Genomic DNA, 212837 nt, shown 5'->3' on the forward strand with positions numbered 1-212837 from the left:
CATTTATATGCCATCAAAATAAGTAGGTTAATGGGGAATTCAGGAAATTTTGATTAAAACATTATTATTCAAGGACTTTTTTTTCTACCTTTGATTTATGCAGAATTTTGTTTATTATTGGCCACTTTGCTTGGAAAAAATACTTTTTTATATAAGTATGTTCATAAGAAAAACACTAATTTTTTTTAGTTAGCATTTTTCTCCTCACATTGATACATTGTGAGGCTTCTCTGACTTGCTTTATATGTATAAGGATTGATATCTTCTTATAGCAATAATTTTTTTTACTGTAAATTTGGTTACTACTTCAGATAATGTGCTACCTTAGTGTAGCATAACTTTTTTCCCAAACTACTTCCAAGGATTAAGTCTTACTAAATACAATTTTCAGAAAAATCTTTTAATAATTATCCTGGGGCATCTGTGATTAAAAAGACCCCCATATGTTATTATTAAATTCACTTGTATGCAGAAGCAACTTGAAATTGAGATGACAGTTTTGCTATTACATGAATTTGGCCAGAACATACTATAATAACTATATTCTCTGCTGCCCTGTCACTAAAAATTTTTTCAAGATTTTCTACACCAAAGAATTTCTAATCACATACACATTTAAGAAAGTACTACATTAGAACAAATACCTAATGCATGTTTTTTACAATCATAAAAACACAGATGAATTTAGTTTTCCATTATCCTGCCAGTGACTGGAATCTGGCTTTTTCCCTGAGACTTGATATCACAAAGACATATCCTCTTCCTATTTCCAGGACTTCTGTGGCTTTTATTAGACCACCGCATCAACACAGAGAGAAGACAGCCATTTGATACATATAATTCAAGACTTTTTTGAGGTAATATCAGAAAGTTTCCTTGATTTCTGCATTAAAAGAAAATTGGATCTTAAAGTTAACTCTACAGAAATGCACCCTTTGGAGTATCACAAATAAAACAGGTTTTCTGCCTGGGGACAGTTGTCTATTGCTCTAGCAGGTTGCACTTACTATACTATGGAAAATGAAACACTACTACATTTATCTGTCTGAAAAATTGCCCCAAGAAGGATGTTTACTATCTCCACTATTATTTCATGTTGAATTGGGAGTGTTGGACATTGTATTCAGATAAGACAAAACAAATAGGGGCACAAGAATGGGGAAAAATAAAGGAATAAAACTATGTCTATTTGCTACTGATGAGATAATATTCTTGGGAAACCTGAGATAGTAGGTAATAAAATGAACATATACATAAATTTGGTAAGGATACAATTTTATTATATGAAAATCAATAATCTCATATATACAAACAGTAACCAGTTAGAAGACATAATGGAAGAAAAACCCCATTTACAACAACAAAAATATAAAATAGGAATAAACTTAAAAAGAAATGTGAAAAATCTATAAGGGAAACTTTAAATACACCTGAAAAGGGACAAAAGCAGATTTTAATTAAAAGAAATTCTTGTGTGTGTGTGTTTGTGTGTGTGTGTTTTGAGATGATGTCTCACTCTGTCACCCAGGATGGAGGGCAGTGGCAAGATCATGGCTCACTGCAGCCTCAAACTCCTGGGCTCAAACAGTTCTCTTGCCTGAGCCGCCGTTGGGACGACAGGCATGTGTGACCACAGGCACGTGCAACCCCGCCTGGCTAATTTTTTGAATTTTTTTTGAGAGACAGTGTCTCACTTTGTTGCCCAGGCTGGTCTTGAACTCCTGTACTCAGGCAATCCTCCTACTTTCTCCTAAAGTCCTGGAGATTACAGGCACGAGCCAGTGTTCCCAGCTGAAATTCTTTATTCTTACATAGAATGACTCAACATAAAAAAGTTAATTCTCCCCAAGTGAATATATAAATTAAATATGATCTAACAAAAATCCAACAAGTTTTATTTCTAGAGCTATATAAGTTGATTCTAAGGTTCATATTGTAAAATGAACAAAAAAGTAGCTAGGAAAATTTATTCTGAATAACATTTTACCAATTACCAAAGTTAAACAAACTTCTGTACTTAAAATAGAGGGTACAGGTGCATACAGAGACACATTAGTAAAAAAAAAAAGTATTATAGCAATTTCAGAAAGAGAAACAAGCACATATAAAAATGTAATATATGATAAAGATGGTGTCTCAAATCACTAAGCAAACACAGGCTTTTTTTGTTTTTATTTTACTTTAAGTTCCAGGATACATGTGCAGAACGTGCAGGTTTGTTACATAGGTATACATGTGCCATAGTGGTTTGCTGCACCTATCAACCCATCATCTAGGTTTTAAGCCCTGCATGCATTAGGTATTTGTTCTAATGCTCTCCCTCCCCTTGCCCCCGACCCCCCAACAGGCCCTGGCGTGTGATGTTCTCCTCCCTGTGTCCATGTGTTCTCATTGTTCAAAAACACAGGCTTTTTAATAAATTATGTTAGAACAACTGAAAAATCACCCTTTACATCATACACCAGAGCAAACTCTAAATGGGGCAGACATCTAATGTCAAATATGAAACTATATGCTATGGTTTGAATATGTCACTTCCAAAACTCAGGTGTTGCCAATGTGATAGTATTAAGTGAGGCCTTTAAGAGAATATTAGACCATGAGGGCATTTCTTTTAACAATGGGATTAAGGCTTTATAAAAGAGGCTTCGCACAGCATTTGGCTTACTTGCCCTTTCATTTCTTCCACCATGTGAGGATACAGCACATCTCCCCTTTGGAGGATGCACCAACACAGTGCCATCATGGAAGGAGAGATAGGGCCCCTTATCAGACACCAAGCCTGCTGGGACCTTGATCTTGGACTCTCAGCCTCCAGAACTGTAAGAAATAAACTTTTTGTTCTTTATAAATTACCCAGTCTCAGGTATTTTGTTCTAGCAGCACACACTGACTAAGATACCACACAAGGACTGGAAGAGAACTGGTGAAGGTTTTTAGTAAGCTATGGATAAGTTATGACTCAAGTTCCAGATACAATAAAAGACTGATACACTCAAGTACATTAAAAAAAACCAACAACTTCTGAATGACTTAAAACACCATAAACAAAGTCAAATGACAAATGGTAGATGGGGACAAAATATTGGCTATGTTTATCTGTCTGAAAAATTTCCCTAAAAAGGATATGCACCATCTCCACTATCATTCCATGTTGCATTTATCATAGATAAACACAGGACTTGTAGCTCTAATATACAAAATTTTCTTAAATAGATTTTTCAAAATCTATTTAAGAAATGAGCAAAGGACACAACCAGTTCACAGAAAAAAGGCCCTCAAATATATAACAAGTTTTATAACTTCTTTCATAATAAGATAAATACAAATGGAAACTTCAATGAGATACCATTTCTTGCCTATTAGAATTAAAAAATTCAAAAGCTTGATAACATATTTTGTATACAGGGCTATGAAAAACAGGTTCCCAAATATGGTGGATGAGAACGCAAAATGCTACAGTCTCTATGCAGGGAAGTTGGCTTTATCTAACAAAATTACACATGTGTTTATCCTTGGCACAGCAGCAATTCCCACTTGTGGGAATTAACCTGAAGATACACTTGCTCGAATGTGAGGGAAAAAACCAACAACATATGCACAAGGTTATTCACTGAAACATTATTTGTAACAGCAAAGTATTGGCGACAACCCAAATGTTCAATCACAGGAAACTGGTAGAATAAATTACGATGAATTCACACATGGAATACTAGTCACAGTAAAAATAAAAAAGATTAAGAAAGACCTCAATTGATATGAAGTGATTTCCAGGATACACAATAATTTGGAAAAAAATCACCTAAGTATATGTAGTATACTACCTTTTGTGTAAGAAAGGGAAATGAGATGATATTTATGCATTAGATAGGTAGAAAGATATATAAGTAACAGATAGGCACATGCACGCATGTGTGTGTGTGTGTGTGTGTGTGTGTGTGTGTGTGTGTGTGTGTGTGTATTATAAAATAGCAATACAGGAAGGATAAACCAAAAATGAATATGTTTTTACCATAGAAAGAAAGTGGGTGGGAACAGGGTGGAAGTGATAGCATTGGCAGTGAGACTCCTTGGTATGTACTTTTTATATCGTTTTTACTTTTGAATGCTGTAAATGCTTTGCACATTCAGAAACAAAATTAAATTAAAAATAATGCAAAAAGATAATCCTGTAATTGGATATAAATGCAAACGAATAAGCCCATTTGTATAGAAAATTAATAACAATCACACAAAAAAATAAGTTTATTTAAGCATAATTTGAATGTCGTACCCTGACTGTATATCATTAATGTATTTTTCTAAGTATGAGAAAAACTGCAAAGAAATCTGGAATTTTATTGCGAGGTTCCCCCCCACCACCCCCGAGACAGAGTCTTGCTCTGTCATCCAGGCTGTAGTATTGTGGTGCCATCTCGGCTCACTGCAACCTCCGCCTCCTGAGTTCGAGCAATTCTCCTGCCTCTGCCTCCAGAGTAGCTGGGATTACAGACGCCTGCCACCACGTCCAGCTAATTTTTGTAGTAGAAACAGGGTTTCTACTTTTTAGTAGAAACAGGGTTTCACCATGTTAGCCAGGCTGGTCTTGAACTCCTGACCTCATAATCTGCCCACCTTGGCCTCCCAGAGTGCTGGGATTACAGGTATGAGCCATTGCTTTCGGCCAAGTTTTGTTGTTGATAAGGCTATTGATGTAATCATACTGGACCTATTTTGTATGTACTGTAGAAAAGACAAATTAGGAAATATATTTATGTTGTTGGGAACCAATGTTTTCACTGCAAGACATAGGAGTTACTAATGTGAAATGGAAGAAGGTATTGGATTTGAATTGTAGCTGTCAGTGTGAACTTCAGACGTATATGTATTTCTAAATATGTTCCCCACTAAAAAAGAAAAAATATCAGAGTTCTTTCAGAAATGGCTGGTTCCAGGAAGGGATCAGGAAAGTACAAGGTAAGGCTTGGACATCTTTTGCCAGAAGCATGGGGACATAAAAAGACTCTAGAGCTGTCTGAATGGAATCCCACTTGCCATGTTTGGGATAATTTGAACATCAAAAAGAATAATATAGGTAATGGATTACAACCTAGTAAATAAAAGAACCCACAAGTCCAAAAATGATACTCACTAAAAAGGCAGATGGATATGAAAAGTACTTCTTCACAAAAGAATGCCAGTTAATGAATATAGAAATAATAGAATTAGAAATACCCCTTTTCCAAACACTCACCATAATCATTTATTCAGGCAAAAATTCTCAATGGACGGTAAAACCATTGAGTGAGAAATTGTTGGGGCATAAGATATTCACATGGTCCCCTCAAAGTATTATCCCACAGATGACATTAATTTCAAAGTGTAAAAGATTCCTTTACAATGTTGAGATCTTGGAAACACCAACCATAAATGAGTGATCAGTGTTAGCATTATCAATAATGGGACAAACTGACATCCTATACCTCTGAATGAGAAGCAGTGGGAAGTATACTTATGTAGTATTGCCAAAAATGGTGAACATGAATGTAATCGTGATAAAACAGTCCAGTTGAAATTTGGGGGCACTAAATAAGACAACTGGCCTTAATTGGTTAAAAAGAAAAGTCAATGTCAAGAAAGGCAAACAAATACCTAGAGGGATATCTTTTAAGAGACGAAGGAAACGTGAACATTACTGCAAGGAGTGACTCTTGATTAGATCCTGGAAAAATAAAACAGGAATAAGAGACATTAGAATAACAGAAGACATTTGAATATAGATTTTAATTTGATGGCATTAGGGCATCAATGTGAACTGCCTTGTGTGTAATAATCTCATGGTATTGTGGTTAGAGAGATGTTGTGGTTAGGAAGAAAAACGTATTTGTTTTTAGGTGACACATACTAAAGTACCCAGTGCAGAAGTATTATGATGTCTGCAACTTATATTCAAATGGTTCTGTAGGAAAAAGCAAAACAAAACGTAGAAAGTAAAAGGGAAATGACAAACAGGCAAAATGCTAACAACGGGTGAATCTAGGTGGAGAATATATAGATATAAACTGTACTATGCTTTAGACATTTTTTTTTGTTGGTTTGACTTCTTAAAAATAAAAAGTTGAGGAAAAACAAACCATACTGCAAAAAATTTTTTTTCTTGAGGTGGTTTCTACTCTATTGAGCATCTTAAGACAATTGTACATCATTCACATTCAAGTAGTTTATAGCAATTTTCCTTTGCAGATTGCAATCAGATTGATCAAATAACAGGAGTAGAAATGTTTATAACCACAGCAATAGCCTCTTCAAGTTTAAACATGTGATTCTAACTAAGGAGGGAAAACGGTGTGGTAGAATTTCCCTAAAATCACAGAGGCTTTGTGTCATGCTTCCTAAATAAAAGGATTAATATTGTCAAGAAGACTGTGGAAAAGATAATTTTTAAAAAGAGATGACTCTTACTTTGGAAAAATATTTTGAGCGGATCAAGCTCTTTTCAGTGTGCCTTAAAACAAAATACCTGTATTTCGACTCTTTTCTTGTAAGGCAGCCATTGATTTAAGTATCCTTGTCTCGCTGACTCACATTATTTCTCATCCATCAGGTGAATTAAAGATGACCAGGTTAGTAGTTTGCACTTCAGAAAATCATGAGCTGCTCCATGGCAATTTATGGTCTCTGGATAGCTTGTGTTGCTAGCCTTCTCTCTTTCTTTCTTTCTTTCTTTCTTTCTTTCTTTCTTTCTTTCTTTCTTTCTTTCTTTCTTTCTTTCTTCTTTCTTTCTTTTCTTTCTTTCTTTTTTTTTTGATGGAGTCTTGCTCCGTCGCCCAGGCTGGAGTACAGTGGTGTGACCTCGGCTCACTGAAACCTCTGCTTTTGGGTTCAAGTGATTCTCCTGCCTCAGCCTCCGAGTAGCTGGGACTGCAGGCATGCGCCACCACGCCTGGCTAATTTTTGTATTTTTAATAGAGACGGGGCTTCACCATGTTGGCCAGGCTGGTCTCAAACTCCTGACTTCAAGTGATCTGCCTGCCTGAGCCTCCCAAAGTGTTGAGATTACAGGTGTGAGCCACCACGCCCAGCCACCTAGCCTTATTTCTTTAGAGGTTTTCCTTAAATGTGCTCATTACTTCTCCAAATGGCAAACATGTGACTTGGAGTATCAAAACCTATCTAAGTCTATGCAATTTGTGACCAGAGACAAATTTATGTGTGGGGAAAAGAAATGAGTCATCCTTTTGTAATTAGTGACCACCAGCCTGGCCACTAAAACTACCAGGACACAGACCTACACTTCAAAACTTTTTCCTATGTTGATCTTCTGAGAATCAATTTTTATTACCTTCCTTATGAGAAATTAAACAAAATGCAAAGCATCATTATCTTAGAGCAATTATTTTTACTCTGTTAAAGCTAAGAGCTTCCATTGTCGTGAATAACATACAGTCCCAAAGCATGGTGGGTGATGAGAAGAAAGTCTTCAATTCTCCCATTTAATTTTGTCCAGTATTTTGCCTACCTCCAAATTAGAATGTCTGTCCAGGCTAGCAGAGCTGTATGGTCACCAAGGGGACTCAGATTTTTGGGAGTCTGACATTTATTTATTTATTCGTTTGTTTTCATAACCAACTTCAAGAAAAATAATTCAAAACTTATAAAAAGAAAGTCAGGTACAAATATAAATGTTTATTTAGAATGAGAAAGAAATCACATCTAAGTATAACTTTTAAAAGCTAACAAATACCACAAATAGAAGAATCCTGAAAAATTATATATATTTATATATAATGTTTATATTATAATGTGTATATATAGTACATATGTATATCTACATACATATATATGTATATTTGTATATATACACATATATAATATGTAATACACATTATATGTGTGTGTGTGTGTATATATATATATATATATATATATATATATATATATATAATTACTTAACTCCCTAATACATCTTTTCATTTTTTGGCTGTAATCTATCAATCAACTTTTCATGAGACATCAATTTTTGTAATATTTGTAATAAAGACAGTAGTGAGGTAATTTAGTCTTTCCTCAAGCATGTCTGATTGAACTTTATAGAATGCAATTACTTAGAAACTTTCTGCCTTTATAACTTGTTTTGGGTAATGTCCTAAAATTTTAAGCATTGTTGCCAAATTTGGAAAAATCTCTAATGTTTCTTTCATATACAAATTATGAGATTTTAGACCATTATTGAGTACATTTTTTGGTGGGAGAGAACTTTTGTTTTGATTGAGAATCAGTAAAAGCCTAACTCTCACAATTTTAGATATCTGATTATTGGAAGATGAAATTATGTTTCCAGATATTTCAAGCCTCATTCCTCATTTATCTTTCACTGCTCACATGTTCTGAAAGTAGGAATTGTAGGCACCTTTGTGTAATATGCAAGATGAACAGTCATAGGAGATGGTAGAAGTTTTTCTGGAAGCAAACTATGTGGTGGCAACCAATCTAACTATACATGGAGTTGGCTGTGAACCATGTAAGTATATTATGCTGGACCCAGCACTTCTCCATGGCTGCTCTGGGACCTTCTGCCAAGAGGAGGAGTATGATGCAGGAGAAGTCGTGGTAGAAGATGACAATAGCATTACCCAATTGCAATAAGAATATCTTACTTTAGCAAATTTTACAAAAGCGTATGAACATGTGAACACTTTACTAGGAATTAATCTTCTTCATTAGTTTCAGAGTAAACCCATTTCTGGCCATGATTACAATAGGAGAGCTGTCCTTGTCCAAGTCTTTAGTATTTGCGGAGGAGCCAAAAAATACAGGGACCATGCTTTGTGGCCCTCTCCATTCATCCATGCCATGAACATCTGTGTAGGAGTAAGAGGAAGCAATATATTTTACTCTTCTGTTGGTGCATCTTCATTTGAGTTTGCCCACATGGATACGTAGGAATGAATGAAATTAGCAAGCTTTTTTGGGGTGCAGTGGTAGTCGGTATATAGCCTAATGGAATATTGTGAAATTTTTAATTATATGATCACTGGGATGCCTCATAACTGTACAGAAAAATATTTCAAATAACATTTTCAAATGTAATAAGTTTAATATTCAACCAAATACTGAATATTAGGTGAAAGGGATGAATTATGACCTGAAAGGAAAATGGGAAGTATATATAAATATCCACAAAGGCAAAAAGATATTAGCGTAACATTACAAAATCCAACCAGAATATTTGAAAAAAAAAATAAGGGTAAATACCACTCTGCATTTTCCCTTCTCCTAGGGAAGAAGTTATTTATGTAGAGTAGAAGATATGATAGGATATTTCCTTTTTGAAGGTGGTGGCAGGTGGCTGCCTGTTGGAGTGTGAAAAACAAGTAGAATCATTTGGATGCAATTCTGAAAATATTAATCAAATGACAAAATACAAGCAGGGAATAATTTTCCCTACCTCTTGGGATTTTTTTGTGGAGAAACTTAGGAAGCTATTGGAATAATGGAAGGTGATAAACTATGTCTCTAAGAAATAATAACTACCAACATAAAATGAGATGAATTATTTGATAATATAGACTGTGAAAAGATGTCTTTCAAAACATATTCAATATAGATTTCTTCTTTAGCAGTTAGTTACTGTGATTTAAAATTTTTACACATCTTCAGAAGCTCACTGTATGCAATATTGCAATATATATTTGTATTATTGCCCAAAGAAACTGACAAGGACTAATTTTTTAGTTGACATTAGTTGAGTCTAGTAACCTTTTTGATTTTCTGTGCAGAGCGGCGTGTCTGTGTGTCTGTGTAAATGTGTGTCTGAGCTTTCATACCAATAGATTGAGAATCTAAAAGCTTATGTTTTATTTCTACCTGTCACCAACTAGTTCTTTAATTTTAGAAAAATTCCTTAAATTAAGCCTTAGTTTTATCATTTGTATAGTGAAGACTGGGGCATACAATATCTAAGATTTCTTTACATTCGAACATTCTATGATTCTATGTATGTTTGTTGAATACTAGTATTCCTTTATTCAGGAAATGGATTAAACAAAACCTAGGCTATTGAAAATGAAAATATGATTAAGATTACTGATTCCATAACTAAAGTAACTAGGTAATGAGTATTAATGGCCCTAAGATTACTTGAGGCTTCCACCTAATGCTGTCATCTTTCCATCAGCCGTAATTTTCTGCCTTTTTTCTCTCCTCAGTCTCAGCAGATGATCTTATCTCCTGCTACATCTAGAAAATGGAAGCCATCAGACTCCATCTTTTCGCCACTGAGGCTACAAAAGATATCTACACCTGCAACCCTTTCCCTTTTTTTCTTCTTCCCTTTTATTATGATGTATAAAGTGTCCCTTATCCAATAAAGAGCTAATCATTCTGCTTGGGGTTGTAGCCCCTTCCCTCTTACTTCAAGGACTTCAAGGCTCCCTCCTCCTGGAAATAGCCTCCTCCCTCAGCTTCCCTGAAGCCACACCCTGCTGAATTTTTACCTACCAAATTATCCCTGCTCTCTCTTCTTACTTCGTTTCCAGGATTCCCTCTCTGTCTCAGATCTATCAGTGTTGGAGGCCATCTGTGCTTGGTCCAAGGTTCTCTTCTGCCTTTTCTCAGTCCTCACTTCTAGGTGCTCTCATACATTCTCAGCTTTATATCCTTTCTATTTGCTGACAAATGTCAAATATATATGTTCAGCGTGACTGCATATGCAAATAACTGCATATATGCAAATGACTACATGACTATTACTTGTATGTTTCTCAAATATTCAAATTTAGGCTATATAATGCCAAATTCTCAATCCTGTCTTTAACTACTTTCAACTTGGAAATAAAACATTCAATTCTCTCTCTGTCTATGGCCTCCATGCTCATGATAGCTCAGGTGAGCAACTATGGTCTTGATTCCTCTTGTTCCTACCATCAACACTCAAGCCTAGAGTACCGTTGTTTCTCCCTCCAAATTGTGTCATGAACCTGGCTGTTTCTCTTCATTTCAAATGTAAGCTTCTTAGTCCACACCACTATGTTTTCTCACATGGGCTTTTGTAATAGTTTCATGGCCTCCTCCCTGCTTCCACTTTTGTTTATTTATATCTCCTGCCCTCCCAGCATTGAGAGTATACAATAAAGATGCTATTATTAGAAAAGTGATATAAAGACAATAATTATTCAGGGAATACAGAAAAGTAAGAATAACAATGTCAAAATTCTCCCGAAACCCTGCCACTTGGAAATGTTAGCTAAATATTGTTGTAAAAAACTGTTTATACATTTCTTAGATAGGTGGATAGATGGCAGACATAGTTTTATAAGAAGAGATACTATTTAATATTATTATATTTTACTAATAGCCACTCCTTTGAAATGTGTGTGTATGTATGTGTGTGTGTATACATGCATATATAGTTATAACATATTCAATTTTGTCAAAATAGGGAAAATTTTATAAAGAATAAATAGCATTAAAGGGCTTGCTATAAAAAGCAACAATCGGTTACCACATCCCATCCCTTCCTGAGTATGTCATCTTAAACCCTTGATAACTTTTATTTTACATTTTTAAAATTCTAAGTTGATTAGTCATGAGGGTTTGGATTATCTACTTTAAACATTATCTACCAACTTCCTGCCATGGTAAATGAGGTTTTAGCTCACTTATACTTCACTTGACTCCCCTCTCTTCCTCTTCCCACAGCAAGTTTTACTACTTTTAATTCCTCTTTTGGTTACTTTCATACCTGCAAGACTATACGTTTTCCCCTGATTTCTTGTTCTGTTAGTTAGACACAACCTATCTTGACCCCATACCTTGTAAGTGAAGAAGGCCCTCAATCCCTCCCCGCTTTCTCTTCCTTACCTTTGCAAGATTTGTTTTCACTTTTGTATTGGTAAGCCTGAAAAAAATTACCTTTTATCATATAACCACAGTTAGATTGTCTATGTTTTCACTTTGTTTAGACGTTAGAAGTTGAAAAATCAGCAGGCATTGCTTATATTATCACAACTATGTGAATGTGGTTCATTGCTGAGCCAAGCAGTGATTACATAACATATAGTTTTTGTGTACAGTGCTCCTTTCCCTCAAATTTCTACTTGCCTTTTTTTTTTCTTTAGCCAATCCTTAGGTTTATGATAGCTGTTTTAAGGATACTATCAAGTTTATGAAATACCACTCTGCCCCAGCATACACCTTTTTTTAAATGTACACTTATTTTCGGACCCTACTTTAGGACTGATTTTGCTGCACTGCAGTCAGCTTGGATCTTCCCTTTCTTCTTGTCCCAGGTTAGACTTGCTGTTTCCTACATCCCATGCCTTTCCCATTTTAAATTACTTTTTTCAATGTTTCTTTCTGACCCATAAGTAACCTCATAATAAAGGATGCAGGGGAGATACATTTTATGAGTCTTTAGAGATTGGAAAACACTTTTATTCTATCATCATACTTGATGAATGATTTGGCTGGGTAAAGATGTTTAAGTTCAAAGTCAGTTTTCACCAGACTTTTGAAGTTGATGCTCCTTGCATGACTTCAGTGTTGCTGTCTTTTCTCTCTGAAGCTTTCAGAATATTCTCTTTAACCTTGATATTTGCAAATCTCTCAATATTATGTTTAGGATTTTTAAAAAGTTTTCACTTACTGTGCTGGACAGTTCCTGGAGCCTCAAGAAAGCTAATGTGTGCTATCATCTTTGCACAGCCATGTGCCACGTAACAATCAGTCAACAGTGGACTGCATATATGACAGTGGTGCTTTAAGATTATAATGAAGCTGAAAATTCCTATGGCCTAGTGAGTTCATGGCCATCATAATGTGGTGCGACGCATTACTCACATGTTTGTGATGATGCAGTTATAAACAGATCCCAACACCGAAAGATTTTCATCAATAGAGAAGATGCTCATGATGCATTATCTACTTACAAGCAAATCTATGCTGAAAAAGGAAACAAACCAAACAAACAACTATAGACATATTTCTGAAAAGAGTGACACCTGCTCAAGAAGAACCTCAGGTAAGTTTTCAGGAGATGTTCCAGAAGAAGACACTGTTATCACAGGAAATAACACCTCCATGTGTTTTTGTTTTGGTTTGAGACAAGGTCTTGCTCTGTCACCCAGGTGTGCAGAGGCAGGATGAGGTCTCGCCGCAGCCTTGACTTTCCAGGCTCAAGCGATCCTCCCACTTTAGCCCCCTAAGTAGCTGGGACTACAGGTGGACGCCACTATGCCCAGCTAACTCTTTTGTGGTTTTTTTTTTTTTAATTTTTAGCAGAGGCGAGGTCTCACTATGTTGCCCGGGCTGGTCTCCAGCCCCTGATACCAAGTGATCCTTCCCCCTCAGCTTCCCAAAGTGCTGAGATTACAGGCATGAGCCACTGCACCTGATATAGCTCCATGCATTTTGTTGCCCCTGAAGATCTTCCAGTGGGACAAAATGTGAAGATAGAAGACGGTGAAACTGATGATCCTGACCCTGTGTAGGCCTGGGCTAATGGGTATGTGTATGCCTTCGCTTTTAACAAAAGCACTTAAAAAATTTAAAAAGCTTATAGCATGAAGATATAAAGAAAGAAATGTTTTTGTGCTACTGTACTATATTATACTAACTATACTATTTATTCTATTTTGTACTAATATTTTTGTACAATACATTTGTGTTTTAAGCTAGATGTTATTTCAAAAGACTCAACAGGCTGGGCTCGGTGGCTCACGCCTGTAATCCCAACACTTTGGGAGGCCAAGGCGGGCGGATCACAAGGTCAGAGAGACCATCCTGGCTAACACGGTGAAACCCCGTCTCTACTAAAAAAAAAAAAATTAGCCGGGCCTGGTGGCGGGAGCCTGTAGTCCCAGCTACTCAGGGGACTGAGGCAGGAGAATGGCGTGAACCTGGGAGGCGGAGCTTGCAGTGAGCCGAGATGGCGCCACTGCACTCCAGCCTGCGCGACAGAGCAAGACTCCGACTCAAAAAAAAAAAAAAAAAAAAAAGAGTCAACAACTTAAAAGTTTACAAAGTAAAAAATATTATTAGTTTATAAAGTAAAAAAGTTACAGTAAACTAAGATTAATTTATTACTGAAGAAAAAAAGTTTTAAATAAATTTACTGGAGCCTAATTCTACGGTGTTTATGAAGTCTATGGTAGTGTGCAGTAATATCCTAGGCCTTCACATTGACTCACCACTCACTCATTGGCTCACCTGGAGCAACCCTCAGTCCTGCAAGCTCCATTCATACTAAGTGTCCTATACAAGAGTACCATTAAAAAACAAACAAACAGACAAACAAAAAAAACCTTTTATACTGTATTTTTACTATCCCCTAAGTTTAGATAGGTTTAGATATGCAAATATTTACCATTATGTTACAATTGCCTACAGTATTTGGTTCATTAGCATGCTGTACAGGTTTGTAGCTTAGGAGCTAGGCTATATGATATGGCCTAGGTGTGTATTAGGTTATACCATCAGGTTTGTGTAAGTACACTATTCCCACAGTAAAGAGATCAATCTAAGGATGCATTTCTCAGAATGTATCCCTGTCATTAAGCAATGCATGACTATATTCTCTCACATTTAAGAATATCTATTTGTGGTATTTATACTTGAGTGGAATCTTAGTGGAATACAATATTTTTGGATCACATTTCTTTTCCTTTACAACTTGGTAGACATTGCTTTATCATCCTGTAACCCAGAATGTTACTCCAGAGGAGATTGAGTCCAGTCTGCTTTGCTGCCAAATATAAGAGGCTTATTATTTGTCTCTGGATGGCTAAATAATTTTTTCTTATTCTTAAATTCAGTAACAACAGAATATGACTTAGGAAAAATAGGGTTGAATATGTTTGTCTTGGAATATGATATGCACTTTTGAGTTGCAGAGTGTCTTATTCTTGCATTACAGGATTATTTTTCTGTTTTCTATTGGAATACTTTTTCTGAGTCATTTACCGGTTTTTCAATTCAGAGATACCTATTATCTTTATATAATGGCATATTTGTCACTTCTCTTTAGCTATTATCTTCTCTCTATTTCTACTAATCTGTTCATCTTTTTCCGTTGATTTTACTGTGCTTATCTCAAGCCTTTTCTTTGTAGAGCAATTTATTTTTCAGCCATGTCCATTAAATTTCTTTCTGCATGTAATTTGTTTATAATTTCTGTAATGGTGTTATTTTAGTTTCAATTTGTTTCCTTATATTTTCAATTTCCATTTTTACATCATTCTGTATTGTTATCATCTTACATTTGAGCTTGTATTTTATTCATTTCATGTACTTAATAAGATTTTCTATAGCATGAATATTTCTCTGTGTTCTTTGTTGCTATAGAGTTTCTTTCATTCTTATTTTTTGTTCTGCTTACCTAGTTCTCATGTCATCCTTTTTTCATCTTGTTCATATTTTCAGTGAGCTCTGCATCTGAACTCTGTTTTTTGTTCTGGTATAGATTGAGTGAATTCCCCTTAGGTCCCTTCCCATATTAACTGAATGTGAGGGTATTTCTCTACAAGATGTAGCTTGAGAGCTTGTAATTGATTTATACTCACTTCTAAGTAGCCTGAGGGTTTAGGTGTGTATGTCTTGGAAGATAGGCAGGAGTAGGGAGAGAGCTAAGCTAGGGCTAGGTACAACCAAGTATTTCAAATATTCTGTATTCTTCTAGCTTTTTCTATTTGACCTGTTTTTTCTTCTTTTTCTTTTTTATTTTTGACCTTTTTTCTTATTGAAGTGTTTAACGTATCCTACTATAGTTCTGGATTTGTCCGTTTTTGTAATCCTATCAGTTTTCTCTGCCTAGTGCGATGTTATGTTTAAGTGCATACAAGGTAAAGATTATTTTATTGGCTTGGGGATTGTTCTGTATTATTTTATAATGCACCTGAGATGGTTTGGCTATGTCCTCATCCAAATCTCACCTTGGATTGTAGTTCCCATAATCCCCACCTGTTGTGGGAGGGACCTGGTGGGAGGTAATTGAATCATGGGGCGGTTTCCCCCATGCTGCTGTTCTCATGATAGTGAGTGAGTTCTCAAGAGATCTGATGGTTTTATAAGGGGTTTTCCCTCTTTGCTGGGCGCTTCCTTCTGCTGCCGCCATGTGAAGAAGGATGTTTTTGCTTCCCCTCCCACCATAATTGTAAGTTTCCTGAGCCTTCCCCAGCTATGCAAAACTATGAGTCAATTAAACTTCTTTTCTTTATAAATTACCCAATCTTGGGTATGTCTTTATTAGTAGCATGAGAATGGACTAACACATCATCTTACTATAAATAATAAAATAGGTTTAATAAAAGAGGTTTAATAAAAACCTCTTAGTTTTTCAAAACTTTATGTTCAAAATTTCCTTTTGGTTTGGTGTTAGGTGTGCCTTTTATTAACCAGGATACAGCAGGATTTATGTTATTATTATCCCATCTCTGCCTTTTAATAGGTGAATTTTATCCACATTGACTCTGATACATTACACTTTTGGGCTTATTTGTACCATTTCCTTTTGTGCTATCTACTTACCTTTCACTTTCTTTGCTTTTTTGCTGTGTTCTGTTGGATTGACAGAGGATTCTGCATTTTTCTTTTTTTTCCTTTTTTTCAACTCCTCTACTTTCTCCTTCTCTTCCTCCAAATCATTCTATTCTTCCTCCTTCTTTTGATTCCTCTGGAGGTTTGAAAAATATCAAGATTATTTCTATTTCTATATTGGTAACCCTAAGATTATGCCTTATTTTTCTATTTCATGGATAGCAAATACATACAGATGAGCATACTTATATGCAGAAATGTTGATTTTAATAAATTTTTGCAAAGTAAATACATCTGTGTGACTATAACCCAGATTAAGACATAGAACATTGCCAATACCCTGAATCGCCCTCAGTATCTCCCTTCTCTTCTTAAGGTTAACCATATCTGTCTTCTTTACCATAGATTAGCTTTGCCTGTTTTGAACTTTTTATAAATGGGATATGACATGAACTCTGCATCTGGCCGCTATTGCTCATTCTTATGTTATTAGACTCATCTATGTTATTGATTATATTGATGATTAATTTACTTTTATTATTATGAAGTATCCCATTGAACGAATGCACCACAATTTATTTATCCATTCTACTCTTGCTGGACATTTGGATTGTTTCTAGTGTTTGGGGATTACAAATAATGCTGTTTTAAACATTCTCTAATTTCATTTCATTCTTTGTACCTGCCTTTCATTGACATTTCATTTACAACTCTGTTGGGTATATACCTAGGAGTGAAATACTGGCATTACTGGGTTGTAGGCTATGCTTATGTTTAGCTTTAGTAGTTACTGCCAAATAGTTTTCTGAAGAGGTTGTACCAATTTATATTCCCATGTGTAGTGCATAAAAGCTCCAATTGCTGCATATCCTCAATATATGGTAATACCTGTTTCTCTAGATTTTACCTATTCTGATGAGTGTGTAGCTGCATGCACATAATTTTTAATTCATTCATTACTAATGATTTTGAGCACTTTATATGGCTATCACCCATTTATGTATTATATTTCATGTATTACCTGTTCAATATCCAAGTTTATTCCAATTTTTTAATGGATTGTCTATCTTTTATATGGCTTCACAGAAACATTTAATATGTTTTGGATAATAATCTTTTGTCAGGTAAAAATATTGAAAGTATCTTTTCCAGTTGGTGGTCTTCTCTTCCACTATTTGTGTTAGTCTATTCTCATGCTCCTGTGAAGAAATACATGAGAGTGGGCAATTTACAAAGAAAAGAGGTTTAATTGATTCACAGTTCTGCATGGCTGGGGAGGACTCAGGAAACTTACAATCATGGCAGAAGGCATCTCTTCACAGGGTGACAGGAGAGAGAATGAGTGCAAGCAGGGGAAATGCCAGACACTTATAAAACCATCAGATCTCACGAGAACTCTCACTATCACAAGAACAGCATGGAGGAAACCACCCCCATGATCCAATGACTCCCTACCGGGTCTCTCCCATGATACATGGAGATTATGGGATCTACAATTAAAGATGAGATTTGGGTGGGGACACAGCCAAACCATATGACTATTTTACTGGGGTTTTTGATGAACAGAGGTTCTTAATTTTAATTATGTCCCTTTAATCACTATTTTTCTTTAAAAAAATTTGCCCATCTTAAGGTCATAAAGATATTCTCTCTTATCTTCTTGATGTTTAATTGTTACTTTTCAGGTAGGCATATACCTCCAACCCTGAATTGATTTTTGTGTGTCATGTGAGGTAGGATGTCAAAATGTGTTTTTTCCTCATATAGATAACCAGTTGACCCAAAATCATTATTAAAAATACCATTCTTTTTTCATTTGCATTATGCTTTATCATGAAACAAATTGTCACAAATGTTTCTATTCTTTTCCATATTTCTATTTGTCTATTTTTATGCTAATGCAAAACTGTCTTAAATATCATCACTTTACAATACATCTTGATAACCCTTAGAGGGATTTTGTCCTTCTTCAAAATTGTCTTCTCTGGTCTTGGTCCTTTACATTTCCATATATAGATATATTCAATTGTTAATTTCCAATAAAAATATTTTTAAGCTTTTAACATACAAAGCTGCGAATTACATATTAATTATAACTATAATTTTAAAAATATCTGAAATTATCTAGTATTTTTATCCTACTCAGAAACCCAAGAACCTAAACAGGAATATATTATAGATTGAGAATCTATTTTCCAGCACCTTGTTTGTGTTGCTAAGTTATTTGGATATAATATTCTAAATTTCCAGTTTCCCCTCATTATATTGAATTTATTTCTCTATTGTTTCATGGCATCTATGGTTGCTAATGAGAATCCCACTTGATTTATTGTTTAATTACCATTTCTTGTTGGTAACCTGTTTTTCTCCTTGTAGCTGGTAAAAACATCTCCTAATTCTTGATGTATTCCAGTTTTACTTTGGTAAGTCTGGGTATGAACATATTTTTGTAGATCCTTCTTGGTTTTTATAGTTCATTTTCAATTTGAGGACATATTTTTCTTCAATTTTGGAAAACTCACAGCTCTTTTCTCTCCAAATATTACTTTCTTGTGACTCTCTCTACTTTTTCCTTCCTTAAAGAAAAATAGGCAGTCCTATTTGTCTTCAGACTATCCTATATAGTTTTAGGTGACCATACAACTATTGCCTAATAAATTATATTTATATAATTATGTTTATATAACCAGAGCCCCACCTAGCCTCTGTTTTCAAACCTGGCTCCAGTCTGCTAATTTCCATGGAGCACCTTCACTTCTCCTTCCCTGATTCTCAGGGAAGATGCATTTGGGAGTTAAAAGAAGTGCCACTAATAATTATATCAGGACAACAGATGTAAATTGGAACTCTCCCAGGCATACTACCCTGTGTGATCTCTCTGCTTAGCATTCTTCCATATTTTATTCTCTATGCTGTCTTCTGGGTAAATCCCTCAGTAATATTTTTCAGTTTATTATTTTTCTTTTGTTGCCTCTGTTCCAAAGTTTACCCTATCTTTGAATTTTTTATTGCAATGAATAGATTTTTAACTCCCAAGAAGTCTAATCATTCTGCTTTTTAATTTATTTGGCTTGTTTCATATCTGTCTGCTTTTCACATTTTATGTTTTTTTAAAAAAAGTGCATAGTTTTTTTCCATTTTTCCCCTTAAGCATTCAAAGCATATTTATTCTTAAGTTTTGGCTAGATCAGTTTAATAAAATTTCACCTGGAATGAAATTATGTTCCAATTGTTGATTTTTGGCAGGATTACTTTCACAGCATTAGAATTCTCCCACTTTGAAATTCTGTTTTGCAGCATCATGTTGAATGAAATTGCTCCCCTTCTTTCTCTTTCTTCAAATTTCTCTATCTAGCAGTTTTGCATTTCCTTCTCCCAAATTCCTGAATCCTACCTCCAAACCTAGTGGTGTATGACATTGCAGAACACCTGCCCTTGGTCTCAGCAGGCAGATGACATCAGGCCCCAGGCCAGGTGCATTTAGCACCCTTCCTCAAGTGCAATGTGTGTTAGTTCTCTTGTTTCTGAAGTTCTCTGCAAAGCCATGGCCCCAGGGAATGGTTGGCTGCAGATTTTTAACCTCCTTTTACCAGAAGGAGCCTCATCTAGCCTCTGTTTTCAAATCTGGGTCCAGTAGGCTAATTTCCATGGAACACCTTCAATTCTCCTTCCCTGGTTCTCAGCTGTCACTGCCTACTTCAGGACAAGAGCCCAGCATGGCTGTGGCCTCAGCTATGCTCAGTTCTGCATTTCTTTTCTACTTCTGGTGCACAGGAATGCTTAATAGGCTTTGAACTCAGACATGTGTTTTGGGTGTTTTATATTTTTATATGCTTTTTGCTGTGTTGTGTTAATACATTAAAGCATGAACTAACTGCTCTAATTTGACCAGAGTGCATAAAATGAACAAGTAAATTGTATTTATCATAAACTAAAACAGGTGATTGTAAAATATCCCAATTTACTAAATTTGGAAGCCTTTTAGAGACAGATTTTCCTTGTACATGTCTCTAAATTACTTTCATAAATGTGCAATAGTGGTAGTACCAATGGAAAGAACAGAACCTTTTGTCCATAGGATCATTTAAAATTTGTTTGTGTGCTACTTGGGAGGCTGAGGCAGGAGAATTGCTTGAACCCGGGAGGCGGAGGTTGCGGTGAGCTGAGAACACGCCACTGCACTCCAGCCTGGGTGACAGAGACAGACTCCATCTCAAAAAAAAAAGAATAAAAAATAAATAAATTTTTTTGTGTGTGAATCTGCAATTATTTTTATTTTCTAAATTACATTATTTGGAAATCTAGGAGCTGAAACACTTTTTGGTGCTATAGGACATTATGACTTGGCTACTTTGAAATTAGACATATTTTACCCAGCTAAAAGAGACACAATATTAAATTTTCCAAGTAAAAATAACTACATAATCTGAAAGGAAAATAATTGAAGAGAGAGAGAAAGGAAGAAAACAAAAGGAAGGAAGGAAGGAAAGAAGAAAGACAGGAAGGAAGGAAGGGAAAGAAAGAAAAAGAAAAGAAGGAAGGAAAAACGAAGGAAAGACAGGCATATTCATTCCAGTGCTTTGAATAGTGTATGGCCCTTAGAAAATATTTGTGGAGAAAAATGAATGGATAAATACCTGAGCCTCACTCCATTTCTGGTTAGCACCCTTGTTGTAGAGGGAATGGGGCAGGGAGCATACTATGGATGTATCCGGGGTGAGGAAAGCATCGGGACTCACAGATAGGGTAATGGATCAGGCACGTGTGAAAGTGAAGGATAGAGTTAGCATAATTGTCAGGGTGTTTGTTATTTTATAACCCGATTGTAAAAACAGGGAGTTTTAAATTTGGACATTTTATGTGGTTCTAAATTTTCTGAGCTCAGCTATGAGTAAATGTCACCCTTCCCATTTGGAACCTATTACTGAGCTATACTGACCACTCAGAGATGGGAAGAGACAGGCCAGTAGTGTGAGGTTGTACATGAACATCCTGCACACTGTGGAGCTGACATATATGGAGTAAAGAATGCACGAGTCACCCTCCTTGTGCAGTCTTGGATTGTGGAGACTGAAGAGAAGGTTCATTCAAGGCTGTCTTGGAATAGGTGGTTCAGTGTTCCCAGAATACATAGCTTTAGCAATCCTTATTCCATCCACATTTCTAGAGAAACAGAATTTTTAGAGAAAGGGAATAAGGTTGGGCATTAAGGGATCAGCCAAGCAGAATGACTGGTTGCAAACAATACTGTGCAAAGGAGCTAGGCCAAGAGCAAACCCATCAGCATTAAAGACTTTGTATGAGAAAGACGGGGAGGTGAGTTCCATCACAGCTCCTATTGGCTTTATTGCTTTCATTTTAACATTAAAATGGGTCACATTTGCTTCTTTAATTTCTAACTACTGAAAAAAATTTGCCAGGGAAATAGATTATTCTTCTTTATGTTTCTCAATAGGAAAAAAGCAAATTTACATTTGTTTAACCCCCCTTGCATGAAATTTTCTCGACATTGTCTCATTTTATCCTCATATTAATATTTTGAGATACATTTTATCTTCTTTTAAATATAAAGAAACTATAGAGCTGAGGTAAACAATTTGGCCAGGCTGTCAGCTTTAAGTGAGAGAGCTGGGACTGAAATTCAGGGAGGCCGTATAGCATAAGGGGTAAGAGGTTAGACTGTTGACCCCAGCTCCCAGTTTATTCAGTTAATTCTGTGTGACTTTTGTCAAGTTGCTTAACCTACTTCAGTTAAGCAGTGCCTCAGTTAACTCAGTTTGAAATTAGGAATAATAATCATACCTTCTCTAAAGATTATTATAAGTAAAACAGTTACCATGTTGTTTGACGCATGGACATTTTCTTTTCATTTGTTATTAATGGGAATATAAATTTGTGTCCCCTCTTTAGAATGGAATTTGGTAATTGTTACAAAACCTAAAATGTGCATCTCCTTTGACTTAGCAATTCCAATTTAGAAATTTTTCCTCAGGGGGATTAAGATGATGAATACGAAGCAAGACTAGCTTGCAGCTCCCACTCAGATGGACGGAGCAGTATGGAGACTCACATCGTGAACTTTTCCTCCAAGAACTACCACAGAAACATACCAGGAAAGCCAAGAGAATCCACAGACCCTTTGAAGAACTGGATCACCCCTGCAGGCTCCCTGAGATGCCAAAAAACTGTGAGTCTGCTTGCTTTCTCAATGGGGAGGCCCATGGTCTAGGGCAAGTTCTTGGCCCTGGTCACCAGCTGCCTGGAAATAGACTCGATGCTGTTGTTGGGGAGCACAGTGGGAGTGAGACCAGCCGTTAGGACTGTGGGTTGCTTGGGAGTGGGGTGAGGCTTTTGAGTACTGGCTTTTCCCCACTTCCCTGGTGATCTGTATGACTCAGCAGAGGCAGCCATAATACCCCTGGGAGTATAACTCCGCGGGACAGGGAATCACACCCATCCCCCACCACAGCCACAGCAAGCCCCATCCAAGGAGAGGCTGAGCTCAGACACGCATATCCCTGCCCCCACCTGGTGATTTTTCTCTACTTGCCCTGGTAGCCAAAGACAAAGGCTATAATTTCTTGGGAGCCCTATGCCTCTGCCCACTGCCTGAGAAACCTGAATACCTAACCAGGTGTCTATAGGGCAAGTTTTCATCCTCTTTATAGGACTTCAGCTGATGCACTCTTGAAAGCTCCACCTCCTGGCTGGAGGCCAACAAACACAGAACCAGTGCACTAAACAAAAACACAACCAAGAACTCTCACAGGGTCCACTTCACTCCCCTGCTACCTCCACCAGAGCAGGTGCTGGTATCCATGGCTACAAGACCTGAAGACAGATCACATCACAGGACTCTGTGCAGGCACTCACCACTACCAGCCCAGAACCCTTAGCTCTGCTGGGTGGCTAGACCCAGAAGAGCAAAAACAATCACTACAGTTCAATTCTCAGGAAGCCCCTTTCCTAGAGGAAGGGAGAGAACACCACATCAAGAAAGGACCCAAGAAAGATAGACCATATGATAGACTACAAAAAAGTCTCAGTAAATTTAAGAAAATCAAAATTATATCAAGTACTTTCTCAGACCACAGTGGAATAAAACTGTAAATCAACTCCAGAAGAACCCCTCACAACCAAGCAGATACATGGAAATTAAATAACCTGCTCCTGAATGATTGCTGGGTTAACAATGAAATCAAGATGGAAATTTAAAAATTCTTTGAACTGAACAATAATAGTGACATAACCTATGAAAACCTCTGAGATAACAGCAAAAGCAGTGCTAAGAGGAAAGTTCATAGCATTAAATGCCTATATCAAAACGTCTGAAAGAGCACAAATAGACAATCTAAGGTCACACCTCACAAAATAGAGAAACAAGAACAATCCAAACCCAAACCCAGCAGAAGAAAAGAAATAAAGAAGACCAGAGGAGAACTAAATGAAATTGAAACAAAAAATAATATAATAGATCAATGAAACAAAAGCTGTTTCTTTGAAAGGATAAGTAAAATTGGTAGACCATTAGCAAGATTTACCAAGAAAAGGAGAGAGAAGATCCAAATAAGCTCAATTAGAAATGAAAGAGGAGATACTACAACTGATACCACAGAAATACAAAAAATTATTAAAGGATACTGTGAACACCTTTATGTGCATAAACTAAGAACCTAGAGGAGATGGATACATTTCTAGAACTATACGACCCTCCTAGATTAAACCTGGAAGATATCAAATCTCTGAAGAGACCAATAACAAGCTGTGAGATTGAAACGGTAATTAAAAAATTGTCACAAAAAGTCCAAAACTAGACAGATTCACAGCTGAATTCTATCAGATACTCAGAGAAGAATTGGTACCAATCCTATTGACCCTATCCCGAAAGATAGAGAAAGAGGGAATTGTCCCTAAATCGTTCTGTGAAGCCAGTATTCCCCCTAATACCAAAACAAGGAAAGGACATAACAAAAACAGAAAACTACAGACCAATATCCCTAATTAACATAGGTGAAAAAATCCTCAACAAAATTCTAGCTAACCAAATCCAACAGCATATCAAAAAGATAATCCACCATGATCATGGGTTTCATACCAGGGATGCAGGGATGATTTAACATACATAAGCAATAAATGTGATACACCACATGAGCAGAATTAAAAACAAAAATCACATGATCATCTCAATAGATGCAGAAAAGGCATTTGATGAAATCCAGCATTCCTTTATGATAAAGCCCTCAGCAAAATCAGCATAGAAGAGACATACCTTAACGTAATAAAAGGCAGCTATGACAAGTCCACAGCCATCATTATACTGATCAGGGAAAAGTTAAAAGTATTCCCCCTGAGAACTGGAACAAGACAAGGATGCCCACTTTCACCACTTCTATTTGCCATAGTATGGGAAGTCCTAGCCAGAGCAATCAGACAAGAGAAAGAAATGAAAGGTGTCCAAATCAGTAAAGAGAAAGTCAAACTATTGCTGTTTGCTGATGATAGGGTCATATATCTAGAAAACCCTAAAGACTCATCCAAAAAGCTCCTACAGCTGGTTAATTAATTCAGCAAAGTTTCAGGATACAAAATTAATATACACAAATCAGTAGCTGTACACCAATCCTATACACCAACAGCAACCAAACTGAGAATCAAATCAAGATTTCACAATAGCTTAAAAAAAAACAAAAAACAAACAAAAAACACTTAAGAATATACTTAACCAAGGACGTGAAGACCTCTACAAGAAAAACTACAATACACTGCTGAAAGAAATCATGGATGACACAAACAGATGGAAACACATCCCATGCTCATGGATGGGTAGAATCAATATTGTGAAAATGACCATACTACCAAAAGCAATCTACAAATTCAATGCAATTCCCATCAAATTACCATCATTCTTCACAGAACTAGAAAAAAAACCCTAAAATTATATGGAGCCAAAAAAGTGCCCTCATAGCCAAAGCAAGACTAAGCCAAAAAAAAAAAAAAAAATCTGGAGGCACCACATTATCCAACTTCAGACTATACTATCAGTATCAGGTCATGGTAAACAAAGCAGCATGGTATTGATATAAAAATAGGTACATAAACCAATGAAACAGAATAGAGAACCCAGAAGTAAAGCCAGATACTTAAACAGCAAACTGATTTTTGGCAAAGTAAACAGAAATATACAGTGGGAAGGGACACCCTATTCAACAAATGGTCCTGGGATAATTGGCAGGCTGCATGTAGAAGAACAAAACTGGATCCTCATCTGTCACCCTATACAAAAATCAATTCAAGATGGATCAAAGACTTAAATCTAAGACCTGAAACCATAAAGATTCTAGAAGATAACATTGAAAAAATCCTTTCAGACATTGGCTTAGAGAAAGACTTCATGACCAAGAACCAAAAGCAAATGTAACAAAAACAAACATAAATAGATGGGCCTTCATTAAACTAAAAAGCTTCTGCACAGCAAAAGCAATAATCAGCAGAGTAAACAGACAACCCACAGAGTAGGAGAAACTTTTTGCAATCTATACATCTGACAAAGGACTAATATCCAGAATCTACAATGAACTCAAACAAATCAGCAAGAAAAAAACAAACAACCCCATCAAAAAGTGGGCTAAGGACATGAATAGACAATTCTCAAAAAGAAGATATACAAATGACCAACAAGTATGTTAAAAATCGCTCAGCATTACTAATTACCTGGGAAATGCAAATCAAAACCACAGTGAGATACCACCTTACTCTTACGAGAATGGCTATAATCAAAAAATCAAAAAAAAAATAGTTGTTGGCTGGGATGTGGTGAAAAGGGAACACTTTTACACTGTTGGTGGGAATGTAAACTAGTACAACCACTATGGAAAACAGTATGGATATTCCTTAAAGAACTAAAAGCAGAAGTACCATTTGATCCAGCACTCCCATTCCTGGGTATCTACTCAGAGGAAAAGAAGTCATTGTACAAAAAAGATACTTGCACACACATGTTTATAGCAGCACAATTTGCAACTGCAAAAATATGGAACCAGTCCAAATACCCATCAATCAAGTGGATAAAGAAAATGTGATATATATATATATATACCATGGAATACTACTCACCCATTAAAAGGAACAAAATAATGGTATTCACAGCAACCTGGATGGAATTGGAAACTATTATTCTAAGGGAAGTAACTCAAGAATGGAAAACCAAACATTGTATGTTCTCCCTGATATGTGGCAGCTAAGCTATGATGATGCAAAGGCGTAAGAATGATACATTGGACTTTGGGGACTCCGGGCAAAGGATGGGGTATGGTGAGGGATAAAAGACTACATATCGGGTACAGTGTGCACTGCTTGGGTGATGGGTGCACCAAAATCTCAGAAACCTCCAATAAAGAACTTATTTATGTAACCAAACACCACCTGTCCCCCCAAAACCTATTGAAATTAAAAAATAATACTAAAAAAAGGAATTTTTCCTCCAGATATGCTCACACATGGGCACAAAAATACTTATATAGAATGTTCATTTTAGCACTGTTAATAACAGCAAAGAGTGGGAACACAAACAGAAGCATCAACTGGAAGATCTTAATCAAACTAAGATCTATAAAATGCAGTGTATAACCTCCAAGAATATTTTGCTAAATGAGAGGAAAGGTGACATGGGATATATATGTACTATTCCCGCTCTTAGGGTTTACATTGTGTTGGGGGGGCAGTGGCAGGGTGCATGGGTGTAATACAAGTATCATTGCTTGTGGGTACATTAAGCATATCTTGAATTATACACAAGGAACTGTTTACCACTGGCAGCTTTTGGAGACGGAGGTTAGAGATTTTGAGACTGAAGTCAGAAGGAGAATTATTTTTCATTGTATATTTGTTTTCACTTAATTTTTTATGCAAACAGAATTTTCCACCCAAAAGAAACTAATTTTTAAACATAGTACAATATTGGATTATTAAATTAAAGAGACTCGTTTAGCTGCTCATATGAGAAGGATTGAGATATCCCTCAATCTTGCATGGTAGGCAGGACCCTTTTAGTGTAGTCTAGGGGCTTGTGAGAATGGAGCTGCCCAGGACATGGTGGCTCACAGTCACTTCGGAGATCCAGAGGACCCTCTGAGTATGGAAGGAAGACTTGGACTCACTATACTTGTTGTTAACACAATTCGAATTTAAAACAACACCTGAAACCCATGTCTGTATTTCTTTCATATTTTATGGCTGTCTTCTCTAAACCCCACTATTTATTCAGTACCATCTCTAGCTTGCATTTGAGCAAAATGTTGCTTAGACTTGTTAATTTTAAAACCAGCTCCTTGGTTTCTAAAATTCATGACATTTTCTTAATTCTCGTACAGAATACCTGCACTCCAGGTAATTTGCCTAGAGTGCATAGTTTTACAGACACTGTTTAAATGGTGCATGTTGAAAGCCTGGCACAGAGGTTAGTTGGGAAAGATTATCTTGTGTCATGGGTCTATTCAATACTCCAGATACTCCTAAAGTCATCTCAAAGAGGCCTTTCCTGATACCGAATCTACACAAGGAAACCACCCTCCAGCCCCTTTAACTCTTGATAGCAGTGTTAATATTCTTCATAGCTCTTATCATAATTTGCGGTAATTTTATTTCTATCTTTTTTACTTTATGTTCTGACTCCTTTACCAGAATGTAAGCTCCATGAGGGCAGGGATCATGGATATTTTGTTCACAAACATGTCCCAGTACCCAGCATAAGTGCTTATTAAATATTGAAATGGGAGGAGTGTTCCTTTATCCCCCCTCGCAGGGTGTGTGACAGGGGTGTGGCTCGCTTCTTTGGTGCTCCGCTGCTCAAACCACTAGGGGAAGCATGCAGACGGGCAGGTCACGGGGAGCGTTTCTGGGCTTCGACCCCATGGCAGCATCTAGGGTGAGTGTTTCCATCTCGCGAAGCCCCAGTGGGCGTGTGTTACAGTGCGCTCTTTCCGTTTTGCCGTCTACAGTTGGCTTGTGTTGATCAGCGCCACTAGACCCTCTGCCTTATCGAAAGGACACAGGGCCTTCTGTATCTCCGGTTCTTGCTCTAGTGTACCAGAAAAATCGAATCACATGTGGGCTTGGAGGATGGGTGCAAAGTTTTATTGAGTGGTGGAGGTTGCTCTCAGCGAGGTGGATGGGGAGCCAGAAGGAGGATGGGTTGGGAAGTTGGTCTCCCCCTGGAGTCGGGCCACCCAGCAGCCGGGCCACCCAGCAGCGGGACTCTCCTCTAACCACCCCAGCTGAATTCCGCCTTGTCCCGCCACCGATGGCCTGCCGATGTCTGCTGGTGTCTGCTGGTGTTTGCTTTTCTGCTCCTCTTGACGACCAGCCATTTGTGTCTGTGCCCGCTATGGTCTCTCGGGTTTTTATGGGCACAGGATTGGGGGTGTGGCAGGCCAAAAGGCAACTTTATGGGCACGGAAACAGAAATGCTTGTCCTCACTTAGGTCCATGGGCACAGGCCCGAGGGAGCCCTCACCAGGGACCCCGCCTTTCTCTGCTTAGCACTTCCCTACCCGCCTCCTGTATCAATATGAATCAATGTCTTTGGATCAAGTCAGACTACACATTTAGAGAATGACTTTTTTGTCATTGCTTTTGTAGATACGTTTTTTCAATTGTTAGCCGTTAGTTTTTATCTTAGGTTGCTTTCAAAATTAGCTATGCAAGTTTAATTTCTCTATTTGCTGTGAAACAAATATTGAGGTTATTATTGGTTAAATCTTACTCCTATTGTCACCCAGGAGCTGTTTCTCACCAGGAAAATTTATTCTGACAAATATTTTGTGGGTACCCTAATTTCAGGTAATGATATTTAATGAATGTTTTATGATTTATAAAGTTTCCCTCTTCATCAGGGCTAGGAGGAAGCTCTAGGGTATCTGCTCACACACAGCCGCTCTGCTGATGTTTATGGTTGCCATACGCTGCCCCTTCCTCTTTTGGTTCTGTTTTATTAATCTTATAATAAACATCTTCTCTTTCAATAATTCACCTCAAATATTTTTTGATAAGATATGATACAAATACATTAAATTATGAAAATAAATTATATTTTTTCTATTTTTGTTAATTTTCCATTTCATTGGGTCTCTACCGCTAAGGTTTGAGTCCATGACATTTTTGGGTTTTGGCTCATTATGATCACCATCTGGTCTCTCTCTGCCCTTAATCTTTTCCCTATTTTCTCCTGTTTCCTCCCACCAAAATGCTGTCACCAAACACATCTTTCTTTCCCACTGAACTACTGTCACTGCCACCTCCTGTATCATGCACTGTCCCAGAAGATATTGCGCTAAACCATAAGCAGTTTCTTCTTCAGCTTGTGCTTCCTTTGCTGTTTCTTCTTTGTCCTGCTTATAGCACCTTCCTGGCTCCATCTTCTCTTTCTTACTTTACAATACCGCTAATGCTCCTGTAACACAAACTACCACCAATATAAAATCTCATGTCATCTGTTTGCCCTTTAATAATCCTTGAAATGAATTCACTTATAAAAATCCTTTTAAACCTCAGCAATTATATTCATCTATCACTACCCAGAGCTCCTGAATATTTAAATTATATTATAATTAAGGTGCATTATTTTATTAATTGTATTAGTGAATAGTTCTATAGAACTGTAAGTAAATCATTAGACATAGTCCCTTAACCCCTTCTTCCTCAACCAAAAATATGATTAAATAATTTTATATATATGTGTACTTTCTCTAAATTCCTTTCAGAATGACATAACGTAATAAATTTAACAGGAGACGAAATCAGGATGGCAGAGGCAGTTAGAAAACTGGAAAAACAGCATCAATTTGGTAACTGATTACCTACTTTGTTGCTGAATAGAGGATGAAAAGTAAAGAATCTAGTCTGAGAAGAACTAAGTTTGAATCTTTGGCATTATGTTCCCTCAAATGTGCAGGTATCAAAATGAATTATAATTGGGAATAGCTTCCAAATTTATTACTCAGTACGGAACATAGCAGGTATCAAATTGAATTGAAGAATAAAACTGAAAGAGATATCATAGGAAAATAAAGTGGCATATTGTAAAATTAAAAGACCCTGTTTTTCATATAAATTATTTAGCTGAAGCTGTATGACAGAGTGTGAAAGAAAATTGAAAAGTCTCTTTACCTTAGAAATGTTTGTATTCACTGACATGTTTCAACCTGGTAATAAATCAGCTTGGGAACCTTTTACATAAAGAGGTGTCACTATAAATTAGCTTTTACATTTTTGTCTTAAGTAGTATCATCATAAAATATTCAATCAAGACACTAGAACTGTCAAAGTAGGTGGGTAATTTGAGACCTGGTGTTAAAAAAAATCTAATTCTTTCATGTTAGGATTTTTTTTCTTGTATATAAATTTTGATCTGTGAAAATACCAGAACTGTCATGGTAACAATAGATAATTTGCTCATAAATTATAATTATCAGAAATGTTAGCAATCATGAATGCTAAGTACTTTGATCAGAAACTAACAAGAACAGACTAAATTGAAAGAAAACAGCACACCAAAATGTTTGGCCCTATTTTGTTCTGCCACAAAAGGAAAATATTCTTATGCAGCCGTTTTTTTTGTTTGTTTGTTTTTTGTTTTTCAGTTTTTCTTAGGTTATCTATCTTTCCATCTATTTCTTAATTGTAAAACAAATTTTAACAATTACAATGATGATAATATGTTAGACTTCACATATAAGATTGAATGGGATCTTTTCCATACCCATATTAGGCAAGGAGACCAGGAAACACATAAAGAAACTAAAGCCTACACAGGTCACTGGGTGTCATGGCTTCTCACACTTCAGCAGACAGCAAGAGCTCATCTTCTTGGCTATTTCCCAAGAATACCATCTTGCTTACTTCTCCTTGCAGAAGGAGCATGTTCTCATTTTCACTGGCTCTTTGACTCACAGGCTGCACGAGTTAACTGTTGCATGCCTCAGGATGTTTCTGCCCTGGTGACTGGTTTAGCTATGCATTTCTGACTTTGACCTCTGACTTCACTTTTTGCTGTCTGCCTCCATCCAACCATTAAGGTCCTGAGAGCTACTTCCTGCCACCTCCCCCAACCCCTTAAGTCCATTTGAGCAAGGCTAGTTCTGTCTAGCCTCCCGCCAAGAGAGGGAGAGCCCAGCCCAGGAGCAATAAAGCCCAGATGATAATTCAAATGAAAGCACTTTTGGAAAATGTCATTCCAATGTTTTTGAAAATGGCAACCATTAGAAATTCTTGACTATTATCAGTTATTACTAGGCTGGTGACCTTGATCAAAAAAACACAATTATTATGAAGGCAGATCTGTGAATTTCTCTTACTTTTTAAAACTGAAGTAATAAATTCCCCAGGTATAGACTTCAAACAGCATCTGTTGACTTAATTAGAGGGGAAATGCTTCAAGGATGAATTCTTTTCCTACTCTGTTAACTTTTCAACAGATGATACATCTGAAACAATAGGCTGGGAGCAGGTGTGTGATGGCCTGAGTCTTAGCTTGCATTTGGCAAAACTCTGACTACTGAGTGAAGCCATTAGCAATGTTGTCAGTGAGACTGATGATGTTATGCATTTTGAAATTGTCCTTGACAAATTATATAAAATGTACAATTCTTCTCCAAAGACATATCATGAATTGTAGCAAAATGTAACACATATTACACCATTTCTCAGGGGTGAGGATTTTATTAGCTCAATGAGGCACACTCAGATTGAGTTGAAAAAGGTCTCTGAAATAATTCTACTATAATGTGTCATTGTAAGCAGTTCAGAGTCGACTGAGAAGAGATGCTTGAATGAGCTGAGAGGGGGCTATTTAAACAACATCATGAACCTCTCCTGTCATTAGATTCCTCCTTCCATATTAGATGGGGACCTGGTATGATGGAGGGGGTGGGTCTTGCAAAGACAGACTGCAAAGATGTGAGAAGACCATGGATAATAAACCTGAATCCAGTGTGCCAGTCAAATGTGTTGCCCTGAGCTTCTTCTTAAACTAAATGCATTTGCCCTGTGCATAGGAAGAAACATCTGCATAGATGGATTGGGGCAAGTTCATCACCTCCAATAATTGATAATTTAAAATATTATCTTATATTAGAACAGAGGTATTATGAGATACAATTTAAAAGTCATAAGATTTTTAAAAAGAAGAATAAGAATGTAAAGAAATCTGTTTGCATTGGTTAGCCACCCTCCAGTTATGGGTACACGTCTAGCTGCCTCTGACTTAAACATATTCATATGGACATGCTTATTTTGGATCAGAAAGTGGGTATCTAAGGATGGAGTCAGAATGGACAGGCAGAAGTACCACTTTAGGAAGCTTGAAGCATCTCCAGAGACCAAGGCTGAAATCCACACAAGGCTGAATAGATATGCTAGATCCCTTCATCATTCCCTCCCTGCTTCTCTTCTTTTCGTAGAACTAAAGCACAGAATCATTGAGTTTCAAGATTCAGAGAGTTTTTTTTTTAGAACCATCAAGTCTAATCTTATTATATGAAAATTGCACAAGAGTCTTAAGAAGTGGTTTTCAAGCGTCTTTTGGCATACTTTCAATGACAGGAAACACACCATTTCGTAAGACAGCTCTTTCTACCTTTCAAGAATGTGAATTGTTTAGGAAATGTGAGCTTGGTATGAGGACTCGTTTCTGAAGTCAAATTGTAAGAAGGAAAATTGGCCTTAGAAATCCACTTATCCTAACTTCTTATTCAGTGCTCTTTTCATGAATCTGTAGTAGATATTCTTGCTTCTAAAGTGGTCTAAAGAAAACTGGGTTGGCAAAACTCTGGAAGGGAAGTCCCAACCCAAGCCAGGGGAAAAATAGCAAATGACATCACAGGAAGTTATGAAATCTAATTCAGTGGAGAAATATGCAGAGCTATTGACCATCTCCTAAGACTGGGACAGGAAATTCTTACTCCACTTTTGGGTTGCAGAGCTTGTTTACTGAAGAATATTTCCTCCTTTGTTATTCCCTTTGGACCAGCTTGCAGATTACTCAAAGATACTCCATTGCCTCGGCCTGGGGGAAATAAAAATCTATTGTCCTATTAAATAAAATTAAAGGATGCACAAAAAAAATCATAATGATTCTAGAATTACTCTCAATTCTAGAGAGTCAACTGCATGCCACTTTCAAAATCATCCTAGGGCATTATCTCAAAGTGATAAAAACATTTCACTTTTAATTAAGCAATTGATTCTTCTCCCTTTGCAAGTGCAGAACTTATGTAAAGATTTTATTGGTACTCTACACATTCTTTTCACAGTATCTACCACTTTAGTGTATCATCACTACTCCCATTTAATGCCCTATTAACTGAAATCTTGAAAAGGATATAGGGCATATGAAAGCCAACCTTATTTAGGGATCTATAGCTTGACATTCAGTTCCTGCTCATCAGCCCCTAAAGTGAAGTTTTATAGTGGATGTGCTCCATTTCAACAGAGTGCATGAAATTCTCGGTCAAAACTCTTATTACAGAGACCTAGAAGGAAAATAATCCTACTCATGCAACAGCAGAGGAAAGAAACCCTAGTGATCTACACCTTCTTTTTAAAACCTGGCTGGACAATCAAGGATAAAGAGAAATGTGAGAACTGTCAGCAGCATTCAAAAGAATAAGCAAGGTCAAAATACAGAAAAACTGATCTGAGAAACTAGAAATAATAATCTGAGCCACAAACTGTTCAAAGTTTACATATAATAAGTTCAATCATTAGAACACCCTTATGAGGTAGGTACTATGTTACTTTATTTTACAGATGAAGGAACTAAGGCACAGCCTCTCCTGCCCCCAGGCTTAACCTCATGGTGCAGGAAACCATCTGTAGGGTCTGTAGTTTCCCCATCTCCTCCCAGCCAAACCCCCGGTCATCTTGGCTTGAGTGGTTCCAGAGGCTCCACCAGGAAACATAGCTGCCCTCCTGACTGTCTTGGCACAGAATGTTGGTTGTTTTCATCCTTCAGGTAGAATTTAACCTTTTCAGCTTCAAACTGGAACCAGAGAGCTATTCAAGCTAAGAAAACAAAGTTCATATGTACAGCAGTAAAAATTAAAAATCAAGTTGTTAACATAGAGTCATCTCTACAACAACAACAACAAAACTTCAGAATTTGGCAGTGTGCTGAAAGAATTGGAAAATAAATTGATTATCAGCACGAAAATAGAGCAAAAACCCAATAACAGTTGTTCAAAATATATAACATTGTAAAGTGACTTTAGCATCAGTTGTAAAGTGTGACACCTACACCTGATTTTGTTGCAAAGCTCAGAGAAATGAACGTAAGCAATTAAAAATACAGTAAACATTTTTAAGAAAGAACAGAGGTTGATTACATGAAAACCTTAATAAAGACAAGAAAATAGCCAAAAATTAGTTGAATACTGTATCAAGGAAAATTGACATATGGGCTTTGGGTCACTAGAAACATGGAGAACTTTCAGAGGAATGTTAAGCAAAGTTCCTGTAGACAGAATACAACAAAGTAGTCTTCCAGGAGAAATGGTAGATTTTGCAAAATTCCTTCAGTAAACAGGAGGATGTCAAGGGTGCTGGATGATTGTGATCACCAGAACTTTGTAAAAATGAGAAACAAACATAAAAAGAAGACAAGATATATAGGGAAAGTTTTGCAACACCATCCTGGAAGAGCACAGGATAAAGTGCAACAGTATGAAAGATACATTAAAAATTTCTGACTCTAGGAGAAAGGGAAAAAATCTATTCAAAATTGGAAAACTAAAAAACAGCAAACAGGGAGAATACTTTCAAGTTGAAGGGAAAGATGAAGGATAAGCCAGTCCTTCCTCATAGTAAACAAGAATGTAATCACAAGCAAAAAGAGGAGCAAAAAAACCAAATTGGTGACTGAAGCTTAGAAAAAACAGAAAAATATTTAAGTGTCAATTAAATATGCTTATATTTTAAGGAAGCTAAAAGAGGAAGAAGAGAAAGAGACAAAGTGGCAAAAAACCCATCAATGTCAATGTAAACTAAAATTACTACCTGAAAGTAATACCCAGCAGAAGTAAAAACAGGAAGAATTTTTGAGGCTTGAAAAGGAAATAAAGGAAAAGGTAAAAAAAAAAAAAAAAAAAAAAAAAAAGGAAATCTGTGGCTGATGAAATCTCCAGGTTTCAAGAAAGAGACTGATATAAACTTGAATTGAAAATTATAGATGAACAGGCAAAGGAAGGTGAAAAGACAGAATAACAAAAAGACTATCACAATTAAAGATTGAAAATCATCAATATGAGATCCCTGCAGGCTTTCTAAGTTTACCAAAGGTTGGAAAGAATTAGACCGAAAATATTAGACCAACAAGTTCTGGGTCATTTCTACATGACCCACACAGGGAGGGCTATTGCTATCTGGAGACGAGTAAAGAGAAAGATATGAGATAATGAAATTGGTATTTACGTGATGAGAATGTTAACATATTCAATTATTCTGGCAGATATAGTGACTAATTGTGTCCTTTAAATATCACTAAACTAGTCAGATTGATTATTAATTGTGCTGTAATGTGAATTGACAGTTCCATGCTGGCATTGTCATCAGTATTTCCTGTTTACGCTGAAGAGGTATTTAATGCATGTGTTGGTTTATTACCAACATAAAAGTTACTTAAATAAGTTTATGTACATACACTAGTTCATTTAAATGCTCAGAACATTTTGAAAGTATTTTGTTTTTGTCATGGCACAGAAAAACAAATTGGGACAATCATAGAGTGACAATTTTTAAACCAAAAATTTTACAACTTTCAGAAAGTAGAGGTAAGCTAGCTTGAGAAATAAAAATGTAAAGGTTTTTTTTTTTAGTTACAAATCAGTATCTTTTCTAAGTTTAACAAATTGGTAGTTTTAAATTTTTGTGTAATAGGTATTTTATATCTGTTTGAAACACACAACCAAAAAAAAACAAAAGAAAAACAAAAAGAAAAGAAACTGTAGGGGAGAAAAATACCTTTTCCTTCTACCCATCTTAGGTTTATTGGTTGGGCCTCTGTAACAAAAGACAGAGTAACAAGAGAAGAGCACATCTATTTATTTCATATAAGTTTTATGTAACACAGGAGCCCTCATTAGGAAATGAAGACCTGAAGAAAGCGTTCAAATGTGAAATGGGAGTGGTTTTTACAGCAGGTTTGAAGAAGTGTGGACAGTTGTGCAGAAATACTATAAGGCAGAGTATGAGGTAAGTGTAGTAAACTGGTGGAAACTTGGCAAGGCCTGTTTGTTCAGATGCCACTGTGTTCATCTTTGAAGACAGGATGTTCCTTCCTCCCAGGTATAGGGAGGGTACCTCTCACATCAGAGTTTTAGGACCTGCTTCAGAAGGTCAGAAAATTCCTTCCAGGTTAGACAGACCTTTCTGCTGCTCCTGCCATTTTCTTAATCATTATGCCAAGATGTCATCTTTTGGAGTACTGTGTCCTGAACTCCATCAAAACTAAGGCACAGACAAGTTGCCCAAGGTTGTAAATCCACAGCAGAGCTGAGAATCAAATCCAGGTTGTCTGGCTTTAGCGTCCATCCTCTTAATCACTAGGCAGGCTGCCTCCTAATAGAAGAAAACGTTTAAAATCTAACTAATGTTCTCATGGATATTTGAGAAAGTATCATGACCTTAAATCAAGAATAGGATACTCAAGAAAGGAATAAATAGAGATCAAGAAAGAGCTCTTGGAGCTTAAAAATGGGAATGAGCAAAATAAAACAATTAAAGTGCCAGAAGACAATTTCCCAGATCTGCCAAAATAGTAGTTGCATGGGATTCAGTTTATGAACCACCCCAGATCCGCAGTGACTGAATCTAGCAGTGACAGCTGCTGTTCCCATGGTGATGAAGTCAGGTCACTGCTTCTGCCGCTGCTGCTGAAAGGGGCCTGCTGTGGCAGCTGCCTTTGGTCCCTCGTGTCACCTAAGGACATGACCTGACAATATCTTGCCTCCTGCCCCTGCAGGATCTCTTGCTTTCTACCCTGGGGACTCATTGTTGCTGAGGACTCTCTTGACACCAATAACTATGCAACCTGTAAGTGTACAGGAATTATTCCATGGTGCAATCTTTGCCCAGAAGGAGATGGGACTGGGCAAATCACACTTTCTTCTTTTTAGAAGGACTGTGTGGAGAAGCATATCTTTAAACTTCCTTTCTGAAGCTGCCTTGTCCACTCAGCAGTCGTCAGCTTTTCACAAAGCTGTGGCCTCAGTATTTTTCTCCCTCTTTCAGTGCCTCACTCTGATTTTCTCTCATTCCTGCTTCTTGGTTATTAAACTCCCTAATAATAAATTTTTACCTCAGATGCTGCTTGCTAGGACACCTAGCCTAAGACAACAGTCTTCAGATGAGAAGGGTCCACCAGGTATCTGGAAAATGAATGAAAAGACCATTCCCTAGACAAAGCAGCATGAAGTTTCAAAGCACCAATAAAGAAAAGATGATAAGAGCTTCAATATTGAAAAATAATATATTAATGGCAAAGGAACCAGAATCAGTCTGGGATCAGCAACCGTGAAGGCTAGAAGACAGGGGAGCAGGACCTTCAAAGTTTGTAATCAGCAAAACTCACAGCAAAGGGTGAAAGCAAAACAAAACAAAACAAATACAGACATGCTGAACATCAGATCATTTGTCCCACACATATCCTTTTTTAAGAAATTACCTGAGTGTACTCCAGGAAAAGAAGGGTATATCCAAGAAAAAGAAAGACAGATTCAGGAGATAGGGATTTCAACCTGAAAGGGAACTTCCTGGATAACAGACATGCAGAAGACTAAAGACAAAGACTGTCAGATTGGCCAAGAGAATAGAGGGCTGTGGAGAAAAGGAACTTCATGGAATACTATGACATACAGTCTGAAAATATGAAGATTATCAGGGCAAATCATGCAAGAACTAGAGAAAGGTAATTAGAGGTTTCAGGCAAAAGTATATAAGAAAGTCATTATTTAAAAATGATGAAATGATAATGGTGCATAACTTTAAATAATTGGGGCGTATAAAAGAAGGTAATCCATTTGATCTTGATGCTTGGAATTGTTCAACAGTTGCCAAGGGGTCATAAAATTAGATAAGGAAGTGTAGTTCCAGCCCATTATTTGGCTCAACAATAAACAGTGCTTACAATGTAATAGCAATATAAATACTGCTTATATTTAATAGCAATAGTGATGCTGTTTGTTGGTTTCTGTCTTTTAGCATGAATTTCTACATTAAGCAAAAGAGCTTTGGTTATAGAAGAAGGGTAAAAGTAACTGCAAAGCCCAAGTTACAGTGTCAGGTTCGAATCAGCCTAGTTGTGCTGACTCTGATTGGGTTGGGGGTTGGGGAGCTCTTCACAATGACTCAATGGCCAGTTAAATGCTTTTGGATTATGGCAAGACTCTCACACACCAACAACCATGCAAATATGTTCAACACACACAGGCAGTCATAAGAGAGACAGGAATGAACCATGATGAGTAGCTGACTGATGAACCAGGCAGGTCCAGATTTCCCTGGACATGCAACCAACAGGGCTGGGGGTGGGGCTGGGGGTGGGGCTGGGGGTGGGGTGGTTGTCTCTTTTCTGGCAGAGCTTCTCGAGGCCACTGCAGATGGGAAGAAGCCCTCAGAGTTCTTGTAGGCAGAGCTTCCGCAGATGTCTCAGCCGTAGTCAGTTTCTTTGCTGTTTTTATGACCCTCTGCCGGAGTGTGGTGGTCATTACCTCAGCCACCTCTTGGCTTCACTTTCTTGTAGGGTCTCTAGGTGCCTGGCCACAGCAGGTGCTATCTTATCACCTCAGTCCACCATACCCATGCTTATCACTTTGAGGGGCCAGCAGTTTCACAAGTGAGCTGAGTTACTTGTCATAAGTGACTCCATTTTGGACATTTAGGATCACAAAATATTATGTATCCCAAGTGTAGCTGATATAAGATAGGAGGTGGAAAGGCAAGGAAGACAAGACTGTTCACTGTTTGCTTTCTGCCAGTCAAGACACAGGATGAGGAGTTAAATACTTTTGAAAGTTGATGGGGAAAAATCCGGAGATTTAATTTTTATTATTTAAAGTTACAAGGATAACTGACATAAAAATGATATAAATTATAAATACTAGAAGGGGAAGAGGGAAAGAAGAGGATGAGTTTTGTTTTGTGAGCTACACTCCCACCTTTCAAAGTCAGTGGACATTGTCTAAATGTGAAACATCTTGAAATGGAAGCATAAGCATACTACCTAGAGTTCTGGAGATAACAGAATTAAGGACAGCAATGGCCAAAAGAGGGCACTTCCGGTGTGTGGGGCTATGTATGAGTAAGGAAGAGGGCACAAAATTTTTCTCATAAACTTTCTGAATATTTTGATTTTTTACTTGACCATGTTTCATTTTTATAGACATAAATACTAAATTATTTAAAAAGCTATCAGCATATATTGATAGATGGCAAATTAAGCCACAAGGATGGACTGAAGTCCTTTGAGATAGAGTACAGTGAAGAGTAAAGAGGGATACCTAGGATAGTCTCCCAAGGCATTTCAAAACTGAAGGAAAGATGAGGCAGTAAAATCACGGAAAAGGCACAAAAAGGAAGGTTAGAGTAAAATGGGAAAGTGTGACAAGGAAACCAGAAGAGGATGTCCTCAGCTATCTCCCAAGGCTGCAGGAGGGAGGGAGAGATTGAAGACCAGAGGAGGTGAGCAGGCTGGCTCCAGACACCATCAGAGGTGTTCCCCGCAGAGGACACAGCCGCATCTGCAGCAGGCAGAAGGAGCGGCAGTTCTGTAGTTACAGTTAGGTGTGCGGCCACCAGGAATTTAGAAGTTCCTGCCCGAAAGCTCTTCGTTTGTATTAAAGAAGAAGCCTGTGTCTGCAGAAAGAGAACAAATAAGTGGACTAGGACTTTGTTTGTTGTGTAATAGTTTTGCAGCACTCAGCAGGGCAGAGAGGCAAGGCAGGCAGAGAGCTGGATTCATCCAAGATTGGGTTTTGGCCAGGTGGGTGCAAAAGGTGAATAGGTATTTCTAGGAGCACAAGAAGGGGAAGGCAGAGGTGGGCCAATTAGCAAAAGGCTAATTTGTCAAGGCCTACTTCTGTATATAGTGAAAATAATTTCCATTATGTAATAAACAAACTTTTTAAAAAAATGCAAAGCAGCCAAGAGGATTGCGTGGTAGAGTTCAAACAACAAGAACCACACAGATAATGTTTATATTCGAGATTTATGAACCTAAGGCAGGCTAGAGGAGAATCCCGAATGCCCCCTGCTAAAGCTGAGGCAATTGAGAGTTCCAGGATGTAGGGATGATTTCCTACCCAAACTCAGTCACAGTAGACAGTAGAGAAGCATCCTAGAGAAATCAGGCCAGACATGAAACACTTGGTGAAAACACCTCATGTTTAGATGCCACTGAGGACTGAGAAACATGTGATTACAAACTGCTATGACATGATTCCATGGTGATGGGAAGGGTGCATGAGCATGTGGATTATTCTGGAAAAGAGCTTGAGATCCCTAGAGTCAGCCAACTGGACAATGTGCCTCCCTAGCCTCAGCTCTGCTCGGTGGCTCAGGTTTCTCCTAGAGGCACAGTGGAAACTTGATGCTGACGCTGGCTCAGGAAGAGAGCCCAGCCAGGTGATGGCCAAATATGGTCCAAAGTCACTACCATTTTGCAATTACTCCAAGAGCTGCTTCTGACTCAGGTCCCTTAAGAAGGTCTGGCAGTCAGTAAGTAGTCTGTGGCATGAAAAGAAAGAGCTACCCATACTGGGTATATTGGGGAATACAGGGCACTTCTGAAGGAGATTGTGATGTGTAGTGGCCATACACCACCCTACTGCCAAACACCCCATAAAATAAGACTTGACTGAAATCTATTTACTGTTAGAGACTAGGTCTGTCCTCTTCTCTTTGTTTGCTGTTGTTGCCTGCAAGCTCAGGAACAGCATTTAATGATACGCTGACACATGCTTTTTGTGCTAGAAGCTGAGAGAGGAAAAGTGGGGACTCTGAGTGACTTGGGTTGACAGAATCCCAGTGGACAGCATGTGACAGCTTCAACTTTGCTTCTCAGCTACTAGGATAATTGCTTCGTTATGTACTCCGTCCTTGCTCTTTTGCAATCCCAACAACAAACGGTTCCTTTGTGGTTTTTTTTTGTTGTTGTTGATTTGAACATTTGTTTAGGATTTGTACGTGCCACGCACTGTGCTAGATACCAGAGAGGAAAATTTTAATAAAGACAAGGGCCTTAGTCACGAAGGCTTAGGGTCTACTCACTTTTTTTCTAAACTGGTGAAGCACTTTATGTGCATCTCCCTTGAGATTTTTATCTCCCTTCACGCTAAGCTATAGTTATTTATTTACATATCATCTTTTGTCTTAGGCTTTTGGCCAGAATTTGCAAAATGGCTGTGGTGAATGCATTTGATATGTAGATGTATTTTTTTCTTCTCCCTCAAAACTTAAAAAAACTAGAATTAGTTACTGCTTATAAAATTTAGAAGTCTTTAATAAAAATGATTCTGGCTTCTCTTAAAATATTAAAACTGGGTGCAGATTCCCGCATTTGGAGCTAAGTAGAGGCTGGCCCTTTCAAACTGAGCATGAACTTTCTGGTATACTCCAGTTCCCAACTAATGGCTTTGCCCATCTATGATGCCCTTTTTTTTTTTTTGAGACAGAGTCTCGCTCTGTTGCCCAGGCTGGAGGGCAGTGGTGCAATCTCGGCTCACTGCAAGCTCCGCCTCCTGGGTTCACGCCATTCTCCTGCCTCAGCCTCCCCAGCAGCTGGGACTACAGGCACATGCCGCCACGCCCGGCTAATTTTTGTATTTTTTAGTAGAGACGGGGTTTCTCTGTGTTAGCCAGGATGGTATCGATCTCCTGACCTCATGATCCGCCCGCCTTGGCCTCCCAAAGTGCTGGGATTACAGGCGTGAGCCACTGCGCCCGGCCGCCTCTGGAAATATTGAGACTGGTTAATTGAATATGATTGTAGATTAAGTGTGAATTAATAAGGAATTAGACTACTCCAAGTGGTGACTGGGAATACATGAGAAGGGAGGGATACACAGAGAGAGAGTATAAAGCAAGAATTTTCAAGATTTAGTGACAAATCTCAGGCATGGATCAACCGGAATAGTAGTTATGATCCTAAGTGGTCAGGGGAGTGATGGTGTTGATAGCAGGCATGATTGGCAGTGAGTCAGATGTCCTTTACCAGATGGTGCATACATCCCCAGCTACCTTGAGAGTTAACTGATAATGGCTCATAGTTGCCCCCTTCATGGCATCCTCTAGGGAGATAGCCATCCACAATCAATAATTAAGGAACATGCATATAAGAGGCAATCCTTCTTGTGTCAAGGTGGGATCAATTCAGTGGTACTATTTATGCTCCAGAGCTGCCCATGGGATCAGGCTGAAGCTGGACTCCAGCTGGGACTACAGCCTAATTTAGCTCCTTCCCCTGCCCTATCCTGCTTACCCTTCCACCTTTCACCTGAGAGCCCTCTCTCAATAAATCATGCACGCCAGAAATGCAGACTTAGTGTGCATTGGGAAATAGCTAATGTTAGGAAGAGGAGATCTGGGAACTTCTCCCTGTAGGATTCCTTTTCTAATCATGATTTTATCTCTAGCTTGACAGCACAGGGCCTGGCATACACAAAATGTGCAGCAAATTTTATTTCATTTGTCAAACAAATTTGATTTGGAGTCCATTGAGTTTGAGGAAACAGGACATCTAGTATGAGACATGGAACATGGGCACAGGAAAGTGGTTGTGGCTGGAAATTTAGATCTTTTAAAGAGAAGGAAGCAATTGAAGAGAGAGATAGTAATTAGTGTCAAGTGCAAATAAAATCTTGATTCTTTTCAATGTAAAAGCAGCCAACATTTGTCTTTACCTCAGTTAAGTATGTAACTCCAATTACTCTATATCAATGAGTTACGATCCTTTAGTAATGTTTAGGCAAAATTCCAATGAATGAGTTTTGCTCACTGCTAGTAAGTAGGTCTAGTGGAAAAGAAGATTAACATTAGATTGGGAAAGTATTTATGGATTTTGTTTGTCTTCTATATTTCTATTGCCAAAAGATTGAGTGAGCCACTTGAGAATCTCTTAAAACAAAGAAATGTGCAGAATATATAAAATAATCAAGTATTTATTGTACTTAAAAGATTTATGTCTGTCTCTTTTCACTGAATTAATTATATTTTCTGAAAAAATAGAAATTGAAAAAAAAAAGTCACAAGCATTCAGGTGTCCCAAAGATAACATTTTTTATGTTTTCAAATACAAGGCTTCCACTATCCCCAGAAAAGTGGTTTTGAATGTTTTAAACCTTAGTTGTCTAATTTCATCCCATAAACTGTAATTATAGCTCTTTATAACATGCTAAATAATTCCTCCTAGTACTGGATGTTTATACCTTTCAAATATTTATAGGCTGTCATTATTCCTTACTCATCTCTTCACAAAGTTGCACATATTTTATTCCTATAATGTTTTTTCATAAATCAATTTCCTCAATACTAAACTGCTTTTCTTATTTCTCCATTCAATTTGTCTCCATCTTTTGATATAGTGCTAATCAAAGCAAATGAGATATTTCAGGCACAATTTATCCTAAGGTTGTTTGAGAGCATTAAAACTTTCTCATCGGGGTTAAAATTCCTCATTTATATGTAGCTCAGAATAGTGCTGACTTTATTGGTATTTTTGTCACTTAACTTTGAAAATTCATAACTAATTTCCCATGTAATGGTATTCAAAAATATCTATGCCATTACTGTTTCTTCACTGATCAAGGATTATGTAGGAATTAAATGAGTTCAGAATATATTTCTGTAATTTGTTTCTTATATGCAATATTGAATCACATTTCCAGCTTCGTTATATCTATAAACAAAATTCTTATTTCCCCGTGTCCATCCAAATCAGTAATATCTGGAAACTTAAAAAATATTATTTTTACTCTAGATTGCTCAAAGAGATATTAAATTCTTGCAACTTCATTTTTAGTGTTTCAACATAATTATTTTTTCCCACAACTTTTCAGTTGGCTAGATGATGTTATTATTATGACAATTTGTTAGGGCAATTCCTTTTGCTTATTATGCCTTGAGCATCCCACTGAAATCATTCACATACATATATATTCATATATATAAAATACCCTAAGTATAACAGATATTGTATAAAAATAATATAAAATGCTCAGTGTTTTCTTCTTCAACCTTATTCCTCAACAACTGCATCCTGTATTTATATATTGCAAGTTTTAAAATATCTTCACATCTCTTCTTAATTTAAAAGTCTACTAGGGGTCCCTAATGCCCTCAAGAATAGTAACAGGTCTGGGCTCTGACGGTCCCACTGAATCTGATTCCACTATATCTTTCTGGTCTCTACTGTTTTCACTCCACCCCATGAGCTCTCTACCCAACTACATGCACCAACTGGGAAGCCTTTTGAAGAATCCCACAGAATTAATTGTTCCCTCCTCCCAGTTCTTGTTGCCTTAATTTGCACCTCTATGATAGCTTGTTTCCCTGAAAGATTTACTGCTCTTTGTACATATTGCTTGTCCCACACACATCATTATGTGAGCTTATTTTTCCTCTGCCCAGTGCCTCCCAAGAGTAATATTTAATAAATAACTGTTGAATAGTGGCAACTCCAGATTTTACTTAGAATTTGGGGTGACAGTCCAGCTGGAAACTGGGAGACTTGTCCTGAAGCTCCAACTTCATGGGCAGAGCAAACACACTGCCTTTACTCAGGGTGCTTATTTGAGGGTAGTTTTGGGTGGACTGAGAGAGGTCATCAGTGGAACTGCCCTTTGGTGTTGGAAACAATCAAGTGAGGAATGAAGTAGAAGACAGTCAGGTTTAAAATAGTGAAATGATGTGCAAAAGTCACCCCATGAAAGACGGAAATTAGAATCTCAGGCTCTTATTTTCTTCATGGTATTGTTCCCATTATTTTTTATTTCATTTTGCTCTAGGTCTTTCTCTTGCTCTTGACTCCTATTGACATCAGACAGAGGAGAGGACATTTTTCTACTCTCGTGCAATCTGAGAGACAGTGTCACCTTTTCCTATCTTGGCCCCATAATCAATCAATGTCCAGTCAGAAAAAAACAGAAGCCACTCTAGGTATTTCGAACAGAAGGGATTTCATACAAGGAACTGGTTTCAAAAGTGTTGGAAGGCCTGAAGGAGCAAAAGGCCAAAGGTGTGCAACACAGAGCCAGTGACTACAGAAAGTCGCTACCAGCCCTGGCTTGGCTGGAGGAACCCAGGGGCAGGGAAGACCCGGCGGCGGGGGTGGGGGTTGGGGGCGGCTCCCAGCAGACATGGCTGGAGGCCTGAAACCAGGTTGCTACCAATCCGATTGTCACTGTGCTGCAGCTGCCAAAAGCCACAGAGGGCTCAGCCTGCCGGCTTTACTGCTGTTTTTCTGCTGCTGGAACTGTGGACAGTCCTGGAACCACAGAAGGCTACTATTGCTGTCAGAAGCAGTTAGAATTACAAATAAATAAACAAAATAAATATTTTATTTTCCTTCATCTTTCCAATCTCCTGCCAGTGCTTCTTTTTAGAATAACCTATCCAAAAATCATTTGGCTGAGAAATTTGGGAAATTTAATTTTCCGTAATGAAAGGGAAGAAAGGAAACTGAAAGAAAAACTGGCAAATAAGCATCACACACATTTATCCCACAAAATATTTGGCATAATTCCAGTCCTCTATTTTCTTCTCCGACAACAAAATAATCATAGCAAGTTAAGTTTTCATATCAGTATAACTTAACATTTATAACTTGGTAAAAATAGTTTTAACATATTCAAACTTTCCAGGTGTTTCTTTAGATGGGCATTATCTGCAATGCATTCTATAGAATATATCCTAATGAAATGGTTCAAGGCCAAATGAGTTTGGGAAACTCTGTACTTTATACCTATCTCTTGGAATTTCACACTTCATATTAGCATAGTAAAGGCTCTGAGAAATCCATTAGTCTCAAATCATGTTTGACATTGTTTGACTTTGTAATCTATATACCTTAGTGAACAAAACGGTCATAGTCCCTGATACCTGGAATTTCTGGGGGAGAGGCAGAGAATAAAGTAAGCAGAGAAATGTGTGTATGTGTGTTATGTGTATAATTTACATATGTGTTATGGATGAAACAAATAGGTTGCAGTGATGGAAAATACAGTATCATAAAGGGGAATGAACTCATCAGACAGCATGGTGAGGACAGACTCTTGGAGAAAGTGACAGGCTGAGATCTTAAGAATCAGATGAAATCAGTCACACAGAGTATTCTAACATTGTTACTCAGTAGAAACTGTTCCTGGACCCTAATGAGATCTGTACAGAAACTGAGAGGAAGCATTTGTAACATTTATAGCAATTTGATAAGACTAACTCTATGTCTGTTAAATCTAAAAATAAAACATTCTTTAAAATTTTTTTCTAATAGTTGGTTTTTTTACGTATAATTCTCTGATAGACTGGGGGAAAAAAGATTTGATCCTTCCCCACAGAGAGTTTGAGAAACTCTGTTCTAGCAGAAGTAAAATGTGTTTGCAAAAGCCCTAAAGAAGGAAAGAGACTGCTGAGTTTAGGAACTGACTGTAGGCTCATGACTGGGAGCACAGTTGTGTGCAGAGCTTTGAGGACAAAAACATAAAGGGACTGGATTTTATTCTGTACAATGGAGAGTCACTGAAGAATTTTCAAAAATTTAAACTGACACTTGATATAGATGTTAAAAACAATCATTCTAACTGCTTTATGAAGAAAGAGTTGAAATAAAGTGTGTAAAACAATGGATCAGTTCAGAAGCCTTTCAGAAGTTTGGTGGGAGATGATGCTGGCTTAGACTATGACAGTGATGGGTTAACTGGAGGAGAACTGGAAGAGAGCTGGCACATACCTCCCTTGTGGGTTGGGGGCAAATGAGGAGAGGGAAATGGCAAGGGGATCAGGAAGATGCCCAAGTTTCCCAGAGGAGAAGTTAAGGCTGGATATATACCTTCAAGGATGATCAGCATTTAGTTTTCATAGCCATGGGGACTAGATAATATTGAAGATACAGTAAAAGGGAAAATGTTGAGAGCCCAGCACTGAACCCTGAAGAGTATCTTTGGGCCTTCTACGGCCCTAAGGAGGAGTCTAGCTTGAAGATAACTGATTACCTCAAGGACATGTAATAATTCCTACATGTTCAGATTTGTGTCTAGATATCTCTAACATTAAATCCCATTCAGTACATTTACTGAGTGTCTATACAATTTAAGAGACCATGGAAGGTGTTGTAAAAGATAAAATCCAAACAAGCAAACTTTAAGAGTTTGATATCTGGAAATATGTACAAAAATCTAAGATATGTACAAAAGTGCAAGTCAAATCTGACAGATACTATAAGAGAATTATAAAGCAAATTGGGAATCTACAGAAGTCAAAATGGAAGATTTAATGGATAAGGTTAGCATTGAGCTGGTCTTGAAAGAGGTGCATGAATTTTAATAAAAAAGAGATCACATGCATATATACATATGTGAGTGTGTGTGTATAAATAAATATGTATATTTGCCCCATGCAGCACGTACGTACATTTATGTCTATATCTACATTAGTCTGTGTATATATATTTATGAGTTCAGAGTTCCAATCCAATTCTAGTTCAGCAACACAGTGTTGTTCTTTCTCTAATGTACAACTGGCTCTCACAGTTTAAAATAAAATTGCTTTTTTTTTTCAATGTTAGTATACACAAGTAGTTTCAGAATTGCTAACTCATACCCCTGTGAGAAACACATTTATTAAATAGCACATAGCAACTAGGTACAATAGTTTTTTTCTTTCATTTTAGTAGAATCCAATCAAAATACTGACTTCTAAAAGTTACTTAGGTTAGTTCTGTTCTCCATCTGTGTCAGTGTGGTAATGTCACTCATACGTTAGACTAGTAACATTTGATAGTTTGTATTCCATTTTGGGATACCCCCACATCTTCGTATATTTTTATTTAGTTTACATAGAGTAAAATCCACTCATTGAGTTGTATAATTCCTCAGATTTTGACAAATGCTTAGGGCCATGTATCCACTTGCACAGTCATGATACGAATCAATTCTCTCACCCCAAAAGTTCCCCAGTGCTGCTCCTTTGTAGACAACCACTACCCGCACCTGCAATCTTTGGCAACCACTCATCCATATTCTGTCGCAATTTTGGTCTTTTCCAGGAAGGTACATACATGGAATAATATGGGTCTGTCTACTTTCACTTGGCAAAATATATTTGAGATTAATCGATATGCTTGCAAGCATCAATAGTTCATTCCTTTTTACTGCAGAGTAGCATTCCATTGTGTGGCTGTATCATGGTTTGTTTATCTGTTCACTGGTTGAAATATATCTGGGCCACACAGTTTGGGGTGATTATGAATAAAGTATGCTAAACACTCATGTACAGGTTTTTGTGTGAACATCAGTTTTCACTTCTCTTGGGTGAATACGTAGGAAGCTTTGAATTTTTTTCCCTCTTTGTTTTTTCAGTTTGGGTGATTGCTATAAACTGATGCTCAAGTTCACTGATTCTTTGTTACATCTTCTGATGTGCCCATTGAAGGCATTCTTCACTTCTGTTGCTGTGATTTTCACTTTTTGCATTTCAGTTTGATTGATCCTTATAGTTTCCATTTCTCCTGAAATCACCCATCTGATCTGGCATGTTGTTCTCCTTTTCCACTAGAGCTATATCATATTACTCATAGTTATTTTCAATTTCCTGTCAGATAGTTCTAACATCTCTGTCATATCTGGGGTCTGGTTCTGTTGACTGCTTTATTTTTGACAGTGTGTTGTTGTTTTCTTTATCACTTTTTTGTATGACTTGTAATTTTTTGTTGAAAGCCAGACACCTTGTTAAGGACAGCAGAGATGAGGAAAATAGATTTTATGCCTGAAAATGCATACACCTGTCTGTCCTTCTGCTAGGATTCTAGAGTGTGAGTCTGAGTTAGGAGTTGGGCTGAGTTTAATTCTCTTCCTCCACTGTAGTGGTTACCCTTAGGGCACCACAAGCATCAAATTCCTTTGGTGACCCTTTGTGGTTCAGTTGGGGGCTGGTTTGCCTGTAGTTTTTTTCAATTCTGCTCCACCTTCAGCTTTAGATCTTCCCTTTGCACTGTACCTCAGAAATGATCTGTGCCCACACTCTTGGGCCTCTTCCAGCAACATCCCACTGTGACTTGCTACTCCACTTGCGAGCCTGGTGATGGGGAGGAGGAGCTCTCTGTCCTATTAAGCCCTATCTTAGCCAGCACTGTGTATGGGGATGTGGTCTTCTCAGTACTCCTCTCTCTCCCTCAGCTGTAGTTTAGGGCCCTGTAGACGTTCTAGTGTGGCACCCAGGATGGGGTGACCAAATCCTCCCAGCTTGTCAGGGACTTTTCCAGTTTTAGCTCTGAAAGTCCCATGTCAGTCCTGGACAAACAAACTAGGAGTAGAGAGTGCTTTCTGTTCCTCAACTGCAATGGGTTTTCCCCAGGGTCCTGAGGGTGGCAACGCTGGCTACCCTCCTCCTCTTAGGTGAAGGCTTTTGTTCCACAGTAGAGATGAAGGAGAAGGTCCTGGTGGGGGTTTCTTGCTCCTTTCAGCAGAGGCTGCTATTCTGCTTTCTCAGTGTGCTCCTGGTAGGGCTCCTGGAGAAGAGCTTGCAAGAGAGTGCAAACTCTCCTGTACCCGAAGCCCTCAGGGGCTCCACATTCTCCTAGCAGCCCACATGCAGCCTCTACCAATTCATTAACTATTCTGGCTGGGTTCTTTCTACCAGTGTCTTGCTGTGTCTGCCCCAGATACCACTACATACCATTTCATACTAGGAAAATGGCAAAAAATAACCTGAAACAACAGCAACAAAACCAACTGACGATATCAAGTGCTAACAATGATGAAGAGCAAGTGCAACTGTCATATATTGCTAGTGGAAATCCAAAATGGTACAGACATTCTGGAGCAGTTTGGCAGGTTTTTTTATTTTATTTTTGATATTTATTTATTTAGTTAGTTTAAAGACAGGGTCTCACTGTAGTGCCCAGGCTGGAGTGCAGTGATGCAATCATAGCTCACTGCAGCCTCAAATCCTGAGATCCTCCTGCCTCAGCTTCCTGAGTAGCTGGGATTACAGGAGTGACCTGCTGTGCCTGGCAGATTCTTATAAAGTTAAACAAACACTTGCCATATTACCCAGCAATCCCATTTAGCCTAGAGAAATAAAAATATATGTTCACAGATGAAAACCTACATACAAATGATTACAGCATCTTCACCTACAGTCACCAAAATTTGGAAACTATCCCAATGTCAATAGGTGAATAAATAAGCAAGATGTAGTCCATACAGGAGAATACTGCTCAGGAATAAAAAGGAACTAATTATCGATATGCAAATAACATGAATGGATCTTGAAGGCAGTATACTGACTGAAAGAAGAAAGTCATAAAATGTTACATACTGGAAGACTCTGTGTAAATGACACTTTGGAAAAGGTAAAGCTATGGGGGAACAGATCAGTAGCTTACAGGGGTTAGGAGTGGGAGAAGTGATGACTAAAAAGAACTAGTATTAGGGTAATTTTGGTGATGCTGGAACTGTTCTGTGTCCTGATTGTGTCAGTGGTTCCATGAAGCTATACATGTGTTAAAACACATAGAATCAAGATGGCCGAATGGGAACAGCTCCGGTCTACGGCTACCAGCATGAGCGACACAGAAGACGGGTGATTTCTGCATTTCCAACTGAGGTACTGGGTTCATCTCACTGGGGAGTGCCAGACAGTAGGTGCAGGACAGTGGGTGCAGCGCACTGTGCATGAGCCAAAGCAGGGCAAGGCATCGCCTCACCCAGGAAGCACAAGGGGTCAGGGAATTCCCTTTCCTGGTCAAAGAAAGCGTGACAGATGGCACCTGGAAAATCAGGTCACTCCCACCCTAATACTGCGCTTTTCCAACGGGCTTAAAAAACGGCACACCAGGAGATTATATCCTGCACCTGGCTTGGAGGGTCCTATGCCCATGGAGTCTTGCTCAATGCTAGCACAGCAGTCTGAGATCAAGCCGCAAGGCAGCAGTGAGGCTGGGGGAGGGGTGCTTGCCATTGTCGAGTTAGTTGTTTGATTAGGTAAACAAAGCAACCTGGAAGCTCGAACTGGGTGGAGCCCACCACAGCTCAAGGAGGCCTGCCTGCCTCTGTAGGCTCCACCTCTGAGGGCAGGGCACAGACAAACAAAAAAACAGCAGTAACCTCTGCAGACTTAAATGTCCCTCTCTGACAGCTTTGAAGAGAGTAGTGGTTCTCCCAGCACGCAGCTTGAGATCTGAGAACAGGCAGGCTGCCTCCTCAAGTGGGTCCCTAGCCCCCAAGTGGCCTAACTGGGAGGCACTCCCGAGTAGGGGCGGACTGACACCTCACACGGCCAGGTACTCCTCTGAGACAAAACTTCCAGAGGAACGATCAGGCAGCAGCATCTGCGGTTCACCAATATCTGCTGTTATGCAGACACCGCTGCTGATACCCAGGCAAACAGGGTCTGGAGTGGACCTCTAGCAAACTCCAACAGACCTGCAGCTGAGGGTCCTGTCTATTAGAAGGAAAACTAACAAACAGAAAGGATATCCACACCAAAAACCCATCTGTACGCCACCATTATCAAAGACCAAAGGTAGATAAAACCACAAAGATGGGAAAAAAACAGAGCAGAAAAACTGGAAACTCTAAAAATCAGAGCACCTCTCCTCCTCCAAAGGAATGCAGCTCCTCACCAGCAACGGAACAAAGCTGGACGGAGAATGACTTTGACGAGTTGAGAGAAGAAGGCTTCAGACGATCAAACTACTACGAGTTACAGCAGGAAATTCGAACCAATGGCAAAGAAGTTAAAAGCTTTGAAAAAAATTAGATGAATGGATAACTAGAATAACCAATGCAGAGAAGTCCTTAAAGGACCTGATGGAGCTGAAAACCAAGGCACAAGAGCTACGTGTCGAATGCAGAAGCCTCAGTAGCCGATGTGCTCAACTGGAAGAAAGGGTATCAGTGATGGAAGATGAAATTAATGAAATGAAGCGAGAAGAGAAGTTTAGAGAAAAAAGAATAAAAAGAAATGAACAAAGCCTCCAAGAAATATGGGACTATGTGAAAAGACCAAATCTACGTCTGATTGGTGTACCTGAAAGTGACGGGGAGAATGGAACCAAGTTGGAAAACACTCTGCAGGATATTATCCAGGAGAACTTCCCCAGTCTAGTAAGGCAGGCCAACATTCAAATTCAGGAAATACAAAGAACGCCACAAAGATACTCCTCAAGAAGAGGAACTCCAAGACACATAATTGTCAGATTCACCAAAGTTGAAATGAAGGAAAAAATGTTAAGGGCAGCCAGAGAGAAATGTCGTGTTACCCACAAAGGGAAGCCCATCAGACTAACAGCTGATTTCTCGGCAGAAACTCTACAAGCCAGAAGAGAGTGGGGACCAATATTCAACATTCTTAAAGAAAAGAATTTTCAACCCAGAATCTCATATTCCGCCAAACTAAGCTTCATAAGTGAAGGAGAAATAAAATGCTTTACAGACAAGCAAATGCTGAGAGATTTTGTCACCACCAGGCCTGCCCTAAAAGAGCTCCTGAAGGAAGCACTAAACATGGAAAGGAACAACCGGTACCAGCCACTGCAAAAACATGCCAAATTGCAGAGACCATCAAGGCTAGGAAGAAACTGCATCAACTAACGAGCAAAATAACCAGCTAACATCATAATGACAGGATCAACTTCACACATAAAGATATTAATTTTAAATGTAAATGGGCTAAATGCTCCAATTAAAATACACAGACTGGCAAATTGGATAAAGAGTCAAGACCCATCAGTGTGCTGTATTCAGGAAACCCATCTCACGTGCAGAGACACACATAGGCTCAAAATAAAGGGATGGAGGAAGATCTACCAAGCAAATGGAAAACAAAAAAAGGCAGGGGTTGCAATCCTAGTCTCTGATAAAACAGACTTTAAACCAACAAAGATCAAAAGAGACAAAGAAGGCCATTACATAATGGTAAAGGGATCAATTCAACAAGAAGAGCTAACTATCCTAAATATATATGCACCCAATACAGGAGCACCCAGATTCATAAAGCAAGTCCTGAGTGACCTACAAAGAGACTTAGACTCCCACACAATAATAATGGGAGACTTTAACATCCCACTGTCAACATTAGACAGATTCATGAGACAGAAAGTTAACAAGGATACCCAGGAATTGAACTCAGCTCTGTACCAAGCAGACCTAATAGACATCTACAGAACTCTCTGCCCCAAATCAACAGAATATACATTCTTTTCACCACCACATCACACCTACTCCAAAATTGACCACATAGTTGGAAGTAAAGCACTCCTCAGCAAATGTAAAAGATCAGAAATTATAACAAACTGTCTCTCAGACTGCAGTGAAATCAAACTAGAACTCAGGATTAAGAAACTCACTCAAAACTGCTCAACTACATGGAAACTGAACAACCTGCTCCTGAATGACTACTGGGTAAATAATGAAATGAAGGCAGAAATAAAGAAGTTCTTTGAAACCAACGAGAACAAAGACACAACATACCAGAATCTCTGGGACACATTCAAAGTAGTGTGTAGAGGGAAATTTATAGCACTAAATGCCCACAAGAGAAAGCAGGAAAGATCTGAAATTGACACCCTAACATCACAATTAAAAGAACTAGAAAAGCAAGAGCAAACACATTCAAAAGCAAGCAGAAGGCAAGAAATAACTAAGATCAGAGCAGAACTGCAGGAAATAGAGACACAAAAAACCCTTCAAAAAATTAATGAATCCAGGAGCTGGTTTTTTGAAAAGATCAACAAAATTGATAGACCGCTAGCCAGACTAACAAAGAAGAAAAGAGAGAAGAATCAAATAGACAAATACAAAAAGATAAAGGGGATATCACCACCGATCCCATGGAAATGCAAACTACCATCAGAGAATACTATAAACACCTCTACACAAATAAAGTAGAAAATCTAGAAGAAATGGATAAATTCCTCAACACATACATCCTCCCAAGACTAAACCAGGAAGATGCTGAATCTCTGAATAGACCAATAACAGGTTCTGAAATTGAGGCAATAATCAACAGCTTACCAGCCAAAAAAAGTCCAGGACCAGATGGATTCACAGCTGAATTCTACCAGAGGTACAAAGAGGAGCTGGTACCATTCTTTCTGAAACTATTCCAATCAATAGAAAAAGAGGGAATCCTCCCTAACTCATTTTATGAGGCCAGCATCATCCTGATACCAAAGCCGGGCAGAGACACAACCAAAAAAGAGAATTTTAGGCCAATGTCCTTGATGAACATCGATGCAAAAATCCTCAATAAAATACTAGCAAACTGAATCCAGCAGCACATCAAAAAGCTTATCCACCATGATCAAGTGGGCTTCATCCCTGGGATGCAAGGCTGGTTCAACATATGCAAATCAATAAATGTAATCCAACATATAAACAGAACCAAAGAGAAAAACCACATGATTATCTCAATAGATGCAGAAAAGGCCTTTGACAAAATTCAACAACCCTTCATGCTAAAAACTCTCAATAAATTAGGTATTGATGGGACATATCTCAAAATAATAAGAGCTATCTATGACAAAGCCACAGCCAATATCATACTGAATGGGCAAAAACTGGAAGCATTCCCTTTGAAAACGGGCACAAGACAGGGGTGCCCTCTCTCACCAATCCTATTCAACATAGTGTTGGAAATTCTGGCCAGGGCAATCAGGCAGGAGAAGGAAATAAAGGGTATTCAATTAGGAAAAGAGGAAGTCAAATTGTCCCTGTTTGCAGATGACATGATTGGATATTTAGAAAACCCCATCATCTCAGCCCAAAATCTCCTCAAGCTGATAAGCAACTTCAGCAAAGTCTCAGGATACAAAATCAATATACAAAAATCACAAGCATTCTTATATACCAATAACAGACAAACAGAGAGCCAAATCATGAGTGAACTCCCATTCACAATTGCTTCAAAGAGAATACCTAGGAATCCAACTTACAAGGGACATGAAGCACCTCTTCAAGGAGAACTACAAACCACTGCTCAATGAAATAAAAGAGGATACAAACAAATGGAAGAACATTCCATGTTCATGGGTAGGAAGAATCAATATCATGAAAATGGCCATACCGCCCAAGGTAATTTACAGATTCAATGCCATCCCCATCAAGCTACCAATGACTTTCTTCACAGAATTGGAAAAAACTACTTTAAAGTTCATATGGAACCAAAAAAGAGCCTGCATCGGCAAGTCAATCCTAAGCCCAAAGAACAAAGCTGGAGGCATCACGCTACCTGACTTCAAATTATACTACAAGGCTACAGTAACCAAAACAGCATGGTACTGGTACCAAAACAGAGATATAGACCAATGGAACAGAACAGAGCCCTCAGAAATAATGCCGCATATCTACAACTATCTGATCTTTAACAAACCTGAGAAAAACAAGCAATGGGGAAAGGATTCCCTATTTAATAAATGGTGCTGGGAAAACGGGCTAGCCATATGCAGAAAGCTGAAACTGGTTCCCTTCCTTACACCTTATACAAAAATTAATTCAAGATGGATTAAAGACTTAAATGTTAGACCTAAAACCATAAAAGCCCTAGAAGAAAACCTAGGCAATACCATTCAGGACATAGGCATGGGCAAGGACTTCATGTCTAAAACACCAAAAGCAATGGCAACAAAAGCCAAAATTGACAAATGGGATCTAGTTAAACTAAAGAGCTTCTGCACAGCAAAAGAAACTACCATCAGAGTGAACAGGAAACCTACAAAATGGGAGAAAATTTTCGCAACCTACTCATCTGACAAAGGGATAATATCCAGAATCTACAATGAACTCCAACAAATTTACAAGAAAAAAACAAACAACCCCATCAAAAAGTGGGCAAAGGATATGAACAGACACTTCTCAAAAGAAGACATTTATGCAGCCAAAAAATGCATGAAAAAATGCTCATCATCACTGGCCATCAGAGAAATGCAAATCAAAACCACAATGAGATACCATCTCACATCAATTAGAATGGCAATCATTAAAAAGTCAGGAAACAACAGGTGCTGGAGAGGATGTGGAGAAATAGGAACACTTTTACACTGTTGGTGGGACTGTAAACTAGTTCAACCATTGTGGAAGTCAGTGTGGCAACTCCTCAGGGATCTAGAACTAGAAATACCATTTGACCCAGCCATCCCATTACTGGGTATATACCCAAAGGATTATAAATCATGCTGCTATAAAGACACATGCACACGTATGTTTATAGCGGCACTATTCAGAATAGCAAAGACTTGGAACCAACCTAAATGTCCAACAACGATAGACTGGATTAAGAAAATGTGGCACATATACACCATGGAATACTATGCAGCCATAAAAAATGATGAGTTCATGTCCTTTGTAGGGACATGGATGAAACTGGAAACCATCATTCTCAGCAAACTATCGCAAGGACAAAAAACCAAACACTGAATGTTCTCACTCATAGGTGGGAATTGAACAATGAGAACACATGGACACAGGAAGGGGAACATCACACACTGGGGACTGTTGTGGGGTGGGGGGAGGGGGGAGGGATAGCATTAGGAGAGATACCTAATGCTAAATGACGAGTTAATGGGTGCAGCACACCAGCATGGCACATGTATACACATGTAACAACGTGCACGTTGTGCACAGGTACCCTAAAACTTAAAGTATAATAATAATAAAATTTAAAAAAAACACATAGAATTGTATACCAATACATTACTTTTATGGTATTTTAATTAAAAAAATTTTTGAACAGGGTTTAAAATGACAAAAACTTGACTTGAGTGGCAAAAAACATTCCTATTATTATTTAGTTTGCTTAGAATGTTTTGCTATTAAAAACAACCGTTAAACTAATATTAATGAATGTATTTAATAAAAATTACAGCAGTTAAGAGTGTTATAGTTCCCTTTTTAACAGAGGTTTTCTTTGAAAATATATTGATATTAAGATAAGGGATGCAAAGCTCAATATAATTCAATAAACATTTTTTGAGTATCTACAGGAATGTAACAAATGATATTTGTAATATTTATGAGTTAAAGATAATTATGAGACAGAAGTAACCATTAGATAGTACTAGGTAATAAAAGAGATACTAGTTACCATAGTGGTTATAATAGCTATTAATTAATAGAGCAAGTATAAGTATAATGTCCATCAAATAGTTTAAAATTTTCTGTTAATCATTCAATGAAGACATAGATTGTAAAGAGAATCTGTACCTACCTGAGGATATGCCATTATGTAGAAATTCCAGGAGACAGGGCTAGCAGAGGAATTTCTATGGACCTGCTTATCCAAGTTTTCCTAACACAGAGACATCTACAGAGTTGAAAATAACAAGACATCAACTTACAAGACACGTTTGAGCCCCAAACTCTTAAAATATTGGGACTTTCCATAAGAATTCAACATGTACTTTGTATCTCTAATATAACTTACTCTCTGTAAACACCCAATATATATTTATTAAATTAATAGACTGCAACAAGAATAAATCTAAGTAAACAATACAAATCCAATTTGTAAAGGAAAGCGAGGGCCAAATATGCAGAGAGACAGAATGTCAATATGGTGGCTGACATTCTAAATGCAAAAGAAACTTCCACAACATTCCTAGATTGCACATAGAAGAGAAATGGAAATGATACTTCTTCAGGATAGTTCACTGAAACTATAACCAATCCTGCCTGCTCTTATCTGAACTTCTGACAAATACAAGACAATAACGAGTATACTATCAACCTATGGCAGCTATGAGTTGAATATATAGTGGGGTGTGTGTGTTTACGTGCATGTGTGTGTATTGTGTGTGTGCAGTTGAATTTTTTATTAGTTACACATTAAAAATCAAATGTTTGACTCAGAGATGTACAGAGCTTGAAAGAACCTCACTTCATTATTGTGTGTGATAATCCACTGCCAGACAGACTGCAAGTTTATCACTTTCCTTAAACCCATCAGAAAACAGGTTGCAGGAAAACCCACTAGCCCAAAATCTAAGGAATGAGAAGTGTCTGCAGGGAGAGATAAGACATCTTGCTGACCTGGGGCAGACACAGACACTGGTAGAAAGAATCTAGCCAGAATAGTTAACACATTGGTAGAGGCTGCATGTGGGCTGGTAGGAGAATGTAGAGCCCCTGGGAGTTTCAGGTACAGGAGAGTTTGCACCCTCTTGCAAGCTCTTCTCCAGGAGCCCCACCAGGAACACACTGAGAAAGCAGAATAGCAGCCTCTGCCGAAAGGAGCAAGAATCCCCCACCAGGACCTTCTCCTTTATCTCTTCCGAAGAACAAAAGCTTTCACCTAAGAGGAGGGTAGTCAGCACTGCCACCCTTAGGACTCTGGGGAAAACCCATTGCAGCTGAGGAACAGAAAACACTCTCTACTCCTAGTTTGTTTATCCAGGACTGACATGAGACTTTCAGAGCTAAAACTGGAAGAGTCCCTGACAAGCTGGGAGGAGTTGGTCACCCCATCCTGGGTGAGGCACTAGAATATCTACAGGGCCCTAACTACAGCTGAGGGAGAGAGAGTACTGAGAAGACCACACCCCTTGTTAAGATGGGAGCTTGGCTTTGCTGGTCTGTCTTTATCTCTCATTCAAGTTTATGAAGGCCTGTTCTCAGTAGGCTGATCTTCTCATGGACATCTCGTGTTAGGCAAAGAGTTCTTAGATGTGAAAACAACACATCATCCATACAATTTTTGAAAAGTCATAAATTTATTTTTTATCAAAATTTAAAACTTTTGCTCTGCAAATGATACTATTGAGAGAATGAAAAGACATGCTATAGGTTGGGAGAAAATATTAGCAAATCATGTGTCCCTCCAAAAGAAGACTTGTATATAGAACACACAAAGAACTCTCAACATTGAACAATAAGGAAACAATGCAATTTTCAAAATGAACAAAAGATCTGAAGCAACATTTTTACCAGGGGAAATATACAGATGGACAAATAGATAACTATATGAAAAGATATTCCACTATTATTAGCCATTTATGGAAATGCAAATTCTAATTAGAATACTCCCATTGTTTGTTCATTCATCTAATTTATTAGAAAGAATTTAAGAAGAACCTAATATATATCACTTCTTATAAAAGGTTCTGAGAAAGAAAAAATATCAATGCCATTACAATTTGGTAATTTTTTATTAGAGGTAATAGTTGAGGTAACAATGGGGTGTCTTTAAGAACTGGGAAATATGGTTTTCCTCTGAGAACTAAATTTTGATTCAGCATTAAATGGATTCAGGTTAAAAAGAGAGCCTCCAGCAGTGCCCCCTCCTGCTGGCATTCTGCTTGACTGGAGCCCATGACGTATGGGTTGTTATACATTTAGAATATCCTCCCTGAATCATCCACTCAAGTAGTTTAATCATTTATGTATCCTCAGAAAAGGCAGCATCTAAGAGGCACAGTGTGCCCAATAGAACATTTTCTAGGGTAGAGGGTACACTGCTATGCCCCCCATCATACACAAAAGGAGGCTGCAGACTTTGGGACCTTAAGATCTTTTAACAGTTAAATCCCATAGCATCTCCTGTTCTGATTTCAGGCTCACCAAGCTGGGTGGGCAGACACTGGCATGCACTAGGCTTACTAGTTACAGTTGCCATTGTGAATTAAGATTGGCATTCTGGTTTTACAGGCTAGTCTCTTGAGAGCTCAGCCCCAGAGCAGGTTAGTGTGAGTGAGCATCCTCAAGTCCGAAGGCAGCCTCTCTACCCTGCTCAATTCCCCGTGGGGAATGCCACCCAGTTAGAGGTGGGAGGAGCCAGCCAGTCTCTCCAATTAACCCACTCTGCTTATACATGCTTATCCTTGGGAATGTCTACTATCATCAGTAGTTATTGAACGTTAGTTTTCTACATTAATGCATCATGTCATTGTCTTTAAGCAGCGATGAAGCTTGTAACAGTTGTTTCTATCTTGTCTAAAGCTCATTTTAACATCAAGAAGCAATCCCTTACCTGCAGGGCTGGGACTAGAGTGAAGTGAGTAAGATGGTTAGGGTGCAAAATTTAAGGAGGCATTCACTCTCAGGGTCCTGCCAGTGCCCTGAGCCTATTTTAGGTCAGCGTTGTTGTGTCACCTGTATCTCCAGCTCCAGTGAGGAAGGGAAGAAAGTCACTGGTGATGAATCAGCTGAGCTTATGGAAGATAAGCAGGAGAACCAAGTTCTTGACCTTTCTCTTTTCTCCTTTTTGTCACTAACATTCTTGAAAAAATAATATGTTCTATACCAGCAGCCTCTTCCTCCTCTTCCTATTCAAATTTTTTATCTATTTTCACCATTTTACAGAAATTGCTCTCACTAAGGTCACAATATGCAAAATTTGAAGGCCTCATTTTAGCTTTTTTCTAAATGGTATCTCCTCAGCTTTTGACATTGACCTTGGGAAAAGGTTTGCATCTCATTCACCATATTTTTATCAGCATCTATCACAGATCACAGCGATTGGCTCCTAGAAAGCACTAAGTACATTTTTATTGAAAAAATAAATAACTTATTTTATTGACAAAGGAAAGAAAATCATTCCTCTTTTGTTGTGTTCTTACAGCATTTTGTTCATGGGATCTTGTACTGTCATTCATATTTACTCATCTGTGTTCCCAAGGATTGAGAGCAACAACTGTATGTTGTAGTTCTTTGTATCCCAGCCTAAAAAAGGGTCTGACATATAACAGGTGTTCGATAAAAGTTTGTGGAATAAATACAATTGGTGACTAACGACACAATTATGATGTTCTAGTTACTCCAATGATTTGTGATAAATCATTTCAAAATACAGTGGCTGATATGCTTGGGCTGTGTCTCCACCCAAATCTCATCTTGAATTGTAGCTCCCACAATTCCCACGTGTTGTGCGAGGGATCTGGTGGGAGATAATTGAATTAGGGAGTGGTTTCCCCATACTGTTCTCATGGTAGTGAATAAGTCTCATGAGATCTGATGGTTTTATAAGGGGTTTGACCTTTCACTTAGCTCTCATTCTCTCTTGTCTGCTGCCATGTAAGATGTGCCTTTTGCCTTCCACCATGATTGTGAAGTCTCACCAGCCACGTGGAACTGTGAGTCCACTGAACCTGTTTTTCTTTATAAATTACCCAGTCTCAGGTATGTCTTTATCAGCAGCATGAAAATGGACTAATATAGTGGGTTAAAACAATAATCATTTATTTTCTCTCACTTTTTCTGTTGGTCAGGAATCTAGGAAGAGCTAGGCTGGATAGCTCACACTGCTTAAGTGATGGAAGGGAGGGGCCATTGATGTGGTTGCAGGCAGATGTCAGTTAGAACTGCAGGAATCTGAAGGCTTGACTGGGGCTGGAGGGAGGATCCTCTTCTGAAGTGGCTTACTCTCACTGTCAGCAAGTTAGTGCTGTCTGTTGGCAGGGGAGCTCTGTCCCTCTCCTTGTGAGCCTCTCCACAGGCCTGCTTGAGTGTCCTCATGACATGGCAACTGGCTTCCCCTAGAGTAAGCAATCCCAAGGTGGAAGCTGTGATGCCTTTTATGACCTAGCCTTAGAAGTTACATGCTGTTACATCTGCCACATTTTACTGGTCACATAGGACCCACATTCAATATGGGAGGGGACTGAATATCAGGAAGTGAAGATCATTAGGGCTGACTTGGAAACTGGGTACAACAGATGATTGGCCACGAAAGAAAAGTTTTGAATTAAGGCAAATCTATTCTCCAGGCACACTTCTAAAGGTAATTGTAAGCTATGAAGCCTAGAAGAAACAATTGTTGCTTGATAGGATGTCCCCTATCTTTGAAGAGATGGGCATCTGGATTAATTGTATTTCTCCCTGACACCTATAGCCATACCTCAGTTCTCTCCTGATGAAGTTGCTGACAGTCTATAAGGAATTAGTCTTTACCCATCCCCAAAACAGCACACCCATCTCATAGAAGGCCAGACCAGAGTCTGGGGTTGGTTTAGGCTTAAGCAGCCTGGACTTTTCTTTGGGCAGGAACATGATTTGGTTCCTCTGGTGCACTGAGACTGCAATTAGGTTTTAGGATAAAGTGCCAAATGCATCTACCGGTATCCCCTGTGGCATGTCCCAAGGCCCAGTGACAGCAGGACTTCTGGTTCTGATGTATCCTCAGAATCATCTGCACTCAGAGGAGCCTGGAGGAAACCCATCCCTGCCAACTGCCCTTGGGGTCCTTTTATAAGATAAAGAGAAGGCAGAAACTCCAAGGAAGGCTGGAGGAAACCCATTAAGAATCACATATTCCTTGGCTACAGATTTAATGACAAGTGCCCTTCTGAGCCAGGGGAGAGTCCAGTGTGTTTACTCATCCCTTTTTTATTCCATTACTTGTAATGCTTCAGAACAGATAAATTTCAAGGATCAAGAATAAATACTAAATAAAATAGGAATACATACTCAATATAATAATTGGGAAAAAAAGATTGTGGAATACATATCTATTTTTATTCAGGGAAAATAAGCAATAATTTTGGAGGGTAGGGGCAAAATTTCTTCTTTCTTTTCTTTTTTGAAGTCAAATATGTCTATATCTCATAGTATTTATACTATTTTTTAAATCAAAATATGGTCTAAATGCTGCTGAATTATCCAAATAAGAACTCTAAACATTATATTTGAATGCGTCATTATTTTTAAAATTTAAATATGGCCCTATTTTTAGTCTACAGGCTGAATTTATGCAAATGATGATTAACTGAATTCTTATATTAATTTCAACTTAGCTCCATGATATGTTATTAGGCACGAATTCAACACTCATACATTCTATGGACCTTTTACCTTTGCTTTATTAACAACTTTAGTGCAATTGGTAAAAAAAAAGTCTTTAAGCTGTGAAAATACTCAGTATCAGTTATGAGTTTAGAGTTGGCCTTTGAATTGTAAACTATTTCTTAGGAATAAATTAGTTCTGTAAAAATGTTAAACATTCTCTTTCAGCAAACCATAATGCATGAATTCTAGAATGTACAAGTTTTTACATTTAAATATCTCTGAAATAAGATGCATCTGAGAATAAATGATTCTTAGGTTCCATGAAATGCAATACGTTATTGCTTTGGTGTATTAGCAATGCTCCAGTGGCCTGGAAAAGGCTGCAAAGGCACCTGACACATGCAGCCAGGTCCGTCATCTACTTCCTATCTGTTACTTTACCAAGAAATAATAAAACCAACAAAAAGAACTACCAGAAATAATGAAAACAGGGTTGCTTTTGATGAAAGAGGCTAAAGATTGGTTTTTGAAAAATGAACCAATATCCAAAAACCTTAAATCAAATGCCCTGGCCTGCTTTGTTCCTTACACACCTCACACACCTGTTCTCTGGCCACTCTGGCCGTAGGGGCTAATCTTGTTCTTGCCTGGGGCCTTTGTCCATGCCAATATCTTTGCCAGGAATGCTCTTCTCTCTGCTCTTTGTCAGGCTAATTTCTCTCCTGTCTTTCATTTCTTCCCTTATATGTCACCTCCCCAGAGAAATTCTCTGACTCCCAGAGTAAAGCCAAAACCCCATGATCTCACTTTGCCTGCATTATACTTACAATTTGTAATTATTATTATTTTTGAATTTATTAATTGCTGTCTTCCTTAATATATTCCTGACCCTAGGTCAGGAGCTCTCCCTAGGGCAAGGTGGCTTCCCATGATGGATGCTGATGAAAAAAATTAAGTGAGAATAACAAAAATGAATGAACGAACAAACAAATAAACAACCCCAGCAGTACACACACAACATATCCTGCTATTTTTTGATACATTTGATATATAAGATTTGGAAGACCACATGGGTTCAGAAGAGTCTTGGCAGCAGTTTAGGTGCCAGTGAGGGAATTCAATTCATTTGTTACCAATATTTGATAGTAAAATATTTGACCCTTTATATCTATAATAAAAAATGCAGGCTGGGCGCGGTGGCTCACACCTGTAATCCCAGCACTTTGGGAGGCCGAACTGTGTGGATCACTTGAGGTCAGGGTTTCAAGACCAGCCTGGCCAACATGGCAAAACCCCGTCTCTGCTAAAAATACAAAAATTAGCCAGGCATGGTGGCGCATGCCTGTAGTCTCAAATACTTGGGAGGCTGAGGCAGGAGAATCACTTGAACCCAGGAGGCAGAGGTTGCAGTGAGCTGAGATTGAGCCATTGCACTCCAGCCTGGGCGACAGAGCGAGACTCCATCTCAAAAGAAAAAAAAATGCAGAAATCTCTTTGCTACTACAAGTTCAGTTTAGTTGAAATTAGACGTATGTGTGTTTATTTCTGTATCCCATTTAAAACAACCTTGAAAGCTTTGTTTTTGGTATACAGGAATTGCTTTAATTGCTGGTCATTTCTTTGAGAAGAATAAGAAGAAAGAATATTAAGGAAGAGGTAATGGACAGCAGAGATATTTTTGCAACAAGCCTTAGAAAGATAAAAGAAACATGCAGAAAAACACTGAATTGCACAATTGCATTGTCCAAAAAGAAAGAAAGATTTTTGTAAGAGAGGCTATGGCGATGTTAGTGGTTGGCAAGGATACAGGAGAAGATATCTCAGAATCATACAAAAAGTATAGAATATTTGCAGGGAGGAAGGAGGAAAAAATATTTTGTTTTCATAAATTATAACCTATTATAAACTCCTACCTTAAGGAAGGAAGATTCTGGGAAATTTCCAGCAAGTCTTGTCTGGTCAGGAACTCTATGTGAGGTTGTACATGCTGTGTCCTGCATGAAGAGTTCAGTTAAGGTGGTGGGAGGGAACTCCAGTTCAGGCCCTGCTCACTAAGCCCTGGAGCAAAGGTGTCTTATTCTCAAGAACACAAAGTTCTCATGGGTGCTAGCGGAGGCCCTTGGCTACAGTCAATGGAAAATAATATTACAGCATGTTATTACTAATTTCAGATGTTTCTTTAGAGAGCCATCTTTATTATTTTTAATTTTTAAAATAATACTATTTTTTTTTCCTCCAAAGATTTCAGGTTCCTGTGAGGTACTGAGGAGTTAACTCCTGAGGTTGGGGAAAATGGCCCTTGATCTGCCCTTTCCTTTTATTTGAAAGACTCTCAAATTATGTAATAATAAACCTTTGTTAATGTCCCTAAAACAGGATTGACTATAAAAGACAATTCAAGATATGCCAGATACATTTGGGTTTCATCCAAAAAAGTTTAGTTCCTGAAGCACCAGTTTCTTTGTCCTTTGTAAAATGGCCTCACCCTTAAAGGATTTCATAACAAAGTTGAAAACAGAGTTATATTGAAGCATGGCTATAGCATCTGCTTAATTTAGAGCAGATTCTATTTACAGGGAGTCAGAAACTATATCATAGTCCATTGTGATAATAGTTTCTCCTTGTTCCATACATGTGTATATTACTGTTGAATTACATGTTCTTTAAAGACATATTGAATGAATCATCATTATAGCTAACATATATTGATAAATTAATAGATGCCTGGCACTGAGCTAAGTGATGATTTTTATACGAAGCAAAGGTACCCTTCTTTACTGTTGATGCAGGAACGTTAAATACTCTGAAAGGCAGGGATAATGAAAAAAAGTTTAGGTATTCGAGAAGGATAATTCCTGTGTATAGAAGCTTGGGATGACAGAACTTCAGCATTAACTTGTAAAAATAACACATAGATTGGGCACAATGTGGTCGTGCTTATTGCTCTAAACTTAAAATTGATTAAATATTATATAAGGTTGGTGTTACGCTTCATGTAAAATTATGTTCTTTAGAAAATATATTGCACAATCTGGCATATCATCTATGGTCCTATAAAAATTGACACATTTTTCAAAAGGTGGTGTAAAAGGGAAGGATTTAATTGCAGTAGTTACTTAAATGTTTATATGCACAAACACAGATACTTCTCACCATTCCATCATCTACTGATGTATAACAAACTACTACAAAATTTAGTGACCTAAAGCAACAGCCATTTTATTGCATTTCACTATTTTGTGGGTCAGAAATCTGAGCAGGGCTTTGCTGGGTAGTCCCTTTATTCCAAGTAGGGTCGATGGAGGTCACTGAAAGGTATTCAGATGGTGGATGGGTTGGTCTGGAGGATTCAATTAAAAAAAAAAAAAAGTGGAATCCAGCAGGGGATACTGGAAGGTAGGCCTCAGCTGGTACCATGACCAGAGGATGACCAGAGGCCACACACAAGTGGCCTTTCTAGGAGTATGGCAGTCTCAAGCTAGCTGAACTTTTTACATGGCAGCATGGGGCTAACAGAGAGAATATTCCAAGAGACCCAGTGGAAAATGCAAGGTTCCTTGTGGCTTAACTTAGAAAATCCTGGACTGTCACTTCTTTCATATTCTATAGTTAAGCAAGTCACTGAGGCCAGCTCCTTCAAGAGTAAGGAATAAGACTACTTCTCAATGGGAAGACAGCAAAGAACATGTGGCCAACTTTAATCTACATACACCTAAACCAACCGATGGAGCGCCTGGGACACAACAACTATCCTTAGACTTTCCACATCAACAATCTCGGAACACTTAAGGCTGGATGGACAATATCTACTTCTGCAATGTGTTCCGGTCTTCTACCAATGGAAAATCGAATTCCCAGCTTTGAGCAGTTGGATTCCTGTGGTATGTGGCTGCCCCACATCTTCTTCTGCTAAGCCATTATAATCAAAAAGTATTTTTTTTGGCGGGGGGTGGGGGCAATGGAGTCTCACTCTGTCGCCCAGGCTGGAGTGCAGTGGCCTGATCTCAGCTCACTGCAACCTCCACCTCCCGCGTTCAAGTGATTCTCGTGCCTCAGCCTCCCAAGTAGCTGGGGTTACAGGCGCCCGCCACCAAGCCAGGCTAATTTTTATCTTTTTTTGTGGAGATGAGGTTTCGTCATGTTGGCCAGGCTGGTCTTGAACATCTGACCTCAGGTGATCTGCCCGCCTCGGCCTCCCAAAGTTCTGGGATTACAGGCGTGAGCCACCGCACCCGGCGCCAAAAGTCTTTTTGTGCACCCCGTGTCTATTTCTTATTAGTTTCAGAGCTTTTCCCAGTCATAGGATCACAGAAGGTCAGAGCTGGAAGGGCTCCCAGAGATCTGGTTTCATTTTACAAATGAGGAAGTTTAGGTTCATGTGACCTACTTAAAGTCAGAAACTGATTAGTGACAGAGCCACAGCCTAGATGTCTTGTTGCAGTGCATGAAGAGCTTAGGTAATCCTGATTTATCCATGGAATAATAGGCAGCTGGTTTACCTGATTCTTCCCTTAGAAACAGTCCATCTAACATGATTTGGCTTCCTACTTCATCATGAAACATTTAAAAAGAAACTATTCATTCCAAGTTCAACAGTTGAATCTTCAAATATCTAGCTCATCTTTCTCAGTCCATATTTAACAAATGTTTACTGAGCACCCACCAAGTTGACAGCACTGTAAATACAGACACACTTTCAGACGGGGGCTGCCTGCAAAGAGGCTTCCCTTCTAGTTAGAAAGCCAGAAGACACATTTTACAACAGTCACTTTTCTCTGAGTCACATATTTGATAATGCTACCTTATCTTTACGTACTTCTATAGGCTTATGCCTGTAATCCCAGCTACTTGGGAGGCTGAGGCAGGAGAATCGCTTGAAACCAGGAGGCGGAGGTTGCAGTGAGCCGAGATCGCGCCTCTGCACTGCAGCCTGGGCAACAGAGGGAGACTCTGTCTCAAAAAGAAAGAAAAGAAAACAGAACAGAACAGAACAGAACAGAACAGAAAGAACTTCCCTAACACAGTTCTCCCTCCTCCTTTCATTTGCAGAACAGACCACAGGGCCGAGGCTTCTTCCATTAGAAACAGCCCATCTGTTCTACTGATTCTGAGATTTTTGCCTAACCAGAGCACCAATTTGTAGTGGGTGTAAGGTTACCCACAAATCAATGTGATGGTCCAGTTGTTACTGTTCCTTTTGTTTCATGAGCGATTGCTCATTAGATGAGGTGACTGATAGCTCTGACTTTTTCTAGACCACAAGGACTCTAGGTGGCTGCCCTAAGTACAGTTGTGGCAGCTGGGATTTCCTGTTTATATGGTGCCCGGCACCATCAGCTTTTGTCCTCTGCTGCAGCTAAAGTGTCTTCCTCCTGGACCAGGGAGAGGGGGAGGGGGTGTGGACAGGACCCGCCTGCTGACGGTGACACCTCTTCGACACCACGTCCACGCCAGTCCTCAGCTCCCGGAGCTGGGCGGGATCCCTCATCCCGCTCAGCTGGGAGATGCCCCGGGAGGGCGTCCCCCGGCTCCGGGCGGCGACGGTAGTAGCCGACCCCAATCCACTCCGGGGGCCGCCGGGGGCCGCGTGAAGGCCGGTGTTCCGGGGAGAAACGTGGAAGGGAGGCGCGGCCTGGGGCCGGTGGCGCTCGGCTGGGGGCCGCAGTTGGCTCCCCTGGGGGCTCTGGGCGGCGGCAGCTCCCGCCTGTGGGGAGGAGAAGGAGCCGGATGGGCGGGTTCAGGCGCGCGCGGCGGCGGTCCCGGGGCCGCCGGCTCCTCCCCGCGAGGGTGCCTGTCCGCCGCTCGCCGCGCTGAGGCAGTGCGGGGCGGGCGCGCCTAGGCTGCCGCCCAGCGCCCTCGCCGCGGCCATGCCCGGGCCCTAGAGCGCCTGCCGCAGCCTGCGCCCCGCAGCCCCGCAGCCCCGCGCCCGCCGCCGCCTCTTCAATGGGCAACCTGCTCGGCGGGGTCAGCTTCCGCGAGCCCACCACCGTGGAGGACTGCGACTCCACCTGGCAGACCGACTCGGAGCCCGAGCCCGAAGAACCAGGGCCGGGCGGCGGCAGCGAGGGCCCGGGGCAGGAGCCCGAGCAGCCCGCGCAGCCCCCGGAGCAAGCCGGCGGGCGGCCCCGCGCCAGCCCCGCGCCGGACGAGGACGCCGAGGCGGCGGGCGCCGAGCAGGTACGCGGCCCAGCGGTGGCCTCGGGTCGGGCTGGGGCGCCCCGGCACCCCAGAGGGGCAAGTGCCAAGCCGCCCTCGCGCTCGGAGGCCAGGGGCACCAGGTGGCTGCTCGCCACTGCGACCCGACCCCTCCGCGCCGCGGCTGACCTGTCTCCCGGTGGAGCCCGGGGGCCTGCAGGAGCCCAGAGCGCCGGACCCTCCCACTGCCGGCCTGGGGCCTGGCCGAGGGCACGGCGGGGAAGTCCCTCAAGGCAGAACCCAACTTGAATGGGTGTTTTCTTTGCCTCTGCAGAGCAGCTGGATTATGCGAAGGTGGGGTGGGAGGAACCTGTCTAAAAATAGAGGATTTTGACAACCCCTCTAGTGTGTGTTATTGGTAAAAAAAAAAAAAAAAAAAAAAAAAAAAAAAAATTACTCAGAATAAGGTGGGGCTACAAGTGCAAGCAGCCAGCGCTCTCCCCTACAGTGGGGTCTAAGCCGTCAGAAGTGTAGGCCCCCATCTGAAGTTCATACGTCACTGTTCTGCCCAACTCAGGCCTTTCAACCTAGGATTCAGGGCATTCTTCACGAATCTTATTTCACCAGAAGACTTGTTGATCCAACTGTGTTTGAACTGTTTGACTAATACAGCTTGGAGGAGAGGTTAGTCAAGAGATAAGTAAGCCCCTTAACCTCTGATGGACTGAAAATAATCAGGAACTTTAAAAAGGAGGAAATATGTAACCGACCCCCTGAAGAAGTGTGCATCCTGGAGGTGGTTCAGGTTTGCCGCTCCACATTAGGCCCTTCTCTTTATCAGCTAGGGGCGATGGAGATTGGGAAAATGGAGCCCAAAGTCCAATGTGACCACAGGGTTTTGGGGGAATCATAACCTAAATATTACAGCTAACGCTGCCTCAGCCATCTTGATGACCAATTCTATTTAGGTAAGGAGGAAATCATAAAGTCTTAGTGCAGGCTCTGTGTTAAACGTGTTATTTAAATGAACTACAATTTTGGGGTGGGTGTTTGCTGTGTGGTCTCCATTTTAGAGAAAACCGAGGCTTAGAGAGAAAGGAAAACTTGCCCAAGATCACTGAGGGAGAGGATGATGCAAACCCAAGTCTATCTATCACTGATATCAGCGCCTTGGACCTGTGGAATTCTGAATTTCCATCTGCCCCTGTGTCTGGTTTGCCGCTGTTGTTTTGCATTGCTAATTCAATCTTATTAAATTATTAGATGCTGCATTCTCATGTTTTTCCCTTACGTTTGTCTCCCAATTAAGTAACCTCCTACAGAAATTTGGAATATCAAAAAACACCAGCTAAGATTCAATCCAACTAACCAGGTCCATCTATATAAAACATTTTAATAATGTTCAGTCAGTTAATTGCAACCCCAGTAACTAGTAGACTACACCAGCCCTCCCCATTCCCTTTTAATGATTAATTTTTCTTGTTAGTATCACCATCTGACTTCCCCCAAAAATCTGCTTTTCAATTTTGCCTTTTGACTGCCAACCCTATTTGTTGTCTATTCCTCAGAGTCAATCCACTTGCAGGTAATACTGGAGCTACTTTTAAAGCGTATCCCAGACTGACTTCTTCACACCACTTCCATTGCATCATCCTAGTCCCTCTGAATATTGAACAAATGATGGTGACATTAACCAAGACAGGGAAGTCTAGGGAGAATGCAGCTATGGAGGTTAAATCAACGATTCTCTTGAGTTTGATATCCTATTACACATCCAAGTAGAGTTGTTGGGTAGTTAATCATTTGTTGGGTAGTTAAATTACATCTATGAATGGAGACAGTCCAGGACTAGAGTCCTCAGCATCTGAGATCAATGGTATTTAAAGGCATGGGAAGATAAGGGGTTATCAAGGAGTGATGACGACTGAGGACCTTAGGCACCCCTCCATTTAGAGGGTATGAAGAAGAGGAGGAGCCAAAAAAGGAGGCTGACAAGGGGAGCCCAATGAGACAGAAAGTAAACAAAGAAAGTTATAGTATCCTGTAAGCCAAATACTGACAGTGTTTCAGGAAGGAGGGATGCTTTAATTGGCCCAGTTCTGTTGGGAGGTCACCTGAGGTGAACATTAAGAAATGGTTTGGCAAGATGGAGATTTATTGGTGAAGTTCACAAGAACTATTTTGTTGGAGTGCTGAGGACAAAAGCCTGACTGAGGTGGGTCAGGGGAAAATGGGGAAAGAAGAGAAGGAGACAAAGTATGGGCAATTCTTTGGTGGTGATTTGCTATAAAAGAGGAGTAGATATATGGATCTGTAATTGATGGTAGGCTTGGGTCAAGGAATGTTTTGTATGTTTATTTTAAGATTAAAGATACTACAGCATGTTTGTTTGAGATCCAGAAGAGAGGGAAATTTTGATGATCCAGGAAAGAGGAACAATATTGAACAACAGAATCCTTGTCTGAGCAGGTGAAAGGGGTCTGGGTAGAGAGTCCAAAGGGAATAGGGGTTGGAAGAGCAGGAGCAGATGCTGGCAGGACACAGACATTCTTATGATAATCCTGAGAAATAGGTAGGGCTTGAGTCATTATCTTTATTTCAGAGATGATAAAACTAAGATTCAGCTAAATGATTTGCTTAAGGCCTCACAAATACAAGTAAGCAGCGTTCAGATTCCTAGTCTTCTGACTCCAAGTCTTGGGCTACTGATACTACACCAAGGTTTCCATATATCCTTCATTTTTTAGTGTGACTGAGATTGATTCAGACCTGGACTTGGGACCCAGAGCCTGGGATTCTTGTTCTTGCACTGTCACTGGACTCTGGGTGGTGTGCAACTTCTCTAAGCCCCTGATATCTTGTTTCTAAGATGGAAACACTAATTAACTGTCAATCAGGTGTGTTTTAAGAATCAAATGAAATAATGCCTTTTGACTGTCAACCCTGTTTGTTGTCTATTCGCTATATATGTAAGTGCTTTGTAAATGGAGAGTGCCTTCTATACAAATGTAGGATGATGATTCATATGGTTGTATCTCAGGCTAAATAGATTCAGAAACTTGCTAGGCAGAGCTATTTTGAAACGTGTGGCAAGGACCAGAATTCAAGCTTTTCCTTGCTTATGTAACATGACAGCGTAACTAATGTTAAGCATCAGAAGATTTGATGTTGAAGTAACTCGGTACTTGTAGTAATAGTGAGAATCACACCACTTCAAAAATGTGTGAAAATTACTTAGAGGATGCCAATCTGTCAACACAGATGGAGGACAGGGGTTGAGGAGAAAAGAATTTGGGGCAAAGCTTTTAATGACTCTTAAAGGTCTAAAGTTTTTCTTTTTCATGATTGTCATCAGCACTTTCTCATACATTATAATAGTACATATAGGGAATGCAAATCGATTATTTTAACCCACATCTTATACTTTAAAAATCAGTTCATGGTGATAGGAATTTTACTTAAGAGTTTGAACAGTATGAGTAAACTACCATGTATAAGTTGTTTCAATTGGACATCATTCCATTTAAGAGCATTTTATTGCTTTGTGTGTACGTATTTTAAATGTTTATATCACATTGTATTATCATCCAGTGAACAGATGATTATTCATGCCTTTGTGTACTTGTCATGGTATTATAAAGGATGGAGTTTAGAAAGCTAGTTTGTTTTAAAATCCTTTCTTTTCATAAATATTACTTGACTTCCAAGTACAGCTAAATGTTGCAAATTTAATGACAATTTTCTTTGTAGAATTGATTTAGTATCTTAACACATTCTTAGTATTATGTAAAATATTCTAAAATAAGTTTTATCATAGAATCACTTGCATAATCATCTGGTAAATAAATGTCTTGAATTCCTTTTTGAGTTCCATTTTTGATGGATATTGATCCATAACATTGGCCTCTTAGGTTTTTGGTTAATAATAAAGTGTTTTATTCAGTAATATATCTTAGGACAAATGTTATTGGTTTAAATAAGAAAAATAGGATGCTAAGAAATATTGCTAGTAAGCGTTATTAAAGGAATATTTATAATATTTTCATTAATCTGGACAGATTGACAATTTTCAGGCTTTCTTTATGGATCTTCCTTAAGTTTGTTCTGGAAATTTCTTTGTGAAATTATCTTGCGTCAACATGTAAACGGAGTTTCACCTTTTATTTCAGGGTGGTGATTCCAATGAAGCAACTGCCAAACCAAAGAGAAGTTTTTATGCTGCCAGGGATTTGTACAAGTACCGACACCAGTACCCAGTAAGAGTATAGAATGCTATGTTTTAAACTGTAAACTATTTTCCTTCTGTTTTTAAATTTTTATGGCGCCACTGAGAAAACATGCATGAAGGGTTCTTGTACCTTTACTGTATTTCTATGTGCTGGAGATTGATTTATTTTTTCCTTTAGCAGAACTTCAAAGATATCCGATATCAAAATGACTTGAGCAATCTTCGTTTTTATAAGAATAAAATTCCATTCAAGCCAGATGGTGAGTAACGTACTACTTGATAAATTGCACTTTAAATAATCACATACACTTGGTTATTCTTTATTTTGTGGTTTGTTTCATTGATTGGATTTACTTTGCTATGCAGTCTAATGTGTCCCCTTGGTAAATTCTGGAGGAAGAGCTATGGATTAATGGTATCTTCCTTATTTACATTGCTATTATCTGGAAGATAGTAGGGACAATTTTTGTGACAGGAAGAGAGAGGAGATGTATAGAACCATAGAATTTTAGGTTATTAAGGAACAGTAGAGAAGATCAAATTCAGCTTTCTCATCTCAAAGATTAGGTCACTAGGACTTAAAGCTTAGGTCACTCGATTGCAGGTTCTAGAGTCCACTGTTCTTTCCATTGTGCCATAGCTGAAAACTATTTAGCATGTGATTGAAAAGTGCTGTTTGTATTTAGAATTATCTTTCCTGTCAGTTTTCAGATTCAGTATCAGCAATCTACAGCAATCCCTGTTTGGAGTTCCAATATTCTGGGAAGGGAACTGCAGATACAGTAGATCTCCATCCAACTCTGCCAAATACACTTGTCTCCTTCCCAACTCTGCAATTGCCCTCCTAGGATATTTTCCAAACCCATAGTGAGAAGATGCAGCTGCTATGGTAATATGACCACAACATTGCATATTTCACTGAGGCATCATGCTGTGGTTCATGGTGGTCATCCTAATTTTATCCAGGTCACCCTAGGAAAGCTGGCTTCTCTCCCAAGAGCCCTTTTCTGTGTGAGGTGGTCAGACTGCCCTGGCTTCTGCTATTTGCTCGCAGTGGAAACTGAGCCAGTTCCACAGCAGTGTGAGTCACAGAATGAAGGAGATAGACTGCAAGGCTTTCAAGTGGCAGGACCTTGCATTCTTTGGTGAACTAACTCGAGGCAAGAGGTCTAAAGCCTGAATGGAGTTTGGGAGGAGGGAGTGCCAGTACTGTGTACCAACAGACCTACCAGTTGGGAGTTAATATTTGAGAACATCGTTGACATGGCCAGATCTACTTGTCTTTAACTTTCTGGTGTCCTGAAAGTCTGCTGTGATGTGGAGTGAAACCTCTGGATAAAATTGCACAGTTATATTTACTAATGATAGAAATGTGCTGCTTTATTTACTAATGGAAAAATATTGGCCAAATTATTCATTTTGTTAGGACTTGGGGTAGAAAAGTATTTTGAAGAAATGCAATGATAGATTGTTAATTTGAGTCTGATTTCAATTTCATACAATTTTCCTAAAGGAATGCCTTCACATATTAAAAATATTGAACATAAAGCTATGATAGTATTTAACTCTATTTTTTTTCTACTAGGGAATTTATTTTGTAAATATTAATTTAAAAAGTAATTTCAAGCAATATATTGAATTTTTGGTAATCTTTATTACAAAGTTTATTTTGAAATCTTATGATTGGTGGGGGTCAGAAGTTTTAGCTAAGGTCAGATAAAATGTTTATCCTAGTTTATTATATAAATTATATCAACTCACTTTCCTCCCTAGTATACACACACACGCACACACACACTACTTGCCAGTAAGCATAATCTTGCAATGGTATTTATTTATCAGGCAGGAGGAGTGGTAGTTGGAAAGGAAAACAAATGGAAAATTACAGAGGTAAATGGTTTCAACATGCCAATAAAGCCAACATTATGATTCAAAACAAATTTTTACCAAACCTTCCGAGAGTGGGCCTCTACTACAAACTGGTGATCTCAGAATGAGATGAGTTATGTTCGGAGAAATATTATATTGATATTTTTTTTTCTACAAGATTGACTAAATGGCTAGTCAATTGTAAGGACCTTGACAGACTTAGGAACAGGAGGATTTTGTTTTTGTAAGTTCTTGTAGAGGAAAAGTGGACGGGGTGAAAAGGGCTTACTTCTTGGAACCAGAAAGACCTATGTTGCACTCAAGATTTACTTTTTTACTAGTGTGTAACTTTGAACAAATCTCCCAGTTTCTTCATTGTTAAAATGAGGATCATAACACTGACAGCATTCTGTGAAGACTAAGCTGGATAATGTGCGCTCTGTGTAATATGGGCACAGCATGTAGTAAGCACTTACAACTTTTTCCTACATTTTTCTTTTCTCCTTTTCCTTCTCCTTTGTTTTCTCCTTCTCATTTCTTTTCTTCTATTTCTACTCCCCTTTCTTTCTTTTTCCCTAGGATGCATTTCATTTTGAGCCAATCTAGCATTTAAAGAACTATATAACTCCTAGGACTGGGATTGGCAAACTTTCTGTACAGGGGCAAATAGTAAATATTTTGGGCTTTGGGGGACAGTGGGTCTGTATTGCAACTACACAGCTCTGCTACTGTAGTACAAAAACTGCCATAGACAATACATAAATGAATGTGCATAGCTATATTCCAATAAAACTTTATTTAAAAAACAGCTGGCAGGCCACAGTTTGCCAAGCTCTGCTTTAGAGTACATTGCCCAACAAAGCCTTGTGCAATTTGAGGTGCTATTAATTTTTTTAATTAGATTTATCACATAACCGAATATATGGGCATAGGGTATTCATCTTTTTAAAAGCATTATTCTTGTGTGCTATTATTAAATTTAAACAAGTTTTCGTATAAAACTCAAGTGATTCAAATCTTAAAATGCCTTCACAATGTTTGAAATGTCTGGTTCATTTTTAAATATTTACTATTTAGGTGTTTACATTGAAGAAGTTCTAAGTAAATGGAAAGGAGATTATGAAAAACTGGAGCACAACCACACTTACATTCAATGGTCAGTTACATATTATCTATCTTGAACCATGTCCTATTTAATCATGTATGTTTTCCAGACAACGTTAATAGAAAAATTTTATTTTTCTTAAATAAATAGGCTTTTCCCCCTGAGAGAACAAGGCTTGAACTTCTATGCTAAAGAACTAACTACATATGAAATTGAGGTAATGCAAGCTCATTTCATTTTATACAGGGTGGCCAAATAATATTGCTGTTTCACTGTCCTTGTAGCTACTGAATCATTTCAGCTGACTTTTTTCATTTTTTATATTAGGAATTCAAAAAAACAAAAGAAGCAATTAGAAGATTCCTCCTGGCTTATAAAATGATGCTAGAATTTTTTGGAATAAAACTGACTGATAAAACTGGAAATGTTGCTCGGGCTGTTAACTGGCAGGAAAGATTTCAGCACCTGAATGAGTAAGTAAGGCCCCTGTCATAAATCAGGGGCCAGCACAGTTATTTTCCCTTGGTCAGAGTTCTCTATGAAACGCAGGAACAACTAGCAGATGAGATGGGCCCAGGAATTTGGATTAAAAAGCTAGTCTGAAATGCATTACATTCCTGTACCACATTCTAAAACAAAACAAAACAACAACAAAAAGGAACAAAATTCTAGGTAGAAACACAGCTATTCAGCTTCAGACCTGTTTCTCCCTGAAACCTTCCTATTGCCCACAGCCAAATGTTGCTTCTCTCCCTCCTCCTTATGCCACATTTCTTTGAGTTTATTGTTATTGCGTGTGTACAATTCTGTGTATTCCTTCTTGTAGGCTGTAAGCTTCTTGGGGCACAATCTGTTTCTAAGCATAATGCCTTCTTAAGATTAAATTCATGAATTAAGCCTATGATGTATAAAAATCAGATGGGCCCATACTTTTTACTAAAAGAGAGAGAAAATTACATTTGTCTTCACTATTAAAGTAAAAAACAAAAACTCATTTTTGGGTAATAAGTCCCAAAACTTATGAAGAACATTTTAACATAGTTTATTTGGAATTGTTTTGCTGTATTCATTTGGTTGGATGTTTATAACTTTTGTTAATACTCATAACCAAAGTTTATTTTTCTTGATATTTTCTTCATAGTCACTGTCTATTTTCTTTTTAATTATAGTTAAATTTTAACTAATTATAGTTACATTTAAACTAATCATAGTTGAATTATTTATGAATGCTGGCCTATACAGCCACCAGCTTTAAAGTACTTTTAAGCATATTATAATTAGCTAAACTGAGCAAGTACTAAGAGCAAAAAAATTAAAACTAACCTAAGCAATTTTCCTTTGGCCACAGCAATCTACGTTTTGTGCATCAGTTAACTATTTTTTTATGTGTTTTTATAGAACTTTCACCTTGCTTTGGTAAGATGGGTATAAATATATATATTTTTAATTTTATTATTATTATACTTTAAGTTTTAGGGTACATGTGCACAACGTGCAGGTTAGTTACATATGTATACATGTGCCATGTTGGTGTGCTGCACCCATTAACTCGTCATTTAGCATTAGGTATATCTCCTAATGCTATCCCTCCCCACTCCCCCCACCCCACAACAGACCCCGGTGTGTGATGTTCCCCTTCCTGTGTCCATGTGTTCTCATTGTTTAATTCAGATGGGTATAAATATTAATGTTATAAGAAGTAAAAAGCCTTCTTTTTACTTTATTACTTATAATCAATGATATTAAAATGGTAGTTTGTACTAAAATGCTAAAGATATGGGCATAAAGCTTTATATTCCTGACTAGAAGATCCATTAACTCATAACTCAAATTTGACTTATGTAGGGCACTTAAAGCATAAGTATATATACCTCTACCTAAGCAATACAGGTAGCTAGCTCTGGACAGAGTTTCTAAACACTTATATTACACTGTGAAAGAGCTACATGCCAGCAGCCTATTGACATGAAAGACAGCAAAAGTAACAGTAAATCTTTTGAAAGGATTTGATAGTACCTCATCTTTCATGTACTTAACGACTATCATTTTAGATACCTCAAACTTGTTATTTTTGGTTGGAATAGCAATCTTGCTTAGCAAATTTTTATTGAATGAATAAATGATGAACAAAATATGGTCTTCAGCTTAAATCCTCCTTGGAGTTTTGTTATCATATCCTCTGATTTATAGGTGGAAACAGAGTCTCTTTTTAAGGCTTTAATTCAATGATTTCCAGGGTTGAGGCAGGGGAAGGGAGCCTGAACTAAGTCACTTCTCACTCCTCTGCCCCATCCTTTCTTTCTGCCACCTATTGTCAGCATAGAGCTTTTCCAGCTGTGAATTAACTGCCTTAGAATCTGCCAGAAAACACGCTGTTTCTTCTCTAGTTTAGTTGCAAAAAATCTTTACTGACTAGATTTGAACAAATGATAGAGGATTCTATGAAAACGTCTGTTCTATTTTCTTCTTCAATTGGGTCCTTTTCTGACTTATTCTTAAATGTCATAACTTATTTGTATTTTAATGTATATGGCATCTTGAGTAGTTTACAGTAGGCAGGGAACTCAATATATTTATAGTAGCTAAGCAGAGGAAAAATATTGAATCAAAGTAAAATAAAATAACATTGAGTGAACAAGTGACCTTGACTAAAAGAGGCAAAATATTTTCAGACATGAGAGTACAAATATATGGACCAACCACTAAGAGGTGTTTTCAATTTTGCTTGTAATCAACTTGGATTACTGAGCCATATTTAGACCCTGGGGTGCCTTTTAACTTTTATTTTTTGTTTCCTGGTTCTCACCTTGTATGTCTTCTCTCTTTACCTACCTAGACTTCTTGCAATTTCAACACTATTTGCTACCCTTAACCTCTGTCTGGAACCTCAGCTTCTTTCTTTTGCCTATGGTGTAACCCTAAGATGGTTTATACACTATAAGGATTTTAGCCACTCTCTTCTATACCATTTAGTCTTTCACTATGACATTTATTACAAATCATACTGAAACACCCAATTGCTTTATTTTGTAGTTTTGTTCTAGGATCCTCATCATCATTTTTTAACCCAAGTCTTTTTCCTTTTATACTGTTGTGTAAATATTTTTAATTGGAGCATATATAGATATAGTAAATGTGTACAGAAATTTTAACTTCAGCATTAATCTAAGATTGGCTATATAAAATTGAGCTGGTTGCAAATATAGTAAATTTTGTTTAGTCATAGAGCTCCTCTTTTTTTAAAAAAGAATTCTTCCACCTTTTTATACATCTTTTTCTCATAGATATATGAGGCAGAATTGCCCAAGGGTTTTGTCACTAAGTATTTAGAGTATGCAAACTCCATAGGAATGTAACAACTAAGTTGCTCCTGCTGTTAGTGACACATTGTCTTAACTGTACCCAAATTTGTATTGTCTCAAGAGTGTTACTTCCTATTCAAAAATACAGATGTATAAAACTGAGACATCTGTGCTGCATTTTACCCTCTGGGCTTCACAATTGAATGTTAAGACAATAATTTTTTAGTAAACATCCAGAAAGATGAAGATGATGAACTGTTGGGCTTAGCTTTTCCAGTGTTTGGTTAGTATGAATCATTAAGGTTTTTGTTTTGTCCAAAGAAACTTTCTCATTGAAACATAAGACCATGGAACCATACTCTGCCATCCCTTAATTCATCAACATCTTTCTCCCTGCTTCCCAAGTAATTTGCTAATTATTTCGAAGTAAAATCTTCAAGCATTTTTGGAAGCTAGGACAGGTATATATAATGTTTGCAGAAAGTTCCGTGTCTGAGATATAAAACAGGCTTTAGGAAGTTAGAAATAAGTGATGGTTATGGTTATGTGGCAATATTGGGTAAATAAATACCTGGGCTGTTGACAACACCTATGATTAATACATGTGGCTGATGATTCTTTTGGAATTTGACCAGGCATGTGTAATAAAGCAAAGATTGAGCTGAGTGAGTTTGGGGAGTTACATTATGAATTGTGACAAAATAGATTTGGAAAACATTCATCCAGTAATGGCATTAGTTTTGTGATAGAGAGGAAAGATGTTAGTGTAATCTGGGGGAAAATGTACCCTTGGAATCAAGACCATTAGAAATAAGATTTAAAATTATCAGATAGGGAAAGAGGAGGAAAGAATGACCAGAGATTGAAGAAAATTAGGTTAAGTTGGATAGGTACAAATATGGTGGTCCCTAATCTCGTATCTTTAAATGATAATACTAATAGTTTTAAATAGTATCTAGTACTAATGGAGTTCTATATACCCAGCATGTGTATCATCTCATTTGATTCTTACAACAGTCCTGTAAGTTGTGGACACTTTTCCCCATTTTACAGATGAGGATATTGAGACATAGAGAAACATAGTTTCACTTAGCTGCTAAGTTACAGAGCCAGGGTGTGAACTCAGATCTGACTGCAAAGCCCATGCTCTTAACTGTTAAACTAAGCTCTGCTAAATAAGTCAGTTTTGTGTCCTTTGTCAGAACTGTTTTAGCAAAGTAGAGTAGTTTTTGCCGCCATCCTTATGAGTTGGCTTACGTGGTGGATTTTGCTTATCAGCGGGCACTATAAATTGTACCAGTCAGCTGTTAGCTAATGTGTTTGTGTTTAGCAATGGTTACCTGTGATGAGTACAGTACATTGATGTTGGTGCAAATAAATGCTCTGTTAGATCATTCATCTTCAGTGTATTTTCAGTAATAAGCAACAGTTTGACAGTGGTAATAAATTTAAACCTAAATATTTTTCTCATATGAAGAACTCAACAGACAAGGGAAGTTTATTTTATACATTTGACTTTCACATAGATTGACATTACATTGTGGCCTAAGGATTTAATACCCTCTGGTTTATTCTTACTGGTATCAAATATGGCATTAAAAAGTCATTACACAGCATATTTCCATGGCTTACATTTCCATAAAAAATATTTTCCCAATAGGTTTCATTCTCCTGCCTTCCTACACCTGCTTTCCCCCACTCATTTTATTCAATCCTCTCTTCCAGGTCCCAGCACAACTATTTAAGAATCACTCGTATTCTTAAAAGCCTTGGTGAGCTTGGATATGAAAGTTTTAAATCTCCTCTTGTAAAATTTATTCTTCATGAAGCTCTTGTGGAGAATACTATTCCCAATATTAAGCAGAGTGCTCTAGAGTATTTTGTTTATACAATTAGAGACAGAAGAGAAAGGAGAAAGCTCCTGCGGTTCGCCCAGAAACACTACACGCCTTCAGAGAACTTTATCTGGGGACCGCCTCGAAAAGAACAGTCAGAGGGAAGCAAAGCCCAGAAAATGTCTTCCCCTCTCGCCTCCAGTCATAACAGTCAAACGTCTATGCACAAAAAAGCCAAGGACTCCAAAAATTCCTCCTCAGCTGTTCATTTAAATAGCAAAACAGCTGAAGAAAAAAAGGTGGCACCAAAAGAGCCTGTGGAAGAGACAGACAGGCCCAGCCCAGAGCCCAGCAATGAAGCTGCCAAGCCAAGAAATACAGAGAAGGACAGTAATGCTGAGAACATGAATTCTCAACCTGAGAAAACAGTTACTACTCCCTTAGAAAAAAAGGAGAGTGTATCTCCTGAGAATAACGAAGAAGGTGGAAATGATAACCAAGACACTGAAAATCCTGGAAATACAAATTGCCATGATGTTGTACTAGTACAGTGAATTATCAGAAAACCCAGAAGCCAGTTTAGGCTAGAGAGGAAAAAACTATTGTATAATTTATCCTAAAGAACAGAGACGAGGTCAATTTCAAATTTTAGCCATCTGTTTGTGATTTCTGTCATGAGCATTTTGTTGTTTGTTTTTTTTATTTTGGATGACAATGAATTGAATATCTAATAAGGAGATTTAAGATAAGACCCAATAAATGAATGTATTCTGTAATGCTTTTAGGATGTGAATTTTCAAATTTTATATATAATAATTACGTTGAGAATATTTTCAGAGTATCTAGAAATTACCATGTAGTATTTGGTATACAAAATACATTCTTTTGAGACATTATAGTCTACATGAAGGAAATCAAGAGGATAATTTCATTGGATTGCTACACTTTTACCTGATTTATGGATTTATTTTACTTTATTTTATTTTATTATTATTTTTTGAGATGGAGTCTCAATCTGTTGCCCAGGCTGGAGTGCAGTGGCATGATCTCGGCTCACTGCAACCTCTGCCTCCTGGGCTCAAACGATTCTCCTGCCTCAGCCTCCTGAGTAGCTGGGATTACAGGCATGTGCCACCACGCCCGGCTAATTTTTGTATTTTTAGTAGAGACGGGGTTTCACCATGTTGGTCAGGCTGGTCTCAAACTCCTGACCTCATGATCCGCCCGCCTCGGCCTCCCAAAGTGCTGGGATTACAGGCATGAGCCACCATGTCTGGCTGATTAATTTTTTTTTTTAACTGTAAGAGTTTGATCTTTTCAAATGTGTTCAGAAACTAATTTGGATTCTTTGATTCTAGTACCTCAACGTGTTTATTTTTAGATTCTGATAAGTGAAATGGATGTCCTTGTGGAGCTCTGGCCTCCCCAGCTTATCTATCAGTCCTGCTGTCCTCACCTCCTTGCCTCTTTCCATGCTTACTTACCCTTAAGCCACCATCTTTCTCAGCTAGTGTGTGTGTTTCTAGTGTAGTTGGCCCTCCATATTCAGGGGTCCAGCATCTGTGGATTCAACCAACCGCAGATTGAAAATATTTGTTGGAAAAAATGGATGGTTACATCTCTACTAAATATGTGCAGTCCTTTTATTTGTCATTATTCCCTAAACAATACAGTATAACAACTATTGACATAGCATTTATATTGTATGTATTAGGTATTGTAAGTAATTTAGAGATGATTTAAAGTATTTTACATAAGGGACTTGAGCATTCCTAGATTTTGGTAACTGCAGAGGGTCCTGGAACCAACCCCCTACAGATATCAAGGGACCACTGTACACATTAGGATGATCTATATTGAAATCTACATGGAACAGAGTGGGACTTCTAATTGTATAACTTCAAGATTTTGCTTTGTTTAAATTAATAACTGTTTTCAGAATTAAGTGCTTAAAAACAAATTTGATTGAAAAGTTCAAGACAAGAATTTTGCTCTCTATGGCTGTTCCATATAAATTTGATGGTTGATTCTGAATGTAAATGACTGAAGAATTAAAAAATAAGAAATTCCTTTTTAAAAGGCATGCCTCTTGCACTGTGAACAAGACAGTAGTCCCTTAAACCATGAATATGTCAGTGTTCTATGGATTACAAAATTAGTAATGTTGCTTAGCCCAAACGTGTTTTTTAAAAAGTATAGTTTTGTGCATCTCTAAGTTATCAAACTTCAAAATTGAGAACAAATTTAAAAGTCCATATATGCAACTCTAGTAAGCACTTAATATGTTACATAGCACTGGTTAAGAACAATTAATTTTGTTTCTATATTATTACTAATTATTATTACAAATCAAAAAACACTGTGATAAGAACTTCAAAGCATATATACAAATATAGTTAAAGCAATGAATAGATGAAACATGTCTACTTTATTTCATTTAGAAAGGAATTAACTTTTTTGTTAGGCTTTTAAGAAAAGTTCTATTCATTTTAATCCCGTAGGGAATTTGTAATATGTCCTACTTCATATCATCTTCTGTTGCCTCTATTGATCCACATTTTCTGCAGTGGATTTCTTGAAAATAATCACACTTACAGTATGCCACTAGAAATATGACTTTACTGCTTTGAAGTTTACATGAAACATGCCAGTTGCTTAACTCTAATTTTTTATATGAATCTCAGTAGCACTTTTGTTATACATTGTGTTCCAATACGTATAGTATGGAACACTTTCTCATTTTTAGTTCCCATCATATGCCAGTTTTTGCTTTCCTAGTGTTCTGTGAGTATTAGGATTTGGCAATCTGCTTTTGCATTTCAATTTCTGTTTTACATGCAAGAAAAACATGGACACTCTTATGTGGTGCTCGTAGCTGTGTCTCCGTAGAGCTTAGTAAATAGTTCTACAGGGTTTAGAGGATGAGAAGCGATTGTCAAATTAGGCTGAATTGTAGAACACAAATAATTTAATTCAAAATAACTTACCAATTTTATATACATGATAAAGCATTCAGACAACTTTCTAAATGCATAATAGTAAAAGATTGTGACCAGATATTATGATATTAATAAAGTTACCAGATACTAAAATCAATGAATGTAATTTGAATTACTTAGAAATTGTAGTATATTAGAGCCCTTATGAGTAAAAACATTTCATTTGGCAACTTAGGGATTTTGATTAGATTGTACCATTAAATTCGAGAATATTCAGTCTCAAGAGGAAAACTTCCTGGCATCCATCTTAAATAGTGGCCTTTTCCCACTATGGTGTTTTTAAATGCATATTCACATATAATAGTATGTTTCTTACATTTAATCCCTAAATAACTTAGATAATCATTCAGTGGAGAACAAGTAAAAGGATATCATTCCTTTTGGAGATAAACATTGAGTGTCTAGAAATTTTTTCTATTAATGCTTTGTATATTAGTTTTTTAAATAAGATCTATAGATATGTATTTATGTGTGTCTTATATATGAAACAGTGCTCTGGGTTTGACTCCTATGTTTTGTAATTTTAAAAACTACGATATGCTTGCAGAAATTCATTGAGAAGCTGTTACAAAAAATGCAGTGAAGCATGACCAAATAGCTAAAAATATTACTGAATCTTTACAAATATATAATCTTTATTGTTGTACTGTGGAGTGCAAGGATACTAAATATTGGCTATTGATAAAATACTAACTTGCATTTCATGGCAAATAGATGTTATATCGCTTGATTAGTCTAGAACATTTCTAATATTTTGTGCTTTCATATATCAAAGGAGATTATGTGAAACTATTTTGAAATACTGTAAAGTGACATATAGTTATAAGATATATTTCTGTACAGTAGAGAAAGAGTTTATAACATGAAGAATATTGTACCATTATACATTTTCATTCTTGATCTCATAAGAAATTCAAAAGTATAATGATAGAGGTGAAAATATGTTTACTTTCTCTAAATCAAGCCTAGTTGTCAACTCAAAAATTATGTTGCATAGTTTTATTTTGAATTTAGGTTTTGGGACTACTTTTTTCCAGCTTCAATGAGAAAATAAAATCTACAACTCAGGAGTTACTAGAGAAGTTCTAAGTATTTTTTTGCTAAGTAGTAAAAATATAAACATATGAAAATGCCATAATGCCTGTCATAGTCATTGTTTCATATTTTGTCATATAAAATCACCTACCCTGCTTCTAGTTTTATACTTTAATCTGAGTGAAAGTATGATGTGGTGGAAAGGAAAAACAGTACAGTATTACATATGAGTTAGTCTTTGAAAAATCAGAGTAGTAAATGAACCTCAACACTGAGTGGTCAAAAATTGGGTTAACCAATGGGGGGAGAATATTTGGTTAATTGTTTTAATATTAAATTTTCAAGTTTGTAATAGAGTTATGGTTGAGTAGTCATCCATACTGAGTAATCAAGCATTTTTTAAACTATAATTGAGGCTCTTCTAAAGCTTTGTTTTCTAATCTAAGATACAAAGGATATTCTTGATCTTGCTTGATTGTAACTACATCTACCAGTCTTTAATGTCTGTTTGGGGTGAGTGGCGATCCTCTGTTGTAGGAATGTTTTTGAAGATTTCTATTTTGTTTTCCACTTAGGAAATTCCCCTCTCTCATTTGGGGTATATGCGTTGAGTATAAGGTAGGCTGTATTTAGACACACTAGAATCATTAAATGTAGGTGAAGTTGTAGAGAAAAATGGCCTGGGTCAATGTAGGATCTAGAAAATTAGGAGTGTACATTTGCTGGCTTCTTTTTGAGTTTTGTACTGTTTATTACAGGAACATATTTGTGTGGCTAATCTCTAGGGTGACAGTGAGTACTACCCTGCTCCTTCTGCATTCTAGTTATCCAACACACCCAGCAGATTGTGTTCAGGGACAGAATGTGTTTTTAGAAATCCCTTATTATTGAAATGAATAATAATATAGCTATAAATATGAATGTCTGGAGGTATCCAGATGTGCCTTAACAAATGTAAATGGTTTTCATTCAGAAGTTTACATTTTTATTCCATTATAAAATCTCATCATTGGGAACTTTCTAAACCATGAATATCAGTTCTTTTAATGAAATTTAGTTGGTGCTTTATCATTTTGGAGAAGTTGCCATTTGGGACAATAGCATCAGTTTATCAAGAAGTGTACTCACCATGATATTCAACAATGTATTACATTTGACAAAAAGTGTTTAAGAAAGACTAACTATACTGTCTGTTATATTTATTTATGCTTTTTGTAGTTTAGCTACATACTATAATTTTCATTTTAAACGTTCCTTAGTTACTACAAATAATATTTATGTTTTGCTTCTTCTTAGATGTAGGCAGATGCAGAAATAGAATTATGTTAGAGAAATTATTAAAAGTTTAATTCCAGTAGGCAGTTGGAGAAATCCGAAACTAATTTGAAAAACTTTTATGCTGTAGTCTCATTAGAATCATTTTAAAAGCATCGTTCTTGCATTTTTCCTAGATTACAGAGACTGTTCTTTGTCGTTTTTTTTCTATTCTGTTGTGAAGTTTATTGTTTCAGTTATTTGAGGGAAATAACCTCTTAATATGTTTATTTTCCTGAACTAAAGTTTTCATGTAGAGAATACAATTAAATGTTTTGTGTTATGACCCAAACTGGCTGGAAGTAGAGTTCAGAGAGGGAGAAGGGACAAGAATCAGTGTGGGCGTCTCAGGAAAGTGGCGCCAGTGCTGGGCTCCAGCCTTCTCCACTGGCATGATGGGTCCTCAGATTCTCCTCTGGATAATGAGGGTGTTGGGCACTGTGAGCTCTGACTTCTGGGGAGGATAGGCCATCATGGACTCCATACACAATTTTGATGGGTATCAGTTCTCATAAAATACCTGCTATAATTTATTTATTTTGTAGTTATTTAGAAAACTGTGAGCAGTTGGGCATTAGTAAATTGTAGTTAATATCTTAACGATCTTGGGAATCATTGAAATATGAGTTTTTTTCCCTCACCACTATTTATTTAATTAAAAAATTAGGGAAGTTGTTCATTCATAGCTGTATATTAATATAAAATCTCTTTATAAAATGATTCGGAGAAAAGGCAGTAATGGTCACTTACTGTGCTAAAATACCTTTTTTTCTAAAAATATTTAAGCTTTAGGGTTTGTCATAGTTTTACTTTTTAAATTATACTTTGTGTAACAATTTACGTTAACTAGAAAAATTAGATATATAATAAGTTTTGGTACTAAGAAACATTTACATTCTACACTCATTAGTCAAATGAACTTTTTTTTCCCAGTGCTAACAGATTTTGTTTCATGTGAAGAAAAATAAAATACAAATGAAATAAAAGTCTAGAAACAGCAACAGGAAACTCACCACAGAAATAAAGACATAACCCTTGATAAGTTTGTGTAAGTGCCAGAATTATTGGAAGCAGGTGACGAATGATTAAGAAAAGCTTTATTGTGGGGACATGCTTTAAGAATCAGCTCTGTATTTGTGCCAAGGAGATCAGGTATTGGTGTGCAAACAGATCCCATGAATACTCTGATTTGAACCATGAATTCCACCTACTCTGCGTTGAAGCCCTCCAGTAGACTGATAGATGTAATCAGATGATCAGCTACCAAGTTTAATTCCTTTGCCTGTGTGTAGCAACAGTTGGTAGTTTTACAAGTTAAATTGATGGTCTGGCTGCAGATAAGAGAAAGACTCAGTGATAGGTGGTTTGTGAGTGAAGTAACTTCCACACTGTCAAGAGTTGACAGTGTATTAATTGTGTGGCATTATAATTGTGAGAAACAAATGAGAGCAAAATCTTAGGTCCTTTGACAAGCATTTTCCTCCTGTTTTTAAAAAGGGCTTTAAGTTGTTTCCTATGTAAGGTAATCTTTCTTTTTTAGTATTATCTAAGAAGAAGGAGGGCAGATTATGTCATTTTGGAAACTATTGTGTCCCTTGTATTTTAAATATTTCAGGAAAATGCCTATGATTGTTACAAAGATGTGTGTTTTACTTATAACATAAGCTCTGATTCTACAGTGGCCACTGGGCCTTCTCTGTGCTCTGTATTCAACTGCAGTATGAATTACAGAATGCTGTGCATGTTCGTTAGTACCAATACCATGTGTATGTGGTAGAAGTTGTAACCAGTTTCTGGATCTGTATGGTACTATAAAATACTTATTTTATAATTCTGTAACCGTATGGCAGTGTTATGCCAAAAATGCATAAAGAGCAATAGTTTCTGTTGCTTACTGCTGTATTTTAAAATATTGTTTCTAAAATAATAGAGTTCCTTTTGAGTAATTATTTTTAATAACTATTGCCAAATATACATCCTGTAAAACTAATAAAAGCCACTCCATCTTAGGTAACATTTTAGCATTGTGCTAGAGTACATTATGGTGATTTTGCACGATTAAAATATTTTTAAAGAACTAGAAAAAATGACTTGCTGTTTTCCTGTCATTAAACATGTATTTTTTATGATTAACATATAAGACTAACATTATTTTCTTTTATCCTCAAACATAAATATTGTGAAGGGTGAATCATATATACGAAGTTATTTTTATTGTGAGATTCTACAGAACAGATCACATATGTAAATATTTGGATGTTTATTGTTATCTCTGTGTAATGCAGAGTTTTAAAAGTATTTTTCTTACAGATGAATGAATATGAATAGCTAATGAAGGTGAAAGATGTTTTTCACTTAGGCGGGCTAATATTTAAGTAGTCAAGTTTTTGATTAAGAAAAATTGAAATTACAAGATGAAAGTGAGGAGGTTGCTCTAAGAATCACAGGACAATGTAGACAAAAATGAGGAAAAGCATAACATTTGAGCTTGGCTGCATTCTATATAAGCAGGGAAAGAGAGGATGAAAGAACTAAGAATAAGTTGTAGTAAGAGAGTGAAGTTAGATTGTGCATAACTGAGAAAATGATAGCAAATAACAGCCTCAGTGGTGAATGAGCATGATTTTAACTTCAGCCTTTTGTATGAATGGTTTAGTAGAGAGAGAAGTGCACACATGCAGTCATTTTCATAAGGGAAGAATGAATACATTCTGGTAACAGAAAATACGATTTTCTTTTCCCCACAGATTGAATGTGTGAAGGTATTGTAAAATCTGAAGAAAACAAAGATTCTTAGGATAGTAATAAATGCAGGACTGAGTCTGCACTTCTGCAAGAATGTAAATTTTAATATGGGAGAGATTTTGGGAAAAGATTCATAACATTTTCCTTATTTTAATTCTAAAGTGGATGCAAAACAGACAAGCTGGTATTTCAAGCATGGAGGGAAATCCCAGCCTGGATAAAAATGATGACAGGCAGTTTGGCTTCGTGTGGGCGATTTTAGGCTTTGGCAACGGTGACTGAATGAGTTGTCAGACTAATATGGGGAACAAGTGAAGATTACCCTGCTCTTAGGATTATCCCCATGAATATGTAGGATTAATTGGAAGAGCATTTTAAAATAGGATACTAAAGAGACAGATTTGAGAGTCAGCATGGATTCAACTTAACTATTCAGGAAAACTGGGTTTATTAATTTTGCTACAGTAGTTAACATTCTTCTATTTTTTACAACTTTATTGCATATTCAACACTACCAAATATACAAATATTTTCTCCTCAAATGGTATTATTGAAATAATAACTAGTTATTATTGAAATAGCTAGTTTTATCTACTCTCAGCTTTGGAAAAGAAAGAGGTTACAAGAAGAATGAATAAACAAAGGATAAGTGGTAGACAAGGTGAACCAAATGAGATCTGACAACTCACCTTAGAACACGGAGGTTGTCTGACATCTTTAAATGGATGATTTAACTGTTGTGAGGAAGAGAAGTTCAAGAAAAAGCCCTGAAGGGAAAAAAAAGTAAGGGCAGAGAGACATTTTGTTGAATGGGGAGACAGCAGGCTTTGAAGCCAGATGGACTTTGGTACAAGTGGCAACATCATCAATTATAATTGACTGTGTGGTCTTGGGGAAGGAGTGTAAATTCTCAGGGTGTCTGGTCTCCTGTTGGTAATAATACCTGCTTTGTGAGTTTCTTGGAAGGATTGGAGAGAGGGTAGGTGAAATGCCAGGAACATATTCCAGACACTTATTAATAGTAGCTGCTGGGGCTCTAGAAAAAACAAAACAAAACAAAAAACAAGAAGATGCTTAGTTATGACAGGTCTTGTGTAGCACTTATTTTAATGAAAATCAATCTAATCTAATGGATGTTAACCAGGTTTATAGGTCGAAACAAATACTGTAAGTTTTACTTTTAATTTTAATATAGTTTTACTAAAAAAGCTAGCAGGTATGGAATTAATGATTTTACATTAGATACACTGATATTGACAGGACAGAACATTTCCCTCACTGTGAATGTAATGAATGTACAAAACAGCCCTTTGTTGCTCCCTTAATAATTTTTTGAAATGGTTTCTTCTCTTCCAAGAAAAGAGCTGGAGTGTGAGACAGAGGTGAAGGCTTTCAATCAGATGACCTTAGTTTATTTTTAGTACACTATCAGTTTCATTCTTATTGAAAGCTGGAAATTTTACTTTCTAATCCTCCAAATAGATATGTACTTCATATCTTAGTGGTAGGCCACTTAATGTTAACACTATTTAAAAATGTGTATGTAATTAATTCTATGAACATGGTGGCCTAATTGCCATTATTTTCTTACAACTGGAGTTAGAAGAATGAAGAATTTTGTGCTAAAGAAACATTCACCTTTCAAAATTCAAAATTATAGATATTATAATACTGTGACATTAAAACGGGGCCTACTGGAAGTCCTGGGTCATTGTCTTGTTCAGCTGTTTATCCCCTCAAAGCACCACCCCTGTACTATACAGAAGAAATGAAATAAATTCTCATTGTTTTCAATAGAAATTGAACATTTTTATCTTCTTTGAAAAACAAAAATCTAGGCCAGGCGCGGTGGCTCACGCCTGTAATCCCAGCACTTTGGTAGGCTGAGGCAGGTGGATCACCTGAGATCAGGAGTTCGAGACCAGCCTGGTCAACATGGGGAAACCCCATCTCTACTAAAAATACAAAAGTTAGCTGGGCATGGTGGTGTGCGCCTGTAATCCCAGCCACTCGGGAGGCTGAGGCAGGAAAATCGCTTGAGCCTGGGAGGCAGAGGTTGCAGTGAGCTGAGATCGTGCCATTGTACTCCAGCCTGGGTGACAAGAGCAAGACTCCGTCTACAAAAAAAAAAAAAAAAAAAAAAAAAAAAAAATCTAGCATTCAACTAATTTCTCATTTTATCTGTTTCAATGTCCAGAAATGAGAAGGGAAATTATAGACTTGTATAATTGGCAGGGAGTGTGGATCCTAACTTTGCAGATAATGAAGGTGAAGGATGGATAGGTGTCATAATTCTGCTCCTCTAAAAGCTGCAGATGGAAGAGTTTGAGGAACCCAAGCTATGTGGGTCTTTACAGTGCGTTTGCTATGTGTGGTTCTTTTTAACTCAGTGAACACCTCTTAATAGAATGCATTCAAGAGCATCAGCCCAGACAGTGGGCTGACCCATGCTGCGGTACTAACTTAAGACCAGAGTCCTCTTCCTGAAAGAGGCTTTCTCACCACTTAATGTGTTTGCTACCTGGCCAGTGCTTATGTTTGGTAAGTTCTGAAGTAGGTCCAAATACTTCCACTTAGGAAACAAACCACTGGGTCTCTGAAAAATGGTCTTTGGATATAATCATCTCTGACAGCATGCCTTACTGTACACAGTAGCTCTTCCAGATCTCATCTCTGGGACAATGTGGAGCCTGCTGTACTGCTGTAACCCTGACATTTCTAATCTCATTGAATGACACAGCCTAATCCCCAAACTGGAAACCAGGGAGCTATTCCTGGCTTTTCATTCATCAACATATGTAATTTGATAACAAATTCTGTCGATGCTATTCCTTGAATTTGTCTCCAATCCTCACTTCATCATCACCTCCAGTGCCTTCACAGATCTTTACCTATTGCAAGAAACTCCTAATTCTTCCCTCTGCCACCAGAAAGCATGCAGCCTTCACAAAATGCCATGGTGTTTCTTTGTATCTTAGGTGCCTAACAGGGTCCATAGTAAACACTCAATAAACAGTCATTGAATTAAAAAAAATGTTCAGCAGTAATATCTTAAAACAAGTAATGTCTTGAAACAAATATACAGCTGCTTTTAAATATACAAGCAGATGTATAAGTCTACAGGCAGCTACTTATTATGACCCCTTTTTGAGATAAGATTTCTTCAAGACAAATAGCCTCCAAAGTGAAATATTTGTATGATAGTACAAAGATTTATATGGAAAGGTTTCATAAGTATTTAATGTTTTGTTTTACAAAGCAGATCATAGTGCCTTCCTGGTTTCTCGAGTCACTTAGCAACAAGGGTCATTAATTAGTTTTAAACTGATTTAAAAGCAGGTTCAAATTTGAGGTTAAAAGAAAGGAAGGGAAGTACATGGTCTCACTTATCCTGCTTGGCTTGCAATTTTAAATAAGATGAAGTAATTTTACAATCATATTTAGTAGATCAATGAAGTACCTGTTTCAGTGCCTGGCTGAGAGTTAGATGCATGGAAATAAACAACTGCAAGCATGAAATGAAGTTTCTCTGTAAGAAAACCATCTGGAGCATCTGGCAGAATAAAGACAATTCCCTTGGCAGTTCACAGCAAAGCTGATTTCCCCTCCTCTGTTTTTACAGTTTAGACAGAAATACTGATTGACAGCAAAGGCTACTCTTCAAGGTATGGCTTTTCCCCTTAATGTTTAATTTTCAGATTGTATTATAACTTTGATTTCAGCTTTCCTTTTTTCTGCATATTGACAACCAAATTGAAACTAAAAGCTCCCTTATTTTAAGGTTTTCTTAAACAGAAACCCTAAGGATGTTCTAGTTGATGGAAGTAAATGATCACTCAAATTCCTTTAACCTTCCTGAGCTTGAGTGTTTTGTAGGCTGGAAAACACTTGCACCTAAAAGACTTTGTGAAACGGTTGGTTCCTCATTTTGTTTATCCTCTTTTAGCTTATGGTGATGAATTCAAATTATAAAAACTGTAATGAGGTCACAAGATCATTCACACCAAACTCAGGTCAAGAAATGTAGCACCTGTTCTTAATAGCTTATCTGATCTTCATGAGCCCCATCCTGCTGATGGTTAGGGACATCTTCCATTTGCCAGTGGGAACTACTATCGCTTCATGTTTCTATTTCTCCTTTTAGTTTAAACATTCAGAGTATTCAAAATTGAAATCAGGGCCAGTATAACAGCCTTTTTGGAATGACTATTTCTTTTGGTAAATTACTAGTCATCCAAATTTTACACCCACCTCTTTTTCCTGCCCAAGATGGCTTCTTGGGAGCATTGAGGAGGTTTCATCTGTGGTAGCAGAGACCAGGTGAAAAGATTTATGTAGTGTCCTCTAGATGCTCTCAAATTGCAACTGTGGAGAGGCTGGGTTAGGCTGCTTCTCTGAACTGGTAACTGCCAAGGTTCAAGTGGTCTCATCTGTCTGTTTGAGTTTAAACCTAGTGGTGCCCATGGTGGAGCCAATAGCCCAATAGCCTTCGGTCTCGAAGTTGTTACTAATAGCAGCCACATAATTTAGACTCCAAGCTTCTGTAAAGTCACAGGCAATGTGGGAGGCATCTGTATGATGGAGAGAGATTTGGCCCTGTAATTTGAATTTTATCTTTGAGATTTGGCCATGTGACTTTGGGAAAGGTAAGTGACACTCTATGAACTTCGGTTTCTTTGTAAAGTGGAAGTAATAATACCTGGCAGAGGCCTGAAGGTTATAAAATCGGAATGTTTATTCCTGACACAGACTGGATAATACATGACTATTATTGTTGTTAATATTTCTTGAATATTTGTGGTTTCCGAGTGTTCTTTTAAAGCCCAAAATCAAAAAGAGTAGAGTAAGGAGGGAAAAAAGAAAGGAAAGAAAGAAAAGACACAGAGCCAGATCTCTATTTAATAGTTTAGATTGCTCTTTGACTTTTGTTTAGAGATTTTTCCTGATTAAATAACACTGAATCCTTCTTTATCTAATTTGATTCATACGAGAAAAGACTGAGACCACAAATATAGAAGAAACATTATATAAGTAATGTTATTATTATATTTATAATATAATTATTCTAGGAATCTTGGGTAATCTACTTTTAAAATGAAGAACAATCTATAAAATACCTATCTTGGGATTTGGTGAGATAAATGATATTACATTTAATGGTTCAGAAAGTTAGTTTCCTCTTTATCATCAATATTTCTGTGTGGAAAGAAAAACATCAGTTAAGTAGTTAGATTTCCCAAAAGTGTTTTCAAGAGAATTTTGTACATCTAGGAAAAACTTTGCTGATAAAACATTTTTCTCTACTCTTAGTTTTTAGGCCTCCTACAAGCACTCTGTAATTGCACAAATGCAATTGCTGATTCAAACTAAAGCATGAGAATTATGCTAAAAAAAATCCAGCCCTAGAAAAACATTTTTATAGTGCCCATTAATGTGATAAATCTGATAATTTTAAAATGGTAACCATATGTAGACTTGTAGACTGGGTAATCCATAAAAGAGCTGCTTTCAACTTTAAAGACCTAATTATCTTGGTAAGTAGCTTCATAGTTGACACGAGGGAGACTTGTTCATTTATAGTCTTCTTTGTATGTGTATGTATTGACATGCTTGCAAGCTGGGGTTCAGTGAGGCTTCATCTAGACAGACTTTTTTCTAGTATGTCAGGAAATTATCTTCTAATTGGATATATATATATATATATATCCAATTAGATATATATCATTCCAATTGAGAAGTACCCCTCCTCCATTACAACCCTTCCTCCACTACCACCAATTTGAAGAAATTGTTATTCTGGTAATTAAACTAATAAAACTGACAAATAATGAGAGAGATTACTTTCCTCAATAGTTAACTCCTAAGACAGGCTGTCTGAAATACTTCAGGATAAATTTAACAAAATACGTACAAGATCCATACGTTGAAAACTACAAAAGATTGTTAAGAGAAAATTTAAAAGTCAAATAAAAACGAAAAATATCATATTCTTGAACTAGGAAACTCATATTGTTAAGAAATCAATTTTCCCCAAATTGATCTTTAGATTCAATGCAAGTCTTCCCAGAGGACTTCTTTGTAGAAACACGCAAGCTGATTCTAATAGATATGTGGAAATAAAAAGGACCTACAATTGTCAAAATAGTCCTTTAAACGAAAAATAAATTTGGAGGAATTCCATTTTCTGATTTCAAGCTTTACTTCAAAGCTACATAATCAAGACAGTGTGGTCTTGGTGTAAAGATAGATCAGTGGAATAGAGTAAATAAAGAGTTCAGAAATAGATCAACATTTGACAAAGGTGCCAAGGTAATTCAATAAGGAAAGGATAGTATTTTCCACAGGTAGTGTTGGAATACCTGGATATTCAAACGGGAAAGAAATGAGCATCAATCCTACTCACACTGTACGCAAAAGTAAACTTAAAGTAGATAATAGACCTAAAGTAAAAGCGGAACATATAAAGCTTCCAGGAGAAGACACATTTTTTTCAAGATATTGTAAATAGAACAGAACTATAACCATAAAAATTGATGAATTAGACTTTATTAAAATTAAAAACTTAATTTTTAATTAAGTTACAACCCCACTCATTACAACTACTGCTCTTCCAGACACATCACTAAGAAAATGAAAAAGCAAGAGTCTGGAAAGAAAGTATCTGCCATACACACACACACACACACACACACACACACACACACACACACATATATATACACACATACATATATATACACACACACATACACGTATATATACATATACTATATATATAGATGTGTGTGTAGACTTACATCCAACATACTAACATATGTAAAGAACTCTCACAACTCAAAAATAAGACAAATGACAAGTTTAAAAAGGGAGTGAAGGATTGGAACATACCCTTCACAAAAATACATATGCAGTGGCCAAGAAGGACATGAACATATCATTAATCATCAGGGAAGTGCAAATTTCCCTGATATTACTACAAACCTGCTAGAATGGCTAAAATTTAAAAGACTAACAAAAACAAGTGTTGGAAAGGATGTGGAGCAACTGGAACTCTCATATACTGCTCCTGGGAATGTAAAATATTATAAATACTTTGGAAAACAGTTTGTCAGTTTCTTATAAAAGAAAACACATACTTCCATATGACTCAGATTTAGATGATATGGAAGTATATGAAAACCTATGACCAAGAGGAATGAACCGTATGTCCACAACAAGACAGGTACACTAATGTTCACAGCAGCTTTATTCATAATAGCTCCCAACTGAAAACACCCCTAATACACATTTACAGATGAATGGATAAAAAAGTTGTGGAATATTCACGCAACTTACCAGTAAAAAAGAATAAACTACTTTTACATATAATAGCATTGGTGAAGCTCAAAAACCTTGTAAGCAAAAAGAGCCAGACACAAAAGAATACCTATTGTATGACTGCATTTACATGAAGTTTATAGAACAGACAAAACTAATCTACAGTGACAGATGTCAGGTCAGCAGTTGCCTGAGAAAGGGCTGGAGTTTGATTGCAGAGTTATGAGAGAATGTGGTGGGGCCTGGGGAAAGGAGAGGGAATGCCGACAGAAGCATTCTATAGCTTAATTATGCGGATGATTATATGGGTGTATGGGGATGATTACATGGGTGTATATGTCATCAAAGCTCATTGAACTATACACTTAAAATAGGTACATTTTATTGTATGCAAAATATAGTTCTATGAAATGAAAAAAAAAGAAAAAAAACAGACTGTCTTCCTAGTTAAAATTTTTCAAAGTAGCACCTAGAAGGTCCATCTAACTTGGCATAAGTGTGAAAAGCCTAGAGAGGATAGTAATTTCTTCCCTATGACTCTATCTTCTTAATAAGAGGAACCTGCTCCTACATCCTTCCCAGAGTTTCATTTTCACAGCCTTTCATAGCTTACAAAATAGTTAAAAAATCAATGTACAAAAATCACAAGCATTCTTATATACCAATAACGGACAAACAGAGAGCCAAATCATGAGTGAACTCCCATTCACAATTGCTTCAAAGAGAATAAAATACTTAGGAATCCAACTTACAAGGGATGTGAAGGACCTCTTCAAGGAGAACTACAAACCACTGCTCAAAGAAATAAAAGAGGATACAAACAAATGGAAGAACATTCCATGCTCATGAGTAGGAAGAATCAATATCGTGAAAATGGCCATACCGCCCAAGGTAATTTATAGATTCAATGCCATCCCCATCAAGGTACCAATGACTTTCTTCACAGAATTGGAAAAAACTACTTTAAAGTTCATATGGAACCAAAAAAGAGCCCGCATCGCCAAGTCAATCCTAAGCCAAAAGGACAAAGCTGGAGGCATCACGCTACCTGACTTCAAACGATACTACAAGGCTACAGTAACCAAAACAGCATGGTACTGGTACCAAAACAGAGATATATATCAATGGAACAGAACAGAGCTCTCAGAAATAACGCTGCATATCTACAACTACCTGATCTTTGACAAACCTGAGAAAAACAAGCAATGGGGAAAGGATTCCCTATTTAATAAATCGTGCTGGGAAAACTGGCTAGCCATATGTAGAAAGCTGAAACTGGATCCCTTCCTTACACCTTACACCTTACACAAAAATTAATTCAAGATGGATTAAAGACTTAAATGTTAGACCTAAAACCATAAAAGCCCTAGAAGAAAACCTAGGCAATACCATTCAGGACATAGGCATGGGCAAGGACTTCATGTCTAAAACACCAAAAGCAACAGCAACAAAAGCCAAAATTGATAAATGGGATCTAATTAAACTAAAGAGCTTCTGCACAGCAAAAGAAACTACCATCAGAGTGAACAGGAAACCTACAAAATGGGAGAAAATTTTCGCAACCTACTCATCTGACAAAGGGCTAATATCCAGAATCTACAATGAACTCCAACAAATTTACAAGAAAAAAACAAACAACCCCATCAAAAAGTGGGCAAAGGATATGAACAGACACTTCTCAAAAGAAGACATTTATGCAGCCAAAAGACACATGAAAAAATGCTCATCATCACTGGACATCAGAGAAATGCAAATCAAAACCACAATGAGATACCATCTCACACCAGTTAGAATGGCAATTGTTAAAAAGTCAGGAAACAACAGGTGCTGGAGAGGATGTGGAGAAATAGGAACACTTTTACACTGTTGGTGGGACTGTAAACTAGTTCAACCATTGTGGAAGTCAGTGTGGCGATTCCTCAGGGATCTAGAACTAGAAATACCATTTGACCCAGCAATCCCATTACTGGGTATATACCCAAAGGACTATAAATCATGCTGCTATAAAGACACATGCACACATATGTTTATTGCAGCACTATTCACAATAGCAAAGACTTGGGGAACCAACCCATATGTCCAACAATGATATGGATTAAGAAAATGTGGCACATATACACCATGGAATACTATGCAGCCATAAAAAATGATGAGTTCATGTCCTTTGTAGGGAAAGAGATGAAATTAGAAATCATCATTCTCAGTAAACTATCGCCAAGGACAAAAAACCAAACACCGCATGTTCTCACTCATAGATGGGAATTGAACAATGAGAACACATGGACACAGGAAGGGGAACATCACATTCTGGGTACTGTTGTGGGGTGGGGGGAGGGGGGAGGGATAGCATTAGGAGATATACCTAATGCTAAATGACAAGTTAATGGGTGCAGCACACCAGCATGGCACATGTATACATATGTAACTAACCTGCACATTGTGCACATGTACCCTAAAACTTAAAGTATAATTTTAAAAAATCCTCATAAACATTAAATTAAGAATGAAATGCCTTTCTAGTCTGTTATTTTTCTGTCATATCAATTGCAAGTATTTTATCTGTTATCTTAGGTGTTGTATTTTCTGCTTCATCATTTTTTTGATTGTAGCATCCTAAAATAAGCAATTGGATCATGTTCAACACAGGGAAAATAGTTCCTTGAATATCTTCCTTACTGATAATCTCTTCCACATCTGTCTTGTTATCATAGCTTTCTAATGAGATTTTAAGTAGTCTCCCTACTCCCAATTCATTTACCATGTGAATATCACCATGTAAATAATCCTACTAAAGCTATTCCTTAATCAAATCATCCCCCTTCTCAGAAACCTTCAGTCACTTGGCTTACTAAAAAACAAAATTCATTAGTTTTCCAGGACCGGTTCCATTCTATCTTTCCCGATATCCCATTGTTCCCCTGTGAATGACACAAGTTCTAGCTGAAATTGGCCACCAGTCATTCCTCTCCTACCTCCACCTTTTCCTTCCTCTTTGCATTCCAGGTCTCACCCACCTTCCATAACAGTTTGCATGACTCTCCTCAACCATCACTCACAACAGGTGTGATACCAGCCACGCATCAAAGCATTTTCTCTTTCTCTTGCACTTACTCCTGCACTTACTCCTGCAACTCTTAAAGGGCTGGGCTAAGTTTCTGTCATCTTTGTTTCTCTCACAGAGAGGCCTCAACACAATTTGAGTGAATTCATGGAATGAATCATGCAAGTCCATGTGGTTGAGAAGCAGAAGAGTGAGGACCAGAATCTCTAACTCTTCATTCCTCATTCTATTACTTTTTACACCACGGCGGTTGCAAAAATCTCCCATAGGACTTCGAATTGCCTTTGGAGAAGGATGGGGAGAGCACGTTGCTCCAGACATTTAAAACTGAATCAAAGAAGGCAGTAAAACTTGCTGCAGGGAATCGTCCTGGCGGAAAGATCAGCTTAGATGCCTTTTTACTTCTAATCTGTTATGGTGGTAGAGCAAATGGACTATGAAGTCTCCTACGGAAACTGATACTGTTCATTGGATGTTTTACGTACACTTTTTTTCTTTTTAAATGGAGCCTGATTGGAGACTTACAGTTTATTTTGTGTGTGGTCAATTATTTCTAAATGGGTTCAAACTTTTTTTGTGTGTTTGAAGAATATTTTTACAAAACAGAATTTTGGACAGCACTTTTTTGAAGGCATTAGTTTCCAAATATATTTAGCATGGCACACTCACCAGGCCACCCTTTGACACCATGATGTTGTTTGAGAAGAGCAGATACCATTTTAAACCAGCTTGCTTATGACACTGCACGTTCCAATAAAACACAATCTGTCTTTGGGTTGGCTTGGCACTTTCCATAGCTCTTATACTTGCCTCCTTCTTTTGTCAAATCATACTTCAGTGTTATCTCTGATAGACAATACTAGAAAGCATATTGTCGTGGTTGCAGCAAAAGTACATTTCTGGTGTGGACAAAAATATGGCCACTTGCCTATGACATGACACTCAGGTGGATATATGCTACTTTTAATGATGTCAGTTGAAGCACATGGACAAAGCACACCATGTGGTGGAGGCTACCGACTGCCCTCCTTTTGTTTCATTGTAAAGATGTAGCTGGACCATGGTTGTTCAGCCAGAGACTCATTTCCCAGCCTTCTTACAACTACATGAAGACTTGTGACTATGCCGTTGTGGTAGAGTGTGAGGGATGTGATATGTGCTGCTTCTGAGCTTGGGCCTTGCAATGCTGGCTGGGTGCTCTTTTCACAAGCTGGAACTTAAATCTGCCTCCAACCCTGCTCAGCATGGTCATATTTTAGAGCATGGGTGGGCAAACTTTTTCTTCATGTAAAGGGCCAAATAGTAAATATTTTCAGTTTTGTAACCATTCAGTCTCTACCCTGTGGTGTGTAAGCAGCCAAAGATGATATGTAAACAAATGGGCATGGCTGTATTCCAATAAAATGTTATGTGCAAATCCAAGTGGCAGGCTGGATTTGGTCGATGGCCTGTAGTGTTCTAATCCCTGCCTTGTGGTGAATAAACTGTGGAAAGAAACTGGGTGCCTACATGGCTGCAAGGAACAGAGCTGCCCCAGACCAGACCACTCTCCTACGGATAGGTTATGAGAGAGGGGGGAGCTTTCTTTTCTTTAAGCCACAGTACTTTTGGGCCTCTTTGTGCAGCAGTTGGGCTTTTCCCCTACTCAGCACACACGAGCAGGCACTGTTGGCCTTTTTTAGATTCAGCTTCACATTTGAGAGCAGGAAGCTTTAGTCCGGAGCTCCAGCCATTTGAGATTGACTCTTCACTGAGTCTTATGTTTCCCCAGAAGGCTTTAAGTTATTCCATCCATTTTATTTAAGGAAGGTAGATTAGTTTTGTCAGTAGTCATCTGTCTATTTGGATTATCGTCTTACCCTTTCTTGAAACTGATGGAGGTATTCCCAGGGTCTATTTGATGACCCCTGAGCTGCCTGAGGAGCATAGTATGCAGATATAATATATGAAGGAAGTAAAATTTTTCTTCGGGGATTTTTTTGTTCCTCCTTCATCCAAAGTCCTTTTATCCCTCCTCAGATATCTCTACTATGGCTTAGTCTTAGAGTATTGGTTTTTCTTAGCTATAAATTATAGCTCATAAAACTTAATATGTCATTTTTGTTTTGTTTTGCTTTTTCTAATCATAAATTATATGACCTTTACAGAAAATTTAGAAAATACAGAAAAACTGAAAAGTTACACATGGTACAACTCACAACCACAATCATAGGTAATAATTTTGGTGTATTTTCTATACAGTTTTGGCATGTACTGGGACATAGTTTAAAAAAACTCTTCAAAATTCAAAGGGATAAGATTCCATAATTAAAGCTAATGAAATTGGTGAATGATTATTCAGTTATTTCTGCCTGAAGGTTAGAGAGGGTTTGATGTAAGAGGTAATATTCCAGTTTGATCTTAGAGTATAAGAAGCACTTTGAAGCAGAGAGAATAAAGAAAAATCATCCCATGGTAAAAGAAAAACATGGAGGCATTAAAGTGTACTTTATATGGAGAATTTAATACTTGACTATGGTCTTGAGGAATTTATTAAAACTTGGTGCTCCAGTTTTCTTGTTTAAGCATTGGGAATGGTCATATTTGTCTTTTACCATTCTAGAAAATAGACTATGTGAAGATAAGCCATGTTCAAATATGAACTCTTGAGAGAAAAGGAACCTAAATATCTCTGGCATAATTGAATATCAGATTTTTTTCATTCTTACTATTATAATTTTATTCACTATAATAAGATAAAGTAATTCTTCTTCCAGTCCTTTTTGTGAAAAGTTTACAAGAAAAAAGGTATCACATATTTTAAGTAAATATTTGTTTTATTATCTGGACTTTTATTCACAAGGAAAAGCTATTCAAAAATCATCCTTATTTTAGGTTAAATGAGAATGATATTCATTCAATTTTTATTAAGTATTTTTGGATGTTTCTGACTGTGATATTTGTTCCTCTCAATGACTTATAACATTAATTTTCAATTTCAATCATTAATTTGGCTGTCACAAAAGTAAGCTCTATAATGTTCAAGTACTAGTCTTGTAAGTGTCATTAAAACTAATCACTATGGTGTATTCAATATTCAAAAAATAAACATTTCAGTTGTAAATAGTTCAGAGTAACTGTAAATATGAGAGCAGTAACATTTCAGATATTTCTGCTTTTCAGGTTAAAAAAAAATAAAACAATCTAAAAAGCAGTGCCACAAGGAGAAAATATTGAAAAGTAACCTGTTTTAGTACCCAAGTGAATACTTGGAAATGTCAGACCCTTGCCCAGTATCTCTCTTGGTAATTTCTTTCCATGGGTATCTTGGCCAGGCAGAGAACAAAACAGCCTGAACCTGAAGAACTTTTTCACTCTTTTGTGAGATACTAAATCCTCAAATGGGATTTTGCTGGGAGTCCTGGAAGAGGACTGGAGAGCAGTGTCTTTGAGAAGCAGAAATGCTGACAGAAGGGATTTCTTTCTCATGCTGTGGGAGGAAACACGAGATCTGAGGACTCTGAAAGTAGCAGGAACTTGGGCTGTGCTCAGTGGCAGTGCTGGAAGGCGGTGCTGGCCATGTCTAGTCTACATTAGTCTACACAGGAAGACTCTGCGCCAACCGAAAAGGTGCCCCCTCTAGGCAGATGCAGCCCAACAGGCATACAGCTTGATGAGCAGCAGATGGTACCTTTGTCCAGAGGAAAATGAATCAGCCCATGCCAAGGCACAGGGCCTGACTGCCTCTAGGCCCCCTCATCCCCTCAATCTAGCCCTGTGGGCAGGGCACAAAATGCACCACTATGTCTCTACAGAAATATAGCCAGACATCAGAGGGAAGCCTCTGTAGTGCACCTAGGGAGGAGAGACCCCAAGTGTTGGCAACCTCAGCCTTAGCATAAGTCCAAGCTGCACAAGTACTAACGGGAGGAAGAATTGAGTTATAATGCTTACGATCTGCCTTTCCTTCTCTCTCTAGGGAGAAAGAGCTATTTTTTGGCCAGAACATCCTCTTAGACTTGAGGAATGCTGTCCAGGATGAGGAATGATGGGGAGAGAGCCTGGGAGTCAACAGTTGGACATAAAGGATCAAAGAAAGGAATGGGCATAAAAGGAGAGGAGCCCAAGCATGGAAAAGAGGAGAACAGAGAAGGGAGTCCTGAGGAGGAAGGAGGCATCTGACACAACAGTGGTAAAAGCATCCTTAGGAAACCCTGCTGTGTATTGTGTCCTATAGCTCTCCCACCACCTCTACCACAAGAGTCTTTGAGTGAAGCTCTCTGTGGCTTCCCCAGGCTTTTTTCTTTTTTCTTTTTGCATGGGTAAGATTTGTGTATTTCAGGTTGTGAAACTGTGCTGAGATTGTGCTCCAGGTGGCCCAGCGTACTCCGAATGCATCGTCCTTCTGCATCACCACCAGGGAGTGTGATAGAATTTGCAGACTTTGTGCCACAGAGAAAAAATAGATTTAAGAACTTTGACTTAGGAGTAAGTCAAAGATGCCCTGATACATACTAGTTAGAATGGCAAACAATTTTTTGATAATGAAAAATGCCAAGTTTTGTTTAGAATGTGGAAGAACTGGGATGCTCATTCACTGATAGTGGGATGTAAATTGTTACAGGCATAACAACTTTGGAAAACAATTTGTCAGTACCTATTAAAGCAGAACATACATATACCCTGTGGCCTGGCAATTAGCTTCTGGGTGGATGCTCAACTGGAGTGTGTACATATGTGCACCAAAAGACAAACTATTCATAATATCTTCAAACTGCCCATCAATAGCAGAAGTCATAAATATGGTGTATTCAAGGATGGAATTCTATATAGTAATGATCATGAGCCATCTACAACTATACATGGCAATGAGGCCAATTCTCACAAACAGAATGCTGAGTGAAAGAAGTAAGATAAATCGAGTTTCTGCTCTAGGATTCTATATACATATGGAGTACAAATACAGGAAACACATATCAGTGAGGTTAGAGGTCGGGATGATAGTTACCCTTGGGGAGGGGTTGGTGACAGGAAGGGAGTACAAAGGGGATTTCTGCAATGTTGATAATGTTTTGTCTTCTTATCTGGATAATGGTTACATGGTTGTGTTCAGTTTGTGAAAATATAGCAAATTGTTTAGTTATTATGTGTGCACTTCTTGTTATGTATATCACATTTCAATAAAAAGTAAAACCTAAAAAACGAGTTAAAATTTTTGCCACACTTTACATACTAGCTTTTTTTTCAGAAGGTCATAATTCTCTCATAAAAATACTGAGCAAGACTATAACTGAATACTGAATCACTGCATACTCATCAAATCCTGATACAAAACAAACAAATAAACAAAAAATATCATTAGTTGAGGAACTTGGGAAATGAAATTAGTTTTCCTTAAAGGTATTAACATCAGAGATTAACATTTGTATTCTCCCACAGCAGTGCAAATATTAAAAGCAATGTTTCAGTGAGATCGTGTTATAAATGACAAGTATATCCTGGCATACAGTGGCACATAAGTGGAGCTATCTTTAATTCTAAAAGCTATAACTTTGTGGTTCAAGGAGGGAGGCACACATTTATCAAGGCAATATGTCTGGCAGAGTCTGATTGCTGTTTCCCACCTGCACCAGAGGGCTTAGACTGGATGCTGTTCTTCTGTGTCTTGGGGCCTCAGGGGTGGTTTGTTGAAATGACTTGGCTTTTAAGGAAAGCAGATGAGCAGCTAACGTTGGCTAACATTTATTGAATATTTGCTTTGTGCCAAGCACTGTACTAAGCAGAGCTGCTTTGAGGGAGAGGAGAAGCCGGTTCAAATTACTAGAATCTAGTGGTCTGGGAGGAGGCCTTGGATATGTCGATATTGAATATCAATGCAAATCCTCAAGATATATATATTTTTTAGTTGGATGAACCTGTTGATGGGGATTTTGAATTACTTTTCTTTGGTTTCCAATCTTTGAAGTAGGAAGTGTTGTATTTTAAAGAGGATAAAACAAATTCACAAAAGGTTAAGTGATTTGCTCAATGTCACATAGCTAATAAGAGACCTAGACAGGATGTGAACCCAGCTAGACTGACTCCAGAGGCTAAGACATTAGCAACTAAACTATACTGATTAATGGTTGTTTATTTTTATGTCACCAAAGTCCAAACAGGACAGAGTAAGATGAGGATGGACAAGCCACAGTGCAAATGCAGAAGGACCTAAATGTTGGAAATTAATCCAGACAGCAAATGATACCTAGGTCAAAGAGTCTTGGCAATCTCTGGTAAATATTTTTCCCAGAAGGTTTCAAACATAATTCAAGTTTATTTAAAAGTCTAAATCAGTTTCGTCCAAACCAAAAAGGGTTCCATCCTAATCAACTTGATACATATTAATATTAAATGATCATTTTAAGTTATTCTATCTTACTGAAAGAGTTTCAAATCAGTATTCTGAGATGCTATACTTCAGTTGCCATAGAATTCTCTTTTGTCTTTTTTTGTAATATAAAAGTATTCTTTCCTCCATCAACCAACATTTAAAATACATTTCTTTCATATTAGTGGAATTTTATGTGCCTGCTAAGTACCATGTGGAAATAATCAAGTCCCATTATGAACCCAAAGCCAATTCAGAACCAATTTCAAAGCAGTTTACCCACTTAGTATAAGCAGCTGTGCACTTTTGCATTTACAGTTTCACATTTAAAATCCCTTTGTTTTAATTTTGAATCTACTTCTGTGATATAAGCTAATTACTTTGGCAGGATCTGGACCATCCTGGGGTTTATATCATAGGGACTCACTGCTCACTGCACCAGGTGGCCAGCTGTGTATGACATCAGAAGATGTCTGGGAGGAAGACTGAGCATCTCCTGAAAGTTAACTAGTTTGCTTTCTTTGCTTCTAGGACTTTCATGGACTTTTTCAGATCACTCAGGCTTGGGTTCAGGCATTATTTCAGTTACTTGGAGAATGAACGCAGGTTCTCCACTAGCCTTATTCTCTTTCAGGGCCTTGGCCAGGAGTATCTGGTTCCTTGGCCATGTTTGTTGAGATTGGGCCTTATGGCCACCTCCAACTCATTTTCTTCCCCAGTTCCCCTGAGATCAGGTCAAGGGAATGCAGATCCCTGGCAAAGGAGACACCGATGGAGGCAAATCAGAAACTCTCTCTAAGGCATTGAGGGCCTGAGTGATGACTCTGAAAAGGTCTACAATCACCTGAGAAGTTGGGTATTTCTCAAAGAACAGATAGTAAGGATTTAAATGCAGCATACCTCAGAGCAGATAAACTCCGACTCCCGCTTGAGAAAAGAACTCAATCACTTTATCTTGTTTTTGGAGCAACTAACTTGCCCACCTCACAGCAGGGAAAGGTTTGCTGGCCCCGGGCTCTGGCCTCTGGCCAGTCTTGCTAACTCACATGCCCTCTTCTTCATGTTAAAATTGAAGAGCACTGTCATGGCTTCACAAAGCTCTTTACGGGCATTGTCAGCATGAACTTGCTTTCATTTTCCATAGTCACCAGCTCATGAGCCAGCTCGACAGCAGGTCCTGAAAATGTTCTCTGTGACCTCACACCTCTGGACACCCACCCTAAGGACTGTCTATTCCAGCCAGCTGTCCCTCCATGTTATCTGTACATATTCTGCCTCCACTCCAGGAGCACCTCACGTTGTCCTGGTATTTTGGAAACTAGGTTTTATTGTGAAATTCAAAGATGCTACTAAAGGACAATAGAGAAAGAAATATTCCAAGTACTTGGAATTAGGACAGATGACTTTTAAAAAACAACATTTTGGCCAGGCACAGTGGCTCACGCCTGTAATTCCAGCATTTTGCGAGGCTAAGGCGGGCAGATTGCCTGAGGTCAGGAGTTCGAGACCAGTCTGGCTAACATGGTGAAACCTGTCTCTATTAAAAATAAAAAAAAAAAATTAGCCTGGTGTGGTGGCGTGTGCCTGTAATCCCAGCTACTCAGGAGGCTGAGGCAGGAGAATTGCTTGGACCTGGGAGGCAGATGTTGCAGTGAGCCGAGATCATGCCACTGCACTCCAGCTTGGGCAACAGAGTGAGACTCCAGATAAAAACAAAAAACCAGCATTTCCTGGTCAAAGGTAGCTTATATTTTCTTCCATCATAAAAGCAATTCATGATCCCAGCCTTGGGAAGTGCCAGGGAAATGAGACTATATACCAAGCACTGCACACATTCACCTATTCAGCCTTGAGAGTAGTGTGGTAAACAGGATAGAAAATGTCTCTGCTCTAGTGGATCTTAATTCAAATTAGGTAAACAGGCATTAAATAACTAAATCAATAAGATAATTATAGATAGCAAGAAGTCATTTGAAGAAACATTACAACATTAAGGAATAGGGTGATGGGGTGGGGCCTGCCAAGGGGCAGGTGGCTAGGTCTGCCTGTGAAGGCAGGATTTAAAAACAAACCTGAATGCTGAGAAGCAGAAAGTCATGCAAAGACCTGAAAGAAGAGCATTCTAAGCAGGAGGAAGGGGAGACATGAAGATCCTGAAGGAGGAATGGACTGCATCTGTTTGATGAATAGAAGGAAGGCCAGCATATGTGCTAGAGGGCAGTGCCATGAGTTGGGGATGAGGACTAGAGGAGGAGAGAGGAGAGGCAGGCAAGAGCGAGGTCACGAGAACTTGTGGGCAATGGTAATTCTCTCCACTCAGTCTCAGTGCAGTGGAGAGCCTTTGGAGGCTTTAAGCAGGGAGTAACATGATGCAATTCATGCTATAAAAGATCACTTGGTTGCGGTGTGGAAAACAGATTATATAAGGAGAAGAATGGGACAATTAGACGTTATTTCTGTACCTCAGGCAGGAGATGATGGTAACTTTGATGTGAGCATTGGAGGCAGAAGAGAGGAGAATGGATGCAGGATGCATTTTGGAGGGAGATCTGATAGAAATTTGTGATGGATTAGATGTGGGTGATAAGAGAAAGCTATGGAAAGAATGGAATCAAGGATGAGCAAGTAGGTGAGTAATGGTAATATTTACTGAGATGAGGAAGACTCCATTTCTCCCAGCAGCCCTTTAAGTTGGGTTCACCTATCCCACCCTATTCCTGTATCTATTTTATTCTATATCTATACATCTAACCTTTATCTATATTGTTCCTATATGTACTATAATGCAGAAAGGAAAACCAAACCTTAGAACTATAGGGTAACTTGGCCAAGGACACAAAATTAGAATGCAGTGAGCAGGGATTTGAGCCTGTTCTGCCTGAGTCCAGGGTCTGTGTCATAATCACCACTTTGAGATTATCTTTTGCTTACCAGCCAACAACTACTATTGTGAACCTTTTTATTTCCTTTCAGCCATAAAACATATATTATATTTTAAAACATCTCTGACATATAGCATATAAGTGCACTAGCTTTCTCATCAGCTATTATAATATAAGGGTATTGTTCAACACTTCATAATATTATCTTCTATGCAAATTATCATCCTGCAAATATTTCTTTACAAGAGAATAAAACTATGAGCATCAATGTATGGGGAAGAAACTGGTAAATGGCCTAATACTATTTACATAAGGGAGAAAAATAAAAAAAGTTTATCTGATTCAGTATTTCTCTAAAGTTTTCATTTGAGAATTTATATATGAAACATCTATGCTTTTAATATAAAGCATCTTGTTGCATATTATTATATTTATTAGTAACTATTTTTAAAAGCGACTAGTTTTACTCTTTAAAGTTATCTTCAAGCCTTCAATACCTTCTAAAAAATATTTTCTGGTCATAGTGCTGAGTTGGTGAGTAGCTCACCTGTTTATCAGTATGGAGCTCGGCGTGACAGTGCACACTCTGCCTCATTGCTTTATCCTGACTCCCTTGGTTTCAAGTAACGGATGCCCAATTTGGCTAGTTCAAGTGATGATAATAACACTATTAATATTATCTTGGACTGGGTTACCTGGAAAGTAGAGATTGAAGTGAACAGGGATTTTAAAATCTGAGTTGTATATGACAGGTGCAAACCTAGGGGAGCCAGAATGAGTAAGAAGGGAAACTACGCAAAGACAGATGGGAAATCAGTGGGATGGGAAACATTACCACCTTGGCTCCTGCTTCCTGGGAGCTGTGTCCAGAATGGCCAAGTCATTCAGCCGGTCTACCAGGAACTTCTCCAGAGAGGTCAAAGGGAGAAACTGTACCTTGCAGCAGTCCAGGGATGCAGGAAGGAGGGGACTATATCTACCTGATTCCCTCTTATCCCTTTCCCATTGATCAGAGTTTGCTCCATGGGGGGTTCAACTCCCTGTCACTTCTAGCTTGCATCACAAGGCAGCTTCAGTGGCTGCTCAGGGTGTTTTGCCCAGCTACCTGGGTTGGCCAAGGGTGAGGATCCTGCATTTCCAGAAATGTGGGCTGTCTAGGAGGTGAGAGGTAGAGATAATTTGAAGAGATACATGAGATTTGTTTCTGATAAATCGGAATGGTGTTGGGCTGAGCAGTGTGCTTGAATTATCTTATTGAAACCTCATAAAAACCCTATGAGGTATGAGGTACCTATTAGTAGCCTCAATTTACAGATAGGAAAACTTAAATAAGTGATAGAGTGAGAGTCTTACTTACATAGGCAGTTGGACCCTAGAGCTCACAACTTAATCACTATATGTTCGTTTTAAAAAGCCATGGAAGAGTACAAAGGAGATTATTAAATGAATGAAAATCCAGGGAAATACACAGTGGGCTCTTCTGAGAAAAAGCGTTGGGAACTGAACTGCCACTGGGAGCCAGTCCTCCTAGAGGTCGCAGGGTCTCATCCTTCAGGCATATCTGCTTCTTTGTATGATTCTTGGCCTTTTCCTTACCCTATGCATCAGCCTCCTCTGACCCTCCCCTACCTTTGACTACTGCACAATGATAACCTTCCCACACTTTATGTGGCTTCTCTGACCCTGATTCTACTCATCATATCTTCTCACACTCTACCCTTGTGCTACGCTGTGTCTGTGTCCTGTTTTTCCACTTCCACATTTCTCAGGGAAGCATTGGCCCAACAGGGCAGTTAGGGTGTTTTGGTTGCAAACAATAGAAAATAAGTCTATTATATTCTATTACAAGTGAATTCATTAAAAACTCAGATTACCAGAACCTGTTTGGAATTTATGGGACCTAAGAATTTCCACTAAGTCTTAGGAGCAAGACCTGATGGATGCCCCATGTATGTTATGAGCCCTGGAATGTCCTTTTTCCTTTCTGCCTTGGCATAACATGGCCTAAAGTTCAAGCCCTGGAAAAGTGTGTCTGATTGGCCAAGTATAAGTGATGTACCAGCCCTTAGTTATGCCAGGTAATAACAGAGAAATTAGTTGAAATTAATTGAAGAAATTAGTTAAAATTAGTGAATCCAGTGATGCCTGGAGTTACTTTCCCAAAAAGATTGAACATAATCGGGGAGCTAATTACCTAGAAGGCTAATAGGATGCTAGAAGGAAGTGGGTGATAAATGTTGTGTAGACAAAATACGGAAACTGTGTTCCATTCCTCTTCATCTTTCAGTTTATCACAGCACATGACTCATCATTTGCTGATGAGACTATAAGTGGGCTGTTCTTTAAAGTTGTGGCCAGCCTTAATGCATTTCAAAGTAAAATAGAAATGACCTTCCAATTATCTGCTACTTTGAATTATTTATGACACCACTTCCTTCTGTTTGCACATCCTACATCTGATCATGGAAAATGATTATCAGATAAAACTTTGGCATCTTCTTTCTTTATTTACAAATACTTCTTCAGCATTGGTCTTTTATTTACTACTGTGGCAGGTGTTGTGGGAGATAGGGGAGCACTGCATAAGATGTGATTATCGTTTTCTAGGTGCTTGGAACTGAACATAGGAAACAATAGAAAATAGTATGGATATAAGAATATAAAACAGTACATAATTAAAGACAAAAATTTCATCTATGTGTATAGTGGAGGTTGAGTATAACTTATGTTAATGTGTGAGGAGCTAGGCGAAATGTGTAATTTAAATCTTGAAAGGATACAGTTGATCTGGGAAAGATAAATTTGTGGTGTGGTAGCTAGTTGATCTATGTCCAGACTATGCTCATCTAAATTACAATTTTTGCTATTCACTTGTTCCAAAAGGTAGGATAGAAGTTTATTTAGAGTCTATGTCTCTTCTTCAGTGTGCTGCTTATAAAGATTTTGTACCAGGGTCATTCTCCTTGGCCATCATCCTATGTAGCCTCACAGGAAGGTGTCACAGTTCTGCTATTTCTAAATGTCACAGGCCCAGCCCACCTGTCTACTGCCATCTTTCTACTGTGAATGTCACGAAACGCCTCTGGGAGCATAAATAACTTTATTACTAAGCTGTAAAGTAGAGCAAGTTATTAATATTGTATGAATTGCATTCAATTCACTTTTTACCTCTAATAGGGTGAGATCTCACTATATTCTGGAAAGCATATCCTTCAAACTGCTGAGTAGCATGTATTGAATTAACTGAATTAGGAAGCCCCATTGCTGCTGGAAATTTGGACTGCAAGCTTGTTTTAATAAGTTCAGGTTTACTTCTGAGATCATCATTTTCTTTAGGAATTCAATTCAATAAGGCTGCCTAACTCTGACAGTAAGTACAAGAAATTAGATTTTATTGTGAAGTATAAACAGGCCTGCAATTGATGATATAAGACTCTAAGCATCATCAAGAGGCTTGTGGACTGCTTTGCTATGGGAAGTAATTGACACTGAAAGCTTTTGGAAACTGAAGTTTATAGCATTGGGCCCAAATCAATGATATTTTATTTTATTTGAGGTATTTGAATAGGGCGTTAGTTGGCATGTTCTAATACCATGTGATGAAGCCCAAGTTTGGGCAAAGTATTAACCTCCTCTACAACAAACAGAAGTTAGACAAGGTTTTAAAATTACCACCAGATCTTTGAGGAACAGAGGAAGAAAGTGTTCTAGAGATACCACAAACTGAGCTTCATTTGATGTGGGTTTATTTCTCGTGGGCCACTAATAATCACATGTTAAATTTTCTCCTCCATATTCAAAGATTGAGAGTCCATCCTACCCTTTATTATAAGTTGATTAAAAAACAAGACTCTCTAAAAAACTCAAAATACTGGGTTCTAGTCCTGGATTTTCCACCAAGTCACAAGATTCTTAGCCTTTATGTGTCCAGTGACAAGAAACATGACTCGTAACCTCGGTTTGCACAATCTTCTCTCAGGAACTTCCCAGGGAATGTGCAATTTCTGGCTCACAAGCAGGGAATAAGCTGATTCATTCTTCTGCTCAAGAATGAATCTTGGAATGCAAATGAGCATGTTATAGGAATAATCAAACTGTGATCTAATTTCTGAAAAAAAGTAATAATTTTCAACTGTTACTCCTTTATTATGAGTAACAAACTACTTGTGACATATTTTCAAGCCATGGTGACCTACCGTGAACACCTGGCTGGGATCTGCCACATTTGCAGTCTGGCTGACCATGAATGAACCAGTTCATTCCTCTGTTCTTCACACTCCTTACGTGTAGGCATCTTCCAGTTCTGAATTTCTACAAGTACTGTTACCCAGCAGTAACCAATCCACGTGGGGCTACTCTCTATATATTTATATCATGAGAACATAAGAAATTGCCTTGCTTGTTAAGTCTTACAGTTCCTTTAACACCAAATTCTGAATTTGACAATGGCACAGGAATATGATTTGGAGTATGTAATTATTTTCACTGGCATTCAAATAAAGGTTTACGGCTACTCCCTTGAAAATATTCACATGTTCTTCAAGGTCCATGTTGGATCTGTCAACTATTAACACATAATGAATGCAATAATATTATGATACAAATATTAGTGTGATGTAAATACAAAATATATATTTGCAATCCTTTCCAGCCCTTGGGGCACTAGCCTGTAAGTTCCAGGAGAACCCGGACTGTCTGATTTGTTCACTGTTCCATCCTCAGAGCCTGGGACAGAAGAGATGTCCAGTAATATTACATCCAGCAATATTTTTGGGTCAATTAAAAGATTCCATAGTAATTCCTTAATACATAAGGTAGAGGTTTTAAAATTATTATTACCCGGACTTGTTTGTTTACACATGAAACAAACCCAGCTTTAAAGAACTCAAATAAAAAGGAAAAGATGCTGTTTGTGTGGTTAATTCTAGAACAAAAGGTGTGTGCCTGGTCTTGAGAGCAACTCTCAGGGGTCCAAATCAGCAGGCTTTCTGTCTCCATCTCTCATACCTCATTTACCCCAGTGTCCTCCATAAGGTGACTCATAGTCACAGGTAGCATGTCAGTCACATTTCAGTTTCCCCATCAGAGAGGGGTTTCCTCCTTTCCTTAGTTTCAGTTTGACTCTGTTATTTTTACTCACTCTTAGCAGCAAAGGTTAGGAGTCAGGGCAAAGTTCAGTAGAAGGCCTTTTGTCAAGGATTTGCTAGTTCATGTTTAAACATGGGTTAAAGAAGGTTAAAAGGGATATTTCTTAAACATTTTTATTATACCTTTAATTGATTTGCCAATCTTGTGATGTAAAGCCAGGACCTTTTTTTGAAATTATTAAACTGACACTGTTGTTTGGAGCTACAGCTTGTTCTTCTTGATAAAAACTGACCCATCCATGCATCATACTTTTCAACTGTGACTTCTTAAAATTGAGCAAAGATTTAATGATACTTACAATATATCTGAGTGAAGAATCCATCTGGATGTTTAAAAATTTCCCTTCAATTGTGTATAATGGTATTTCCCATAATTAATTTGTCAGGATATTTTTGTTTGTTTTGTGATTTCCTTTATCAAGTTTTCCCAAAGCTTTCAGAATACATTTCACAGAAATAAAACTTTCATTTTTGCTGTGCTCATTTTATGTTTGTTTAATATTTAATGAGATTACTTGCTTATCATAACTAGTAAAACTGTTATAAAGATGTGAGAACAAATGCAATAGACTTTTGATTACTATCCAACTCAAAAGGGGCAATTGAAGTATGCAGACATTCTGAGAGATGCTGCCTAGCCACAGTGCTCAGTGGGTCCTGGATACCTGCTGGTCTTTTTAGCAGGTGAATGAAAAGCATCTGTTGTTCTGGTGATTCACATCTAACAAAGGTAACACTGAGTCTTCGCAGTGTATGGGAGGGACAGATAGGCATACGTACAGACACACAATGCATAATGGGGTGGTTTGCAATAAAGATATGTACTGTGAGAGAAAAGCAATTCTGCCCAAGGGTAGGATGTAAGTTGGAGCTACTTCTTTAAGAACAGCAAAGAAAAGAAAGAAAACAGCAAATACCAAAGCAGGGATGTATAAAAGAATATTACAGAGCTTGTCAGAGAGCCAAATCATGAAAGAACTCTCATTCACAATTGCTACAAAAAGAATAAAATACCTAGGAATACAGCTAACAAGGAAAGTGAAGGACCTCTTCAAGGAGGACTACAAACCACTGCTCAAGGAAATCATAGATGACACAAACAAACGGAAAAGCATTCCATGCTCATGAACAGGAAGTATCAATATCGTGAAAATGGCCATACTGCCCAAAGTAATGTGTAGATTCAATGCTATTCCCATTAAACTACCCATTGACATTCTTGACAGAATTAGAAAAAACTATTTTTAAATTCACATGGAACCATAAAAAAGCCTGAATATCCAGGACAATCCTAAGCAAAAAGAACAAAGCTGGAGGGATCACACTACCCAACTTCAAACTATATTACCAGGCTACAGTAACCAAAACAGCATGGTACTGGTACAAAAACTGACATATAGACCAATGGAACCGAATAGAGAACTCAGAAATGAGACCAGAGGCCTACAATCATATGATCTTCGACAAAGCTGACAAAAACAAGCAATGAGGAAATGATTCCCTTTTTAATAAATGGTGCAGGATAGATAACTGGCTAGCCATATGCAGAAAATTCAAACTGGACCCCTTCCTTACACTTTAGACAAAAATTAACTCAAGATGGATTAAAGACTTAAATGTAAAACCCAAAACTATAAAAACCTAGAAGAAAATCTAGGCAATACCATTCAGGACCTAGGCACAGGCAAAGATTTCATGACAAAAATGCCAAAAGCAATTGCAACAAAAGCAAAAATTGACAAAGGGGATCTAATTAAACTAAAGAGCTTCCACACAGCAAAATAAACTATCAGAGTGAACAGACAACCTACAGAATGGGAGAAAATTTTTGCTATCTATCCATCTGAAAAAGGTCTACTATCTAGAGTCTACAAGGAACTTAACAAATTACAAGAAAAAAAACATTAAAAAGTTAACAAAGGACATGAACATACATTTCTCAAAAGAAAACATTCATGTGGCCGAAAAACATATGAAAAAAGGCTCAACGTCACTGGTCATTAGAGAAATGTAAATCAAAACCACAATGAGATATCATCTAGTGCCAGTCAGAATGGCTCTCATTAAAATGTCAAGAAACAACAGACTCTGGTGAAGTTGCAGAGAAAAAGGAATGCTTTGACACTGCCGGTGGGAATGTAAATTAGTTCAACCATTGTGAAAATAGTGTGGTGATTCCTCAAAGACCTAGAGGCAGAAATATCATTTGACCCAGCAATCTCATTACTGGGTATATACCCAAGGAAATATAAATCATTCTATATTCTATAAATCATGCACTTGTATGTTCACTGCAGCACTATTCACAATACCAAAGACATGGAGTTAATCCAAATGTCCATCACTGATAGACTGGATAAAGAAAATGTGGTACATATACACCATGGATTGCTAGGCAGCCATAAAAAGGAACGAGGTCATGTCCTTTGCAGGGGCATGGATGGAGGTGGAAGCTGTTATCCTTAGCAAACTAACACAGGAACAGAAAACCAAACACTGCATGTTCTTACTTATAAATAGGCACTGAACATTAAGAACAATGGACACATGGTGGGGAACAACACACATTGGTGCCTGTGTGGTGGGACTGGGGACAGGAGAGCATCAAGAAGAATAGCTAAGGGATGTTGGGCTTAATACCTAGGTGATGGGCTGATCTGTGCAGCAAACCACCATGGCACACATTTACCTAGGTAACGAACCTGCACATCCTGCACACGTACCCTGGAACTTAAAAGTTGAAGAAAAGAAATATTACAGAGCTTGTGACGACTTACAGTCGGGGGTCCTAGATTATTAAAAACTGAGGAAATGTCAAAACAAATTCATAAAAATTGTGTTATATTTTGAGTTGCTACATTTAACAAATATAAACCACTAGCACACACACATAAAAATGCTGTCCCTAAAGAAGATATCCAGGCAGTATGGGCCACCAATAGTGCATGTTTAAGACTGTGTGATGAATAGCTGAATGATGACATACCCTGTTAGTGTATTTATGTGACTCTCTATATAATATCATTTGGAGATAATGCCAAAAGCATAACTTTGAAGTGGCAATAAATGCTAAACCATAGCAAAATGGCTGTTTGCCACACACACCTCCCTGCTCATGTACACCTGGAGCAGGTGACTGCAAACTGAACGTGGCAGGCAATGGATAACATGTAAGGTAGATTTTAAAGAACTACCAGAACTAAGCAATAATGGGAGGTGAGACAAATCTTGAAGAACCTTGCAGCTATGCTCAGAAATTTGGAATAAAGGCAAAAGAGATCTCAAGAGTTCCCTTCTCTGAAAAAAAGATAGTGACAATGACAAGCCAATACTTGCATTTTCCCATTCTTTATGTCACTTTCTTAAAAGGCTGTGATCTTCTGCTAAAAATATCGAGTGGACTCAGAATTAAATACCAAATCATCGTGTACCCATCGAACAAGATGACAAAAACATTGAAAAATAGCCTTAGTTGAGTAACTTGGGATGTGGAATGATCTGGCTTAAAGATGGAATTTTGGCTTATGTTGAATATGAAAAATGTTCAAGAAAATGCTCAGCACAGGAGGGTTGCACAAATTCTGATGTAGATAAAGCATCTTAGGATCCCACAGGTTCTGCTGTTCTTCTACAGGCTTCCACCATCATCACTCACTCTGACATAATCTACAAGGGATTTGGCTGGCGATGTCTCTCCCTCCTCTGGTGCCATATCTTTACCCTAGCAGGTATGGTTCCTGGTGATAGATGTCATAAACATGCACAGACAGCGTGAACATAAAAAGGTTGTGGTGTCTTAAAGAAAAAAAAACAGCAGGGAGAGTGATGCTAGCTGTCAACGAATGTGATGATAAAGCCTATTTTTTTATACTTGTTAATAACTTGAGGCTTTTTAAAGAAAAAAGGAGTATGCATTTGGAAACATTATGAGGAAGAATAACCTTTAATTGAAGGAAGTATATCTGACAGTAAGTCATGGATGAATTTTTAAGAGGAAGGAATACTACTATAATGATTTCCATAAACTGGAAAAAATCATGAGGTAGTTGACAGGTTTTCAAGCATTAAAACTTTCCTTTTAGCCTTGAGTCATAGAGTTTGATTCTTTCAGGCTTGACCAGGCACTGACAGGGCTAACATGTTGACTCTCAACGCAACTGACTGAATAGATTAAGAAAGATTTTAAGCTATATCTGACATTTCTAGAAGTCATGCAAATATAAAACTGTTTAAAATTTTGATGTTCACTTATCTCGACTAATTTTATTTTTCACATGGAATTAAAAGATCTTATTTAAATGATAAAATGATGGAAATTTACAATTCCGTTGTTGATCAATAATATAACAGAATTTTAAAAAGCCAATTTGAAATAGTAGATAGGGTACAGGTAGTGAAATGAGAAGGTTAAACTCTGAAGTCTTTGCGATAATGATTAGACTCAGACACCTGCAAGGGCCCTGAAATGGTAATTTGTTGGGCTTTGTTTAAGAAATGCAGTTGTGAACTGCAGTTTAGGTGACCTGTCACCATTATGACTTGCCTGTTTTGACCTTAGAGTTTCTAGCTCTGCTCAGTTCTCAAAGGAAGAATCCATCTATTCTGTTTATTAGACTCATGAATGAATCCAAACCAGCATAAATGGCAATTGCATATCGTGGTATAGAAGTTTCTCCTTCGGTTGGAAGCAGTGGATCACACTTGTAATCCCAGCAATTTGGGAGACTGAGGAGGGTGGATTGCTTGAGGCCAGGAGTTTGAGACCAGCCTGGGCAACACGGCGAAACTGTCTCTACCAAAAAAAAAAAAAGTTTCTTCTTCATTTCTGCCTTTCGTAAGTTATTGATTTGATTGAGATAATTAAACTATAATTGTATTATGTGTTGCTACTGCCATTTACCCACACTAGTTTTACATATATTAATCTATTTTTAGGTGAAGGTGGTGGTTCACCAAGGGCAGCATTTTTTATTATGACTCACAATAAGAAATGTATTGTATGTCAACTTAATATATATAAATATAAATTTATAATATCAACACATATTAATAAAAATTCTCTATTATGTAAGAATTTTATATACAAAATATTTATATATCTATATAATATTTACATAGAAATTACATAATTATATATATGAATGAAAGTCTCACAAAACAAGCCTTATTCTTACCACTAGTGATGCCCACTGACAGGACCCCATAGGGTGTGTAGCACTCCCAAATCAGTGTCTCAACACTATTCTGGCAGCCCAATCTCATACAATTCTGCAAAAGAAATCCTGTGCCAGCCGGCAAGAGTAATTCCCTCACCAGGCCACCTCCTGGAACCAGGGTCCAGCCACAGGGCCCCAGGATGACCCCACTGGCCAGAGTTTCAACTATTTGGGGGCATCTGGTTGACCCTACATGAGGGCGAACGGTTGTAGAGTGGGGCATTCCAAAAAGGAGGAATAGGAAATGGGACCTATGGGAGTCTCTGACCAGCACTGCTGGCCCCATCTAGTACTACGCACTGTGAGGAAGCCACTGCAGTGAGTGGTGGGAAAAGATGCTAAGATTACCGCCCTCTGATCTATTTTACTCTATGCTATTATATTTCACAATTTAAAAATGTCTTGTGACCCTCTAGACTGACAATTTCCTATCATTGTACGTCTTTCTGTCTTTCCATTCAGTGTCCTGGGAGAGAGAATTTGATCAACCGAGTTTGAATAAAGTGTCTATGTCTGCACTAATCAGCAGTGTACAAGAGGAAAGGAGAGTGGGATACTGAGGTCCAGGTATGGCCATTTTCCAACCCAAAACTCCTGCATGAAAAAGATGCATTTCAGCAGTGTGTATCCTGCAAGCCAAGCAGCCACCCTAGATGGCATTTAACAGAGAGACAAATCGCCTGAGGATTTGGGGCCCCAGGCCTAAACTTCTCAAGGGCTGTAGTTCAAGGGATGTTGACAAGTAAGAAATATTACATGATTTTATGGAAGGAGAGTCCAAGAAATGAAAGGATGAGTGATTTACTCAGAGTCACGTGGGGAAGAGACAAGGCTAGATCCATGTCTCTTATTCCCAGTCCATGACACCTTGTTACTTATTCAATGCAATGGACTCAGAAATCTATTGGCATTAAAACTACTTCAAAAAAAGCACACACACATAATCCTAGTTAGTAAGATGCTCTTCAGAAAGCTGTGTCACTGCTACATATCTTATGTAGTATTATAAGGGCTTGTTTGATCATTTGCCCTGGTACTCATAAAGGTCCAGCAATCTGTAATTTCCTGTGACACATCTTTTTCCTTTTTTATTAGATTGGAAAAGCATTTTCCTTCTTTCATCTTCAGAAGTTTCTTTATGTCCTTTATAATTCCTCAAAATGATTGAATAGTGGCTCTGTAGTGACAGCAGTAAAGCAATTTGTGATCTTTCAAAAAGATGCAGTGCAAGTAAAAATTATTACTCTATGTTAACAAAGTAACATATGACACCTAATATATTTTACTCTGATCCTCATGTCCATAACTGGCTTTTCCAGAATTATGACTATGAAAGTATATCTTTAAAATGTGAAACAGACATTGGTCAAACTGGAAAAAAAGATTTGTATACTTTTTTTTTTCTTTTTAAGAGTCAGTGGGGTTATAGCCATAGGCATTTGCAGAAGCATTAACTGCTACTGTGTGAGGACATTTGCAGCCCCAAGTTAAGCTTTCTATTTTTCTTTCTGGGTCTCTTTCAGAGCCCTGGTAAAAAGATTTTTTAGTATATATCCAAAAACCCAAGACAAGGGCCCTCACTTGATCTGAATTTATGATGGCCACATTACACTTGCTGACCACCCCATGATATCTCTGCAATGAAGAGTAATGCTTTACAAGTATCGCTGTGTGTGTGTGTGTGTGTGTGTGTTTCAGAACAAATGTTTTAATTCAGGATTTAGGTGACTGCTCCTTTTAGAAAAAAAAGGTGCCAGTAGAAACTGAAATACAAGGAACTCAGCTAGTGGTCAGGAAGGAACTTAGCTGGAGGTGGCGACTGTTTCGTCAGAAGTTAGTATCTGGTTGTCATTGTCATAGAGAGATCTCTGGTTTCTTCTTCAAAAGTCTTAACACAGTCTTATTTTAACACTCCTCTGACATTTATCCCTAGCACCTTGTTCTCCATAGAAAGGGTTTCAAATGATTCAATATTTTGATTTAATTCTCCCCTTGGTGACTGAAAAGATAGCAACCTATGCACTATGCAACTGTTAACCTTCCCCCACTCAACAAAATCTCTTCCCTTAGTTTTTGAGGAATGAACTTGAGCTGCTTCCTAAAATTATCACTCACTACTAGGAACTGAGACATTGAGAATACTGAGCAAGAATTTTCTACCAAGGTAAGGACCAAACAAACTCAAAAAACATTCCAGGATGAAAGGAAGTGAGTTCTCTATTTGTCCCTAAGTCATTCTCTGCTCATGGAGCTACTCTCCCTTCCAAGGATCCTGCTGTCCCTTTGAAGGCCTCACTTATTTTAACCTAACAGTGGATTATAGGGCTGTTCTGTTATTCTGCTAGTTCTCTCTGCAACTTTCTTTTTCACATTGAAATTGAGCATCGAACAAGATAAACCTGCACAGGGAGGAATTCAGAGTGCTTAGCTGAAGTTGGTAGTAGTAGAGCACAGATGTCTGTGGGTGTCCAGACAAATTATTGGTCCCAACTCACCAAAAATATTCTACTAGATCCAGGAGTAAAGTTATTACTTTCTGAGAAGAGTTTCCTGTAGGGAACAAGCCATGAGGGGTTGGTTTTTCACTGACAAATATCAGATGGTTCTCCAGGGTGGGGCAGGAATGTTTCCCTTAGGAAGCTATTACTTCTAGGATGAGCTATAAACAAACCATTCTCTGTATTTGGTCTAATTAAACTATGCGCATTTTGGGGGGTAGGTATAAAACAGAGATGCTGACATGCCAGCATTTATGCTGCTGACACAAATGTTCTGAGTATAGTTGATGTAAGCGGTGCTGACATAAACCTTCTCCTTGAGAACAGCTGCTAGAGGTGCTTTGTATTTCCACTATCTTCCAGTGGATTAACTTTAAGCATTGTCTGGGCTAAGAGTTGAAGCATCTTCTACTGAGATTTAATTCCCTAATATGAAAAATTAACCTACCGATTTCTCAATTACTTACTTCTTTCATGTTAATAACTATTTAAATTAAAGCATGTTTTCTTTTAAAGTTCAGCATTAGATGAAGAATGCAGTACTGATTGTTTTTGTACTAGAGGCTTAGTTTGCAGAGCTCCTAGGATGACTAAAGTTCACTTAGTTTGGAGTGAAAAATGGAGGCATGACTATTATTGCATAAAATAAGTCATTTTATTTTTTTTATTTACATGAAACACAGATTTCATGTTAATGTGACTTGTGAACTACCTAGTTAACTGACAATTAGCTGCCACTGCTGATAATTTTGTAGATTAATGAGATGAAAGGTATAAATGTTCTTCAAGGAGAATTGCACACATACTCAATACACACATATTTAAAGGGTTTGGGACATTCTAAAGTCACCTCTGAACCAGATCAATAACCTCCTTCATTGATTCCATTATGTGATCAAAGATGGCATTTGCCACCTACATTTGGTGGTAGATTATCCCCAGTAAGTCTTTTAGAAGATGACATCTTCACCCCCAGTGTCTTTCTTTAGTACTGATAATCAAGGATTTTGTGAATTAGCAGGATTTACTGGCTGTTGAGTGCATATCAGTTCAAGTCCTCCAAGAAGCTGATGCCAAGACAGGACTAGATACACAAGAAATTTATGGGGAGGAAACTCCTGTGAAGGGTAAAGGAGGAGGGAGCAGGAAGTGGCAGGTGAGCCTTCAGACCTGGAAGCATTAGAAGTCCCACATCAGTCAAGATGGCCTAATGGCCTGCCTCTGGCAACCCCACCTGCTCCATCTCTACCTGGAGAACCCTGGAGGAAACATGGCCTGGGCATGAGTGCCATGGTGGACTCGAAGGAGCAGCAATTGGAGCTGTCAGTCAACTGTGCTCCCCATGCAGAGTCTCTTGAAAGGAGGTCCAAGGAGTGGTTTCCATGGCTACCAGAGGAGAAAAGAGGGTCCTTGTAGGTGCAAACGTGCAAGTTCCTCTCTTCTTTTCTAACCCCACTTAAATTTTGACAGTTGCTCCTCTTTGGCCATTATGGCTTGGCCAGCCAAAATGTCACATATGGACGGGTAATATGATATCTTCTGCCTTAGTTTTTTTTTCTTTCTCAATACAATATTTATAGGCATTGTAATTGTTCAATAAGGGGATGGGGTGGAGTTAACATCCACAGAGATTGAATAAATCAGCTTTATAACACAACCTTTACCTTTTGCTCTGGGCCAATGAACATCATCATCATCATCAAAACAATAAGATATTAATATTTCTGTGTGGAGCCCATACTACTCATCAAAATGCCACAGAAGCCATGCTAGTATTGAGTGCCTCTTCCAGCTTGTGGTCTCCGTAGGATTAAGTCCTAAGATGGATGTCCAGTTTTCATTTTCCTCCTGTTCCAACCAAGACCAAGAGGGCTATGGGATCTTTCTCTCATGTCCATGCATGGGGAGAGAATGAACAAAAGACAATGGAGGATTCTTTTCACTAAACAGTGGAACAGGAGATGGGCTACTCTCCCTTGGGTTGTGTTCTCTGGGGGAGTGAGATGCAGTAGAAGTGCACTGGGTGGGAGAACAAAGAGGTCTGAGAGAGCAAAGGGGCAGGGACAGGACGGGGCACTAAAGAGAGCTACCCTGTGGTAGTAAAGTGAAATGCTCCCAGGACTTAAGAGGTTTTAGATAATTTATTGATTCATGCAACAAATAATTATGGGGCAGTTAGTATGTACCAGATAGAGTTCCAGGTGCTTGGGATATATCATTGAACAAAACAAACATTCTTGCCTTCCTGTAGCTTATATTCTAGCAGGGAGATGCTAACATGTAAACAAGTAATAAACAAAATACATACGTAAATTATGTCTAAATAAATATATTACATATAAACTACAGCTTTTCTTAAAATTGGTTTTCAGCAGGAATTGCCTCATCTGCGATTACTAGAAGCAGAAGTCTCTTTCCTCAAGTTTCTTAGCTCTTTCAAACTTCTTTCACCTGGGACTCCTGTTTCTTCCCCTGGTAGAGAAACACTTCTTTTGCAGAAATCTATCTAGTATAGTTTCTAAAAAGTCACTGACAGAGTGAGATGTATTATGTAATTAATATCTTTGATCTCTGAAAAGCCTGCTTTTTAACTAGATTTTAATAAACTTCCTAAAGCCGGTTCAGAAAATGTATTTAAAATATAATTGGCTAACACACACAGGTCTTCAATTTGAAATTCAATAGAATAAACCTGCCCGGAGCTGGGCATGGCACTGGATAAAGAGAGCCACAAGCTTCACTTATTATGATCTAAAGTCCAGAACTCCCCAGTAATAAATAGGGGATGAGACAATAAAAAGTACTCAACTGCGAGGAAGGCAGACATTTCAATTCTCCCTTTGCTACATTAAACAATACAGCCTGCAATCTACAGTGACAGGAGGAGAAAGCCAAGTAAGAAATGATGGCTTCAAGTATGTAGGGCTCACAATTAAACCCTGACCCCAGCCCTACAGCAGCTGGACATATGCAATTCCAACTAGATTTAATGGTAGTGCCTCCTCCCCGCACCCCAAGAACTCTTTAAGGTCTTCTGGGTTTATCTTATTAGGATAAAACCCCCTAAATTAGTTGATTCATAATGCGATTTAAATGATATACTTTCAAAGAGAGGATAAATGAATCATCGAGCTATTTCTCCATCCCAACCCCAGGCTTATACAGAGATTCTATTTTTAATGTCTTAAATTTAAAAAGCAAAAATTATCTTAGTAGCTGTGGGCAGTTGAAACTTTAATGAAATTTGATTAAGCCAACATTCAATTAGAAGACAATGTAGGTCACAACTAGAAATGATTTATAGGATGTATAGCAAGATCCCTCAGCCCTGTTAAGATTAATATTTTTGAGAGCAGGCTGCACTCACTCTCCTCACCTCCTCTCCCCACTGGCTCCATCTGCATTCTGCTGCCATTGTTCTAGTGAAGCTGCCCTCTCTGAGGCTACAGTGGCAATGGCTCCATCAGTCCTTCTCTGGCTCAGACTCAACATTCTTCACTTTTGGTCTCCTTTCTTGGTTCCCATGGCACTGCCTTTTCTTGGATCACTTCACCTGCTCTCTCAACAGATTCCTTTCACTTCCTTCTCTTCTTTTCCCCATTTCTTAGAGACAAAACCCCAAATACAGTTATTGGTTCTCTTCCCTTCAATATTATCCACTTCATAGTTTCTATGATTATGCTGTAAGCCCTGAACTTAGTTTCAGTTCTGAATACACAACAATCTTCTAAAATCCCCCTTCACGTTAAGTTCAAAAGTCTGAACAGAAATTAACTTCCTTTCCCTTTTCCTCTTCTTCCTATGTTTAAAATATCCTCTATGATCTCTCAGACTTATCGGCCAGAAAACGTGGTCAGAATCATCTTCAAGTTTTTCTTCTCTCTCAGTCCCTACATTTAATTACACATCCAATCTACTATTCTATTTTAATAATTTTGAATTTCTATTCCCAGTCCCACCTTCTATATATAGGCTCATATGTATGAGACGTTCTGTCTGGATTATTACAACAGCCTTTTGACTGGAATTCCTCTCTCTCCTTTTCTTTCTTTAAGAAATATTGTTCTATTTCATATTATGTGCCAACGTTGTGCTAGGAGCTTGGAGTATGAAAGGAATTAGACCACCTTTCTTTGAGAGCTCACAGTGTAGTGGGAAAGACGGATGTGAATAATATTCACCTCTGTATACTATGATGAGCATTATACATATGAACACAGTCCAAGGTGGCCCAGAGAGTGAGGTGGTTAATTCTGCCTACAGGAGGTAGACAGGGAGTCAACAAGGGCTTAAGTAGAGAAGGTGACTTTGGGGCTAGGTTTAGGGATGCATAGGATTTCACCAGAGGGGGACAGTCGTGGGGAAGGACATTCTTATTCAAGAGGACATTGCGTCCCACAGACATTAAGGAGCATGGTGTGTTTAGTAGCCTGGTGACCAATGAACACAGACCATGAGGTGGGCAGTGGGTGGACCTGAGGCTAGAAGGTGGATTGAGCCAGATCGTGACGTGCTTCCAATGAGGGATGTGGGTTTTGTTCTATAGATAGTTTAAAACCAACAGTTTCACTTCCCACATCTAACTAAATGCCAAGTTCCGAGTGGACTCAACAAACTAATGCTCAAATCTAATCTATTTTCTCCAACTCCATTGACCTTGCCTTATTTCTGGCTTTATTTTTGGAGGCTCCTAGTTAAATTTCCCTTAATAGAATGAGGACATCTCTATCTCATCCTAGCCATCAAATTAATGATATTTTCCCTCTCTTATAGAAAACAAATGGACTTGGTAATGTAAGGCAGTATCAGGATCTGTCTACAAATTTCCTAGAAGACAATCTATACATAAAGTTATATATGTTGCATTTAATTTTCACTAAAATCCTGTGATAAACCTCCCTATCCAGAAATTTTGCTTGCTCATTTTAATCTGGCTACTAGAGAATGGAGAGGCATTTCCACCTGGGTCCAGCCTTAAATGACAATATGAGTGGTCAATCATTTCTGCCACCCTTGTTGCCCCAAGGGAGGTAATAAAAGTAGTTAGAACACCTGTCACTGAACTTGGATGTGCATGGTGAGCAAAGCCCTCCATATCTTCCTATTCAGGAGGAGTTGCCACATCTCCTCAGCGGCTCCTAGGCTGCTTAAGCTTTTGATATACCCTATGTAGACAAAAGGGTACAAAAGCAAGGTTGCTAACATCTAACTGTTGCCTTGAGTAAAAAACAAAAGGAATTACAGAACAAACGTTTGGCTAATTTCAAAGTGTCCCTTAGTGCTTGAAAACTTTGTCTTATTATTTTTTATACAGAATCAAAGTAGGCCTATCTTAGAAAAGGGAACATCCTTAATGTTGGAGAGGTTTTAAAATAGGCTCTCACTATTTCCAACCCAGATTATTGTGCTGACAAACTGATGTTTTCCCCACTTCCTGTCTTTCTTCTCCAGTTATTTCACATTCTACTTTCTGATTTTGCTGTCCAAAATGCATATTGGCCACCTTTATGTTTAAACACTCCAGTTTACTTCCTCTTGTTTCATAAAGTCCAAAATTGCTGGATATGGCCTACCTCCCTCTCCATCCTCATTGCCTATCTTTACCCAACAACAGCACACGAAATTTCTAGGAATAACCCCCAAATATGTGGGAACTGCATGATTTGTGCCTCTATCAAATATTCATTTTTCTCTCTCTTTTTCTTTTTTCATAAAGACAGGGTCTCACCCTCCAGCCCAGACTGGTCTCGAATGCCTCTTGATACAGTGCTTGTGGAGCCCATGGATTGATTTCTGAAGGTCCTCGAACTTCCTGAAATGAATGCTCATTTTGAGTAAGGTATACATTACAGCATTTTTTAGGGGTATAAGCTCCATATATTTTATAAGATTTTCCAGTAGGTCTTTAAACTCTAAAAGGTTAAGAAACACCATGAATCTGTTGAGAGCTAGGACACAGATGACCAAATTTGACAGAACAATATACAAAGTAAGAATGGATGACAGTGTTGTAGAGTCTCATCGTCAAGTATGGAATCTCATTTATAAAATGTAAAAACTGAGGCCCAGAGAATTTTAATGATTCGCCTGAGTTCATTTACAAACTAAACTACACAATTTAGATTTAACTGTGCAGTGTCTTTTCCATTGTTTGCTTTTTCATGTATTTATTGTTTTATTCAATGATTATAGAGTGGAACATACTTGAAAGTGGCAACTATGCCTTGAAATGATGATTATGATGGTGATGGCAATGATGGTAAAGATGATTTTAGAGGAAATTATGAATAAGAAACATGTCTAAGACCAAGAAATATACAATTATGTACTGCTAATTCTTACATATTTAGAGTACTCAATTTGCCTCTTAAAAATCCTGGATAATGAGAATTTATTGATTTAAGTCAACTGCATCCAACAAGTCAGGCAATTTCCAAATAATTGTGTGATTTTTAAAAATGAAATTCTCTTGAAATGTTGGATCCACTAATTTGCAGATCTGAGAACATGTTTTTCATATGGTACCCAATTGATTTATGAATTGCTTAAGGAAAGAAGTTGAAATTTACCTGAAATATCTTTTGTTAGACTATGCGAAGCAGAGGAACTTGCTTTACATTTTTGTTTAACCTTCACTAGGTGGTTCAAATCTCATTGTCGATTTTACTGATTTTTATAAGGTTATAGAAATGCTATTATTTTGTCAGAGAACTAAAGTGCCCTCTACTGTTTCTTCTCTGTCATTACAGCCAACTTTCTGTTAAGATACTTGATTTAACAGAAAAGTCGTCCTTACAGAAATAACCAGCAATAAATTCATTTCTGATAAAGATTCTAATTATAAAAAAGAAAATTATCATTGACTAAGCATTTTGAAGCATTTACATGTTTTATAAATTGACCAGTAAATAAAATCCTACATATTTGCCTTAATCATATTTTTGTCACTTTAATCTTAAAAATTCAAATTCCACTTTATAAAAAACATTTCTACTTTTTGGCATTTGTTTCAATTCATTTTACACAGCCAGAATTTTTTCACTATGTTGACTAGTATCTTTTTTAAAAAGATGACCAAAATAGATATATTTTTAATTTAAATATTCAGAAGCATAAGAAAATTAAGAAGGGCCAATCACTATTTTCTGAATGTAATTAATGAAATTTATTACTGAGAAAAAAATCCTCTAGATGTCATGTTATTAACTTAAAAATAGAATCATCTTACAAATTTACATATTTTCTTGTTGTAAACTTCAATTTTGACTAATAATTATGCATGTCACTTCCCTTCACTAAAGTAATCCAAGTTAGCTCTGAGTCATTTCAACCACTATTACTTAACAGCATCATTAAAAAAAAAATGTCATTTCTTAGTCTTAAAATTTCAGTTATCTACATGCGTAGAGGCCTAGGATCTGTAGAGAACACTCTTTTACGAGTTCATAAATCTAATTATTTCAGAAATGTTTCACCCTTTCTCACTCTCTTTTTCATAGGACTTTTCCATCATTGGCAAGGTTTTAAAAATTTCCTAGTTTGTTGGTAGCTATTCAGTTCTTGCACAAAGACACAAATCTTGGCTGCTGGCCTTTTGGCATCTCCTAATTTTTTCATAGACCTCAATTGAACTTTCAGCCTGTTCATGGAACTTCAGAGGCTGACAATAGAAACAGCTCCTATTTGTCTTTTCACCCTTCACTTTTAATCCTTTCCATAAGCCACTTGAAAGTACAGTACTAGGTAGTTCAAGGATAGAGAGGGAGAAGACGAAAATCTATTTTCCCTCCATAATGCTTTCGGTCTCCCATTTTCTTTTCATCCAAAGACAAGCAAATTAAGCAAATAAACATTAACACTGGTAATAATCCAGCTCATGTAACTACGATTGATGTTGGGTGAGCCTCAGTCTTATAATACAGTCATTTGAGCCTCTTCTGTTATGCCAGAATTAATCTGTAGACGGAGCCATAAAAGTTCATATAAAAAAGGGAAAAATGGCTTAGCAGTGTGAAGCAGAAGCAAGAGGTGCATGCTAGAAAGTTGGGAGCTCACACTTAAAAAAAACTACAGAACTCAAAATTTGCCATGACGTGCAGGTCCTTCTTGGGCCTGTAAATTAGGCAGTTAACGCCTTATCTGAACCCTGGGAAGAATAACTTTCAGTTGCTTTTCCTCGCCCTAACTCTTCTACAAGGAAAGAAGCATAGCCTGTCTGCTTGGTGACTGCTTGGACCCTGCTTCACTAAGTTGAGCCCGTCTGGATCAGAGCTCAGACCTGCCTCCATGTAAATGTAAAGGCCAAAGGCCTTGGATGGCAGCAATTCTGGGTGAGTAGGTAACTCTCCTTCAGGTAGGTTGCCCCAGGGATTGGGACACACTATTGTGGCTGATAATTTAAACTATAATCTTCACTCAAATCCTATTGGTAGTAAAAATGTTATGTTCACATCTGGAAGATGTTAGAGGGCCAATTTATTAGAGTGCCATTTGTTTCTGATGTATTTTTCCCCATGCTCTGAGGGCAGCTGCACTGTCAGCTATTGAGCTCGTAGGGCCAATAAGCTTCAGCAAATTCACACTGTAAATCCTCTTGACCAATGAGTTTTTATCCATGCTATACTGAGTGTATTCTGCAATGTAAGCTGTTTAATTTGCTGTTGCCTCTGTTTCTGACATTTATTTTGTGTTCTAGAAAACCTTTCAGATTTATAATGTCTGACAAAAACATATGGGAGTAGAAATGTGGAACCAATTACAAATAAGGGAAGCTTACTATGATGGCTATTAAGATCCAAGTTTTACATTGCCTTTAAAAAAGTGTTCACAGGAACACAGGATAAAAATAAATAACAATTTGGGATTGGTAGAAGTTCTTTAATATCCTGAGGATCACTATAAACTTCATGGAAGCCCAGGAAAACTGGCTGATAACCATATCAATAGTAGGTGGAAGAAACTATGGCTGGCTCCCTAGGATTTGAAGGAAGAGGAATACAAATGTTGGATGCCACAGGTAGCCCATTTCCGCAGGAGCAAGCTACTCTGTCTGAACCCTGGAATCAGACATTTCTCCTAGAAGCCTTGGTTCCTTTTAGTGAGGACCATGGTCTGGGTGTTAGGTTTGCTCATGGCTACTCTGGTCTTTGCTTCTTGGCTTTCTCAGTAAGGAGAGCTAGGCAATCTAGGCACATATGTATAAACAAACACATACACACATACGCATACACATGCACATCAATAAACAGACATGTGTAAATATACACGTGCATGTATCTGTGCACATAAATGTATGCCTATTTGAGAAATTATGAGTTCATATCAAAACTGCAGTTCCAATCCACTCCCAAAGTATACATTCTTGCCTTCCATCGTTCCATATTTATATGTCCCTTCTTCCACAGTGAGAACTTCCAACCACATCAACACATTTATTCATTTGTGCAACCCTTTGGTATACCTGAAGTAGGTTTGGAATTGCTTTGCCCATGTCATTACAGTAACAAATCTACCAAGATTTTGAGATTTGCTTGCAGTTCTTCCTCCCCTCCTACCCCAAGAATGAGGGGATATAGTTAGATACTGTATTTATAAGTTACTTTAGTTGGTCTTTCCTCCTTCCTTTACTTTCCTTTAGTATGGCTGTGGCGTTTATTTGAAATATAGTTAGGTTCATGTATTTTAGTTGGCTTTCAGTTTTAGAACTTCCTTCCGGCAGGGTGCGGTGGCTTACACCTGTAATCCCAGCACTTTGGCAGGCCGAGGCGGGTGGATCACAAGGTCAGGAGATCAAGACCATCCTGGCTAACACGGTGAAACCCCGTCTCTACTAAAAATACAAAAAATTAGCCAGGCCTGGTGGCACGCACCTGTAGTCCCAGCTACTCGGGAGGCTAAAGCAGGAGAATTGCTTAAACCTGGGAGGTGGAGGTTGCAGTGAGCCGAGATCACACCACTGCACTCCAGCCTGGGCAACAGAGTGAGACTCTGTCTCAAAAAAAAAAAAAGAAGGAACTTCCTTCTTATTCATATTGATTTTATTTTTGGAATATGTAGAATATTAACATGCTTTCAAAAGTCAAACTGTACAAAAAAGGTATAATCAGAGATGTGTCACTTCTTTCTGTATTCCTTCTATCCAATTTCCCCAAACTCCTAAAGGCAACTAACTTGTTTTCTGATTTGTGCTTCCAGTGTTCCTTTCTGTAAAAATAGGCATTTATATAAATTTTTAAAATGTCCCTTCTTTTATACACAAAGTTAGCACACTATATATACATTTTTGCATTTTGCTTTTTTCCCCTTAATTAAGTCTCCCAGAAATCATTCCCTAACAGTAAATAGTGTTCCTCCTTATTCTGTCTTACAGCTGTATAGTACTCCATTTTCTGTATGTACCATAGTTTATTCAACCAATCTTCTATGCTCAACAATTATAAACAGTATTCTATGAATAACTTAATACCTATGTTTTTATAGTTTCATATTATTAAAGATATACATTTAAAATAAATTCATAGAGGGATTTCTGTGTTGAGATTTGGGCATAGATAGTTGCTTATAGATGGCTAAATTCCTCTCCAGAGGAGTTGCACCTATCCATCAGCAAGTATGGCATTGCTGTTTCTCCACTGTCTCGTCAACAGAATGTGTTATCAAGCTTTTGAATTTTTGCCAACTTTTTGGGTGAAAAATGGAATTTCAATGTAGTTTTAATTTACATTTTTATGTGATTAAAATTACACATATTTTCATGTGATCAAGGGCTATTTTTATATCTTTTTGTTTCTTTCAATAGGATTTCTACAGGTCTTTTTCTATAGGATTTCTATAGATCTTTTTTCCTTTTTTTTAGAAAGTTCTCAAATAAAGGAGTTAACCTTTTATCTGATAAATGTTGTGACTATTTTCTCCCAGTTTGTCAGCTGTCTTTGACTTAGTGGTATTTTTCAGGCCATGTAAAATTTTTATTATGTAGTCAAATTTATCAGTCTTTTATTGTGTATGGGACCGTAGTCATACTTAGAAAGCTTTTCCTTATACACTGGTTTCAGAGGAATTCACTCATGGGGTGTTTTTTTTCTTTTTGATACTTGCATAGTTTTACTTTTTATATTTAGATCTCTGATCTAATATAAATATATTATATTAGATAAATGATAAATTATATATGATAAAAATTTGGAGTTTATTCTTGGGTGTGATGAAAGAAATGGATCTACCTTTATCTTTTTCCAAACAGCTATCCACTAGTCCCCACACTGTATAGTAAACAGAGCATTTTTGTCCGAGTGATTTTTGAGATACCACTTTTGTCATAAATTTTTATATGTAGCTGGATCTACTTCTGGAGGTTTATTTTACTCCCTTTATCTGACAGTTTATTCTTGTGCCAGTACTTACCATTTAATGAAAGAGCTTTGTAACACATTTTTATACCTGGGAGTAGTTCTGCCTTGCTCCCACTACCTCATCCCAGAGGTCTTCTTATTTAGTAGTTTCCTTGCTATTCTTGTGTTTGTTTTTTATATTTAATAAAACTAACTTTTAATTAATATGAAGATGGCTTTCATTATATCATCATTAATAAATCATACTAAGCCTAGATTTTGAGAACCACATTTATAAACAGAGGGGGTTGATAGCCATTTTATTCCTGACTGTGAAAAATATTTATTTAATCTCCATACAAGTTGAGTATACAAGCAAATTATTTCAGTTTAGTGCAGATTTGAAAAAACATTGATTTTATTGTTATTCCTAATATTTCCCTATTCTTAATCTTCATCTTTCACCAACACCACCATTCCCTCACCCAGCACCAAGGAAGGAAGGAACATGCTACTATCATGTTCTGATAGCTCCTGCTTCATAGACATGGAATCTGCAGTTGAAAACAAGGTTTTATCTTATCACTCTTTGTAACAATAGAACCCGCAAATGTATCCATTTATGGACCTAAAAATAATTTAACATAATTGTAGTCTACTGCTTCTGCCTTGGGATTGTTTCTACACTAAAGTGCCCCTACAGAAGGCCAGAGAATATTGACCCAACCCTGATTCCATCACGGTAATCATGCTAGTTGAAATTAGGGCAAGCAAAACTAAGGCCAATTTGACTTGCATTGAATCTATGATTCAAAAAATCTTATCTGTTAACTCCCAGTGGCCCAGGAAGGTCCATAAGGTTTTAAAATTCCAAATCCTATAGAAGTTATGTTTATCATAATAAGTTGTACATATTCATTTGTTTCTGGCATAAAATTAGCATATTAAAATTTATCTTCCCTATAAGGTTTCATAAAAAATTGACGCTTTTCTCCATTAATTCTGGAAAAAGGTTTTGTAATCTCAGGGATAACCAGTTGGAATAGTTGATCAATAGGATTGCATACTTCACTGACACAGTCCAAAGCTTTAAAAAATGCAGCTCAAAAGATGTATTACACCAACTTAGATTCTCAATCTGATATGGCTGTGAAGCCAATGGACTGTTTCATGAAGGCTTAACTTTTCAATCAGAAAAGATTGCTCTACATGTTAGAGAACTTTTATTTTAGAAACTTTTGTGATTATTCTTAGTGTAGAAACTTATATATATATATATATATACTTTAAGTTCTGGGCTACATGTGCAGAACGTGCAGGTTTGTTACATAGTTATACACGTGCCATGGTGGTTTGCTGCACCCATCAACCCGTCATCTACATTAGGTATTTCTCCTAATGCTATCCCTCTCCTAGCCCCCCAACCCCCAACAGGCCCCAGTGTGTGATGTTCCCCTCCCTGTGTCCATGTGTTCTCATTGTTCGACTCCCACTTATGAGTGAGAGCATGCAGTGTTTGGTTTTCTGTTCCTGTGTTAGTTTGCTGAAAATGATGGTTTCCAGCTTCATCCATGTCCCTGCAAAGGACATGAACTCATCCTTTCTATGGCTGCATAGTATTCCATGTGCCACATTTTCTTTATCCAGTCTATCATTGATGGGAATTTGGGTTGGTTCCAAGTCTTTGGTATTGTGAATAGTGCTGCAATAAACATATGTGTGCATGTGTCTTTATAGTACAATGATTTATAATCCTTTGGGTATATATACCCAGTAATGGAATTGCTGGGTCAAATGGTATTTTTGGTTCTAGATCCTTGAGGAATTGCCACACTGTCTTCCACAATGGTTGAACTAATTTACACTCTCACCAACAGTGTAAAAGCGTTCCTATTTCTCCACATCTTCTCCAGCATCTGTTGTCTCCTGACTTTTTAATGATCACCATTCTAAGTGGCGTGAGATGGTATCTCATTGTGGTTTTGATTTGCATTTCTCTAATGACCAGTGACGATGAGCTTTTTTTCATGTTTGTTGGCTACATAAATGTCTTTTTTTGAGAAGTGTCTGTTCATATCCTTTGCCCATTTTTTGATCAGTGTTTTTGTTTTCTTCTAAATTTGTTTAAGTTCCTTGTAGATTCTTGACATTAGCCCTTTGTCAGGGGGATAGATTGCAAAAATTTTCTCCCATTCTGTGGGTTGCCTGTTCATTCTGATGATAGTTTCTTTTGCTGTGCAGAAGCTATTTAGTTTAATTAGATCCCATTTGTCAATTTTGGCTTTTGTTGCCATGGCTTTTGGTGTTTGAGTCATGAAGTCTTTGCCCATGCCTATGTCTTGAATGGTATTGCTTAGGTTTTCTTCTAGGGTTTTTATAGTTTTGGGTCTTACATTTAAGTCTTTAATCCATCTTGAGTTAATTTTTGTGTAAGGTGTAAGGAAGGGATCCAGTTTCAGTTTTCTGCATATGGCTAGCCAGTTTTCCCAACACCATTTATTAAATAGGGAATCCTTTCCCCATTGCTTGTGTCAGGTTTGTCAAAGATTAGATGGTTGTAGATGTGTGGCGCTATTTCTGAGGCCTCTGTTCTGTTCCATTGGTCTATATATCTGTTTTGGTACCAGTACCATGCTGTTTGGTTACTGTAGCCTTGTAGTATAGTTTGAAGTCAGGTAGCGTGATGCCTCCAGCTTTGTTCTTTTTCCTTAGGAATCTATTGGCTATATGGGGTCTTTTTTGGTTCCATATGAGATTTAAAGTAGCTTTTTCTAATTCTGTGAAGACAGTCAATGGTAGCTTGATGGGGATAGCACTGAATCTATAAATTACTTTGGGTAGTATGGCCATTTTCACGATATTGATTCTTCCTATCCATGAGCACAGAATGTTTTTCCATTCGTTTCTGTCCTCTCTTATTGCCTTGAGCAGTGGTTTGTAGATCTTCTTGAAGAGGTCCTTCACATCCTTTGTAAGTTGGATTCCTAGGTATTTTATTCTCTTTGTAGCAATTGTGAATGGGAGTTCACTCATGATTTCACTCTGTGCTTGTCTATTATTGGTGTATAGGAATGCTAATGATTTTTGCACATTGATTTTGTATCCTGACACTTTGCTGAAGTTGCCTATCAGCCTAAGAAGATATTGGGCTGAGACGGTGGGGTTTTCTAAATATAACAATCATGTCATCTGCAAACAGAGACAATTTGACTTCCTCTCTTCCTATTTGAATACTCTTTATTTCTTTCTCTCGCCTGACTGCCACGGACAGAACTTCCAATACTATGTTGAATAGGAGTGGTGAGAGAGGGCATCCTTGTCTTGTGCCGGTTTTCAAAGGGAATGCTTCCAGCTTTTGCCCACTCAGTATATCGGCTTTGGGTCTGTCATAAATAGCTCTTATTATTTTGAGATACGTTACATCAACACCTAGTTTATTGAGAGTTGTTAGCATGAAGGGGTTTTGAATTTTATCGAAGGCTTTTTCTGCATCTATTGAGATAATCATGTGGTTTTTGTCATTGGTTCTGTTTATGTGATGAATTATGTTTACTCATTTGTGTATGTTGAACACATCCCTTGCATCCCAGGAATGGAGACGACTTGATTGTGGTGGATAAGTTTTTTAATGTGCTGCTGGATTCGCTTTGCCAGTATTTTATTGAGGATTTTCGCATCAATTTTCATCAGGGATATTGACCTAAAATTTTCTTTTTTTGTTTTCTCTGCCAGGTTTTGGTATCAGGATGATGCTGGCCTCATAAAATGAGTTAGGGAGGATTCCCTCTTTTTCTGTTATTTGGAATTTTACTAGCTCCTCTTTGTATCCCTGGTAAATGGTAGTAGCTCCTCTTTGTACCCCTGGTAAAATTCGGCTGTGAATCCATCTTGTTCTGGGCTCTTTTTGTTTGGTAGGCTATTAATTACTGCGTCAATTTCAGAACTTGTTATTGGTCTATTCAGGGATTCGACTTCTTCCTGGTTTAGTCTTGGGAAGATGTATGTGTCGGGGAATTTATTCATTTCTTCTAGATTGTCTAATTTATTGGCATAGAGGTGTTTATAGTATTCTCTGATGGTAGTTTGTATTTCTGTGGGATCAGTGGTGACATCCCCTTTATCATTTTTTATTGCGTCTATTTGATTCTTCTCTTTTCTTCTTTAATCAGTCTGGCTAGCAGTCTATCTATTTTGTTAATCTTTTAAAAAACCAGCTCCTGGATTCATTAATTTTTTGAAGGGCTTTTCGTGTCTCTATCTCCTTCAGTTCTGCTCTGATCTTAGTTATTTCCTGTCTTCTGCTAGCTTTTGAATTTGTTTGATCTTGCTTCTCTAGTTCTTTTAATTGTGATGTTAGGGTGTTGATTTTAGATCTTTCCTGCTTTCTCCTGTGGGCATTTAGTGCTATAAATTTCCCTCTACATACTGCTTTAAATGTGTCCTAGAGATTCTGGTACATCACGTCTTTGTTCTCATTGGTTTCAAAGAACTTACTTATTTCTGCCTTAATTTCGTTATGTACCCAGTAGTCATTCTTTGTTTAGTTTCCATGTAGTTGTGTGGTTTTGAGTGAGCTTCTTAATCCTGAGTTCTAATTTGATTGCACTGTGGTCTGAGAGGCTGTTTGTTATGATTTCCATTCTTTTGCATTTGCTGAGGAGTGTTTTACTTCCAATTATGTGGTTAATTTTAGAATAAGTGCAACGTGGTGCTGAGAAGAATGTATATTCCATTGATTTGGGGTGGAGAGTTCTGTAGATGTCTATTAGGTCCGCTTGGTCCAGAGCTGAGTTCAAGTCCTGAATATCTTTGTTAATTTTCTGTCTCGCTGATCTGTCTAATATTGACAGTGGGGTGTTAAAGTCTCCCACTATTATTGTGTGGGAGTCTAAGTCTCTTTGTAGGTCTCGAAGAACTTGCTTTATGAATCTGGGTGCTCCTGTATTGGGTGCATATATATTTAGAAGAGTTAGCTCTTCTTGTTGCATTGATCCCTTTACCATTATGTAATGCCCTTCGTTGTCTTTTTTGATCTTTGTTGGTTTAAAGTCTGTTTTACCAGAGACTAGGATTGCAACCCGTTTTTTTTTTTCCCTTCCATTTGCTTGGTAGATATTCCTCCATCTCTTTATTTTGAGCCTAAGTGTGTTTCTGCACATGAGTTGGGTCTCCTGAATACAGCACACCAATGGGTCTTGACTCTATCCAATTTGCCAGTCTGTGTCTTTTAATTGGGGCATTTAGCCCATTTACATGTGTGGATTTGATCCTGTCATTATGATGCTAGCCGGTTATTTTGCCCGTTAGTTGATGCAGTTTCTTCACAGTGTCGATGGTCTTTACAGTATGTTTTTGCAGTAGCTGGTACCGGTTTTTCCTTTCCATATTTAGTGCTTCCTTCAGCAGCTCTTGTAAGGCAGGCCTGGTGGTAACAAAATATCTCAGCACTTGCTTGTCTGTAAAGGATTTTATTTCTTCTTTGCTATGAAGCTTAGTTTGGCTGGATATGAAATTCTGGGTTGAAAATTCTTTTCTTTAAGAATGTTGATTATTGGCCCCCACTCTCTTCTGGCTTGTAGGGTTTCTGCAGAGAGATTGGCTGTTAGTCTCAGGGGCTTCCCTTTCTGGGTAACCCGACCTTTCTCTCTGGCTGCCCTTAACATTTTTTCCTTCATTTCAACCTTGGTGAATCTGACAATTATGTGTCTTGGGGTTGCTCTTCTCGAGGAGTATCTTTGTGGTGTTTTCTGTATTTCTTGAATTTGAATGTTGGTCTGCCTTGCTAGGTTGGGGAAGTTCTCCTGGATAATATCTTGAAGAGTGTTTTCCAACTTGGTTCCATTCTCCCTGTCACTTTCAGGTACATCAATCAAATGTAGGTTTGGTCTTTTCACAAAGTCCCATATTTCTTGGATGCTTTGTTCATTCCTTTTCATTCTTTTTTCTGTAAACTTGTCTTCACGCTTTATTGCATTAAGTGCATGTTCAACCTCTGATATCCTTTCTTCTGCTTGATTAATCTGGCTATTGATACTTGTGTATGCTTCATGAAGTTCTCGTGCTGTTTTTTTCAGCTCCATCAGGTCATTTATGTTCTTCTCTAAACTGGTTATTCTAGTTAGCAATTCCTCTAACCTTTTTTCAAGGTTCTTAGCTTCCTTGCATTGGGTTAGAACATGCTCCTTTAGCTCAGAGGAGTTTGTTATTACCCACCTTCTGAAGCCTACTTCTGTGAATTTGTCAAACTCATTCTCTGTCTACTTTTTTTCCCTTGCTGGCAAGGAGTTGTGATCCTTTGGAGGAGAAAAGGCGTCCTGGTTTTTGGTATTTTCAGCCTTTTTGCACTAGTTTTTCCCCGTCTTCTTGGATTTATCTACCTTTGGTCTTTGATGTTGGTGACCTTCAGATAGGGTTTTTGTGTGGACGTCCTTTTGTTGATGTTGATGCTCTTCCTTTCTGTTTGTTAGTTTTCCTTCGAACAGTCAGGCCCCTCTGCTGCAGGTCTGCTGGAGTTTGCTGGAAGCCAACTCCAGACCCTGTTTGTCTGGATGTCACCAGCAGAGGCTGCAGAACAGCAAAGATTGCTGCCTGGTCCTTCCTCTGGAAGCTTTGTCCCAGAGGGCCACCCGCCAGATGCCAGCCAGAGCTCTCCTGTATGAGGTGTCTGTTGACCCCTGCTGGCAGGTGTCTCCCAGTCGGGAGGCACGGGGGTCATGGACCCACGTGAGGAGGCAGTCTGTCCCTTAGCAGAGCTTGAGTCCTATGTTGGGAGATCTGCTGCTCTCTTCAGAGCCAGCAGGCAGAAACATTTAAGTCTGTTGAAGCTGCACCCACAGCCGCCCCTTCCCCCAGGTGCTCTGTCCCAGGGAGATGTGAGTTTTATCTATAAGCCCCTGACTGGGGCTGCAGCCTTTGTTTCAGAGATGTCCTGCCCAGAGAGGAGTAATCTAGAGAGGCAGTCTGGCTACAGCAGCTTTGTTGAGCTGCAGGGGGCTCCACTCAGTTCAAACTTCCTGGAGGCTTTGTTTATACTGTGAGGGGAAAACTGCCTACTCAAGCTTCAGTAATGGTGGACACCCCTCCCCTCACCAAGCTCCAGCACCCCAGGTCGACTTCAGACTGCTGTGCTGGCAGCAAGAATTTCAAGCCAGTGGATCTTAGCTTGCTGGGATCTGTGGGGGTGGGATCCGCTGAGCTGGACCACTTGGCTCCCTGGCTTCAGCCCCCTTTCCAGGGGGGTAAACGGTTCTGTCTTGCTGGCGTTCCAGGCACCACTGAGGTATGAAAAGAAACAAAACAAAACAAACAGCAGCTAGCTCAGTGTCTGCCCAGATGGCCGCCCAGTTTTGTGCTTGAAACCCAGGGCCCTGGTGGTGTAGGCACCTGAGGGAATCTCTTGATCTGCAGGTTGCGAAGACCATGGGAAAAGCGAAGTATCTGAGCCGGAATGTACTATTTCTCACAGCACAGTCCCTCACAGCTTCCCTTGGCTAGGAGAGGGAGTTCCCCGACCCCTTGCACTCCCTGGGTGAGGCAAAGCCCCACCTTGCTTCAGCTTGCCCTCCGTGGGCTGTACCCACTGTCTAACCAGTTGCAATGAGATGAGCCAGGTACCTCAGTTGTAAATGCAGAAATCACCCGCCTCTGTGTTGATATCACTGGGAGCTGCAGATGAGAGCTGTTCCTATTCCATCATCTTGCCCAGGTCTGGTGTTAAAACTTTTAAGCATTTTATTAGTTATTTGAATGTCTTCTTTTGTGAATTAGCATTTATTTTCCCATTTTTCTACTAAAGTCTATCTTAATGATGTATGCCTCAGATATTATGACAATAAATCCTCTCTGTGTCTTAAGTTTGCAGGTCTTTCCCCAAATTATGTGTTTTCATATTTTGTTTGGCATATTTAGATAGGTAAGGTTTTAATTATCTTTATATTAGTCCATTTTCTTGTGGATTTTAAAATATTGCTCTAATGCTTGGAAGGTTCTCCTCCATCTTCAGATGACATAAACAAACACCTATTTGGCCTTTTGAAAATATTTAACTCTTTAATCTAGCTACAATTTACTTTGCAATATAATATAAAGATCTAACATTTTCCCCCAGTAATCAATCAACTGTCCTAGTACTATTTATCAAATAGTTTATTCTTTATCTATTGGTTTATAGCTATCTATATCATATACATGATTTTATTTATAGGCTCTCTTTTCCATTTCACTAATGTGTTTGTCTATACCTGAGTCAACACTGTGTCATTTTAATTATTGTAACTTTGAAGAACTTTTCAATATCTGGGTATGGCTTGTCTCCTTCAATATAATTTTGTCAAAACCTTCTTGACTGTTTTCACCTATTGTTTTCTCACCTATTTTTTTAAAACTAAATTAACTTTGGTGGGATATGGTTTGGATGTGTCTCCACCCAAATCTCATCTTGAATTGTAGCTCCCCTAATTCCCATGTGTTGTGGGAAGGATCCGTTAGGAGACAATTTAATCATGGGGGCAGTTCCCCCATAATGTTGTTCTTGTGGTAGTGGGTAAGTCTCATGAGATCTGATGGCTTTAGCAGGGGTTTCCCCTTTCACTTGGCTCTTATTCCCTCTTGCCTGCCACCATGTAAGACGTGTCTTTCACCTTCCACCATGATTGTGAGGCCCCCCCAGCTACGTGGAACTGTGAGTTCATTAAAACTTTTTTCCTTTATAAATTATCCAGTCTCAGGTATGTCTTTAATTAGCAGCATGAGAACAGACTAATACACAGTGTAATCAATTATTTGTCCAGAACGTATCACATGCATTCATTTCATGTTTGTACCAGGAGTTTGTGGTCTCAGCAGAGTTGGTAGTTTTCTTCATGTTGGTCTTCATGTAATACTTGTATGTTCCTGTAGGTCAGAGGTTAAGTTGGCTTGCTTGGTTTTCTGCTCTGGTTTCACAATGTTGAAATCAAGGTGTCATCAGGGTTGCAGTGTTTTCTATCTCTTAACGATCCTTAATTCTTAGGTCCTGTATAGTTTCATTTGTTCTCCTTGTGGATCTTATGTTTATTTGAGGGATGTGAGGAGGAGATTTGGAATCAGGATACTGTTACTGTTTTTTTTTTGTTTTGTTTTTTGTTTTTTGAGACAGGCTCTCACTCTGTCACCCAGGCTGGAGTGCAGTGGCACAATCTCAGGTCACTGCAACATCTGCCACCTGGGTTCAAATGAGTCTCCTGCCTCAGCCTCCTGAGTAGCTGGGATTACAGTTGCCTGCCACTGCATCCAGCTAATTTTTGTAGTTTTAGTAGAGATGGGGTTTCATCATCTTGGCCAGGCTGGTCTTAAACTCCTGACCTTATGATTCACCCGCCTCGACCTCCCAAAGTGCTGGGATTACAGGCGTGGGCCACCACGCTGGCCCTGTATTGCTCTTTAACTTCATTTTAATTTTTCTAACAGCTTTGTAAGTTATTATCACCCCTCAGTCCATTAAATGAGAGAAAACTGAGGCCCATAGAAGTTAAGTGCTACTCAAGAATGAGGTAAGTGGTACACCTGCGATTTGCTGATACACATTTAATAAAATTTCAGGGTTGAAGAAACTAACATTTCCATTGCTCAGTGGCTACTGAAATTCCTGCTCGAATATTTCCAGTAATAAGGGACTCACTGCCTCCAAATGAGCCTGCTTCATTTTTGGATTCTCTAAATATGGCTAAAAATTATGTTGTATTGAATTCTGCTTCTATGTATCTTCAAGGGTTGGAGCAAACAAAGTTTAAATCTAAGCCTCTATCCTTGCTCTAGTCCTTTATTATTGAAGACAGCAATGCACCATGGTTTTCCATAATACATTTTTAATTTAACTTTTTTTTAAGAGATGAGGTTTTGCCATGTTTCCCAGGCTGAAATGCAGTGGTCATTCACAGGCACAATCGTAGCACACTGCAGCCTCAAAATCCTGGCCTCAAGTTTCCTCAGTATCTGTGATTGGCTCAATCATACATTTTCGAGCGCCCTTCATCAAATGGCCACATTGTTTTAGACATGCCCTGCTTTACTTATACCTCTATTGTGCAGCAATGAACACAGAACTACTTGGAAAATGCCAACTTAAAATAAAGTAGGCAGTTTGTTGTCCTACTTTGAAAATTATATCCTGTGTAGCATGTTTTGGGGTGTGGTGTATGTGTCTACGATCGCATACAGGTTGTATTCGTTTTTTGGAACATCATGTCACTCTGTGGGCCACATAGGTAGTGGTTAGGAAAATTCACAAGTCTTTTTCCACATGTGATGGTAAGTCACATGTCCCCCATGAAGTCCTTGTGCAATTAGCTGTCTGACTCCAGGAGCTGGACTTCCATATTTATACCAATTCAATTTCTTTGTATCCAACCCTGCCCATCCTTTCAGGCTGCTGAGATTTCACTTGGACCTTGATTCATCTACTGTAACACTGTTTGCTTCTTTTAAAAAATAAATCATAATTCCAACAATGTTTTCATTTTAATAAAAATTAAAATGTGGTGTAGGACAGGATTGAAAGCAGAGTCCTGTTGCTTGCCACCCAAATCCTCCCTCTAAATTGATGATTTTTAAAGCAGTACTTTTAAAGCTATGTGACACACTATTGGTAGACTATAACCCATTTTCTTTTAGCCATTTAACATTTATGCATGCACATCTACCTGAAAATGTAGCCAAATATTTGAGGATCTTATAAAACTTAGGATTTTTATTTCAGATAAATGGGTCAAACAATCTTCTCTTTCAATACACTGTCTTCATTCTTTCCCTGCCTTTCTACCCCCTACCCTAGTCCATTTCGCAAAGAATAAAATCCACATAGGTACCTTTTAATAGGTTCCATTGTTTCATTTGAGTATCACCAGTGTACATAATGTCACATGCTTTCTATTAGCTCTTTCTCAGCATGTATTGGCATTTTAATTTTACCTTAATTTTTTTCTCTTCTCCTTAGGCAGGATAACAATCCATTTGCCAGTTGGCTGCCTGTATGTTCCTAATAATAGACTATGACCTAATCGCAAGTATATTCACTGAACATGGGGGACTTACCACCTACAGTGGGGGCATAAAAAGATTATTTCTAATTAAGATAGCAATGAGAATATTTCATAGGAATTTATCTCCTGTAAAATTCTTCTACAGTAATATACATCCACATAAGCTCAATACAGTGAAAGACCACATTGTTCTAAATGGAAGGTCAATATTTTTTTTTAACGAAAGCTTGTCGTATTTAGATTTATATCAAATCCCTGCTCCCAAAACAAACAGAACAACAAAAAGCCTGAACACTTACTGTAATTAAGTAGATATTAGACTAAACACAGGACCTACTGGAAGAGCTACACTTTACACAGGAGTGTAAGCTTCATCTAAGCTTTATTTGCTAGTTGTTATTACCAACAGAAAATGATGATGCTGTTCAAGTCACCAAGAAGGGCTTCATCCCTTTAAGATTCAAAAAAGTTTCATGTCTTTAGATTTTAGAAAAAAATGATATAGCAAAACTAATCTGTATACTAATTTGTATATTAACTGCAGTGGTGGTTACAAGAATCTATGCGTGTAATAACATGGTGTAGAACTACACACACACACACACACACACACACACACACACACACACACACAAATTGTACCAACGTCAGTTTCCTGGTCTTGCTACTGTGCTGTAGCAAATGTTGTAAAATGTGACCACTGGGGGAACCTGGGTGAAAGGTACATAGGATCTCTCCAAACAATTTTTGCAACTTCCTATAAATCTATAATTATTTCTAAATTAAAATAAAAACATCCCAATCCTACATAATCTATTCACTGTATAGTTAATCCCAAAAAAGTTAGCTTAGTATCATTTAACCAATATTTGCCAAGGTTAAACATAACTTTATTGCCTTTAGTCATTTCTAGAATGAGGCAGGAGTATAAACAAATAAACTAGTTTATGAGTTACTGAATGCTTAGGAATTTTGTGATTAAATGAATAAAGTAAACTTATAAAGTGAAAGTAACCAAACAGTCAATTTTCAGCAAGTAAAAGAAAGAGAGAATCCCAACTCTAAAAAATTAGGCCTGCTAATTAAGCAGTTAAAGCCTTCTTTTTGTTTTTTCCATATTACATGAACATGTATTGCCCCATAGGTCATTCCATAATCAAATAATGGAAAAAGCAAGGTTCTCAGAATCTTCTATTCATTTAGTTTCAGGAAGATACTCCTCAGGAAAGACTCAGAGTTGCATGTGATTCTCTGTTGTTCACTGTCATGATAGTCAATGCTATCCAGCTAACGTGTTGAGCATACTCAGCTGGTAGATTGGGAAATCCCCACAATTCTAAATTTAAACATATGAACCCGGATAATTTGGTGTTGTGTACATAAAGTGATTATATATATATATGAAACCGACCCAATAGTCCCCTAGACAGTTTTTTTTGGATAAACATAGAAATTGCCCATCTGGTTTTAAAATTTGAAACTTACATTTGTTTTATCAGAGTTCCTTCCTCAGGAAACCACATTCAGACCTCTCAAAAGAAAAAAAAAATTAAAGAACTGAAACTCACCAGATCACCACATCCAGACAATGAGATGCCAGACCCTTCATTCATCATGATTGCTTCCTTACCCCTCCTCTCTAGTTCTTGTTTTCTTACACATTGTTACATAGCAGGGAAGACCCTGCTATATAAACCCCTAGTTTTAGTTGGTCAGGGAGATGGATTTGGGACTGAGCTCCCATCTCCTTGGCTGCAGCACCAGATTAAAGCCTTCTTCCTTGGCAGTACTCTTCGTCTCAGTCACTGGTTTTCTGTGCAGCAAGCGGCAGGACCCAGATGAACCCATGGTGTTTCAGTAACATATATATATATATATATATATATATATATATATATATATATGGATGATGGAACTTTACAGAATGTCTGAGTGACAACCTAAAAAAGGGTGAACTCTTGTAGCAGCTCACACCATGAAAACTATAAGCACAGTGAGAAATATGAGTAACATTTAGGACATATTAGCATTCTTTCGCTAACATTATTGCTGACAGTTGTTTGCTAGAACTTGAATCTCGGGATTAAGCAAGCCAGGAAAATTTCTCCTAATCCTGCAGATCATCATATTAAAGCTCCAGACCAAACATGTAGGCCAGAGAATGACAGATTTTTCCTCTACATTTTCTTAATCTTAATCTTAGACTAACCATAGACATCAGATTGAATTTTTTAGGCACTTTCATTACTATCATAAAATTAAAAGGCAAGCAAAAGAATGAAATTTGGGTTCCTGCAGGTCATATGATACCAAAAGAAAGGAAATAAATGAAAAAACCATGGATTGTTAAGTCAGAGAGCCCTCGATTCCAGATAAATACCTGGCACCAATAAGCTTAAGAGTGTGTGAAAGATATTTAGGCAAATTAAGTTAGACAAGATTACGTGTGGTTACAAATAGTCTCCTTCCTCCAACCCTGCCTTGAATCTCAGAAGTTTATCAATTAACCAATGTGTCCAACAGCAGTCAGCAGAGGGGCACTATCCAATCTAGTCACTCAAGGATCAAGGTGACAAAGCCTCCGTCTTGAAAAACCTCTCACCAACACAGAAGGAAGGGCACACAAGCTCTTAATACTTCCCTGGCTCTTCTGTTCACATTTCATTAATGAAAACAAGTCACACAGCCACACCTAACCTCAGAAGATGTAGAGAAGTGCAATTGATAGAGGCAGGACACAGCCACATCTCCAACCCGACCCACAAGTCTTTACACCAGATGCTTTGTGCAGACATGGGAGCCAGCACAGGGGGCTTGTCTGGGCATGCCCCACAACCACTAGGAGAATGGGTGGAGCCACCAGGAATTCATGAATTATGAGGGGAAAGAGCCTGGCCTCTTCAACTCACGTGTGGTGGCCTGCCATTCAATTTTTGTGAGGTGGAAACCTGCATGAAGGACCCCTCTCTTTGTTGGGAGCTTTCTTTTCACTTAATAAATTCCATCCTCCTCAGTCTTCGATGTCTCTGTGTGCCTAATTTTTCCTGGTTGTAAGACAAGAACTGGATTTAGCTAAACTAAGGAGCAAAAAATCCTGTATCACAATCTTCTCATGTGCCAGAGGAGAACGGGAAGATTCATAAACAACTCCAGTTACTACCACATTTTCTTAAATCCTTCAACTTCAGTTTCCTGCCCTGGAAAATTAAGACGATGATACCTAACTTAGAGGATACTTGTGTTTATCACTTCATGGTCATGATCAGACCTCTGGTGCCACACTGCCTAGGCTGAAATCCCAGTTTTAAGGCTCGTTAGCATAACCTTGGGCAGTTTTCTTAATCTCTTTCATCTCAGATTCCTCATCTGAAAAATAATGTTCGTGCATATTGAACTGTGAGGATTAAATCTGTTAATATAAGCCAAATGTTTAGAATAGTGCCCTGTACATAGTAAGGACACTAAGTATTTGCTCTTGACCCCTGGCATGGCTTTGGAATGTACAGAATCCTCAGTGATTATTGGTTATCTGATTATTATTACTATAATAGAAGCCTGGCTTGCTGCTGCCCGTCATTGACTTACTAAATACCTGTGAAAGGAAAGTCAGCAAAAAAAAAAAAAATCAGATTCCACCAAATGAGTTGGAATATATTATGTAGAATTGAAAGGTTCATTGAAGTATAAGTTTAGCAATAAGCACAACAGGGGTAGTCCCCACAAAATTAGAAGCTTCCTGAGGTGGGAGCATCTAGTTGCTTGCTACTGATGTCCAATGCTAAGACTGAGCTGAGTATTCGTGGAGTGGGATGGGTTGAAATGTCCCAGCATAGTTGCAGCGATTGCACTGTAATTAAAAATGTCTAATTGGAGCTATTGGAAGGCAAGCAGAGACTGGCTTCTTCAGTACACTCATACAACTGGGCTAGCTCCAACATTAAAACTATTTTTAAATTCAAAGGTGGTTTTTATTATATATTTATTTTTATTTTTTTATTTTTTTGAGATGGAGTCTTGCTCTGTCACCCAGGCTGGAGTGCAATGGCAGGATCTCCACTCACTGCAAGCTCCGCCTCCCAGGTTCACCCCATTCTCCTGCCTCAGCCTCCCGAATAGCTGGGACTACAGGCGCCCACCATCATGCCTGGCTAATTTTTTGTTTTTGTTTTTTTTAGTAGAGACAGGGTTTCACCATGTTAGCCAGGATGGTCTCGATCTCCTGACCTCGTGATCTGCCCACCTTAGCCTCCCAGAGTGCTGGGATTTTACAGGCGTTAGCCACCACGCCCGGCCAAAGGTGGTTTTTAAAAATGTGGAATTTTATTTGTCTTCGTAGGAACACCTAACCCTAGTGTTGAAAGCTTTTTAGTACAGCCAGAAATTCACGGCTTTCAAGTGACTGAATTATATGGTGAAGTCCTGGATGTTATCAGATTCTCAAATAATGGGCATTACCAAACTACAGAAATAACTAATCTACTCGATGAAACTTGGAGGTTAAAATAAAAAGTATTTTTCTCCCTGGGCCAAAAAGAAGTATTTTAAAGCCATACTTGGCTTTTTGATGACAAAGCTTTTGATGAATTCAAAATTACAGAATGTTTCTAGACACTTTAAAGTCACAGGGCATTTAAAAAGTCAGTTTTAAGGTAATTTTTTATTCTTTAATTGTGGTTATTTTTAAGATCATCCAGACCATCATATTTATCTCAGACATGCAAACTCCCAGGTAGTATACTACAGAGATGTGTTAAACTGAAGACATAAATGTATGTATAGTTCAAATATTCCTAGAAGTAAATGATAACTTTAAGAATGTTCATCCTGGTGAGGGCACTGTTATTTCGTTCAAAACTATTTCTTGTTGAATGAGACTATTCCAAGCCTCATAGGAGGGGCATTCTGCAGTTACTGTGACAACCAAAAATGCCTGCACACTGCACACATTTCTAAACACTACTGTGGGACTGTACTGTCTCCAGAAGAGACGCTTCAAGGGGACTTTGTTAGCATATGTGCCTTGCTGAAGGAATCACGGTTTTTGAGTTTGGGTTGAATATTTTTAAAGTTTCTTAGTTCAGGCTGGTTGAAACTTTTTCTTTCTTTCTTTTTTTTTGGGGGCAAGATCTCACTGTCACCCAAGTGGGAATGCAGTGGCACAATCACAGCTCATTGTAGCCTCGATCTCCCAGGCTCAAGAGATCCACCTGCCTCATTTCTCAGTTTTTGTAGAGACAAGGTCTCACTATGTTGCCCAGGCTGGTCCTGAACTCCGGGGCTCAAGAAATCCTCCCGCCTTGGCCTCCCAAAGTGCTGGGATTAGGGGTTTGAGCCACCGGTGTCCGGACAAAGCTTTTTTTTTTCTCCATAATAAAAGGAAAATTTAAAAGACACTTTTAGCACCACAAAATTCTTTTGTCCAAAGAAAAAGCAAAAACTAATCATAATAGCCATTCTAGAAATTAAAAATATGAACAGTAAGTGCATAATCTATTCATATTCTTGATTCTGAGGAAATCTTACATTCAACAAATATGATAGTAGAGGGCTTATGTTTTTCTGGCCCAATCCTGGGTTACCTGACTATAGAAAAGATTAAAGAATCAGAGTCAGAAGCTGGCAGTGTCTCCTTCAGTCCTCCTGCGGCTCTACCGAGAGCCTATATAACCCTGGGTAAGCCAGTTAACCGTGTTTTGACCTCTTTCTTACAACGTGGGTAAGTGAGGCAATGCAGCAACATGGCAACAGCCGAATGCCCTTTAACATCAGCCTTTTTTCTCCTCATCTTTCAGTAATTTCGTTACTTGCTGGAAAATGAGGTGGACTGGTAGCTTTTGAGGGAAGTGATGTTCTAGAAGACAGTATACACTGCAGTATTTTGGAGAAAAGAGAATGTTTGCTGAAACGTCTCTTTGCTTATGGATAGCGTAATCTTTTATGCCAGTTTCAGAGAACGTTCCTCAAGATATGTGCTGTTGCTATGTTTTTAGAGAAAGATGATCTGGGATAAAGTTTCTCTTAGTGACTGCTGGAATAAGAGTTTTACCTGCCTTATTTAAGACCAGATAATACAGCGTTTTTTTTTTTTAATTTTAGAAACTTTTAATTAAAGTATAACATACAATCAGAAAAGTGCATGAGTCACCATAGATATGTATCACCATAGATAACTATAGTTTTGCCTGTTTTTGAAATTAATGTAAATAGAAACATACGGTATGTTCTCTTCAGTGTCTGGTTTATTTTGTCCAACTTTATGTTTGTGAGATGCACTTCTAATTTTATCAGAAGTTGCAAATCATTCATTCTCAGTGCTAGATAGTATTCTGTTGTACGAATATTTCACAATTTACGAATCCTACTGTTGGTATTTGGATAATTCCTGATTTGGGGCTATTACAAATAGTGCTGCTATGAACATTCTTATTCATTTCTTCTGAAGAACACTGTGCAAATTTCTGTGAGGTAGGTAACAGCAACTGGGTCACAGGATATGGATCTGTTCAGCATAAGCAGAGACCACTAAGAAGTTCTCTAAAGTGGCTGTACCAACTTATGCTTTCATCTGCAGTGTTACTCCACCTCCTTGCCAATACCAGATTTTTTTTGTCTTTTTAATTTTACCCATTCTAGTAGGTGTGTCTTGCCATTGAGCTGTGATTTCATTTGCACTTATTTGATGACTAATAAGGTTGAGCAACTTTTTATGTTAATTGATCATCTACATATCCTCTCTGGTGAATTATCTGTTCAAATCTTTGCTCATTTTTCTACTGGGTTGCTTGTGTTTTCTAATTAATTTATAGGAATTCTTTATATATACTGGATATAAGTTGTTTGTTATATGTGTTGCTAATACCTCCTCTGGTATATTTTGCCTTTTCATTTTCTTAATGTTGTCTTTTGATGAACAGAAGTTCTTGGTATTATAATCCAAATTACCAGTTTTTTCTCTTTCTGGTTGGTGTTGTGTTGGGAGTTTTTTAAGGGAATTTTGCCCACTCCAAGGTCATAAGGATATTCTATATATTACTTCCTAGAAGCCTTGTTTTACCTTTCATATTAGGATCCATAGACCATCCTGTCTCCAGTGTACTTCAGTATCATCTTTATCATAATAGTGTGTCTATTCTATTTATCATTTATCTGTTGTGTATCTGTCTGCCATTGTGCCAATATCACACTCTCATCATTACTATGGCTTTGTAACAGATCTTGATATGTGGAAGCATAATTTCTCCATCTTTTTTTCAAGATTACCTTGTCTAGCTTTTGCTGTTTGAATTCTAAATTTTAGAATCAGTTTATTAATTTCCAAACATACACCTGCTTACATTTTGATTGGGACTGTATTGAATCTACAGATCAACTTGGGGAGAATTAGCCACTTAACAATACTGAGTCCTGTTCTCTATGAACATGGTTTATCTCTCCATTTATTCAGGTCTTCTATAATTTATCTCAATAATATTTAGTTTCCAGTGCGGAGGTCTTATGCATCATCTGTTAGATTTCCCCTTGGGGCATTTGATAGTTTTTAATGTTATTATAAGAAGTATCTTTTAAAATTTTTCATTTTTATTTGTTTGTTGCTGATATATAGATATACAACTGATTTTTATATATTAACCATATAGTTTTCCAATGATAAAGTTAACCAAAATAACACCTAAAACCCAATTTTGTAATTAATAATCTGCTTTCTGCTATTTTAAAATGATGACAGCAGGCCGGGAGCAGTGGCTCATGGCTGTAATCCCAGCAGTTTGGGAGGCCAAGGCAGGTGGATCATCTGAGGTCAGGAGTTTGAGACCAGCCTGGCCAACATGGTGAAACCCCGTCTCTACTAAAAATACCAAAATTAGCCGGGCACGGTGGCGGGCGCCTGTAGTCCCAGCTATTTGGGAGGCTGAGGCGGGAGAATTGCTTGAAGCCAGGAGGGGGAGGTTGCAGTGAGGTGAGATCACGCCATCGCACTCCAGCCTGGGCGACAAGAGCGTGACTCTGTCTCAAAAAAAAAAAAAAAAAGAAGAGAGAGAGAGCAGAATTATATTTACATTTATAGAAATCTAAGCCAGAGTAGTTTATGGAAATATATCACCACTAGGTATTATAAAGAATTACTAATTTAAACAAATAGAGACGAGGAGACTATAAATTCACAAATGAATAAAGTACATATGATACCTTTATTTCTACTGAGTTTTTAATGACACAATTAGGCTTACAAAGCTTGTCAATTAAAGCTTATGTCTTTTTTCAAATATAAATGGATGTTTACATTTAAAAGTAATCTGTTCTTTTAAAGTCTTTATGGCGTTTGCTTAGCAACCAATATATAAACATAACATAAAGATAAATCATCCTTACCAGTATTTAGAGAGTTACAAACTTGAATAGAGTTAGGTTCAAATTAATATAAGTTTACTTGTATCAGATACAATGATAATTTGAATATATATAACATATGCAACATATATAAACACACAAACATGTAACTTTTTATATTATATAACTCCTTAGCAATATCATCTCAGCAAATATGAAGAATTTCAAAAAGTTCATGGAAAATACGTATTACGGAAAAACTATACATGGATTTCAATTTTTTCTTATATCAAAATAAACTTGTACTAATTTGTAACATGTCTGAACAGGATCTATTTTGAGGCACAAAAAAGGATAAGAAATCAGTTTGAAAAGAGCCCTTATCAGAGCAATGTCAATTCTGCTAAAATTAAAGCAAGAACATCAAATTTATGGGGAAGTTTGGGTGGGAAAATCAGGAAATCATTGCTGCTTTACAAAATGTTAGTGGGGGCAATGCCCCAAAGAAATTGGCAGTTTACAAATGAATAATTTATTTTAAGAAAAGATGAGATGATGTTGAAGATGAAGCCCACTATAGAAGACAAACTACATCAATTTGCAAGGAAAAAAAATAATCTTGTTTGTGCCCTAATTGAAGAGTACTGATGATTAACAGTACAAACCATAGCCAACGCCACAGACATTCCAACTGGTTCAGCTTACACAATTCTGACTGCAAAATTAAAGTTGAGCAAACTTTCCACTCTATAGGTGCCAAAATCATTGCACTCAGATGAGCTGCAGAAAAGAGCAGAGCTTACAATGGAAATTTTACACCAGTGAGATCAAGGTCTTAAAGCTTTTCTTTGAAGGATTGTGATAGGAGATGAAACATAGCTTTACTGGTATGATCCTGAAGACAAAGCACAATCAAAGTAATGGCTACCAAGAAGGGGATGTGGTGCAGTCAAAGCAAAAGCCAAGCAGTCAAGAGCTAAGGTCATGGCAACAGTTTTTTGGGATGCTTAAGTCTTTTTGCTTGTTAACTTTCTGAAAGGCCAAAGAATGATAACATCTACTTATTATGAGAGTGTTTGGGGAAAGCTAGCCAAAGGTTTAGCAGAAAAATGTCCAGGAAAGCTATACCAGACTCCCTCTCCACCATGACAATGCTTCTGCTCATTCTTCTCATCAAACAAGGGCAATTTTGCCAGAGTTTCAGTGGAATGTCACTAGGCATCCACCTTACTGTCCTGATTTGGTTCATTTGGACTTTTGTTTCCTAATCTTAAAAAAATATGTCAGAGCACCCATTTTTCTTCAGTTAATAATGTTAAAAAGATGGCACTGATGTGGTGAAATTCCCAAGACCCTGTTCTTTAGGGATGGAATAAATGTCTGGTATCATTGCTTACAAAAGTGTCTTGACCCTGATGGAGCTTACTCTGAGAAATAAAATTTATATTTTTTATTTGTAGCTTTTAACTCAATGTTTCCATGAATATTTTGAAGCCCCCTCATATATATATTTTTATATATATAAAAATATATATATATAAATATATATAAATATATATATATATAACTTCTCAAGCATGCTTAATAATCCTACTTACTCATGTCACAAAACAGGCTAGTTGACAACTAGAACATATCTAGAATAATAATACTAAACAAAAACCAAAATTATATAGCTTTATATCAAAGTTTTCCATAGTCAATGAAAGAAATATTCTGGAATATTTAAATACACTTGGTTTTGGAGGACAAGGCAATAAAAAGATTGAATAAAATTAGATATTTTACATAGATACACAAGATGTTTATATTTTGACACATTATATATTTTCTTGTAAATTCCATGAGAAAAAGGACTTTGTTTCTGTTCTCTGCTATATCCCGTGCCTAGAAGTTCACATAGTAGATGCTCAATAAATAATTCTTGAATGATGAATGAATTTCAGCATATATTTCAATAAGCTTTGAAACACCTACATTCATGACTAAAAGTTAACCATAAATTTAGGTCTGGAATATTTGAATGTCCCCCCTTTTAATTTAGGCAGAATAATAAAATGCTATGGCAAAGCATATGCATCATTCTCTGCTGCTTAGAGTTGCTTTTCCCCTTACCCATATTATCTGCCTCTCCTAGCAGAAAGCAAAATTTCAAACATCTATAACAATTATTTCTTTGAGAAGACTGTAGAGCATTGTTTCAAAGAGGGTTTTCTTAAGCCTGTAGGCAAACCTAAAAAGGTAAATGACTCAATCAAGCTGGAGTTGCTCAGCAAGCACTTCAACAGTGTCTACCACTGCTTCAAGGCCAGCCTGTTCAAATACTTCCCTGAAATCACATGCTAAAGTCATTGTATTTAAACTTTTTTTCTATAAACTCATATGAAACAATTACTCCTATTGTATTAGGCTCTACAGTCAGTGCGGAGGTAAAATTAAAAGCTCCTCTAATACTTCTAAAGTAGTAGAGTGTCTTTTAGTTTAAATGACTGATATATGCTGATATGCCAAGACTAGAATAATTTTGTTCAGATTTGTTTAATTTTTAATAGAAGCATTAAGTTAATTATTTAACTTCTTAAGGGCTTGTTATATAAAAATATGCCTTATTTAAATATTCTCTTTAACAAGAAGGCTTATTTCATATTAATTTTAAATAAATCAGCAATGGACTCAAATTTCAGGTAAGTTACATTCTAGATTAGATGTTTAATAGACCTTTGATTTAAACAATTTACATGAAAGAGTTTTTCTGGTTAAGGCTGAACTTATGAGTTCGTTCTATAGATTTTTCTTAAAATTAACTTCTTGCATCCCATCCCTTACCTCTACATTTTCCTTCCTCTCCCGTCCTCCAACAACAATTCTATTTTTTCCTGAAATGTGTAACTATATTCTAGCTTTAAAGAGCAGACCTTATTGTTTGCCATTACAATTCCTAAAGCATGGGGCTCCAAGGTGCCTTTGATCCCTGATAAAATAGCAAGTCCAAGGACACTAGAATTTTTGCTTCAAGAAAAGCAGACTTCAGTGTGGAATGCTCTCAGGTTAAAGGAGAAATGTTTAGCTTAACGTATAGGTAATGTGTTGCTTTTACAGATCAGACTGCAGCAACCCACAAAATGTAGCCTCATACAAGTTAACCAGAACTTTTGTCACTTGGGTATTTGGTAATCTTTTTTTTCTTTTTAAACTAAGTGAAATAGTTCAAAGATAACTGATATTATAGATTATCTTACATTTCTTTGGATGACTTAGTCAATTCACCTTTTTTCCTTTTACAGTTGACCTCAGAAACAAACACGGGATAGGATCAATTCTAAGACATAGAAATATTCAAAATCCATTTCTCTTTAGTTGACTTCCAAGGCAGAAAGAGTAAACAGCCTTCTCCCAGCTTTCTTACTTTCCACAGCTGAGAGTGTAGGATGTTTACAGTATCTGTCGCTCAGTGCTCTCTAGGACGGGGTTGGCAGTCAGCAGCACAAGCCTCAGGAAACCCAGTACCATTTGAAGATACCATAATATGTCACAGGAAAAGATCAGAAAAGTATACTTGGGACTAAATTATGGCTCTTTTAGGAGTAGGGTTGGAAGGGTGGGTGGGGAGGCTATATGACACTTACTTAGTGCTGCCTCCTCAGTTCTTGTTTTCTTCCTGTTTTGCACATCCTAAGATATTCCTAAGGTCTCTAGCTTTGAGCTTGCACACTCATGGATTTGGTTAATTTTGGATTTTCAATATTCTATGCTTTTCCAAAAGGGTTTCAAAATATTTGCCAAATTCCTTCCTTAAACAGTACATAATCCCTTTCTGACTGTTGGGAGACATGAAATGCAGCTTCTCACTCTCTGGGCTATACAACTTTGTTTCAGCTCACTCCTGCACAGAACTGAGAATAATGGCTAAACTGTGCCTGGCTAAACAGAAGACCAACAGTTTAATTACTGAAAGTTAGTTACCTTAATGATGGGATACACAGTAATAAATTTAATCAAATGAGCAAAAAGTAAATATGTTAGAATACAACTTTACATGCATAAAAATGGTATATTGCAAATTGCTAATATAATGCTAAAATTATTTTAAAAATTCATATTCGGACAGAAGTGAACCTACAATTAGAGGCATACACATGAATGGAGTCAGTTGCTTCCTAAAGTTATTTTCTAAGAATGACTTATTCAAATAGTTCTTGGACTTCATTTGCTAAACTGGTCTAAGGTACACAAAATACTTGGGTGAAGAAGAAAGTCATCATTACTATACAACTCAGAACAACCCTACCTGATAAGAGACTACATTGTAAACCCAGGTGGCATATAATTCCAAACTGTTACAGGATCTTATTCATTTCATTCATTCATTCATTCATTCATTCAACAAACAATTGTGACTGCCTGCCATATATCAGCAATGTTTTAAATTCTAGGTGATGAGAAATGAAGGGTATCATCCCTACCTTCGAGAAGGACACAGCTTAATTTGCAAGACAGACACATACACCATTATTATAAGTGTTATGATGGGTCAAAAGACACTTCTGAGTTGGCTAATAGCCAGGCTGAGTCTTGAAGACTGAATAAAATTAGCTAGGTGAAGATGGTGCTAATGGGAATTTGGAAGGGGTGGGCAGTGAAGAAGAGAGTGTAGCTTAAAGTGTACCAGAAAGAACAGTCATCCGATAGAGAAAGAAAGACAAAGGTAATGTATGCTGAGGCCTTTAAGAATTCAGCAGAGGTGGAGTCAAAGATGCATGTGGGTGAAGGGTAAGGGGAGAGACACAAGGGAAAGATGGGAGTCCTTATGTGCCAGGTTAAAGGGTTTGGGCATTATCTCCAAACGATGGGTACGAGTGAAAGATAGTAAGCAGGCAAGTGGGATGACCATGTCAGTACTTTAGAGAATTTACTCTAGCTTTAAGGTGGCAGGTAAGGAAAACAGGAAACGAATCACTGCAGTAGTGTAAGGGAGAGCATGGGAGCCTTAATTAGGGAAGAGGCAGTAAGAACACAGAGAAAATGAATATGAGAAATTATAAAGACAAGAAGAACAGCAGAATTCAGTGAGTGAGTAGCTGAGGGGAGAGGCACTGTGGAGATGGAGAAGTCATGGGTAATTCACAAGCCTGGCCTGGGCTTCATAAGGCCTTTCATGCAGGAGGGAAAGAATAGGAAGATAAGTGGAGAAGGAAAGAGCCCTAAGAATGATAACTTGAATGGGCTGGGCTGCAAAGTTATGACCCCATGCTCAGTGAATACTGAATTCTGTCACAACTGAAAGGGTGAAAACACTTGAAGAACTAAATCACACAAACCTGTTCTTTATTCTGTTTCTGCACTTCTGCTTACTCTTCTACCTGGCAAGTGCCCATACAGTCTTCAAATCCCAAATCAAGTATTATCTCTTGTGAATCCTCTCTGGTCATCGTCATCCCTAACACCCACACCCCTCCCCCAACCTGAGGAGGAATTGTTCATTTTTCCTTTTACCACCATTATACTGTGCCTAGGTCACATAATTGCATATGCCTAGATCACAGAACTGATACTTTATTACAATTATTTGTTTACCTATCCATCTCTCTACTAGGGAAGAAACACCATGTTTCGTTTAACTTAACTTCATTTCATCAGAAGAAATTCACAACATGTATCCAGGGTTTGTCTGGTACTAAAGGAGGTTCTCAGTGAAGGTTTGATGAATGAATGAATGAATGAATGATGCCATCTACCACCTGACAATGGGTTAACAATGTTAAGATGATTATTCAGGTTTTAAAAATCTCTAAATAAAAAATATATACCAGTTTCTAAAACTTTGTTTTTATTCCCCCAAAATTCAAGGTTAGGCTGTTTTACTTTTCTAAGAACTCATAGCTAAGAAGAGAAAGCAATCTCTCCTTAAATGATGGCATTAACTCCTGGAAAGTTAACCTTTTATGAAGGCAGCCTTATTTTAAAATTTTATTTTCATGATGGATTTCAAGTGAAGAAAAACCAGGATACGCAGTAAATGCAGAGAAGAAATCTATGTAAACAGTTTAAAAATAGACAAGAATGAAAGAAAATGGTCATAAAATGTGGGTATCAATACTGAATAATTATGTAAGAGCTTAAAATGTTCTACATGGAAAGAACCACACCTTATTAAATAGTCACTAAAATAATTTTAGCTACATGAAATGATTTTAACTTCTTAAAGTCAAGTCTGAAAAGTTCCTTTTGTAACGTGAAAGCCACTCTCTTTTGCTTCAGTAGGGCTTCTGATGTAATAGGCATTTTAGTCACATAAAACTAATCTCCAATAAACTAGCCTTTGGTCATTTTTAGTTATGAATGAAAATACATTTATTTCAAATGTAGATTATATTTGATCAAATCTGTCACATTCTGTATCAAAAAAATCTTATCCATTGATTTAAAAATATTCTGCAGTATTACACATCAACTTTCAGGATACACAGTGGCTTTTCCCAACTCCCAATGTTCATTTTTTAAATTAAAATGTAGCAACTTTACAGTATGTAAAGTTTTTAATTTAAAAACTTACATTTTTTAAATTAAAATGTAGCAGCTTTACAGCCATGAATGATTCACTGGAGAAAAAACACTGTTCCCAGATTTAAAGCTTAATGTATCTTGTATACAAGGATGTTCTGCAGCTCATGCCCTGCCCAGTAATGGGCTTTACTCCTTCTTTTTTTTTTTTTTGTTCGAGATGGAATCTCGCTCTGTCGCCCAGGCTGGAGTGCAGTGGCGCAATCTCGGCTCACTGCAAGCTCCGCCTCCCGGGTTCACGCCATTCTCCTGCCTCAGCCTCCCGAGTAGCTGGGACTACAGACGCCTGCCAACACGCCCGACTAATTTTTTGTATTTTTAGTAGAGACAGGGTTTCACCGTGTTAGCCAGGATGGTCTTGATCTCCTGACCTTGTGATCCACCCTCCTCGGCCTCCCAAAGTGCTGGGATTACAGGTGTGAGCCACTGCACCCTGCCAAGGCTTTACTAATTCTTAAAGTCAGGCTCCAGGTCTCCTATAATGGTGGATTTTAGAGATGGAAGGAAAATTCCCCAGTGAGGATGCTTCTTTGCATCTTATTCTTTGGGCATATCTCCACAAGCGACTTTGCCACCTGCTCCCTTCCCTTGCCTAGTCTAACATTTGCCATTTCATCTTCCATTCAGCTTTCACCTTGCCTAGTATATGGGATGGACATTTAATGGAAAATTATCATTCCCTAGTTGAAATCAAGATCCAAATCTCCCATATGTGACAAACACATCCTTAAGGAATACATGGAAATTTCCAAGGAAAAACTATGAGAAAATCATAATGAAAATGTAACAGTACACACCCTATTTTAAGCCTCCTTCACTTACAGTAACTTATAAAGGTTCTTATACTAGTTTGCTTTTATTTACCCTGGATCCTAAAGGAAAATTACAGCATAGAATAACTCACTACAGTTAAAAATACATGGAAAATCAACAGTAATGTGACTTTACAGTAGATAAAAGAACACAATATGTTCATAAAATTTATGGAGATTTAGCCAACTCAAAGATTCCATGGTTTTATGAAAATACCCTTTGCTCTGAGAAAGTCCACTTCCTCTTTAATTAACCTTCTCATGTTCATCCCAAGGGAAAAGCTCTCTCCACTCTGACCTCAAAGTGTGGTAGTTTGAATCTGTGCTTGATGAGATTCTGTCTCAAATTATTACTTTAGCTTAAATTAACCTGTTTAAATTTAAAATGTAGTAAATTCTATAGTGGAGGGAATAGCTGGAATTCCATGTCCTCTTTCTATTGAATGGTGTGGGCAGAATCAAAGTTAGGAGACCAGTCAGTCTGATATAACCTATTCAATCATGGTTTCCTTAAAAATTCTTTGGGCTCTTGATTCCTGTATTTTTTTTTTTTCTTTTTCACATTTACTGTTTCATTACATTGGTGTGGCCAGAAGAAAAAAAGACAACCTTGTTCTGATGAATTTATATATATATATATGGAAAATATATATGAATTTCATATATATGAAATATATATGACAATATATATGAATTTCATATATATGAAATAGATATGAATTTCATATATATGAAATAGATATGAAAATATATATGAAATTCATATATATGAAAATATATGTATATTCAAAATATATATGTGAATATATATATTTTTTAGCTGCCTATCAATATTAGTTTCCTTTTAAGTGTGCAAATTTCCAAAAAAAAATAACATTATGGGAACTTTTTTAACAATATGAGTTTACAGTTGGATTTCCAATGAAAGTGATTTAAAAAAAAAAAAAAGATTTTCTTATAGACAATTTTTGGAGTCCTTTCCCCAATATATTCTATGAGCAAGGTTACAAGCTAAAGAACATTCTGATATTTTGGGCTATAATAAATAATCGTGGGTCTTATGTTTAAAAGTTAGCTAATTTTAGTTTACAGTGATGGTGATGGGATCTGTGACACTGTGACAAAACAGAAGATATTCTAGCCAGTGTCGCTGAATTGAAATATTCATTTAAAAACTTAATCTGCATATGCTAATAATTGCTTTTTAATTTAATCTGGAAAACGGTAGTCCTGCCAATATTTTAATTAAATCTAGAATATTTACTACAGGCATATTGGAATGTCTTTGGAAATAACTGTTACTGCTATAGAATACCAAATTATTATAATAATACTTAGTGGTATGAGTTCAGATTTTGATGAGGCATTATTGTTCCAATGAAGAGGTTTTACCAGTATAAAAGTTACTTTGACCAAATACTATTATGTATCAAACACACAGGTAAGCGACCACCCATCTCTGTATTTAACACAGTATATGTGCACGCGTGTGTGACAGGGAGGGATATCTGGAAACGATAGTGTGAGTTACTACTGGAGAAAAGAGGAGGGGATGGGACTAGAACTTGGGTATCAAAGATGATTTCAACCTTATTGGCAATATTTTAAAAGGATAATGTACTCATGTAACATGTATACAAATTTGAAAATTACATCTGGTCATTTAAATTTAAATTCTTTCTTGAGCCAAATTAGAGATAGGGTTCACTTGAAATTCTAGCTTCCCTAGACAGTTGATTAACTTTGTGACCTTGAGTACTCTTAGAACCCTCTCTGAGCCTCAGCTTTTATAAAATGATAAAACATTATGGTATCTTACAGGGTATAAAGGTACATTCTCAGTAAGTATACATTCTCAGACGTACTTTATACCACCAGTCCCCAACCTTTTTGGCAGCAGGGACCAGTTTCATGGAAAACAATTTTTTCATGGATGCGGGGGCGTAGTGGGGGTATGGTTTCAGGATGAAACTATTCCACCTCAGATCATCAAGCATTAGTTACATTCTCTTAAGGAGCGGGCAACCTAGATCCCTCACATGTGCAGTTCACAATAGGGTTGGCACTCCTATGAGAATGTAATGCCACCACTGATCTGACAGGAGGCGGAGCTCAGGCTGTGATGCTCATTTCCTACCACTCACCTCCTGCTGGGCAGTCCAGTTCCTAACAGGCCCTGGACCAGTCCAGTTCCGTGGCCCAGGGGCTGGGGACCCCTGCTTTATCCCGTACTGTTGGTATGAATCTTTCCAATTTTACCATGTAACAATGTCTTTCTTCTTCCAGCCTAACTTCATTTTTTTTCCCCTGTATTTAGTGCACAGATCTTTTTTTCAAGCCAAAGGTGGAAATGTAAGGGACATTGGCTGCTTTCTCCATCAGGGCTTCTGGCCCATGTCTCTCTGTTATAGAAAGTGATGTGCAACCAGGATGGGAGAGGCCTCTTATCATCCTAGTTGATAAAATGATTCCTTACAAAAAATGGTCTAGAAAAAAAAAAGAGTAACAAATTTAAAAGGAATTTTTTTAAAACCTCAAACCGTACCACCAGGTGTCACTATAACCCAAAGCACTGCTGGTAATTTTTCCATTCAATTGTAAAGAAATGCAAAAACTCCACATTTTAAGTAAATGAGTACTGTCTTACAAGGCTTTCCCTGTCGGTAACTTACTTTGCCACACAGTTACTAAACTGAATATTCTAAACAGATGAGAAAAGGCACAAGCCTTATTTTTTTAAAAATTGTAAATAGTGATTAATGAATGCTAAATGATTTATAATGCAGTAAGATATTTATGGGTCAGGGATTTCGTATTTTCAGTTTGGCCTTTTGGTGGGAAAACCTGAAGGTCCATATGATTATGGTGATCTGTCATTTAACTGAAACAGATTCGTCCAGGGAACAAGTGAGTCCAGCCGACTGCCTGACATTTTTCTTGTTCTATACTCTATACTCGGTTCACCTCTTAAAGATATAAAAAATAACAAGTGAAAATTCTAACTAGTAAAATTATAATAATAGATTACAAAATTCATTTTAGAGATAATTTATTTTAATAACTACCCAGATATTTTAACATCCTTTTCATACTGTTCTTAGTTTCTTTCTTTTTTTTTATGATTTATACTCTTTTATTCTATTCATTATTTTTCATTTTTATCTTTATCAATTCATTCCTCAAACTTTTTTTTTTCTTTGTTTTTTTTTTTTTTTAAATTATACTTTAAGTTTTAGGGTACATGTGCACATTGTGCAGGTTAGTTACATATGTATACATGTGCCATGCTGGTGCGCTGCACCCACTAACTCATCATCTAGCATTAGGTATATCTCCCAATGCTATCCCTCCCCCCTCCCCCCTCCCCACCACAGTCCCCAGAGTGTGATATTCCCCTTCCTGTGTCCATGTGATCTCATTGTTCAATTCCCACCTATGAGTGAGAATATGCGGTGTTTGGTTTTTTGTTCTTGCGATAGTTTACTGAGAATGATGGTTTCCAATTTCATCCATGTCCCTACAAAGGATATGAACTCATCATTTCTTATGGCTGCATAGTATTCCATGGTGTATATGTGCCACATTTTCTTAATCCAGTCTATCATTGTTGGACATTTGGGTTGGTTCCAAGTCTTTGCTATTGTGAATAATGCCGCAATAAACATACGTGTGCATGTGTCTTTATAGCAGCATGATTTATAGTCATTTGGGTATATACCCAGTAATGGGATGGCTGGGTCAAATGGTATTTCTAGTTCTAGATCCCTGAGGAATCGCCACACTGACTTCCACAATGGTTGAACTAGTTTACAGTCCCACCAACAGTGTAAAAGTGTTCCTATTTCTCCACATCCTCTCCAGCACCTGTTGTTTCCTGACTTTTTAATGATTGCCATTCTAACTGGTGTGAGATGATATCTCATAGTGGTTTTGATTTGCATTTCTCTGATGGCCAGTGATGATGAGCATTTTTTCATGTGTTTTTTGGCTGCATAAATGTCTTCTTTTGAGAAGTGTCTGTTCATGTCCTTCGCCCACTTTTTGATGGGGTTGTTTGTTTTTTTCTTGTAAATTTGTTTGAGTTCACTGTAGATTCTGGATATTAGCCCTTTGTCAGATGAGTAGGTTGCGAAAATTTTCTCCCATGTTGTAGGTTGCCTATTCACTCTGATGGTAGTTTCTTTTGCTGTGCAGAAGCTCTTTCATTTAATTAGATCCCATTTGTCAATTTTGGCTTTTGTTGCCATTGCTTTTGGTGTTTTGGACATGAAGTCCTTGCCCACGCCTATGTCCTGAATGGTAATGCCTAGGTTTTCTTCTAGGGTTTTTATGGTTTTAGGTCTAACGTTTAAATCTTTAATCCATGTTGAATTGATTTTTGTATAAGGTGTAAGGAAGGGATCCAGTTTCAGCTTTCTACATATGGCTAGCCAGTTTTCCCAGCACCATTTATTAAATAGGGAATCCTTTCCCCATTGCTTGTTTTTCTCAGGTTTGTCAAAGATCAGATAGTTGTAGGTAAACGGCGTTATTTCTGAGGGCTCTGTTCTGTTCCATTGATCTATATTTCTGTTTTGGTACCAGTACCATGCTGTTTTGGTTACTGTAGCCTTGTAGTATAGTTTGAAGTCGGGTAGTGTGATGCCTCCAGCTTTGTTCTTTTGGCTTAGGATTGACTTGGCGATGTGGGCTCTCTTTTGGTTCCATATGAACTTTAAAGTAGTTTTTTCCAATTCTGTGAAGAAAGTCATTGGTAGCTTGATGGGGATGGCATTGAATCTGTAAATTACCTTGGGCAGTATGGCCATTTTCACGATATTGATTCTTCCTACCCATGAGCATGGAATGTTCTTCCATTTGTTTGTATCCTCTTTTATTTCCTTGAGCAGTGGTTTGTAGTTCTCCTTGAAGAGGTGCTTCACATCCCTTGTAAGTTGGATTCCTAGGTATTTTATTCTCTTTGAAGCAATTGTGAATGGGAGTTCACTCATGATTTGGCTCTCTGTTTGTCTGTTGTTGGTGTATAAGAATGCTTGTGATTTTTGTACATTGATTTTGTATCCTGAGACTTTGCTGAAGTTGCTTATCAGCTTAAGGAGATTTTGGGCTGAGATGATGGGGTTTTCTAGATAAACAATCATGTCGTCTGTAAACAGGGACAATTTGACTTCCTCTTTTCCTAATTGAATACCCTTTATTTCCTTCTCCTGCCTGATTGCCCTGGCCAGAACTTCCAACACTATGTTGAATAGGAGCGGTGAGAGAGGGCATCCCTGTCTTGTGCCAGTTTTCAAAGGGAATGCTTCCAGTTTTTGCCCATTCAGTATGATATTGGCTGTGGGTTTGTCATAGATAGCTCTTATTATTTTGAAATACGTCCCATCAATACCTAATTTATTGAGAGTTTTTAGCATGAAGGGTTGTTGAATTTTGTCAAAGGCTTTTTCTGCATCTATTGAGATAATCATGTGGTTTTTGTCTTTGGCTCTGTTTATATGCTGGATTACATTTATTGATTTGCGTATATTGAACCAGCCTTGCATCCCAGGGATGAAGCCCACTTGATCATGGTGGATAAGCTTTTTGATCTGCTGCTGGATTCAGTTTGCCAGTATTTTATTGAGGATTTTTGCATCAATGTTCATCAAGGATATTGGTCTAAAATTCTCTTTTTTGGTTGTGTCTCTGCCAGGCTTTGGTATCAGAATGATGCTGGCCTCATAAAATGAGTTAGGGAGGATTCCCTCTTTTTCTATTGATTGGAATAGTTTCAGAAGGAATGGTACCAGTTCCTCCTTGTACCTCTGGTAGAATTCGGCTGTGAATCCATCTGGTCCTGGACTCTTTTTGGTTGGTAAACTATTGATTATTGCCACAATTTCAGATCCTGTTATTACTCTATTCAGAGATTCAACTTCTTCCTGGTTTAGTCTTGGGAGAGTGTATGTGTCGAGGAATTTATCCATTTCTTCTAGATTTTCTAGTTTATTTGCGTAGAGGTGTTTGTAGTATTCTCTGATGGTAGTTTGTATTTCTGTGGGATCGGTGGTGATATCCCCTTTATCATTTTTTATTGCGTCTATTTGATTCTTCTCTCTTTTTTTCTTTATTAGTCTTGCTAGCGGTCTATCAATTTTGTTGATCCTTTCAAAAAACCAGCTCCTGGATTCATTGATTTTTTGAAGGGTTTTTTGTGTCTCTATTTCCTTCAGTTCTGCTCTGATTTTAGTTATTTCTTGCCTTCTGCTAGCTTTTGAATGTGTTTGCTCTTGCTTTTCTAGTTCTTTTAATTGTGATGTTAGGGTGTCAATTTTGGATCTTTCCTGCTTTCTCTTGTGGGCATTTAGTGCTATAAATTTCCCTCTACACACTGCTTTGAATGCGTCCCAGAGATTCTGGTATGTTGTGTCTTTGTTCTCGTTGGTTTCAAAGAACATCTTTATTTCTGCCTTCATTTCGTTATGTACCCAGTAGTCATTCAGGAGCAGGTTGTTCAGTTTCCATGTAGTTGAGCGGCTTTGAGACTCTTAATCCTGAGTTCTAGTTTGATTGCACTGTGGTCTGAGAGATAGTTTGTTATAATTTCTGTTCTTTTACATTTGCTGAGGAGAGCTTTACTTCCAACAATGTGGTCAATTTTGGAATAGGTGTGGTGTGGTGCTGAAAAAAATGTATATTCTGTTGATTTGGGGCGGAGAGTTCTGTAGATGTCTATTAGGTCCGCTTGGTGCAGAGCTGAGTTCAATTCCTGGGTATCCTTGTTGACTTTCTGTCTCGTTGATCTGTCTAATGTTGACAGTGGGGTATTAAAGTCTCCCATTATTAATGTGTGGGAGTCTAAGTCTCTTTGTAGGTCACTCAGGACTTGCTTTATGAATCTGGGTGCTCCTGTATTGGGTGCATAAATATTTAGGATAGTTAGCTCCTCTTGTTGAATTGATCCCTTTACCATTATGTAATGGCCTTCTTTGTCTCTTTTGATCTTTGTTGGTTTAAAGTCTGTTTTATCAGAGACTAGGATTGCAACCCCTGCCTTTTTTTGTTTTCCATTTGTTTGGTAGATCTTCCTCCATCCTTTTATTTTGAGCCTATGTGTGTCTCTGCATGTGAGATGGGTTTCCTGAATACAGCACACTGATGGGTCTTGACTCTTTATCCAACTTGCCAGTCTGTGTCTTTTAATTGGAGAATTTAGTCCATTTACATTTAAAGTTAATATTGTTATGTGTGAATTTGATCCTGTCATTATGATGTTAGCTGGTGATTTTGCTCGTTAGTTGATGCAGTTTCTTCCTAGTCTTGATGGTCTTTACATTTTGGCATGATTTTGCAGCGGCTGGTACCGGTTGTTCCTTTCCATGTTTAGTGCTTCCTTCAGGAGCTCTTTTAGGGCAGGCCTGGTGGTGACAAAATCGGTCAGCATTTGCTTGTCTGTAAAGTATTTTATTTCTCCTTCACTTTTGAAGCTTAGTTTGGCTGGATATGAAATTCTGGCTTGAAAATTCTTTTCTTTAAGAATGTTGAATATTGGCCCCCACTCTCTTCTGGCTTGTAGGGTTTCTGCCGAGAGATCTGCTGTTAGTCTGATGGGCTTCCCTTTGAGGGTAACCCGACCTTTCTGTCTGGCTGCCCTTAACATTTTTTCCTTCATTTCAACTTTGGTGAATCTGACAATTATGTGTCTTGGAGTTGCTCTTCTCGAGGAGTATCTTTGTGGCGTTCTCTCTAGTTCCTGAATCTGAACGTTGGCCTGCCTTGCTAGATTGGGGAAGTTCTCCTGGATAATATCCTGCAGAGTGTTTTCCAACTTGGTTTCATTCTCCGCATCACTTTCAGGTACACCAATCAGACGTAGATTTGGTCTTTTCACATAGTCCCATATTTCTTGGAGGCTTTGCTCATTTCTTTTTATTCTTTTTTCTCTAGACTTCCCTTCTCGCTTCATTTCATTCATTTCATCTTCCATTGCTGATACCCTTTCTTCCAGTTGATCGCATCAGCTCCTGAGGCTTCTGCATTCTTCACGTAGTTCTCGAGCCTTGGTTTTCAGCTCCATCAGCTCCTTTAAGCACTTCTCTGTATTGGTTATTCTAGTTATACATTCTTCTAAATTTTTTTCAAAGTTTTCAACTTCTTTGCCTTTGGTTTGAATGTCCTCCCGTAGCTCAGAGTAATTTGATCGTCTGAAGCCTTCTTCTCTCAGTTCGTCAAAATCATTCTCCATCCAGCTTTGTTCCGTTGCTGGTGAGGAACTGCGTTCCTTTGGAGGAGGAGAGGCGCTCTGCATTTTAGAGTTTCCTGTTTTTCTGTTCTGTTTTTTCCCCATCTTTGTGGTTTTATCTACTTTTGGTCTTTGATGATGGTGATGTACAGATGGGTTTTCGGTGTGGATGTCCTTTCTGTTTGTTAGTTTTCCTTCTAACAGACAGGACCCTCAGCTGCAGGTCTGTTGGAATACCCTGCCGTGTGAGGTGTCAGTGTGCCCCTGCTGGGGGGTGCCTCCCAGTTAGGCTGCTCGGGGGTCAGGGGTCCAGGCAGTCTGCCCGTTCTCAGATCTCCAGCTGCATGCTGGGAGAACCACTGCTCTCTTCAAAGCTGTCAGACAGGGACATTTAAGTCTGCAGAGGTTACTGCTGTCTTTTTGTTTGTCTGTGCCCTGCCCCCAGAGGTGGAGCCTACAGAGGCAGGCAGGCCTCCTTGAGCTGTGGTGGGCTCCACCCAGTTCGAGCTTCCCGGCTGCTTTGTTTACCTAAGCAAGCCTGGGCAATGGCGGGCGCCCCTCCCCCAGCCTCGCTGCCGCCTTGCAGTTTGATCTCAGACTGCTGTGCTAGCAATCAGCGAGATTCCGTGGGCGTGGGACCCTCCGAGCCAGGTGTGGGATATAGTCTCGTGGTGCGCCGTTTTTTAAGCCGGTCTGAAAAGCGCAATATTCGGGTGGGAGTGACCCGATTTTCCAGGTGCGTCCGTCACCCCTTTCTTTGACTCGGAAAGGGAACTCCCTGACCCCTTGCACTTCCCAGGTGAGGCAATGCCTCGCCCTGCTTCGGCTCGCGCACGGTGCGCGCACCCACTGGCCTGCGCCCACTGTCGGGCACTCCCTAGTGAGATGAACCCGATACCTCAGATGGAAATGCAGAAATCACCCGTCTTCTGCGTCGCTCACGCTGGGAGCTGTAGACCGGAGCTGTTCCTATTCGGCCATCTTGGCTCCAAGCGAGACTGTTCTTAGTTTCTTAAAGACAAACTTGTAGCACTGCATTTTGTGTTTTAAAAAATATAGATGTAAAGTATATGGCAACTATAGCACCAAAGGATAGACGGGAGGTAAGCAGAACTTTAGTGTTGCAAGATTTATATACGTAAAACCAAGGTTAATTCGCAAATAGTTTTCATTGTGATAAATTAAATACACATATTATAGTCCCTATAGTAATCATTATAAGAAGAATGCAAAGAAATGTAGCTTTAAAAAGACAACAGAATTAAAATGGTAAAATAAACATTTAACATAAAAGAAATCAGGAAAAGAAGGACTGAGGAACAAGCAATATATGAGAAAAATAGAAAACAAACAGTAAAGTGGCAGAACTAAATTCAACTAGATCACTAATTACAGTAAATGTAAGTGGACTAAACACTCTAATGAAAAGTCCTGTTAGGGCCAAGCTGTATATAAAAGCTAGACACAACTATATGCTATCCATAAGAGGTACACCATTCAACCTCAATGGCTTAAGCTTTAATCTATCCGGCTATTTTCCATTATGATAGTTTGCTTCTCATTAAAAGTGGAGTCTCCTACAATTATCCATTGTCGACTTGTGAAACAGCAACTGTCTCTATCTTGGTCATTGTGTTGCCTTATAGGTTTACAAGGTCATAATGGGCAATAATCATGTTTACCACATTATACTACCAACTGCACACTCCTCCATGTGGGTAAGGATTATATGTACTTGGTGATGATAACATGCTTTTATCACTTAGATTTGCTTCAGAAAACACAGCTGGTACAACATGTTTACAGCTGTAATTCCATCAGTTACTGTTAAAACTGAATATTATAACTTCTCCAAATAGTTAGAAAAAGAAAATGTACTAATTAAAATGTAAAAATAGTTCTTCCATTGAATTACCTGAATAAACCACATGCTAAAACAGTTCTGGATTAATGATTAATCAGGCTTTCATAATATTAATAGCTAACATTTTTCAGTGCTTTCCATGTTCCAAGCACTGTGCAAAGTGCTAATTATCCTAACACTGCAAATAACTCCACACAGAAGAGGAAGCTGACACTTAAACTTGCTCAAACTCACCCAAGAGTTAGATCTAAACTCAGATTTACTTTTTCCAGCATCTATGTAAACATGCACAACATAGAGAAAGTATAAATGAAAGGAAGTACATTTTGGTTCTAAAAGGTTGATATTAACATTGATTGATATTTTAAAAGTAGGCAAGGCTCAGATGTATCTGAATATTCCACAGCCTCTTATGACTTCATGGGGAATTATATAGGATTTCAAGTTAATTCTCTGGGGATCATGCAATGTCTTTATCAATCCTTGTCTATCAACATTTGAATATGCAAAAATGAAATCAAGAATCTCTGCTTCCCTTCCAGGGCTATGTGATATATCTCTGAAGAAGAAATTCAAATAAAATATAGAGGTAACTACTTTTTTGTAATTAAAAATTCAAGCCGATGAATTTTTTGTTAGCATTTTGCAACTACTACATTAGCAACATTTAATATATAATATAGACAGTGTAGGCATGGCTGCAGTAAATGGAATTTTATTAGCTTCACTGCTTTTGATTTGGTGACATTGCTTAAGGTAATTTATCATAAGGAAATAAAGTGATAGAAACCAAAATGCTATATGGAAGTATTAGTCATCAAAATGAAAACAATTTTAACAGTAATTTGATACAACGTGGTATGTGGATATAATACAGTCATTTAAGTGATTAATATGATGTCTATGTATAGTATACATTTTTTTAAAAAGCACAAACTACTACTTTCAGCATACCCACATGATTACATTTGCACAAAAATGGACAGGTACTGGGAGGTAACAGGTAAAAACCAAAATACTTGGCTTTGAATAGTAAGATTGTGAATCATTTTTGTGGGCGAATTTTTATTATGGTTTTCCCAATGTTTCAACAATTTTTACGACAAAGGAGAGGAAAGCACCTAGTCTCACAATGATGAGACTTAGATAATTGATGTAATGCTCTTTTTAAGTAGATCAAACCAAAGATGTTGGCTTGCCACACAATAACTGACTTTGCTTTTAAAACAGGAGCAAAAATGTAAAAGTTTCTCAGGTAGCTGATTATATTCAGGGAAACCTGAATAAGAGACTCTTTATATTCTAATACAACTTCTGACAATGATTTCTTTTCAGCAGCACTGAGGGTGGTTCCCTTATGCAGCTTTTTTTTTTTTTTTTTTTTTTTTTTTTTGGCTATTGTATACTAACATGATAGAATGTTTTGATGAAAAACAGGACCCAGTAGAATTAAGCAAAGAAGAAAAATGTACTGAAATTTTTACAAATCAGTATTAAAATATTTTGGTAGTTTGTTTCAATACTTAATCTTTAAGTCTTTCTAATTGTTTATCCGCACAGATCAGATTTATCACAGATCTTTATTTTTTCCATTATATTAGATTTTGCTTCTGTTGAATAAAATAAACTTATGATGAAAAGTCTTATAAAAAAACATGTCTTTTGTTACCTTTGCAAAATCAAGACTCCGAATCCAGTCTAATCTGTCTCCTCCCAAGCAAAAAATCTTTGGGAAAAAGCTGAAATCCTATTACCTGAAAATTCATGTAAGATTGTACATTTACTTTCCAACCAGTCTGAAGGCTGAGGAGTTTGCAAGGAAAGCAAGAAAAAGTTAAAATGTCTAAACAAAAGCCTGACTGGCTCCAAATCTAGTTGCTTAATCACCAGGGCCCAAGTGGGCAGTAAGAGACATCTGTGGGGTTGAAAGCAGCAGAACTTACAAACTTCAAACATGTGTTTCCCAATCATCTCTTCTGTCTCCCCAGAGGGATAAAAATAAAGCAACACTAGTTAAATCTTGAGGAGTGAGTAGTCACCTTAGAATTAGGTCAAAAAAATGAAAAGTAAAATCAAATTAGCCATTTCTTTATCTTATTCATTGAATATTCAGAGTTTGAGGAGAGAAACTGGAGTGCCTGATTGATATGCAACTTTCAGTTAACTACAGGCTTCACTTATACTTGATATTCTGGCCTGATTCATTCTGATAAGTTGACACATTCCAATAGGGTTGCTTGTGATAAAGGTTAACGCATTGCCCTTTATGCTTATTATGCTTTCTCTACAAAGACATATTCAATAAATATTTATATTAATTTATCTTTTTGTTTTGAGACAGTTTATAGGGTCATATGAATGGAGTCAGGAGATCTATGTTTGAAGCTTCGCTCCACTTACTACTTGTGTGACCTTGAGTAGGCTATGAATTTTAGTATACTCAACTTTAAAACAGATGGTGGTGATAATAGCAACTCTGTCATTAAGATAAACCTCAAGTTTCTTAATTGAAAAAATTTAATAGGTTCTTCTTTGTGTAAAAGAATTTAAGGGCTATGTACCAGCACTGTTCTAGGCTATAGAGACTCAGCAGTGAGTCCCTGATATCCTGGCATTCATGGAGTCAAATACAATTAATTAAGATATTATATAATTTCACAGGTGGTGACAACTGCTGCAAGGGGAAGTGCAGTAAGCCAAATGATCTGTTTGAAGGAGAGCTATTTTAGGTGGAGGTGGTGGTCAGGTAAGGCCTTTCTTAGTAAAGTGGTATTTGACCAGCAACTAAATGAAGCAAGGGGAGGGGCGGGGTGAGTCATATGTGTATATCTGGCATCACACATCTGCCTAATTTTATTTAGGCAAGTTTCCACATATAAATGTGACATACATTTGTACAGGAAGCTACTATATAGAGAAACAGGAGTTTGAAAGAAGCCTGGGGATTAAAGAGACCAGCAGGAAATTATATAAAGAAAAAGTGGAAGAATATGTCAGTGGAGAAAAGGAAACTTTTTTCTCACATGAAGCTTCTGCAGTTGAGCACAAACACTGTGGTCTATAGGATCCCTAGAGAGTGGAAGGGAAGCTGAGTACCTAGAAGTAGGCTCCTGCAGGCAGCAAGCTCCAAGGGGTGCTTAACTATTCCTTTCTGCCAATCTTTCCTAGTGGGGCTACTCAACTTTAGGTACAAGGATAAGCTGCACTGGAAAATAGGAAAAGGAACCCAGTTAGGGTTGAATAGGGGTCTTGGGCTGATGATCTTGTTTCTTCACCCATAGTCCTTTTGAGATCTGTGCATAGGATACGATTAACTTAGAAATCAGTATAAGAGTCAGCCCAGGTGTAGTACATACCTAAATAAAGGACTTTCTGAAAATGATCAATTTCTCCCTCTGTATAAATACTGGGATAGGTGTTGCATAAGCAACTCTTTGAAAACTCTCTAAAAGAATATTAAATGTAGGCAATGTAGAAAAAAAGAAAAAAAAACTGACTCATTGTTCTCCTGGGCTTCCTCTTCCCTCTGTGGCAAAGAGTCCAAATTCTTATATGGCAGTTCTAAGTTCAAAGACATTTACTTCAGATGACAGTGCCATTTTTATAGCATGTTAACCAGTTACGTGAAACAAGCTCTCGCTAGTATGTGCTTGAATTACTGGCCTGAAAAGTCTATTAGTACTAAATGTTTTAGGAAACAAGCTACTCCAAACTTCAGTTTCTTAGGGGTTATCTGTTACATAGTTCAATTAGTTTCCCAATCCATCTAGACTTCAACATTGAATTTGATTTTACAATCTCAGGAACTTGAAAAGCTTCCACTTCTGCAAATGCTATTTCCCAGCTCTAGTCTGTCTACCACTTACTCACAATTAGCTGCTTTACACTCTCACCACACCCTTCAGCCTCTCTGAGAGCCAGGCAGTAATGGCCATTTCTGGGGCTACATCTAACTAGTTCACAGCTGTATCCTAAACTCTCAGCATAGGGTCTAGTTCAGAGTAACAACTTAATACGTATTTATTAAGTGAACAAACAAATGTCTGAAATCCTCTGTCTTGGATCAGCAAATAATTATCGGTTATCTTTTCTGAGAAGCTTGGAGAGAAGGTGGGCAGATATTTATTTAACAAGAGTGTTAATTTTTATTTCCTCCCCTTTTTATCTGATTACTAGATGGGCAGACAGAGAAAATGTATTAGGCAAAGTCTATATGACTAAGTCTCTCAAGATGTCCACGTGGGGAAATTCAGTCTGAATCCAAATACCGTTAGGGAGATTTCACAACTGCTGCACAAATATGCTCTAAAGGAACTGATGGGCTGGGCGCGGTGGCTCACGCCTGTAATCCCAGCACTTTGGGAGGCCTAGGCGGGCGGATCATGAGATCAGGAGTTCAAGATCAGCCTGGCCAGCATGGTGAAACCCCGTCTCTACTAAAAAAACCACAAAAAATTAGCCAGGCATGGTGGCGTGCATCTGTAATCCCAGCTACTCGGGAGGCTGAGGCAGGAGAATTGCTTGAACCCAGAAGGTGGAGGTTGCAGTGAGCCAAGATTGTGCCATTGCACTCCAGACTGGGTGACAGAGGAAGACGCCATCTCAAGAAAAAAAAAAGGAACTGAAGAAACTGATGATCTATAGATTATCAACCTGGAGGAGAGTGTTGAGATTCAGCCTTTACAGCTCTGACCTTCCTTGGACATTTTCTATACAATATTTTAATTTGTATTACCATCTTAAACTAGAGGAAAATAAGGTTTTCCAAATTTGACATTAAAGAAGGCAGTGCATATTTTGGAATAGTGAATCAAGATCCCCAAAAAACCTGTGACAGATTAGCACAATGAGCTAAAATTAACCTAATTAGGCAGCATTTCTAAGAAATTTCCTATGGGGGGAAAAGTGACAGTGGTAGCTCTTGTGAAGTCTTAGGGATAAATGTAAATACCTACTTCAATTCAGGTAACAGGCCAAAAAAGCACCAATTGGGGCAAAACAGCAATTCATGTGAAAAAGGAAAGAGTTCTGACACTAAGCCCAACCTGAGTAACACAGATGTCTGCCAAAAAAACAAACAAACAAAAAACAAAAAAAAGCTAATGTGGTTTTAGCCAACGTTAAGAGAATTGTGCTATCTTTAGAAATCAACCAAATATTTATGGAACTTTTACTGGCATTGTTCTAAGCATCAACAGAAAAGTGGGGAATAGAGAAGAATCAGGCATAATCCTTGCTTTTAAGGTACTATTTAGTCATAGGAAGATTAGCAATTACAAAACAACGTAATAAAAGACACAATTTGACAGTCTCAACTATCAAGGCAATGAGCCTTCAGAATTCCCAAAGCCCAACCCCCACCACCAAAAAAAAAAAAAAAAAAAAAAAAAAAACCAGAGGGGGTTCATTATACTCCACAGGTGTAGCCCATTAACTGATGTTTGGAATCATGGCCTTAAGTCATTAATAATCTGCTGTAAATAAGGTCCATTACTCTCTTTAGAGAAACCAAGTAATAGAAATACACATTTTAGAAATTGTCTTTTTGGTTTGGTTAGTCGTTTTAGTTTTAAATGAAATATAATTCATGTATCTGAAAAATTTAATTGTGGGGATAAGCTCATTCCTGAATGGGGTCAAATAAATCAGGCACTACTGTATATAGTTAAGCATTGAAGTGTACAGGTCAATCTGTAAAGCCTAAGAAAAGAAGGAAATGAGCCTAAGAGGTCAGAGAGATGAGATATCCTGTAACAAACTACAGAGCCAAGCCAGATTTGTGGGCTTTGATTACTCTGAGGTCATGGCACAACCAAAGACTTTGGAGTGCTGATGGGAGGATGTAGTGGGGACAGCGGGGGAGGGAAGAGCTGCTGCTGCTTCTAGATAAGGCATGTGTATAATTTGTATACTTTACCAAAATACCAGCATCATGTCATTCTTTACAGCTATGGTACACTAGATACCCAACAATGGCACATTTCCTTTTCAGGTGGGGTCTCCAGTGCACTATATTTTCCCTTATTTGCGCCTATGTTTGAACTTGTAACGCTAGAAAAAAAATCATGCCACCAAGTGGATGCGTGCCACCCCAAATTTGTGGCCTTTAATCTCAGTTGGCCTTCAGTGAAGCACAGAGTCTCTTCCACAGCCGACGTGTTTTTGTTTTTGCTAAACGCTTGCAGCAGCCTTTCCAAACCTCCACCTCATCCCTATTTTCATCCCCTTCAGGTGTGACCTACTTCACTTCCTACTTCATGAAGTACATTCTGTCCTCTACATTACTGCTTCCCAGATGAAATCTATTCTAACGTTCACCCATCCTTTCTTCTTCACAGGAAAGACACCTCTTCTTCTGTTCTAGGCTAATTCCTTGGTCTTCACAGCTGTTGAGACTGTGGTCTTTCTCCCTTCACATTTCCAGCCTCATTTTCCTCTTCCTCCTCCTCTGGAGGCTCCTTTGAGCCACGCTCCTTGATGCCTCTTTGCAGCATCTTCCTCTGCCCACCTTTAGATGTCCTATTCCCCCATGGTCACAGATTCTTTCCATGGTTGTCTTCTCACACTGACTTGGGCAGCATATTCCACTAGCTCTTCCTGAGAGCTCCACTCTCCACACTTCCATCCTCTGCACAAGCTCTTTAGCTTTCTGGGTTGTCTGCTCCATTGATACATTTGCCCAGGATCTGCTGTGTTTCAGTATGTTCTAATTTTTCTTTTTGAACTGATTTTCACACTAAGCTCAAAAGACCTTCTCCGTCCACCCCTTCCAAAACTCTCAACAGCACCTCTACTACAGGTTCTCTCATGCAATCACTGCCTCCATTTTTATCTTCTTGTAACTTATCAACTCCTTGAAATAAGAGACTGCATTGTTATTTGCCATGTATTTATGTGGGTAAGGGCTCAAAAAATATCAAGTGAATGGATGAATTTTATATACGTAAAATATGATGTCAGTAATGATATGACTCAGAAAATATCCAAACATCTTCTGCATGACCAATTGGTGGGGCTACTGTTTGATAAGGATGTGGACCAAGTAACTTAATGCTCCTACTAAGAGAAAGAATTTATGATGTTATGATGATCCTATACCAAGTAAATCTCCTTAAAGTTACTGTTTTAAAGACTAGAAATTAATAAAGTCTCAATAAAGTATATAATAAAAGTACACTGGTGGTATTATTTTTTCCTTCTTATGTTTCCCAGCAGACACTCAAACACTTCAAACACAGAGAGGTAACTTTTGCTCTGTGTTATGATGGCCTGGGTCACTGGCTAATGAAGACCTAAACCTTTCTTTCATTCTAGACCTATAAACCTAGTAGTTCTTGGAGAAAAGGGATTTACCTTTGTTCCTCAGATGTCTCTAACTTTCTGCAGTAACTGCTAACAAACCATTTGACACTATCTGGGTGTGCTAGACTTAGGGAAATTTGTGTCGTCAGCAGCTCCACTGGAGACATCATGTGGCTGGAAGCAAGGGATGATGATAAGAACATCTTTTCCCCTACTATGTACAATTTTTATTTTCAAGATAAAGCTACTTATATTTAAAGCTTTTTAAAATACCAGGTCTTACAGTGCATGTGTGAAAGAAAATAACTTCATAGTTTCTGGCATGGCTGGAGAGATTAAAAGAGCAATATTTGTTGAGTAAAATCACAGTTTTCAACCTTCCTGAGACTGTTATTTCCTCACTAATTCCCCTTAAGCAAAACATTTAAGATTGGTATGAAGTTAAGAGACCACATTTTTTTCTTCTGAGGACTACCTTTCATGGAAATGATAAAATGAAAGCAAATTATTCCACAAGGTCCAATAAAACAGCCAAATCCTCCCAATAAATTCGTAGACACCATTACCCTTAAACACCCCCCACTTATCGGAGGGAGAAAAAGAAAACTTCCTTAGATCCATTCAAATATAAAAACAGTCTTTACTACATTAAATTTTATAAAATCCCATTGTTAAATACTTCCTCTCAAACTCCTGCCAAATGGGAGGATCACTGCTCAAACAGACAAGGAATATATGACCTCCTCCCACTGCCCTGATGAACATCAGGGTTATACTTTGGCACACATACAGATCTATTTTCTACAAAGGATGCAGCTTTCCAGAGATGTGAAGGATCTGGAATGAGAACACCAGCACTCATCAACCCACTTCCTCTATTGGAAGGGAGTCTCCCAAATAAGTCCTCTGAAGGAAATACTGAAATGAAGTCACCCATGTTTTGTAAAGTAACAGTAGCTTGATGATGTGACTGTGTCAGAAGTGACACAAGGTATAGCAGTTAGAACAAAAGTTCACTGGGACTTTTAATAAAGCAAATTTCGATAAATATTTACACAGATGCACACACAGTTATTTGTTCTGCTTCAACGGGACTCATCCAAGTGCTAGTTTTAAAATATAAACAGTGGGAAACTGCTGTAGTAATGACTAGCAAAATACTGCAATTATTTGCAAGAGCTGAAAACTGTTCCTTTAATAAAAAGTAGGAAGCTGTGTGGGAGAAAAAGGAGTGAAATTCTCTAGCAAGTGAGGCCAGTTGGAATTTAATAATTCACTTTGGCAATCATATTTGTTTAGTCAGCAGGCCAATGTTCCTACTGTGCTGCACAATGCCAGGGACAGTCTTCATCTTAAATGCCCACTGTTAAGAGAGCAAATGTTTCTAGCCAAGCACATAAATACTATTACTGCAGCAGTCCTTGAATACATACCATTTATTACATATCTCTGAGAAGATCTGTGCAGCACAGAAAAGACTCTTGTTAGTTCAGAGATTAATTTGCCTGAGATGGCACCAGGGTATTTGAAAATGTGTTATTAAGCAATATTTCGGAAGTGGCCTATGTGTCAGCAGATAGTTATGCTCTAGTTACAGAATATAAGATAGTCTCCAAATGATATTTTTAACATCTCCTTAGTAATATAAACAGAGACCAAGACATGGAAACCTCTCATGGTTTTCTCTTTTTATTGCAGTGTTTTAGTCTTTAAGGATATTTTCCTCATCACTGTTCATCAAAATTAACTTCCTCTTCAAAAGTCAGATATAAAAGTGAAGAGATTATAAAAGCATGCATATATTGCTATAGTTTTAAAAGCAGATAGATGTATAATTAGATATATAGATAAATAATTAGAATAACACAATTAAAGTAATATCTACTGTGCAAACAGCTCAAATTTATAAATAACAAACTAGCCATCTATAGAAGGTCCATATAGAAATCAGGGATGTAAAGAAATAGAAAATATATAAAACTGAATTTATATCTGTACACATCTACTCATACAAATATGTTTCCTGTGCTTATTCTCTGGTTCCCTTATGTTTAGACTCTTAAATATAATTTAATTGGCTAAATTAACACTTCACCAGGATTTGCCTTTTAGTAGTTATGTTTGGTAACCCAAAAGCCACAGACCTCTTTTTTTAACTGGTACATATTCAAATAATGCCTAGCAAATATTTTGTTTTCCTTTCATAAATATATGGCAGAAATGTTTGTGGAAAAATCTAAACCTTCTTTCAATGGAGGAGGAGAGAGAATTAAGTGTTTGGAAAGAGGGGAATTCTGTCCATAAAAAAGCACAGAGTTTCATAACTCCAAGGCAATGAAACTTGTGCAGTTAGTCCCAAACAGGATTACTTCCTTTCCACCAAAAAGTGCCTTGATATAACCCCACCCACCACCACCGAAAGGGGCAGAACCCACAGGGCATAGCCCAGGAGAGGTCAGCCTCCTGCACACCAGAGACCCAGAGTGGGGCCTGGGGGCACCAGAATGCGGAGTGATTTCTTGGTGGTGCATGGGGAGCTGACATTTTTTAGAGTGCACTAGAGGAAAACAATCAACTCAGAGAAATAGTTTTAAAAGACTCAATGTTCAGGTCTGAATTTAGAGCAATAATAGATTGAGATTTAAAAATCTTCAAACTTATACTACAAGAGCTGACCACAAAGCTCCAAGAATGACAGGTGTGGAACGAAGAAACATCACGAAGGAAGAGAAGTGCCAAGTCTCATTTAACACCCTCAGCCTTAACTGTCTATGAATTTGGTTAAGTTCTCTACTTGGAAGACAAAACATCATGCTGTATATAACTTGATAGATAATAATTTTGTTTTAAAAAACCTTTTTAGAAAATTGTGAATAGTTTACCTCTAGCATTCCTCATAGTCCTTGCTGACGAGGGCAGCTGTGATATAGAAAAATAACATCCCTTTATGGCTATCTTTGCCAAAATAGCTTCTCACTCTGCAGGCCCAGTCTGATCCAAACCTCAGAATCTCCTGGACTAACAACAACTCAGGCCATTGTGATTTAGAAGTATCTCAGTACTAGAGAAGACACCAGGATGGCCAGGAGACAATGGCAGCATTAGAAGGCCCTAGTTGAACAGAATATATAATTTCATTTAACAGCTGCTGAAGCTCATTACGCTGGCATGAATGATTCTTTACAACCACAAAAAGAAAGAAAAACAGACAGCAGCCTATTTACAGATGCAGTGAGAGCTGTCCCTTGCTTTCCAGCTTTCAAGGGAAGCAAAACATGTCTGCATAATAACTTTAACCTATAATTCAACGCTATTTAAAAGTGTAGCTTGCCATAAGCTTACAGGGATATTTTTATACAACATTTTCAAAACCTCCACAATCTCTCAGCAGTTTCTGACTGTATTGCTTCCAGGCTTGCTGCTACCTGCTGCGGGGCCAATCAGGCAGCAATCTAGCCAGCACAGGCAATCTCTATGGCACACACCCTCCTTGCACTCAAACATTTCTATCCAAACATACTTTGTATATCTTCATGTTTTCAACCTGAGGAAAGTATAGCTCAAATGCCTTCCACAACTTTTCTAGCTTAGTGTTCTTTCTTTTGTGATCTTCAGCACCTTATTCTTTACTTTAGATTCTCTGCCACTTACTGAGTAACCCTGAGCAAGTCATTTGGCTTTTCTATGCCTCAGTTTCCGTACATGTAAAGTTACGAAGGCATCTACCTCACAGAGCTATTGTGAGGATTAAATTATGACTAACACAAGTAAAGCACCTAGAACAGTTCCTGGCAGATAGCGTACACTCAAAAAATGCCATTCAGAGTTTCATTATTACTAGCACTACTTAGGACATCATACACCATTACTACTGATTTCACACATACATCTTCTACCCCACCTCAAGAAAAGTTGCCTGAAGTACTGGCATCCAGAGGGAGTAAGGTGCATATTAGTACCCTTCCTTGCCCTCCTCCCTCTTCCTACCCCTTCTCCACTCTCCACCCGCATCCCAAATACACACACTGAGGAGTCCTGCTATGATGGGTTAGGTTTACAGACATTTTCTTGGCCAGTGCACTGAGCTGAAGGTTCAAGGACATGTAGGCATGGTCGTTACGCCATTTGCACAGACTTCCATGGGGACGTTCTTCCTCCCAAAAGCAAGGAGGAAGGTGTGTTCTGGAACAGGTCCCAACTTTTGCTTCTCTTCCATCTTCTCAGATAATCTTTCTTCTTCAACATATGTCATAAAAAGAACTGTCCAATATAGGGCTCTAGGTTACTGGAGTGTGAAATAAATAATTCCAGTGTGGCTCATTAGCATTCTACAGTGGGCTTGGAGCAGATGTCCTACTTAGTAATAAGATGTTATTCTGTTTTGTTTTCCTCTCCTTAGCATCTATTTCCTGTGGAACTTTTTCAGAGAGGGGTAGCTGACTTCAGGTAATGTTGGGGCTCTGGTCCACACACCATCATATTTGCACTCTTACGTGTAACCACAGGGATCAAGGTTTTTTCAACTTTGCATCTTTCAGCACCTAACACCATTCTTTATACAAACGGGCATTCAATATTTATTAAGTAAGCTGTTGTTCACCCTTTTATTTGCTTATTTATTTATTTTGAGAGAGGGTCTCACTCTGTTGCCCAGGCTGGAGACCTTTTTATTTTTTAAATGTTACTAACATTCTGGTAGGGTCAGTCACAATGATAGAGGTACTATTATTTAACTAAACTAAATTCAAAATTTAAAGAACATTTCATAATAACAAATACTAGTCTAATGCCTACTAGTAAATTTCAAACGTCACTATGACCTACAAGGCTTTACAATACCAGGCCTTTGCTTACCTCTGACTCTGTTTTGCTGATTTTGTACCAGAATACTTCATAACTTTTACTTGATCTGATACCTCTGGTCATCTGCACTTGCTGTTGCCTCTGCATGAATGTTTTTTCCCCAAAATTGCACATGGTTGGCTCCTCCTCATGACTTCTGTCTCAGGACAAAGAAGGAGCCCATAGGATGAAGACAAGGGAATGAGGGAATTATTCCCCTGAGGAAATGAAAATTGGATTGAGACCTAAAGTATTAATGTGCATGTATGTGTATGTGTATGTATGGGTATATGTGTTTGGGGGTAGAGGTGAATAAAATAAGAGCACTCAATCTATGCAGAGGGAAGAGATGAGGCAAAGATTTTGAGATACGAAGGAACAGAACAAGGTTGTCTGAACAATTGAAAGTCCGTGGTCAGTGTGGGGGGACAGCAGTAGGTGGGGCATACATCAGATTACAAAGACCTCTTTAGAATAAGCTCTGCAAGAGGGGCAGTATAGGACTTACACACATTAGCCCTAAAGTAATATATTAAACTAAGATACAGATTAATCATTCTTCATAAGAAAGAAAGAAAAATCGGCCGGGCGCAGTAGCTCATACCTGTAATGCCAGCACTTTGGGAGGCCAAGGTGGGCGGATCACGAAGTCAGGAGTTCGAGACCAGCCTGGCCAACATAGTGAAACCTCGTCTCTACTAGAAATACAAAAATTAGCCAGGTGTGGTGGCGCATGCCTGTAGTCCCAGCTACTCAGGAGACTGAGGCCTCCTGAGAATTGCTTGAACCTGGGAGGCAGAGCTTGCAGTGATCTGGGATTGTGCCACTATACTCCAGCCTGGGCAACAGAGTGAGACTCTGTCTCAAAAAAAAAATAAATAAATAAATAAAACACAATAAAGAAAAAAAAATCATCCTGCCTTCATTGGTATTCTCTTATTCTTGTCTAATCTAGAAAATCAACAGTGCTAGAAAAGTGTTAGTCACCCTAGGACTTTAAAATTTCCTTCAGTCAAAGTGAGCTGCCATATCCTGAGATTCAGGGGATGGGACTGCTCTTACAAGTCCTTGAGAGCTTGTTTTCTAACTCTAAACTTAACCCTAACTTCTCCAGCACTAGTCTTACTGTTGTCTCAGGTGGTAAACTGAATGAAAGTAGTTGTAATTAGCTATTAGCATATCACACATAGTCAATAAGAATTACATGTGTACCAACAACCTGAATAGATTCTATTCTATACAAAAAGAACAGAGAAATTACCTCTCAGTAAATTGCATTTTCATAAACTGAATTTTACTTTTTAATTAGTCTTAAAATTTTAGAATTTCTAATAACTCATGATGATTTATTTTTTATTACACAGAGATTTTAGGTCAAATTATAAGAAATCAATAAAATCAAACTAGAAACTAAAGTGCAGAAAGGTTAATTATTTCAATGAACATTATTGTTTTTATGAATTAACAGTGCGTGGATTTCCTAATTTCTTACTCAGTATCTGACCATCTACATTTATTTTAAGCCAAACATAGATTCACTGGGGTATAAGAGTAGAATGAGAATTGCAGAAAGACAACTAGATAGCTGATATGGCCAAGAAAACCATTGAAAGCACATAAAAAAGAACAAACGTTTGAAAATTAAATTTTCTAGGTGGGCATTACATAGTTTAAAGATTGTAATTCTAAAGATAATTTTAATCTAACATGATTAAAGAGTAATAAATTTAGCAAAATCACTTCTTTGATATGCGCTTAGATCTATTATGCACAAAACATGAACACTCAAAGTTGAATGTCTGGATTTGCAAATTTTACCAATTCTCTGACTCATTTCTGCAGGGTTATACTCAGTGCAAATAAATCTGCATTCAAATAGGGCAACAATGTTTTTATTGCATTAACATCACACATCTTGAAAATAAATATATTGTTACTGACTGTGGGAATTATGACTGCAAATGCTACTGTTTTATGGCATTAAGATATTTATTTATATATTTAACTGCATTTCTTTAGCTTTTACATAAATTTTCCTTCACTGACAGGCTATTGGTATAAGCATTTCATCTTTTCAAACGTTTACTAAAAAATACCAAATTCCAAAATTCAGAAATAGTAGTCAGGCCCTACAAGGAAACACATTAAGAATAACAAGCTGATGATATGTTATCATACTGTAAAATATTTTATATTTTCTAACACACTTGCTGATATGTTACTTCACATCCTGAAATCTCATGTTATCATTTTTGAAATGAGAGCTGTGGAAAGATTCTCACATTACTAAGAGTTGTAAAGGCACCCGATGGAGCTCCTTCATTAATTTCTCTAACCATTCAGGGCACTGAAGTCTGTGGGGACAGTAAGTTCACATTTAGTGTTTGTGCTAAATGAATCCCCAACCTACTTTGTTTTAATTTGCATCAAAAAGCCTCTACCCTGAAAGTACTGCATTATTAAGGTTATATAATAATGAGGTATACAAATTAGGAAAGGCAGATTTAGCATCACTTGCTTGGCAACATTAACTTGCCCATCACATTCATATTGAGATTTTAGAAGTGTACATTAGCGAGACACTTCTCCGCGCATTACAATAGAAGTCTATTAAAGAATATTTAATTCACTGACTATTATTTCTAATAATAAACATAATCAGAGGATACTTTTTTGCATTTTACTTACTGGCCATTAGGAGTGTGTAAAAATGAGGAGGAAAAATAATAATCATAAAAACCCTCAATCTCAAATGATTTAACAGCTTCATTATGTATTTGTTTGGCAGTGCACAAAAACAACTACAGTACGCACTAGAAAATTTATCTTCCATATCTATACAGAATACTTTTTATGATATAGAACCACATGAAGAAAGTCTTCTGTATTATTTTAGTGAGATTATTAAGACAGTTCACTAAGCACCACCTTTAAAATTTCAGTAAGGTGCTTCCAAAATTAAGATAAACAATTAACTTCCTGTTACTCTTCTGATACAGAAAAATAACGGGCAATTTTGAATTAATGTTATTAAGCTACCAAAAATTGATACCACTCAGGAAAGATTGTTTTCCCCTTGAATGGTAATGTTTAGCTAAAATTTTAGTAAAAGAAAACAGAGCAATTCTGAGAGGAATCTAAATAGAAAGGGGTTTCTCAGGTCTAGGTAACTAATTCCCATGCAGACGGCCTTCAAATGCATTTCCCTTGTCTCCACAGTCCTCCGGCCTGGTTTTAGTTATTCTGTAGTAGAGGAAAGGCTTCATACATGTGTAATATTTATAGTCAACATCATTGTAAAATGGAGTGCAAGTTCAAATCAGAGTTTTAAGGTCAGGAAAAATAAGTATCACTTAAATGATTCACCACTGACACTTTCAGAAGCTCTTAACTTCCTTTAGAAATCTCCCTTTCAAGCATGTGCCAATTTTTATTTTGGCAAATCATGAATAAAAACTAAATGTATAATACTTTTGATGATTACTCAGTGTGGCGCTATTTTTTAAACATTACTAACTTTATAGCAACACTCACATTACATTTAACTAACACATTTTGACAGTGTTTTATTTTCAGTAACTGACTTACTACAGTCCATTTTAAGAATTTTATGTTTTAGTTTATAGATATTTTATTATGCTGATATGTGAAATTTTAAAAATTATAGTAAGAAAAAAAACACATGAAAGCAATTAGTAAGGGTTTCTAATTTATGTTAAATATTAGTTTATCTTACCTAAGCACATGCATGGTAACTCTGTCCACGTAGTGGTAGAAACATAATACTGTAAACTTTAGAAGTTTTTTTTTTGTAAAATAAAAAATTGCATCCAGATCTTATTTCAATTATGAATAACACACTGTTGATGTTATTTATTTATATATATATATCTCTCTATATATAGATATATATTTTTTTTGAGATGGTAGGCTCGCTCTGTCGCCCAGGCTGGAGTTCAGTGGCACCATTTTGGCTCACCACAACCTCTCCCTCTCAGGTTCAAGCAATTCTCAGCCACCTGAGTAGCTGGGATTACAGGCACGTGCCACCACACCCAGCTAATTTTTGTATTTTTAATGGAGACAGGGTTTCACCATGTTGTTCAGGTTGATCTCAAACTCCTGACCTCAAGTGATCCACCTGCCTCAGCCTCCCAAAGTGCTGGGATTACAGGCGTAAGCCACCGTGGCTGGACTGTTGATGTTACTTTAAAATAGTAGTTTACATTATTACTGTGGAAATGTGGGGCACAAGACATAAGAAATACTAGGTATTAATTTCAAAACTACACAGAATGGCTTATGGAGGTTTGTATTTGTTGATTTAAAAATAATTAAAAATGCTGTAATTTTTACAAATTAAAAAGTTCCCATAACTAATTATTTACATGAACAAAATGAACAGATAAAAATGAAAAATGGAAAATTTAGGGGCAGTAAGGTAAGGAAGAGGATATAAAATAACATAGGAAGAGAACCTAAAGAAAGTGAAGGTCAAAGGTTTAGGAAAAGTTTAACCATTTCTTCAAACCTATAGTCATTTACCTAGGAAATACGGTCGGGTGACCCCAGAAAAACAGCCGAGTTATTTGCTCCAGGTGTTTTCAGCTTACCAATTAAAATAGACCACATTCTCAGTTCCAGACCCAGGGCCTGGCAGAGGCCTCTCCAAGCCCCTTGCATTTCAGTGGCAGTTGATGAACCTCTCATGGCCCAGCATGACTAATAGAGTTTTTTCACTTGATAGCTTTATGTATGAGGGAAACTTAAAGACATTTCTAACACATATTTCTCTCCATCCCAGGTATTAGAATAAATGCTACTATTTTAAATAGTAGTATGATCATACTGTTTTAGTATCACTTCTTTATCATCATCATCAATGGGTATTAAACAGGGAAAAGAAACTCTTTTACATTAATGGAAACACTATATATTTATAAAATACTGTGTTTTAGAGGACAAAAGATATCACTTTCATATCTTTTTAAAGTGTCTAGTTTCTATATAAGTGTATCCTTAATATTTCTATTATACACTTAAATATTTCTCTTATACACTTAAATATTTCTATTTAAGTGTATAATATTAAAAATATCCGCCATAAGAAAAATACGCATTTACAAAAAAGGAAAATTAGAAATTATGTCCATCACAGAAATCTTCTACAGGATTCTGAATCTTAAAATTGTCTTCATATATTTAGGATAGAATTTGATGTATTTATTATTTTTAAGAGATATGAGTTATTGCATAAAGCTAAGTTAAAAGTTCAACCAAATGGAAACAGTATCCACAAATTCCTAAAATACTATTCTAATCATCTGAAACAAGAATAGGTTTTTCAAATAATAGAGTTAGTTGAATCAGTATTTGTTTGTTTTAGACACTTTATTAAGCTGAGAGCTGCTACTTTATTACTTAAACACTAAGCCCATAAGGAAATAAAAGGGGTTTAATCCAAGTAATGTGAAAATAACTAACCCTTCACCTTACTTTTTTCCCCCAAATCATTGTGGTTTCATTAATGGATTTTTTTTTGTGAATGGGTCTAAAAAACACCTATTTTGAAACTGCAGAAAGGGCAGGACAAAACAAATCACTTCATAGATTTTTCTGGGAAATATTGCCCTACTACGCTTTTAAAAAATAATAAAAATACTGTAACACATCTCATTTCTCTTACGAATACTTTCTTTTTGATATTGCAAATTCTATGCATACACAGAGCACCTCCTCAATGCCCCGCTGAAGCCCTCTAAAAATGTACAGACATGGTTTTAAAGTGATTTAATTTATACCATTTTAATTCAGCTTTGTAAAAATGTATCAAAGAGATAGCAAGGTATTCAGTTTTAGTAAACAAGATAATTGCTCCTAAAGTAGCCCCTTGAAGTCCGAGGCAGTAGGCAGCTGCAAACATCCGACTGAAAGCCCATCTGTGGCTTCACAGCTTCCAGTCGAGGATGTTTACAGTCGCTCACTGTCAACAGCAATATACCTTCTTTAGCCTTCTGTTGGGTTAACCTGAAGAAGTAATCCCAGCAAGTGTTTCCAAGATGTGCAGGCAACGATTCTGTAAAGTATTGAAGCCTCATTCAAACAGCAATCTTCTAGAAAATGTCTCAAATTCAAAACAAATAAGAAGGCTCATGGATGTCTATTATTCATCACCGAGCTTCTAGTTTCTATAAAATTTTGTGATATACTAAGACAACATATATAAATGGTTTCATTCATTATTGTTAGCCACAAGAAGTAAATAGGCAAGTGGCCAGGTTACTTAATATGATTTCAACATGCATTATGTAATTACAATCCTTTAAGCAAAAGTGACCAAACACAGAAACTAAATTATCTTAACAGCATAAAGCGTACATTTAACATCAAATACTGCAGTTAAGTGAACTTAGACTACCGTGAAAATATAAAAGGTCTACTTGGAAAGTTATAAACTCTGACAAAAAAAAAAAAAAGACTTACATGCTGCTTTTATAGATCACTTTTGCTCTAAAGTCTGCTCCCAGAGAGGACTTGTACAGTCAGCTGATTTTTGAAAGAGTAAGCAACAATCAGGAGAAAAACAGAAAAGAATAACGAGGTATAACACAGGCATATATCAGTATGTGGATCAAAGTTTCCCACTGGAAAAACACAGAACCTATCACTCACAACAGTGACGCACATTAACTCCAAATTTGAATGTTTTGAATTCCACTCCCATTCTCTTATGAAAATAAATGAGGAAAACTGAAGGTTAAGCTCTATCAGTCACTACTTTCCTGAAGTAATTCAAAACCATTCTGAATCTAGTGAAAGATTAGGTTGATACAGAAAAGTGGGTGTGCCTTTCCCTGAGATTTGTTTTTAGATGAAGTTACCGTAAGGTTCTTAAATTGCGTAAGTCTTAGTAGTTTGTGATCTCAAACCCGAAACAAAAATAAAATCCACACAAAAAGCATCATGTTTACTGAAACTAACAAATATGAAGAACTCCATAAATTACTTTCTCAAAGCAAAGGGTAACTCTATCCCATTAAGGTTAAAAAAGTTAATCTTTGAGTCAGCAGGTGAAAACAAGCTGAATTATGTTGTGGCCTTTTTCTTTATTAACTAAGGACTTTGAACTATTAAAACTTCCTAGGGAACCAGTTTTCTCAATGGGTCAAGTCACATAGGGGAACAAAGCAAACTTTATCAGTGCTGTGCAATTCTACATTCCAGAAATTCTTAGTACTTGGCATTCATATACCACTGCCGACTAGAGCTTGAGTCAATCCACCAAACTCAGCTATGGCTACCAACCTTGTGAACTTCTCACCAAGATACCCACTTCTTTTAAGTTAGCCACGACTAGACAGGCAGAGTACTCTTTAATTAAAATAGATAAATACCAAGGCTTACACCCTGGGGGGACATTGTATATCAGTGACTTTTTACAAAAAGAAAATATTTTTACTACCATAAATTTTTCTCAAAGTGACAGGTCCCCTACTTGCCTTGGAATCTTACCACTTTTAAATAACTGTAAATTATTAAGTAACATGTAAAACAGTGACAAGTAAATACTAAGCAAACAACCTCAAATAACAAATAATTGCTTAAATAATTCTATTGCCACCCTCTCACTTGGAGAATTGCTGATCCAAGTGGGATCTATACTACTCAGGAACCAAAAAAACAAGCATGTAGTTTAAGTAATAGTGAGTCTCAGTTAAACTGGCAAAATTGTCTGGCATCTGACTGGAATAAATCTGCTTTAGCTTTCACATAGATTTCACCTAGCACATATCTTGCTAAAAGAGGAGCCCACATACATACAGGCAATAAAGTGCTTTTCCGTTTATGAACTCTTATAACTAAGATCTTATGGTCTTTAATTATTTTGTTTAGTGAACGTTTGATGTTTATTCATGAAGTTCTGAGCAAAAGGCTGTGTTTTCAAAGTTATGTTAAGGAATTCATTGGATCAGCAATTCTCCAAGTGAGAGGGTGGCAACAGAATGACCAGGACAGCTTCTTCTAACCCCACATACCTGGATTGCCTCTGCCACATCCACATTGCAATTCTTATTCAGCTGATGGGGAGGCTGCTGGTTATGTAAATTTTGCAAAAGCTATCAAACAATTTTGCTACACCTTCAGGGCAGAGAACCATTGATCTAGAAGGACTGAGCTAAATAAGTTTAAGACTAAAAAATCTTGCCATGACCTGAGAAATATGACCAGTAAATCCATTTAAAAATCGTGAATTAAAAACAAATATGGCAGAATAAGATCCAATTGTGTTCAATACATCAGACTCTGATTTGTCTTATATAACCCTAGAAATGCTTACAAAAAACAATGTACCTACTTTAAAACCATAAGGATACTCTTTAGCCCTGTTAGACAAGGTCTCTAAAGTCTTCCCACCCTAAATTGCAAATCTGGATGTCTGTACCCTGGACAGGTTTTATTACCTTCCTCACATCAGTTTTGTTTTAAGTGCTTGCAGGATTAATTCTTTCTCGTGGAGGGTTTAGGAGCAGCCCGAGATAAAGTGTAAAAATTTTTTTTAGCTACCCTGAACCATTCAATCCTCTTCCACCCTTCTCCTCTCATGTCCACATAACCTTCTCGCTCTCTATCCTTGGAGTGTTTGCAGTGAAACTCTAAGAATGAACGTGTTCCATGTCAGCACTGGACCCAGTGCCCAGGCTCTACATCCTCCAATCCTCCATCTCTTTGGGGGCTTAGTGTCCAGGGTAGCTGCATTAATAGTTTTGGCATTCATCCTCTGTCTTGTTCCTTTGGTAAAACACACCTAAAGGCAAGAAATCTAGGTGGTCTTTGATATCTTTTCTAGAAAGCATACATAGAACTGATCTGAAATTGAAGTGACCTAAATGTACAAACAAAATTCTGCCCTTTAAAATTAATCTTTACCTTCCCTGATTCATTCTTTTACACATACTCCACACTCTTTTAGTCCAATTCAAGGGCTTCTAATTCATTATATTTCTTGCTAACGATGATAATGATGAACCTTCCCTTGAATTTCTTTGTAATTAATACAAATACAGGCCTACCTACTCCTTGCCTCATGAAAGTGGACGAATGCTGTAAGCATTTACTGGGAGTGATTTCCCATGGATTGTGAAAATGTGAAAGATTGTTAATGAATTCAAATTCTAGGAAGAAGAGTATTATCTTGGATAGTATAGAGTTTACAGTTATAAGGAATAAAATCTCTTCTACTCTAGAAATGAGTATCGCTTAAATATCATTCTCCGATAAAATGGTAATGAAAAATAAATTGAGAATTAAGCAAAAGTGTATGTACTCAAGTTTAAAGCCTTAATTTTAATACAACCTCAACTATGTATTTGTTGTATGACAAATAATGCCTACACATGATCTCATTTCATCCCTGCCACAGCAAGATAAGGCATCTATAATCATTACTATCACAGATAAGGACAACAGGCTTGGAGAATTGAAATCACATCCGTTACTCACTTTTCTATTCTGATTTTTTTTATTGTAAGCTTTTCTGAATCATTTGTGGAGTACTGGAGGGTGTGGGTTTCAATAAATATGAAGTAGTCAATCATAGTTCAATGAAAATTGCATTTTCTTTTAAAATTGGGCATAAAAAGTTAACAAATGAAAAAATGTTTGAGAGTAGAAACAAATATCCAGATCCTTTGGTGATAAAGCAGTTCATTCAGTTACTCATTCATTCATCATATATATTCACTTGCCAAACTCTCCTCTAAGTGAATACTGACTTACTGTCTATGCCGGAGTTCCTCAGACAAGAGATCTCAAAGCCTGTCAGACAGCTTTTTTGGTTGTGGTCACCCTACTTTCTTCCTCCTGCACTGGGACCCCCATCTGGCTGGAGCTCCTCCTTCCTACTTTGGCTGGCATTCTTACAAGGGAGGGGGATTCCAGAGGGTCAGGGCATCCCAGCCTCCAGGCTAATAAGGGACTTTCCACCCCACTCCCATCCTGCTCCCTCCCTTCCTTCAGGCAAGTCACTGTCAGCAGTTCCCTGGCACCTCCCTTAGACCACCTGCTGGCTCAGTTCACTCCTCCCCAGGGGCTCCTGCTCCAGGAGACTCCTCTCGGGAAGAGCAACCCTAACCAAGAAACGCCCTTCTATTGAAATAGGTCTTATTTCTAAAGGGACATTAGGTAGATTTAAGATGAATTTCATTATAATAATCACATGGCTGAATTTAGACTCCAAATGGCTGTTTTATTTTTTAAAAAAGATCAAAGCTGTAAGATTAAATTATCTGCATAATAAAAACTGAACATGATTCAGTGTAAAGAGAAATTATTACAGAGGAACATAACTCTATAATATAAACTGTATTTTAAAATATACATATTATATTTATAAATTTCACTATTTAAAAAACACCCATTTCTAATTTAGGTCAACTGTACGTAGTTGATATTTCCATCAATATTTTAAGCAAGTTAAGTGATTTTGGTGACCTTAAAGAAATACTAGAAAGTAATCTGCTACTCATTCACTATTTTAAAATTTAAAAAGCATTTCTAAAGCCAAGGTTAGTTTAGAGTCTTTTATTAATCATTTTGTGTAAAACAACAATTACCACAAAAAAGCTAGATTTCTGACATACTTAGAAACTAACTCATGCTGAAATTATATAATCCTTAGGACAAGTTTACAAAGCTATGCAATGACAAAAAACATTAGCTATCCCATCAAGTTAAAGAAACGCCAAGAACGAAACTGATATAATCATTACCATGTTAAAAATTCATGATTTTTTCTCTCTACTTTTCTGTATTTTACAAATTTTTTAATGTGAATACTTTAATACAAATTGTTTTAGAAACAACTGACTCATTTCAGACGTAAGAAATAATATATATTTTATATCTCACGAGTAATGTAGACAGTACCAAGATATTTCTTATGAACAGTTCTCTATCTAGGTAATCTTTGGAAGGAGAGAACATTGCATATACCTCTTCCCTGAAGGCTATGATTCTGTCTTGATCACTGCTGTACCTACTGGAGCACCCCATAATGTGCTTTTTATACAGTGGATGTTCAGTATATACTGGCTAATTTTTAAGCTGTTGATAAGAAGATCTTTAAAACATGCCTTACTTATAATGATCCAGCATCCTTCTTTTGAAAAATTTAAAAGCTCACGCTCTTTAAAAAGTGCTTTTTTTCCCCTTTAAGAAATGATGAAATAGAGACAACAGTTAATAACTGGTACAGGTTAGAGCCCTAACATGAAGATGTGGCTCCCCCCTGCCCAATCCTGTGGTCTATGAGAACTGTCCAGAGACCAGCCAATGCTTTTGCCAAGGTAGGAAGACACATAGCATTAGACTGTTTTGATAGTGACTGGCACAGACAGGTCTCTTAGGCTCATAGACTGTTCTCTCCCTGAATGGAAACCAGGATACCGACACCTTACAGACCTCTTTTGAGAAGTGACTGAGGTATGCACAAGAAAGTACCACACACATATTAGTGATTTTTCCTTATTATGACTCTGATTATGAACATGTTAGGGCAAATTAAACAGAACAGTGTTTACTAATGGAAACAAACTACTAAAATGTTATTTGGGTTTTTAAACTAGCTACATGATCTCATTTGACCTCACTGGACATCTATTTCCTCAACTGTAGTAGGAGGGTTAATAGATTCTCTCCAAAATCCTTTCAGTTATAAAATTCTATTATTTAAATTCCTTCATTACTTGAATTTATGAGGTAGAGTGGAAACTGGAGAGAAGGATGGAAGAATTTTTTTTTTAAGTTAAACATACATGAATCATGAAAACAGACTTCCCTTAGTGAGTTTTCCTAATACAAAGAACCACCAATTACCCTGAATTCATTCAACATCACTTCCCACACCCACACATTTTTTAAAATAGCAAGACTACAAAATAGTTTGAGTATATTTACAGACACAGTAGTCAGTAACTGGCTTATGAAGCTTTCTATAGAAGAACTTGTCTCCAATATTGTTTGTTTGGATACAAATTGGGTTTGGCATGGGAATTGGGTTGCAAGCAGCAAAATAAAAGAGATTCATATACCTTTACCCATGGCAAACAGTGACACAGCACACCGAAAACAGGGATATGAAATTCTTTACAGCAGGGTGCAGTGGCTCGCACCTATAATCCCAGCACTTTGGGAGGCTGAGGAAAGATTGCTTGAGCCCAGAAGTGAGACCCCATCTTTACAAAAATAAAAATAAAAATATTAGCCTGGCACGGTGGCACATGCCTGTAGCCCCAGATACTCAGGAGGTTGAGGCAAGAGGATCACTTGAACCTGGAAGGTTGAGGCTGCAATGAGCCCTGTTCATGCCACTGAACTCCAGCTTGAGCGACAGAGATAACCTGACTCAAAAAAAGAAAAAACAAAATCTTAGAGTCCAAGCTTTAAATCAGGTTATCAGACCTTTATGTCACTGCACAGGAGAATGGGCAGCTGATATGGTTTGGCTGTGTACCTACCCAAATCTCACCTTGAATTCTAATAATCAACATGTGTCAAGGGTGGGGCCAGGTGCAGATAACTGAATCACCGAGGTGGTTTCCCGCATCCTGTTCTCCTGGTAGTGAATAAGTCTCATGAGATCTGGTGGTTTTATAAACAGGAGTTCCTCTGCACAAACTTCTTGCCTGCCACCATGTAAGACATCCCTTGCTCTTTCACCATGACGGTGAGGCCTCCCCAGCCATGTGGAACTGTCAGTCAATTAAACCTCTTTTTTTTTAATAAATTGCCCGGTTGCAGGTATGTCTTTATTAGCAGCATGAGAACAGACTAATATAGCAACTTAACTTGAAACAGCTCTCTGCACCTCAAAATCAAAGACACTTTCAGTAGTGTTTTACTGCAAGTTAATGTTTGATTTAAACTGTTGTGGGCTACCCGAACCTCAGTTGCTCACATAAAGATTTTCTAGATTTTCAACAAAATAACTTCAAACTTCTAAAATAAAAATCAAACAAAGAATATTTATTAAAAGACTCATGTTATGATTGCATTCTACTGTATTCACCTAATTAATATGTACTCACAGCAGGTTTGTGCTAAATTTGAATCACTAGGGATAACTGATGATGAAAATACAGTGTGACTGGCCCTAATTTTATTCGTAGAGTTAAGCGTCAAGAGTGGAGGTTTTTAAAAAAAGCTCAGGTCAACCAAACAGGGCAGCCACAGAAGCAACAGCAATGAGCCATCAACTCCTGTTTTGCTCCTCTTGTCTCTGGGGAGGAAAGAGAGTCTGAGAAAGCATGGGATAGTTTCCATTAGCATCTAGGCCCAGGTTCTCTTTCTGCCTAACTCTAGAAAACCTTGGTGTGGTGGCAATCTAGGATAAAAAAAATGGGGAGAGGAGTGTAAAAAATAAAAATTTCCATGATTATAGGAAAGGATGGACAAATGGGAAAAACTGATAAATGAAAAAAAATAAGAGAAAAAAGCTCCTTTTCCTGCTTTCTATCCCCCAATTTACTGGTGATTCCTCACATGTTTGAACAGCAGTTATTGCTATGCATTGATCAAGAAAAACATCTTTAGTTTACTTTGTTTCAGATAGGGATCTAACCAAACCTGCTAAGATCATACTTTTCTATTTGACAAATGAACAACTATTTTAAAATAAATTTCCTCAAATCTAGATTTTTACCATTTAGATTAGCTCAATATTTTTGTTTTGTTTTGTTCGAGACGGAATCTCACTCTGGACCAGGCTGGAGTGCAGTGGTACGATCTTGGCTCACTGCAACCTCTGCCTCACAGGTTCAAGCAATTCTCGTGCCCAGCCTCCTGAGTAGCTGGGACTACAGCCATGCGCCACCATACCCGGCTATTTAAACTGAGTGTTTTTCATAAAAACTAATGAATAATCTACCTTTTCTATAAATAAAAGTCATTACAGATGATTTGAGAAGCATCAAAAAAATCCTAAATTCCCAAAAGAATTCTTATTCTGACGTTAGTTTTACATTCTATGGAACAAAAAATGCCACACTTTCATTTTACCTAAATTATCTATTAAGAGAATTTACATACAAAAGCACTTTATATTAACTTAAAAAATGTAATTGATGAAACCAACTACCCTAATTTACAGTCTCTGAAACATTAATTTTTAAAAATCACCACATTGGTTAGGATTCTAAGGTATGCAAGTCTTAGTTTTATTCTTATTTTTTTCTTTCTTTCTAATGCTAGTCTTAAAATTGCCTCTGGTATTTTCTAAATGTGCTCAGAAGTCCTAGGGCTCTGGTAGTTTTTTAACTAATAAAATAAACATAGCAATAGAGTACCTGCAGTTCTGCTAACAATATTGTTTATATTATAAGTCCAATCCACAAAGGCTACAGAGAAAAATATCCAGTATAAACAAACATTACTTAGATACCAGTGGCATCTTAAAGCAGCACACCCAAGTCTCAAAATGCAAAAGGGAAAAATTTTCCACTCCCACGATGCCAGGCACAACTCCCTGGTAAAGCACTTGTCAGGTAAAAGATAGTGACATTGCCTCTGTTACTGTGAAGTTGGAGAGGAGGTGTGGGTGTGAAGCACATCAGTAATTCTCTCTCTTCATTTTTTCACCCTCTTTTTTTCCCCTCAATATATCTCTTCTTTTCCACAATGTCTCTCCTTTCTCCATATTTCCCACTTTGAGCTGCTCTCCCATCCCCAATTCCAACAAAAGACAGCTTTGTCCTTTAATTCTGTTGTTTAACATCAATCTCTAAATTTTACACAACACACATTCATAAACACTACTGGATCATATTTTCAAAAGAATATACAAAGGGCAAAGAGGGGGTTGAAATGGGCTGGGGTTAAAGCTAAGAAAAAGATTATCCACTGGTATTTGCAATGCCTAACCTTTAGCTGAGAGAGAAGTTAAACCCTCCAAAAAAGCAGGAGTCAGCCAAGAAATGAGGAGGAGGTAAGACATAAAGGCTCATGTAGCCCTATGAGAAACACATGAGCCAGTACAGCCACCTCACCAGGCCGGAACAGGCAGCTGAAACCTGAGGAGTGCCTCCTCTTTCTAAGTTTGCCCTTTACTTCTAGAGCCCAAAGGCTTAAAATTGAGGAATGAGGACATGTTGCTCTTTAAGACTGATCCCAGCTGAGTCCCTGATCCTTTCCAAGCAGACACATCTTCCCAAACTCTTGCACATACTTCTGTTGCTCCTTAGCACTACTAAGTTTTCCACTCTGCTTACACTTATCACTCTCCCCTTACTTAAGGCCTTACCATTAAATAAAACGTCGTATCTTAGTTTTCTCAATTGTAAAATGAAGATAATTATAATTACAGAGTTAAGGGGATTAAATATTCTAATATTTATAAAGTGTTTAGGACATGAAACATGTCTCAGTGTTTGGGACATGAAAGTATTTGTTTAAATAAAATAAAAATAAAGTAAACCATCTGTGAATACATATACCCAAATTCAAACGACAATAAGTTTTTTCCAATGGCAAAACAGACTTCAAACAGAGAAGAATACGAGTGTACTGAAGTTGCCACTCTATCATCAATTCTACAGAATTACTAAGGACTGAGAAAGATTCCCTAAGAAACCGGGCTTTATCTTAAACTTCCATATTTAGTCAACTTTGGTCCTGAAACACTAATTATTAAGGAAGAAACACATCTATTTATTTTCTGAAACCACATTTTATAAAGTGGAAATATGAGTCTACCCTTAGCATGGAACATCCTGTGTCTGACTATTCGGCATTGCAAGTCATTTGCATTCTTTAGGTATTATTTAGATAATATTATTTAAGACATTTCACTGTATATTCTTAAAAAAGAGTTTGAGGAACTCTTTTTTAAGAGTTCAAACTTACTTTCATTTCGAGTCAGGGCTACAATAAAATGAAAAGGACGGCTATGATGAAAACAGAAAAAAAAGGGGGACAATATTGAATGACAGACAAGAAAATAATGCCAGCTTCGTGACAATGGGGCTATCTACTATGCTTATAATGCGTGAATAAGTAAATGATATAATGGCATCAAAACTTACTATAAACAGAGATCAGAGTGATCTTGAATATGGGCCTACCTATCTGGGAAGTATAAAATTACCTCATTAAAGTGAAAACTCTGCTTTAAACTTTAATTTCCCTATTTTAAAATTGCTTTTAAGGTAAAAATGTTCTAAAAACATGCCTGGAGTCTCAAGATAAATTACCAGAAATTAACAACTATGTGGTTTTTTATTTTTCTATTAGAATTTAGGAATAAGTTTAACTATTTTTTCCTGGTCATTGAAATATAAACTGAAAAAATTTTAAATTGAAATGCCAACTTATAAACCTGTAACACAGCTAACTATATTAAAAATAACTTCTGAAAGACTGATTTCACAAATTTAAGGCCTAGAAAATTTTAAACATGTAAACACCTGTTCTCTAAGTTATAGTAATATAATGTTAAGATTTTTAAAATATATTTGACTTTTTAAAAATATTGTGTTTACAACAAAATTCTACTCATAGCAATTCAAGGAATATAATTAGAGGTTTTATGAAAATAGATAAATCCTTATTTAATACAAAGTATTAGCACTGATATTTTTAATCTACACAAATGGAATTTAAAAATTTCCAAAAGTTTCTGTTAAAGATATACAGTTTTGAAGTGTTAAGCTTGTCTAAAAGAGTTCTAACTTCTGCAGGAAGAAAAGTGCACTTCATTTAAGCAAGAAATTTCCATTACTTCTAGATTAAGAAGCCACACCTCATACAACTACTGACAGGAAAACATTTTAATTCAAACCTCTACCACTACCCAGCCTGAAGCAAAGTTTAAAAAAAGAAAGAAAGAAAGACACAAAAATACAAGCACAACTCACATTTTCAAATAAAGGAAACTCTTGCTAAATAAGTAGCAATTATGCTGAAGAATTTATATGCTAAAGCACGAATGAATATAAAAACACCAGAGCAGTCAACCATAGCTTTAGCACTTTGAGTATGATTAACAGAATGAACTTTCAAAGGTCAATTAAATGTCGACACACTTTAAAGAGATATTCTTAAGCCTGGTCAATGTATAACAGCACCTCTTAATTCAGGGGTATCCGTCTTAGTTTAGGCATAACATGCATGGGATAAATGTACATATATATACAGAATTACAACATGTCTCCAACCAGATTACTACAGAAACCCATGTATCACCTACCCTAGAGTTTTGACTACGTTAGTATTTTCCAAGTTATGAAATGATTAAAAGAAAACATAAATATATTACTATGTAACACTATCCAATGAAGATGAAATGCTTAGGACTAAGGTTTATCAAGAAGTTGATCCTATTTATTCAACAATATGAAATCATTCCCAAGGATAATGCTATATCGTCCACAATACGTATTATCCAGATAACTGAGTCACCCCCCATTAACCTTCCCTGAATTCTTGTGGAGAAAAGGAATATGACATTTAAAAATTGCCAAGTTTAGCATCAGAAATTTCTGGGATAGTATAGAACAAGTCCTGAAGGCACTAAGTGCCCATTACTGACATTTCCATCCAATAACTCAGTAAGATCTTCAATCCCATCCCACGTGAATTAGGCCAAGTTGTCCAAGAACCTCAGAATAAGCAAAGACCACCAAGATTATCTGACCCAATCCTCTCCACTTAACAGATCAGCAAATATAGATCCAGAGAGGTAAAGTAACCTGGTTTGGCTCACACAGCTCCTTAGCAGCTGTCTTAAAACTCAGTCCAGTGCTTTCTTCTCTACATGAAGTCCATCATGTACTTTTTTTTTCCATTAGGACTTTAAGACCAGGACATAATTGTCCAAATAACGGGGGCTACCATCAGAATTCAGAGAAAGCTGGGATTTTTAAGAAGCTAATGATCTGGGAAGGCTCCAAGGAGAAGCTGGAAATTGAAGAATGAGTAGAATCTGGGTGGTTTGAGAGGAGGCATCACTAATGAGGGAAGCAATATGGGCTCATGCATAGTGTTGAGCCTGCCATATTCCTGAACTACAGAGACAATGTTTAGAGGAAAATGGGGTTTTAAGGCCACCTTATAAGCCAGGCAAAAAAGGTTCAATTTGATGAGAGAACAAATAGAAAGTTATTAGGGGACTTTTATTTTAGAAACCTGATGTGATGAACGCAGAGACTAGTCTAGCAAAAGGTGTGCAAGAATGGAAGTGGGAAGAGAGAAAGACTTGAGGTGCTTCATAGGGGTCTGTTTAATAATATTAATATCTTATAGGGTTTTTGTGACGAACAAGTGAGCTGATAGGAGAGAAAGTATTTGTCAAGAATAAATGCCCCAGAAAGTAAAATTATATTAAAATTCTGGGGGTAGGGGCCTCTCTGACCGTATCTCCATTGTTTTGGTGACACACACTTCTCTATAAAAGCAAATCTGTAGATGAACTGTGGATCTATTCCTATAAGATCAAAGAAATCTCTTCCCTTCAATATTTGCAAAAGCTAGATCCCAAGGGAGAGAGACAGCTGCCATCCTTAAGCCCCTGCAAGGCTATAGATCAGTAATGCTAAAATCCAAAACTAGGATTCTGTCTTTGAGGCAGACCACATAATCAGTGTGTCTCAAAGTGAGTCAAGAAAGTATATAATTAAGTGCTAAATAAGGTAGTACAAGTAAGGAGGAGAGTAGAAGAGACAGCACCTGAGCCAAGGAGGTACATGATCAAAGTTATTACCTGGCACTGCCGCACTGCAGTCCACATCCTTCTCCTATCCCTTTCCCTCTGCTCAACAACTACTACTTCCATTGTGTCCAGAGGTACTTATCCCCTCCTGTGTTGTGTTGTCTTCTTCTCTTTTCCTTCTTCTACAGCAACTCTCCAGGACTAAAAAGGAAATTTGAAAAAGTTATTATAATAAATTAAAAGCTACATATATTAAATATATACTGTGTGATTTATTAGCTGATGTTTTAATTTATAATCTTACATAAATTTACAAAACAACTCCTATGAGGCAGTACTATTATCCTCATTTTTCAAGTAAGGAAACAAACTTAGAGTCAAGGATGTAGGTTGAAGCCACCCAAGCAGTAAATGGCAAAACTAGGATTGCAATCAGGACTGGTTGACTCCTCAACCTATGCTTTGAACCTCTCTTCTAAACAATCACTGCCCCCCCACCTTTTTTTAACTGCTAAGCTTGAAAATTCTCACATGTTGGGCATTTATAGATAGCGATTATAGGAGCCATTATATGAGTTTGTAGATTAAAGTTTTGACAACCAAGAACAGAGGTGCCTGGGCTTAGCCACACTTGCTTGCCAAATTATCTGCTTTAGGACTAAAGTTTTTGAAATGTGAGGCTTGAAGGATGTTGAAGGGACAGCCCTCCATCCACCATTCTTGTCTGTTCTCTCTCAGGTCATCCGTCCCTTAGGGTCCATTTCCAATCATTTGCTTGAAACAGTATATCCCTAGTTGAACAAAACGCTGGGACTGCCACTCCCACAAATCACCAACAGGTTAAGGAGGATGGTGGGAGTATCCCACTAGTAGGAGGGGTCTGTGAACTGTGGTCTCTTGAGCCTTGTGTCCCAAAGCAGCCTTAACTCTGCTTGTAGGTGGTATATTCTATGTTGATTTACCTGCAGAGGTGGTTTCATGAAGGGTTCCCTGGCCACAGGGCCCAACTAAGAGATGATGCCAACATGTCTGGTGCTGTAGGGGAAATGATCAGAGCAGTGAGCATCTGGGGAGATTTTAATGTTCCTGGAAGAAAGCAACATGAGCATTACAACTGTGGCAAGAAAACTCTAACACTAATTCTTAAAATTTAGTGTAATTAACTCTCACTTCTGAAGGAGTTCATTAACCCATTTATGCCAGAGGTTGCACATTTTTTTGCGAAAAATCAGACCTTGGCGATGATATAAATAACTCCCACAAGCTCAGCATTCCAATAATGGAACACCAGGCATAAATGGGTTTTATGAACAGAAATTCTAGGTTCTGTTCACAGACATTCTGATTATGTAAATGTGGGATGTGCCCAGGAGTTTGAAGTTTTGTAAGCACTACAGGTGATACTGACACAGGTGATCTAAGGACTACACTCTGAGATAAACTGCTGTGATCTCTTACAAGATAGCCCAGCCAGCAAATCTGCACAGAGGACAACCCATATTCTACAAAAATAGCCTGTTCAAATATCAATGCTAAGTTCTAGGTTGAGTGGTTACTTTGAAATAAGGCCACTAGGCTTTCCAGAAGTTGCCAGGTTTACAAATGGTGAAGTGGTGGGGGGCGTTAGTATTTTCCTGATGTCACCAAATAGACCCTCAGAGGAATAAGGGCATCTCTCACTGCAGTCCACATTCCACATTATACCTCTTCTACACAAAGTGATTGTCTAGAGTGAAGACCTTCTTGGCAAGATGCTACTTCCAGTGCTTAATTTACATTTGGTGATACACTGACAGTAATTTTTCCTCACTGTGGATTTAGTTGATTTCAAAAGGTATACTTTCCTTCATGTAACTAAATTGGTTTATTTCAAGCTATTTTAAAAATGAATTTAAAAACAGCATTCAAGTGAGATATTATGGTTACAATTAGGCCATTTAATTAGACATCCAATCACAATGCAAACAGCTACTGATTATTTAAGAAATATACCTTTACAAATGTTCGTGTTCTTCAAACAAAACTAGGTCATAAAATGTACTACGTTAAATCAATACTGCTATCTTTCTCCTAGAAACCCTATCACTTGTCTTTGTCTCTTTTCAAATGCGTATACCTGTTTTAAAGCATAAACGTTTAGGCTAGATACTGGAACTAAGCTCTGTTTTTCTGCCAGTTCTTTCTTTGATACCTTCGTTCTCTCCACTAAAGCATGATCATCATTCTCTTTAAGGATGGACAAGATGGACTTTTAATTATTGTCATCTGAGTATTTTATTCAGCAAATATTTGTTGAGTATCTATATTTATGCACTTACTTTTGTAAAACACTTTTGTTGCTATAAGCTCCATGAAGAGAAAATGCCCAGTGGAGTACCTGAAATCTAGAATTCACTCTCATGAAATGGTGAGAAAACTGAAAGACTTTGTCATTTACAGAACAAAATAATTTCTCCTGTATACACTACTGACAAAGTACACATGCAATATTTAAGAGAATTTTGGTTATGAAAAATGTGTGATTTTACTGTTTAGAGAAAAAAATGCAGGTTATCATGATAACCAAAAGTTTACACACCATTGTCTTGCAATACAATCTGTGACGACAATATTTCAATACCATTGCCGGACTAAACCTTTAACATTAATTATTTATCAGAATTATACATGCCACTAACACATCTCAACAAAGAAGATTATGTAAGTGAGCTGCCTTGGCGTCAGTAATACTGAACACAGTAGCTATTTTCAATCCTTCATTAAAATTAGATCAAGATGTACTTGCATTATGTGTTGCTGTTCCTGTAAGGAAGACTTACATTAGTTTTAAGATTTACTTTGGGTATAACTGACATTTTCTTCTCTTTTTTGACATTTCTTTTTCTTCTTTGTCCCCTCCTCCACTGCCCGCACCCCCCAACCAAAAAAAGTTTTCAGTATAATACAGAAAACAAAAACACAAACACCTGCCCTGTTCACTCTCTCTTATGCATAATAAATGCTTTGTTCTCCCCCTCAACTGGATCCGGCAGGGATCGCCCGGGGGCACCTGCCACTTCACCCTCAGACTTGGCTCTCTGTCCCCACCCTGGCCCCTAGGATTCCAAATGGTGCAGCAAAATACGACAATCCTAAGGTTCGTAAAATAAGCAATGGGTAGTTTATTTTTCAGTGAAGGAAAGCCTTTAAATGTTAGTGTTTTAAAACATCAGACTTAAAAGTTACTTCTGAGTAGGCTGAAAGGTGAATCCAGGCGCATGTAAACATATCCTGGCCTACGGCTTGATAACTCGCGCACCGTGTTGAGGCCCTAGGAAAATCTCAAAAACGGAGATGTAGTCTAAAAACTGGACGACAGCATAGACCACGTTGCTGTGGCCGCACATATTACCCACGAGAAAAATCTAAGTGGTAAAGTCACTGGTCCAAGGTCAAGCTGGGCCAGTCGCAGGCAGGGCTAGTCCGCGACCTTCTAACCTTTCCATCTCCCACCCAGGCGCGCACAGGCCTTGGTCGCGCCGGCACCCGAAGAGTTCCCACGGATACGGTTCCCAAGTCAGTGGCATGTCAGTGCCCTTCAAGCTACCGCAATTTTATTCGTTCTCCCCGCCAGCTCCATAAAGTATTAAAGGCTCTCTCCACGACTTCTTCCCAAGCCCAGGTGCCCTAAACCACTTGAGCCCACGGCGCCTAAAGCCGACTCACCCGCAGCCCGAGGTGCGGGAGCCCTCGGACGGACTCCGGCCCGCCCCGCAGTCCCCGCCGGCCGCGCAGCGGCCCCGGCTGACGACGAGTCGAGAAAGTCACCCGCGATGACCGCGGACGCGAGGGGCGGGCCGCGTCGCGCCGCCCCGCGGAGGCGCCGCAAACTTTTCCCGGCTCGCAAGTTGCCGGGATCTGCGGCCGTGGACCGACTTCCTTCGCCGGCCACCGGAGGGAGGGGGCGCCCCTACCCCGGGAGGGGGCTGGGCGAGCCGGGAGACGGTCAAGTTGGGGTCGGGGGAGCGCGGGCGCTCCACACTCTGGGGCGCGCGGGGACGAGCCCGGCCGCATTGTCTGCGCGGCCTCGGAACAAGCACGGCCGGCGGTGGCACCGGCGGGCGCAGGGAGGAGTTGCCGTCCCCTTTCGCCGCCGCCGCCCACCGCGTTCTTTGTGTGTCTCTCGCCGCCCTCCAGCCGCTTCGCCGCTCGCCTGACAGCTGATGGGCTCACCGCGCCGGGTCCCGCGTCCTCTCGGCCGCAGCCGGCGGAGCCCGGCCCGGCAGGAGGAGGAGGGGAGAAGAGGAGCGTTGACAGATGCTGTCTTGGAGCGGGCACCGCCGGGGGAAAAGTCTGGACTGCCTCGGCGAGAAGCGGCCGGTAGGCAACCGGCCCCAGCCTCGCATTCGCCTCAAAGATCCCAATTGGCTAGGAGCCCTTCCCTCCGCAGCGGCTCGCGCAGCTGCGCTCTTGCGCCCCGCGCCCGGCTCAGCGGACGGACTAGCGCGCCCGGTCAAGAATCCTGGGGAACCCGCTCCGCCCCCTGGCTCCAGCGCCCTCCAATGATGTCGGCGTACAGAGGGCTGTTCCGCCCAATCAGGTGTCGGAAAGCCCAGCCAGTCCCCGGGAGTGTAGCCAATAGAAGGCGACTCCGGCAACACACCCGCCCTGATCCACTAGGAACAAACCGCTCCGAGCCCGGGTGGTGGGACCGATCCTGGAGCCCAGACCAAGCCAAGTCCGGCCAAAGCTGTGTCGCAAAGTAAGAATCTGAAGACAGGTCCGGTGCTTAAATGACTATTATTCTAAAGAGTTGAAGATGGGAACGGTGGACGCACAAAATCTTTACCCTCGGCTTAAAACGCCTTTTCTGGCAAAAGTTTGTGTATGAAAGAAAGCTGAACAAACACGTTGTAGCACTGTTTAAGTGAAGGCCTTTCCTTTTAGAACACTGCTTTACAATGCCTAATCAGCCGGCGCTCAGGTTGGTGCATTTAGAGTCCCGAGCGTTTGTGTCCCTAATAAGTTTGCTAGAATGTCAGGTAACTGAAACAGGTTAGTTTCTATCCTGCCCCAAAACACAGACTGTCACTGGCACCACCATGTTGTGGTTTTTTCCATGAATGAAAATATAAGAGTTCTGTATGTAAATCATCTTTATTGTGAACTTTATTTCTATAATAAAGTCACACAAACTATCTTCAGTGGAAGTTGGATGAAATACCGGAAAAGAAGAATGTAGAGATAGATGATAAGATATGTAGGATATCTCTATCCATCTGCCACCCATCTATCTATCAAGAAAGGACTTGAGTAAAGCACTGGCTATAAACGACTGTACCTTTTGATCACAGGACCTTACAAATAATAGGCACACTAGTTATTTGTTTATTTCATTTGAATAGGATGACTCATTTGTTACTGTTCATATGAAGTTTATAAACTTCATTGAGTTGTTTACTGAAAGTGGACTACACCATGACGAAAACAGTATTTGGCAACACATATTTGCATCTTTTAAAATAAAATTACACTTACTTGTACTTCAAATAGTTACGTCAGTTTATTTCTTCGGGTAATAAACTGTGCATTTAAAAATTTTTGTACACATGTGGCATGTTCCTTCTTTATAAATTATTTTGATGACCAAATACATTTTTTAAAGGGTGATCTGTACAATGAACGGAAAGAAGAGAGAGATCTCAAATAAGAAAAATATGGCTATATTTTCCTCCTTGCTTTCGTGATTGAAACCATGACTTACCACATTAAGTTCGGGGGATAACATGACCCCTGAAATAAAGTTTTATCAACAGATCCAGGTTCTGGATTGACCTTGAGCCAATCTCTTAATGACTAACTCTGTTACAAGAGAACAATATGCCTGGCTCTACCTGCCTCCTTGGGGTGCTGTAAGATCCCTCCAAGATAGTGTTTGTCAAGCACTTTGCTTTCTGTAAAATACTGTGTCAAGTGCAGAACAGTCTTAAATGTGTTATTATTCTCTGCTTATTATCAGAACATTAATATTTCCTCGACTGCACATTTTTTCAATCTGAAGTATATTTTTGAGCCCATCAGTTTTCTCTCAAAAGAGATCTGAATGAAACTCCTGCCTGTTCATTCTAGATCAAAGCAGTACTTTCAGGGTTTCTTTCTCTTTTTTAATGAAGAGGATGTTAGAAGAGAAGAATACTGAGGAAAGAATTCTGGATGGAAAACGTTCGAGAAATTTTATTCACTCTTAGTGTATTCCTCTTAGTATATTCCTCAAAAACAAGATGTATCATAATGTCCAATTTAATACTCTGTTCATAATGTTTAAAAACTTAAGCAAGTTTCAATGTATATGCCTAAAATAAGTTAACGTATCCCATGTCTGCTAATATAGTTTTAGATGGAAGTTGTAAATGGCTGGGTCAAAGTTATACCCATAAATCAATTACTGAATTTTAAATTTTGGGGGCATTTATTGAAGATTCACTTATCACTTTTGTACTTAATTGTCAAAGAGGAAAATAAATGTGTATTTTTAGATTCCATGTGTCATAATATGTTTACTTTTTCCCAAAATATGGAGTCTAGTACAGAAGTTTAATTACTACTTCAAACAAATGTACATATGGTAACACTAGAATGTAAAATTTGCTGAATTTAGTTGAACCAGCAGTTGTAATTTTCAGTTAATTAACTGTATGTATTTCATTTTCTGAGTGAAAATTGTGGAAGAATTTATCAATATGAATATGCATGATTTACTAAGTATAGTTAAGTCAAAACCAGTGTGTGGTAATTTCCTGATAATCGACAAGTCCATACCCATTTATTACATGGAAACGAATATTTCAGTGATTGTCTGGGTAATATTTGTGATTTCACTGTGGTGATGTTTCATTCACTAACTGATATTTTCAGTTTTTCATCAGCGATTTTCTCATCAGTTGTCCAAAATGGAACAAAAGACCTGAAGCTATTTTAGAGAGCTGTCAGTTTTAGCACATTTTTAAATGTTTATGAGAGAAATTGACTTTGGGGTCAGTTTTAGGATTTATAAAGATGGTTTTAAAAAAATACATAGACATAGACATTGGTAAAGGTAATTAAAAAATACATAGACATATTTTATAAGTTGCCTCACATGATCTGTGGTAATATGACTATAATATTATTTTCTCTGTATCTTTACATTTAATTTGCTATCATCTTAAGATTGCTTCATCAGTGAATATAACGAATAACTGGATTTATATCTTCTTGATTCTGATAGTTGAAATGCTTCGGAATGTCTTGTCTTGGACAAATCAGAGTTCCACGTGACTTCTCAACAAATAACCGAGTCTAATTCATTAATCTGAAAATGATGTTCTTAGGAATAATTAAATAATATCTATATAGAGAGAAGAGAAAAACGATTAGCTCTGTTTTTCTTTCTATTTCTTACATGGATGAGAGAAAAATGCCTTTGTGAATCGCAACATCAGATCCCTTTAACTCTCCTTTTACAAAACTTATGTTTTGTTGATTTCTTGAACCCAACCATGTAGTTTCCTTATTGTGTGATGTATCTATGGCAGGAAACTTTCATATGCATATGGAGTAACAGAGAGAAAATTTCAGAAAACATTGGTGAGAGGCACATTAGACTCCCTTCTCCATTTTATCTTGGGTCACAGTCCCTCAGGAAAATTTCTTTTAGAGTTAAGTGTTAGGAAAAATTTTATTTTTTCTGAAATGAGATCTTTGCAGCTTCTCCTTCTTATTTCAACAACCAGGAAGCTTGGAACTAAATTTACAGCTTAATTTAGCAAGGTACGGCCTGCTTCACTGTAATTTTTTTCTTTTTTTAAATTTTAAATTTTTGTAAGTACATAGTAAGTGTATGTATTTGTGAGGTACGTGAGATATTTTGATGCAGGCATATATGTGTAATAATTCCATCAGAGTAAATGGAGTATCACCACCTCTAGCATTAATCCTTTCTTTTGTGTTACAATCCAATTATACTCTTTAAGTTCTTTTAAAATGTACAATAAATTTTTGTTAACTGTAGTCACTCTGTTGTGCTATCAAATACTAGATTCACTCTAATTTTTTAATAAACATAAGCTTTACCTTGCCATGGTTTATTACTATTCATCTATGCATTATTAGCTTATATATTTGTATGTATGCATTTTATTGAAGCTCTGTAAAATACTTTCTGAAATGAGATGAAATATGTATGACTAACATTCTGAGCCTCACATAAACTCTTGAGTATGAAGAGTTAAACACAACCAGAACATGTAGAGAGAACAATATGAAGGATACTGCTGATATTTCCTTCACAGAGAAATAGGATTCTAATTCACCAGGTATAATATCTCTAAACCTTTTCCAGAGAAGCAAGAAGAAAAATAGATGTACTTGACTGGGAAATTTTATTACATTTATTTATTTTTTTCTTTTATTTCCTTTTTTTTGTTGTTGTTGTTGTTGTTGTTGTTTGAGTCAGGTTCTCATTGTGTTGCCCAGGCTATAGAGCAGTGGCATGATCATAGCTCATGGCAACCTCAAACTCCTGGGCTCAAGCGATTCTCCTGCCTCAGTCTCCCTAGTAGCTGGGACTACAGATGCACTCCACCATGTCCTGCTTATTTTAATTTAATTTGTAGAGATGGGAGCCTTGCTATGTTGTCCAGGGTGGTCTCGAACTCCTGGCCTCAAATAATCCTCCCACCTTGGTCTCCCAATGAGCTGGGACTACAGGTGTGGGCCACCGTGCTTGGCCCAACATTTACTTTTCAAGGTTAAAGTTATTTTTAAAAGTCATCTCCTGAGTGACATATTGTCTTAGCACTGTTGCAGAACTTCATCTTATCCAACTTTTTTGTTTCATAAGATATATTTGAATTAACTAGAAGTTGTAGGTTAAAAATATCCTTTTAAAATAGAATGGTTTACACAAAGTAGATGGTAGCATCCCTCTTCCAAGCCAGAAGGTCAGCATGTAGGAGACCCTCAGTGGAGTTAGGAGGGTTTCAGTCATAAGGGATAGAAAACTCAACTCAACTTGACTTAAATATAAAAACAAATACACATTAGTGCATATAATTAAAACTATACAACCTTGATCAAGTAAAAGTAAAGGTACAGCTAGCTGACAAAGGTGGGAGAGGAAAGAAGGGAGCCAAAGAAGAAAGCTGGGTAGGGGCATCACGCCACATAGAGGGGTGCCAAATAACTGTATTGGACAAAACATGGTTTTATCCAACTTTATTAGATAACATTTATTGGACAAGAAACAGAAATTTAAGTGGCTACTTCTACATTACAACCAACAAAACTGAAAATGATAATATAAGTATCAAAATTGGAGAAGTGTTGAAAGAAGGACTAATGTAAGTCCTCATTTTACATAGGTCATTTTATATAGCTGAGGGTCAGGTAGATAAGTAAATAATAAATAACAAATATAGAAATATACTAGTTATTTCATTATTTAAAGTTCATGTTTTGTTCAAACAAAAAGTTTACGGTTTAGTTTTCTACAGGCAGAAACTAAAAGCAGAAATGGTTAAAAGGGTTTTCCTTTGGAGGAGGGGTTGTTGTAATTACATGTGAGGAGGGTTGTGGTCTTATTTGATTTTTTTTTTAAACCAACTGTGAAGACGGTTTTGATGAAAATTGTCAATATTACAGAAAAAAGTCTTAGCAGGAATGTATTTAAAAATAAATGTAGGGTATCCATATATATTGGGAAACCACAGTTGTATTTAGTGTAGAATAAAATGGAATTTAGGACCCAAGTAAGAATGTATATGATGGTTTTAAAAAAGCAAACATAATGGATATATAGTGAAATTATTTTGTGCTCTTCACAAGCAATTCATAATACAGTAGATTATCTTATTTTTGTGCTCGAGAACAACTGTGCCTCCTCTGGATCCCAGAGATTATAGGGCAGATTGGGCATGGGACAGTGCTTGTTAAATGCCTGTTTGTTTTTTGATGAAGTGATTGTATCATTTGAAACTGTTTGACTCAGCACACAGGAAAACTCAATAGAAAATGTGTGCAATTGTGAGCTTCATAGTTTGAGAAATGAATGAAAATTATGGAGAAGATTCCATGGAAAGTTACAAAAGTAATTAGAAATCTGGAACACAGCCGGTTTGGAAGAATGAACATTTTTGAGCTTTGGGGGCTCCAAATTTTCAGATATAATTCATTGTTAATTTTCTGTGCAAGTGAAGGAGAATAGTGAGCCCACTGTGAAATGCTCCACGGGGGTCTATTAGAATGTTTCATCTTGGATAAGAGGGAAATCAACCCACAGGACTGGCATACTACATTGTGAGAATTCATAGACAATGAAGAATATCATTACCAGAAGCCATGGAGGAAGAAAAGGTGTGTGTGTGTGAGGGTGTGTGTGTGTGTGTCTGTGTGTAGGAGACCAGGCTGAATAAATGTTTCGATCACTGACAGTTGATAATAAACAAAATGAATCTAAAAGGCAAGTCCAGAATAAGTAAAGAAGCATGATAGAACTGAAAATCTACTGTCAGAGTGTAATGCTTAGTCCTAATTTGGAGATGATATCATGGAAACTACCTGAACTCAAACCAAACCGTCCTCATGTAGATGGCATCTTCCCAAGGTTGTCTGAAAATAAACACAGCAATAGTAAACATGTATTTTTCATCCATGTTTTTTCACTAGGAGAGCACCTTCGCATATGTAACATCGTTAGATCCTCATAACTTTTCCTCAAGATGATGAGGAGGCATCTCAGTATAGTATTTCAGTTCAAAGACACATTTGAATTCTGCTACATCAGTGGGACTCAACCAAGCCATTAATTCCCCTGGCTCTTTAAATAAGGATAACAATTATAGGTGTTGAATCTCTCTCTCTCTCTCTGCATGTTCTGAGGATGGAAACAGCTAATTTGTGTGAACATGCTTTGCAGACCCTTATGTGGGTCGCCAATGTTCTTATTAGCATGGGTTCTATTCCCATTTTATAGATAATGAAAAGGAGATTCAGAGATCAAGAGATAAATAACCCAGTTAGATAAGGTGAGTCCATGGCCCCAGATCCCCAGGTCTAATTACTCCCAATGCTCATTCCACTACTTTGATCTGAACTTTAAAGTGTGATCAGTAAATACAAAATTAGAATTGTCTGGTGGTTTCCTCAATTTCTTTTTTGGATTGAAGAGTTAGACTAGTTGATTACCAGGGTCCTTTCAGCTGTAAATCCTACAATAGTCAAGAACTTGCTTTCCCAGTGTGCTCTGGGGTCTCTATTCCCCTCCAGGGGAGGAAGATAATCAAACAATGGTTAAAGAGTTCTGTCTAGAAAACAGAGAGAAAT

At 37.8% G+C, this 212837-nt stretch overlaps 2 protein-coding genes and 1 non-coding gene across 4 annotated transcripts; 1 reads left to right on the forward strand and 2 right to left on the reverse strand.

Annotated features, from left to right (window-relative positions):
• Window positions 1-16386: 16386 nt before the first annotated feature.
• Window positions 16387-207264, reverse strand: LOC117980615 (translation initiation factor IF-2). Its single transcript, XM_057302540.2, has 8 exons — window positions 207241-207264; window positions 206008-206226; window positions 205203-205904; window positions 202460-202532; window positions 201549-201698; window positions 57976-58071; window positions 17534-21675; window positions 16387-16648 (listed from the first exon to the last, which is right to left on the reverse strand). The coding sequence occupies exons 1-5, from the start codon at window positions 207262-207264 to the stop codon at window positions 201601-201603; spliced, it is 1116 nt and encodes a 371-aa protein (XP_057158523.2). The 3' UTR covers window positions 16387-16648; window positions 17534-21675; window positions 57976-58071; window positions 201549-201600.
• Window positions 69422-89394, forward strand: OGFRL1 (opioid growth factor receptor like 1). 2 transcript variants are annotated; one of them, XM_034962332.3, is made up of 7 exons: window positions 69422-69662; window positions 73790-73876; window positions 74027-74108; window positions 76795-76873; window positions 76973-77039; window positions 77150-77295; window positions 81850-89394. In XM_034962332.3, the coding sequence occupies exons 1-7, from the start codon at window positions 69429-69431 to the stop codon at window positions 82511-82513; spliced, it is 1359 nt and encodes a 452-aa protein (XP_034818223.1). In that variant the 5' UTR covers window positions 69422-69428; the 3' UTR covers window positions 82514-89394. The 2 variants fall into 2 exon arrangements, with proteins under 2 accessions (XP_034818223.1, XP_034818224.1); XM_034962333.3 differs by having other exon boundaries at window positions 74030-74108.
• Window positions 188707-188777, reverse strand: MIR30A (microRNA mir-30a). The gene has a single exon (NR_106548.1). It is a non-coding gene; the product is annotated as a microRNA mir-30a (primary transcript).
• Window positions 207265-212837: the final 5573 nt, after the last annotated feature.

This window comes from Pan paniscus, chromosome 5 (genome assembly GCF_029289425.2).
Source record: "Pan paniscus chromosome 5, NHGRI_mPanPan1-v2.0_pri, whole genome shotgun sequence".
Lineage (NCBI taxonomy): Eukaryota > Metazoa > Chordata > Mammalia > Primates > Hominidae > Pan > Pan paniscus.

Bases quoted from the DNA above. Each gene is read 5' to 3' on its own strand.
- OGFRL1 (XM_034962332.3), top strand. From the start codon at position 69,429: ATGGGCAACCTGCTCGGCGGGGTCAGCTTCCGCGAGCCCACCACCGTG. The intron at 69,663-73,789 runs GTACGCGGCCCA...CTTTTATTTCAG, and splicing joins AGGCGGCGGGCGCCGAGCAG to GGTGGTGATTCCAATGAAGC. The intron at 77,040-77,149 runs GTAATGCAAGCT...TTTTTATATTAG, and splicing joins TAACTACATATGAAATTGAG to GAATTCAAAAAAACAAAAGA.
- LOC117980615 (XM_057302540.2), bottom strand. From the start codon at position 207,264: ATGTTATCCCCCGAACTTAATGTG. The intron at 205,905-206,007 runs GTTCCCCAGGAT...AAGGGCTCCTAG, and splicing joins GGAGCCAGGGGGCGGAGCGG to CCAATTGGGATCTTTGAGGC. The intron at 201,699-202,459 runs GTAAATCAACAT...TTTCCTTTTTAG, and splicing joins TCATGAAACCACCTCTGCAG to TCCTGGAGAGTTGCTGTAGA.